Source organism: Oncorhynchus mykiss, chromosome 22 (genome assembly GCF_013265735.2).
Source record: "Oncorhynchus mykiss isolate Arlee chromosome 22, USDA_OmykA_1.1, whole genome shotgun sequence".
NCBI lineage: Eukaryota > Metazoa > Chordata > Actinopteri > Salmoniformes > Salmonidae > Oncorhynchus > Oncorhynchus mykiss.
In genome coordinates, this window is record NC_048586.1 from 24,796,830 (window position 1) to 25,076,642 (window position 279,813).

The 279,813-nt window shown below is 42.5% G+C and overlaps 1 protein-coding gene across 1 annotated transcript; it reads left to right on the plus strand.

Moving 5' to 3' along the window:
* Positions 1–51,684: 51,684 nt before the first annotated feature.
* LOC110501609 (transmembrane protein FAM155A-like) lies at positions 51,685–211,564 on the plus strand. The gene is made up of 3 exons (XM_021579293.2): positions 51,685–52,951; positions 203,983–204,154; positions 208,420–211,564. Exons 1-3 carry the CDS (start codon positions 52,220–52,222, stop codon positions 208,734–208,736), a joined length of 1,221 nt encoding a protein of 406 aa, XP_021434968.1. The 5' UTR covers positions 51,685–52,219; the 3' UTR covers positions 208,737–211,564.
* Positions 211,565–279,813: the final 68,249 nt, after the last annotated feature.

Here is a 279,813-nt window from a genome sequence, read left to right on the forward strand (position 1 = left end):
CCAAAAAAGCAAAATATTGCAGCTTTAAAGGCATACTACATTTTAGAAATTTCATACAACTTTTTATTTTCGGATATCAAAAACGCCTACTATTTAGAACACAATTATGGTTATTCGGACAAAGCAAGTCACTTTGTGAAGGTCACTCAGCCCGATAATAAGTGATGGATGTAGTTGTTTTGTGTTTTTCTCCTCTGATTGACTTGATGTCTGGGGACACACAGACTCTGGTCTCCAGTAGTAACGGACAGGCCTGCAGTCAACACTAAAGGTTACTGAGCTACCCTGTGGAATAAAATGCCATCTCGCATCACTCATCACTATGTATATGTGTGTGCGTTTGCGTGTGTGTGCGCATGTGTGCAAAATGGACGATGCACCACACTCTATGACATGCAAACTGTCTTGTGTCTATGTGTTATATATTGTATGTGTTGCTGTGCATTTGTGTGTTGCTGTACATTCTTATGAGCGTGAGTTTGAGCATTTTCACCTCACATTCTGTGTTTTGTGATATTGGATTTCCCCACTCCTTTCATGTTGATGAGATATAATCCATTTATCTGAATGAAATAATTGACCACAGTATAATTGCTGTTCTGCATGTGTTCTGTGCAGTTCCACTCCAAGGCTTTATACAGAAATTATGGAGGGAAAAAACACAGCTCAGATCATTACTCACACACAAACACACACACATCAGACACATCAGACACATGCACAGGCAGGGACACACTCAGACAGGCAGGGACACACATGCACACGCACGGACGCATACACAAACACACAGACACACACAGACCATGGCATTTTGCTTTAATGGTAGAGGACGATCCAGAGCAGAGCTGCAGTGTGTGTGTGCGTCAGAGCTGTGGTCTGTGGTCTGTGTTCTTTAGCTGATCATAGCCATTAATTCATTTAGACTGGTGCTTCATTTGGTGCCATGGGGGAGGAGAGGAGCATTTTATCACTAAGTGTCACCAGGCCACTCTATAATGCCAGATGGCATTGCCCTGGCTCGGGGTTTTGCCTGAAAACAGATAGAAACACAGCTTGGCAAAATGTCCACCTGAAAGATGGGTTCAACTACAGTTGAAGTATGAAGTTTACATACTTTTTTTCATAAAAACTTGTTTGTTAACAAACTATAGTTTTGCCAAGTCGGTTAGGACATCTACTTTGTGCATGACACAAGTCATTTTTTCAACAAATGTTTACTGACAGATTATTTCACTTATAATTCACTGTATCACATTTCCAGTGGGTCAGAAGTTTACATACACTAAGTTGACTGTGCCTTTAAACAGAAAATTCTGTCATGGCTGTTGAAGCTTCTGATAGGCTAATTGACATCATTTGAGTCAATTGGAGGTGTACCTGTGGATGTATTTCAAGGCCTACCTTAAAACTCAGTGCCTCTCGGCTTAACATCATGGGAAAATCTAAAGAAATCAGCCAAGGCCTCAGAAAAATAATTGTAGACCTCCACACAAGACCTACCATTCTTTGTATTTCTACTTTGCACATTCTTCCATTGCAAATCTACCATTCCAGTGTTTTACTTGCGATATTGTATTTACTTTACCACCATGGCCTTTGTTGCCTTTACCTCCCTTATCTCACCTCATTTGCTCACATCGTATATAGACTTGTTTCTACTGTATTATTGACTGTATATTTGTTTTACTCCGTGTGTAACTCTGTGTTGTTGTATGTGTCGAAATGCTTTGCTTTATCTTGGACAGGTCGCAATTGTAAATGAGAACTTGTTCTCAACTTGCCTATCTGGTTAAATAAAGGATAAATAAAAAAATTATAAATAAAAAAAGTCTGGTTCATCATTGGGAGCAATTTCCAAATGACTGAAGACACCACGTTCATCTGTACAAACAATAGTATACAAGTATAAACACCATGGGACCACGCAGCCGTCATACCGCTCAGGAAGGAGATGCGTTCTGTCTCCTAGAGATGAACGTACTTTGGTGCGAAAAGTGCAAATCAATCCCAGAGCAACAGCAAAGGACATGTGAAGATGCTGGAGGAAACAGGTACAAAAGTATATATATCCACAGTAAAACAAGTCCTTTATCGACATAACCTGAAAGGACGTTCAGCAAGGAGAAGCCACTGCTCCAAAACTGCCCCCAAAAAATCCAGACTACGGTTTGCAACTGCACATGGGGACAAAGATCGTACTTTTTGGAAAAATGTCCTCTGACTCACTGGGAATGTGATGAAAGAAACAAAAGCGGAATTAAATCCTTCTCTCTACTATTACTATGACATTTTACTTTTTTGAAATAAAGTGGTGACCTAACTGACTGAAAAACTGAGTTTAAATGTATTTGGCTAAGGTGTTGGTAAACTTCCGAATTCAACTGTAGGTAATTGCATAGAATTAAGGCAGGCTATAAAGGCATACGATACCATGGTTGTTAAATTTGACTGTAAAGGACTATTCTGTCAAGCACAGATCTATTTGGTTAACCGTTAGCCACGTAACCGGTAAAACAAATCATTAGGGACACTAGATAACCAATTTAAAAGTTCCCAAACCCAACTAGGGAAGCTGATTGATCAGTTAGTCATCTAACCAAATCAATAAGACATTCAATCACCTGCCAAACAGACTAATCAGCTGACCAACTGACCAGCGTTAACAAGTCATAGCAACCATTCAATATGGCCCATTCACTACACAGAGAACGACAGAAAGCCCTTACCAACCAATTGACCAGCCAGTAATCAACCTAGCTAGTCAACCCTGGAACACTACTCATCAGATGGGGAAGAACATGTAGTGAGGGGGTTATTCAAGTAAATATCACCTTTATGTACAAATCCATATAGGCTAATGCAGGCATGATCTCATCAGAAGAGAGGGTAATATGATAAAGTCAAAGAAAGGTGTGTGTGTGTGTGTGCGGGGGGGGGGGGTGGGGTTAAGAATGAGAAAGAGGAAGGCAAACGAGGGAAGGGAGAGGAGAGAAAAATAGAATGAATACACAGAGAGAGAAAGAGAGAGAGTGTGGTAGGTCAAGAAAAAAGAGAGAGAAAAATAGATAGAGAGAGAAAGACAGAGTGGGTGTAGTGCTATGGAGACAGATCAACATGCAGGCTTGGCGTAGCTGTCTGTCTGCCCCTCATATCTCACCACCCCCTGCAGACCCCATGACCTAGCAGTAAGTCAGTGGAATGGCTACTGCCCAGGGAGCCCTGTGATTAAAAGACAAGAATTTAAACCTATACATCAGAGTTGTATATCACTCCCCTCCCTCTGTTGCTCCCTCTCTCCCATATCTCTCCCATCTCTCTCTCTCTCTCTCTCTCCCTCTGTTGCTCCCTCTCTCCCATCTCTCTCTCTCTCTCTCTCTCTCTCTCTCTCTCTCTCTTCTCTCTCTCTCTCTCTCTCTCTCTCTCTCTCTCTCTCTCTCTCTCTCTCTCTCTCTCTCTCTCTCTCTCTCTCTCTCTCTCTCTCTCTCTCTCTCTCTCTCTCTCTCTCTCTCTCTCTCTCTCTCTCTCTCTCTCTCTCTCTCTCTCTCTCTCTCTCTCTCTCTCTCTCTCTCTCTCTCTCTCTCTCTCTCTCTCTCTCTCACGCACGCACGCACGCACACACACACACAGCCCCCTGAGGCCGGCACAGTAAGAGCTTAATGAAAAGCCACTTTACACTAGCCGATGTGAGCCAGGGAGACATCTTTTAATGTCACTGTTAAAAGGGGGGACTCAACACAGAGGACGCAACACAGAGGACGCTGATGATGAACGAATGCTCTATGTGAATAAGTATGTGTGTACAGTGCATTCAGAAAGTATTCAGACCCCTTAACTTTTTCCACATTTTGATACATTACAGCCTTATTCTAAAATTCATTACATTATTTTTTCTCTCATCAATCTACACACAATACGCCATTTTTTACATTTCACATTTACATACGCTTTGGGGAGAGTTTGCGCTGCAAGCCGGCAACACAACAACACAGGGCACAGTGTGTCTTCGTTCCTGCTTGGCGACTAATGCCGAGCACTGTCCTGCAGTAAGACGAGGAATGTAGCTAGATTATGTAGCCAAAATCAGGCCAGGGTTACCTCTACAGCACATTTAATGTAGTGATTTTCACTGAAAATGTACAACTTGGCATTAATGTGTACATTTAAAAAAATATATCAGATAAAAAATGAATCATTCTGGAGACTCTCCCAAGTCCCGACTTCGGCAGACAAGTTTCACATTTTCGTTGAAGTTTCTAGCCACAAGCATAAACTAGCTATTTGGGAAGGGCTCATTAGGACGACAGACTGAACTGGCTGAACCTAATCTGTTCAGCTCCACTGTTATAAACTAGCTAGCTGGGAAGGACTCATTAGGACAACAGACTGAACTGACTGAACCCAATCTGTTCAGCTCCACTGTTATAAACTAGCTAGCTGGGAAGGGCTCATTAGGACGACAGACTGAACTGACTAAACCCAATCTGTTCAGCTCCTCTGTTATAAACTAGCTAGCTGGGAAGGGCTCATTAGGATGACAGACTGAACTGACTGAACCCAATCTGTTCAGCTCCCTTGTTATAAACTAGCTAGCTGGGAAGGACTCATTAGGACAACAGACTGAACTGACTGAACCTAATCTGTTCAGCTCCCCTGTTATAAACTAGCTAGCTGGGAAGGGCTCATTAGGACAACAGACTGAACTGACTGAACTGACTGAACCTAATATGTTCAGCTCCACTGTTATAAACTAGCTAGCTGGGAAGGACTCATTAGGACAACAGACTGAACTGACTGAACCTAATCTGTTCAGCTCCCCTGTTATAAACTAGCTAGCTGGGAAGGACTCATTAGGACAACAGACTGAACTGACTGAACTGACTGAACCTAATATGTTCAGCTCCACTGTTATAAACTAGCTAGCTGGGAAGGACTCATTAGGACAACAGACTGAACTGACTGAACCCAATCTGTTCAGCTCCACTGTTATAAACTAGCTAGCTGGGAAGGGCTCATTAGGACGACAGACTGAACTGACTAAACCCAATCTGTTCAGCTCCTCTGTTATAAACTAGCTAGCTGGGAAGGGCTCATTAGGATGACAGACTGAACTGACTGAACCCAATCTGTTCAGCTCCCTTGTTATAAACTAGCTAGCTGGGAAGGACTCATTAGGACAACAGACTGAACTGACTGAACCTAATCTGTTCAGCTCCCCTGTTATAAACTAGCTAGCTGGGAAGGGCTCATTAGGACAACAGACTGAACTGACTGAACTGACTGAACCTAATATGTTCAGCTCCACTGTTATAAACTAGCTAGCTGGGAAGGACTCATTAGGACAACAGACTGAACTGACTGAACCTAATCTGTTCAGCTCCCCTGTTATAAACTAGCTAGCTGGGAAGGACTCATTAGGACGACAGACTGAACTGACTGAACCCAATCTGTTCAGCTCCCCTGTTATAAACTAGCTAGCTGGGAAGGACTCATTAGGACAACAGACTGAACTGACTGAACCCAATCTGTTTATCCCCACTCAACTCTCTCTACATGACATTCTTCACGTCATCAATTTCGGGCACCAGGCCAGTTCCGTATAGCTTCTCACGTACATGTCACACTTGGGGAAAAGCGCAACTGGGCGTACGAGCTCCGTACAGGGCAGATCAACAGGTGTGACCGGGTGGGGGCTGGCAAATGTTTTTTTGGAAATTATACCCCCACCCAAAAGGGAACTTTGGAGAGGGCAAAGGGGCATGTGTTCTGCACAGGTAGAGCCCTATCTGTGTCTGTCTGTCTGTCTGTCTGTCTGTCTGTCTGTCTGTGCTCACCTATTTGTATCTGTGTGTAGGACTCTCTTACTGTTCAAATCAAATCAAATGTTATTTGTCACATGCACCGAATACAACAAGTGTACTGTAGACCTTGCCGTGAAATACTTACTTAGAAGCCCTTAACCAACAATGCTCTAACAAGTTTTAAGAAAAAATAACCACTGGTTAGTCTAAGTAATATAGGTAAATGTACACGTAGGTAGAGTGTATAAATAGTGTGTATGAGAAAGTACAGTATGTGTGATGGTCACTGTTGTTTAGGTGTCTCCTGAAGGTAAAAGAGATAAGTGTGTATAGGTGTGTGTATAGTATTGTGTGTGTGCCCAAGGGTGCTTTCATGCATGCCTGTGTATGTGTCTGTAAACTATCACATATATTCAGCAGTATATGACTGCAAGTGGTCGATTTACATCCCCCTGCACCCCTCCCTCTGAAGGACCCTGGCTGATTAGAGTCTCTCAGCACACGTAGTCATGATCCCGCCTTGACCCCATCAATCAGCCCAACTGTCTGATGGAAGCTTCTAAAGTCAGATGATGGGCAACCATAGGGACAGAGGTGTGCACGTGACTCCCTCCCTGACTGCAGAGTACTGTGTCTGCCAAGTCATCTGAGGTCACCAACCCAGCTAGTCCTCGACTGATGATGTCACTGATGCAGAGGCCTGCCTGTGGTGCCTAGTACCAATCCCACTGAGGCTCACACCGAGAATACACTCTGCATGTATATATGAGCAAACACACAAATGCACATGCAGCTATACTCACACACGCACGTGTGCACACAAGCACACTCGGTCTGCATATGTGAGTGGCTAGGTATTGAGCCCACACGCTGTCAACACACACAGCACACACACCAAGGAGAAGAATGTTTCTGGATCATCTAAATGCTGATGTAACCTACATGCCTCCAGCCAAGGAGCTAACCGCTCTCTTCAGGTGTCAGGCCAGGGGAATGGGATCATTGAGATGTGGGGGAGAGGAGATTGTGATGTGTGTTGTTGGGGGTAAAGTGCAGCCTTGGGGAAGATGTTTTAATTCATAGCCAGAATCACCATATATTATTTCTACTCTGACCGGATTTGTTGTCAGCTCACGTTCATTCCTGCTCTTTTGTAGTTTAGTTGGCTTTGCGAGCAGGAATAGGAAAATGAAGAAGTCAGCGAGCGAGAGAAAGAGACAGACAGAACAGAGAGCGATGGAGAGGAAATGGTGGTGGAGCTCTGCCAGTACCCCTGCTGGCTGCCTTGCGGGTAAAGGGAGATGCGGGAATAGGGGGCGACGGGGGAGATTGCGGGGGTAAGAGAATCGTCTGTAGTGTTCTGAAGCTCAGCAAGGCACTCCGGCTGGGACAGACATAGCATCGGAGCGGAGCTGAGCTGGCCTCTCTCCAGCCACCACAGCCCCTGGCGAGATCTGGGAATTAGTTGCGTGTTTTTTCCGGTGGCAGTGACTGCCACTCTACCACTGGGACTGGATGAGAGGTGAATCCTGGTGTAGCATCCTAGTGTAGCTCGGTGGCAGTTAGCTAAGCCAGGCTAGCAACATGGGGACTTGACTGAGTTCCCAGTCCTTCAAAGATAGTGCTGTGGGGTTTCCTGTGTTGGTTCCAGGGGCAGGCAAACATCTCCCTTTCATCAGAGCAGGCTTTTCCCTGACAGAGCAGATTAGCAAGGGAGAGGAGAATGCATTTAGAACAGACTGGCCCATCATCTCTACCCACACTAAGCACTCACTCACTATACTCTGTTTAAGTGGCTCATTGAATGTAATGCTATACTGCTGTTGTTGTTTTAACTTTAATTGAATCACGATGATAGAAATCTACCTCTTAATCACTGCATTGGTAGAATCTACTATAACAGTGATAAGGACAAGAATTCAAATTACATTATGCTCATGGAAAAAGTAAAGACTACTGAAAAAGGTTGTGGGAAGTCAAACAAGTCTAAACATGATCAGTTGCCTTCAGCATACATTGACAAAATACTGTATTTTGTAGTTGATTACATGCTAGAAGCTAAAATACTGTTCCCTTTCCTTCCATCTTTTCCTGATTCTTGCCTCACTGGTCATGTATTGTGGATGGACTCTATTTGTATTATCCAGGTGACCTCTCCAGAGAGCCACCAGGCTAGAGGTGGGGGCATAGGAGGGGGGCAGGTTGAGAGCTCTGGGCTGGGCTCCAGCTATCTCTGCTGGGGTATGGAGGCTCAGTCTCAGCCTGGGGCCCCTGGAGCTCCAGCCTTCTGCTGTTTACATTGGGGCTAACACTACCGCTAGCAAGGGCCTGCTCCTTCCATCTGGACCTGGGAGTGGAGGTGGGAGTGGGAAGGGGGATGGGAATCAGACGTCAGACCACCGCCTCAGGAGGGCTGGCGTCCTGGGGAATATTGGCAGAGAAGGACGTGTGTTGAGTGGTATGGTGTGGTATGTGTGGGCGAATGTTGGGTGGTGGGGTGTTTGTGCGTGTGCGTGTGCGTGTGTGTGTGTGTGTGCGCACGCGTGTGTGTGTGTGTGTGTGTGGTTGTTTGGGAGCTAAGGAGAGTGGGAATAGGCAACCTTTATGTTTGTGGTCTTGGTGATGATCAAGAGACCGTTTGAATGTAAGACCTCTTCACACAAACAAAGGAAGCTCTGATCTAACTAATGGGAGATCATTGAGCTGATTAAATAACTTTTTTGATTAAGACCAGCTTTAATAATATGGTCTGAAAGCCAACTCTGACAGGAGTATTCCAACTATCACTGACATCATCTTCCTCATTGTTCTCCTCATCATCATAGCCATCATCATCATCACACGTACGTACACATCTTAGTACACCTTTGTTCTAACCTGTCTACTCTTCTGTGCTGGAGACTAGCTGAGACCGAGGGAGTGAGAGGAGGATGCACAGATTCAAGCAGTCATGATGAAACACTAAAGCAAGACCTTTGCTCGCATATACATTGATAGAGAGAGAGAGAGAGAGAGAGAGCATGGGCACATTTGGCTTTCAGTAGGCATTCAGTGCTGTGTTTCCACATGCTTTGCAAACATTGGTATATTGTGGATGTAGATATGTGAGGGAGTAGGCCTACTTCAAAGCAGAGTGTTTTCCAAGTCTCTCTATGTTCTGTGTAAGACAGTGAGCCAAGAGGCCATGATACTCCCTGACAGAAAAAAACATGAATCAATAAACACAAGGCATATCAGAACCAAACAGTACATACCCCAACACTATTAAAATAATTCAAATTGCTTTCATTCTAACGTTGATAGGACTGAAATCAATATTTCGAAAAACATGACATAGAAGAATTCCCATTTCAGATACAATACTGCATTGTTTGTTGTGGGATATTAGTTGCAGTAACACAAAACAATTTTGGTAAAATACTGGTTGGAAGATTCCTAGAATTTGAAGGGAATAAGCAGGAAATCCAGGAATCCCCCAATCAGGTTACTGGAATGTTGCAAACCTTATGCATGATTGAGTCAGGGTGTAAATTAATTAATTGACCTAAAGAATCCATGTCATACCTATAGGGCAGAGAGATTCCGACATGGATATCTACAAATCCAAATCTTTCCCGGTATTGATATTCCGGATGTTTCCTGGGAAGCAGAGGAGTCTGTTGGGAAGAGCGATGGGCTCATTGTAATGGCTGGTGGAACACATGGAACGGAATCAGACATGTGGTTTCCATATGTTTGATGAGTTTCATCCTGTTCCGTTTAATTACATTCCAGCCATTACAATAACCCCATCCTTCTATAGCTCCTCCCACCAGACTCCTCTGCTGAGAAGCTTCCCCGAAATGGGAACATGCTAATGAGATGGATTCTTGAAATTCTCGGAATGGGAAAGTGGCCAGTATATCTCCTCTGAATGCCTGAATCGGATAAACCATATTACAACATGCAATGAAATACAATACTAGATAGTTAATTTCACTATTATAGGAGACAAAATATTATGCATTAGCTGTCACAGACACAGCCTAGTGGGGGGAAAGGGGGAGGACAGAGGACAGAGCGTTATAGAGAGAGAGAAAGAGAAAGAGAAAGTGAGAGCGAGATTTGCCATCCTCCGTGGGAGCTCAGTTAATGAGGAGTCGGCCAGTAAACCCCACTTCCATGTCGCTGCCTGATGGCAGGAGGCCAGAGGGTGTCGGCTCTCACCGACCAATCCTGAGAGAGACCCTGGCAAGCCTGGCCCCACCCCTCCAGCAATGTCAGTCAGATGAGAGGAACGGAGTGAGAGAGAGAGAGAGAGAGAGAAGGAGAGAGAGAGAGTCGGGTCAGGTGAGTGGGAGACAAGGAGTGAGAGAGAAAGAGAGTGAGCTGGGAGATAATGAGCATGAGAGAGAGGCAGTGAGAGAAATAGAGAGAGGAAAATACAGAGACAATGGGGGTGGCATGGCTGAGAGGGGGGTGATCAGGTGAGAAAAGGAGGAGAAATAGCAGAGAGAGGGAGGGGGAAATGCTGAGATATGGAGGCGAACAGCAGAGAGAGGGAGGGGAACAGCTGGGGGGGGCAGCTGAGAAAGGGAGGGGGAATAGCAGAGAAAGGTATGGGAATAGCTGAGAGAGGGAGGGAGGACACCTGAGAGAGAGAGAGAGAGAGAGAGAGAGAGAGAGAGAGAGAGAGAGAGCGAGAGAGAGAGAGAGACTAACCACTTCTGGGAAAATTGGAAAACACTAAACAAACAACAACACAAAGTATTATCTATCCAAAATGGAGATGTATGAGTTGGCCCTATAACAAAGAACAAACTGCAAAAAAATATATACATGATCAAATACAAATCTTAGAATCAACTATTAAAGACTACCTGAACCCACTGGATTCTCCAATTACAATAAATGAAGTACAGGACAAAATACAAATCCTCCAACCCAAAAAGGCCTGGGGTGTTGATTGTATCCTCAATAAAATTATAAAATATACAGACCACAAATTGGCTATCCTTAAACTCTTTAACATCATCTTTAGCTTTGGCATCTTCCCCAATCCAAGAACTGATTACCCCAATCCACAGAAGTGTAGACAAATTTGACCCCAATCACCACCGTGGGATATGGGTCAACAGCAACCTTGGAAAAACATACAACATTATAAAATCCATGTACACAAACAACAGGTGTGCGGTTAAAATTGGCAAGAAACACACACATTCTTTCCACAGGGCCGTGGGGTGAGACAGGGATGCAGCTTGAGCCCCACCCTCTTCAACATATATATATATATATATATATACAGTATATGTATACATGAATAGGTTAGGGCACATGAACAGTCTGCAGCACCTGGCCTCACCCTACCAGAATCTGAACTCAAATGTCTACTGTTTGCTAAGGAGGGCCTACAGCAGATAGATTTTCTGCACATATTCTGTCAGACCTGGGCAACGACAGTGAATCTCAGTGAGACAAATAAATGGTGTTCAAAAAGGTTCCAGCAGCCAGGACCACAAATACAGACACCACAATCTGTACACAGTTGCCCTAGAGCAGGTGTACACAGGGGTACGCAAATGCCGTAGTAGCCTCATTTCACCGCCAAAAATAAAATGAAACCATCTAGGGTTCAGCGAAATAACAACACAATGTCAAATACAGGTAGCTTAGTCAAATAATTAACATCCAATCACATTAACTGTTGCTCTGTCACGGGAATTCCACTAACGGTCCGTATGTAACCAAACGCAGCTGCTGCTCATTCCGTTTGCTTGAAAATTGATAAATGGTTTAAAAAAGTAAGGCCTGCGTCCATAGAGACACATAACAGCTCTACTGGCAGTGCTGCTACTACCAGCAGTACTACACCTGCACCTGTCAATGACACAAGTATTTCTGCTTCCACAAGCACATCCAATGCTAGCATCAGTAATTCTAAAAATGTTTGTTAGCCCAGCAAGCATGGACACTGACATTTGAGAATCTGATGCAGCCGAAGAGCTACTGCCCCGTTACCCAGGAAAGCTCCGAACAACAGACAGGGAAGTTGAACCATCAAAGAGGTGCAAATATGATGAGAACTACATTGATTTGGGGTTCACTTAAATTGGGAGTAGTGCCTTTCCTCAGCCACAGTGTGTTATATGTGCAAAAGTACTCTCTCACAACTCGATGAAACCTTCACTCTTGCGCAGACATTTATAAACAAAACATTCCAATTTGAAATATAAGCCACGGTAGTTTTTTGAGCAAGAATTAAGATGACTTTCAAGTAGTAAGACATGTATAAAGCAGCAGATACCATTAATAAGAAGGGGCTATAAGCATTTTATATGGTGAGCTATCGAGTGGCTAGCACAAGCAAGCCCCATACTATTGTGGAGGACATTGTCCTAGGGGAAAAGGTAAAAAAAAAAGAATACAAACATGGCATCAGTGACATGGCAGTAGATGGTTTTAAACAATTACTGCTTCGCATACAAGCCTGTGAACCCTATGCATTACAGCTGGATGAGTCAACAGACATGGCGGACCTGGCACAGCTCCTGGTATATGTTGTAACATTTATGGGGGGTCGAATAAGGAAGATATCCACTTCTGCAAACCACTGGAAACCAGGACAACAATTTTTTTGTGTGAATTTGAACTCAAGCTTACAGACAATGTCAAATGTGGTATGGCGAAGCACCTGAGTGAGCTGGGTGCGCAATTACGCTTTCCAAAACGGATGACACAAACAACTGGATTTCTTTTTCCTTTTCATGCCTGCTTCCAGTCCAATTACCGATATCTGAACAAGAGAGCCTCATCAAAATTGCAACAAGCAGTTCTGTAAAAATGTAATTTAATCAGAAGCCATTGCAAGATTTCTGGATTGAGCGGCGCTCAGAGTATCCTGCCTTGGCAAATCGTGCTGTTAAGACACTGATGCCCTTTGCAACCACGTACCTATGTGAGAGTGGATTCTCTGCCCTCACTAACATGAAATAAATACAGGCACAGACTGTGTGTGGAAAATGATTTAAGACTGAGACTCGCCAATACAACCCAACATTGCAGAGTTATGTGCATCCTTTGGCACACCCTTCTCATTAACCTGTGGTGAGTTATTCACAATTTTTGATGAACAAATAAAGTTTTAAATGTAAGATGGCTAAATAAAGAGCAAAATTATTGATTATTATTATATTATTATTTGTGCCCTGGTACAATAAGAGCTCTTTGTCATTTCCCACAAAAACTGACAAAAACTCACACTCATTCCTATGTTTAATAAATGTATCGTATAATGTGTGTTTGGCAAGGTTAAACATTATAGCAACATTAAATATGCACTGACCCTGTTGCTAGAGGGATTACGCAGCTGGAGGTTGAATGTTTGAAGGGGTACGGGACTGTAAAAAGTTTGGGAACCACTGGCCTAGAGCACACAAAAAAATACATACCACGGCCTAAACATCAGTGCCACAGGTAACTTCCACAAAACTGTGAACGATCTGAGAGACAAGGCAAGCAGGGCCTTTTAAGCCATCAAAAAGAACATACAACATTATGGTTGTGAGGTCTGGGGTCTGCTCACCAAGCAAGAATTCACAAAATGGGACAAACACCAATTTGAGACACCTCAAGCAGAAATCTGCAAAAATATCCTCAGTGTACATTGTAAAACACAAAAATAATGCATGCAGAGCAGAATTAGGCTGATACCCGCTAATGATCAAAATCCAGAAATGAGACGTTACATTCCACAACCACCTAAAAGGAAGCGATTCCCAAACCTCTCATAACAAAGCCATCACCTACAGAGAGAAAAACCTGGAGAAGAGTCCCCTACGCAAGCTGGTCCTGGGGATCTATTCACAACCAAAAACAGACCCCACAGAGCCCCAGGACAGCAACACAATTAAACCCAAACAAAAACTAAAATAGAATTACTTGACACATTGGAAAGAACTAACAAAATAACTGAGCAAACTAGAATGCTATCTGGTTCCAAACAGAGAGTACACACTGGCAGAATACCTGACCACTGTGACTGACCCAAAATTAAGGAAAGCTTTGACTATGTACAATGAGCATGACTCAGTGAGCATAGCCTTGCTATTGAGAACTACCAAGACAGGCTATGTGTACACTGCACACAAAATGAAGTGGAAACTGAACTGCACTTTCTAACCTCCTTCCAAATGTATGACCATATTAGAGACACACATTTCCCTCAGATTACACAGACCAACAAAGAATTTGAAAACAACTCCAATTTTGATAAACTCCCATATCTATTGGGTGAAATACCACAGTGTGCCATCACAGCAGCAATATTTGTGACCAAGAAAAGGGCAACCAGTGAAGAACGAACACCATTGTAAATACAACCCATATTTATGTTTATTTATTTTCCCTTTTGTACCTTAACTAAGCCCTTTAAATTGAGAGAGAGCGAGAGAGAGAGAGAGAGAGAGAGAGAGAGAGAGAGAGAGAGATTGCAGCTGGATAGGGAGAGACAGACTGAGAGGATAGGTCTAAGTGTTGGGGCCCTAAGCTAGCCATTTCCATACTGACACACTGTGTCAGAGGTGTGAAGGTTGTGGACGAACACAATTTTGCAAATGGTAATATACGCAGAGGAGTGATGTCATCCCATCCCCTCTCCCCTCCTGCACCTCCTCCCTCAGGTCAGGTGGAGGGTACAGACAGGGACATACAGCTGTGTGGGAGGTAGTCTACAGTAAGTGAGGCTGAGTGGAGTGTAGTGGGTAAGAGGCCATCGCAGATACATGCTGCTCTTGGCCATACCAAATAAGAGCTAAGCACCAGAAAAGCACTCTAGAGAATTTAGCCGGGAATTTAGCTGGTTCTAGCTAATAGGGGCAACAGCATACCTGAGATTGTGACGCAAAGACAGTGTGGCTATGAAAATAGAGAAAGCCGAGGCCACAGAGACTTTCAGTGACTGAGACAGTATTCTTATGCTGTTGCCCTACAAATGTGACCTACAAATGGGAAGCTTTTGTTTGACTCACATTGTGTGGAAACGTGGCTGTTGATATTGCATAATAATGAAGTTGGTTCACTCGCGTCCTGCGTATGGGCAGAGGGCTAATGCCAGAACACGGGAGTGGTATAGAAAGAGAGATATTTCCCTATTATTCAGATGCACATAGACAGTGTGAAAAACCTTTCATTTAACATCTGTCATCTTTTTAGCATCTGTCACTTCAACAGGCTTTGTGGCCTGTTGAAGTGACCGTATTACTGTGACACTGGCAGTCATGACCGCAGTACAATTCCACGTAACTGTTTAGTAATAATCTCCTATTATGCACTCTGGACATGCTTTGGTAGGACCCAACTTGCTAATGATCAACAGGTCACTAATGGCCTGGTGATCAGGACACTATTGTCCCTCTAACCACTCTGACATGAATGCAAAATGAAATAAAAAATCACAACACTTATCAGAATAGCATGATGCTTTTAAATCTCACCTCACTATGATGATCAATTTGAAGAAAGAAGTTCAACAGCAGGTTACAACAGTGGTTGTTGTGGATGTTGTTTCAAAGCCTAACACAACGAAATGGACAGCACTTTCTAAGGGGATGATTCATTCCAAACATCCATACGTATATTAGAGCTTACGCATAAGCTTAGGAGGCCAAACCCCCCCAAACAACCTGAATCGAAATTATGATTGTGCAGTTATACAATACATAGCCTACCGCATATTATGCATGACAGATTTTTTTTTAAAACAAAACAGATTTTAGATTTCTTTGGTAGATCATTTGTATAGCCTATAATGCAAAATTAAACTCATTTTAGTTATCGCCTTTGAGTGTGTACTGTATTATTATGCATAATCGATGGACTGGTTACCTTGTGCGATGTTCCAAAATTTCAATCCATGAGTCTGGGAGAGAATGCATAGCCCTAGGCAATGTAGTTGGTTAATTAATTGTGAAAGGTGATTTTGAATAGTCTAGTAATAGGGAAATGTTATATTTTCATAATTAATTGGGTGACACATTACCTTTAGCTATACAGAATATCTCACCACCATGTGTTTCCATCTCCTCCTCTCTCTCCTTTATTCCTTTCTGGAACACACAGAGGGGCTGTCGACAGTTTAATGAAATACGTTTTGTTGCGAAAGCATATTACTATTGATGTTCCCAAACAGATTTCACTTGGTTTCCCAAATTAAGCACTGGGTAGTTCCAGGAACAGGGCTGGAGAGCCCATGGCATACACAGTTTGGGAGGAATATCACGCATTGAGAGCATGCTCCTAAAACAGGGGTTGATGCGTAGAGTGAAAAGAAGACGGGTTCTATAAAGCTATATGGAATTGTTTAAAGAAGACAATACCAGGGACCATTTATCTATTTAATTTTAAGACCACTTGAAGTATCAAAAAATACAGTGCCTTGCGAAAGTATTCGGCCCCCTTGAACTTTGCGACCTTTTGCCACATTTCAGGCTTCAAACATAAAGATATAAAACTGTATTTTTTTGTGAAGAATCAACAACAAGTGGGACACAATCATGAAGTGGAACGACATTTATTGGATATTTCAAACTTTTTTAACAAATCAAAAACTGAAGAATTGGGCGTGCAAAATTATTCAGCCCCTTTACTTTCAGTGCAGCAAACTCTCTCCAGAAGTTCAGTGAGCATCTCTGAATGATCCAATGTTGACCTAAATGACTAATGATGATAAATACAATCCACCTGTGTGTAATCAAGTCTCCGTATTAATGCACCTGCACTGTGATAGTCTCAGAGGTCCGTTAAAAGCGCAGAGAGCATCATGAAGAACAAGGAACACACCAGGCAGGTCCGAGATACTGTTGTGAAGAAGTTTAAAGCCGGATTTGGATACACAAATATTTCCCAAGCTTTAAACCTCCCAAGGAGCACTGTGCAAGCGATAATATTGAAATGGAAGGAGTATCAGACCACTGCAAATCTATCAAGACCTGGCCGTCCCTCTAAACTTTCAGCTCATACAAGGAGAAGACTGATCAGAGATGCAGCCAAGAGGCCCATGATCACTCTGGATGAACTGCAGAGATCTACAGCTGAGGTGGGAGACTCTGTCCATAGGACAACAATCAGTCGTATATTGCACAAATCTGGCCTTTATGGAAGAGTGGCAAGAAGAAAGCCATTTCTTAAAGATATCCATAAAAAGTGTGGAAGAAGGTGCTCTGGTCAGATGAAACCAAAATTGAACTTTTTGGCAACAATGCAAAACGTTATGTTTGGCGTAAAAGCAACACAGCTGAACACACCATCCCCACTGTCAAACATGGTGGTGGCAGCATCATGGTTTGGGCCTGCTTATCTTCAGCAGGGACAGGGAAGATGGTTAAAATTGATGGGAAGATGGATGGAGCCAAATACAGGACCATTCTGGAAGAAAACCTGATGGAGTCTGCAAAAGACCTGAGACTGGGAAGGAGATTTGTCTTCCAATAAGACAATGATCCAAAACATAAAGCAAAATCTACAATGGAATGGTTCAAAAATAAACATATCCAGGTGTTAGAATGGCCAAGTCAAAGTCCAGACCTGAATCCATCGAGAATCTGTGGAAAGAACTGAAAACTGCTGTTCACAAATGCTCTCCATCCAACCTCACTGAGCTCGAGCTGTTTTGCAAGGAGGAATGGGAAAAAATGTCAGTCTCTCGATGTGCAAAACTGATAGAGACATACCCCAAGCGACTTACAGCTGTAATCACAGCAAAAGGTGGCGCTACAAAGTATTAACTTAAGGGGGCTGAATAATTTTGCACGCCCAATTCTTCAGTTTTTGATTTGTTAAAAAAGTTTGAAATATCCAATAAATGTCGTTCCACTTCATGATTGTGTCCCACTTGTTGTTGATTCTTCACAAAAAAATACAGTTTTATATCTTTATGTTTGAAGCCTGAAATGTGGCAAAAGGTCGCAAAGTTCAAGGGGGCCGAATACTTTCGCAAGGCACTGTAGTGGCAGCAGCTGTGGGGATATTTTTCATCGGCAGGGACTGGGAAACTGGTCAGAATTGAAGGAATCATGAATGGCACTAAGTACAGGGAAATTCTTGAGGGAAACCTGTTTCAGTCTTCCAGAGATTTGAGACTGGGATGGAGGTTCACCTTCCAGCAGGACAATGACCCTAAGCATACTGCTAAAGCAACACTTGAGTGGTTTAATGTGAAACATTTAAATGTCTTGGAGTGGCCTAGTCAAAGCCCAGAACTCAATCAATTGAGAATCCGTGGTATGACTTAAATATTGCTGTACACCAGCAGAACCCATCCAACTTGAAGGAGCTGGAGTAGTTTTGCCTTGAAGAATGCGAAAAAATTCAATTGGCTTGATGTGTCAAGAGACTTGCAGCTGTAATTGCTGCAAAAGGTGGCTCTAAGAAGTATTGACTTGGGGGGGGGGGTAGTTATGCACACTCAAGTTTTCAGTTTTCTTGTCTTATTTCTTGTTTGTTTCACAATAAAAAAATATTTTGCTACTTCAAAGTAGTAGGCATGTTGTGTAAATCAAAAGGTTCAAACCCCCCAAAAATCTATTTCAATTCCAGGTTGTAAGGCAACAAGATAGGAAAAATGCCAAGGGGGGTGAAAACTTTTGCAAGCCACCATATCCTTCCATTCATTTTTTTTAAATGGTACAGGTGGACCTTCATAGGAGTCTTGTGAGGTCTGTCCTACAGCAAAACAACAGACATGTATGTATTCGTGAGTGTCTCATCTTTCCATATAGAGTTATAATAGTTTGTAGGTCAAACAGTTCCGACGCTACAAGCGATTTTGTGAGAAGACCAAGTTTTGGGATATCTCATGGTTTGACAAACACCGCTCTACCTCTGTCACCTTTGACCTTTAAAGAAACAGATATCTCTAGCTTAAACTGACAGAGTTCTATGGGGATTTTTATAATTCAATTTCTACGGGCGAGTGGACATCGACTCTAGGGGGTTAAGCATATGCTCAGCTATAAAACCGAAGTAGCCAGCATGTCATCATTGAAAAATGGAAGAGCAGAAAAGCTCAGCCTCCTTTCGCTATTCAAGTGCATACAGATCAATCAATCAAATGTATTTATAAAGACATTTTTACATCAGCAGATGTCACAAAGTGCTGTACAGAAACCCAGCTTAAAACCCCAAAAAAGCAAGCAATGCAGATGTAGAAGCACCGTGGCTAGGAAAAACTCCCTAGAAAAGCAGGATCCTAGGAAGAAACCTAGGACTTGTAGCCAGTCCTCTTCTGGCTGTGCCGGGTGGAGATTATAAAGCCAGATTGTTCATCAAGTTGTTCAAACACAACCAGGTGGACTAGGGAGTTATCAGGCCAGTTAGTCCTGAGGCATGATCCTAGGGCTCATGTCCTCTGGAAGGGGAGGGGAGGGAGAGAGGGAGAGATAATTAGAGAGAGAATACTTAATCTCACACAGGACACCAAATAGAACAGGAGAATTACACCAGATACAACAGACTGACCCTAGCACCCCGGCACATAGACTATTGCAGCATAGATACTGGAGACAGACAGGGGTGGGTTGGGGGACACTGTGGCCCCGTCCGACGATAATCCCGGACAGGGCCAACCGGGCAGGTTATAACCACACCCACTTTGCCAAAGCACAGCCCCCACACCACTATAGGGATATCAACAGACCACCAACTTACTACCCTGAGACAAGGCTCTGTATAGCCCACAAAGATCTCCTCCACCGCACGAGCCTGAAGGGGCACAAAACTAGACAGGAAGATTACGTCTGTGACTCAACCCACTCAAGTGACACACCCCTCTAGGGACAGCATGGAAGAGCACTAGCAAGCCAGTGACTCAGCCCCCGTAATAGGGTCAGAGGCAGAGAATCCCAGTGGAGAGAGGGGAGCCAGCCAGGCAGAGACAGCAAGGGTGGTTCGTTGCTCCAGTGCCTAGCTGTTCACATTCGCACCCCTGGGCCAGACTATACTCAATCATAGGACCTACTGAAGAGATGAGTCTTCAGTAATAACTTAAAGGTCGAGTCCGAGTCTGAGTATCTCACATGGACAAGCAGACCATTCCATAAAAATGTTGCTTTATAGAAGAAAGCCCAGCTGTTTGCTGAGAAATTCTAGGGACAATAAGGAGGCCTGCATCTTGTGACCATAGCGTACATGTAGGTATGTACAGCAGGACCAAATTGAAGAGATAGGTAGGAGCAAGCCCATGCTCCTAATGCTTTGTAGGTTAGCAGTAGAACCTTTCAATCAGCCCTAGCCTTGACAGGAAGCCAATGTAGAGAGGCTAGCACTGGAATAATATAATCCATTTTTTTGGTTCTAGTCAGGATTCTTGCAGCTGTGTTTAGTATTAAATGAAGTTTATTTAGTGCTTTATCTGGGTAGCCAGAGAGGTGAGCATTGCGGTAGTCTAATCTAAAAGTGGTAAAAGCATTGATTAGCATTTCTGAGTCATTTTTGGACAAAAAGTTTCAGATTTTTTGCAATGTTATGTAGATGGAAAAAAGCTGCTCGTCAAAAGAGAGATCAGGGTCCAGGGTAACGTTGAAGTCCTTCACAGTTTAATTTTAGATCACTGTACAACCATCAAGATTAATTGTCAGATTCAACAGCAGATCTCTTTGTTTCCTGGGACCTAGAACTAGTATCTCTGTTTTGTCCGAGTTTAAAAGTGAAACATGGGCCGCTATCCACTTCCTTAAGTCTGAAACACAGGCTTCCAGGGTAGGAAATTTGGGGCTTCACCATGTTTCATCGAAATGTACAGCTGTGTGTCGTCCATGCAGCAGTGAAAGTTGACATTCTGTTTCCGAATGACATCCCCAAGAGGTAGAACAATAGTGGTCCTAAAATGGAACCTTGAGGAATGCCAAAACGTACAATTGTTTTGTCAGAGGACAAACTATCCACAGAGACGAACGTATATCTTACCGACAGATAAGATCTAAACCAGGTAAGAACTTGTCTGTGTAGACCAATTAGAGTTTTTGATCTCTCCAAAAGAATGTGGTGATCGATGGTGTCAACAGCAGCACTAAGGTCTATGAGCACGAGGACAGATGCAGAGCCTTGGTCTGACACCATTAAAAGGTAATTTATCAGCTTCACAAGTGTTTCCTTAAGTGCAATGATGGGGTCTAAAACAAGACTGAAGCATTTTCTATACATTATTTGTCTTCAGGAAGGCAGTGAATTGTCGCTTTTCTAAAACATTTTTAATGAATGGGAGATTCGATATAGGCTGATAGTTTTTTTTCTTTCCATGGTCAAAGTTTGACTTTTTCAAGAGAGGCTTTATTACTGCCACTTTTACTGAGTTTGGTACACATCCGGTGGATAGGGAGCCATTTTTATGTTCAACATAGGAGGGCCAAGCACATGAAGTAGCTCTTTCAGTAGTTTAGTTGGAATAGGGTCCAGTATGCAGCTTGATGGTTTAGAGGCCACGACTATTTTCATGAATGTGTCAAGAGATACAGGGAAAAAAACTTGAGCGTCTCCATTGATCTTAGGCTCTGGCAGTTCTGTGCAGACTCAGGACAACTGAGCTTTGGAGAAATACGCAGCATCAAAGAGGAGTCAGTAATTTGCTTTCTAATGATCGTGATCTTTTCATCGAAGAAGTTCATGAATTTATCACTGCTGGTGAAAGCTATCATCTCTTGTTGAATATTGCTTTCTAGTTAGCTTTGCAACAGTATCAACATTTTTGGGGGGATTGTTTTTATTCAATTAGGTTGGAAAAATAGGATGATCGAGTAGCAGTGAGGGCTCTTCGATATTACACGGTCTTTCCAAGCTAGTCGGAAGACTTCCAGTCCAGCGTAATTTCCGTTCCAATTTTCTGGAATCTTGCTTCAGGTCTTGGGTATTTTCTGTGTACCAGGGAGCAGATTTCTTGCGACTAATGTTTTTTTAGTTTTTAGGGGTGCGAATGCATCTAGGGTATGACGCAAGGTTACATTTAGATCCTCAGTTAGGTGGTTAACCGATTTTTGTATTTTGAAGTCCTTGGTTAGGATTCTGATAGGGCATCTAGGAATCGTTGTGTTGTCTGAGAATTTATAGCATGGCGTTTGATGATCCTTGGTTGTGGTCTGAGCAGATTATTTGTTGCGATTACAAACATAATAAAATGGTGGTCCGATAGTCTAGGATTATGAGAAAAACACTTAGATCTACAATATTTATTCTACAGGACAAAACCAGTTCCAGTGTATGACTGTGGCAATGAGTAGGTCCGGAGACATGTTGGACAAAACCCACTGAGTCGACGATGGCTCCGAAAGCCTTCTGGAGTGAGTCTGTTCACTCTTCCATGAGAATATTAAAGTCACCAAAAATGTGAATATTATCTGCCATGACTACAAGTTCCGATAGGAATTCAGGGAACTCAGTATGGAACGATGTATACGGCGCAGGAGCCCTGTAAACAGTAGCTATACAAAGTGATTGAGTAGGCTGCATAGATTTCATGACTAGAAGCTCAAAAGACAAAAACACTGTTTTTTCTGTAAATTGAAATTTGCTGTCATAAATGTTAGCAACACCTCCGCCTTTGCGGAATGAGCAGGGGATATGATCACTAGTGTAAGCAGGAGAAGAGGCCTCATTTAACACAGTAAATGCATCAGGCATGAACCATGTTTCAATTAGGCAAATCACATCATGATTATGATCAGTGATTAGTTCATTGACTGTCTTGGAAGTGAGGGATCTATCATTAAGTAAACCTATTTTTAGATGTGAGATACCACTATCTCTTTCAATAATGACAGGAATGGAGGAGGTCTTTATTCCAGTGAAATTGTTAAGGCGAACACTGCCATGTTATGTTTTGCTCAACCAAGATCGAGGCACAGACAAGGAGATAGCTGAGCTGACTACACTGACTGTGCTAGTGGTAGACTCCACTAAGCTGGCAGGCTGGCTAACAGCCTGCTGCCTGGCCCGCACCCTATCTTATTGTGGAGCTAGAGTAGTTGGAGCCCTGTCTATGTTCAGCTTGGATGGAGTCCGTCTCTCCTCAGTAGACCAGGCTTAGTCATGTTTGTGGGTGAGTCCCAGAAAGAGGAACAATTATCTACAAATTATATATTTTGGGAGGGGCAGAATACAGTCTTCAACCAGCAATTGAGTTGTGAGACTACTGTAGAGCTCATCACTCCCCCTAACTGGGATGGGGCCAGAGACAATTACTCAATACTGACACATATTTCCAGCTGATTTACACAGTGAAGCACAGTCAGGTTGGATGGGAAGCGTCACTGCACAGCTATTTTCAGGTCAAGGTCAAAGATGATGGTACAAAAAAATGTTATTTTTTTCTCAGTATTATCGATTATCAGATCTATTGTGTTATATTCTCCTACATTCCTTTCACATTTCCACAAACTAAAAGTGTTTCCTTTCAAATGGTATCAAGAATATGCATATCCTTGCTACAGGTCCTGAGCTACAGGCAATTAGATTTAGGTATGTCATTTTAGGTGAACATTTAAAAAAGGGGTTAATCAACTTTAGAACTAGGTTTTATCACAAAAAAAATTGGAAAAAGTTAAGGGGTCTGCATACTTGTAAGGGATTTCCTCCTCTTCTTCTGAAGAGGAGAGGCGAGAAGGATCGGAGGACCAATATGCAGCGTGGTTAAAGTTCATTGTTCTTTAATCAGAGAAACTATACATGAACAGAATACAAAACAAGATCTGTGAAAATACAAAACAAGATCCGTGAAAACCCGAAAACAGTCCCGTGTGGCACAAACACTGACACAGGAGACAACCACCCACAAAATACCCAAAGAATATGGCTGCCTAAATATGATTCCCAATCAGAGACAACGATAAACACCTGCCTCTGATTGAGAACCACTCTAGGCAACCATGAACTCACCTAGACAACTACACTGAACACAGCCCCATAAATCTAATAAACCCCTAGACAAGACGAAACACAATAAATCACCCATGTCACACCCTGGCCTAACCAAAATAATAAAGAAAACACAGATAACTAAGACCACGGAGACACAATACTTTCCGAAAGCACTGCATGTTTAGATTTTTAAGACATTCTAAGGTTTGTTTCATTCACCATTAATGTTGCCAAATAACTCTAAATCTAGCTTATAGAACCTGTTTCAAATGTTCAGTTTTAAACTGAACATAGCCACTTCATACACAGTTGAAGTCGGAAGTTTACGTACACTTAGGTTGGAGTCATAAAAAACAGTTTTTCAACCACTCCACAAATGTATTGTTAACAAACTATAGTTTGGACATCTACTTTGTGCATGACACAAGTCATTTTTCCAACAATTGTTTATCGACAGATTATTTCACTTATAATTCACTAGATTACAATTCCAGTGGGTCAGAAGTTGACATACACTACGTTGACTGTGCCTTTAAACAGCTTGGAAAATTCTTCACAATGAGGTCATGGTTTAAGAATCTTCTGATAGGCTAATTTACATAATTTGAGTCAATTGGAGGTATAACTGCGGATGTATTTCAAGGCCTACCTTCAAACTCAGTGCCTCTTTGCTCAAGCATCATCATGGGAAAATCTAAAGAAATCAGCCAAGACCTCAGAATAATAATTGTAGACCTCTACAAGTCTGGTTCATCCTTGGGAGCAACTTTCAAACGTTCATCTGTAAAAACAATAGTACGCAAGTATGAACACCACGGGACCACGCAGCCGTCATACCGCTCAGGAAGGATACGCATTCTGTCTCCTAGACATGAAAGTACTTTGGTGCGAAAAGTGTAAATCAATCCCAGAACAACAGCAAAGGACCTTGTGAAGATGCTGGAGGAAACAGGTACAAAAGTATCTATATCCACAGTAAAACGAGTCCTATATTGACATAACCTGAATGGCCGCTCAGCAAGGAAGAAGCCACTGCTCCAAAACCACTATAAAAAAAGCCAGACTACGGTTTGCAACTGCACATGGGGACAAAGATCATCATTTTTGGAGAAATGTTCTCTGGTCTGACGAAACAAAAATTTAACTACTTTGCCATAATTACCATCATTATGTTTGGAGGAAAAAGGGGAGGCACGGAGGTGGCAGCATCATGTTGTGGGGGTGCTTTGCTGCAGGAGGGACTGGTGCACTTCACAAAATAGATGGCATCATGAGGCAGGAAAATTATGTGGATATATTGAAGCAACATCTCAAGACATCCCATGTTAAAGCTTGGTCGCAAATGGGTCTTCCAAATGGACAAAGACACCAAGCATACTTCCAAAGTTGTGGCAAAATGGCTTAAGGACAACAAAGGTATTGGAGAGGCCATCACAAACCCCTGACCTCAATCCTATAGACAATATGTGGGCAGAACTGAAAAATTGTGTGTGAGCAAGGAGGCCTACAAAACTGACTCAGTTACACCAGCTCTGTCAGGAGGATTGGGCCAAAATTCACCCAACTTATTGTGGGAAGCTTGTGGAAGGCTACCTGAAAAGTTACATTCAAGATAAACAATTTGAAGGCAATGCTAACAAATACTAATTGAGTGTATGTTAACTTCTGACCCACTGGGAATGGGATGAAAGAACTATAAGCTTAAATAAATAATTCTCTCTACTATTATTCTGACAGTTCACATTCTTAAAATAAAGTGGTGATCCTAACTGACCTAAGACAGATAATTTTTACTATGATTAAATGTCAGGAATTGTAAAAACTGAGTTTAAATGTATTTGGCTAAGGTGTATGTAAACTTCTGACTTCAACTGTATGCAATATATTATTTTTATTGTAAAATCATTTAATTTTAAATAATGGCATGAGACATCTGGTCAGCTAAACAAACAAGTCTATTTCTGAAATAAATAATTGATTTTGTTATGATTGTGTACAGTACCAGTCAACAGTTTGGACACACCTGCTCATTTAAGGGTTTTTACTTCATTTTTATTATTTTCTACATTATAGACTAATAGTGAAGACATCAAAACGTTGAAATAACACGTATGGAATCATGTAGAATTTTAAAACGTGTTAAATAGATCAAAATCTATTTTAGATTTGATATTCTTCAAAGCAGCCAACCTTTGCCTTGTTGACAGCTTTGCACACTGTTGGCATTCTCTCAACCAGCTTCATGTGGAATGTTTTTACAACAGTCTTGAAGGAGGTCCCACATATGCTGAGCACTTGGCTGCTTTCCTTCACTCTCTGGTCCAACTCATCCCAAACCATCTCAATTGGGTTGAGGGCGGGTGATTGTGGAGGCCAAGTCACCTGATGTGTCACGTTCTGACCTCAGTTCTTTTGTTATGTCTTTGTTTTAGTATGGTCAGGGCGTGAGTTGGGTAAGTTGTCTATCTTAGTTTTTCTATGATTTGCTATTTGTGTGTTTGGCCTGGTATGGTTCTCAATCAGAGGCAGCTGTCAATCGTTGTCCCTGATTGAGAACCATATTTAGGTAGCCTATTTTCTATTGTGTTTCGTGGGTGATTGTTTTCCATGTCAGTGTTTGTGCCACACGGGACTGTTTTGTTTGTTTCGTTCTTTCACTTTGTTATTTTGTAGTTTAGTGTTCTTGCAAATAAAATAACGTTATGGACACTTACCACGCTGCAAATTGGTCCGATCTCTCTTACTCCTCAACAGAAGAAGAGGACGAGCGCTACATGATGCAGCACACCATCACTTTCCTTCTTGGTCAAATAGCCCTTACACAGCCTGAAGGTGTGTTTTGGGTCATTGTCCAGTTGGAAAAAAAATGATAATCCCACTAAGGTCAAACCAGATTGGATGGCGAATCGCTGCAGAATGCTGTGGTAGCCATGCTGGTTTAGTGTGCTTTGAATTCCAAATAAATCACAGACAGTGTCACCAGCAAAGCACCCCCACAACATCACACCTCCTCCTCCATGCTTCATGGTGGGAACCAGACATGCAGAGGTCATCCGTTCACCTACTCTGCGTCTCACAAAGACATAGCGTTTGGAACCAAAAATCTCAAATTTGGACTCATCAGACCAAGGACAGATTTCCACCGGTCTAATGTCCATTGCTCGTGTTTCTTGGTACAAGCAAGTTTCTTATTATTATTGGTGTCCTTTAGTAGTAGTTTCTTTGCAGCAATTCGACCATGAAGGCCTGATTCACGCACTCCTCTAAATAGTTGATGTTGAGGTGTCTGTTATTTGAACTCAATTAAGCTTTCATTTTGGGTTGCATTTTCTGAGGCTGGTAACTCTGGGTTTACCTTTCCCATGGCTGCCTCAGTTTCATCATAGCAGTTGATGGTTTTTGCAACTGCCCTTGAAGAAACTTTCAAAGTTCTTGCCATCTTCCAGATTGACTGACCTTCATGTCTTAAAGTAATGACGGACTGTCATTTCTCTTTGCTTATTTGAGCTGTTCTTGCCATAATATGGACTTGGTCTTTTTCCATATAGGGTTATCTTCTGTATACCACCCATAACTTGTCACAACCCAACTGATTGGCTCAAACACATTAAGACGGAAAGAAATTCCACAAATTAACTTTTAACAAGGCACACCTGTTAATTTATTTTTATTCATTTTTTATTTCACATTTATTTAACCAGGTAGGCTAGTTGAGAACAAGTTCTCATTTGCAACTGCGACCTGGCCAAGATAAAGCATAGCAGTGTGAACAGACAACAATACAGAGTTACACATGGAGTAAACAATAAACAAGTCAATAACACAGTAGAAAAAAAATAATCTATATACTTTGTGCGCAAAAGGCATGAGGAGGTAGGCAATAAATAGGCCATAGGAGTGAATAATTACAATTTTGCAGATTAACACTGGAGTGATAAATGATCAGATGAACATGTGCAGGTGTGCAAAAGAGCAGAAAAGTAAATAAAATAAAAACAGTATGGGGATGAGGTAGGTAAATTGGGTGGGCTATATACCGATGAACTATGTACAGCTGCAGCGATCGGCTCAGATAGCAGATGTTTAAAGTTGGTGAGGGAGATAAAAGTCTCCAACTTCAGAGATTTTTGCGTTCCAGTCGCAGGCAGCAGAGAACTGGAAGGAAATGCGGCCAAATGAGGTTTTGGCTTTAGGGATGATCAGTGAGATACACCTGCTGAAGCGCGTGCTGCGGGTGGGTGTTGCCATCGTGACCAGTGAACTGAGATAAGGCGGAGCTTTATCTAGCATAGACTTGTAGATGACCTGGAGCCAGTGGGTCTGGCGACAAACATGTAACGAGGGCCAGGCGACTAGAGCATACTGGTCGCAGTGGTGGGTGGTATAAGGTGCTTTAGCAACAAAACGGATGGCACTGTGATAAACTGCATCCAGTTTGCTGAGTATACTATTGGAACCTATTTTGTAGATGACATCGCCGAAGTCAAAGATCGGTAGGATAGTCAGATTTAATAGGGTAAGTTTGGCAGCGTGAGTGAAGGAGGCTTTGTTGCGAAATAGAAAGCCGACTCTAGATTTGATTTTGGATTGGAGATGTTTGATATGAGTCTGGAAGGAGAGTTTGCAGTCTAGCCAGACACCTAGGTACTTATAGATGTCCACATATTTTAGGTCGGAACCATCCAGGGTGGTGATGCTAGTCGGGCGTGCGGGTGCAGGCGGCGAACGGTTGAAAAGCATGCATTTGCTTTTACTAGCATTTAAGAGCAGGTGGAGACCACGGAAGGAGTGCTGTATGGCATGGAAGCTCGTTTGGAGGTTAGATAGCACAGTGTCCAAGGAAGGGCCAGAAGTATACAGAATGGTGTCGTCTGCGTAGAGGTGGATCAGGGAATCGCCCGCAGCAAGAGCAACATCATTGATATATATAGAGAAAAGAGTCGGCCCGAGAATTTAACCCTGTGGTACCCCCATAGAGACTGCCAGAGGACCGGACAACATGCCCTCCGATTTGACACGCTGAACTCTGTCTGCAAAGTAGTTGGTAAACCAGGAAAGGCAGTCATTAGAAAAACTGAGGCTACTGAGTCTGCCGATAAGAATATGGTGATTGACAGAGTTGAAAGCCTTGGCCAGGTCGATGAAGACGGCTGCACAGTACCGTCTTTTATCGATGGCGGTTATGATATCGTTTAGTAGGCAGGCATCAGCTATGTAGCCAAGTGATCATAGTGTCCAGGGGGTAGCAGTAGATGGAACAGGGAAGCCGCCACTACACTAGCACGTGGGCGAGACAGCGTTTAAAGTTAGTAGCCCGGGGGTGGTAGAGGGGTCTGCTCAGACGGAGGCCGGTTGAAGGCACAGTGGATTGAGTATTCATCGGCAGACCATTGAAATACTTTTCAGGTGACTACCTTATGAAGCTGGCCGAGAGATTGCCAAGAGTGTGCAAAGCTGTCATCAAGGCAAATGGTGTCTGCTTTGAAGAATCTCAAATGTAAAATATATTTTGATTTGTTTAACACTTTTTTGGTTACTACATGATTCCATATGGGTTATTTCATAGTTTTGATGTCTTCGCTATTATTCTACCATGTAGAAAATAGTAAAAATAAAGAAAAACCCTTTGACTGGTACTGTATATTTAATTTATTATACTTTTTTAAATGTTGCATCGGCTTGTATGCAGCTTGTATGCTCGAGGTCTGGAGATACTAAATGTGTTCATATTAATTAACAGGCAATTACCGTGAGGTCAGCAGTCTTTAGCATGACAATAACTGTCTTTTACAATTTCCTGACCGCCACAGTCCCTGTCAGCTCTAGGCCTGAAATTGATTTTATTTTATTTTATTAGGATATCTTTAAGTCCTCATTAGGACTAATCTTCCAAGAGTCCTTAAATATTAAAATACAATTTATAATAGAATCACATTTTCACATATTACACACTGTTTCAAACAGACAGAATACAATGACATATTGACCAGATAAATACTCTTACAGTCTGAAATTATAGATTGATTTCATCTTCTACTATAGTCCTGCACAACCTTCCAATTTATTATATTTAAATGGTTCTAAAGTTTTGTTTGAATTTATATACTGAAAGGTTTCTGGTTTACTCAGATAAGTTAATCAATTTCTTTATTGTTCTGAACCGAAATGTTATTTTGCCTATTTCTCTTTTCCTAGTATTGACTGAATGTCTGTCTCTTACCAACTGAATACAGTTGTGAATGGAGTTTGGCTGCTTTAAATGGTGTCCATTGTGAAATAAAATAAGCATATTTTTTAAAATGATCTTGTTGATTGATGACCAACCAAGAGCATTGTGCATGACTACAACATAAGAATCATATCTCCACCTTAAAGCAATCCTTGCTGCTTTGTTCTGTGCAATCTGCAGCCTACTAATTTCACTTGCTGATGCATTTCCCCAGATCACAGAACAGTAGTTCAACTGACTCCCAAATAATGCTTGGGTTGTTTGCTTAAGAATATTTCCTGGTACATATTTAGCTATCCTCCTGATTGTGCATGTAGTTGTAATATCTTTTTTACATAAATATTTGAGACAACAATGATAAGCAGCTGCACCCCTGCTAGTTTGGTTTCTGCCACTTCCTCCATTTGTACTCCCCTCATACTTAATTGTATCCCATGCTGTGTTGGCTTTTTCCTGGTGGAACAGACCAACATAACTTTGGTTTTCTTGGTGTTCAAAACAAGTTTGTTCCAGCAAAGCCACACCCATATTTCCCAGATCTACTTGTAAAGCTTGCTGTACCTGTTGAACCGACTGTCTTGCTGTACAAATTGTAGTATCATCTGCAAATATAGTAGCTTGAGTTTCAGATAAGTCATAAGGAAGGTTGTTGGTATATATTAAGTACAGAAGTGGCCCAAGGCAGCTGTCCTGTGGTATTCCACAGTTTAAAGCATGAGGGGAAGAAAACAACCCACTGATATAGATGGACTGTTTCCTGTCAGTTAGATATGACTGTCCCCAATTAAATGCTGCCTCCTTAAACCCAGAATCCAATAATTATGTCAAAATGATTTCATGATCCACTAAATCAAATTCTGTCCTAAAATCATAAAATAGTACACCCACCAACCTGCTATTATCCATAACATTGAGCCACTGGTCAGTCATGTGCTGTGATCAGATCACTCTTTTCCATATACTATTTATGTCTACTCACAATACACTCCAATATCTTACTGAGTGAAGGGAGTAGACTAATTGGTTGACTACTGGCAGGAGTAATGGGTTCTTTGCTGTCTTTCTGGATTGGACACAGTTTAGCATGTTTCCATACATTTCCAATATGTATTTCAATGGATCTGCAATCTTGGGAGCAGCATAGATGATTAAAGAATTTACCATAAGATCATAACCTGTAAATTTACCATCGGGTAATGACTTCAATATGTTTCACACCTCTACTGACACCAATTGTAGACTAAAAGAGCTTTTTTTTACTCATAATATGATCATCACCCCATTGAACAATAGCTTGTTTGAATCATTTTTACAATCAATAAAAAAAAATTCTTACAATTTAATTTAACCGCATAATTACATAGTGTTGAATAGTTCTGTTCATTCTGTTCATTTATAGTTTAGATTTGGCTGCGAAGACTTTTGCCATATTTCTTTGAGAAACTGCCTCACCCAGTTTCTCATCAATCCATGGATATGGATGATCCCCAACTGTACTCCTTACTGAGAGAACAGTAGAGTGATTCAGGTACACACACAATTGCTTGCGCACACACACACACACACACACACACACACACACACACACACACACACACACACACACACACACACACACTATCCTTGTGGGGTCCCAAAAAATTGACTCCCATTCAAAATCCTATTTTCCCTACCCCCTAAACCTAACCCTAACCCTTAAACTAACCTTAACTCTAACCCCAAACTCCTAACCCCTAACCCTAATTCTAACCCTAAACCTCACCCCTAAACCTAAAATAGCCTTTCTCCTTGTGGGGACCAGCGAAATGTCCTCACTTCATTCTCATTGTGAGAACTTCTGGTCCCCACAAGGATGGTAAACACAAAAACACACTCACTATGGCTCCTGCTCATACAAATGACACAGTGTCCCATTGTGTTAGTGGCAGTACAGTGAGTATGTGTCTCAGGGAGAGTGTGAAAGGTGACAGCAGGGAGAGAGAAGTGACAGACTCACACCGTCTTTCTAGAGCTGTCTCTTTACCCTAGCCATAAGAGGTAACATGTAGTTACTGATCTCTCAGGGTTTGAGCTGATAGTGACTGCAGCACCAGGCCTGTCATTGAGTATCACAGCCCACTGAATAGTTTTCACCTAGCAGCACTGGTCTCTCCAATCAATAACACTCTGAGAGAAAGACTTAAACCTTGTGTAGTCTAAAAATTCTTTATACTCATTCCCCTTGCCCTAAGGGTAAAAAATGACCCGCATTTACTAAACTCCTAAAATAAAGCAGCTTAATTGAATTTTAAACCCCAAATCTATTTTGCATGAAGAAACAACCTGTCATTCATCACAAACTTTGTGAATATCTGGGTTTTCCCTCTTCACAATGCAGAAAGACTGCATTTAATCAGTGGACACCACTCCTGCCATAATTGTTTTCTTTACTAAAGGGGAGGTTTATTATTATTATTATTATTGATAAAGGTTCTGCATAGGTGTAAGCATCATTTTTTTAGCAAGAGATAGCACTTGTATAGCCTAAGAAAGTAGCAGAAATTAGCAGAAAATAGTTTTGAATGCATTTTACTGAAGGGAAACAATAACAGTCTAACTTTTTGGCAAAATAGTGATATATTCTTATATACTGTACAATGAGGAATTCAATGACAAAATACTAGTTCTCCCCCATTTTTTAACCATTGCCCCCACCCACAAGCTGTATAAACAACAACAATAAATAAGAACAAAATAAGATAATAGATACAAAACAAAAACGTGAAGAACAAAAATCAATCAACTCTAATTATCACATGTAGGACAGTATGCAAGTGTGTGTGCATGGACTTTGCAGATGTATTTCTCACGTGTGGCACATAGTATTTGTTTTACAGTCCTTCTTTGGGGGGCAGAATTTATATCTCATCCTCTTGCCTGCCCCAGCTGCAGCCTCAGGTGGATCAGAACAAGATTCAGCCCCCTAAACAGCTTTCACAAGCGCTGCAGAGGCTGCTGTGTGGGGGAGGCGCTCCCTTCTTTGAATGTGTGGGGTTACAAGTGTCTTTCCCCCCTGCTGCTCCAGGAATACCCTCCTCTTGTTCCTCTTATCAGGCATCCAGGTAAGGTTAATCTTGTTCCTTATCACGAAGGCATTGTATGAGGACATATCAATGATGTTATGGAAGATGACCAAGGGCCAGCGGGCTGTCATCCTCCTGCAGCTGTAAGTTCCAATCACCTTGTCCAGATTGTCCATGCCTCCTTTGTTGTGGTTGTAATCCAAGATGATGGCTGGCTTCCTGTCTTCACGATCACTGATCTCAGCCATTTTGTGCAGTGTGCTCAGGAGGACCACATTCTTGTTCTTCTTTGGGAGGTAAGAAACTAGAGTGATGTTGGGGCTGAAGGCAAACTTTGATGAGAAGGCCTCTCTCCCCCTTGTTGTGAGGAGTGCAGGGGGAGCTCAGGTATGTTCTTTCTAACTGTGCCAACCATTGTGATCTTCCTCTTCAGGAGCTGCTGACTGAGTTCATAAGAGGTGAAGAAATTGTCACATGTGACATTGTGACCGCTTAGTCCATCTGTCACATCAAACACAACTTGCATCCCCTGGTTCTTCTCCAGGCCTGGTCTACTTCCCTGTGTAGACTTGCATCGTCCAAACATAGCTAGATTGTGCATCACAGGCCACCCATATCTTGATTCCATACCTTGCTGGCTTGCTGGGCATATACTGCTGGAAAGGACAGTGACCTTTTGACAAAAGAGATTACTATCAGTAATTAGTATCAGTGTCACAGAAAACAATCACATAAATCAATTATATTACAGCAATACATAATAAAATGAACAGTGAAAATCACTTACATTACAGATGAAATAGAAATGTAGCTCTGAATGGAACCAGTTGCTCAACCACTGTTACTTCAGGCCCAGGGTTGTGAAGGTATAGCAGACGCTCCACCCACTTTTCCCAGACCTCTCTTATGGCCGCCAGTTTGTCTCACACACATCTTGCAGTTCTTGACTCACGGTTATCAAATTGTACTATTTTTGAGAAAGTGTGAAAGACTTTCACTGGCATCGTGGCACGGAAAATCGCAATTCCACTCTCTGCATCCCAGAAAATACATGTAGCCTCACCTTGGGACCTATACACACAGCTAAGATTAGCAGCTCTATGTAGGCACGCAGGTGAATCTCATCCATCATTTTCCAGCTGTCTCAATATTTACAGAAACCCTGTAATTTCCAGGATGATTTTTTCGATGGCTGGAGTGATGAACATGTAGAATGTTGAGGCAATGTTCTGGGCATGGGCAACTCCATGTCTCGAGGGCCCTGGGGTCATCCTTATGACATTCTGTGCTGCCATCCTGCCCTGGTTGTCATATGGTGACAAGGACCATGTTATTTTGCTGTTCTTGACAAAAATGTCTCTCTTCTTCATCTAAAGATGATGCATCGTGCTCTGGGTTGTATTCTTCCCCATCTTCTTCTTCAGATATGTCCTCCTCTTCTTAATCATTGTTCTCTTGTTCCTCCTGGCCATCTGAAAATAATCTGATAAATGACCTGTTGGGCACTTAAACGTGCGCTCATGGCTTCAGCAAACAGAGAACTGGGGGAACTGTCATCTGCAGCACTTTATAGCCTCTGACTGCATTCCCCATTAGTTAACAATGCTTTCAAGAAATGTTTATTTTGTCAGAAATGTTGTTTATTTTTTCTGAAATGTTGTTTATTTTGTCTGTGAACTTGAGTCACGTCTGGGGTCGTGGATGGGAGATGCTGTACATGCACAAGAAAGTTTTAGTTTTGTCTGAGTTCAATCAGTAGCACACATAACCTCAATTTCTCATTGTGTGTGTGTGTGTGTGTGTCTTTGTGGTTTTTGTTGTGTGCAAACAATTTTATAACTGCTGGGTCAAAAATTACCTTAAGACAATCTTTGTACCCTGGTGGTACAGCTGTCATGGAAATGTGAACAAAGGCGATATTGAACTTTTTCTAATGTTGAAAAATATAATTTAGGGTGTTTTCTCTGCTGTTAAACATAGTGGCGGGTCATTTTTGACCCCTAAGACAACACAAGGGTTAAAATATAGGCTGTGTTTCGTGTAGGCTTACCATGGTGTAACGCTTTGATGAAACGGAGGTTGATCACTTGTCGATAGATAGGGAGATGTCAGCGGAACTGTATTTTGTCGGTAAACATACAACAACGGACTGTATTCAGGAAGCACACAGAAATAGCTATTCGAATTAAAAAAATTAAATACTGGAAAATTAGGAATTGGGTTTACTCTCTGAATTGACTGGAACTTACATGGAATTGACCTCAACATTGGATAGCATACAACCACACCTCGGATTTGAAATGACAACCTCTTAGATGACTGCAACCTAATTTCCTACTTCGCCACCGGGCCATGACAGAGCTTGGCCACAGGTTTATTGGCAAGATTACATTTCAGAACTGTGTTGCCAAATGTTCCCTGGAATCAAGTCAATAATTGTGTGATTATCTGACAACACCAACTTTTTATTTTTTTATTTCACCTTTATTTAACCAGGTAGGCTAGTTGAGAACAAGTTCTCATTTACAACTGCGACCTGGCCAAGATAAAGCAAAGCTGTTCGACACATACAACAACACAGAGTTACACATGGAATAAACATGTGCCATTAGAATACTGGGATGCAAAGGAGCAAGATAAATAAATACAGTATGGGGATGAGGTAGTTGGATGGGCTATTTACAGATGGGCTATGTACAGGTGCAGTGATCTGGAAGCTGCTCTGACAGCTGGTGCTTAAAGTTAGTGAGGGAGATATGAGTTTCCAGCTTCAGTGATTTTTGCAGTTCCGTTCCAGTCATTGGCAGCAGAGAACTGTAAGGAAAGGCAGCCAAAGTAGGAATTGGCTTTAGGGGTGACCAGTGAAATATACCTGCTGGAGCACGTGCTACGGGTGGGTGCTGCTACGGTGACCAGTGAGCTGAGATAAAGCGGGGCTTTACCTAGCAAAGACTAGATGTAGATTACCTGGAGCCAGTGGGTTTGGCTACTAAACACTGAAACGTAACTCAGGGACATTAAGGCTTAGATTCACACAGATCAAGCGTAAACACATGATAAATAACACCGACATAGCTATAAATAACACCCACAGCTATGTGTTTTGGCAACGTCGAAGTTGAATTCCCCCCCCAAAGACACACACTGAAAACAGTACACACTAAAAAAATATAATAACAAATATAAACACACAAGTCCGATAAGCTCTCTCTCTCTCTCTCTCTCAGAGCCCGCATGGGATTCGATGGAACAGTGGCGTTGGCTAGGAGTATGCAGCAACGCAGGCTTTTGGAGGAGCGTGTTATCAGTCCGGTGAAACATGGGCCGGCTACACGCATCTGGCCTCCAGAGCATTTGAATATTACATTTAAATTTGTTAAAAAGTACATGTTGTGGCCTCCCGGGTGGCACAGTGGTTAAGGGCCCTGTACTACAGCGCCAGCTGTGCCATCAGAGACTCTGGGTTCGCGCCCAGGCTTTGTCGTAACTGTAGCGTCGCCCGGGTTTGGCCGGTAGGGAAATCCTTGTCTCATCGCGCACCAGCGACTCCTGTGGCGGGCCAGGCGCAGTGCGCGCTAACCAGTGTTGCCAGGTGCACAGTGTTTCCTCCGACACATTGGTGCAGCTGGCTTCCGGGTTAAAAACGTTAAAAAAACGTGTTAAAAAGTAACTTTGTTTTAAAAGCTGTCTTCTGCCCGTTGTACAGGAACGGGGTGAGTCCTTATCAAGCTCGCCTCCTCCTGCTCTTTCAAATCAATAACAGTCTCCAAAGGAGATCTCCAAAGAAGATCCCTCCCCTAGGTGCATCGCCCTAGGCGCCACAGTGCTGTCAGGCTGTGGCCGCTGGGACCTTGGGTGTTGTGGGGATCCTTCGCCTGGGGTCGAGGCCCCCTTTCTTCTGTACCACCCCAGGGCTTCTAATGGCACACCGGCCAAACCCGGACGACGCTGTGCCAATTGAGTGACGCCCTATGGGACTCCCAATCAAGGCCGGGGCCATAAACAATAAATAGTAGTGCTGCATATTCCAAGAAAGGTTAAAATTTCAAATTTCTGCTAAAAATAGTTATACATTGCTGAGGTGTAGTCACCTTTCACACAAGCTCATGTTCACAGTACAAATATTAAAACATTAAATATTAAATATTAAATTACCTATTTAGAATCAGTACATCAAATCACATTTCAAATCACATTTCTTTATATAGCCCTTCTTACATCAGCTGATATATCAAAGTACTGTACAGAAACCCAGCCTAAAGCCCCAAACAGCAAGCAACACAGGTGTAAAAGCACGGTGGCTAGGAAAAACTCCCTAGAAAGGCCAAAACCTAGGAAGATACCTAGAGAGGAACCAGGCTATAAGGGGTGGCCAGTTTTCTGGCTGTGCCGGGTGGAGATCATAACAGAACATGTTCAAGATGTTCAAATGTTCATTAATGACTAGCATGGTAAAATAATAATAATCACAGTAGTTGTCGAGGGTGCAACAAGTCAGCACCTCAGGAGTAAATTTCAGTTGGCTTTTCATAGCCGATCATTGAGAGTATCTCTACCGCTCCTGCTGTCTCTAGAGAGTTGAAAACAGCAGGTCTGGGACAGGTAGCACGTCCGGTGAACAGGTCAGGGTTCCATAGCCGCAGGCAGAACAGTTGAAACTGGAGCAGCAGCACGGCCAGGTGGATTGGGGACAGCAAGGAGTCAACATGCCAGGTAGTCCTGAGGTCCTGGGGCTCAGGTCCTCCGAAAGAGAGAAAGAAAGAAAGAAAGACAGAGAAAGAGAGAATTAGAGGGAGCATACTTAAATTCACACAAGACACCGGATAAGACAGGAAAAATACTCCAGATATAACAGACTGACCCTAGCCCTCGACACAAACTACTGCAGCATAAATACTGGAGGACGAGACAGGAGGGGTCAGGAGACACTGTGGCCCCATCCAATGATACCCCGGGACAGGGCCAAACAGGCAGGATATAACCCCACTCACTTTGCACAGCCCCCACACCACCAGAGGGATATCTTCAACCACCAACTTACTATCCTGAGACAAGGCCGAGTATAGCCCATAAAGATCTCCGCCACGGCACAACCCAAGGGGGGGCGCCAACCCAGACACGAAGACCACGACCACCCCTCCTAGGGACGGCATGGAAGAGCACCAGTAAGCCATTGACTCAGCCCCTGTAATAGGGTTAGAGGCAGAGAATCCCAGTGGAGAGAGGGGAACCGGCCAGGCAGAGACCGCAAGGGCGGTTCATTGCTCCAGAGCCTTTCCGTTCACCTTCACACTCCTGGGCCAGACTACACTCAATCATAGCACCTACTGAAGAGATGAGTCTTCCGTAAACACTTAAAGGTTGAGACCGAGTCTGCGTCTCTCACATGGGTAGGCAGATCATTCCATAAAAATTAAGCTCTATAGGAGAAAGCCCTGCCTCCAGCTGTTTGCTTAGAAATTCTAGGGACAATTAAGAGGCCTGCGTCTTGTGACCGTAGCGTACATGCAAGAATATAAGGCAGGACCAAATCGGAAAGATAGGAAGGAGCAAGCCCATGTAATGCTTTGTAGGTTAGCAGTAAAACCTTGATATCAGTCCTTGCCTTAACAGGAAGCCAGTGCTAGCACTGGAGTAATATGATCAAATTTTGGGGTTCTAGTCAGGATTCTAGCAGCTGTATTTAGCACTAACTGAAGTTTATTTAGTGCTTTATCTAGGTAGCCGGAAAGTAGAGCATTGCAATAGTCTAACCTAGAAGTAACAAAAGCATGGATTAATTTTTCTGCATCATTATTGGACCGAAAGTTTCTGATTTTTGCAATGTTACGAGGACGGAAAAAAGCTGTCCTTGAAACAGTCTTGATATGTTCCTCAAAAGAGAGATCAGGGTGCAGAGTAACGCCGAGGTCCTTCACAGTTTTATTTGAGACGACTGTACAACCATCAAGATTATTTGTCAGATTCAACAGAAGATCTCTTTGTATCTTGGGACCTAGAACAAGGTCCGAGTTTTGTTATGTCCGAGTTTAAAAGTAGAAAGTTTGCAGCCATCCACTTCCTTATGTCTGAAACACAGGCTTCTAGCGAGGGCAATTTTGGGGCTTCACCATGTTTCATTGAAATGTACAGCTGTGTGTCATCCGCATTGCAGTGAAAGTTAACATTATGTTTTCGAATGACATACCCAAGAGGTAAAATATATAGTGATAACAATAGTGGTCCTAAAATGGAACCTTGAGGACCACCGGAATATACAGTTGATTTGTCAGAGGACAAACCATTCACAGAGACACATTTATATCTTTCTGACAGATAAGATCTAAACCAGGCCAGAACTTGTCCGTGTAGAGCAATTTGGGTTTCCAATCTCTCCAAAGGAATGTGGTGATCGATGGTATCAAAAGCAGCACTAAGGTCTAGGAGTACGAGGACGTATGCAGAGCCTCGGTCTGATGCCATTAACTTCTCATGGTATAGGGGACGCTTGCGTCCCACTTGGCCAAAAGCCAGGGAAAATGCAGCGCGGCAAAAAAATAATAAAATGATATAAAAATCCAACTTATTAAATCACACATGTAAGATACTAAATTAAAGCTACACTCGTTGTGAATCCAGCCAACATGTCAGATTTTAAAAAGGCTTTTCGGCGAAAGCATTATAAGCTATTATCTGATGATAGCACAACAGTAAACAAAGAGAGTAGCATATTTCAACCCTGCAGGCGCTACACAAAACACAGAAATAAAATATAAAACATGCCTTACCTTTGACAAGCTTCTTTTGTTGGCACTCCAATGTGTCCCATAAACATCACAATTGGTCCTTTTGTTTGATTAATTCCGTCCATATATATCCAAAATGTCCATTTATTTGGCACATTTCATCCAGAAAAAAACAGCTTCCAAATTGCACAACGTCACTACAAAATATCTCAAAGTTGCTTGTAAACTTTGCCAAAACATTTCAAACTACTTTTGTAATACAACTTTAGGTATTTTTAAACGTTAATAATCGATCAAATTGAAGACGGGTCTATCTGTTTTCAATAGAGGACGAGAGGAAACTTAAGCTACTTTTCAAGTCTTGCGCACTCTCAACAGCGTTACCTTTATCCAAGAAGGCCGTACTTCTTCATTGCACAAAGGAATAACCTCAACCAAATTCCAAAGACTGGTGACATCCAGTGGAAGCGGTAGGAACTGAAAACAAGGGCCTAAGAAATATTGTTTCCCAATGAGAACTCACTGAACAGACAGAGACCTAAAAAAAAAAGTTCTGAACGGTTAGTCCTCGGGGTTTTGCCTGCTACATAAGTTCTGTTATACTCACAGACATGATTCAAACAGTTTTCGAAACTTCCGAGTGTTTTCTATCCAAATATACCAATAATATGCACATCTTATATCCTTGGCATGAGTAGCAGGAAGTTGAAATTGGGCACGCTATTTATCCAAAAGTGAAAATGCTGCCCCCTATACCTTAAGAAGTTGAAAGGTCATTTAACACCTTCACAATTGCAGCCTCAGTGCTTTGATGGGGTCTAAAACTAGACTGAAGCATTTCTTATACATTGTTTGTCTTCAGGAAGGCAGTGAGTTGCTGCGCAACAGCTTTTTCGAACATTTTAGAGAGGAATGGAAGATTCAATATAGGCCGATAGTTTTTTATATGTTCTTGGTCAAGGTTTGGCTTTTTCAAGAGAGGCTTTATTACTGCCACTTTTAGTGAGTTTGGTACACATCCAGTGGATACAGAGACGTTTATTATGTTCAACATAGGAGGGCCAAGCACAGGAAGTATCTCTTTCAGTAGTTTAGTTGGAATAGGGTCCAGTATGCAGCTTGAAGGTTTAGAGGCCATGATTATTTTCATCATTGTGTCAAGAGATATAGTACTAAAACACTTGAGTGTCTCTCTTGATCCTAGGTCCTGGCAGAGTTGTGCATACTCAGGACAACTGAGCTTTGGAGGAATGCGCAGATTTAAAGAGGAGTCCGTAATTTGCTTTCTAATGATCATGATATTTTACTCAAAGAAGTTAATGAATTTATTACTGCTGAAGTGAAAGCCATCCTCTCTCTTGGGGAATGCTGCTTTTTAGTTAGCTTTGTGACAGTATCAAAAAGACATTTCGGATTGTTCTTATTTTCCTCAATGAATTTGGAAAAATAGGATGATCTAGCAGCAGTAAGGGCTCTTCGAAACTGCACAGTACTATCTTTCCAAGCTAGTCGGAAGACTTCCAGTTTGGTGTGGCTCCATTTCCGTTCCAATTTTCTGGAAGCTTGCTTCAGAGCTCGGGTATTTTCTGTATACCAGGGAGCTAGTTTCGTATGACAAATGTTTTTAGTTTAGGGGTGCAACTGCATCTAGGGTATTGCGCAAGATTAAATTGAGTTCCTCGGGTAGCTGGTTAACTTCTTGACGCACCCATCCCGTTAGTGGGATCATTTTCATCAACACCCGCTGAATTGCAGCGCACAAAATTCAAATTAAATTACTAAACATATTTCATTTTCATGAAATCACAAGTGCAATATAGCAAAACACAGCTTAGCTTTTTGTTAATCCACCTGGTGTGTCAGATTTCAATACAGCTTTTCGGTGAAAGCATAACACGCGTTTATGTAAGAACATCTCTCTCAGTAGACAAAATATTACAAACACCTAGCAGCCAAGTAGATTGGTCACGAAAGTCATAAAAGCAATAGATTAAATCGCTTACCTTTGATGCTCTTCGGATGTTTTTGTTCTTCCTCCTCCTTATACCCCTATTTTTACAGTACTGTACCCTGCATCTCACAAACTTGTCCTTTGTCTCTGTGATACTGTAATTCTTGTTCTTTGTTGATATGAACCTGCAACCAGTCAAAATCTATTGAGCAGTCAGTACTGTTAATAAATGGAAAGCACAATGTTCAGGGTCATACAATTTGTCCATTGTACAGTATACAGCCTACAATGCACTGTACTACAGTATACAATACTAAAAGAGACAAAAATCAAAGGAGTAAAGACAAGAAGAAGCACATGTGATCAATGTGCTTCTTCTTGTCTTTGGGCTGGGTCAGGCCAGAGCACTTTGTCGACATCACAAGCAATATTGTCCCTCCTGAGGAAACGGGGGAAGATGCCTCTTGTGTGCCGTATCCAGCCCTGACATGATTAGTCACCTATATCACCACAGGCTAAATCCATGGCTTGCAAACTCCTCAATCAGATTCAGGAAAGGCGAGTATGGAGGGAGGTACAAGTTCATAAACTGCCCATTGATGTTAAACCATTCCCTTACCTGAGCAGCTCGGTAGAAACTGACATTGTCCCACACTATCACATACTGTAGGTGGGAATGGGATTCTCATTTAGCTCTTGACCCTGCTGCTCTTGAACCTGCTGCTCAAATGAAATATCTCTTAGATTGGCAATACATCTTAGAAGGTGCTTGGTGTTATATGGCCAGAGTGTAACATGGTGATGTAGAACACCATGGTTGCTGATAGCAGCATAGATTGTGACATTGCCACCTCGTTGACCAGCGACTTCAACAATGGCCCGCTGTCCAATCATGTTTCGGCCTCTCCTTCTCCTCTTTGTTAGATTGAAGCCTGCTTCATCGACAAAGATGAACTCATGGGGTCTGTCCAAGGATTCCAAGTCAAATATTGTCTGTGTAGAAATACAATATACTGTATGCAGGATTTTGTAAGTCGTACAGAGACAGTGCTATACTGTAGAGTACAATTAGGCTTCTGATTCACATACATTGTATGTACTGAAGAGTAATGTCATTCACATAGTATGTGTTAGTACTGTAGACAATCTGGATTACAGTAAATATTTCTGAATGTGCACTTACTTGCACATACTGAGCTCGCAGTTCTTTCACCCTTGGCGCTCAAAAGGTACTCTGTATACTTGTTTCATTTGCATCCTGTTACGATGGAGGACACGGTCAATTGTGGAAATGCTCACGCTGTCGATTCCCTGGAAGTGTGTGTGTTGTCTTGTATCACTCGTCCCTGGATTTCTCTGAGTCGTATTGCATTATCATGAAGGACCATGCCAACTATAACGGCCTCTTGCTCCCGAGTGAATATAGCTGTCCTTCCACCTGCATGTGGCAGCCTTGCAATTCTACAAAAAGTAGTTGTGCAGTTACAAAACATATTCATGCAGTACAATACATACAGTGATTCACTTTACAAATGTCTATTGAAACAGCTGCATATAGTGTAGTACAGTACATTTGCAATTACAAAAATGCAGTAGTATACTGTACCTGTTCTCTTCTCTGAATGTCCTTACTATGGTGGACACAGAAAATCGGCTCAAATTGAGTCCTGCTTCCCTCATTGTCAGTCCATGGACAAGAACATGGTCAAAACTGTTGCTCGAATTTCATCAGATATTTCCACTCTTTGTCTTCCTCTTTCTTGCCCTCCTCCTCTTCCTCCTCGTCTCCCACCTCGCATACGCACTCGTCCTCGTCCTCTCACATTCTTTCTTCTATCCATTCTCAGACTTTCTCCTTCCCACCTTCAACAACATGTTTGCTCTCTGAACTGGCTTATATTGGTTGTGTTGCATCATTTGAAACAGGTTAAATCAATTTTGAGTGGTTGTGTTCAATCAATGACATGTGTTCTCTATTTGTATTTGATTGTTGCCACTTGTGTTCACCAGTATGGATGACATGTGCATTAGAGTGCAGAATGTGTTTTGAGAATGAGAATGTGTTTAGAGTTTTGCTGAAAAGTCTAAGTGAGATCTGAAAATTGTGTTTTACCATGTAAAATGGTTTAAGCTATTAACAACAGACTGCATAATTAGCTAAATGAGTCCAGGCAACTGAGAACGTTGTTCAGCCAATGGGTTTTAGTGTTTTAGCAATTGAGAAAAACTGTAACACATTACATTCATCAGGCTTAAGCCATGTTTCAGTCAGGCCAATCACATCAAGATTATGATCAGTGATTTGTTCATTGACTATAACTGCCTTTGAAGTGAGGGATCTAACATTAAGTAGACCTATTTTGAGATGTGAGGTATCATGATATTTTTCAATAATGGCAGGAATGGAGGAGGTCTTTATCCTAGTGAGATTGCTAAGGCGAACACCGCCATGTTTAGTTTTGCCCACCCTAGGTCGAGGCACAGACACAGTCTCAATGGGGAAAGCTGAGCTGACCACACTGACTGTGCTAGTGGCAGCCTGCTGCCTGGCCTGCACCCTATTTCATTGTGGAGCTAGGGGAGTTAGAGCCCTGTCTATGTTCATAGATAAGATGAGAGCACCCCTCCAGCTAGGATGGAGTATGTCAATCCTCAACAGGCCAGGCTTGGTCCTGTTTGTGGGTGAGTCCCAGAAAGAGGGCCAATTATCTACAAATTCTATATTTTGGGAGGGGCAGAAAACAGTTTTCAACCAGCGATTGAGTTGTGAGACTCTGCTGGAGAGCTCATCACTCCCCCTAACTGGGGGAGGCGGAGACAATTACTCGATGCCGACACATCTTTCTAGCTGATTTACACGCTGAAGCTATGTTGCGCTTGGTGACCTCTGACTGTTTCATCCTAACATCGTTCGTGCCGACGTGGATAACAATATCTCTAAACTCTCTACACTCGCCAGTTTTAGCTTTAGCCAGCAACATCTTCAGCTTAGCCTTAATGTCAGTAGCCCTGCCCCCTGGTAAACAGTGTATGATCGCTGGATTATTTGTTTTAAGTCTAATTCTGCGGGTAATGGAGTCGCCAATGACTGGGGTTTTCAATTTGTCAGAGCTAATGGTGGGAGCCTTCGGCATCTCAGACCCCGTAACGGGAGAGAGTAGAGACCAGAGAAGGCTCGGCCTCTGACTCCGACTCGCTGCTTAATGGGGCGAACCAGTTGAAAGTTGTGTGTCTGTTGTGTGTCTGCACCAGCCAGAACTGTTTTCGGTTGTTTCTCTTTGTTATTTTGGTTATTTCCGTGTTCATTTTAATAGATATGGACACATATTACGCTGCACCTTGGTCCTCCTCTTCTCCTTCATACGACGGCCGTTACAGAATCACCCACCACCAAAGGACCAAGCAGCGTGGTAACGGGCAGCAGCAGCAGGAGCAGCGCTATAAGGAGGAGTGGACATGGGAGGACATTCTGGCTGGAAGAGATCGCCTCCCATGGGAACAGGTGGAGGCAGCCAGGAGAGCCTAGGCAGCAGGTAAAGGGAGCCAGCGCTTTGAGGGAACACGGCTGGCAAGGAAGCCCGAGAGGCAGCCCCAAAAATGTCTTGGGGGAGGCACACGGGGAGTGTGGCTAAGTCAGGTAGGAGACCTGAGCCAACTCCCCGTGCTTACCGTGGAGAGACTATTTTAGCATTACAGTAATGTACTGTAAAATACGTATGACTGCATAGTATTGCATAAACATTTGTAACGCTAAGCCATCCATTTACTGCATTGAATGAGGTTGGTTATCATGCTGTACTACATTTTGTTGTACATTGTTTACAGTTCCTATCCTGAACACATACTGTGTTTGAATTCTGTACAGGGTGGAAAGGCAAAGACATCATGGAGGATGAGGACACTTGTTTACAGATGTACAAGAGACTGCAATTACAAATATGGTTTTGGCCAACAATGCAATTAGGAATCAAGAGATAAGAGGGCATATCTTGAATAATGACACCATATTTAACAAAATCAATGCTGTAAGGCCGTCGACCATACAACGCGTCCTCCAACGGTACCGAGTGACGATGTAAAGTTGTTTCAAGGTGCCATTTGAGAGAAACTCTGACAGAGTCAAGAATATGCGACATGACTTTGTAGAGGTATGTATGCGACATGACTTTGTAGAGGTATGTATGCAACACTACTTCCAGTACTTCAGACATACCATATTTACTCATCTGTATATCCTTTTGTCTGTTACAGAGAGTATTGGAGTTGGATGCCCATGTAATTCGCCATGAATTTATTTATGTGGATGAGGTTGGCTTCAACCTCGCCAAAACCAGGCGCTGCGGAAGAAATGTAATAGGACAGAGGGCAATTACCAATGTCCCTGGACAGCGTGGGGGTAATATAACTGTGTGCTGCCTTCACTCAAAATGGGTTCCTCCATCACAATGCCACACTGGGTCTGTACAATATGCTCACTTTTCTGGATGTAATTTACACAATGCTTGTCCCTGATCCAGATCAGGAGCCTGCTAGATTTGTGGTTTTATGGGACAATGTTAGTTTTCACAGGGCTGTTCTGGTCCAAAACTGGTTTGCCACCCATCCACAATTTGTAGTTTTGTACCTACCCCCATATTCACCTTTTCTAAATCCCATAGAGGAATTCTTCTCAGCCTGGTGCTGGAAAGTGTATGATCGCCAACCCTATGCCCGCATGCCGCTTCTCCAGGCAATGGAGGACGCATGTGGGGACATAGAGGTTGCCTCTGTCCAAGGTTGGATACGCCATGCTAGGAGATACTTCCCTCGATGTTTGGCAAGAGAACTTAGCGTAGCTTAAGCGTAGCTTAGCACTGGTGACTGCCCCCCTGGGACCCCACACACACAATTGTGGACTTTACTGTATTCTAAAGAATATACTTTTGGTTTACATATGTTTATGGTTTTGTTGTATGCTACTGTATACAACAGTAATGTTTGGCCTAATAAATATTTTCTGTTTCTACATTGCATTGGTGTTTAGTGTACTTGTTAGCCCTTTCAGCAGATTAATTTCACTGTAGAACATTGTATTGAAATGTAGATATAAGCCTATGAAAGACCAAAGAGCTTTAGATTTAGAACAGTGTTTACATGGTATATCCAAAAATGTACTATTTTGAAAGCAGTGTTTTCCATTTGATGCAAATGCTTCATTCTGACATGTGTTTATGGCATTTTGAATGCAGTGTTACATTTTGAAGGCGATGTGAGGCATTTTGTGTGTGCAGTTTTGGGAATTGTGTCTAGAGTTTTGAAAAAAGGAGACACTTTTGAAAATATGTGTAAGCAGTTGGAAACTGTAAATAAAAAGATTAGCATTCTTTACACTGTTCATTTGTTTCCCTGAAGTAGTTTCTGAATTTGCTCTACCTCTTTTTGTAAATTCAGGACCTCAATCTGCAGTAGATTTCTCTCTCCAGCCTCAAAACATCAATATGAGCTTGGTTCATGTCAGTTCTAGGGCGTTTGCTTGGCCTATCTAGTGTTTTTGCTGAGGTGCGAGATCCAGGCACTGCTGTTTCTCCATGGCACAGGGTGTCAGCTCAACTAAAGGAAAGGAGGTTATTAGTAGGCTATTTACATGCTATTTATTTTGTACAACATTTGAATTGGGGCTTATATGCCCAGCCTTGGTGCAAATGATGTTATGCAACATGCTGTAATGGGCCTGATAACAGTCACCTTGTAGTGAAGTAACATTAATGTTAGTTTTAATGTGCATTATGGTCTGATATTTACCAGTTATTTATTCTTACTAAATATTGGTAGGTCGATTTGTCCGTCATCATAGGGGTTAAGGAGAAGGGCAAACTTCTCCATCGTGCATATCTTCTGGGAGAGAGGATCAATTCCCTTGGACGGCGGCCCACCTCCAGTCAAACAGCCCCTGCCTCTGACGCACCTTTTTTGGATTTTGCTTAAGTTTTTCCAGCACGCCTTCATCCAATGTGGGTCCCTCTTCTCTTTAATCCATGTCGATCCATTCAATCTGTTGCATAAAATGGCAGAGGTGTCTTCCTTCTTTTTGACAGAATATACTGGTGTAACATGTCACTAATCATAGTTTAAAAACGTTAATCATAGATGAACTGATCCAGATTTAAAAATGAGTGGTGCAACACATCTCTGATTAATTATCAACCTAGTTTTACAAAACCTAGATTAGCTCTAATCCTAGATTAATTTAAACCATGTTGGTGCAACCCACCCTTGTTGTTAGAGAAAATGTGCATATTTTCCATCGCTGTGAACATCTCACAGAGCTCTATCTTGGCTTCCTGAACTTGTTGGGAACTCCCCTTTCACCTCATGTGAATATGTTCTATCTATGACAGTGTTTTTTTTTCGTTTTAAAATCTATGAATTATTTTAGATTACTGGCTATGAATCAATCGCTGAATGAGCTACAGCCACAAAGCAACTCTCTCCTGCTGCGGTACAATGTAAGGAGTTGTTTGCGTTGTTAGTGGCTGTGAATTAGGGTTCAGCCAGGAGTTGATGGACAGTCCGAAGAGCGAATTAAATGGTAGGTAGGGACATCCCAGCTTCAAGTTGTGTCCGATTTCACATTCTGCTTCACATATGCAGAAGAGACATACTCCAGTGACCGCTCAATGCAAGCCATTTCGATCTACGTGTCCACAGATTGATATATAAGAAAAAATGACAGTCAGAACCAGAACCACACAGGTCCCCTGAACAGTGTACTTTACACGGAAGAGGGTTTATAATTAAATGAATGTCAATTATGCTTTTCAAAGTAAAATATTTTAAATAACATGTTGACATTTTGCATCCCCATGTCACATTTAATTCATATTCATTTGATGTGCTCACATGTTGCCAAGTGTAGTTTTATGTTATCACATGTTGCTTCACACTTTGTCGTGTATTATCACATTTTCTTCCCATTAAATCACGTTTTCACGAGATGACACGAGATCATGTGTTCACATGTGAAATTCATGTGGTTTCTCCATTAAGGATAGGCTTATTTTATGGTAAAGAGATGTTTCTGAACAATGCAAGATGCTGCACTGTTGACAATATGAGCAACGCAGATTAGCAGCGAAGATTAGAGCAGCGCAGATTAGGTTGCTGTTTGATTTGAGCGGGGCACGTCTCCCTCACAGGTTTTGTCCGGTCATGTGATGTGCCATAACCCGGTGCAACCCGGGGAAGCTTTATCGAATCCCCTCAGTGAGAGCAAGGAGTGGTGACACCTCATTGCAATTTAAATGACATGTTTTCCTCTCACAGTTAGGCAGTGTTCAGGTGAATTATTTAGTCCTCGAAAAACAGTTTTTGAAGGGCCTTTTGATTTAGGCTTAGGCCTATTAGTACTGTGAGTAGTCCTGAAATGATCGAGCAGGTGCACATTGTTTAGTAGTGAGTTTACTAGCGTCATCAAACACATTGCTCAACGCAGGCTCTGTGTGCAGTGTGTGCGTGTGTTTGTGTGTGTGAGTTAACTGCCTTGGTCACTCTAGCAAGCTCATTTCCATCGAATTTGCCTCGTCTAACTGCGTGTGTGTGTGTGTGTGTGTGTGTGTGTGTGTGTGTGTGTGTGTGTGTGTGTGTGTGTGTGTGTGTGTGTGCGTGCTCACGTCTACATGCCTGGGTGCCTGTGTGTGTGAGTGAGTGAGTGTTTCTTTGCAGATGCTGGGTTTAGTTAAATATAAAAATACATTAGGCTACAATGCCTCCAGTCCTAGTGATGGCTCCACCTACAATGCCTCCAGTCCTAGTGATGGCTCCACCTACAATGCCTCCAGTCCTAGTGATGGCTCCACCTACAATGCCTCCAGTCCTAGTGATGGCTCCACCTACAATGCCTCCAGTCCTAGTGATGGCTCCACCTACAATGCCTCCAGTCCTAGTGATGGCTCCACCTACAATGCCTCCAGTCCTAGTGATGGCTCCACCTACAATGCCTCCAGTCCTAGTGATGGCTCCACCTACAATGCCTCCAGTCCTAGTGATGGCTCCACCTACAATGCCTCCAGTCCTAGTGATGGCTCCACCTACAATGCCTCCAGTCCTAGTGATGGCTCCACCTACAATGCCTCCAGTCCTAGTGATGGCTCCACCTACAATGCCTCCAGTCCTAGTGATGGCTCCACCTACAATGCCTCCAGTCCTAGTGATGGCTCCACCTAACATAGAGACAAAATACCACGCTGAAAAATACATTTGTTTTTTCTCTATCTGAGCCAAGGCATATAATTGGTTTAATTTTAGATGCCGTTCACATGTTTTATGTTTTGTTCTTCGCCATTGTTTCACGTGACATCAGAGATGAGCTGAATATGCGCTTTCCACCCCGACTCAGTCCCAAATTGATTCAGATAATCATCTCTTGGCTTCTCCAATATGCGCCCCATTAACATTAAGCAACACTCTCTCGTCTCCTTTGTAGCACTCCAAGCAATTCAAACTGACAATGATTTGGCAGCTTTAAGGATGCGGATAAATACTGTCATCTACATTCAACACGCTAACCAGAAACCTCTCTCTCTCTTTATCTCTATCGCTTTCAGACACACACACACACACACATAGACACACACACACACAAGTGAGTCTGATTATCATAGGAGTTGTGTGTTTGTTTTAAAGCCATTGACCAAACACTGCAATGCTGATAAGACACCATGGACGGTGCAAGGTTACGGGACAAACACACACACACAGTAGCCTATATCACTTGGCAGAATAGTCTATACACAAACCTCATGTTTCCACACCTGCCAATTAAACGTGCAGCCATGCGAATCAGACAGCCGTGGTTTCTTAGCAGTGCCGGTGTTGTCAAAGCCCATCTTCCCCCCTGCATAATACACTCCGGGTTCATACCAAATCCCTGGGGGTGAGGGGCGGGAGAGCGCACTCCAACAACACGGGGCTATGTTGTTCCCACTTGTCCTGCGGCCCTTGGTAAGGTCAACGGCATCATCAACTTTACCATGTACCAGGACATTTTAGCCCAAAACCTGATGCCTTTGCCCGGAGGCTGAAACTTAGCTTTACATTGACCATCCGACAAGACAATAACCCCAAGCACACATCAAATTCCACAAAGAAAATCTAGATTTTGCTATGGCTATCTCGTTAAAAACATGTGGTTTGAATTGAATAGGGCAGTTCATTCCGAAGGATATCAAGGATCTGGAAAGTAGTATTCTGCATGAAGGAATTGTCTAAGATCCCTCCCAATGTGTTCTCCAATCTCATAAAACATTATAGGAAAAGGCTCAGTGACGTTTTCCTCACAAGGGGAGTCGCACAAAGTACTGAAAACAGGGCTGGCAATAACTATGACACCTATCTTTTTGAGAGAAAAAAGTTGTACTTGTTAAACAACATTTATTTCTCTGAGTAATTGTATTAGCATAAAATAATAATATGTTCATATTTTCATATCATTCAATATAGCTCAGTAAGCTATTTGTATTATTACTTTTATACAGTCTTTTTTGCTCATCTTTATCAAGGGTGCCAATCATTTTTGGAGGTGACTGTGCATGTCATTTAGCTCGTTGCATGCCAGGCATAAGGGGGTTTTATGCACATTGTTTGTAAAGGCTGTTATCATACCATAGGACCAGCTGTACATTCCTCATGATCTGTCATTCATGGCATCGAAATAATGTGGCAAATGATTTGTTGATCAACTTGCACCATACATATTTAGCACTGAGACATTTCGTGACATTTACTTTTTTCTGCCATACTTCTCCCCAATGTCTGAACTGCATATATAGTAGCAACTGTGCTGAATATATATATAGCCAATATTTTCCCAACCCAGATTGTAACAGGTATAAGACCTCACATTACATGACTGCGTACTGTAGTCCAGAGTGGTGGAATAGTGCCATTAAATGCCTGCATGTATCTGAGTGTGTAATAGGTAGTAAGCTGCTACGCCACTTCGCAACGATGGAGCTATCGTAACGATGGAGATGACGCAAACGGACCCCGCTCCCCCCAAAAGTGTTCAAGACGAACATGGCGGCAATTTAACCCAGGTCCAAGATGACTGTGGCCATTGGGAGAAAAGATCCAAGGCATTCAACCCAGATACGAACCGGAAAAAATCAACTGGGGCACAATCAAACGGCTTTTGCTTTCTCATAATTGAATCCGGGAAACTGCAGCAGTAACGGCAACAGCACTGATAAACTGGCCACAGCTGGTCTCTCTGCGCGCGAGCACCACCCCGGAGAGCAGAAGAGAGGGAGCGAGGCGCGAGGCATGCGGTTACAGAGAACGTGGTTTCCCCCCGGAGAGCCATGGAGAACGGGGATGCGGCAGCGCGAGGCTTAATCTGTGCGGGCGCGCTAATTGGATCGGAATAACACACCGACGGCGTCTGGCGCGAGAGAGGAGAGCCCAGGACCGGCGGCGGCACGGCAGCCCACCGTTACCGAGGATAAATAACCAGAGTCCATCTCCCAAAGTCAATGAGTATAGTGGCAGAGGAGCCCCCGCGGTGGAGTCGGCCAGAGCTGCGCTTTTCCTAAAATATGACCAGGGGTGCTTGGATGTGTCGGAAGCAAGATGACGGCTTAAAAATCTGGTTTGCACCCCGAGAGAACGAGAAGCCATTTACCGAGTCGGAGCGGGCCCAGAGATGGCGCCTATCGCTGGCCTCTCTTCTCTTCATCACCGTCCTGCTCTCTGATCACTTGTGGTTCTGCGCCGAGGCCAAACTGACGCGGACCCGAGACAAGCGGCAGGACAAGCGGCTCGCCTTTACGGACATGGTCGAGTACCCAAACTCCACTCACCACCACACCCCCTCCTCTGACCCCCATTCCCCCCACGGCCCCCTTGCCAGAAAGCCAGATGTTATTTTTATAGGGAATTCTACCAAACCTCTGTGGCGACTGGACACCTGTCACCCGGACAGCTTGTCCAAAGACTGCTTCACTTTCACGGACGCAGAGCCCGTCTGCCTGGGCCTCTCCCGGGGCGGGGAGAGGACGCAGTCGGCGGACTTGAATCTGAGCGATTTGTATCTTTCTTTTTGTAATTCCTACTCTCTTTTGGATTTGTTTAACGGGTTTACAAGTCCGGACAATATAAACTGCAGCCTGGACGTGGCTGAGGGTGACACGCTGGGATGCAGCGAGTGTGTCCGGGTTTACCAGCGCTTTGACCGGCAAGCTCAGGAGGACTACCGGGAGTTTGAGCTGTTGGTTGAGAAATATGAGACTGATGAATACTCGGTCAGGACATGTATGGAGGAATGCAAGGTAGGATGTGAATGTCTTGCACATATCAAAGCACTATAGGTAGGCTACTGTCTTTTTAGCCTATATAGGGGGCTTGGATTGATTGGGCTTGGATTGATTCCCAGTCGTCATGGTAACCGATATCTATCACGATGTGGGAATGATTTCAAATAGTTTGCGAGGCATCACCCCACTTGTCCTTCCTGCAATGTATGCATGCGTGCGTGTGTATGTTTGTGCGAGAACGAGCGAGCGTGGACGCGCACTTGTAGATTTTTGTGCAGGAGTTAATGTGTGATGATTGTGTCACATAGCCTACAGCAAACAGAAAGAGTGAGAGAGAGTTTGAATCTAATAGGGTATTGAGTATAACTGCCATGTATTGTGATACTTTAAAGGCTGCAGCCAAAGAATCACAAGCCTACACTAAAAAGGAAGCATCTTTAATACAAAAATAGATTGTGCCCCTGATGCATCGCAAACGGTGTCAAAACCCAAGGGATTGGTTCTCCAACTAACCAGAGAGAGAGCGAGAGAGGTGCTCTCTATGGTTCTGAAAGCATCAGACCTAGATCTCGACCCCCCCCCATCTCTCTCTCTCTCTCTCTCTCTCTCTCTCTCTCTTTCTCTCTCTCTCTCTCTCTCTCTCTCTCTCTCTCTCTCTCTCTGTGTGTGTTTGTGTTAGGGGGATGTAGCCTTATAGGTCTGTAGCAAGGCCTCGGCAGTGTGGTGATGTGATCATCTGTTACCGTGTTGGAGGTTATCAGAGGAGAGGGTGTACTAGAGGGGAAGGCCTAGTGCCTAGCTCAGCCAGAGCTCAGAGGTGCTAGCATTTCAATAACATTAATAGCGTACCAGTGATTTCTGTACCTAATCCACCGGAAGGCTTTTTCATTGTACCCGGTTTGTTGTTGTACCGATGACATATCTCTCTGTAACATAGAGCAGTACACCGCTGCCTCAGTTGGTCAACACACGTCAACAAACGGGTCTTTCAGAGGGATGATGCAGATTGTTTCACGTTGTGTTGTGAGCTCAGCATGACTGAAACTAACAGGTTTTGCTAATATTGCACCAACGTGGAATATATGACACTATCGTTCACACACACACACACACACACACACACACACACACACACACACACACACACACACACACACACACACACACACACACACACACACACACATTTAATCGCAGGTGTCACTGGCAATGTATTGTTGCCCCAAATGTTATGTGCAGTCATGGCTGTGCAGTCATGTTGCAGAAAACAGCAATGCTACACAGGTTAGAGACATTGGCTAGATTACACTTGTTATTTTTTCATTTGTTGTGCAGTAGACTGTTACGGGCCGCTCTCTCTCTCTCTTTCTCTCTCTCTCTCTCTGTGGTGGTCTCGGTCTCAGCTGTGTGTCACTGGTCCTCATGAGGTGTGTTCTCTGTCCATGGTGCTGAAGTATATAGACCCACGCGAGGCCTCTGGTTGAAATCCTCCTGAAATAAGCAGCAACCATCAGTTTTCCTCCTTCAGCTGATCATACTGGAATCAGAAACCCCAATCTATAATCATTCAGTCTATGCCTAGCATTACAAGTATGCTTATCTCAGTCGGTCTAATGTCAGGATATGAGGTCTGTGTGTAAAAGCTTCATGGCCAGTGTGATTTTCTGTCAGCAGCAGTAATGGAGTTGACCTTGGCTGGTAGATCTGCTGTCCCAGATGTGCTAGGGATATGGTGGTGGAATGAGTGGGAAGAGAGAGAGAGAGAGAGGGATAGAGAGAGAGAGAGAGAGAGAGAGAGAGAGAGAGAGAGAGAGAGAGAGAGAGAGAGAGAGAGAGAGAGAGTGTGTATGTGTGAGTGAATGAATGTGTTCTGTGGGTATTAGCTAATCCAAGTTTATCATTTTAAAAGGCAAATTGATCATTAGAAATCCCTTTTGCAATTATGTTAGCACAGCTGAAAACGGTTGTTCTGATTAAATAAGCAATACAAATGGCCTTCTTTAGACTAGTTGAGTATCTGGAGCATCAGCATTTGTGGGTTCGGTAACAGGTTCAAAATGGCCAGAAACAAAACCTTTCTTCTGAAACTCGTCAGTCTATTCTTGTTCTAAGAAATGAAGGCTATTCCATGTGAGAAATTGCCAAGAAACTGAAGATCTCTTACAATGCTGTGTACTACTCCCTTCACAGAACAGTGCAAACTGTCTATAACCAGAATAGAAAGAGGAGGGGGAGGCCCCGGTGCACAACTGTGCAAGAGGACAAGAACATTAGAGTGTCTAGTTTGAGAAACAGATGCCTCACAAGTCCTCAACTGGCAGCTTCATTAAATAGTACCCGTAAAACACCAGTCTCAACATCAACAGTGAAGAGGCCTTCTAGGCAGAGTTCCTCTGTCCAGTGTCTGTGTTCTTTTGCCCATCTTAATCTTTCATTTTTTTTGGCAAGTCTGAGATATGGCTTTTTCTTTGCCACTCTGCCTAGAAGGCCAACATCCCGGAGTCGCCTCTTCTCTGATGATGTTGAGACTGGTGTTTTGCGGGTACTATTTAATGAAGCTGCCAGTTGAGGGCTTGTGAGGCGTCTGTTTCTCAAACTAGACACTCTAAGCCAGTTTGCGCGGTTCTGTGAAGGGAGTAGTACACGGCATGTACGAGATCTTCATTTTTTTTTCTCGCAATTTCTCGCATGGAATAGCCTTCATTTCTCAGGACAAAAATAGCCTGACAAGTTTCAGAAGAAAGTTCTTTGCTGATAATGGGCTGCTTTACGCCTCTGTAGATATTCCATAAAAAATCTGCAGTTTCCCGCTACAATAGTCATTTACAACATTAACAATATCTACACTGTATTTCTGATCCATTTGATGTTATTTTAATGGACAAGAAATGTATTTCTCTTTCAAAAACAAGGACATTTCTAAGTGACCCCAAACTTTTGAACGGTAGTGTGTTTCATAACAGATACATAACATCTCCCCTCCCCTTTTTGTCACATAATCAGTGTTGAGCATGCTAGCTGCCGCTATACTCCCTGATAATGCAATAAGGGCCAGGCAGGCAGCAGGGACCAGTGCAGCCTCTTACCCTCTTAGCCACATCTGAATTGCTAATGGGCTCCTGTGTTAGTGTGACCTTTAGACAAGCACAGCACTCTAAGCCTGAATCACATACTGTCACCGCCTAGAGAACCCACTCCACTAAGCTGGACAAACAGCAGAATTAGCAAAACGGATATTATCCTCTCTTTTCTTCTCCGCCCTCCTTTCTCTTTCCGAGGCCCTTTGCCCTGAGCGATATCAGGTATGGGTGAGAATAGAGGGGTTAATAGGGCAGGACAGGGGAGGGAGAGAGCTGAGGTAAAGGGTAGCTAATGTATTGTTCAATGTCCCTCCTGCAGTTGTTGAATGTAGTTTAGAGAGAATGAAAGAGAGGGAGAGAGAGCGAGAGAGAGAAAAAGAGAGAGAGAGACAGAGAGAGAGATGTAATAGGCCTACAGGCCCTGCGTCAGGAGAGCCAATAAGAGGCGATGGTTACTCTGACCACTAATCTTCTCTCTCACACACTGGCAGCTAGTGAGTATCAGGTGTCAAAGGGCTGCTTTTGTGTTCCGCTGGGTGCTCTATGTGGCACAACAAACACACACACAATGTGTTAGTTGCTGTGTGTGTGAGTTTTACCATATTACATTCAGGCATGCTTTTCCCCCCCCTCTCTCTTTCCATCCTGTCCATGTGTGATCTTTACAACCTTTGATCTCTGTGTGAACCTGGCTCATCACATACCAGATAGCATCTCAGTCTGTTTGTCCGTGTCTCTGTGTGTGTGTTTTCATAATGTGCATAACAAATAGCACATACGCACGCACGCATGCATGCACACACGCACACACGCACACACACACACACGCACACACGCACACACGCACACACGCACACACACACACACACACACACACACACACACACACACACACACACATACACATACACACACACACACACACACACACACACACACACACACACACACACACACACACACACACACACACACACACACACACATACACATACACATACACACACACACACACGCACACACGCACACACGCACACACACACACACACACACACACACACACACACACACACACATACACATACACACATACACGCAGAGCCCAGTGTTTCCTGCAGGTCCATGCCTGCCTCTCTCTTCCGGTGTAATTTAATTTGCACTTGCATAATTCTCCTCCTCTCAGATGACCATGTCTCGAGGGTTCTGTCTGTCTCAACATGCTGATCTCCTCTGAGCTCTGTCTGCCTGCCTGCCTGTGTGCGTGTGCGTGTGCGTGTGTGTGTGTGTGTGTGTGTGTGTGTGTGTGTGTGTGTGTGAGGGTAAGTAAGGGCAGTGTCCCCACAGCGGCCAGGTTTTCTCAGAGAAGTAATCTTTGCAATCAGCAGTATCTGTCGCTACATCATCCCCTACCTCTCCCTCTCTCTCTCGCTCCACTCTCTCTCCTCTTCCCTCTGTCCTCATCTGTCGCCCTCTCAGGAAATCTGCGGGTGTTGAGCTCTTTCTTCCTGCCGGAGAGTGATAGATACTGATCTGGGTTAAGGTCTTTTTCCTTCGCTTCAATTACAGTCCTGTCCTCACAGGGCCCACTGCCTCCCTCTCCACCCCTGCTTCTGCTGCCCACCATCTCATTCACTCTTTCTCTCCAATTCTCGACCTATCTCTCTCATAAGCCTTTCCTCTCTCATTCATTTCTCTCATTCCCTCCACGTGTATTGTCTTGAACTTCCATTCTGTGTGTCACTCACTTTCAGTTTCCCATTCCCTCTCTTCCACCTTTCTTTTCTTCTGTCCTTTTCTCTGGGACCGTGTCTCTATCTTTTATTTTGCCTTTGCTGAATTCATGTTATCATGTCTTTTGCCAACTTGATGAAGTTTCATAGTAAAATGAATATATTTGGAAGTAATTTCTCTTCAAATTCAGCTCTTGGAAAGAACAGGCGCGACGGCAAGGCTTATCCAGAAGGAGCGATGTTTATACTGTATGTTATGTCAGTTGTCAAGGTGATTCTGACCGTTTTCAGCTGGTAAACATGTAATTTCCTACAGTTCAGATTATAATGCATTAATGTACATAATATAGAGGGAACCTCTGAATGTCACACAGTTCACTCACTGTATCAGTACACATATACAGCATGCCCCCTGTAATTTGCTCCCTCCCTCCCTCTCTTCCCTCCCTCCCTCTCTCTGATGGTGGCTTTGGGTAAAATTCAATTACAGTTATGTGCGTTTTCTCCCAGCAGCAGCAGCTAGCAACAGGCCTATGGAAACAGGGAAACTCCCCTCCATATGAGCTGACACTGTTTGTTTCTCCCCAGGCACTCAGATAAGGAAATGTGTCTCTTAGACAAGTGCTCTATCTCTGCCTCCACTCCCATGGAAACGCGTCTTTCCACAGACACAATGTTTCTCTCCCTCTCCACCTGTGTTCTCAGACCTAGTCCAGGAGAAACCTGTCAATATCCCGCCTCGCTTCTTGACTTTCTGTCAATATTCCAGTTTATTCCTGTTTTCTTTCCCACAGCTATAATTGACTACTGCTATGTGTGTGTGTGTGTGTTTGTGTACGTATGTACGTGTCGCACCCAGGAAGTAGCTCCATTTACCAGTCCATTCAGTCCAGCACAGAGCACAGCTTTGCAGCTAATGATATAATGGCCTGCTGTGTGAATTCTTTATTGCACCCAATCAGATCTATGACTCCCCGAGTCATTAATTAGCAATACATTATTCACATTGTTTGTGTGTTTACATTATGTGTGTGTGCTTTTTAAAATTATGTTTATGTGTGAGAGGAAGGGGGTGTAAATGGTTTTGTGTGTATGTAACAGCGTCGTCCCTCATCATGGGCTCGAACCAGGGACCCACTGCACACGTCAACAACAGTCACCCACGAAGCATCGTTACCTATCGCTCCACGAAAGCTGCGGCCCTTGCAGAGCATGGGAAACAACTACTTCAAGGTCTCAGAGCGAGTGAAACGCCCTTAGAGTGTGCCGCTAACTATCTAGCCATTTCACACTGGTCACACGTAGCTGTACAGTATGTATGCTTTCTTTTGTTCGGAGAGAGTGAAAGGGAGCGAGAGAAACACATACACTTAGCTTAATGATTCCTAAACTCTCCGTTTATCTCTCTGTTTGTATTTCTGCATGCCTATTGCTCGCAGCATCCCTCTATCCCCTCTCTCTCTCTCTCTCTCTCTCTCTCCTTCTCTCTCTCTCTCTCTCTCTCTCTCTCTCTCTCCTTTCTCTCTCTCTCTCTCTCTCTCTCCCTCAGTGCTTCAGGCTTCTCTGTAGCACAGGGGAGCCCAGTTATCAGATGAGTTCAACAGTAATGCCTGCTAGTAGCTAATTAACGACTCGGGGAGACAAAGCTTGCTGAAGGCTTCTGGAGAAACTGTACAGAGCTACCCCGTGAAATCATGGTGACCCCTGACCTGCCTGGCCATCATGATGGGAAGGAAGGTGAAGTAGCACCATAACACACAGCAGGAGAGCAGAGTTACTGCAAAATAGAGGAATCACACAGTGAATATGGAAGTCGATATCAATTGTGTTCCTGGTTGATTTGCTTTTCTTACTACACAGGAAGCCTTGTTTGTTGTGTTGTTTTCTCTATCATCTAAAAATATCCATACCTCAAAGCGGTGCCTGCAGTTCTACATTCTCCCCTTTATGATTTGTAGCATCACCTTCTCCCCCATGGTCCTACTGTAGTTCTTACCATTATTTTCTTCTTGTGGCTGTCAACCTAGCTTTTGTTGGGTTAATGCAGTGCAGTGTCATATTATAAATGATTTGGTATACAAGTGAAATCTAATCAAATGGAATTGAACTAAGCATACAGTTGAAGTCGGAAGTTTACATACACTTTAGCCAATCACATTTAAACTCAGTTTGTCACAATTCCTGACATTTAATCCTAGTAAAAAATCCAGTTATCACCACTTAATTTTAAGAATGTGAAATGTCAAAATAATAGTAGAGAAAGTGATTTATTTCATCTTTGATTTCTTTCATCACATTCCCAGTGGGTCAGAAGTTTACATACACTGAATTAGTATTTAGTAGCATTGCCTTTAAATTGTTTAACTTGGGTCAAACGTTTCAGGTAGCCTTCCACCAGCTTCCCACAATAAGTTGGGTGAATTTTAGCCCATTCCTCCTGACAGAGCTGGTGTAACTGAGTCAGATTTGTAGGCCTCCTTGCTCGCACACGTTTTTTCAGTTCTGCAGGAATGAGGGCAGGGCTTTGTGATGGCCACTCCAATACCTTGACTTTGTCCTTAAGCTTTGGAAGTATGTTTGGAGTCATTGTCCATTTGGAAGACCCATTTGTGACCAAGCTTTAACTTCCTGACTGATGTCTTGAGATGTTGCTTCAATATATCCACATAATTTTCCTCCCTCATGATGCCATCTATTTTGTGTAGTGCACCAGTCCTTTCTGCGGCAAAGCACCCCCACAACATGATGCTGCCACCCCTGTGCTTCACGGTTGGGATGGTGTTCTTCGGCTTGCAAGCCACCCCCATTTTCCTCCTAACACAACGATGGTCATTATGGCCAAACAGTTCTATTTTTGTTTCATCAGACCAAAGGACATTTCTCCAAAAAGTACAATCGATTTGCACATTTCGCACTGAAGTATGTTTATCTGTAGGAGAAGGAACGTGTCTCCTTCCTGAGCGGTATGATTGCTGCATTGTCCCATGGTGTTTATACTTGCGTACTGGTGTTTGTACAGATGAACGTGGTACCTTCAGGTGTTTGGAAATTGCTCACAAGAATGAACCAGACTTGTGGATGTCTACAATTATTTCTCTGAGGTCTTGGCGGATTTCTTTTGATTTTCCCATGATGTCAAGCAAAGAGGCTCTGAGTTTGAAGGTAGGCCTTGAAATACATCCACAGGTACACCTCCAATTGACTCAAATGATGTCAATCAGATGCTCCTAAAGCCATGACATAATTTTCTGGAATTTTCCAATCTGTTTAAAGGCACAGTTAACTTAGTGTTTGTGAACTTCTGACCCACTGGAATTGTGATACAGTGAATTATAAGTTAAATAATCTGTCTGTAAACAATTGTTGGAAAAGTTACTTGTGTCATGCACAAAGTAGATGTCCTAACCAACCTGCCAAAACTATAGTTTGTTAACAAGACATTTGTGGAGTGGTTGACTCCAACTCCAACCTAAGTGTATGTAAACTTCTGACTTCAACTGTATGTAAAGCTACTCACACTACCTTTGACAGAGTCTAACCAACAGAGATACTCACATTTCTTCACTCCCTTTTTCTCTCTCTCTGTTCCCTTCTCTCTCCCTGTCTCTCTGTCTCTCTCCCTGTGTCTCTCCATCTCACAGCTGTTTGATGAGATTCTTCCATTGTTGAGTCATCTGGTGCTAACACCAGACAGCAGAAACTAGCGCAGCAAATTGACCAGTGTTACCTAGTGTTGATTTTTCAGTGTAACATTCCTAGTGTTGATTCAAGTGCTAAATTAACTCTGGAAGTGTTTCATTACCACTCATCGGTGTAAAATAACCCCAGTGTTTGTGTTATATAACCAGTGTAAAACCACACCCCTCATATTCATATTTCCCAGCATGCTCTTTTGCTGGTATATTTTTAATTTTTATTGTTTGTTTTTCAATATCTTTGTTTTTGCATCTACATTGATTGATTAAGTAGCACTTTCCTTTATTAAAATGACCTAGTGTCCTCATGGGTGGAATGTTATTATTATTTTTCCTAATTTCCTAATTAATAAACATACTTTTATTTAGGCCGAAAATCCAGTGTTTCATTGTCAGTATTGTTATATTTCAGTCTTCTGTGATGAATATAACGTGTTATATTGGGATGTAAACACAAAATTGAATGCATTATATGCATTATATGTTTAGCAAATCAACTTAAATTTTATTTGTCACATGTGCCGTATACAGCAGGTGTAGACCTTACTGTGAAATGCTTACTTATAAGCCTTTAACCAACAATGCAGTTTTAAGAAAATAGAGTTAAGAAAATATTTAGTAAAAAATAACACGAGAAAATAACAATAATGAGGCTATAAAAAGTGGGTACCGAGTCAATGTGCTGGGGTACAGGTTAATCGAGGTAATTTGTACATGTAGGTAGGAATGAAGAGAATAGATAATAAACAGCGAGTAGTGATGTACTGGGCTGTACTCACTACCTTCTGTAGAGCCTTACGGCCAGATGCCGAGCAGTGGCCATACCAGTTGGTGATGTCAGAATGCTGTCAGAATGCTCTCCATGGTGCAGCAGTAGAACTTTGTATGGATCTGGGGACCCATGCCAAATCGTTTCAGTCTCCTGAGGGGGAAAATTAGTTGTTGTGCCCTCTTCACAACTTTGATGTGTTTGGACCATTATAGTTTGTTGGTGATGTGGACACAAAGGAACTTGAAACTATCGACCCGCTCCACTACAGCCCTGTCGATGTGAATGGGGGTGTGTTCGGCCCTCCTTTTCCTGTAGTCCACAAACATCTCCTTTTTCCTGCTGACGGTGAGGGAAAGGTTGTGTCCTGGCACCACACTACCAGGTCTCTGACCTCCTCCCTATAGGCTGTCTCATCATTGTCGGTGATCAGGCCTACTACCGTTGTGTTGTCAGCAAACTTAATGATGGTGTTGGAGTCGTGCTTGGCCACACATTTGTGGGTGAACAGGGAGTACAGGATGGGCCTCTGTTTTGAGGGTCAGTGTGGCAGATGTGTTGTTGCCTACCCTTACCACCTGGGGGTGGCCCGTCAGGAAATTCAGGATCCAGTTGCAGAGGGAGGTGTTTAATCCCATGGTCCTTAGCTTAGTGCTGATCTTTGTGGGTCACTATGGTGTTGAATGCTGAGCTGTTGTCAATGAATAGCTTTCTCACGAAGGTGTTCTTTTTGTCCAGGTGGGAAAGGGCAGTGTGGAGTGAGATTGAGATTGCGTCATCTGTTGATCTGTTGGGGTAGGTATGCAAATTGGAGTGAGTCTAGGGTTTCTGGGATGATGGTGTTTATGTGAGCCATGACCAGTCTTTCAGATCACTTAATGGCTAGCGATGTGAGTGCTACTCGGCGGTCGTAATTTAGGCTGGTTACCTTTGCTTTCTAGGACACAGGGACTATGATGGTCTACTTTAAACATGTTGGTATTACAGACTCGGCCAGGGAGAGGTTGAAAATGTCAGTGAAGACATGGTACAGGTGTCTTCACACTGGACAGATATCTTGTTGTTAGTTATTCTGGTCATATTGCTACAGACGTGACTATTTTTGCATAGTTGCTATGCAAAAGGTCTGGCCGTCTGCTCTAAGCAAAATGGTTGCTATGCAGGCTGAATAACTTTTTTGTCACTTGCTAGTTTGCTACCCAACTTCAGCTAACTCAGTCAGGTCAAACATTGAGCCTGAAAGGACAGTGCACTAGCTGCAATTTCGTTTGTTAGAGTTTTTTTTCTATTTACATTTACATGATAATGACGTTGATGCGTTGTCTCATCTCGTCTGGGCACAGTTCACTCTAATTATGGTACACAGATGGAAATTCTATATTGAAACATTGCTTCCGAGGTCGGACTGGCAAACAGCGAGGCTTATATTAACCTCCTCTGTACCAAACTAAATGCTAGGCTGGAAGCGAGGGTATATCATGTGCTAGTTGAGTACAAGAGATGATTCAACAACATGAACATGATATTGTTATGGAGGCACAGTGATCCCTTTCAGATGGAACCGTTAGCAGGCATAGTGTGTCTGTGACGACCAATACAGCATGGCTGGGAATTCTGCTTGTCCAATCAGCATGGCTTGGAATTCTGCTTGTCCAATCAGCATGCAAGCAACCAGTTGTATTATTAATTTTATGCAGCTCAAATATAAATAAAATATATGTTTCTAAGCTAATCCAATCTGTTACTAGCACCCGTTACTGAAATGATTGTTCCAGTTTAGATGCTTTAGGTAGTCTCATATCTTAGTCTTCCTAACCTGGAAGTCATTCTGAGAACTTGTTCTCAACTAGCCTACCTGGTTAAATAAAGGTGAAATAAATACAATTAGGGTAAAACTAGGCCCTCAAAGGTCTTTATGTAATATGTGTTGTATTGTGTTAAATCATTTTATTTGAATGATGACATATTCAGTTAGGATCTCACTTGGTGAAGGCCACTGCCACGATCGTTATATAAATAAGTGGACCAAGGTGCAGCGTGAGTAGAGTTCCACATATTTATTATAGTGAACTTCCAAACAACAACAAAGATTAACGAACGTGCAAATACGTAGCGCACATAGGCACTAACTCTAAACAATATCCCACATCGCAGGTAGGAAAAGGAACACACTAAGTATGATCCCCAATTAGAGGCAACGATATTCAGCTGCCTCCAATTGGGAACCATACTCACACACCAACATAGAACAAAAATAAGTAGAAAACCCCCCTAGTCACACTCTGACCTCTTACACCATAGAGAACCCTGAGGGCTCTCTATGGTCAGGGCGTGACAGCCACAGGGCTGAACAGTTAAAATTGCAACAGTGATGTCTCTGTCACTAACATATACAGTCATGGGCGGTAACTCTACAATTCACTCGAAAGGCAAGGCAGTCTGGGAAATATGCAGGGTGGTGAAAGTGCAAGGTGACGAGTTGATGCTCCTTTCCAATAATTATCGAGGACCTTTTTCTGTGACATGATGATTGATGCTTTACTGCCGTGTGACCAATAAGAATAATAATAATAATAATCTCGCTCTTTTGTCCATAATAATCTCATCATGCAGACTATACCCACATTGTATCTGCAAGATGTTGGCTAGAGCGCACGTGCCAGTACCAGAGTGGACACACTCCCTATATAACTGAGAAACCCATCCGTACAGGTGAGAATGCGGTGGAAACCCATTGGACTTGTATTTTTATTCGGTACATGGGAATTTAACCGCATAATGTATATTTATGTGCACTACGTCTTCACGCACAGCCTTTTATCCGCAACAAGTACATTTTACCTGCTGGAAAAATGTGTTTTTAAGTTGATTTTAGAATATTCACATGAAAGTCTGTCACCAATTGGATGGAAACCTAACTACTTACACATTTTCTCAGCTTTTAATAACAGATTATTCATTTGAGCACCTGAGCCTAACTAACCCCATCCATTTTAATCAGAGGACCCAGTGGCTGCCATTTAACCATGTTGTGTGTGTGTGGTGTGTGTTTTGTGTGTGTGTATTACAGACCATTACAGCCGTATGATAGAGGAGAAAGAATGGCTTTTGTTTGTTTTTGACCAAGCAAGTTTTCTAACCCTGTATGAACAGAGCGAGCCAGGGTCAAACATGTTGGTCAGGGCACGGTCATTGGACATCTACTATAGCCCATAACAGGGGCAATTAAATTCTTACCCTACAAAGTCCGGAGCCTGCTGGTTTTCTGTTCTACCTGATAATTACACCTGGTGTCCCAGGTCTAAATCCGTCCCTGATTAGAGGGGAACAATGAAGAAATACAGTAGAACTGGCTTCGAGGTCCAGATTTGAGTTTGAAGGGCCCATAGCATGGTTCCAATAGGTGTGTTGTTGCTTGTACAGTCAGACATACAAGTCATAATTTAATGATCAGCCAACAGTAAAAGAGCATTGAAGTCAAAAGTGTGTAAAGGCCTAACCAGCCCCTGTATCTCTTCCCCAATCCTCTGATGTATGGGCTGTAGAACAGAGAGCAGCAAGCAAGCAACAGCCAGTGTGTGTGTATGTGTGTGTGTGTGCTGTGCTGTGCTGTGCTGTGCTAATGAAGTCATGTGTGAGCTGAAGCTAAGCACATCCTTATGCCCATGCCTCCCTCAGTCCCTCAGCCGCAGAGAATAATCTGATTGTTTAGAGGATGAAAACACAGATAATGTTATGTCGGTGTGTGTGTCCGAGAGGGAGAAGGGGAGAGAGAGGGAGAGCGAGAGAGGCTGTGTAGCTCTGATGGAAAGCAATGGAAAGAGATGATATCTAAGCCCCCTCGGTGTGTGTTCCCTAGTGAAATACAGTCTCTCTCTCTCCCATCTCTCTCTCAGTTTTCTCTCAAGCTTCTCTCTTCTCTCTCTCCATCTCTTTATCACTTATTTTTTTCTCTCTTTGCCCCAGGTGCGGTATAGAATATTTTCTGTGTGTGTAGAGAGTTATGCAGAATGTTTCATAGCTTGTTTTGTCTGTTATATATGACTTTATCTGCCTCTGTTGTGTGTTGTGTTGGCGTCTTATGCTATCGTGTTTTTATCTTTAAAGCAAGCTGTTCGTGTGTGTGTGTGTGCTGGCTTGTGTGCGTGCGCATGTGTCGGCCTATATGTGTGTGGAACTCTATGCATCTCTATGGTGTGTTTTTGTAGGTCTCTGTTGTGTGCATTGTAGTGTTTCGTAGCAGTGTATCAGCCTATTATTGTAACGATGTGCACTGAGAGAAGCAAGTTCAAGGAGTGAGTGTTGTAATGAAATAAACAGAACATAGTACAAACCAAGAACCACGAACAACACACAGACATGAAACAGAAACAATGACGCCTGGGGAAGGAACCAAAGGGAGTGACATGTAGGGAAGATAATCAGGGAAGGGATGGAGTCCAGGTGAGTCTGAAGATGCGCATGTGCACATAACGATGGTGACAGGTGTGCGCCATAACGAGCAGCTTGATGACCTAGAGGCCAGTAGAGGGAGCACACGTGACAATTACCGTCAAGTAGGCTTGGGTTTTGCTAGGGTGTTGTGGATGGGGGTGTAATGGGTTTTGCTAGGGCGTTGTGGATGGGGGTGTAATGGGTTTTAATAGGGTGTTGTGGATGGGGGTGTAATGGGTTTTGCTAGGGCGTTGTGGATGGGGGTGTAATGGGTTTTGCTAGGGCGTTGTGGATGGGGGTGTAATGGGTTTTAATAGGGTGTTGTGGATGGGGGTGTAATGGGTTTTGCTAGGGCGTTGTGGATGGGGGTGTAATGGGTTATGCTAGGACGTTGTGGATGGGGGTGTAATGGGTTTTGCTAGGGCGTTGTGGATGGGGGTGTAATGGGTTATGCTAGGGCCTTGTGGATGGGGGTGTAATCGGTTTTGCTAGGGCCTTGTGGATGGGGGTGTAATGGGTTTTAATAGGGTGTTGTGGATGGGGGTGTAATGGGTTTTGCTAGGGCGTTGTGGATGGGGGTGTAATGGGTTATGCTAGGACGTTGTGGATGGGGGTGTAATGGGTTTTGCTAGGGCGTTGTGGATGGGGGTGTAATGGGTTTTAATAGGGTGTTGTGGATGGGGGTGTAATGGGTTTTGCTAGGGCGTTGTGGATGGGGGTGTAATGGGTTATGCTAGGACGTTGTGGATGGGGGTGTAATGGGTTTTGCTAGGGCGTTGTGGATGGGGGTGTAATGGGTTATGCTAGGGCCTTGTGGATGGGGGTGTAATCGGTTTTGCTAGGGCCTTGTGGATGGGGGTGTAATGGGTTTTGCTAGGGCCTTGTGGATGGGGGTGTAATGGGTTTTGCTAGGGCCTTGTGGATGGGGGTGTAATGGGTTATGCTAGGACGTTGTGGATGGGGGTGTAATGGGTTTTGCTAGGGCCTTGTGGATGGGGGTGTAATGGGTTTTGCTAGGGCCTTGTGGATGGGGGTGTAATTGGTTTTGCTAGGGCCTTGTGGATGGGGGTGTAATGGGTTTTGCTAGGGCGTTGTGGATGGGGGTGTAATGGGTTTTGCTAGGGCGTTGTGGATGGGGGTGTAATGGGTTTTGCTAGGGCGTTGTGGATGGGGGTGTAATGGGTTTTGCTAGGGCGTTGTGGATGGGGGTGGTGGATGGACATACAGTAATCTGCAAGGTCCGGCTCAGAGGGTCGGATGTTCAATCCCAGTGATAGGGCTTGTTTTGTTTTACCCTATCCCAAACCTTAGCCCTTCGGAAATAAATTCCTAAACCTATGCATGGAGTTGTTTTTGTTTAACTCTATTAATGCCTAAATTAACCAACAGCGATGCGCCGGCGAAGCAGCGGAGCAAACCAGGGTGCAGCTGCAGTAGGATGAGCAACCCAGGGTGCAGCTGCAGTAGGAGGAGCAACCCAGGGTGCAGCTGCAGTAGGAGGAGCAACCCAGGGTGCAGCTGCAGTAGGAGGAGCAACCCAGGGTGCAGCTGCAGTAGGAGGAGCAACCCAGGGTGCAGCTGCAGTAGGAGGAGCAACCCAGGGTGCAGTTGCAGTAGGTGGAGCAACCCAGGGTGCAGCTGCAGTAGGAGGAGCAACCCAGGGTGCAGCTGCAGTAGGATGAGCAACCCAGGGTGCAGCTGCAGTATGAGGAGCAACCCAGGGTGCAGCTGCAGTAGGAGGAGCAACCCAGTGTGCAGCTGCAGTAGGAGGAGCAACCCAGGGTGCAGCTGGAGTAGGAAGAGCAACCCAGGGTGCAGCTGCAGTATGAGGAGCAACCCAGTGTGCAGCTGGAGTAGGAGGAGCAACCCAGGGTGCAGCTGGAGTAGGAGGAGCAACCCAGGGTGCAGCTGCAGTAGGATGAGCAACCCAGGGTGCAGCTGGAGTAGGAGGAGCAACCCAGGGTGCAGCTGGAGTTGGAGGAGCAACCCAGGGTGACGCTGCAGCAGGAGGAGCAACCCAGGGTGCAGCTGCAGCAGGAGGAGCAACCCAGGGTGCAGCTGCAGTATGAGGAGCAACCCAGGGTGCAGCTGGAGTAGGAGAAGCAACCCAGGGTGCAGCTGGAGTAGGAGGAGCAACCCAGGGTGCAGCTGCAGTAGGAGGAGCAACCCAGGGTGCAGCTGGAGTAGGAGGAGCAACCCAGGGTGCAGCTGGAGTAGGAGGAGCAACCCAGGGTGCAGCTGCAGCAGGAGCAACCCAGGGTGCAGCTGGAGTAGGAGGAGCAACCCAGGGTGACGCTGCAGCAGGAGGAGCAACCCAGGGTGCAGCTGGAGTAGGAGGAGCAACCCAGGGTGCAGCTGGAGTAGGAGGAGCAACCCAGGGTGCAGCTGCAGCAGGAGCAACTCAGGGTGCGGCTGGAGTAGGAGGAGCAACCCAGGGTATTGAAACACCTTGAAGTTTGACGTTTGGAGCGACTTCGAAAGTCGGTATCTGAAGTCAAATTTGTCAATCCGTGAGATCTTGTTTCTCTGCTGCTCTCCCTCTGTCCATTAGAAGCACTGCTCTCTACCTCAGCTGCTCAGCCACAGCCCATCAGCACTACCAGATAGGAGAGGCCTTGGGGATTACAGAGCAACTGAGCTCCATATCTTCAGATCTTAGCAAACAGCCTAAGCACCTGTAGGATGAAGGCGAACATACCTAAGAGAACTACATTCACACTCTCCATTTAACTCTACTTGATCCTTATTCATTTACCTGAAACCAAACATAATACTGTACTTTTGTACATTACCCTTAGCGATCCCAATCCAAATAATGGCTATGGGTTATGTGTGTGTATGTGTGTATTATCTCTGTTTGGCTTTTCCCTGGCCTAGGGGGTGGGGGATTGTGGGGTGTAGATAACGACTCCCAACGTTAATACTACCAGTTTGACCTCAGAAATGACCCCCCTCTCGCAGAATCCACAGTCATCTAACCCCCTCTCCACCCACCTCTCTCTCGCGCCGCACTTTCTCTCTCTCTTTTCTCTCTCTTTTCTTACTCTATATCCCTCTCCTTTCCACCTCTCTCTGTTTCTCATTCACCCTCTTACATCCCATTATCTCTACCCCTCTTTGTCTTTCTGCTCTCTATCTCCCTCTCTCCATCCCTCCTCCCCTCCCCCTCTCTTTCTCCTGTCTTTCTGTAGGGCTAATCCTCCTGTGTGGTCTCTTAGCTGGATAAACTGTTCTCCATCCGTCCTCTTTATTATAGGATTTACACTACCACCCGTTCACATCCCCTCCTCCTCTCCCTTCAGCCCTCTCAGGTTCCAGCTGCTAAAGGACTAAAGGGCCCTTCACTCAGAGGACATCAAATGTGGTCACTCACTTACCGAGTCCTGCTCATTTGGTTGGGGAGAGGGGAGGCGGGGAGTAGATTCTTGTTCTTCAGATGGATTATAGCTAGATGTATTTCAAAAGAATGGAAGCGTTCAACCATTTATTGCACTGAATACTTTGTGTGATGGCTTTTGGGTGTGTGTTTGTGTCTGACCTGCGTCAAGTACGAATTTGCCCACTCTTCATTTTTAGGATGTTTTGTGTGTGTGTGTGTGTGTGTGTGTGTGTGTGTGTGTGTGTGTGTGTGTGTGTGTGTGTGTGCACCTCCGCGAAGAGGGTGGAAACGCCACTATAGATTTACAATTTTGAAAAGAGGGGTGAGGTGTCGGGCAGAGAGGTCAGTAGAGGGGGAGGAAAGGAGAGATGGAGGAGAGCAAGCTAAATATGAGTCAGAGAGGAGGGAGAGATTTGGAGAGAAGGGAGAGATGGATAGCAAAATGATGATGAGTAAGATATGGAGAAGAGAGTGGACAATCAAGAGAAGGTTGAAAGAGGGAGGAGTGAATGGAACCTGGGGGTAGTTGAATTCCACCTGTGATTAATAGAATCCCAAATATATAAGCCTAACCACACACACACACACACACACACATACACACTCCTATTGATGCAGTCAGTTAACAGCACATAGCTACTGATAGCAATGCTCTGGCACAGATGGTGGAGATTGATTGACATAAGTGATTAGGGTCATTTCCTGTACAGAGGACATGAGGGCTGTTACACTGACAAAACCACTTTACCTCCGTCCCTCACCCCTCCTCACCCTGTCCCTGCATCACTCCCCCCCAGTCCACAAGTTACTTATTCCTTCCTTGTACAACCCCACATCACCCTACTCTGTGTGTTTGTGTCTGTCTGTCTCTCTCTCCCTCTCTCACTTTCATTGTTGCACTCTATCTCTCCTTCACTGTCTTTCTCTCTCTGTGTCTCTGTGCATGGATGATTGAACTAAGCAACAGTACAGGTACAGCCAGGAAAGTCTCAAAGGTGGAGTAATGCCTTCACTGGTGTGTGAGTGTGTGTGTGTACTGTGGGCCCATTCTCAGGGTAATCACCATTCTAATCTGTCTGCTCTGAGTCTGTGCCTCGTTGACATTAAAGCTCTCATTAGCACCGGAGCACCTCTCTGTTCGCTTTAGTGTTTGTGTGTGTGCCTTTTTGTTTTGCAGTATTTCTCGTTCTCTGTGTATCTATCACAGAATAATATACATACTTTCATTACAGAGATTTTTTTCCCTAAAACTCTTTGGTTTGATTCCTGGCTAGATACTAGATACTAGATACTAGGAATACTACATGTATTCCACAATATTAAATGATTTAATGAAGAAAATGAATTATATTCTCCCTCTCTTCCTCATTACAGGAGAGTGCTCTTTTCCACTCACTCTAAACTGTGTGAGGCTGGAAGAGAGAATGAGTGAGGGAGAGAGGAGGTAAGGAGAAGAAAAAGAGATGGAGTTATAGCATGTTTGAGAGAGAGCGAGGAGGGTAGGTAAGGAGGGAGGGTGAGTTGGGTTACTATGGTAACAGGAAACAGGCACCAGATTGGAGAGAGAGAAAGAGAGAGGGCGAGAGCGAGAGTGAGGGGTCGGTGAGTCTGCTGTATTGAGTGTAGCCTGGAATGAATGGGAAGTCTCTATCTTGTTATTCCTTACTTAACTTACAAACCATGTTAGCCTTCCTATCCATGCCCAATCCTTTTAGCTTGTTATCCTTACCAATTCTTACCAGCTCATTGTCCTATCCTTACCAAACCACCTTTTGCCCACTGCTTACCCTGTGGTTGCTTTGCTGCTTTCACATTGAGCAGCTAGCATTTACATTTTGAAGTAGAGTTGTTGCTGCTAAAACACTAATCCCAGGTACATGTGGGTAGTGCTAAGTGTTTCTGCTTGCACACTGAGTTACAGTTGGATGTAGAGTGTTTTTGCTAACACAAAAAGCAAAGGTACATTTGGCTGTAGTTTGTTACTAGCACACAAAGCACAGCTACTTTTGGGTAAAGATGTTTGCTGCTAGTACACACAGGTGTGTTATGGCCGTAGAGCGTTTGTGCTGTAAATGAGAGATGAAAAAAAGGAAGAGAGAATGACAGAAGGAAAGAGATATGTGGGGCAGGGGATGATAGGAGTGTCTGTATCCAGGCCTCCAACTGTCCGAATTCACACCTTTCAATCCCAGCACCTCACATTAGCACCTGGGCTACATCCAGCCTAGCATGCTACAGTAACACATAGCCACACTAGTCTACTGTTTAACATGGGACTGGGCTACAGCTAGCCTAGTATGCTAAAACTCAGCAGCACTACTCTACTGTTCAAATCTAATTTTATCAAATTGTATTGGTCACATACACATATTTAGCAGATGGTATTGCGGGTGAAGTGAAATGCTTGTGTCCCTAGCTCCAACAGTGCAGTAGTATCTAACAATTCACAACAATAGACACAAATCTAAAAGTCAAATCATGGAATTAAGAAATATATAACTATTAGGACGAGCAATGTCGGAGTGGTATTGTCTAAAATGCAGTGGAATAGAATACAGTATATACATATGATATGAGTAAAGAAGCATGTAATAATTATTAAAGTGACTAGCGTTTTATTATTAAAGTGACCAGTGATTCCATGTCTATGTATATAGGGCAGCGGGCTAGTAATGGCTATTTAACACTCTGATGGCCTTGAGATAGAACGTGTTTTTCAGTCTCTCGTTCCAGCTTTGATGCACCTATTCTGACCTCGCCTTCTGGATGATAGTGGAGTAAACAGGAAATGGCGTGGGTGGTTGATGTCCTTGATTATCTTTTTAGCCCTCCTGTGACATTGGGTGCTGTAGTTGTCCTGGAGGGCAGGCATTGTGCCCCCGGTGATGCGTTAGGCAGACCGCACCACCCTCTGTAGAGCCCTGTGGTTGCGGACAGTACAGTTGCTGTTCCAGGTCGGTGATACAGCCCGACAGGATGCTCTCAATTGTGCATCTGTAAAAGTTTGTGAGGGTCTTAGGGGCCAAGCCACATTTCCTCAGGCTCCTGAGGTTGAAGAGGCAATGTTTCACCTTCTTCACCACACTGTCTGTGTGGGTGGACCCTTTCAGATCATCAGTGATGTGTACGCCGAGGACCTTGAAGATTTCCACCTTCTCCACTGCTGTCCCGTCAATGTGGATAGGGGCGTGCTCCCTCTGCTTATTCATGAAGTCCACGATCAGCTCCTTTATTTTGTTGACGTTGAGGGAGAGGTTGTTTTCCTAGCACCACTCCACCAGGGCCCTCACCTCCTCCCTGTAGGCTGTCTCGTCATTGTTGGTAATCAGGCCTACTATGGTTGTGTCGTATGCAAACTGGATGATTGGAGGTGTGTGTGGCCACGCAGTCATGGATGAACAGGGAGTACAGGAGGGGGCTGAGCACGCACCCTTGTGTGTCCCCTGTGTTGAGGATCAGTGAAGTGGAGGTGTTGTTTCCTTCCTTCACCACCTGGGGAGGGCCCAACAGGATATCCAGGACCCAGTTGCACAGGGCGGGTTTCAGACCCAGGGCCCTGAGCTTGATGATGAGCTTGGAGGGTACTATGGTTTTGAAGGCTGAGCTATAGTCAATGAACAGCATTATTACTTAGGTATTCTTCTTGTCCAGATGGGATAGGTCAGTGTGCAGTGCAATGGTGAATGCATCGTCTGTGGATCTATTGGGGCGGTAAGCAAATGGAAGTGGGTCATGGTGTGAGGTGATATGATCCTTAACTAGCCTCTCAAATCACGTCATGATTACAGAAGTGAGTGCTACGGGGCGATAGTCATTTAGTTCAGTTACCTTTGCTTTCTTGGGTACAGCAACAATGGTTGACATCCTGAAGCAAGTGGGGACAGCAGACTGGGATAGGGAGAGATTGAATATGTCCGTAAACACTCCAGTCAGCTGGTCTGTGCATGCCCTGAGGACACATGGCTAGGGAGGCCGTCTGGGCCGGCAGACTTTCGAGGGTTAACACGCTTAAATGTCTTACTCACGTCAGCCGAGAGCCCACAGTCCTTGGGAGTGGGCCGCGGCGATGGCACTGGGTTATTCTCAAAGTGGGCAAAGAAGGTGTTTAGCTTGTCCGGGAGTAAGACGTCAGTGTCTGCGACATGGCTGGTTTTCCCTTTGTAATCCGTGATTATCTGTAGACCCTGCCACATACGTCTCGTGTCTGAGCTGTTGAATTGCGACTCCACTTTGTCTTTGTACTGACGTTTTTGCCTGTTTCATTGCCTTACGGAGGGAATAACTACACTGTTTGTATTTAACCATATTCGCGCTTTCAGTTTACCGCGAATGCTGTCATCTATCCATGGTTTCAGATTTGGGTAGGTTTTAATAGTCAAAGTGGGAACAACATCCCCTATACACTTCCTGATGAACTCCGTCAATGTGTCCGTGTATACATCAATGTTATTCTCAGAAACTACCCGAAACATATCCCAGGCCGCCTGATGAAAACAATCTTGAAGCATGGATTCCGATTGGTCAGACCAGCGTTGAATAGACCTTAGCATGGGTACTTCCTGTTTGAGTTTCGGCCTGTTGGAAGGGAGGAGAAAAATGGAGTTGTGATCTGATTTGCCGAAGGGAGGTCGGGGGAAAGCCTTGTAGGCATCCCGGAAGAGAAAATAGCAGTGGTCGAGAGTTTTCCCATCGTGAGTACTACAGTCAATGTGTTGATAGAACTTTTTCCTCAAATTTGCTTTGTTAAAATCTCCAGCTACAATAAATGCAGCCTCAGGATATGTTGTTTTCAGTTTTCATAAAATCCTTTGTTATTCCCAGAGGGACGTCGTGGTATCGGCTTGAGGGGGAAAATACACGGCTGTGACTATCTAACAGAAGATAATTCTCTTGGGAGGTAATACAGTCGGCATTTGATTGTGAGGTATTCTAGGTCCGTTGACCAAAAGGACTTGAGTTTCTGTACGTTATCACAATCACACCATGAGTAGTTAATCATGAAACATGCACCACCGTCCTTCTTCTTCCTGTAATGTTTTTTATTCCTTTCTGTGCAATCCACTGAGAACCCAGCTGGTTGTATGTACGGGGACGGTATATCCGGAGAGAGCCATGATTCTGTGAAACAGAGTATGTTATAGTCCCTGATGTCTCTCTGGAGATCCTTGCCCTGAGCTCGTCTACTTTATTGTCCAGAGACTTAACATTAGGGAGTAATATATTGGGAAGTGGTGGATGATATGCCCGCCTCCTGAGTCGGACTAGAAGTTCATTCCGAATACCTCTTCTCCGCTGACGGTGTCTTGCAGCCTATGGGGTACGTTCAACTGCCCTGGGGGTTGCGAACAACGTATCCAAGTCATATTCCTGGTCGTAATGCTGGGGAGTTACCGCCACTCTGATATCCCAAAGTTATTTCCGGCTGTATGTAGTAACACAAAAAACATTCTTGGCTAATAATGTAAGAAATAACACATAAAAAAACGAAATACTGCAAAGTAACTTAGGAGCTCGAAGTGGAGCTTCCATGTCTGTCAGCGCCATCTTTTAACATGGGACTGGGCTACAGCTAGCCTAACATGCTAACACACATGCTACCACAAAGCCACACTACTATTCTGTTTAACATTGGACTGGGCTACTGCTAATCTAGTGGGCTAACACACAGCCATACTACTCTACTGTTGAACATGGGACTGGGATACATCTAGCTTAGCATGCTAAGACACAGCCACACTACTATTCTGTTTAACATGAGACTGGGTGGCAGGTAACCTAGTGGTTAGAGCGTTGGGCCAGTAACCAAAAGGCAGTTAACCCACTATTCCCCGGGCGACGAAGACGTGGATGTGCATTAAGGCAGCCCCCAGCACCTCTCTGATTCAGAGGGGTTGGGTTAAATGCGGAAGACACATTTCAGTTGAAGGCATTCAGTTGTACAACTGACTAGGTTGTCCTTTCCCTTTCCATTGTTTAACATGGGACTGGGCTACAGTTAGCCTAGCAGGCTAACACACAGCCGCATATTGCTATACTGCACTATAGCTACACTGCTGCACTACTTAGACTTCACTGTTAGTGGTGGTTGGTGTATGTCTATGTTTTTGTGTTTCTCGAAAGAGAAAGAGAGTCAGAAAGGTAGAGCGATTGTAAGAGAGGGAGAACAGCAAGGGAACGTGAGAGAAAAAAGAGGGACTGAGGGTTGAGGGTGTGATGAAAGATAGAGGGAAAGAGAGAACAGAACGGCAGGGAGAGAAACAGAAAGATCGAGAGAGAGAGAGAGTTTGTGAAATACGGAGATGTGGCAAGAGAGTGATGTTACAGAACAGATCCATCAGGCTTGTCTGTAGTGTCCTTGGTGACGCAGATTGGCTGTTTTTCTGCAGCAGGAAAATTGTGAGAAGAGCAGAAAGAGAGAGAGAAGGAGAGTCAGCCATCCTCTCTGTCTAGGGTCAGTGGCTGGGGCTCAGACTGGAATTTAGGGACATTTGGGATTGGGACTTGTGAAAAGTTGTTTCAATTGCTTGGTGATATTGGGTCTCTGATTTGCATATGCTGCATCCTATCTGCAGTGCCTGTTCTGCTGTAAGGTGGCTGACGGCAGGGTTTGATGGCTGGAGCTGGGACTGCTGTTGTGACTGGAGGTTGGGTGTTTGGGATTAAAGCTGGCAACCTGGAATAATGGGTCTCATGGGGAATGTGGGAATGTGGGGCCTGAAGGTTGAGGGTTAGGTGTAGAAGTTTGGGCTGAGGCTGGCACACAGGGATCAGGTGAGAAGAGACCCATGGACCATTAGCTGACATTTTGAGTTCACACTCTCTCCAGGGCTTTGTCTCTTTTTCCTCCCTCTCTCTCCCTCTCTCTCTCTCTATCTCTCTCATACACTCTCTCTCATAAACAGACACAATAGGAGGCCTGTAGCATTCTGGGCTGTTTTCCAACTGGTTGTTTTCTCTCTGGTAGCTGTGTTTTATTAGCCCAGCTCTACTGTAGCTAAAGAAGCAATGCTACTGAAACCCGGCCAGCTTAATGGTAGGGAATAAGTGTATTGTCCTCTTGTAACACAAAATGAGCAAGCTCACTCATAGTCAGATTGATAATCAAATCGCTCCCTCTCTCTTCTAGCGAGAAACTAGGATATACTAGGATATATTCAGTTTTACAGTAATGATGTTTTTTATGTATTTATTGCCTGTTACATGATCATGAATACAGCTATGACCAATGGGGTATCAAACCCAGGTTGTCTGCATGCCTTCTTATCCCACTGATCATCCTAGTTATTAGCTCCCAGTGCAAACGCAAGTCTTCAGGTCTAAGGCAAAGTTGCTCATCATAAAAGCATAGTTTATTGAAACACAACCGCTACACAAACAAATGACCTTGGTGCTTGGGATAAGGAAGCATGAAGTTGCTATCCTATTTGGCGCCAATTCAAACTCAATTGTTGTATTTAATTCATGTCTTTCATACGCAATTCTCAGTATTTGGTATTCAGACGTAACTTTTTCACAACCGCTGAAAACCCTCCCACTTGCTGGTCAACAAATTGTCTCATGGAGTTTTCATTCAACAGGGTTTTCTGTACATTTGTCTTAAGCCGTCCCTTTAAATAAGGTGTTCCTTTTAGTTTGGATTTTGTCGAAAGACTCACAAGAATATATTGAGATAACGGGTTCAGATTATTAGGGATCAATGAAAGAAAGCCATCTAAATACAGTATATGCATATGCATCTCTGTTTCAGCACCAATTGGTAGATTATAAAAATTATCGAGATTATTAGAGAGATTAGATTATTTAGGTTTAGGAAAGTATTTATTAATCATAACTAACAGGTTTGGAGAGCCTTTACGCATGAAAGGAAGAAAACGGTGGTTTGATTCATTCTGAAAATTGCCACAATCAGTTCTTCAACACATGGTAATGTTGAAATATTAGTTTAAATAGAATTATAATAGGGAGAATAGTGTACAATAGTAGGCTATACCCTAGTCTTTTACCTGCACTAACCATGCGTGATGAAATGGCCAAGTATTGCAACATGCTTCGGGTTCAGACTGTTAAGGTTTGGTCTGCGCTCTGCTCCATAACGATTTAATTAGCCGACATGTCTTTTTTTTATATTATCAACTGTTACTAATGATCCTCAGCAACGACCACACAGCCATGAGGAAGCACATGAAGATAAACAAAACAATATAATTCAATGGAATGATAATGTAGGCTACCCAAGCCTAGAAAGCATGTTTATTTTGATATATTAATTTTAATATTCTAAAGTATACTTAAATGTAGTAAAAATGTTAATAATATACTTCAAATACAATATGTATTTTTCTAGTATATCTTAAGTATACTATAAATATAATATCATTACACTTCAACACACTTATTGAAAGTGTGCCTTAAATTAATTGTTTTTCAATCTTTCAGGATACTATAAATATACTATCATAAACCTTCAATACACTTATTAAAAGTATATTTTATATTCATTGTTTTTCAGTCTTTAAGTATAATATATGTTTACTGTAATTAAACTTAAACACACTCATTAAAACTGTACTTCAATTTCAAACGCTTTAATTGTCATTTAGTATATTCTTTCAAAATACACTTGGAGTTGTTTTTAAGTTGAGAACATTATTATTTTTCATGAAACTCTGCTTGTGAGTGATCAAGTACACTATAAGTAATAGTGTGCCTTGCAAAGGTATTCATACTCCTTGTATTTCTTCACATTTTCTTGTATTAAAAAGTGGGATTAAAATGGATTTAATTGTCATTTGTTTTCAACAGTGAGCTCTAAATACTGTGGAATGTCAAAGTAAAAAAAAGAGAGAAGAAGATTAATAAAACATGTGATTACTTAGTTCAGGAGCAACATTTGGTTGAACAAATCACACAATACATTACATGGACTCAGTGTGAAATAATAGGGGTTGACATGATATTTTTTATGACTAACCCTTCCTCTGTCCCCCATACATACAACATATGTAAGGTCCCTCAGTCAAGTATTGCATTTCAAGCATAGATTCAACTACAAGGACCAGGGAGCCTTTGGAAAGCCTCATACAACGGCATTGATTGGTAGATCAGTAACAGTATCAAATCAGACATTGAATATCTCTTTAAGCATGGACAACTTAATAATTATACTGTGGATTATGTTTTAAACCACCCAGACACATCAAGGATACAGTCGTCCTTCCGAACTGAGCTGCAGGACAGGAATGAAACTGCTCAGGGATGTTGCCATGAGGCCATTGGTGATGGTAAAACAGTTACGGAGTTTAATGGCTGTGATGGGAGAAAGCTGAGGATGGATCAACAACATTGTAGTGACTCCACAATAATGATTAAAATTACAGAGTGACAATAATAATACAAATATACAGAATACAAATATTACAAAACATACATCTTGTATGCAACACAACACTAATGTAATACTGCAAAAAAACTTTTGGGCCTAAATGCAAAGCTTTATGTTTGGGACAAATCCAACACAACACATCACTGAGTAACTGCCGCCTTATTTTCAAGCTTGGTGGTGGCTGCATCATGGTATGGGTATGCTTGACATCGGCAAATACTGGGGAGTTTTTCTGGATAAAAATAATTGGGATGGAGCGAAGGACAGGCAAAATCCTAGTGGAAAACCTGCTTCAGTCTGCTTTACAATAAACACTGGTAGAGGAATTCACCTTTCAGCAGGACAATAACCTACAACACAAGGACAAATCTACACTGGAGTTGCTTACCAAGAAGACGGTGTATGTTCCTGAGTGGAGAAGTTACAGTTCTGACTTAAATCTGTGTGAAAATCTACGGCAAGATTCGAAAATTGCTGTGTAGCCATGAGCACCTACAGTGAGGGATAAAAGTATTTGATCCCCTGATGATTTTGTACGTTTTCCCACGGACAAAGAAATTATCCGTCTATAATTTTAATGGTAGGTTTATTTGAACAGTGAGAGACAGAATAACAAAACAAAAATCCAGAAGAAAGCATGTCAAAAATGTTATGAATTGATTTGTATTTTAATGAGGGAAACAAGTATTTTACCCCTCTGCAAAACATGACTTAGTACTTGGTGGCAAAACCCTTGTTGGCAATCACAGAGGTCAGACGTATCTTGTAGTTGGCCACCAGGTTTGCACACATCTCAGGAGGGATTTTGTCCCACTCCTCTTTGCAGATCTTCTCCAAGTCATTAAGGTTTCGAGGCTGATGTTTGGCAACTCAAACCTTCACCTCCCTCCACAGATTTGCTATGGGATTAAGATCTGGAGACTGGCTAGGCCACTCCAGGATCTTAATGTGCTTCTTCTTGAGCCACTCCATTGTTGCCTTGGCCATGTGTTTTGGGTCATTGTCATGCTGGAATACCCATCCACGACCCATTTTCAATGCCCTGGCTGAGGGAAGGAGGTTCTCACCCAAGATTTGATGGTACATGGCCCCGTCCATCGTCCCTATATGCGGTGAAGTTGTCCTGTCCCCTTAGCAGAAAAACACCCCCAAAGCATAATGTTTCCACCTCCATGTTTGACGGTGGGGATGGTGTTCTTGGGGTCGTAGGCAGCATTCCTCCTTCTCCAAACACGGCGAGTTGAGTTGATGCCAAAGAGCTCCATTTTGGTCTCATCTGACCACAACACTTTCACCCAGTTGTCCTCTGATTCATTCAGATCTTCATTGGCGAACTTCAGACGGACATGTATATGTGCTTTCTTGAGCAGGGGGACCTTGCGGGCGCTGCAGGATTTCAGTCCTTCACAGCGTAGTGTGTCACCAATTGTTTTCTTGGTGACTATGGTCCCAGCTGGTACGAGATCATTGACAAGATCCTCCCGTGTTGTTCTAGGCAGATTCCTCACCGTTCTCATGATCATTGCATCTCCACAAGGTGAGATCTTGCATGGAGCCCCAGGCCGAGGGGGATTGACAGTTCCTTTGTGTTTCTTGTCACCTTCTCACCAAGCAGCTTGCCGATGGTCTTTTAGCCCATTCCAGCCTTGTGTAGGTCTACAATCTTGTCCCTGACATCCTTGGAGAACTCTTTGGTCTTGGCCATGGTGGAGAGTTTGGAATCTGTGTCACGCCCTGACCATAGTTTACTTTGTATTTTCCATGTTTTGATTGGTCAGGGTGTGATCTGAGTGGGCATTCTATGTTTCATGTCTTGTTTGTCTATTTCTATGTTCAGCCTGATATGGTTCTCAGTCAGAGGCAGGTGTTCGTCATTGTCTCTGATTGGGAACCATATTTAGGTAGCCTGGGTTTCACTGTGTGTTTGTGGGTGATTGTTCCTGTCTATGTGTTTTTCACCAGATAGGCTGTTTTAGGTTTTCGTTACGTTCATCACGTTCTTTATTTTGTAGTGTTTGCATTGATTCGTGTTTTACGTTTGTTCATTAAAACATGGATCGCAATCTACACGCTGCATTTTGGTCCGACTCTCCTTCGTATGAAGACGAAACTCATTACAGAATCACCCACCACAAAAGGACCAAGCAGCGTGTCAACAGGCAGGAGAAGCGCAATAAGGATTTCTGGACATGGGAGGAAATCCTCGACGGGAGAGGACCCTGGGCTAAACCAGGGGAGTGTAGCCGCACTAAGGTGCAGCGGGAGAAGAAACAACAGGAACAGCCCAAGGAGGAGTACAGTATGGAGTATACTACTTGGGAGGAGATCGACAGGTGGGCGGCCGACCCAGGGAGAGTGCCGGAGCCCGCCTGGGATTCGCTGGAGCAGTGCGAGGAAGGTTACCGTAGAATGGAGGCGGTGAAAGCAGAGAGGCGCTGGTATGAGAAGGCAGAACGGCGACGCGGATGGAAGCCTGAGAGGCAGCCCCAAAAATTTCTTGGGGGGGGGCTAACAGGGAGTATGGCTATGCCAGGTAGGAGACCTGGGCAGACTCCCTGTGCTTACCGGGGGGCTAGAGAGACCGGACAGGCACCGTGTTATGCAGTGGTGCGCACGGTGTCTCCAGTGCGGGTGCATAGCCCGGTGCGGTATATTCCAGCTCCGCGTGTCTGCCGGGCTAGATTGAGCGTCGAGCCTAATGCCATGAAGCCGGCTCTACGCAGCTGGTCCCCAGTGCGTCTCCTTGGGCCGGTTTACATGGCACCAGCCTTGCGCTCGGTGTCTCCGGTTCGCCTGCATAGTCCAGTGCGGGCTATTCCACCTCGCCGCACTGGCAGGGCGACCGTGAGTATTCAACCAGGTAAGGTTGGGCAGGCTCGGTGCTCAAGAGCTCCAGTGCGCCTGCACGGTCCGGTTTTTCCAGTACCACCTCCACACCCCAGCCCTCCAGTAGCAGCTCCCCGCACCAGGCTTCCTGTGCGTGTCCTCGGCCCAGTACCACCAGTGCCAGCACCACGCATCAGGCCTATAGTGCGCCTCGCCTGTCCAGCGCTGTCGGAGCCCTCCTCCTCTCCAGCGCTGTCGGAGTCTCCCGCCTGTTTAGCGCTGTTAGAGTCTTCCTTCTCTACAGCGCTGCCGGAGTCTCCCGCCTGTTCAGAACTGCCAGTTAGCATAGAGCTGCCAGTTAGCATAGAGCTGCCAGTTAGCATAGAGCTGCCAGTTAGCATAGAGCTGCCAGTCTGCAAGGAGCTGCCAGTCTGCAAGGAGCTGCCAGTCTGCATAGAGCTGCCAGTCTGCAAGGAGCTGCCAGTCTGCAAGGAGCCGCTAGAGCTGCCTGTCTGCAGGATGCCGCCAGAGCTGCCAGTCTGCAAGGAGCCGCCAGAGCTGCCAGTTAGCATGGAGCAGCCAGGGCCGCCAGTCAGCATGGAGCAGCCAGGGCCGCCAGTCAGCATGGAGCAGCCAGGGCCGCCAGTCAGCATGGAGCAGCCAGGGCCGCCAGTCAGCATGGAGCAGCCAGGGCCGCCAGTCAGCATGGAGCAGCCAGTCAGCATGGAGCAGCCAGTCAGCATGGAGCAGCCAGAGCAGCCAGTCAGCATGGAGCAGCCAGAGCTGCCAGTCAGCATGGAGCAGCCAGTCAGCATGGAGCAGCCAGAGCTGCCAGTCAGCATGGAGCAGCCAGTCAGCATGGAGCAGCCAGAGCTGCCAGTCATCATGGAGCAGCCAGTCAGCATGGAGCAGCCAGAGCTGCCAGTCGACCAGACGCAGCCAGAGCTGCCAGTCGACCAGACTCTTCCAGAGCTGCCAGTCGACCAGACTCTTCCAGAGCTGCCAGTCGACCAGACTCTTCCAGATCTGCCAGTCGACCAGACTCTTCCAGATCTGCCAGTCGACCAGACTCTTCTAGATCTGCCAGTCGACCAGACTCTTCTAGATCTGCCAGTCGACCAGACTCTTCCAGATCTGCCAGTCGACCAGACTCTTCCAGATCTGCCAGTCGACCAGACTCTTCCAGATCTGCCAGTCGACCAGACTCTTCCAGATCTGCCAGTCGACCAGACTCTTCCAGATCTGCCAGTCGACCAGACTCTTCCAGAGCTGCCAGTCGACCAGACTCTTCCAGAGCTGCCAGTCGACCAGACTCTTCCAGAGCTGCCAGTTGACCAGACTCTTCCAGATCCGCCAGTCGACCAGATTCTTCCAGATCTGCTAGTCGACCAGGATCTGCTGAAACCGCCAGCCAGCCAGGTTCTGGTAGTTTCTACTACCTGCCTGGGCTTCCTCTCAGTGCTGAGCTTCTTCTCAGTGCTGAGCTTCCTCTCAGTGCTGAGCTACCCATCTGTCCCGAGTTACCTCTGTCCCGAGCTGTCCCTCTGTCCCATGTTATCATTGTGGTGGGTAACCTATTTAGGGACGTTTAGGAGGGGGATTAAAACTGTCATGGAGTGGGGTCCACGTCCAGCGCCAGAGCCGCCACCGCGGACAGATGCCCACCCAGACCCTCCCCTATAGGTTCAGGTTTTGCGGCCGGAGTCCGCACCTTGGGGGGGGGGGTACTGTCACGCCCTGACCATAGTTTACTTTGTATTTTCCATGTTTTGATTGGTCAGGGTGTGATCTGAGTGGGCATTCTATGTTTCATGTCTTGTTTGTCTATTTCTATGTTCAGCCTGATATGGTTCTCAGTCAGAGGCAGGTGTTCGTCATTGTCTCTGATTGGGAACCATATTTAGGTAGCCTGGGTTTCACTGTGTGTTTGTGGGTGATTGTTCCTGTCTATGTGTTTTTCACCAGATAGGCTGTTTTAGGTTTTCGTTACGTTCATCACGTTCTTTATTTTGTAGTGTTTGCATTGATTCGTGTTTTACGTTTGTTCATTAAAACATGGATCGCAATCTACACGCTGCATTTTGGTCCGACTCTCCTTCTCACGAAGAAAACCGTTACAATCTGATTGATTGCTTCTGTGGACAGGTGTCTTTTATAAAGGTAACAAACTGAGATTAGGAGCACTCCCTTTAAGAGTGTGCTCCTAATCTCAGCTCGTTACCTGTATAAAAGACACCTGGGAGACAGAAATCTTTCTGATTGAGAGGGGGTCAAATACTTATTTCCCTCATTAAAATGCAAATCAATTTATAAAATTTTTGACATGCGTTTTTCTGGATTTTTTTGTTGTTATTCTGTCTCTCACTGTTCAAATAAACCTACCATTAAAATTATAGACTGATAATTTCTTTTTCAGTGGGCAAACGTACAAAATCAGCAGGGGATCAAATACTTTTTCCCCTCACTGTACATCTTGACCGAGCTTGCGGAATTCTGAAAATAATAAAGGGCTAATATTGCACAATGAAAAGCTGTTAGAGGCTTACCCGAGAAGACTCACCGCTGTAATACATGTTTCTAGGGAGCTGGATACTGACCCAGGGAGCTGAATACTTTTTTTTAAAAATAGAACTCTTCTACTTTGACATTCAAGTATTTTGTGTAGATTATTGACAAAAAAATACAATGATATCAATTTTAATTCCACAAAATGTGAATATATTCAAGGGGTATGAATACTTTTGCAAGGCACCTTAGGTTCAGTGACAACAATTGGTTTTGAAATACTATTCATGTTCAGAAGAGCACAGATAAAGTTGACAATGATAACGATTGTTTATTGCACAGCTGAGGAATATGAGAGTATACTCCTGAGAGTATACTTTCTCATACTGTAACTTAAGAAAATATAAATAACTATACTTTCAAAAAAGTATATTTAACTTAAATGTCCACAAAATAGATTTAAAGTATACTATCAAAAACACGTGTACAAAAATGTGCATATTCCACACCATCCTTTTCTTCAGTTGAAGTTTTGATTCATAATAAGATACTGTTCATCATATTTAGTTCATTCAAATGTTTTGATGTTCATTTTCAAACTGAATAATGGGGTACTTTTAAATGCCAATGGTGCACACTTCTTCAACTGCTTGGTAAATAGCATGTTATCATTGGCTGAGACGATGCCTTGGTTAATAAAGGTAACCTTTACATAGTTAATTACAATAGCTAATGTGGTTAATGAGTTGAAGTTTGTAAACGTATACTTGAAACACATTATTAATAAACTGTTAATGTAAAGAAAAAAACAGAATTCTAATTCAAATACCATTTTAGTATATTTCTAATAAAGACATTAGAGAGTGCCCATCCATATAGCAAGAGCCAATGATCAAAGCTGGGTAAATTAGTAATCCATTTAGATAAGAGAATTGTAAATATAAATTACACTTGTTTAAGCTATATTTGACCTTATAATCGCTGGAGGCAAATGTAAAACCAGTCATATGACAGCCAACACAATCAACATTTCCACAATAAAGTTTATGAAATCTTGTGCCATTAATAGAAATTATAAATCCTAATTAAAACTTCCTAGGGATAGGGATTAGTTTTTTTTTTTTTTTTTGCCTAAAAATACATACCCAAATCTAACTGCCTGTAGATCAGGCCCTGAAGCAAGGATATGCATATTCTTGGTATCATTTGAAAGAAAACACTTTGAGGTTTGCGGAAATGTGAATTGAATATCGGAGAATATAACACAATGGATCTGGTAGAATAAAATACAAAGGAAAAAAATAAAAAGTAAATTCTACCACCATCTTTGAAATGCAACAGAAAGGTCCCAGTTCCAGCCATCACTCTGTTGTAAATATGATGATGTCCACAAGATGGCAGCAGTGTATGTGAAAAGTTTCAGAAGTATGAGCGAACTACATGACATTTAGTGTGAAGTCACCCAGGTACATTTGGGCAAATCGTGAAGGAGACATTTGCGTTCATATGACATTTTTCTGGAAGAATATCGTCAAATCTGTATACTTGGAGTTTCATTAAGCTTTTCCAGTGTTAGTAGCCATATTATAAGTTCAACATTTGCAAAACAACCAGTTTTAATAACTTCATAACTCTGAATATTATTATAATTTTTGCCCAAAAGGAAAAGGCATGCTGTCGTACAAGGTTAGTAGCTACATTTTACGACAGATACAGGGTTTCCAGACACTCCCCTAAAGCCCAGCTCATTGGCTATCTAGCTATCTTTGTTTGACCCCGATTGCTGCTTGTTTGACAAAGTTAGAGTCGTTCAAGTGAAGACCACCCGCGTCATCGGCGTGCCATGAAGGCGTCGCTCTCGAACCAAATATGGTGTCCGAAAGGATATACTACACCCCTAATAATATAGTGCAGTTTGGTTACGTTCTAGGATCTCTGAGGAATACATACAAACATGATTTGACTGGTTGAAACAACGTTCAGGGTTAGATTTTCACAGATTCCTTTCTTTGCAAATTGAATGAGTGGAAATACAAAATCGATCGAGCATGCTATATGGACCATTTTAGGATATGAAACATTTATTTATCTAACAAAACGACACTTCATGTTATATCTGGGATGCTTTTGATGATAAATCAGAGCAAGATTTCAGAATGTAAGTACACATTTCGCCTTCAGAGGTGAATTTATCAAACCTATCGCGGTGAAAGTGTTTTGTTGTTAGGAGCTCTCCTCAAACAATAGCATGGCATGTTTTCACAGTAATAGGTACTGTAAAATGGACAGTGTAGTTATAACAACACTAATTTAACCTTTCAGCCAATATAAGACACTTATATGTACCGACATGTTGTTTCTCTAAAATCTGCGATCGTATCTGTTGACACACCTCCTCCTCACATTCAAACATTAGATCTCCATCCCAAACGAATAGCGGGGGAAAAACATGCTATTCTCATGCTTATGTTCAAGGTCAGAATACGAGTGAAGAGAAACGTGTATAGAAAGGGAATTAGGTTCCATTTATATGCTCTTAACTCGGGTCAGAATTCCCCCCTTTGTGTGCCTGCCCTTCTTTTTCTTTCTTCATTCTCTCAGCGGAGTCCTCTTTGATAACCATAAAGGACTAATGAATTATGCAAACATTATAAAATACTTCAGTTACTATGGCAATAAATGACAGTGTGAGAGTGTTTTCCTGATTGGGTAACTGGGAGTGGTGTGGTGAGGGTGTGTGAGGAAAGAGGTGTCTGTGAAGAAAGGAGGGTGTGTGAGAGAGAGAAAGCGTGTGTGTGTGTGCGGGTGGGTGTGGATGTGCATGTGTACGTGCGAGTGTGTATGTGTATATGTATGTATGTGTGTGTGTGTATGTGTGAGAGGCAATGAGTAAGGACATGACGGAAGGACATTATGGTGCAGCCAAGGGCACTCTGAGAGCTCATTACAATGCAGACTCACTGAGAAGAGAACTCTCTGTCTTCCTCCCTCCCCCTCTTTCTCTCTTGCTCTCCGGAATGTCCTACTTACATATCTGCAGCTCCAGTAATTAGTGCATTCCTCTCAGTGTGCAGTCTACTGCTGGGCAACACTTAGAAGAGCAGGGAGGTCAACTCAGAAATGACCACTAAGATGACGGACAGCTCTCCTGAGCTCTATATGTTTCTCCAGCACATTACTGTGTGAGTGTGCGAGAGAGCGTGTGATAGCGTGTGAGAGAGAGAGAAATGGAGAGAGAGAGAGAGAGAGGCGGGGAGAGAGGGAGGGATACAGTGAGTGTGTGCGTACATACGTGTGTGTGTGGGTGAGTGGGTGGGTGGGTGGGTGGGTGGGTGGGTGGTTGAGTGAGTGAGTGAGTGGGTGGGTGAGAGGTGAGGTGAGGTGAATGCATATATGATGTATGGAAGATATTAAAGCCTGTGATTTAGAGTCCAGTACGAGGCCGGTGACCCTGGCAGTCAGCTCTCTGAGTGTGTGTGTGTGTGTGTGTGTGTGTGTGATAGCTCCAGGATGGCAAGCAGATGGAATATTACTGGCAGATATGTAATATCGCTGTGGAAATAGATGGCCGTATGAATACATGAGAACCTGAACCTCTGAATATCATTTACAATGTTGGGATTTAATATCACACCCTTACTATCAATATTTGGTTTATTTACAGTATTTAAAGTGTTACTTGTTACCATGAGTCCCTTAATGTAAATTAAAGGTAAGGTAGAGGAAAACCACAACATAGAACATTAGCTATTTTTGAATGTTTTGAGCTTGGCACTATATCTGTAATGTCCCTGTAAAAATAACAGTTTAACTTTTACACAGGTGCAAACGCTTCATAAATATGGCCTTGATGTTTCTCACTGACTTGTGATCAGGTGGGATGTGAAGCACAGTGCACAAGGGGTTAGTATATACAGCTAATTTTCCAGTGTTAAATCAACAATGAAAGAGTGGGACCATATACACACTGGAACCAGTGTTAAAATAACACACTGCTTAGTGTAAAACCTTAATCAAATATTTCCCAAAATGCCTTACCTTTCTAGCAAATTGTAGAGTTACCATACATGACTATGTTTGCTAGTGACAGAGACATGGTTGTTGCATTCATACATTTTCGGTCTTATGGGCTTCACCGAGTGAGATCCCAAGCGCATTTGTTATCTTAAAAAAAAAACCTACTATACTCATTTCATAAGGTCAGATTTTTTTTTGTGATGGGAAACAGAGACTTTCTGAAGGCTTCAGCACTTTCACCAAATTGTGCTGAAAAATAGACCACTCTGAGCTTCATTATGTGTTCACAATGCACATTAGTGACATCTGCTGGTCATCAATAAATAGCAAAGTGTGATTATTATACTTAATTATTATCCACTGTTTTCAGTGGCAAGTAGTAGCCTATAATCAGCTGGAATGCCAGGTTTACATCATGCTTCACTATTATTCAAATGAATCCAATGCATTATTTAGGACAGAAGCTTATATTATACTAATAAAACAAATGATTTGAACAACAGTGCAGAAAGTGTGGTTTCACATAAAATCATTTTCAAATAACCTTACGTCCCTGACTGTTCCATAGTTCCACACTCTACCTGTTAAGCTACTGGTCAGGACAAACTTTGAGCGCAAAAATCGAATTATATTTGTAAGTACGATGTGTAGTAGAGGTCGGTGTTTGAAAGCGGCTTGGAATCGAAGAAAGCACCGAAACAACAGCGAAATCAGTGGGATCTCGCATTTTGCAACACACACTTTGAAAATGCACATGATCAAACGAAGCTTCAGATGTCATTAGTGAAGTACTTCTGATAACGTGATACACATATCGGGACACTGTTTTGAAGTTAGCTGCTTCGTGATTTCGTGGCATGCCTCGAGCTTTGGGACTCCAGTATCAAACGAAACAACACTACTTATTTTAAGGGCTTAGTTTTACCCTATACAAGGGCCTGAAACTCACACGCATCACTGTGAACCAAAACCACAACCATTATTATCATATTTCCCATCATGCTCGATTGTGGGTAGATTTTTTTAATTGTTTGTTTCAAGATCTACAGTGGGGCAAAAAAGTATTTAGTCAGCCACCAATTGTGCAAGTTCTCCCACTTAAAAAGACGAGAGAGGCCTGTAATGTTCATCATAGGTACACTTCAACTATGACAAACAAAACGAGAAAAAAAAATCCTGAAAACAACATTGTAGGATTTTTTATGAATTTATTTGCAAATTATGGTGGAAAATAAGTATTTGGTCACCTGCAAACAAGCAAGATTTCTGGCTCTCACAGACCTGTAACTTCTTCTTTAAGAGGCTCCTCTGTCCTCCACTCGTTACCTGTATTAATGGCACCTGTTTGAACTTGTTATCAGTATAAAAGACACCTGTCCACAACCTCAAGCAGTCACACTCCAAACTCCACTATGGCCAAGACCAAAGAGCTGTCAAAGGACACCAGAAACAAAATTGTAGACCTGCACCAGGCTGGGAAGACTGACTCTGCAATAGGTGAGCAGCTTGGTTTGAAGAAATCAACTGTGGGAGCAATTATTAGGAAATGGAAGACATACAAGACCACTGATAATCTCCCTCGATCTGGGGCTCCACGCAAGATCTCACCCCGTGGGGTCAAAATTATCACAAGAACGGTGAGCAAAAATCCCAGCACCACACGGAGGGACCTAGTGAATGACCTGCAGAGAGCTGGGACCAAAGTAACAAAGCCTACCATCAGTAACACACTACGCCGCCAGGGACTCAAATCCTGCAGTGCCAGACGTGTCCCCCTGCTTAAGGCAGTACATGTCCAGGCCCGTCTGAAGTTTGCTAGAGAGCATTTGGATGATCCAGAAGAAGATTGGGAGAATGTCATATGGTCAGATGAAACCAAAATATAACAACTCGTCGTGTTTGGAGGACAAAGAATGCTGAGTTGCATCCAAAGAACACCACACCTACTGTGAAGCATGGGGGTGGAAACATCATGCTTTGGGGCTGTTTTTCTGCAAAGGGACCAGGGCGACTGATCCGTGTAAAGGAAAGAATGAATGGGGCCATGTATTGTGAGATTTTGAGTGAAAACCTCCTTCCATCAGCAAGGGCATTGAAGATGAAACGGAGTGAGGTGTTTAGTCCCAAGGTCCTTAGCTTAGTGATGAGATTTGTGGGCACTATGGTGTCAAATGTTGAGCTGTTGTCAATGAACAACATTATCTCATAGGTTTTCATTTCGTCCAGGTGGGAAAGGGCAGTGTGGAGTGCGATTGGGATTTGGTCATCTGTGGATCTGTTGGGGCGGTGGTGTTGATGTTAGACATGACCAGCCTTTCAAAGCACTTCATGGCTACTGACGAGAATGCTACGGGGCGGTAGTAATTTAGGCAGTTTACCTTCGCTTTCTTGGGCGCAGGGACTATGGTGGTCTGCTTGAAACATGTAGGTATAGCGAGAGGTTGAAAATGTCAGTGAAGACACATGCTAGTTGCTCCACGCATGCTCTGAGTTCACGTCCTGGTAATCTTTCTGGCCCCGCGGCCATTTGAATGTTGACCTGTTTAAAGATCTTTTTCATATCGGCTACGGAGAGCATGATCACAAAGTCGTCCGGAACAGCTGGTGCTATCATGCATGCTTGAGGGTTGCTTTCCTCAAAGCGGGCATAAAAGGCATTTAGCCCGTCTGGTAGGCTCGTGCCACTGGGCCTACGAGCGTCAAAGCTTGTGTAGTAGGATTCAATCTTAGTCCTGTATTGATGCCTTGGCTGATTGATTGTTCATCTGAGGGCATAGCAGTATGCGTCTCTCTGTGTGAAGTAAAGGTGGTCTAGAGTTTTTTTCCTTCTGGTTGCACATGTGACATGCTGGTAGAAATTAGGTAAAAAGTATTTAAGTTTGCCTGCATTAAAGTCCCCGGCCACTAGGAGCGCTACTTCTGGATGAGCATTTTCTTGTTTGCCTTATACTTCTTGTTGAGTGCGGTCTTAGTGCCAGCATTGGTTTGTGGTGGTAAATAGACATCTATGAAAAACATAGATGAAAACTCTCTTGGTATATAGTGTGGTCTACATAAGTATTCAGACCCTTTGCTATGAGACTCGAAATTGAGCTCAGGTGCATCCTTTTTCCATTGATCACCCTTAAGATGTTTCTACAACTGTGGTAAATGAGTCCACCTGTGATAAATTCAATTGAATGCACATAATTTGGAAAGGCACACACCTGTCTATGTAAAGTCCTACAGTTGACAGTGCATGTCAGAACAAAAACCAAGCCATGAGGTCGAAGGAATTGTTCGTAGAGCTCAGAGACAGGAATGTGTCGAGGCACAGATCTGGAGAAGTGTACCAAAACATTTCTAAAGCTTTGGTCCCCAAGAACACATCTTTCTTAAATGGAAGAAATTTGGAACCACCAAGACTCTTCCTAGAGCTGGCCGCCCGGCCATACTGAGCAATCGGGTGAGAAGGGCTTTAGTCAGGGAGGTGACCAAGAACCCGATGGTCACTGTGACAGAGCTCCAGAGTTCCTCTGTGGAGATGGGAGAACCTTTCAGAAGGACAACCATCTCTGCAGCACTCCACCAATTAGGCCTTTATTGTAAAGTGGCCAAACGAAAGCCGTTCCTCAGTAAAAGGCTACCCGCTTGGAGTTTGCCAAAAGGCACCTGAAGACTCTCAGACCATGAGAAACAAGATTCTCGGGTCTGATGAAACCAGGATTGAACTCTTTGGCCTGAATGCCAAACATCACGTCTGGAGGAAACCTGGCACCATCCCTACGGTGAAGTTGGTGGTGGCAGCATCATGCTGTGGGGATGTTTTTCAGTTGCAGGGACTTGGAGACTTGTCAGGATCAAGGGAAAAAATTGAGCAAAGTACAGAGAGATCCTTGATGAAAACCTGCTCCAGAACGCTCAGGACCTCATACTGGGTCAAAGGTTCACCTTCCAACAGGACAACGACCCTAAGCACACAACCAAGACAACACAGGATTGGCATTGGGACAAGTCTCTGAATGTCATTGAGTGGCCCAGCCAGAGCCCAGACTTGAACCCTTGAACCCTTGACTTGAATCAAACATATCTGAAGAGGCTTGAAAATAGACCTGAAAATAGCTGTGCAGCAATGCTCCCCATTCAACCTGACAGAGCTTGAGAGGATCTGCAGAGAAGAATCAGAGAAACTCCCCAAATACAGGTGTGCCAAGTTTGTAGAGTCATACCCAAATAGACTTGAGACTGTGTTCACTGCCAAAGGTGCTTCAACAAAGTACTGAGTAAAAGGTCTGAATACTTATGTAAATGTGATATTTCACTTATACTTCTTTTTACATTTCTAAATGTAAATGTAACCAAAGAATTGTTAAACAAATCTAAATATGTTTTATATTTGAGGTTTTTCAAAGTAGCCACCTTTTTGCCTTGATGACAATATAGTATTTAGATTTGTGGATTGACGATAAACTGTCCTCTAAAACACCCATTGATAAGCTGACTAAAATGTTGCGAGTAAAGACCGGTTTCCTGTATAGAAATACATCTTGTATCACTTGCGAAAATTGGACACATTTTTTTCAATCAACACTCCTCCCAGTAAGTCATTGTGGTGACTCAATCTTTCTGCATGCGGCAGCCTCTGTGTTAAAACATCTAGATTCAGTCTACCACTGGGGATAATTTCCGTATGCATCATTGTCTCTAATATCGTTCAGTTGGATGGGAGTCTCTGACTACCAGAATGGCCTATCATTTGCCTATATTTGTATATAAAGCACTTCTCCAGAAACTCCCATACTACCTCACCTCACTTCTAAATTGGTAATCTAATAACTAGAAGACTCGCTCTCAAGACTGGTTGGTAGAAGAGCTTCCAAGGGTCTCCTCTTACTCAGCCCCTCAGTCCTGGAATGACCTACAGGTCATTCTAAAACTTGATTAATGTGTCCCAAAAGATGCATTTAGGGCTCTGATCATTTACATTTTTTTGATTGCATATAACACCAGTTCTGTGGGTCACATTTAGTTAAAGGTCCCCAAAGCACACACATCCCTGGGTCGCTCCTCTTTTCAGTTCGTTGCAGCTAGCGACTGGAACGAGCTGCAAAAAACACTCAAACTGGACAGTTTTATCTCAATCTCTCCATTCTAAGACTCAATCATGGACATTCTTACTGACAGTTGTGGCTGCTTCGCGTGATGTATCGTTGTCTCTACTGTCTTGCTCTTTGTGTTGTTGTCTGTGCCCAATAATGTTTGTATCATGTTTTGTGCTCCTACCATGTTGTGCTGCTGCCATGTTGTGTTGCTACCATGTTGTTGTCATGTTGTGTTCCTACCATGCTGTGTTTTAATGTGTTGCTGCCATGCTATGTTGTTGTCTTAGGTCTCTCTTCATGTAGTGTTGTGGTGTCTCTCTTGTCGTGATGTGTGTTTTGTCCTATATTTTTTTTAATAAAAATGTACAATCCCAGCCCCCGTCCTCACCGGAGGCCTTTTGTCTTTTGGTAGGCCACCATTGTAAATAAGAATTTGTTCTTAACTGACTTCTCTAGTTAAATAAAGGTTCTTAAATTAAAACAGGGGTGTCAACATTTTGACACCTTTTTAGAAAGAAATGTGACTTGGTAAACAAATCTCTTTCTCTGAGCAATTTCATGAGTATAAAACGCTTTTTTTTGGTTTATAAAATATAGCTCAGTATTTGTGTTATTTATTTTAATGTCATTCTTCTCATTTTATCTAGGGTGCCAATAATTTTGGAGGTAACTGTATGTCTTAGAGTGTGTGTTGTCACATGTCAGGGCAGGCTCTTTGAAGCCCCTCATCACACACAGATGAAAGGCTGGGTCTGCCCTCACCAGGTGGTTCTTTCTTCTTGACGGACACTGAGGTGAGGTGTCAGAGGTTACAGGTGAGTGTGTTGGTGAAGAAGCCATCTGTGCCTCACTGACTCTAGCTCAGGTGTCAGGACAGCTCTCATAAAAGCATTATGTAGTTTTGTGTGTGTCAAATCAAATCAAATTGTATTGACCCCTTGACTTTATCCACATTTTGTTACGTTAAAGCTTTATTATAAAATTCATAAAATTGTTTTTTTCCTCATCAATCTACACACAATAGCCCATTATAACAAAGCACATGTTTTATTTTGCAGAAAAATACATGATAAATAAGTGAAATATCACATTTACATACTGTAAGTATTCAGATCCTTTACTCAGTACTGTGTTGAAGCACCTTTGGCAGTGATAACAGCTTCGAGTCCTCTTGGCACACCTGTATTTGGGGGGTTTCTCCCAATCTTCTCTGCAGATCCTCTCAAGCTCTGTCAGGTTGGATGGGAAGCATTGCCGCACAGATATTTTCAGGTCTCTCCAGAGATGTTTGATCGGGTTCAAGTCCGGGCTCTGGCTGGGCCACTCAAAGACATTCAGAAGCCAATCCTGCTTTGTCTTGGCTGGAAGGTGATCCTCAAATCAAATTAAATGATATTGATCACATACACATATTTAGCAGATGTTATTGCGGGTGTAGCGTAATGCTTGTGTTCCTAGCTCCAACAGTGCAGCGGTATCTAACAGTGCAGTAGTATCTAAAAATGATTCACAACAATACACACAAAACTAAAACTAAAATCATGGAATTAAAAATTAAAGCAGTGTCTAAACATTATTTAAACATTATTAAAATGACTAGTGTTCCATTCTTAAAGTGGCCGGTGATTCCAAGTCTATCTATATAGGGCAGCAACCTCTAAGGTGCAGGGTTGTGTAAACGGGTGGAAGCCGGCTAGTGATGGCTATTTAACAGTCTGAAGGCCATAAGATAGAAGCTGTTTTTCAGTCCCAGCTTTGATGCACCTGTACTGACCTCACCTTCTGGATGATAGTGGTGTAAACGGACCATGGCTCGGAAGGTTGATGTCCTTGGGTGCTGTAGGTGTCCTGGAGGGCAGGTAGTTTACCCCCAGCGATTTGTTGGGCAGACTGTACCACCCTCTGGAGAGCCCTGCGGTTGCGGGTGGTGCAGTTGCCGTACAAGCCAGTGCTACAGCCCGACAGGTTGCTCTCAATTGTGCACCTTTAAAAGTTTGTGATGGTTATAGGGGCTAAGCCACATTTCTGTCTGTGTAGGTGGACCTCCTGAGGTTGAAGTGGCGCTGTTGCGCCTTCTTCACTACACTGTCTGTGTGGGTGGACCATTTCAGATCGCCAGTGAAGTGTACGCTGAGGAACTTGAAGCTTTCCAACTTCTTCACTGCCGTCTCGTCGATATGGATAGAGGCGTGCTCCCTCTGGTGTTTCCTGAAGTCACGATGAGCTCCTTTTTTTTGTTGACGTTGAGTGAGGGGTTAATTTCCTGCTACCACTCTCCCAGGGCCCTCACCTCCTCCCTGAAGACTGTCTCGTCATTGTTGGTAATCAGGCCCGCTACTGTTGTGTTGTCTGCAAACTTGATGATTGACAAAATGATTGAGAAAATGTGCTTTTCTGTCAAAAACAAGAACATTTCTAAGTGACCCCAAACTTTTGAACGGTAGTGTATATACAGTTGAAGTCAGAGGTTTACATACACTTAGGTTGAAGTCATTAATACTTGTTTTTCAACCACCCCACAAATTTATTGTTAACAAGCTATAGTTTTGGCAAGTCAGTTAGGACATCTACTTTGTGCATGACACAAGTCATTTTTCCAACAATTGTTTACAGACAGATTATTTCACATATAATTCTCTGTGTCACAATTCCAGTGGGTCAGAAGTTTACATACACTAAGTTGACTGTGCCTTTAAACAGCTTGGAAAATTCCAGAAAATGATGTCATGGCTTTAGAAGCTTCTGATAGTCTAATTGACATTATTTGAGTCAATTGGAGGTGTACCTGTGGGTGTATTTCAAACTCAGTGCTTCTTTGCTTGACATCATGGGAAAATGTCAAGAAATCAGCCAAGACCTCAGACAAAAATTGTAGACCTCCACAAGTCTGGTTCATCCTTGGGAGCAATTTCCAAACTCCTGAATGTATGTTCATGTTCATCTGTACAAACAATAGTACGCAAGTATAAACACCATGGGACCATGCAGCCATCATACCGCTAAGGAAGGAGACATGTTCTGTCTCCTAGAGATGAATGTAGTTTGGTGTGAAAAATGCAAATCAATCCCAGAACAACAGCAAAGGACCTTGTGAAGATGCTGGAGGAAACAGGTTCAATTGTATCTATATCCACAGTAAAACGAGTCCTATGTCGACATAACCTGAACGGCCGCTAAGCAAGGAAGAAGCCACTGCTCCAAAATACCTGAAATGTTTGACCCAACAATTTAAAGACAATGCTACCAAATACTAATTGAGTGTATGTAAATTTCTGACCCACTGGGAATGTGATGAAAGAAATAAAAGCTGCAATAAATCTCTACTATTATTCTGACATTTCACATTCTTAAAATAAAGTGGTGATCCTAACTGACCTAAGACAGTGAATTTTTACTAGGATTAAATGTCAGAAATTGTGAAAAACCGAGTTTAAATGTATTTGGCTGGTGTAAGGTGTATGTAAACTTCCGACTTCAACTGTATATATAATGGTGTGTATGGACAGTATGGACATAAAAGGTGAATATCTGAATAGAAATGGTGTGTAAAGCAGTAGTTACTTTATATAAAATGAGCCTAGACTAGAATACAGGATATACATATGATGTTTTCAGTATGAAAATATTATTCAGACTATATGACTATATACATAGGTCAGCAGTCTCTAAGGTGCAGGGTGGAGTACCGGGAGATAGCCGGCTAGTAACAGTGACTAAATTACAGGGCAGGGCACTGGCCGGAGGCCGGCTCGTGGTGACTATCTTCTAGTCTGATGGCCTGGAGACAGAAGACGTTTTTCAGGCTCTCTGTCCCAGCTTTGATGCACCTGTACTGTCTCCACCTTCTAGAGGATAGCGGTGTGAACAGGCCATGGCTCGGGGTGTGAGTTCCTTCATGATCTTTTTGACCTTTCTGTGACTCCGGGTGCTGTATGTAGTGTGCCCCTGTTGATGCGTTGGCTGACTGCACCACCCTCTAGACAGCCATGTTGTTGTGTGTGTACGTGTGCGCCGGTGTTTGCGTGCTCGAGTGTGTTACATTATCTGTCCCTGCTCTCCGTGTTCTGTGGTATGGCTCTGTTTTGATCTTATCCCTTATCCTCAACTGCTCTCTCTCTCTCTTTCACTCTTGTCATACTTTTTTTATTCTCTACTCTGTCTGTGTTCATATGCACTTTATCCTCAACTCCCCCCTCTCTGTTTCATACCTTCTCTTTCATTTGATCATCTGACCCTTTTCTCCAATCTCTTTCTCTTTCCATCTGTGTTGATGTGAATTCATAAGGGTATTATCCCTAGCTGCTCTCGGTCTCAGTGTGTATTAGCTATGAGCTGACTGCCTCTAGGTTCAGGCCAGGTGACTCAGGACAATAGGGCCCTGTCCATCTCTGTTTGGTTACCGTGGTGACGAAGCTGTTTTAGGTGATGAAGCTTCTCATGTTGACTTGCCAATGGTCTATAATCTCCATACTTATGTGTGCCAGAGCGCTTGTATCTTTGTGTGTTTTATTGTGTGAATGATGGTGTGGATGGTGACTACTTTTCCCTTAGGCCCAGAAGGCCTTCTATGAGACATGTGAGATATGTGTCACCCCACCCCCCTCCCCACGCCTGAGGTGCCCCCGACTGGCTCAGACAGGGGTTTGACAGACCCAAATATAAATCAGGCACCTGGGTGAACAGCATGGGGGTCCTGGCCCTGTGGCGGAGGCTTTTTGACAGGCTCTGTGCAAGCCTCTCTTTTTCACTCCTTTTCTCCCTTCCCCTCTGTGCAGGGGGAGTGCATATCCGAGGCCTATTGAAACCTCTTCTCCTCTGCCCTCTCTACCAAGGGACTCATGTCACATACACCAGTGTGAAAGAGAGAGACACACACACACACACACACACACATACACACACACACACACACAGAGAGACAGAGAGCGAGACAGAGACAGAGACAGAGACAGAGAGCGAGAGAGAGAGCTAGCTAGTGTCTAATGTATTTCACTGACTCACTAGAATGTAGAGTGTTCTACTGTACTGCCCTATTAAGGTAAAGGTGTAGCTGTTACTGGGCATTCTATAAACCGAAACCAGTCTGTGTGTGGTTCTGGAATCCTGACAACAACTCTAAATGTCAAATAGCAGGTTTTGAGATAGATCCCAGGCCACCACAGAGGCAAGGTTGCACAGGTTTCAAGGGTTTTTAATTTACGATAATCTCGGGTTCACACCACTCACACCATACATTCAGTCCCAGAGACCGTCCACGCTGTTGGAGGGTTGTTACAATGGCTGCTGACACCCGTCAGTTGCTGATCTGTATTTGGTACATTTCTTAGTTTGTTCCTTCGTTGGTAGTCATTCCTCATTGTCCTCCATCATTAATCGCTGCGGCAGCTAGCCCATGGCCCGGTCCAGTGCAGGCGACAGAGGGGGGGGTACGACATGCGTGGAGCCATTCTGAGCAGACGTATTCGACCACACTTACACATGTATGGTCCTCCTCATGTTGCAAGGTTATCGGCGGCGGGGTGCATCGTGGTCCCAGCGATGGTAGCGGCAGTGGCGACAGCAGTTCGACATGGTCTTCCTCCTCCAGCAGCAGCAGCAGCAAAAGACGTGAACTGAAAGCTCTATTTTAAGGAGCTCAAGTAGCTCGTTTGTCAGTGAGGCCTAGGTGTGGCAGACCTGGGCCAATTCTTCTCTCCAAGGAGACCTGCCAAGGGGAAGGAGTCTATAACAAAAATCATGACATTAATCTGTTTATACGCTTGTCCTTCAGAGAAGGTGACAGAACATTTTATTGTGTTGTTTGATGCAAGAAACCACTTTACAAAATACAATGTATTATTATTCCCATACCATTTATACAGAGAATCAGACAAATTATTGTACCCTCTACCAATTGGCTACATAGCTTATTCAAGCTTGTCTCAAAATAAAACACTGCTCCTTTAAAAGATAAAAAAATCTCTTTGACTGACTTGCTTTTCAGAGATGCCTAGAAATGTACACATTTTGTGCTCTTGTAGGAAGCAATCACTCCCACATTGCTGACTATAAATTAGCTATAACTGGGCTAATAACTCTCTAACTAGTAAAGAATATGAACAAATGTGAACACGTGGCTGGCTACATGCAGCTCTCGATTTAATCTCAAAACAAGCCTATAATAATCATGACGCTCATGCTGTAAAACAGTCCAGATCAAAGTGAATAGCACAAATCCATATATGGCAATGGTCTATTTGTATATAGGCCTACAGCAGCTGTGATTGGTTATGGTGCACTGGTCTGTGTAGATTATGGGCCTGAGTCGTGCCTATCAAGGTAATAGAATCCTACTCCGACTCGTTGCTTACAACAACATCTCTTACATAGTTCGCTTTGAATACTAAGTCATAGTTTGTTTTGTTTCGGTATGTTGCATTGAAAGTGGCTAATGCTAATATTGTGTTGATTCAATCACAACCCACGAGCCCTACTGGCTCAGACCGGGCGTGAATGGGCCCAAATATAGATCAGGCACCTGGGTGAACAGCACGGGGTCCTGGCCGTGTGGCCTGCAGCGGAGGCTTTATTGACAGGTACTGTGCCGGCCTGCCAATATCACAGCATCACCCAGGGACCTAGTGGCTGTCATTTAACCACATAGTTTTTGTATATTTGGTGTGTGTATATGTGTGTTTGCGTGTGTGTGAGACAGAGAGAGTGAATTTGTCCTCTCCCACTCACTTCCATTATACACTTCCTGCCCTCCCTTTCTTTTTCAACTACTTTATCGTTTTCACTCCTTCTCTCCTTGTCTCCCTTCCCCTCTGTGCCTGTTAGGAAACCTCTCATGTCGTTCACACACACACACACACATACTGTATCAGTGTGTGTGTGAGAGAGAGAGAGAGAGAGAGCGAGAGAGAGAGAGAGAGAGAGAGAGAGAGAGAGAGAGAGAGGCTCTGTTCATGAACACCAACAGACCCTACAGAGCCCCAGGACAGCAACTCAATTAGACCCAACCAAATCATGAGAAAACAAAAAGATTATTACTTGACACCTTGGAAAGAATTAACAAAAAACCTGAGCAAACTAGAATGCTATTTGGCCCTAAACAGGGAGTACACAGTGGCAGAATACCTGACCACTGTGACTGACCCAAACTTAAAGAAAGCTTTGACTATATATAGACTCAGTGAGCATAGCCTTGCTATTGAGAAATGGGCAGACCTTGCCGTAGGCAGACCTGGCTCTCAAGAGAAGACAGGCTATGTGCACACTTCCCACAAAATTCGGTTGAAACTGAGCTGCACTTCCTAATCTCCTGCCAAATGTATGACAATATTAGAGACACATATTTCCCTCAGATTACACAGACCCACAAATAATTTGAAAACAAAGTCCCATATCTATTGGGTGAAATTCCACAGTGTGCCTTCACAACAGCAAGACGTGACCTGTGTGACCTGTTGCCACAAGAAAAGGGCAAGATTTGAAATGTCTTTATTATTTTGGAACTTTTGTGTAATGTTTACTGTTAGTAAACATTTTAGTTGTTTATTATCTATTTCACTTGCTTTGGAAATGCAAACATATGTTTCCCTTGCCAATAATGCCCTTTGAATTGAACTTGAGAAAGAAAAAAAAGAGAAAGAAAGAGAGAAAGATAGTTCCCTGAAGTGTGTGAGTGGAGTGTTTGCTGGTGTCTAATGGATTTCACTGGTTCACTATAGTGTGGTCTTTTGTGTTTCCTTTCTGTCCCTCAATATGTTTGTGGAAGCACAAGGATTCTATTGCAGAGGCTTCCTTCTGTCAATATATGAATAATTATAGGAATCAGTGCTGTTTTACATCCTGAGACCACAGTGTGTGTGTATGTTTATGTGTGCATCAGTGTGTGCTATAGTTTGCGTGTGTGTGTGTGTGTGTGTGTGTGCTCGTGTTTGTTTGTGTGTCAGGAGGTTTCATCATTCAGATTCCTGTAAAAGTCAAAGATAAATGCCAGGCATTATGGAGCTGTGTGTGTGTCATGACCCAGGACATTGGCATACATTAACGTTCTCTCCCTCTGTGTGTCTGGGAAATAAGAATTGTCATCTCTAAGTGTGGGGTAAATAAGAGCTGTCTGTGTGTCTAAACAAACAATATCATCTCTGTTTACAGCCAGACACCAACAGTGGCAGGCATCACAGGTTCACTGGGTTGCTGTGTGAAAGAACAGATAACACATCTAGAGAGATAAAGAGAGAGAGAGATAGAGGGGAGGGGAGTGGCCACAAACTGGGAAAGATACAGATAAAAGGAGAGGAAAACGCAGAAAGACAGCGACAGAAAGAGAGTGAGACAGACAGAAATACAGTGATAAAAAGAGTTGTTGATGAATGTAAAAGTCCAATTATATGGAATTTGAGTTTGACATCGGAAGACTAAAGAAAGAGAACAGCATAAAGTACAGAAAGGAGAGCAGAGTAATGACAGGATGGCCAGAGAATATAGGGTGCTGATGGACTGTTTAGTGAGCAGAAAAGGACCGAATGTGCAGCGTGTCAGAGGGAAGAGTGGAAGAGGGAAGAGACAAGGAAGAGGAGGGAGGGGGAGGAAAGCTAGTGAAAGGAGCTGGAAAAAAAAGTGGAAGGCAGGGAGGTGGAAAGGGAGACGAAGATGAGTTGGAGGAAGTGAGGAGGGGAAGAAAAGGAGTATGGAGGAGAGGAGATAGGGGAGATGCGTAGGAGTCTTCTACTTTCAGCGTGGGGAGGAAGAGGGAACAGGGAAGAATAAAAAAGTCAGGTATGAATTAGACGAGGAAAGACAAAAAGAAAGGAGAAGGAGGAGTAGGAGGATGTGGAATAAGGATAAAGAAATAGAAGAGGGAAGGGGAGGAGGATTAGAGGATGAGGGGAGAGAAAGGGAAGAGGGAAGGGGAGGAGGATTAGAGGATGAGGGGAGAGAAAGGGAAGAGGGAAGAGGGAAGGGGAGGAGGATTAGAGGATGAGGGGAGAGAAAAGGAAGAGGGAAGGGGAGGAGGATGTGGAAGAAGGATAAAGAAAGAGAAGAGGGAAGGGGAGGAGGATTAGAGGATGAGGGGAGAGAAAGGGAAGAGGGAAGGGGAGGAGGATTAGAGGATGAGGGGAGAGAAAGGGAAGAGGGAAGAGGGAAGGGGAGGAGGATTAGAGGATCAGGGGAGAGAAAAGGAAGAGGGAAGGGGAGGAGGATGTGGAAGAAGGATAAAGAAAGAGAAGAGGGAAGGGGAGGAGGATTAGAGGATGAGGGGAGAGAAAGGGAAGAGGGAAGGGGAGGAGGATTAGAGGATGAGGGGAGAGAAAGGAAAGAGGGAAGTGGAGGAGGATTAGAGGATGAGGGGAGAGAAAGGAAAGAGGGAAGGGGAGGATGATTAGAGGATGAGGGGAGAGAAAGGGAAGAGGGAAGGGGAGGAGGATTAGAGGATGAGGGGAGAGAAAGGAAAGAGGGAAGGGGAGGAGGATTAGAGGATGAGGGGAGAGAAAGGGAAGAGGGAAGGAAGGGAGGATTAAAGGACGAGGGGAGAGAAAGGAAAGAAGGAAGGAGAGGAGGATTAGAGTCTAGCAGTGTTCTGTAGGTGAATGCTGTAGCTCTAGGCTGCCTGACAGCTACTCACACAGCTACACACAGATACACACACACACAGGTACACGCAGACACACACAGCTACACACACAGCTACACACAGAGACACACACAGCCACACACAGATACACACACAGGTACACACACAGCTACACACACAGCTACACACAGAGACACACACAGCTACACACACAGGTACACACAGAGACACACACAGCTACACACATATACACATACAGCTACACACAGCTACACACAGAGACACACACAGCTACACACATACACACACAGCTACACACAGCAACATACACAGATTGAGTAGGCAGAGGGTGAGATGTGGGAAGAAGAGAGGGAGTAATATAGATAGAGAGGGAGAGAGAAATAAAGAAGTAGAGAAAAAGGGAAGGAGAGAGAGAAGGAGAGAAAGGGTAGGAAAGGGAGGAGAGAGAGGGGAGATAGGGGGTAGAGAAACAGGGAAGGAGATAGGGGGTAGAGAAACGGAAGGAGAGAGGGGAGATAAGGGGTAGAGAAACAGGGAAGGAGAGAGGGGAGATAGGGGGTAGAGAAACAGGGAAGGAGAGAGGGGGTAGAGAAACAGGGAAGGAGATAGGGGGTAGAGAAACAGGGAAGGATAGAGGGGAGATAGGGGGTAGAGAAACAGGGAAGGGGAGAGGGGAGATAGGGGTTAGAGAAACAGGGAAGGAGAGAGGGGAGATTGGGGGTAGAGAAACAGGGTAGGAGAGAAAGAAGGAGAGACATGGAAGGGGGGGGGGGGGGAGAGGGCAGGGTCTGTACTAGCAGGCATGTGTATCCCCAGAGAGGGAGAGAAAAATACAAGGGATATCCCTATGGAGCGAGAGACAGGTATTTTTCACATTTAAAAAACACACGATCATTGTAGGTGTCTTTCAGTGATGTGTGTGTTTGCATGTTTGTGTTTGAGTAAGCAAGCAAGATACCATTGATTTGGTGTTGTTGTGTCTGTATGTACTGTACCTGAGTGTGAATCTAGACTGTATCATCTTTGGCGCTGCTTTGGAGGAAGTAAACGTGCTGTGTTTTTTTGTCTGTCTGTCTGTCTGTCTGTCTGTCTGTCTGTCTGTCTGTCTGTCTGTCTGTCTGTCTGTCTGTGTCTGTATTATCTTGCCACAATGTCGTTCTAGATTTAATTTGAATTGTGCCGGTGGTAGACTAAGTCAATTTAGGTGTCGTTATTAAGCATGCAGAGGTGTTAATGTGTGTTAGACTGAGTGAGTTTAGGTGTTAATGATGGTGTGACCTGCTCTCTCTCTACAGGTGTTTTTTTTCAGCGGTAAACACTGGTCATTGGGCACGGACAAACAAACACTCACACGCACACACACACACGCAAGCACACACGCACATGAGCACGCAAACACACACACACACGCAAACACACACGAACACAGCACTTTGCAGTTTTTTGTGCATCACTTGTGTAATATCTCTTGTTATGAGGAATACAGTTTTCACCAGAGGATTGAAAAAAATACTACTCTACAGAGGCAAAGCAAAGCAGCAGAGCGGGGTGGTTTTACTGGGCCAGTGACACCCAGAGGGGAACAGTCGACGGTTCTGTTGCTACAGGGACCTGAGAAAAACACAATGGAAGACCTGGGACCTCTGTGAATGAATTAAAACTCTCAAAGATAAACAGTTCTTTAACTGGTGTATTGTGTGTGTGTGTGTGTGTGTGTGTGTGTGTGTGTGTGTGTGTGTGTGTGTGTGTGTGTGTGTGTGTGTTTGTGATTTCCCTGGTTTTATAATTACCTTTGTGACTGTATCTGTGCCAGTCTTTACTGCTATAAGCAGAGAGGAGACTACAGGAGAGGAGGCTGTGATGCTTCACACAGAATAAGGAGAAACACTACAAGGATATTTCATTCTCTCCTCATTCTGTGGTGATAAACTTACATGGTGAATTTGGAGCTTTCATTGCTCTGCTCAGTATACAGTACATATGTGTTGTTTATGTGTGATGAACAACTTACCTGAGACTTAAAACATCAGCTGGACCGGTAGCTAGCTCTAAGTCTTGTTCTTGTAGGTACAGTTGACTGCTGAGTGCAGATTGCTGTCAATCAGGGTGAGGGATGAGTTGTTGTTGTCCTATTGGAACTCTAGCCTACACTACTGAAGACTTGATCAGTGTTTTCCACTTGCGCCGGCTGTCGGCTATACAGCCGATTACAGACACATTTTCAGTCAAAATACACTTAAGCTATTGTTTTCTGGCACATGTATTAATTTATTTTGCATGCAGGGTCCAACATTAACAGGCCAATGGCTCTCGTCAGTCACTGGCCCGAGAAGGCCAGTATAACTTATCAACACATATTTGCATTACAGTTCAACATTTACCTGCTCTGTCGCGGTCTACAATTGAAAACCATTGAAGACTACACGTGTAAATGGCATGCGATTTATATTTGAGAAATATGATTGGCTGTTCAGTCAAGCACCACCCCCGCTCCCGCAAGTCGCAACTTCTGGAGCACTCGAGCAGTACACGAGTTGATGCCTTCACACAGCACGCAATTATCTGCAGATAAACGAGGGAAATATTATAGGGAGATGGTGTATCCTCCTCACTGCAGGAACAACAGGTAAGATATGATAAAAGAAAAACATGTTGAATTGTTTTAAAAGCTGATGATACTTATATGGTATTCTCAAAGATAGTGATCTAGGTCTAGTGATTTACAACACCTAATGAAACTAAAAAATGTATCAGTGTAATTTCCTGATAGAGGCAACCAAAATAGAGCTTGTACGGCAAACCTTTCTTGCCCTCCTGGATCCCCCCAGCTAAGCTAACTGGCTACTTACTCTATGTGCTTGTGTAAAACACTGCTTGATCAGCAGCTCTTGCAGCAGTGTGAATTGCTAACTGTAACAGTAGCCAAGTCCTGTTAGCTGTCACTCTCACATCAGGGGGTTGTGCTGCTGTGTCCAGTCGTTTTCACTTCCATAGTCTGTTTTAATCTGAGGACTGATTATGTTCAGGGAAAACAGCCTCAGAAGGTGTGTGTGTGTGTGTGTGTGTGTGTGTGTGTGTGTGTGTGTGTGTGTGCGTGCGTGCGTGCGTGCGTGCGTGCGTGCGTGCGTGCGTGTGCATTTTGGGAATGTGTATTGTGCGTGTGTGTGTGTGTGTGCATTTTGGGAATGTGTATTGTGTGTGTGTGTGTACGCTCAGAATAAGGAGCAACCACATACACACAGAGTGGTTGGGGTGTTGACATGGGCTGCTTCTCTGTGGTGTATTACAGTAGTAGTGATGACCTGGCAGTCCTGCTCCTTGGCTGGGTGGTGGTGGAGGAGCATGTCCAGCATATTCTACTGACCTCTGACTCCTGGCACGTGCACTAGAGCCCTCACAGATACACAGGCTACTGTACAGCCCTCTGTAGGCCAGGCCCCTTCCCCGTAAGACACTATTGATAACTGATAATCCACGTTAGAGGAAAAGCATCTTGTCTTTGGCAATACAAGACACCTGGCATGCAACAACAAGATGCATTTGCAGAGGCATTCATTAAAGGTTTGTGTGTGTGTGTGTTTCCTCTCACCGACTGTTGTACAGTGTTGCTGATATCTCCTCCCAGAGAGATAGCCAGCCTGTACAGGTGTCTGACGTGACTCTGTCTGTTCTGGTGTTTGATCAACTGGATCTTAGCCTGGCTCATGCATGCATCATACGTGTGTGTGTGTACATTGTTGCATGTTCACAAACCTAAGCATGTGTAACAAAGTTCAATTACTCAGCTTGAAATGTCACCACCCACGAAATCGAAGTTGCTAGCTTTTCGTTGGCATAACTGGCTAGAGCCTTGTCAAGAGGGCCATCACGTGTGTTTGTGAGACAGGATACTAGATCAAGGACCAGTAAGGAATATATAGTTAAGCAAGCATAGTGATGTCCGTCACACATGCATACAGTATGTGTGTGTTCTGTATGTACAGATGTAGGATCTTAATTTGAGCCAGTTGTTCAAATTAACAGGACATGTGGATTACAAATAATGGAGAGAGAGAGAGAGAGAAAGAGAGAGAGAGAAAGAGAGAGAGAGAGAGAGAGAGAACTGAAATGTTATTTGGCCCTACACAGAGAGTACACAGTAGCAGAATACCTGACCACTGTGACTGACCCAAAATCAAGGAAAGCTTTTACTATGTACAGACGCAGTGAGCATAACCTTGCTATTGAGAGAGGCCGCCTGGCTCTTAAGCTAATGCCAAATGTATGACCATATTAGAGACACATATTTCCTTCAGATATCAAAGACCCAAAAAGAATGAGAAAACAAATCCAATCTTGATAAATTCCCCTATCAGTTAGGTGAAATACCACAGCAGTAAGATGTGTGACCTGTTGCCACAAGATAAGAGAAACCAGTGGAGCACACCCACCATTGTAAATACAACCTATCTGTTTATTTATTTTCCCTTTCATACTACAACTATTTGCACATTTCTACAACACTTTACAAGGCCAATAATATAACATGTATAACATGCAATGTTAACTGTTCATTTCTGATTGTTTACTTCCTTTGTTTATCTCCCTTTGGTTTATTGTCTATTCCACTTGCTTTGTTAATGTAAACACATTTCCCATACCAATAAAGCCCTTTGAATTGAGAGAGAGAGAGAGAGAGAGAGACTAAACAGATTTGTTGGACACCCACGCTCAGTCTACTTTCTCAGCAAACCAAACCCCAACACAACACCGAGTAAGGAAACACCAACACTACAAAGTTGAAACAACGTTATGTAGATCCTGTGGCCTGGGGTGGTGCAGTGGTCTAAGACACTACCTCTGGAGCACATGCACAGTGTACTGCTGCCAGCATGGCTTCAAATAGATTAATCTTTCAACACTCTCTTATCTACCTTTCACCTCTATCTCTCACTATCCAATAAGCAAACAAAATACTTAAAGGCCCAGTGCAGTCAAAAAATAGATTTACCTGTGTTTTATATATTCCACAATATGAGTTTGGAAGAATAGTGTGAAATTGTGAAAATGATGATCATGTCCTTTTAGTGTAAGAGCTGTTTGAAAAGACTGCCTGGAATTTCAGCCTGTTTTGGTGGGATGGAGTTTTGGCCTTCCTGGTGACATCACCCGGCAGTAAATTAGGTAATAGACCAATAATATATAGAGTTCCAAACATCTCTGTCAATAACAGCTAGTTTTCAGTTTTCCCCTCCACACTCAGACCACTCCCAGACTGTCATAGCAAAATTCTTGCTTGACAAATTGCTCTTTGACCATTTGGATTGAAAACAACCACAGTAAGGTTCTTAATTTTAACCCAGAAATGATTGAATTGTGAGATAAAAACAGCTGCATTGGACTGTAAAAAAACTGGAATAAAAAAAACTTGACATAGATCCAGCTCAGGCGTCATTGTTGTTCCGAAGGTAGATGTTGATCGTGCACCTGCCGCTTATTCGAGCCTACTCGTACAAGGCTTGTACAGTACCTGCGCTTTCATGTCGCCCATGGCTAGTCGAACGGCGAACGCTTCGTTGAGACGATGCTGAAACATCAATCCATGGGCGAGTCAGTCCCACATTCAAAGTTTAAAAAATCCAATCAAAATGAAGGAAATCAAATCAAAATTGAGGAAAAGTTACCTGCAAACTGAGCAGATCATGGTGTGAAATGGTCCGTCTTTCTTACGCACATAATTTCTTTGGTATGCTAATCAACATCCCCTTTTCCCCATTCCTATCGATAAAATCATTTTATTAGCAGACTCCACGTCCTTCCCATCTCACAGTGGAGACACGAGGCAGAAATGATAATACATTTTTATTTGCGATGGCAGGTAACATGGGTCTGGATTGGACTGCCTTACAGTAGAGCACTGCAGGGGCCTGACTCCCTCTCTCTCACCTGCAATGCACCAGTCACCTACATCTCTCTTTCTTTCAGTCCTATCTCTAACTCTCTTACTATCACACTGAGTCTCTCACTCTCTCTCTCTCTGTCTCTCTCTCTCACACACACTGAGTCTCTCTCTCTGTCTCTTTCTCTCTCTCCCTCTCTCTTACTATTACACTGTCTCTCTCTCTCTCTCTCCCTCTCTCTTACTATCACACTGTCTCTCTCTCTCTCCTTCTCTCTTAAAATCACACTGAGTCTCTCTCTCTCTGCCTCTCTTGCTATCACACTGTCTCTCTCTCTTTGTCTCTCTCACACTGAGTCTTTCTCTCCCTCTCTCTCTCTCTCTCTCCTTCTTTCTTACTATCACAGTGAGTCTCTCTATCTCTCCTTCTCTCTTACTATCACACTGAGTCTCTCTATCTCTCCTTCTCTCTTACTATCACACTGAGTCTTTATCTCTCCTTCTCTTTTGCTATCACACTGAGTCTCGCTCCTTCTCTCTTACTATCACACTGAGACTCTCTCTCTCTGCCTCTCTCTTACTATCACACTGAGACTCTCTCTCTCTCTCTCTCTCTGCCTCTCTCTTACTATCACACCGAGTCTCTGTCTCTCTCTTGGAATTTTTGGTAATTCATTTTTTTGTTTTTATTCTTTTATTTAACAATTATTTAACCAGGTAAATCATTGAGAACACATTCTCTTTTACAATAACCACGTGACCAATATAGGGAAGTAACTGTGCCGCAAAGCAGTCAAGTGATAACATACAGGCAAAGCAGACATTTCTTAATAGCCTTTTGTGACTAGGGGGCAGTATTTTCATTTTTGGATAAAATACGTTCCCGTTTTAAACGGGATATTTTGTCACGACAAGATGCTCGACTATGCATATAATTGACAGCGAAACCCAGATAAAAATCCAATCAGGAAGTGCCCCATATTTTGAAAGCGCTGCATGCCAATGACTCCTTATATGGCTGTGAATGGGCTGCGAATGAGCTTACGCTTTCTACGTATTCCCCAAGGTGTCTACAGCATTGTGACATCTTTTTACGCATTTATGTTGAAGAATAGCCGTAAGGGACCACATTGAGCAAGTGGTCACATGATGGCTCCCGCAGAAAATCTTGTGTAAAGTACAGAAGTAGCCATTATTCCAATCGCTTCTAATGAGAAACCAATTGTCCCGGTGGATATATTGTCGAACAGATATGTGAAAAACACCTTGAGGATTGATTCTAAACAACGTTTGCCATGTTTCTGTCGATATTATGGAGCTAATTTTGAAAAAAGTTTGGCGTTGTAGTGACCGCATTTTCCGGTCGATTTCTCAGCCAAACGTGAAGAACAAACGGAGCTATTTCGCCTACAAAAATAATATTTTTGGAAAAAAGGAACATTTTCTATCTAACTGGGAGTCTCGTGAGTGAAAACATCCGAAGTTCTTCAAAGGTAAATGATTTAATTTGATAGCTTTTCTTATTTTCGTGAAAATGTTGTCTGCTGCTAGCAGGGCATAATGCTATGATAGGTTATGATAAACTTACACAAATGCTTGTCTAGGGTTGGCTGTAAAGCATATTTTGAAAATCTGAGATGACAGGGTGATTAACAAAAGGCTAATATATTTCATTTGTGATTTTCATGAATAGGAATATTTTCTAGGGATATTTATGTCCGATGCGTTATGCAAATTAGTGTCAGGCGATGATTACGCTCCCGGATGCGTGATGGGGAGTTAGTAGAGGTTAAAGTCCATGCAAAAACATACTGTATTTACAACACATATCATTAAAAGGTAGGGGACACAAATAGCAGCTACTGACTCTAAAAGCAGTCGCAGGACAGAGGTGGATAAAAGGAGTCCCCCTTTTCCCCATTCCTATCGATAAAATCATTTTATTAGCAGACTCCACGTCCTTCCCATCTCACAGTGGAGACACGAGGCAGAAATAATAATACATTTTTATTTGCGATGGCAGGTAACATGGGTCTGGATTGGACTGCCTTACAGTAGAGCACTGCAGGGGCCTGACTCCCTCTCTCTCACCTGCAATGCACCACACACCTCTCACCTCCAACTCTACATCTCTCTTTCTTTCAGTCCTATCTCTAACTCTCTTACTGTCACACTCAGTCTCTCACTCTCTCTATTTCACATTGAATCTCTCTCTCCTTCACTATCATACTGAGTCTCTCTCTAAGTTTCAATGGTCAAGGTGCTTAAAGATAGAGGAATTATTGGTAAGTACTTTTTTTGTTTTTAAAATTTTATTTATTTTAAAATTTATTACTTAACCAGGTAAATCATTGAGAACACATTCTCTTTTACAATAACCGCGTGACCAATATAGGGAAATAACTGTGCCGCAAAGCATACAGACGAAGCAGACATTTCTTAAAAAGTCCATGCAAGTGGTTAAGGGCGCTGTACTACAGGGACAGCTGTGCCACCAGAGATCCTGGGTTCGCGCCCAGGCTCTGTCGTAACCGGCCGCGACCGGAAGGTCCGTGGGGCGATGCACAATTGGCCTAGCGTCGTCTGGGTTAGGCAAGGCTTGGCCGGTAGGGATATTCTTGTCTCATCGCGCACCAGAGCCTCCTGTGGCGGGCTGGGCGCAGTGCACGCTAACCAAGGTTGCCAGGTGCACGGTGTTTCCTCCGACACATTGGTGCGGCTGGCTTCCTGGTTGGATGCGCGCTGTGTTAAGAAGCAGTGCGGCTTGGTTGGTTTGTGTATCGGAGGACGCATGGCTTTCACCCTTCGTCTCTCCCGAGCCCGTGCGGGAGTTGTAGAGATGAGACAAGATAGTAGCTACTAAAAACAATTGGATACCACGAAATTGGGGAGAAAAAGGGGTAAAAAAAACATACTGTATTTATAACACATATCATTAAAAGGCAGGGGACACAAATAGTAGCTACTGATTTTAAAAGCAGTCGCAGGGGTGGATAACCAGGCCATGTAAACTGTTAAAGAAACTAGGGATGGAGATTATTGGTGGAGTTTTAAATCCTGTTTGAGTTTATTCCTGTAAGTAGCAGCAGTGTTAAGGATTTGGAGAGCCAGTTGGAGTGGGATTTGCATGTCCGCAATTGTTTTATTGATGTAACAATGTACACTGCCAAAGCGTACTTTGGAAATGAAGTGATTCAGTAACATTAATAATCAAGGGGATGGGGTTCTATTAGAAGTGGAAATCAGTAAATAAGGAAATCAGTAAACAACTGTGAGAGACGGAGGACAAAGGCTATTTTAAGCTTATGGGTTTGGTTTAAGGGTTACAATTAGGGTTAGGGTCAGAATCAGGGTTAGGGTAAAGGTAAAGGGTTAGTGGTTAGGTTTAGGGTTACAGGTTAAGGTTAGGGTAAGTGTAAGGGTTAAGGTAAATAGGATTTTGAGGAAATTAATTGTAGGTCCCCACAAGGATAGAATAACATAAAACCCCCACACACATGTACAGTAACACATTACAGATGCTTAGCCCCGAAACAGCTGAGTGATCAAACCACAGAGTGAGAGTGGTACAATTGAGGTCAGAGAGTCGTCCTGAGGGACCTCTAAACACACACCAAGGACGCTCTCTGGGCTTGGCTTTTGTGTATGTATGTGTGTGTATGTGTGTGCGTGTGTGCGTGTGTGTGTGTGTGTGCGCGTGTGTGTGTTACTGTAAATTTCACAGGTAGCATGACAGCTTTCTTACCGGATGTTCAACCCTATGTTAACATTGTTATTTATTCTAATACACTGGAGCACACACGCACATGAACACATACACACATGGACACACACATCTCTGTCATCTTCTTGAGTACATCTTCTGTTTAACCTTTAGCCTATTACCTCTGGCCTCCAGCCACACAGATTCCAGTGGTGCTGCTGTAACCATGGCAACATGGCGTTGTCACTAGGTTACTGTCAGTTATAAAAGCGTCCAGCATTGAGGATGAATGCTGGGCTACACATACAGTGGGGAGAACAAGTATTTGATACACTGCCGATTTTGCAGGTTTTCCTACTTCTAAAGCATGTAGGGGTCTATAATTTGTATCATAGGTACACTTCAACTGTGAGAGACGGAATCTAAAACAAAAATCCAGAAAATCACATTGTATGATTTTTAAGTAATTAATTTGCATTTTATTGCATGACATAAGTATTTGATCACCTACCAACCAGTAAGAATTCCGGCTCTCACAGACCTCCTGTTCTCCACTCATTACCTGTATTAACTGCACCTGTTTGAACTCGTTACCTGTATTTTTTTTTACTATTTAAAAAAAAAATATATATATATATATATTTCACCTTTATTTATCCAGGTAGGCTAGTTGAGAACAAGTTCTCATTTGCAACTGCGACCTGGCCAAGATAAAGCATAGTAGTGTGAACAGACAACACAGAGTTACACATGGAGTAAACAATTAACAAGTCAATAACACAGTAGAAAAAAAGAGAGTCTATATACATTGTGTGCAAAAGGCATGAGGAGGTAGGCGAAAAATTACAATTTTGCAGATTAACAGTGGAGTGATAAATTATCAGATGGTCATGTACAGGTAGAGATATTGGTGTGCAAAAGAGCAGAAAAGTAAATAAATAAAAACAGTATGGGGATGAGGTAGGTAACAATGGGTGGGCTATTTACCGATAGACTATGTACAGCTGCAGCGATCGGTTAACTGCTCAGATAGCAGATGTTTGAAGTTGGTGAGGGAGATAAAAGTCTCCAACTTCAGCGATTTTTGCAATTCGTTCCAGTCACAGGCAGCAGAGAACTGGAACGAAAGGCGGCCAAAGGAGGTGTTGGCTTTAGGGATGATCAGTGAGATACACCTGCTGGAGCGCGTGCTACGGGTGGGTGTTGCCATCGTGACCAGTGAACTGAGATAAGGCGGAGCTTTACCTAGCTTGTAGATGACCTGGAGTCAGTGGGTCTGGTGACGAATATGTAGCGAGGGCCAGCCGACTAGAGCATACAGGTCGCAGTGGTGGGTGGTATAAGGTGCTTTAGTGACAAAACGGATGGCACTGTGATAAACTGCATCCAGTTTGCTGAGTAGAGTGTTGGAAGCAATTTTGTAGATGACATCGCCGAACTCGAGGATCGGTAGGATAGTCAGTTTTACTAGGGTAAGTTTGGCGGCGTGAGTGAAGGAGGCTTTGTTGCGGAATAGAAAGCCGACTCTAGATTTGATTTTCGATTGGAGATGTTTGATATGAGTCTGGAAGGAGAGTTTACAGTCTAACCAGACACCTAGGTACTTATAGATGTCCACATATTCAAGGTCGGAACCATCCAGGGTGGTGATGCTAGTCAGGCGTGCGGGTGCAGGCAGCGAACGGTTGAAAAGCATGCATTTGGTTTTACTAGCGTTTAAGAGCAGTTGGAGGCCACGGAAGGAGTGTTGTATGGCATTGAAGCTTGTTTGGAGGTTAGATAGCACAGTGTCCAAGGACGGGCCGGAAGTATATAGAATGGTGTCGTCTGCGTAGAGGTGGATCAGGGAATCGCCCGCAGCAAGAGCAACATCATTGATATATACAGAGAAAAGAGTCGGCCCGAGAATTGAACCCTGTGGCACCCCCATAGAGACTGCCAGAGGCCCGGACAGCATGCCCTCCTATTTGACACACTGAACTCTGTCTGCAAAGTAGTTGGTGAACCAGGCAAGGCAGTCATCAGAAAAACCGAGGCTACCGAGTCTGCCGATAAGAATATGGTGATTGACAGAGTCGAAAGCATGGCAAGGTCGATGAAGACGGCTGCACAGTACTATCTTTTATCGATGGCGGTTATGATATCGTTTAGTACCTTGAGTGTGGCTGATGTGCACCCGTGACCGGCTCGGAAACCAGATTGCACAGCGGAGAAGGTACGGTGGGATTCGAGATGGTCAGTGACCTGTTTGGTGACTTGGCTTTCGAAGACCTTAGATAGGCAGGGCAGGATGGATATAGGTCTGTAACAGCTTGGGTCCAGGGTGTCTCCCCCTTTGAAGAGGGGGATGACTGCGGCAGCCTTCCAATCCTTGGGGATCTCAGACGATATGAAAGAGAGGTTGAACAGGCTGGTAATAGGGGTTGCGACAATGGCGGTGGATAGTTTCAGAAATAGAGGGTCCAGATTGTCAAGCCCAGCTGATTTGTACGGGTCCAGGTTTTGCAGCTCTTTCAGAACATCTGCTATCTGGATTTGTCCACACACTCAATCAAACAGACTCCAACCTCTCCACAATGGCAAAGACCAGAGAGATGTGTAAGGACATCACGGTTGAAATTGTAGACCTGCTGGGATGGGCTACAGGACAATAGGCAAGCAGCTTGGTGAGAAAGCAACATCTGTTGGCGCAATTATTAGAAAATGGAAGAAGTTCAAGATGACAGTCAATCACCCTCGGTCTGGGGCTCCATGCAAGATCCCACACGCACGCAAGGTCCCCCTGCTCAAGCCAGCGCATGTCCAGGCCCATCTGAAGTTTGCCAATGACCATCTGGATGATCCAGAGGAGGAATGGGAGAAGGTCATGTGGTCTGGTGATACAAAAATAGAGCTTTTTGGTCTAAACTCCACTCGCCGTGTTTGGAGGAAGAAGAAGGATGAGTACAACCCCAAGAACACCATCCCAACCGTGAAGCATGGAGGTGGAAACATAATTCTTTGGGGATGCTTTTTTGCAAAGGGGACAGGACGACTGCACCGTATTGAGGGGAGGATGGATGGGGCCATGTATCGCGAGATCTTGGCCAACAACCTCCTTCCCTCAGTAAGAGCATTGAAGATGGGTCGTGGCTGGGTCTTCCAGCACGACAACGACCCGAAACACACAGCCAGGGCAACTAAGGAGTGGCACCGTAAGAAGCATCTCAAGGTCCTGGAGTGGCCTAGGCAGTCTCCAGACTTGAACCCAATAGAAAATCTTTGGAGTGAGCTGAAAGTCCGTATTGCCCAGCAACAGCGCCGAAACGTGAAGGATATGGAGAAGATCTGTATGGAGGAGTGGGCCAAAATCCCTGCTGCAGTGTGTGAAAACCTGGTCAAGAACTACAGGAAACTTTTGATCTCTGTATTTGCAAACAAAGGTTTCTGTACCAAATATTAAGTTATGCTTTTCTGATGTATCAAATACTCATGTCATGCAATAAAATGCAAATGAATTACTTAAAAATCATACAATGTGATTTTCTGGATTTTTGGATCTCTCATAGTTGAAGTGTACCTATGATAAAAATGACAGACCTCTACATGCTTTGTAAGTAGGAAAACCTGCAAAATCGGCAGTGTATCAAATACTTGTTCTCCCCACTGTATATGTACTGTGACCAGGTGGCTGGTCTCAGACGATCCTGCAGATGAAGAAGCCGGATGTGGAGGTCCTGGGCGGGCGTGGTTACACGTGGTCCGCGGTTGAGAGGCTGGTTGGTCGTACTGCCAAATTCTCTAAAATTATGTTGAGCCGGCTTATGGTAGAGAAAATAACATTCCATTTTCTGGCAACAGCTCTTGTGGACATTCCTGCAGTCAGCTTGCCAATTGTACGCTCCTTCAAAACTTGAGACATCTGTGGCATTGTGTTGTGTGACAAAACTGCACATTACATTTTGCGTTTATATATTTTTTCACAATTCAGTAGTAGTCACAGTTAATCCAGACAATTCACCCAGTAATCTACAATGTTTGGTTATGCTAATTTCTGTTCAGGTATTAAATACAGTAAACACAAGGGCAGGCAAACAACAGGCCAAGGCAGGCAGGGATTGATAATCCAGGGCATAGGCCAAGGTACTGGACGGCAAGCATGCTCAGGTCAGGCAGAGGTCGGTAATTCAGAGGTGGAGCAAAGGTACAGGATGGCAGGACAGGTAAAGGTCAAAAACCAGGAAGACGAGAAAAAGAGAGACTGGTGAAAACTTGTAGCTGAGCGAAACCACTGGTAGGCTTGAACAAACAAGACAAACTGGCAACAGACAGACAGAAAACACAGGCATAAATACACAGGGGATAATGGGGAAGATGGGCGACACCTGGAGGAGGGTGGGGAGACTTTCTTCCTGTTATCGGTTTCACAGTGGTCACAAGTTGTCTGTCACAATTTGTCTGTTAACACTCCCTCTTTGCCTATGTAAAACCATTCTTTATCAGACAGCATATAACTTCTGTTAGTTATAATTCTACGCCAAATGTATGCATTATTTAGTAATTATTGATAAAAATCCTTCAACGTATCCTCCCTTTGACTAAATATTATACATCCAATCACACATCTATTTGTATTAGAAATGTTAAAAAGCACATCTATTTTTATTAGAAATATTAAAAAGCACACATATCTATGGTTATCCAAAATCAACTTCACTGACTGTTCTAGGCCTACATCAGAATCATAACTCTTCTTATCAGGATTTTCGTTAAAATCTTCATCAAAGAAACAGTCTAAACATCAAAACAAGAAACAATCTAAAATCCCTAAACATAAAAAATGGTCTCATCCAACTTAGGCTTTTCGTATGTAAAGGAGCCGGATCCATCCGCTAGGTCTGGGGGCATGTATTCAACATTCCACTGGTCAGAGCTTGGAATCGGTCCGTATCTCACCATCTGTTGTGTCATCGATTTCTCCAGAGTCCTAGAAATGAGACCTCTCACGCAAGGAATAAGACAACAGCCGCACAAAACTAACACAGTCACACAGGTGAAGGTTGCCCACAACACAGTTATCATTACATTTTTCCATTTTCCAAACATACTGTCAAACCAATTAGTCAGAGAAGTATCCACCCCAGAGTTTTCTGCCAACTCGTCACTGATCCGTCCGGAGCTGTGTTATTTCTGGGACAAAACCCCACCCTTTTCAGCCAGTAACATATCCAAGGCTATTCTATCCTGACATCCCATCAACCTAGTTGCAGCTGTTATCACCATAAGATGATTGACCACCGGTCCAATTGGTAGGCAGGTTAGGCCACAGTCTTACCCCTCCACAAACCACCAGACATCCACTCTAGGCCTTTTCATCTGCCAGTCAAGTCCATCATTGTCTTGTCGGTTGTAACATTCTCTGTGCTATTGCATGTTCTTACTTACCCTATGTCCCATCCGTGTGTGATGTAGCGAGCCATACAATAGTAATGTCCTCCTGTAACTGTGAAAGGGGGAACTCTGGATGTAATGGGCAAATAACACAGATCAATGCAACTGTCATTGTACGGCTTCCCTGCCCTCATGAACAGCTTTACCATACAGGCCATTCCCCTGGGTATATCAATTCCATCAAATGGAAAGGGAATGGTTGTCAACTGAGGTTTTGCTGTGGCGCAGGCCTAACATTATTTTTTCGCTACTGATCTGGCTGTATACTGAATCCCTTCTAACTATAGGTTAGAATCCCCATAATCAGTTTCCACCTCAATCAATTCCCTAAGATATTTCGTCTGCACTATCCGCACCGGCCCTTGGCTCTGGACGACTCTGCTGTCAGTATCTGTTTTTTTTCTTCCTGGGGCTCTGCTTGTATTTTGGCTGACTATAGAGCTATCATCTGCCCTAAATTCTTCTTCCCGGAATGGCACTAGGGTGTCAACTGAAACCTTTACCTTCACTATACTCCACCTCCTTCCATACTGGGTATGTGGATTCATATAGCCCTCTCTCTCTGTGTGAGCTATGACCTGGGTCCATAAACTACATGGGGACCTGTACAGATAGCTTCCATAATGGCTCATAGTCCTAGACTGCCAAGGAGTCAGAGACCCCATTAGGTCTACATTAAACTCTACCGAGACTTCCTTCCCAATCTCCACTCTCACTTCCTGTTTATCCAGATCAAGTGATCTCTTATGCTTGGTTAATACAAAATCCTCATCGTCTAAACTATGGGTCAAGTTACTTCTTTCTGCATTCTCTGGATGGGTCATGGTGTATTTAGGAATATTGCTCCCACAATAAGACAGCTCAGACCAATCAGCTCTCCTGTAAAAATCAAATCAAATCAAATCAAATCAAATTTTATTTGTCACATACACATGGTTAGCAGATGTTAATGCGAGTGTAGCGAAATGCTTGTGCTTCTAGTTCCGACAATGCAGTAATAACAAGTAATCTAACTAACAATTCCAAAACTACTGTCTTGTACACAGTGTAAGGGGATAAAGAATATGTACATAAGGATATATGAATGAGTGATGGTACAGAGCAGCATAGGCAAGATACAGTAGATGATATCGGGTACAGTATGTACAAATGAGATGAGTATGTAAACAAAGTGGCATAGTATAGTATAAAGTGGCTAGTGATATATGTATTACATAAGGATACCGTCGATGATATAGAGTACAGTATATACGTATGCATATGAGATGAATAATGTAGGGTAAGTAACATTTATATAAGGTAGCATTGTTTAAAGTGGCTAGTGATATATTTACATCATTTCCCATCAATTCCCATTATTAAAGTGGCTGGAGTTGAGTCAGTGTCAGTGTGTTGGCAGCAGCCACTCAGTGTTAGTGGTGGCTGTTTAACAGTCTGATGGCCTTGAGATAGAAGCTGTTTTTCAGTCTCTCGGTCCCAGCTTTGATGCACCTGTACTGACCTCGCCTTCTGGATGATAGCGGGGTGAACAGGCAGTGGCTCGGGTGGTTGATGTCCTTGATGATCTTTATGGCCTTCCTGTGACATCGGGTGGTGTAGGTGTCCTGGAGGGCAGGTAGTTTTCCCCCGGTGATGCGTTGTGCAGACCTCACTACCCTCTGGAGAGCCTTACGGTTGAGGGCGGTGCAGTTGCCATACCAGGCGGTGATACAGCCCGCCAGGATGCTCTCGATTGTGCATCTGTAGAAGTTTGTGAGTGCTTTTGGTGACAAGCCGAATTTCTTCAGCCTCCTGAGGTTGAAGAGGCGCTGCTGCGCCTTCTTCACGATGCTGTCTGTGTGAGTGGACCAATTCAGTTTGTCTGTGATGTGTATGCCGAGGAACTTGAAACTTGCTACCCTCTCCACTACTGTTCCATCGATGTGGATAGGGGGGTGTTCCCTCTGCTGTTTCCTGAAGTCCACCCTTTCCAAAGCCCCACCCTTTCCCGGAGAACATATCCTCAGCTAGAGGCCAGCCCACACTTTCACTTCTATGAACCCACACAGCAGGGAAAGGTCGGGTATAAGGGAATGTTCAGTAGAGAGTTAACCCCCGAACCTTGTTGGTTTCGGATCTGCTCCTACCCCTGTTATTGTTCGACAAAAAAAAAATCCAAATTATGTCCATAATATCGACAGAAACATGGCAAACGTTTTTTATAATCAATCCTCAAGGTGTTTTTCAAATATCTATTCTATAATATATCAACCCGGACAATTGGCTTTTCAGTAGGAGCGAGAGGAAAAATGACTACCCTTGTCTTTTATGCAAGAATCACTTTGAGAGCCCTCAGCTGGCCACTTACGCAATGTAGTCGTTTACGCTCATTCTTCAACATAAAGGCTTGAAACTACGTCAAAATGCTGTAGACACCTTAGGAAATACGTAGAAAAAGGAATCTGGTTGATATCCCTTTCAATGGCCAATAGGGGTGCATAGGAACACAACGGTTTCAAAATAAGAGGCACTTCCTGATTGGATTTTCCTCAGGGTTTCGCCTGCAATATCAGTTCTGTTATAGTCACAGACAATATTTTGACAGTTTTGGAAACTTAGAGTGTTCCCTATCCTAAGCTGTCAATTATAGGCATTTCCTAGCATCCGGTCCTGAGAAATAGGTGGTTTACTTTGGGAACGTTATTTTTCCAAAAATAAAAATAGTGCCCCCTAGTTTCAAGAGGTTATATTGATGACTTCTATCAATTTGAACCAAACAAGCTATTACAACTTTCAGTTTATTTCTTATACAAACACTAGCGACCGTATCTTTCCAGGCAAAACATACAAATAGTTTAATTACAATCAAAACCTCAGATTTTAGTCAGAGCATTTACCAGGAACCAAGCTTGGGTCTCAAGCTTAGAAGGCAGCTATTTAACCACTGAACCATCATCACTATTGGAATGACGGAGCCTTCCCGCGTATAACCCTATTATTAGAATTGTCTGTAGTCGCAAACTCCGGCACCGAGACAATTCCCAGAAAATAGCCCTAATTCAAAGGTCCAAGCCTTTATCCAGCGAGGATTCTCCTTATTCTCTCTCTCTCATTCTCTCTGTATGTCCCCTTACCTTGTAACCATCTTTTCCGTGATTCAGACAGCCCGGTATTTAACCCACGTCCTGCTGTTTCCCTTGACTATCTACACCTTTCTTTTGACTGTCTCTATGCACTTCTCTCGACTTTCTCTACCTCTATTCCCTTTCTCAATAAGTTTGCTAAATCCTGTCCTAGTTCGGTTAAATCTTTCCTGACTTTCCCTAGAGTAGCAATAATTATTTGATTCCTGTCTGTCCGCTCTCTCTCTCTCTCTCTCTCTCTCTCTCTCTCTCTCTTTGCTCTCTATCTACAGCCCACTGTAAAACCACCGCTGCCCCCTGTCCTGGGGTCCCCTTTTCCTTTTACAGCCGCACAATCCTTTTTCTGTCTCATCTTCTTCTATGTGTGTGTTCTTTTCTACCGCTATCCAATTACTATAGTTATGTTCTACAGTATATTTTTACAATCTAGGTGTATGTATTTCTATGATCTATGTATGTGTTGTTTACCGTTACCTAGTTACTATAGTTGCTCTCCTGTCTTGACTATGTCTGTGTCTCTTTAATGTTTACAATCTATGTGTATGGATTTCTAAGATCTAAGTATGTGCTTAATACTCTCTTATGTCACTACTCCCTATGTGTAAGCTCTCCTTTCTAGAAACTGTATCTATAGTGGTGTCGATCGGACACTGTCGATCGTCCGATACCACTGTCGATCGTCCGATACCACTGTCGATCGTCCGATACCACTGTCGATCGTCCGATACCACTGTCGATCGTCCTATACCACTGTCGATCGTCCTATACCACAGTCGATCGTCCGATACCACTGTCGATCGTCCGATACCACTGTCGATCGTCCGATACCACTGTCGATCGTCCGATACCACTGTCGATCGTCCGATACCACTGTCGATCGTCCGATACCACTGTCGATCGTCCGATACCACTGTCGATCGTCCGATACCACTGTCGATCGTCCGATACCACTGTCGATCGTCCTATTTTTTTGGTTGTTGTTGAAGTCAATATCTCGTATCTCACTTCGCTAAATTCGTTTTCCCTCTCCTCCTGTTTGGATATTAATTTCTTTCAGCGTTAAATAGGTTTAAGTTATCCTGTTCGCATAAAATTACCTTACCAGTTTTAAAATTTGGACTATGGCTAATTTACCGCATTAATGCTTAACCATGACTATGGCTAATTTACCACTTTAATGCTTAACCATGACTATGGCTAATTTACCGCTTTAATGCTTAACCATGACTATGGTTAAAAAAAAAAACCCTGAGTGAATCTGTTAGGAGTACTCAAGCTCCTATTATTGATCAATTCTAAGTATTTTTAGAACATCAAAACAAAGATATCTCAATTCATTCCGCCCAAATCGAGATAAAGGCTACTGACCTGGTCTCGCAGACTGGGAAAAGCAATGTCGGTTGGATCTAGTCACCGTTCCTGTCAACTTGGGGTGTATACCGGCCTGATATAGAGCCTCAATGTCAGGGGACAGGACTTTATTTTACGGGCCCACGGCCCGCCCGTGCACGGTTCTCGACTTGTTACCTTCAGATGACAGGAACAGATATTTAGATCCGGCTTCGAAGGACCAAATTGTTAGAGGAATTTAATTCCTAGATGTACGTTAACCAATTCAATTATAACAAAGCAAAACACTTTGTCCGTTTCTAAGAATTTGTAAGGTTCTTATTTGCATAAAATAGACAAAGATCAGTCTCAAAATTAATCAATAGTGTTTATTCCCGAGAGCTCTGAACATAAACACAATGTACATTAGTTTATATTTCACACATAGCGTCATAGCGTCCTAAATGTCCCTCCTCCTCTCAGACAAGGACAAAGCTGCTTCAAAAGTCCATTCCAACACACACATATTGCTTATCATATGTTACTACAAGTTGCTCTTGATACTACCCATCCCGGATCCGGGAGCGTAATCATCGCCTGAAACTAATTAGCATAACGCAGCGGACATAAATATCCCTAGAAAATATTCCTATTCATGAAAATCACAAATGAAATATATTGAGACACAGCTTAGCCTTTTGTTAATCACACTGTCATCTCAGATTTTCAAAATATGCTTTACAGCCAACCCTAGACAAGAATTTGTGTAAGTTTATCATAACCTATCATAGCATTATGCCCTGCTAGCAGCAGACAACATTTTCACGAAAATAAGAAAAGCAATCAAATTAAATAATTTACCTTTGAAGAACTTCGGATGTTTTCACTCACGAGACTCCCAGTTAGATAGAAAATGTTCTGTTTTTCAAAAAATATTATTTTTGTAGGCGAAACAGGTCCGTTTGTTCTTCACGTTTGGCTGAGAAATCGACCGGAAAATGCGGTCACTACAACGCCAAACCTTTTTCCAAATTAGCTTCATAATATCGACAGAAACATGGCAAACATTGTTTAGAATCAATCCTCAAGGTGTTTTTCACATATCTATTTGATAATATATCCACCGGGACAATTGGTTTCTCATTAGAAGCGATTGGAATAATGGCTACCTCTGTACTTTACGCAAGATTTTCTGCGGGAGCCATCATGTGACCACTTGCTCAATGTAGTCCCTTACGGCTATTCTTCAACATAAATGCGTAAAAATACGTCACAATGCTGTAGACACCTTGGGAAATACGTAGAAAGCGTAAGCTCATTCGTAGCCCATTCACAGCCATATAAGGAGTCATTGGCATGCAGCGCTTTCAAAATATGGAGCACTTCCTGATTAAATTTTTATCTGGGTTTCGCCTGTAACATCAGTTCTGTTATACTCACAGACAATATCTTTGCAGTTTTGGAAACGTTAGAGTGTTTTCTATCCAAAGCTGTCAATTATATGCATAGTCGAGCATCTTGTCGTGACAAAATATCCCGTTTAAAACGGGAACGTTTTTTATCCAAAAATGAAATACCGCCCCCAGAGTTTCAAGAGGATAATCTACTGCAAGCCTAACTGTTTTTCTCCTCCTAGGGTGGGGAGACTTTCTTCCTGTTATCGGTTTCACAGTGGTCACAAGTTGTCTGTCACAATTTGTCTGTTAACACTTCCTCTTTGCCTATGTAGAACCATTCTTTATCAGACAGCATATAACTTCTGTTAGTTATAATTCTACGTCAAATGTATGCATTATTTAGTCATTATTGATAAAAATCCTTCAACAGTGATCTAAAGGCAGTGTCCACAATAAGGTAATGCAAGGAGCCACTTGTGGATTTGACAGCTCTAAAGCTTACCGAATGCCTCCCAGTCGAAACAGTTTTGCATATATACTATAATGACATTTGGTGAGGTTTTGGTGTTTGGTAGCGTTCAGCAGGGTTTTTTCAGCTGTTAGAGCGCACAAGCATATGTTCGGTAGACAAAATCTACACCCCTTTGTCGGGGATTGGTCAACAGTAGGGAATCTTCAGTAAAGCCTTTGTTGAGATATGACTATTTTTCATGGAATTTTTTTCAATTTGACAGTCCCCATTGCCTAGATCTTTCCATGTAGTGTAAATGGTATGACACTGATGGGGTGATTTAGAATTGTGTGCAATAGTATGTACTGCTTGCAGGAAACAGTGCACACAATTGCAGACATTTCTCTTCTGATGAAAACAATGTGTGAATATTCTGTGAACAAAATACTTACCCGTTGACACATACAAAACACGGGTGTGATCATTCTACAGCGGTTCCTGCAGCGTACGCTCAAACTGGTGTGATTAGAACACTTATTTAGAACTTCCAGTTAAGATGAACGCAACAGTCAACGTTTGAGCTGGCCACACTGTTTTTTAGCTAACTCTTGGCTGATGGAAACCATAATATGAATTAGCTAATAGCAATTGCTATTTACTATTCATTACATCACGGGTGACCTCACCAGTGATCAAAATAATTGAGGAAAATACTTTCAAAAAATCTATATTAATCCGACGATGGGTAGTTTATGCGCTCCGCCATGGTTGTTTTTTCGCGTCAACTTAAAATAAGAGGGTACAAGATGAATTTGTTCTGCTTGCATTATGCATGTTGAAGGGAGTGTGTTGTATACCATCATTCACTTACATCAGTCACTTCCGGAACCATCCCTTCACCTAATTTTGGTCTGACAGACATTTAATTGACAGCCAGAACACATTGCATGATGGCAACAAACATGGTGCCACACATAGCTGGCAATTAGCTTAGCATTAGCTCATCATATTCAGTACAACCTTCAAAAAAAAGTATTTTATCCTCATCATATGTGTCCATTACAATCTATGGAAGAATCAGTACGCATGACTTGAAAATGTGAATAAAACAGTAAATACATTATGCTCAATACATATATAAATATGGTGTGCTTACAGTAGAAACAACAACAGGATAGGAACGCACACATGTCCAAAGTTACAGTTGAAGTCGGAAGTTTACATGCACCTCAGCCAAATACATTTAAACTCAGTTTTTCACAATTCATGACGTTTAATCCAATTTATTTTAAGAATGTGAAATGTCAGAATACTAGTGGAAATAATTATTTATTTCAGCTTTTATTTCTTTCATCACATTCCAAGTGGGTCAGAAGTTGACATACACTATATTAGTATTTGGTAGCATTGCCTTTAAATTGTTTAACTTGGGTCAAAAGTTTCGGGTAGCCTTCCACAAGCATCCCAAAATAAATTGAGTGAATTTACATTACACCTGACAGAGCTGTTGTAACTGAGTCAGGTTTGTAGGCCTCCTTGCTCGCACATGCTTTTTCAGTTCTGCCCACAAATTTTCTATGGGATTGAGGTCAAGGGTTTGTGATGGCCACTCCAATACCTTGACTTTGCCACAACTTTGGAAGTATGCTTGGGGTCATTGTTCATTTGGAAGACCCATTTGCGACCAAGCTTTATCTTCCTGACTGATGTCTTGAGATGTTGTTTCAATATATCCACATCATTTTCCACCTCATGATGCCATCTATTTTGTGAAGTGCACCAGTCCCTCCTGCAGCAATTCACCCCCACAACATGATGCTATTTTTGTTTCATTAGACTAGAGGACATTTCTCCAAAAAGTACAATATTTGTCCCCATGTGCAGTTGCAAACCATAGTCTGGCTTTTTATGGTGGTTTTGGAGTAGTGGCTTCTTCCTTGCTGAGCGGTCTTTCAGATTATGTCGATATAGGACTCGTTTGAGTGTGGATATAGGTCTATTTCTGTTGTTCTGAGATTTATTTTCACTTTTTGCACCAAAGTACGTTCATCTCTAGGAGACAGAACGCGTCTCCTTCCTGAGCGGTATGCGGCTGCATGGTCCCATGGTGTTTATACTTGCATACTACTGTTTGCACAGATGAACGTGGTACCTTCAGGTGTTTGGAAATTGCTCCAAAGGATGAACCAGAGTTGTGGAGGTCAACAATATTTTTCTGAGGTCTTGGCTGATTTCTTTGGATTTTCCCATGATGTCAAGCAAAGAGGTACAGGTACACCTCCTATTGACTCAAATGATTTCAATTAGCCTATCAGAAGCTTCTAAAGCCATGACATAATTTTCTGGAATTTACCAAGCTGTTTGAAGGCACAGTCAACTTAGTGTATGTAAACTTCTGACCCACTGGAATTGTGATACAGTGAATTATAAGTGAAATAATCTGTCTGTAAACAATTGTTGGAAAAATTACTTGTGTCATGCACAAAGTAGCTATCCTAACCGACTAGCCAAAACTATAGTTTGTTTACAATACATTTGTGGAGTGGTTGAAAAACGAGTTTTAATGACTTCAACCTAAGTGTATGTAAACTTCTGACTTCAACTGTACACAAAGGTAGAGTTAATAAAGTGTCTATGCATATATGATAACAACAGAGAGTACTGGGCCGTTCGCACTACCCTCTGTAGTGCCTTGCGGTGGGAGGCCGAGCAGTTGCCAAACCAGGCAGTGATGCAACCAGTCAGGATGCTCTCGATGGTGCGGCTGTAGAACCTTTTGAGGATCTGAGGACTCATGCCAAATGTTTTCAGTCTCCTGAGGGGAAATGGGTTTTGTCGTGCCCTCTTCACGACTGTCTTGGTGTGCTTGGACCATGTTGGTGATATGGACACCAAGGAAGCTCTGAACCTGCTCCACTGCAGTCGATGAGAATTGGGGCGTCCTCTGTCCTCTTTTTCGTGTAGTCCACAATCATCTCCTTTGTCTTGATCACGTTGAGGGAGAGGTTGTTGTCTTGGCACCACACGGCCAAGTCTCTGACATCCTTCCTATAGGCTGTCTCATCGTTGTCGATGATCAGGCCTACCACTGTTTTGTCATCGGCACACTTAATGATGGTGTTGCAGTCGTGCATGGCCATGCAGCTATGAGTGAACAGGGAGTACAGGAGGGGATTGGGCATGTGCCACTGAGGGGCCCCTGTGTTGAGGATCAGCGTGGAGGATATGTTACCTACCCTTCCCACCTTGGTGTGGCCCGTCAGGAAGTCCAGGATCCAGTTGCAGAGGGAGGTGTTTAGTCCCAGGGTCCTTAGCTTAGGGATGAGCTTTGAGGTTACTATGGTGTTGAACGCTGAGCTGTAGTCCATGAGTAGCATTCTCACATAGGTGTTCCTTTTGTCCAGGTGGGAAAGGGCAGTGTGGAGTGCAATAGAGATTGCATCATCTGTGGATCTGTTGGGGAGGTATGCAAATTGGAGTCGTTCTAGGGTTTCTGGGATAATGGCGTTGATGTGAGCCATGGCCAGCCTTTCAAAGCACTTCATGGATACAGACATGAATGCTACGGGTCGGTAGTAATTTAGGCAGGTTACCTTAGTGTTCTTGGGCACAGGCACTATGGTGGTCTGCTTAGAACATGTTGGTATTAGAGACTCGGACAGGGAGAGGTTGAAAATGTCAGTGACGACACTTGCCAGTTGGTCAGCGCGTTGCTGTTCTACTATAGATACATTTCAACACGGATAAAAAAAAATCTTTCACGCCATTGAGAAAAAACTGTAAGTACCCATTTGGCTATGTTCTCGTCAGTTCACGTTTGCTAACTCAATGGGGAGGCTGCATTTGAGCCTATTATACCCTACCTAGCCTTTATTCTTAGTACAGGTTTTGCCTGATTGGAGGCTTTTTCTGTTTGAATACTGATATTTTAAAGTTAAAAGTTTGTATATACCTGTAAATGTTTCAAAAGTCCTCTTGAAACACCAGCGCTGTGTAGAAAAACAATATCCGCCTATTTCACCTCTACCTGCCGGCCTCCTGCTGAATCTTTGTCCTTACGACTGTTTTAAGGTCCCCATTTTACAGTATGTGTGTGTGTTTATGTGTGGGTGTGTGTGTTTGTACGTGTGTGTTCGTGTATACGTGTTTCCTGTGTGCGTGTGTGTACGTGCATGGGTGTGTTTTTCCTGTGTGCGGATGTGCGTGTGCCTGTGTTACAGAGAGGAAATGTGTTATCTTGTGCTTGATAATCGACTGATAATTTGTTCATGTTTATCTCTGTGTTCATTTGTCAATGAGAGAGAACCAGATCAGCTGGGCTGTGTTTGCCTGTCTGTTGTTCCAATCCAATAGACCTGTCTAAGATACACCCAGTTATTGTCACTCAGCACCCTGACTGTGGAACACTACAATGGTGTTTCCTGTCTTACACTACAGTAGGGGCCAGGGCCCAGTTACAACTGGCCCCTGAGCTGTAGATCCAATTGGCTTTTGCCTATAGAGACTTCACTGACATTCATGTTCTGGGCCTGGGAAATACACTATCTGGAAGATGGCTGGTTAAGTTTGGCTTTGGTTGAGCTATCTACAATTTATTTGAGGAATGGGGAGGTGTTCAGGTATGGCTTACATCCCCTCCTACCTCATAATCTTTAACCATATCTAACTCTGAATGTGTCTGAACGTGTCTTAAAATTACACATACATAGTGCATCATTTCTGTCCAAAAAACCTTGTGTCTTTATGGTTCTGTCCCAAAGTAGCACCTTACATAGAGAGTAGGGATTAATGCGTGCCCTCCATGTGTCACTTTGTCCTCATAACATCACAGATCAATGCTCCTGTCTCCTGTACTTTCCTCTGCATGCATAACTATGTCTGTGGTTTACGTCGGTACGGGTGTATTTATGCTAGTGATGTACGATGTATCCCTCCCTGCTCTCTCAATCTCCCTACGGGCCTGTCGGCCCAATCGCATGGAAAATGGCTGTAAAAACAGAAATAGAGTCAGTGCTTCAGCTAGTGAACAGGTAGACATTCAGATGGCTGTTTGACTGGTTTCTGACTGCTCCTTTATCTGCAGTTGACAGTAGGTAAACATTTTGTAATGTTGTAATATACACAGGGAATTAGTAAATACCGATAGTGTTATTTTACTAATGTGACTGGTACAATTAGCCAAATTATATTGTTGCTTATTACGTCATGGTTATATTGGTTAGTTACAATTATAAGGGTTTGTGCAATCAGTATTTTGTTTGTTTGTAAATTAGCCATTCTCCAAAAGGCTGTTTACATACACACCATTATTCTCCACAACCAACTTTGTAAGTGACAGCTGTCGTGCTTCTGTTGAGTCTGAATGGAGATCATTCTATATATTTCCCATTCCCTCAGGAAACACACTGCTGTATCCTGGTGTATTCATCTAGCCTCCTGAGAGATGCTGTAACTGCTTTACATCTCTCACACTGGGGGATAAAAGGGGTTGTGAACACCGTTGTATTCACTTCAATGCAAATGGAATTACAATCCAAATCAATACCCTTTAACAGTATATTGCATTTTGGTTCTTGTAATCAACTCTATGGATTGTAACCCCTCCATTACTTGGCTTCTCCTAACCTCCAGGACCCCCTATATTGTGGTGTTAACTTGCGGAAGATCTCAAGGAGAGTAGAGAGGACGCAACTGTCCAATGATTAATCACGATCTGTCGCTCCGGGTCATATCCTGGGCCCTGACCCCTGACTCCTCCCTGGGGGCTGTGGTCCAATCACAGAGAAACAGGAAGAACATTGCTTTTGACAGCAGGCTTTATGAGAGGCCTCCTGGGAAATGTAGTGTTGGTGCTCAAAGAGAAGTATAAGTCACCATCTGTCTCCCTCACTCAGCCACTACGCAATGGTGTGTGTGTGCATGCATGCGTGTGTGTACCTACAGTATGCTGTGTGTATATACAGTACACAGGGTCTTGCCCTTGTTGGGTTATGAGACATCTAGCCTCTCTCGCTCTCTGATTTTGTCAGGCTTCTGTGTGTGTGTGAGTGTGTGTAGTTGTGTGTCTCCGTCATGAGTGAGGTATCTAGCTCTTTGGACACCTGTGCAGAGGGAACACAACAGACAGACACACACACACACACACAGCAGCTCAAGGTTGAGCCTGGCCTTCCCTGTCCCGGGCTCTACAGGCTGATTAAGTATTCCTGGCGATGTTCCGAAGCCACATTGACATTCCGGTCTTGCCACACGTTCCATTGTGCATTCAGAGGGAGAGGGAGAGAGAGAGAGGACCCCTCCTCCTCCTTCTCCTCTCCTCCTCTACAAAACGCTGGATTCATTATCCTCAGTCACACTGCTTTGGAGCACAGGTAGACCACGTACACAGACATGCACAACTCACATAAATGTGTGTAACACACAAAAACATGTACACAAGCACAATCATACACATTGCAGAGAGCTAGAGCCCATGTACAAAAGACCTGTGCTGTCTGAAATGCACTTAGACACACTCAAATACTGGGTTATGTAAACCTGCACAGTTCCTGGTCATCCACACATAAAGTGCCTCAGACATGTTGGCACCAGGGGGAAATTAGATTATGGAGGCGGAATCTTGGGTGAAAACGTATTTGGCCAGAGTACAATTGTAGTGCGTAGTGGTTTTCTGTAGTGTGGTTTCTCTCATGCTGTTTATGCTGTGTTGGAGGTGTCAGTCCTCAACACACACAGACTGTCTTGTTTAAGAGCTGGCCAAATGAAACACTATAAGCTGTTTACTGTCATTTAGGCCGAGGGGTTTAACCTACTCTTTCTATGTCAGGGCTTTTTGAGATATAACACCCTGGCAACACACACACACTCACACACGCACAAACACAAACACGCACACGCACGCACACGCACACATACACGTACATGTAAACGTACACACAGTCTATCATTCTGTTTCTTTCAGACGTTACTTTCTGTCAAGCAGCAATGCACACACATTCTGTACAGTCACTCCTGATATGGGGATGCTGTCTGTTTGATGCTACCCTGTGCTGTGTCTGTGTGTTTTGGGAGCGATAACCAGGCTACAGCTCTCCTAGCGTTAGTAAAGATCCACTCTGAGAAGATGAATGGGGGATGGGAGTGGTGGAAAGAGATGGGTGTATCTCACTGCAAGAGGTTTACAGCATGTACATCCCTTATTTTCAACATCAGTGGAGATTGACGCTATCCATGCTGCTGAAAGTATCAAATGTGTGTGTGTGTGTGTGTGAGAGATAGCAGGATTAGTCAGCAACAAGGCCTTTTTTCATCTTTGACCTTTAAACCTTGAAATACATTATAACAGTGATTAAAGGAACAATCTGGGATTGGTACATCCATTTGTTGACTTTTAAATGAATTATATACTACGTAACCATTCTTTCCTTAAGAATATGTCTCATGAGCCCCTTTATGCTTTGGATAATCGATAGCAATGTATTTAAAATATCGGAAACATTATTATTATTTTTAAATGGAGCAACTCCCAAAAAACTAAAAAATACGTTAGAAACAGCTTTTGTTCATGCTTAAGGATTTGAAAGAGCCTGGAAATAGCATAGATGGGAGCCGTTGGCTCGTCCTAGAAAGCAGAGAGAGAGAGAAAGATGAACATGAAAACATAAACTCTACCGCTGTCTCTTGAGGGAAGGATACAGGCCTGTTAAAAGAGGAGGAAAGGATATGGAGAGAGAAAAGAGATGAGATGAAAAAATGAGGTATAGGAAACGGGAAGGCAGAGTGTGGTACTGTAGAGGAAACGGGAAGGCAGAGTGTGGTACTGTAGAGGAAACGGGAAGGCAGAGTGTGGTACTGTAGAGGAAAAGGGAAGGCAGAGTGTGGTACTGTAGAGGAAACGGGAAGGCAGAGTGTGGTACTGTAGAGGAAACGGGAAGGCAGAGTGTGGTACTGTAGAGGAAACGGGAAGGCAGAGTGTGGTACTGTAGAGGAAATGGGAAGGCAGAGTGTGGTACTGTAGAGGAAACGGGAAGGCAGAGTGTGGTACTGTAGAGGAAACGGGAAGGCAGAGTGTGGTACTGTAGAGGAAACGGGAAGGCAGAGTGTGGTACTGTAGAGGAAACGGGAAGGCAGAGTGTGGTACTGTAGAGGAAACGGGAAGGCAGAGTGTGGTACTGTAGATGAAACGGGAAGGCAGAGTGTGGCACTGTAGAGGAAACGGGAAGGCAGAGTGTGGTACTGTAGAGGAAACGGGAAGGCAGAGTGTGGTACTGTAGAGGAAACGGGAAGGCAGAGTGTGGTACTGTAGAGGAAACGGGAAGGCAGAGTGTGGTACTGTAGAGGAAACGGGAAGGCAGAGTGTGGTACTGTAGAGGAAACGGGAAGGCAGAGTGTGGTACTGTAGAGGAAACGGGAAGGCAGAGTGTGGTACTGTAGAGGAAACGGGAAGGCAGAGTGTGGTACTGTAGAGGAAACGGGAAGGCAGAGTGTGGTACTGTAGAGGAAACAGGAAGGCAGAGTGTGGTACTGTAGAGGAAACGGGAAGGCAGAGTGTGGTACTGTAGAGGAAACAGGAAGGCAGAGTGTGGTACTGTAGAGGAAACGGGAAGGCAGAGTGTGGTACTGTAGAGGAAACAGGAAGGCAGAGTGTGGTACTGTAGAGACAACAGGAGGATTAGGACAGGTTACATTGAGAAATACTCTATGACAGGGAGAGGAAATATATTCACAGTAGTAGCAGAATATTACACTGTGTAATGGCAGACCGATCCAGCATCTCATGCCTCTACTGTTAATGAGGATACCTAGTTTACAGTAAATGCATGCACGCACACACAGATACGTACAGTGTACAGCTTGTGTAGGTCTTCGATTCAGACTGTATGAAATAACGACCCCGCTTAAGGTCATGGGCTGGTCTTAACCTTAGACATGAACACACACACACACACACACACACACACACACACACACTTCTTGGGGGTTCAGCATTGATCAGCAGACCGGGCTTCTTAGCTCTCTCATTAATAAGTGATCCTGGGTAAGAGAGCAGTGGGGCGCCCATCCTCACTTAGGATATTAAGACGGGAAGAGAAAAGTTGGATATGAAAAGCTTGGAGGCAGAACCACTTAGTGGGAGGAATGTGGACAGACCTAGGGAGCTCACAGAGCCTTTAGCTCCTGAAGACATCTCTAACAAGACTATACAGTACGTTTAGCTTTCTAGGCCTACAGCCATATCACAGGGATTCAGTTTAATTAAGTTCAATGTTCAACACAGACTATTAAAAAGGTGCACATACATTTCCATAAAAACTTCCAATAAAATCAATGCATGATCAATGTGACTAAGTTGTGTGAGAGTATCTTAATTTGGGCATCAGCACCTAGATTTGATTTCTATTCAAAAAGCACAGCTGGGATCTATTTCAACAGTGTTGCATACAGCATATGTTAGGTATGGTCGATATAAGCTAATGGAATCTTTTAAATTACTTTTTATATGTACTTTCATTGTGTTTAGAGCGGCGGCTGTGTTGTAGTGTCGAAGAGGTGACTTGACTCCCCATTCCACCACCCCCCCATCTCCACACACACAGGCACACACTCCACACTCACCCTAAGGTCAAGGTACATAATTGAGCCAAGGCACACTTTGACAATCAGCAAATCACAGACTGTCAAATGTGTAGTTCTGTCAGAGGACCCTAACTTTTGTCATACATATTGAGCTCTGATATAAAAAATCACCCTTGACCAATGATTGTGTGGCTAGAGAGTGTTGTGTTTCTGACCAAGGACGTTATTCAACACCAGCTTTGGTCAGAGTAGATATTTGTTGACACTCCATAGCGAGGTTTGAACACCAATACAAATAATCTGTATCCTAGATACTTAATGATTATGTACTACTGCCTATTAGTTCATTTTAGGTAGCTGTAAATGAACGGTATCCTTTCAGCGTACTAGCGCTAGTTAGTTATCTCACAAGAAAAAGCACCCGAGTGAGCGAAACAGCGCCCCTCTTTCTCTCTACGTGTAGGCCATCTTAAGTTGAAGTCGGAAGTTTACATACACTTAGGTTGGAATCATTAAAAATCGTTCTTCAACCACTCCACCATTTTGTTTTAAGAAACTATAGTTTTGGCAAGTCGGTTAGGACATCTACTGTGTGCATGACACAAGTAATTTTTCCAACAATTGTTTACAGACAGATTATTTCACTTATAATTCACTGTATCACAATTACAGTGGGTTGGAAGTTTACATACACTAACATGCTGACCAGCCTGGATACGTCACGGGCACAAGTGTCGCAAAATAATTGTAGAAATCCATGTTATTCAATTATTGCACCCACACTGCTCGCACACTCCAACGAGCGTCTGCGTTACCAAGGGCTAAATAGAAGTCATTCCTATTTCTGATGCAGATCGCACTGAAAGTCCAGCCTCTCCCATCTCCTCATTGGTTTATAGAAGTAGGTGCTATCTCCTCATTGGTTATACCCACGTGGGTGATTGAAAGACAAACTGTTTTGCCGATAGTCGTGGTAATACATAGAAAGTTTAGATGCGATCACCATATAAGTTCAAAGATGAAAAAGCCTGGAAGGAGGAGAGATGACTAGAAACGATTCGGTTGTCCGTTTTATGTGTGGATTCATTGAGTAGAGGTCCTTGTGCACTTCAGGTAAAATAACAACTCAATGTTTATATCCCAGGACAAATTAGCTATCAACAGCAAGCTATCTAAATAGCACAAATTAACGTTAGCTAGCCTCTTGAACCTATGGGGGCGCTATTTCATTATTGGATAAAAAACGTGCCCGTTTTAAGCGCAATATTTTGTCACGAAAAGATGCTCGACTATGCATATAAGCTTTGGAAAGAAAACAGTCTGACGTTTCCAAAACTGCAAAGATATTGTCTGTGAGTGCCCCAGAACTCATGCTACAGGCGAAACCAAGATGAAACTTCAAACAGGAAATGAGCAGAATTTTTGAAGCTCTGTTTTCCATTGTCTCCTTATATGGCTGTGAATGCACCAGGAATGAGCCTGCCCTTTCTCTCGTTTCTTCAAGGTGTCTGCAGCATTGTGACGTATTTGTAGGCATATCATTGGAAGATTGGCCATAAGAGACTACATTTTCCAGGGGTCTGCCCGGTGTCCTTTGTCTAAATTGGTGCGTAATCTTCAGCTGCGGGCATTTTCTCCTGGGATTCAGAACAGAAAGCACACTTCCACGAACGATATATCATCGAAGAGATATGTGAAAAACACCTTGAGGATTGGTTCTAAACAACGTTTGCCATGTTTCAGTCGATATTATGGAGTTAATTTGGAAAAAAGTTTGGCGTTTTGATAACTGGATTTTCGTTTTTTTTTGGTAGCCAAACGTGACGCACCAAACGGAGCGATTTCTCCTAAACAAATAATCTTTCAGGAAAAACTGAACATTTGATATCTAACAGAGTCTCCTCATTGAAAACATCTGAAGTTCTTCAAAGGTAAATTATTTTATTTTAATGCTTTAATGTTTTTTGTGAAAATGTTGCCTGCTGAATGCTAACGCTAAATGCTACGCTAGCTATGAATACTGTTACACAAATGATTGTTTTCCTATGGTTGAGAAGCATATTTTGAAAATCTGAGATGACAGTGTTGTTAACAAAAGGCTAAGCTTGAGAGCTAGCATGTTTATTTCATTTCATTTGCGATTTTCATGAATAGTTAACGTTGCGTTATGGTAATGAGCTTGAGGCTGTATTCACGATCCCGGATCCGGGATGGCTAAGTGCAAGAGGCTAGCAAGTGCAAGCTAACTAGCTAAATTGCCATACATGTTTAATGCTTTTCGACCTGTCCTTAAATTAATGTCATTGGTTCAGAGTTTGTTTTGATATTTTAACCTGCGTGTCGTGATCGCGTTTGGTGTGGGGGGGCATAATAAATGTATGCACAATAGCACACGATGGCGCACATGCTCAGCCGGATTGGGTTCCGTGTAAGTTGACTGTGCCTTTAAACAGCTTGGAAAATTCCAGAAAATGTTGTCATGGCTTTTGAAGCTTCTGATAGGCTAATTGAAATCATTAGAGTCAATTGGAGGTGTACCTGTGGATGTATTTCAAGGCCTACCTTCAAACTCTGTGCCTCTTTGCTTGACATGGGAAAATCAAAAGACAACAGCCAAGACTTCAGAAAAATGTTTGTTGACCTCCACAAGTCTGGTTCATCCTTGGGAGCAATTTCCAAATGCCTGAAGGTACCACGTTCATCTGTACAAACAATAGTACGCAAGTATAAACACCATGGGACCACACAGCAGTCATACCGCTCAGGAAGGAGACGTGTTCTATCTCCTAGAGATTAACCTACTTTGGTGTGAAATGTGCAAATCAATCCCAGAACAACAGCAAAGGACCGTGTGAAGATGCTGGAGGAAACATGTACAAAAGTATCTATATCCACAGTCAAATGAGTCCTATATCGACATAACCTGAAAGGCTTCTCAGCAAGGAAGAAGTCACTGTTCCAAAACCACCATAAAAAAAGCCAGACTACGGTTTGCAACTGCACATGGGGACATTGATTGTACTTTTTGGAGAAATGTCCTCAGTTCTATTTTTGTTTCATCAGACCAGTTTTACCATAATAAACATAATTATGTTTGGAGGAAAAAGGGGGACACTTTTTCAAGCTGAAGAACACCATCCCAACCGTGAAGCACGGGGGTGGAAGCATCATGTTGTGGGGGTGCTTTACTGCAGGAGGGTCTGGTGCACTTCACAAAATAGATGGCTCCATGTTGTAGGAAAATTCTGTGGATATATTGAAGCAACATCTCAAGACATCAGTCAGGAAGTTAAAGCTTGGTCGCAAATGGGTCTTGCAAATGGACAATGAACCCCAAATACTAATTGAGTGTATGTAAACTTCTGACCCACTGGGAATGTGATGAAAGAAATAAAAGCAGAAATAAATATTTTATCCAACCTGAATAAACGCTTGGAGGTAAGGATGACAGCAGTGGTGTAGTCCACGGCGATACGGATATCACTTATTATTGATATCTACATTTCACATTGATGTGAATTCCACTGCTACTTTCTCATTTAGCTATTTGCACCTTATGGATGGATAGTGGTTGTTATGGATGGATATTCACAAATCTACATGTGTATTTGAACCTAATAAGGGTTGAATTCAAGAAGTTTAAGCTGCCTATCAATCATTGTTTTTGAAACCAGTGGACAGACAGTGAAAAAACAGAGGTCTCTGTTTTGTTATTGTTTCATCTGTGGATTTGCCCTTTAAACAGATGCATATTATCAAGATATCAAAGTGTCACCAACAAAAAGGTAAGCCATAGGCCTATAGCAAATGCAGCATATGACATTCCTTTTTCACATGTAAGTAGCAGTTTTCACTAGTGCTCAAATCAATGAGCCCAATCAGTCCTTCCTGTCAACAAAATCATAAACAAAAGAGTAGGGCTGGCTAGTAAATTCTTAGTTTTGGGGTTATGCTCAGGTAAAACAATTTGGCTAATCTATACTTCCATATTTCCAAGTCCTATTCTTGAAGATCAAGGGGTATAACATTTATTGGAATGACTGGAATTCTGATAGACTTTGGTTTTTAATGTAAAGATATAATTTAATTGTATTATTATATGTAAAAAGCATTAGGTTAGAAGAAGCCCACATAACCAACCCATAAAGTCAAATGTATCATCCATATATGGCCAGCTATTTAAACTTTAACATTAATTTATCCTGCAATAAATGTAATTCAATTGATAACATATACATGTTTTTCTTCTTCTAAAGGGCCTCTTAAGGGGAAAGTAGTCATCCATTTGCAGTCCTCCATTTGCCCACTAACATGGGGTGAACAGCTGCGGTGATTGCTCGCTATCTAATAGCATAGACAGTGAGACAGATCTGCCCAGCAGCTCCGACTTTGTTTACACAAGACAACACATCACACATTTTTTAACTTGAGAAATACTGCACCAGACACCTTAGTAAGATGTAAAATTGTTCAACTAAAATATCCTCGGCAAAAACGTCTAAATCAATTACAAATTTATTGAGTTATCTTAGATTCATTCTGGGGATTTTGAGGAAGTGAATTAGGATTCCACGTCTACAGTGTCTCATGGGGGACAAACATCATTAACCAAGCTCTGAATCGGTCATGAAATACACCTTCAAGTCTGAAATCTCATTTTACTAATGAGAAACAGAAAAACACACTTGCCAATCAGCATGTTCAAATTATCTTTAAGATAGGGGACCGGCAGCCTATTTAGTTGGTGTGGAGCAGCAACAGTTGAGTCAGAGGTTTCAGGTAAAAAAATAGGTGGAATTTATTTTAACCTTGCTGGTGATTAGATATTTACAAAATATACAAGCATAAACAAATTGTTGTAAAAAATATTAACTTGACAACTATGAACTTACTTGGCCAAAATAGCAATAGCAAAATTACCCAATCAAATCAAATCAAATCAAATGTTATTTGTCACATACACATGGTTAGCAGATGTTAATGCGAGTGTAGCGAAATGCTTGTGCTTCTAGTTCCGACAATGCAGTAATAACCAACAAGTAATCTAGCTAACAATTCCAAAACTACTACCTTATAGACAGACACAAGTGTAAGGGGATAAAGAATATGTACATAAAGATATATGAATGAGTGATGGTACAGAGCGGCATAGGCAAGATACAGTAGATGGCATTGAGTACAGTATATACATATGAGATGAGTATGTAAACAAAGTGGCATAGTTAAAGTGGCTAGTGATACATGTATCATGCAGTAGATGATATAGAGTACAGTATATACGTATACATATGAGATGAATAATGTAGGGTATGTAAACATTATATTAGGTAGCATTGTTTAAAGTGGCTAGTGATATATTTGACATAATTTCCCATCAATTCCCATTATTAAAGTGGCTGGAGTTGAGTCAGTGTGTTGGCAGCAGCCACTCAATGTTAGTGGTGGCTGTTTAACAGTCTGATGGCCTTGAGATAGAAGCTGTTTTTCAGTCTCTCGGCCCCAGCTTTGATGCACCTGTACTAATTATAGCAGGGTGAACAGGCAATGGCTCGGGTGGTTGTTGTCCTTGATGATCTTTATGGCCTTCCTGTGACTTCGGGTGGTGTAGGTGTCCTGGAGGGCAGGTAGTTTGCCCCCGGTGATGCGTTGTGCAGACCTCACTACCCTCTGGAGAGCCTTACGGTTGTGGGCGGAGCAGTTGCCGTACCAGGCGGTGATACAGCCCGACAGGATGCTCTCGATTGTGCATCTGTAGAAGTTTGTGAGTGCTTTTGGTGACAAGCCGAATTTCTTCAGCCTCCTGAGATTGAAGAGGCACTGCTGCGCCTTCTTCACGATGCTGTCTGTGTGGGTGGACCAATTCAGTTTGTCTGTGATGTGTACGCCGAGGAACTTAAAACTTACTACCCTCTCCACTACTGTTCCATCGATGTGGATAGGGGGGTGTTCCCTCTGCTGTTTCCTGAAGTCCACAATCATCTCCTTAGTTTTGTTGACGTTGAGTGTGAGGTTATTTTCCTGACACCACACTCCGAGGGCCCTCACCTCCTCCCTGTAGGCCGTCTCGTCGTTGTTGGTAATCAAGCCTTCCACTGTTGTGTCGTCCGCAAACTTGATGATTGAGTTGGAGGCGTGCGTGGCCACGCAGTCGTGGGTGAACAGGGAGTACAGGAGAGGGCTCAGAACGCACCCTTGTGGGGCCCCAGTGTTGAGGAACAGCGGGGTGGAGATGTTGTTGCCTACCCTCACCACCTGGGGGCAGCCCGTCAGGAAGTCCAGTACCCAGTTGCACAGGGCGGGGTCGAGACCCAGGGTCTCGAGCTTGATGACGAGCTTGGAGGGTACTATGGTGTTGAATGCCGAGCAGTAGTCAATGAACAGCATTCTCACATAGGTATTCCTCTTGTCCAGATGGGTTAGGGCAGTTTGCAGTGTGGTTGAGATTGCATCGTCTGTGGACCTATTTGGGCGGTAAGCAAATTGGAGTGGGTCTAGGGTGTCAGGTAGGGTGGAGGTGATATGGTCCTTGACTAGTCTCTCAAAGCACTTCATGATGACGGAAGTGAGTGCTACGGGGCGGTAGTCGTTTAGCTCAGTTACCTTAGCTTTCTTGGGAACAGGAACAATGGTGGCCCTCTTGAATACAAGGGTTAAGTCAAAATACCTCAAACAAAGGGTAAAACGCCCATAAACTCACATATCTGAGAACAGAGACGGTATAGAAACCGAGACATCTCATTGGCACATTTTTTGGGTTGAGGCAGGGCGGGCGGGGCGAAAGGGGGGACAAAGTAGACCAGATCCAGCTGTTATTGCATTGGTGCCTATGGGATAGCCACAGGATTTGACCGAATATTATCGATTTTCCCCACACACTGTAACTGAGTAAATTGACATTTTACCAGCAGGCTAAGTAGATTAGGAGAAAAACAACCTGTGATAATTTTTGGGAAAATGTGGTCAGTGCGTCATCTTCATTATCTTGGCCCTGAACTTGACCGGCGCGCCCGCTGACCTAGGAAGCCAGTCTGACAGTGGTGGTGAGTAACAACAGGTTGGTGATATAACACAAATACGAAGGCTAAACATTTCTAAATAAATTGTTTCATAACCAGACTCTGGCATTTGTGTTTTACATATTAGAATGCACAATATTAGAATGCACAATTAGCAAATGTGTGTACAAAACAACCAGTTCGTTTTTGTGGGGAGAATTGGAGGGAAATGTCCCAACGTGGCTATGGCTCACAGGCATATTGTCACATAGTGTATGCGATGACTTGAGACTGCTGTGTTGTTTGCACTAACCAAATATATGCTTGTCTGGAGCAAGTACACATATTGAAATTGGGAATTGTTGATTAAAGTTGAAATAGTATTAAAGACTTCAGATCAGATGGTTGTTGAGATGTTGATATGTGATGTTATTTGGTAGGGAATGTAGTGAATGTGAACAGGATGTAGCATGCTGTTAGTCAGCAGGCACTCTGGGCTCAGGCTTTCCATTCAGTGCTGTTGAGGGAAATAAACGCCTACCATGTCACACAGCAGGGGTGCATGGGTAACAGCCAGTGTGTGTCCCCGACAGATATCTGACACACTTCCTCTAACTGTGACGTCATCACATCTCCACTAACACAGACATGATGCCACATAAGCAGTGTTGGAGTGGGAGCTGTCATCCATCCACACAATACAAGCCCACTCAGCCACCCACGCTCATTCAATTGGGACTTCCTGTTTGCTGACCAATCAGTCACAGCATAATAAAGCCCCCCTTCTCTCCAACCAAGGCTGATGGCTTCCCACATAATTTTCTCATTACATGACAAGTGGTGTGCTCAGAGCAGTGCGACGGTCATTGTGCTCCCCGGCCTCACAGGGTTCTCACACCACACGCACTTCCGCTTGCCCAGTGTGGCCACTGTGTGTGTGTGTGCGTGTGCGCGAGAGAGAGAGAGATAGAGACAGTGGGAAGCAGCCACACTGTGACTTCCAGGAAAAGGCTCTCCTCCTCTGCTTGTAGATGTGTGTGGGAGTCAACAGCGGGGAATTGCCATGTGGGATACACAGAGACAGTGGTCCTCAGCAGGGAATAGTCACGTGGGATACACAGAGACAGTGGATACTCACTGGGAATTAAGGAATTAACCAATGGGCACACCACATCATTTCAATGTGAAAATGTGAGTAATTTTCGTTGATCAAGAAGAGAAGTTGATCAATGAGATCTTTATCAACCTTTATTCACATACTCAAAAAGACAATCAGAAGTTTGTTGAATTCTCATTGTGGTATCACTATGCTTTCAACCATCTAAAACCACCACCAAATTCCAATGTCAGATTTTTGGTTTAGTTGTCATTTAAATGGGTTATCACAGCGCTTTCAACCATGTAAAAGTGCAAAGATCAAATGTCAATTTTCTTTTGAACATAGCTTGATTTTTGATGTTTAAAAAGTTCAAATATACAGTACCAGTCAAAAGTCTGGACACACCTACTCATTCAAGAGGTTTTCTTTATTTTTACTATTTTCTACATTGTAGAATAATAGTGAAGACATTAAAACTATTAAATAACACATGTAGTAACCAAAAAAGTGTTAAACAAATCAAAATATATTTTATATTGTTCAAAGTAGCCCCCCTTTGCATTGATGAGAGCTTTTCACACTCTTGGCATTCTCTCAACCAGCTTCACCTGAAATTATTTTTAAGAAGTCTTGAAGGAGTTCCCACATATAATGAGCACTTGTTGGCTGCTTTTCCTTTACTCTGCGGTTCAACTCATCCCAAACTATCTCAATTGGGTTGAGGTCGGGTGATTGTGGAGGCCAGGTCATCAGATGCAGCACTCCATGACGCTCCTTCTTAGTCAAATAGCCCTTACACAGTCTGGAGGTATTTTTTTGATCATTGTCCTGCCTGAAAACAAATGATAGTCCCACAAAGTACAAACCAGATGGGATGGCGTATCACTGCAGAATATTGTGGTAGCCATGCTGGTTAAGTTTGCCTTGAATTCTAAATAAATCACAGACAGTGTCCCCAGCAATGCACCCCGACACCATCACACGTCCTCCTCATCCGTTCACCTACTCCATGCGTCTCACAAAGACATGAAGGGTGGAACCAAAAATCTCAAATTTGGACTCATCAGACCAAAGGACATATTTCCACAAGTCTAATGTCCATTGGTTATGTTTTTGGCCCAAGCAAGTCTCTTCTTATTATTGGTGTCCTTTAGTAGTGGTTTCTTTGCAGCAATTCGACCATGAAGGCCTCGCAGTGTTGTGCCAGGACAACAACCTCTCCCTCAATGTGAGCAAGACAAAAGAGCTGATCGTGGACTACAGGAAAAGGTAGAACAGGCCCCCATTAACATCAACAGGGCTGTAGTGGAGCTGGTCGAGAGTTTAAAGTTCCTTGGTGTCCACAACAACAACAATCTATCATGGTCCAAACCCACTAAGACAGTCGTGAAGAGGGCACAAAAAAAACATTTTCCCCCTCAGGAGACTGAAAAAATTCTGTGCTACTAGAGCACAAAGTTTCAGACCAAAAGGCTCCTTAACAGCTTCTACCCCCAAGCCATAAGACTGCAGAATAATTAATCAAATGGCCACCGGATTATTACATTGACCCCCCCCCCCCCCCCCCCCCCCCCCACCCCCCCCCCCCCTTTGTTTTGTACCCTGCTGCTACTCGCTGTTTGTTATCTATGCACAGTCACTTCACCCCTACCTACATGTACAAATGACCTCTAACCTGTACCCCCACACACTAACTTGGTACTGGTACCCCCTGTATATAGTCTTGTTATTGTTATGTTATTCCGTTACTTCTTATTAGTTTTTACTTTACTTAGTTTATTTGGTCAAATGTTCTTAACTCTTCTTGAACTGCACTGTTGGTTAAGGGCTTGTAAGTAAGCATTTCACGGTAAGGTCTACACTTGTTGTATTCGGCGCATATGACAAAGTTTGACTTGATTTTGATTCACACAGTCTCCTCTGAACAGTTGATGTTGAGATGTGTCCGATACTTATTTATTTGCATTTATTTGGGCTGCAATCTGAGGCTGGTAACTTAAAATGGCGGCGGAAAAATGGCAGCAGTTTTACGGGCAGTTTTACGGGCGCCCAACCAATTGTGCTATGTGTTTTTTTTCACGCCATTTGTAACTTATTTTGTACATAATGTTTCTGCAACCGTATCTTGTGGCAAAAAATAGCTTCTGGATATCAGGACAGCGATCACTCACCTCGGATTAGACAAAGATTCTTTCTACAAAAAGATATTCTCCAAACACCCCGCAGGTACAGAGGACAAAGAGCCGGATGCTTTGTCAGGACCCAGAGAAGGCGAGTGGGTAAGCTGCCCTTACCGTCAATACTACTCGCCAACGTGCAATCATTGGACAATAAATTAGATGAGATACGATCACGAATATCCTACCAACGGGACATCAAAAACTGTAATATCCTATGTTTCACGGAATTGTGGCTGAATGACGACATGGATATTCAGCTAGCGGGATATACGCTCCACCGGCAAGATAGAACAGCACACTCCGGTAAGACGAGGGGGGGGTGGTCTGTGCATATTTGTAAACAACAGCTGGTGCACGAAATCTAAGGAAGTCTCTAGATTTTGCTCTCCTGAAGTAGAGTATATTGTGATAAATTGCAGGCCACACTACTTGCCTAGAGAATTTTCAGCTATACTTTTCGTGGCTGTTTATTTACCTCCACAGACAGATGCTGGCACTAAGACCGCACTCAGTCAGCTGTATAAGGAAATAAGCAAACAGGAAACCACTCACCCAGAGGCAGCGCTCCTAGTGGCCGGAGACTTTAATGCAGGGAAACTGAAATCAGTTCGACCAAATTTATATCAACATGTTAAATGTGCAACCAGAAGAATAAAAAAATCTAGATCACCTGTACTCCAGACACAGAGACGCATACAAAGCTCTCCGTCGCCCTCCATTTGGTAAATCCGACCACAACTCTATCCTCCTGATTCCTGCTTACAAGCTAAAATTAAAGCAGGGAGCACCAGTGACTCGGTCCATAAAAAACTGTTTTGCTATCACAGACTGGAACATGTTCCGGGATTCTTCCGATGGCATTGAGGAGTACACCACATAAGTCACTGGCTTTATCAATAAGTGAATCAATAAGTGCACAATAAGTGAATGTACGTACAGCCACACAGTGACCGTACGTACATACCCCAACCAGAAGCCATGGATTATAGGCAACATTCACACTGAGTTAAAGGATAGAGCTGCCACTTTCAAGGTGCGGGACTTTAACCCGTAACAGGCAAAGCGTCAATACAGGGCTAAGATTGAATCATACTACACCGGCTCCGACACTCGTCTTACGTGGCAGGGCTTACAAACTATTACAGATGACAAAGGGAAGCACAGCCGCAAGCTGCCCAGTGACACGAGCCTACCAGACGAGCTAAATCACTTCTATGCTTGCTTCGAGGTGAGCAATACTGAGGCATACATGAGAGCATTAGCTGTTCCTGACCACTGTGTGATCACGCTCTCCGTAGCCGTCGTGAGTAGGACCTTTAAACAGGTCAACATACACAAGGCTGTGGGGCCAGACAGATTACCAGGATGTGTGCTCCGGGCATGTGCTGACCAACTGGCAGGTGTTTCCACTGACATATTCAACATGTCCCTGATTGAGTCTGTAATACCAGCATTTTTCAAGCAGACCACCATAGTCCCTGTGCCCAAGACCAGAAAGGCAACCTGCCTAAATGACTACAGACCCGTAGCACTCATGTCCGTAGCCATGAAGTGCTTTGAAAGGTTGGTAATGGCTCACATCAACACCATTATCCCAGAAACCCTAGACCCACTCCAATTTGCATTCCGACCAAACAGATCCACAGATGATGCAATCTCTATTGCACTCCACACTGACAAAAAGGAACACTTATTTGAGAATGCTTTTCATTGACGACAGCTCAGCGTTCAACACCATAGTACCCTCAAAGCTCATCACTAAGCTAAGGATCCTGGGACTAAATACCTCCCTCTGCAACTGGATCCTGGACTTCCTGACAGGCCGCCCCCAGGTGGTGAGGGTAGGTAGCAACACATCTGCCACGGTGATCCTCAACACTGGAGCTCCCCAGGGGTGCGTGCTCAGTCCCCTCCTGTACTCCCTGTTCACCCACAACTGCATGGCCAGGCATGACTCCAACACCATCATTTAGTTTGCAGATGACACAACAGTGGTAGGCCTGATCACCGACAACGACGAGACAGCCTATAGGGAGGAGTACAGAGAGCTGGCTGGGTGGTGCCAGAATAACAACCTATCCCTCAACGTAACCAACACTAAGGAGATGATTGTGGATTACAGGAAAAGGAGGACCGAGCACGCCCCCTTTCTCATCGACGGGGCTGTAGTGGAGCAGGTTGAGAGCTTTAAGTTCCTTGGTGTCCACATCAAACACAAACTAGAATGGACCAAACATACCAAGACAGCCGTGAAGAGGGCACGACAAAGCCTATTCCCCCTCAGGAAACTAAAAAGATTTGGCATGGGTCCTGAGATCCTCAAAAGGTTCTACAGCTGCAACATCAATATAATCCTGGCTGGTTGCGTAACTGCCTGGTATGGAAATTGCTCGGCCTCCGACCGCAAGACACTACAGAGGGTAGTGCGTACGACCCAGTACATCACTGGGGCTAAGCTGCCTGCCATCCAGGACCTCTACACCAGGCGGTGTCAGAGGAAGGCCCTAAAAATTGTCAAAGACCCCAGCCACCCCAGTCATAGACTGTTCTCTCTACTACCGCATGGCAAGCGGTACTGGAGTGCCAGGTCTAGGACAAAAAGGCTTCTCAACAGTTTTCACCCCCAAGCCATAAGACTCATGAACAGGTAATCAAATGGCTAACCGGACTATTTGCATTGTGTGTACCCCAACCCCTCTTTTACGCTGCTGCTACTCACTGTTTATCATATATGCATAGTCACTTTAACTATACATTCATGTACATACTACCTAGATTGGGCTGACCAACCAGTGCTCCCACACATTGGCTAACCGATGCATTGTGTCCCACCACCCGCCAACCCCTCTTTTACGCTACTGCTACTCTCTGTTCATCATATATGCATAGTCACTTTAACCATATCTACATGTACAAACTACCTCAATGAGTCTGACTAACCGGTGTCTGTATGTTGCTTCGCTACTTTTATAGCCTCGCTACTGTTTATAGCTCGCTACTGTTGTTTTATTTCTTTACTTACCTATTGTTCACTTAATACATTTTTTGCACTACTGGTTAGAGCCTGTAAGTAAGCATTTTTAAATTTTAAATGTATTTATTTCACCTTTACTTAACCAGGTAGGCTAGTTGAGAACAAGTTCTCATTTGCAACTGCGACCTGGCCAAGATAAAGCATAGCAATTCGACACATGCAACAACACAGAGTTATACATGGTATAAACAAACATACAGTCATTAATACAGTAGAACAAAATAAATCAAGAAGTCTATTTACAGTGAGTGCAAATGAGGTAAGATAAGGGAGTTAAGGCAATAAATAGGCCATGGTGGCGAAGTAATTATAGCAATTAAACACTGGAATGGTAGATGTGCAGAAGATGAATGTGCAAGTAGAGATACTGGGGTGCAAAGGAGCAAGATAAATAAATAAATACAGTATGGGGATGAGGTAGGTAGATAGATGGGCTGTTTACAGATAGGCTATGTACAGGTCCAGTGATCTGTGAGCTGCTCTGACAGCTGGTGCTTAAAGCTTGTGAGGGAGATATGAGACTCCAGCTTCAGAAATCTTTGCAATTCGTTCCAGTCATTGGCAGCAGAGAACTGGAAGGAAAGACGACCAAAGGAGGAATTGGCTTTGGGAGTGACCAGTGAGATATACCTGCTGGAGCACGTGCTACGAGTGGGTGCTGCTATGGTGACCAGTGAGCTGAGATAAGGCAGGGCTTTACCTAGCAGAGACTTGTAGATAACCTGTAGCCAGTGGGTTTGGCGACGAGTATGAAGCGAGGGCCAACCAACGAGAGTGTACAGGTCGCAATGGTGGGTAGCGTATGTGGCTTTGGTGACAAAACGGATGGCACTGTGATAGACTGCATCCCGTTTGTTGAGTAGAATGTTGGAGGCTATTTTACAGATGACATCACCGAAGTCGAGGATCGGTAGGATGGTCAGTTTTACGAGGGTATGTTTGGCAGCATGAGTGAAGTATGCTTTGTTGCGATATAGAAAGCCAATTCTAGATTTATTTTTGGATTGGAGATGCTTAATGTGAGTCTGGAAGGAGAGTACAGTCTAACCAGACACCTAGGTATTTGTAGTTGTCCACGTATTCTAAGTCAGAGCCGTCCAGAGTAGTGATGCTGGACGGGCGAGGAGGTGCGGGCAGTGATCGGTTGAAGAGCATGCATTTAGTTTTATTGCGTTTAAGAGCAGTTGGAGGCCACGGAAGGAGAGTTGTATGGCATTGAAGCTCGTCTGTAGGTTAAATAACACAGTGTCCAAAGAGAGGCCACTATAAGGTCTACACATGACAAGTACAGTGCCTTGCGAAAGTATTCGGCCCCCTTGAACTTTGCGACCTTTTGCCACATTTCAGGCTTCAAACATAAAGATATAAAACTGTATTTTTTTGTGAAGAATCAACAACAAGTGGGACACAATCATGAAGTGGAACGACATTTATTGGATATTTCAAACTTTTTTAACAAATCAAAAACTGAAAAATTGGGCGTGCAAAATTATTCAGCCCCCTTAAGTTAATACTTTGTAGCGCCACCTTTTGCTGCGATTACAGCTGTAAGTCGCTTGGGGTATGTCTCTATCAGTTTTGCACATTGAGAGACTGACATTTTTTCCCATTCCTCCTTGCAAAACAGCTCGAGCTCAGTGAGGTTGGATGGAGAGCATTTGTGAACAGCAGTTTTCAGTTCTTTCCACAGATTCTTGATTGGATTCAGGTCTGGACTTTGACTTGGCCATTCTAACACCTGGATATGTTTATTTTTGAACCATTCCATTGTAGATTTTGCTTTATGTTTTGGATCATTGTCTTGTTGGAAGACAAATCTCCGTCCCAGTCTCAGGTCTTTTGCAGACTCCATCAGGTTTTCTTCCAGAATGGTCCTGTATTTGGCTCCATCCATCTTCCCATCAATTTTAACCATCTTCCCTGTCCCTGCTGAAGAAAAGCAGGCCCAAACCATGATGCTGCCACCACCATGTTTGACAGTGGGGATGGTGTGTTCAGCTGTGTTGCTTTTTCGCCAAACATAACGTTTTGCATTGTTGCCAAAAAGTTCAATTTTGGTTTCATCTGACCAGAGCACCTTCTTCCACATGTTTGGTGTGTCTCCCAGGTGGCTTGTGGTAAACTTTAAACGACACTTTTTATGGATATCTTTAAGAAATGGCTTTCTTCTTGCCACTCTTCCATAAAGGCCAGATTTGTGCAATATACGACTGATTGTTGTCCTATGGACAGAGTCTCCCACCTCAGCTGTAGATCTCTGCAGTTCATCCAGAGTGATCATGGGCCTCTTGGCTGCATCTCTGATCAGTCTTCTCCTTGTATGAGCTGAAAGTTTAGAGGGACGGCCAGGTCTTGGTAGATTTGCAGTGGTCTGATACTCCTTCCATTTCAATATAATCGCTTGCACAGTGCTCCTTGGGATGTTTAAAGCTTGGGAAATCTTTTTGTATCCAAATCCGGCTTTAAACTTCTTCACAACAGTATCTCGGACCTGCCTGGTGTGTTTCTTGTTCTTCATGATGCTCTCTGCGCTTTTAACGGACCTCTGAGACTATCACAGTGCAGGTGCATTTATACGGAGACTTGATTACACACAGGTGGATTGTATTTATCATCATGAAGTCATTTAGGTCAACATTGGATCATTTAGAGATCCTCACTGAACTTCTGGAGAGAGTTCGCTGCACTGAAAGTAAAGGGGCTGAATAATTTTGCACGCCCAATTTTTCAGTTTTTGATTTGTTAAAAAAGTTTGAAATATCCAATAAATGTCGTTCCACTTCATGATTGTGTCCCACTTGTTGTTGATTCTTCACAAAAAAATACAGTTTTATATCTTTATGTTTGAAGCCTGAAATGTGGCAAAAGGTCGCAAAGTTCAAGGGGGCCGAATTCTTTCGCAAGGCACTGCAGCAGAGGAAACTCTGGGTCTTCCTTTCCTGTGGCGGTCCTCATGAGAGCCAGTTTCATCATTGCACTTGATGGTTTTTGCAACTGCACTTGAAGAAACTCAAAGTTGTAGTGATGGACTGTCATTTCCCTTTGCTTATTTGAGCTGTTCTTTCCATAATATGGACTTGGTCTTCTACCAAATAGGGCTATCTTCTGTATACCACCCCTACCTGTATACCACCCCTACCTTGTCACAACACAACAGCTTGGCTCAAATGCATTAAAAAGGAAAGACATTTCACTAACTTTTAACAAGACATACCTGTTAAATGAAATGCATTCCAGCTGACTACCTCATGAAAGTGGTTGAAAGAATGCCAAGAGGGTGCAAAGCTGTCATCAAGGCATAGGGTAGCTACTTTGAAGAATTTCAAATATAAAATGTATTTTGATTTGTTTAATAATTTTACTGTACATGATTCAATATGTGTTATTTCATTGTTTTATGTCTTCACTATTATTATACAATGTATAAAATAGTACAAATAAAGAAAAACCTTGGAATGAGTAGGTGTGTCCCAACTATTGACTGGTATTGTATATATTTCATACATTTTTTAAAATCTTATATCTCCTAGATTTAGGACAGACACTTCAAAACCTTTTTTTTTGACGGTCCATTTTGCCATTTATGAATGTGTTATCCAATGCGCTAAATGATCCATAGTAGGACCATCTTAAGACAATTCCATATGTCAGCTTAGCACCCCCTCCCCCACAACATCTTAGAATCGTAATAATTAAATAAAGTTAGGTTTGATTTAGTTCTATTCTTCAACTTAGATATTTAGTTGACATGGAGACATGAATCCAACAAATTAATGATTAACTTGAAGATTAAATGCTTGAAAGCCTAGGCCAATATGTATTATCTATTTTTTGTTGAACGCTTGGTTGAATGACTTTGCAAACACTACATATGCTTAAAGTATAATAGATTATACAGTGGAGCAAAAAAGTATTTAGTCAGCCACTAATTGTGCAAGTTCTCCCACTTAAAAAGATGAGAGAGGCCTGTAATTTTCATCATAGGTACACTTCAACTATGACAGACAAAATGAGAAAAAAAATCCAGAAAATCACATTGTAGGATTTTTAAAGAATTTATTTGCAAATTATGGTGGAAAATAAGTGGGAGAACTTGCACAATTGGTGGCTGACCAAATACTTTTTTGCCCCACTGTATACTGTACACTTTGTGTACAAAACATTAAGAACAGTAGTGTCAAGTTAGCTGGATGTCCTTTGGGTGGTGGATCGTTCTTGATACGCACGGGAAATTGTTGAGTGTGAAAAACCAAGCAGTGTTGCAGTTCTTGACACAAATCTGTGCACTTGGCACTTACTACCATACCCTGTTCAAATGCACTGTACAGCACTTTAAGATATCAGCTGATGTAAGAAGGGCTTTATAAATACATTTGATTTGATTTGATCATAGCTTCCACCTTGAATCACCTGGTCAGTCTATGTCATGGAAAGAGCAGGTGTTATTAACTTTTACACGCATGAGTTCCAAATATCTCTAACGGTCGCCCCAGAGTGAGTTTTTTTATGCATGTGATGTCAGAATGCAATCACTGTGCCAAAATGTGATTGTTACGCAGCAGGACAGTTAACTGCCCTCAAACTAAGGCACTAAGGGAACTATGCTTCAACTTGTCAATTTCAAATTATTTTCGAACAAGTTTTATTTTCTAACAACAGTTTGATTTGAGTTGTGTTTCACCTCCTCATTATTTGACAGAATTAGCCCATTTCACTGTTGTGGACAGTTTGCCTTTGATGTATTACGGAGCGGGACAAACCTCTCTTCCACAAGGGCCCAAGCATATTGCCTTCGCTACTAATAATAACTTTGGACATGTGTGGGTTCTTTTTGAAGTAAGTGCCTTATTACATTATCATTATAGTTTCTGTATATCGTGTTTTCATTTCTGCTGTAGCACACCAAACGTATGTATGGAGCATAATGTCCTGGTTACAAATCATGCGTTCCCGATTTTTGCATATATTGTAATGGACACATGCTCATCAGAAGAGGAAGGGGAGGACCATCCTCCTTAGTGAATAAAAAAATGTATCATTTTTAGATTAAACTGTACTAAATATTACAGATATTTAGATTAAACATGTCACAAAATAATTTATTAAAACACACTATTTTGTGAAGAAGGTCGACAGTAGCCTCAACAGCACTTTGTAGGGTCAGCTAGCTTCCGTCCTTCTTTGGGTACATTGACTTCAATTCAAAACTTAGGAGGCTCATGGTTCTCATCCCCTTCCATAGAATTATGACATCTTCTGGAGGACGTCCTCCGATCTATCAGAACTCTTGCAGCATGAACTGAGATGTTGTACACCCAATCAAAGGATCAGAGAATGAATCTGGTACTGAAAGCATAAACTACAGCTAGCTAGCACTGCAGTGCATGAATGTGGTGAGTAGTTGACTCAAAGAGAGAAAGAAAGTAGTTGAAAGGTTTTGAGCAAATTAATGCCTTACAAAATTAAGGAGAAGCGAGAAATAGAGAGAGATATTGCCATTTTTTTCAGTTTCACTTTCGTACTTAGCTAGCAAATGCAGCTAGCTAGTTTAGCCTATTGAAACACCCTAGTTAACATAGGGATTATATGTTAGCTAGCTGGCAATGACTTTCCAACACAAAACTGGAACTCTTCCAAGTCAAGGTAAGCTTTTGGTTTTACAAATTTATTGCAACCGGGGCCCGCCGGTGTAACTGCTTACTGACTGTACTGCATGATTGTAGAGGGTTTACTAACATGTTAGTTCTATTAGGTATGCTTGGCTTGGATTATTATTTTTTTGATCACATACAGCTGATGTGTTGTGCATTGAAGTCCAAAAGCGAAGGGAATAGGTGAGAGAATGAGAGCGCATAGATGCGAGAAGGAATACAACATGGCTGCTATGAAAGCAAACGGTGTTTACGTGTGATCAGGGCTGTATTCATTCCGCCGATTCTGTTAAACATTTCTTAAACGGAAGCAACCGGAACAAAATGGGGATAAACATACCTGAATTTGTCCAATAGAAACTCTAATTTGCAACTATTGGACTAATGATTACACCCTACATCAGCAAGATGCAGGCAAGAGAATTTGTCTCTCGACCTCTGTGCACCTAAGTTGTAAACTGTCATTCATAGGCTAGGTTGTAGTAAACTCATGATGGGTAAAGGGACAATTTGAGTATCATGTAGTAGCCTAAACCTATCTCTGTAACATTGAACTGGGAGAATGGAATATGAATGACAGTCATCCAATATGCTGTAATAGAAATAACGCCATGCTCATGAAAAATAAATAATGCTCCCTAATTTTAAATGGGAGCACGAGTGAACCATCCATTCACCTCATTTTGTTATAACAGCTTTGGTCTGACAGACGTTTACATGACAACCAGATTGTATTGCATGATGTCAATAAACATGGTGCCAGATAGCTGGCAATTAGCTTAACATTAGCTCATAAGTGGCGATCGCCACTTGGTTGTACTGATTATGAGCTAATGTTAAGCTAATGAGTGGGGGATGGTCAACAGTATCAAAGGCCTTTGGATAGGTCGATAAATATGTCAGCACAGTGAATTCTATGATCTAAGCAGTTTGACACATAATTTCAGCATAGCTGCTGAAACGATGCTATGTCCAGGTCTAACGTCTCAAAAGTTCTTAGCGGAGAGTTTGCCAGTGATTCTGACGTTTTTGCAAGGCAAGATTATGTAGAAATTGGGCGGTAGTTATCTAGGTCAGAAGGATCCCCAACTTTGTGTAGGTGGAGGACATAAGCCGCCTTCCAGATCTTAGGCAAAGCACCAGAAGCAATTTGTTAAATAAAACATGTAGGTCAAAGGTTCTATGTTGAGAAGGGCAGAAAGCTGCAGTAAAAAGGGATAAAGCAAATCAGCTCCTGTGTATTTTTTTTACTTAGTAAAAAGCACTTAGTACATCATTGACATGGCTCAAATAAGTGCATGACACTTATTTACATCAGTGACATCATTTGGAAGCTTACAGTCATTCTAGATCTGAGTGAACTTGAGGTATTTTCTGAAAATATTATTTCAAATAGGTGGCCAGCTGAGGCAAATGGTTATTAAAAGCACCACACGTTTGATTTTTGTCTGTTATGGGCTATCATAAGGGGCAAGAGGGAGTGGAGTTATGTTTCAAAGATTTGACCACTTTCCAGAATTTATCTGGAATTCCACCATTCTCAGATCCACAATTCAAGAAGTATGTTGAGAAGTATGTTGACTTTACTTTTCTAACCAGAGTAAGACATCTATTTTTTAAATGTCTGAAGGACTGCCAGTCAGAGGTAGAATCCGTCAATTTAGTCTTAGCCCAAGCTAAGTTTCTTTCATTAAATCTTTCAGAGAGTTAATGCGTGAACCATGGGTCTGTCCTTTACCCTTAATATATTATATGGGGCATGCTTATCTGCAGCAGAGTTAAACAGAGTTAAACACATTAAAGGACCCGAATCAGGGACAGAAGGCACTTCCTCCCTATCATACAACCCCAGGTCATACAGGAAATGTTGCTCATTGAAAGTTCTAAAATGTATCATTGTAATAATGAGCAGATGCGATTTAGGTAGCTTAGTATCTCTAATGCAGGCAATGGGACAATGGTTGCTTAGCTCACGAGCAAAGATTCCATTGGCTGTATACTTATGAGGGGCGTTTGTCAGAATGATACCCAAAATAGTAGATTTTTCAGGGTGTTTTAAGTTGGGGTGGTTTAGTTATCAGTTGAGTTAAATTTAGCTCAGTACAAATAATAAGATACATTTTCTAAATCAAACTTCTGACGTACATGAATCAGTCCAAGGCCACAGCTGCGGTATTTCAGATCAGACAGTCTCTAACACAAACATGCTATGGTCAGTAGCATCTTTATATGAAATAGCGATGGGGTTGGCTTGACATCTTATAGATACAAGATTGCTTAGAACTGTGCTTAGAACTGTGCCATTTGGTCTATGCCTCAAATGAGAATGGGAATTAAAACAAGACTCTATGAGTGTTACCTGTTGCGAAGTCTTGTCTCAACTCAGCACATTGCCGCAGCTTGATGTCATTTTTACCAGCATGCACAATCACTGTGTGCAGCGCTGGGTTTTGGTCTAGAAGGACTAGGATCCGCGGTTTTTGTTTAACACTGGTTATTAACACCAACACTGTGGTTCTTTAACACCGCTGAGTGTTAATACTTAATACTTGAATCAACAATATAAATGTTACACTGAAAAATCAACACTAGGTAACACTGGTCAATTCTTTGAAAAACAGTTCTTAGGATGAAAAAGGTTATTGGTAGAACCCTTTTGCCTTATAAAGAATCTGCGTCTTCCATAAAGGGTTCTTTAAATGAAAACAGTTATTGGTAGAACCCTATCCCTCCGCAAATAACCTTTTTGGAACCCTTTTTTCTAATAGTGTAGCAGCCTATAGTCCAGAGTAGAGTAGAGGGCTATAGGAGCAGGCAGCGTATAGTCCAGAGTAGAGTAGAGGGCTATAGGAGCAGGGGGCGGATGTTAGTTATAATGTCTGTGGCATATGGACCTAACAGCGTGTAGAGTAGAGAGGAGTGCAGAGGGCTGAGTAGCAGTACGTTAGTTAAAAATGTCTGCCTCGCAGCTATAAATCCCCAGGACTGACACGTACAGAGAGACAGGCTCATTAGCATAATGGGATAGAACAGACTCATTGGGGATTGTGACTCTGCAGATTTATGCTCCACATTTTCAATTTCATAAAACATATTGTCGTGGCTCAGTGAGGCTGGCCCTCTGTACCTAGAGCACAGACAGTGCCCTGCCACAAAGAATCCATCACACACAAGCCCAAGTTTTTTGTGCGTTTGTATGAGGCGATGGAGGAGAGGGAAGGAGGAAGAGAGGGAGGCAGAGAGAGGGGAGGGAGGATAAAAGGGGAGACTGCAGAGAAAGTGAGAGAGTGGGAGAGAATGAAGAGAGAAATGGAGAGGAAGTGATTAATAAAAGACAGAAAGCAAGAATAGAGTGAGAGAGAGAGAGTTAGAACCTGGAGGCCAAACGGAAGTGGAGAACACACTGCTTGGCTACAGTCTGTCAGCCCATATACAGTAGCTTCAACAGAGATAATAGCCTGCTGTAAAAAAAGATACCATTCTATTATGCAGTTGCATCACTACCCAAAACATGTACTATACACTAAAAGGCAGCTCTAGTGCAGGGGTCTCCAACCATTTCTACCATTAGAGATACTAATGTTTTCTAGTTTTCAAATAGGCGCATTCTCCTCTCTTCCTCATGGCAAATTTAGGAAATAACAAATAGATACAAATGATGTACTTGCTCATGATATGCTTCTGCCAGGTATTTAATTGAGGATGTTTGGGGGAAAATATTTCTGTCAACCCACAAGACGGTTATCGCATCGACTGGCTACATGCACCACACAGACAGACAGGGGCAATATTGCTTTAAAAAAAATGACAGAAATGGTGTTAGGTTTAAACCAATAGTGTTAAGCCAATAGTTGCTAACCAGGGGTGGGATAATGCCAATGTTGTGTTGATTAGAAAGTACAGTGCCTTCGGAAAGTATTTAGACCCCTTTACTTTTTCCACATTTTATTACGTTCCAGCCTTATTCTAAAATATATTAAATAAAAACAAATCCTCATCAATCTACACACAATACCCCATAATGAAAAAGTGAAAACATGTTTTTAGAACTGTTGACAATGTATAAAAAATTAAAAACAGAAATAGCTTATTTACATAAGTATTCAGATCTGCCACACCTGCTCCCGCTCTTCCCCCCTGGCGCTTGAGGGCGCCAGGCTGACCTGCATCACGCACTCCTGCCATCATCAATTACGCACACCTGTCTTCCCTCATCACGCGCATCAGTGATATTGGATTGGATTCACCTGGACTCACTCATCACCTGTATATTACCTCCCATATATTTGTCAGTTCCCCTGCTCTGTTCCCTGCAGATGCATTAATTGTTTTTGTCGTTGTTACCCTTCTGCTGACGCTGTTCCTTTCTCGTTCCATGTCCATTCCTTATTAAATTTTTGACTCCCCGTACCTGCTTCGTCTCTCCAGCATCAATTATTGTACCAGAATGCATCAGCCAACATATGAAGCATCGGGGAGTACTGGCGTTCCGGTTGGTGGTGACATCGGCTCTGGGTCGCCGTCGATGGTCCTGGGGTTGCCTAGCCAGCTCGTCGGGCTTCCACGCCCTAGCTGGCTCGAGAGGTTTCCTTGCCCCGGTTGGCTTGGAAGGCGCCCAAGGCTCGAGAGGTTTCCACGTTGGCTCGAGAGGCTTCCACGCTGGCTCGAGAGGCTTCCACGCTGGCTCGAGAGGCTTCCACGCTGGCTCGAGAGGCTTCCACGCTGGCTCGAGAGGCTTCCACGCTGGCTCGAGAGGTTTCCACGCTGGCTCGAGAGGTTTCCTTGCCTCGGTTGGCTTGGCAGGTTTCCATTCCATGTCAAGCTCCACCGGCTCATTGGGCTCTCTTGATGCAGCGGGATTGACAGGCATCCTTGCCTCAGCCAGCTCGCCAGGCTCCCACTCTCCTGCTGGTTCGTTGGGCTTCCACGCTCCAACCGGCTTGCCCAGCGCCCATGTCTTGGCCGGTTCGCCCGGGTGGCGCCCCTAGAGGGGAGGGGGGAGGGGGGGGGGGGGTACTGTCACGTCTTCCCCTACTCTGTTCCATGCTGATTCATTAAATGTTTTTGTTGTAGTTAGCCTTGTGCTGACGCTGTTCCTGTCTCGTTCAATGTTCGAACCTTATTAAATGTTTGACGCCCCGTACCTGCTTCGTCTCTCCAGTGTCAATTCATGTGACAAGATCCATTGCTTTGAGATTCAAAATTGAGCTCAGGTGCGTGCTGCTCCCATTGGTCATCTTTGAGATGTTTCTACAACTTGAAGTACACCTGTGATAAATTGTATTTATTGGACATGATTTGGAAAGGCACATACCTGTCTATATAAAGGTCCCACAGTTGACAGTGCATGTCAGAGCAAAAACCAAGGCATGAGGTCGAAGGAATTGTCCATAGAGCGCCGAGACAGGATTGTGTCACAGATCTGGGGAAGGGTACCACATTTTATTTTGCAGCATTGAAGGTCCCCAAGAACACAGTGGCCTCTATCATTCTTAAATGGAAGAAGTTTGGAACCACCAAGACTCTTCCTAGAGCTGGCCGCCCAGCCAAACAGAACAATCAGGGGGAGAAGGGCCTTGGTCAAGGAGGTGACCAAGAACCCGATGGTCACTCTGAGAGAGTTCCAGAGTTCCTCTGTGGAGAAGGGAGAACCTTCTAGAAGCACAACTATCTTTAAAAGCAGGCCTTTATGTTAGAGTGGTTAGACTGAAGCCCTCCCTCAGTAAAAGACACATGACAGCCCGCTTGGTGTTTGCCAAAAGGCACCTAAAAACACTCTGACCATGAGAAACAATATTCTCTGTTCTGAGGAAACCAAGATTGAACTCTTTGGCCTGAATGCCAAGTGTCACTTCTGGAGGAAACCTGGCACCATCCCTACAGTGAAGCATGGTGGTGGCAGCATAATGCTGTGGGGATGTTTTTCAGAAGTAGGGACTGGGAGACTAAACAAGATCGAGACTGGGGCGAAGGTTCACCGTCCAACAGAAAAACGTCCCTAAGCCCACAGCCAAGACAACACAGGAGTGGCTTTGGGACAAGTCTATGAATGTTCTTGAGTGGCCCAGCCAGACCCCGGATTTGAACCCGATCGAACATCTCTGGAGAGACCTGAAAATAGCTGTGCAGCAATGCTCCCCACCCAACCTGACAGAACTTGAGAGGATTTGCAGAGAAAACTAGGAAAAACTCCCCAAATACAGGTGTGCCAAGCTCTATTTGCTGCCAATGGTGCTTCAACAAAGTACTGAGTAAATGGACAGAATACTTTTGTGAATGTGATATTTACAAAAACTTATACATTGTTTTTGCTTTGTCATTATGGGGTGTTGGTTGATGAGGGAAAATAAATAGTTAATACATTTCAATCAAGAATAAGGCTGTAAAATGTGGAAAATGTCAAGGGGTCTGAATACTTTCTGAATGGACTGTATATTGGAGCTGGCAGTGTCTGATACTTGTGATATTTGTTTATGACAGATTGCAGTGGAACAGGTGAAAATTGCATGTACTTTGAGAATTGTTTAGTGAGCTACTCGTAGGTGGGCTGCGAGCTACTGGTTGGAGATCCCTGCTCTAGTGAGATAAGAAAAGGAATGAAGGTGTATTGACATAGGTGTATACATTAGAGTTGATGTTAATCACACATATAGGTTTTTCTGATAAGCATCTTCAGGTATAGTCAGAGTTACTGGTATAAAGCTTTAAAATTAGGCCTATGGGAATTACACATATCAAGGTTAAATGGAGTCTGAAAGGTGCCAGTTAGTGACACAAATCTGTCATATTAGACTGAAGTAGCTAGGGTATTAGCGTTATAGTGTTTGATATACAGGGGTTGGGTTGGGAAGTAGAGGAGTGTGAGAGCAGTAGTCTGTTCCTGTCTTTTCTCCTGCTAACAATGGAAGCAGCAGAGTGGAAAATCTCTGGATTATAGAGAGGAGAGGCTGACCTGAGGGAACAACCACACACACACATACATACACGTGCGTGCAGGCACATTCATCTGTACACATGCACGCAGAGACACACACGCACGCATAAGCACACACATATATCAGGGCTAATGCAAGGTGGGCAGAATGGAGGACAGGACTAAGAGCACCTGTTTCAGACCTAAAGCCTTCCCCTAATGTTACCTCTACTAACTCTCCTCTCTATCGCTCCTCTCTTTACCTCTCTCTCTCATCTCAAATCAAATCAAATACAATTGTATTAGTCACATGCGCCGAAAACAATAGGTTTGGACCTTACCGTGAAATGCTTACTTACAAGCTCTTAACCAATAATGCAGTTCAAGAAATAGAGTTGAGAAAATATTTTTTTACTTAAACTAAAGTAATAAAAATAATAAAATAGTAAGACATTAAAATAACAATAATGAGGCTATATACAGGGGGTACCAGTACAGAGTCAATGTGCGGGGATACAGTTTAGTCGAGGTAATTTGTACAGGTAGGTAGGGGTAAAGTGACTATGCGTAGATAATAAACAGCGAGTAGCAGAAGTGTAAAAACAAAGGGGGGGGTCGTCAATGTAAATAGTCCAAGTGGCCATTTGATTAATTGTTAAGCAGTCTTATGGCTGGGGGGTAGAAGCTGTTAAGGAGCCTAGACTTGTCCTGGACTTGGCGCTCTGGTACCGCTTGCTGTCCGGTAGCAGAGAGAATAGTCTATGACTTGTGTGACTTGAGTCTTTTAGGGCCTACCTCTGACACCGCCTAGTAAACTCAGCAAAAATAAAAATTTCCCTTTTTCAGGACCCTGTCTTTCAAAGATAATTCGCAGAAATCCAAATAACTTCACAGATCTTCATTGTAAAGGGTTTAAACACTGTTTCCCGTGCATGTTCAATTAAGCATAAACAAGTAATGAACATGCACCTGTGGAAAGGTCGTGAAGACACTAACAGCTTACAGATGGTAAGCAATTAAGGTCACAGTTATGAAAACTTAGGACACTAAAAGAGGCCTTTTTACTGACTCTGAAAAACACCAAAAAAAGATGCCCAGGGTCCCTGCTCATCTGCATGAATGTGCCTTAGGCATGCTGCAAGGTGGCATGAGGACTGCAGATGTGGCCAGGACAATAAGACAGCATTTCAGGGAGACAGGACAGACAGCTAATCGTCCTCGCAGTGGCAGACCACGTGTAACAAAACTTGCACAGGATCGGTACATCCGAACATCACACCTGTGGGACAGGTACAGGATGGCAACAACTGCCCGAGTTACACCAGGAACGCACAATCCCTCCATCAGTGCTCAGACTGTCTGCAATAGGCTGAGAGAGGCTGGACTGAGAGCTTGTAGGCCTGTCGTAAGGCAGGTCCTCACCAGTCAAACGCAATCACAACAGGCAGACAAAAAATCCAAATTGTATCCATAAAGTTCATAAAAACATGTCAAACGATGTTTATATTCAATCCTCGGGTTGTTTTTAGCCGAAATAATCGATAATATTTCAACCGGACAATAACGTCTTCAATATAAAAGGTAAACAAGAAAGGCACCTTTTCGGTCGTGCGCATGAAAAAGATCTGCGACACGGCAGGGTCCACTCATTCAGACTGGTCTTACTCCCTCATTTTTCAGAATACAAGCCTGAAACAATTTCTAAAGACGGTTGACATTTAGTGGAAGGCAAAGGAACTGCAATTTGAGTCCTAAGTCAATGGATACTGTAATGGCATTGAATAGAAAACTACAACAACAAAAAATCCAACTTCCTGAATAGATTTTTCTCAGGTTTTCACCTGCCAAATTAGTTCTGTTATACTCACAGACATTATTTTAACTGTTTTGGAAACTTTAGAGTGTTTTCTATCCACCTCTACTAATTATATGCATATGCTATCTTCTGGGCCTGAGTAGAAGGCAGTTTAATTTGGGCATGCTTTTCATCCAAAATTCCGAATGCTGCCGCCTTCCCAAGAGAAGTTAAACAACTAACTTCACATTTCATCTTTACAAAAACATTCTCTTTGATCTGGACATTTTCCACACAACGTAAAACATGCAAACAGTAGGCACATATTAGGATAACTCTTAAAATAACAATGTTTTTGTTATAACGTTGTCCTTTAACTTTTAATAACATAACAAAAATAGCATTCATTTTCATATTCCATCTTTTGTCATTACCACCATGGTGGCTGACAAAACCTATTGTCCCAGAGTCCATTTATAGCATGTTAATGTTCTGAGGCCAGTTCTCTATAGTGAGAGGACAAAGGAATTTTATCTGCTGCCTTAAGATTTACAACGGCCATGAGGTGTCATAAACCTCTTCCCCTCTGGTGGGTGTGAGAGATCTCTCTGTAGGATTGTGGTCCACGGTAACCTGACCCGAGCAGGCCAGTCATGACATTCCCCTCCTGTTACGTTCAACTTGGAAGGATTCTGCATGTTGCAACCTACCATAAGAATGACCATTAGATGTCCTGGTTTGTGGATCATCGTAGCAGACCCCCCCCCCCCCCCCTGTGGTTTACCCTGATAGGATTTTTGCAAGCTTCAGATCACCACCAGAATGGACCTGGGAGGTTCGGCAGTGGCTCTGTGTTCCGGCCCCTCGGTCGGTTGTCACGGCTAGTGGATCTAGACAGTAACTTGGGCAGACGTTAATAAGGCACAACACTCAGGCAATACATCATTACATTTCTTCCCCAAAAGAGCGGCGTTGTGGCTCTAACTGGTGGTTGTATGGGGAAATTGTTTATGGCTCTTTCAATGGGAATGAAACAAACATGTTATAAAAACATAAACAAAAGATACACAAAATATATCTACCACAATCTAATTTGGACTATGTTCTATGTATGTCCAAGGTCTTGGCTAAATGGCTCTATCATGGCATTGTCTCTAATGTTATATCTAGGGTGATCCTAGTTAAAGGTGGGTAGTTAAGGCACTTGGAAAAATGGCCCCTGAAGGACAAATCTTACATTGGGGACATTACAGGGCTGACCTAGCGAATTTGGGAGAGGAGGCTGGGGATGCTGTGGATGGACCCTCTGATGGGGTTTCAGGATCTATTGCCAACTTTCCGAAAATTGGAATCGCTTCCGTTCCACGGGTGATCCTAGTATAAGACATCATTAGGTCTTCCATTGCACGTTTGCACCTGTGTACGTAGTAGGTGCACACGCCAAGGGAAATAAGACAAAGGATCATGGTAACAGTCAGGATACTGTCCGGCACCGTCCAGGAGCGGGTGACAGACTAATCTTTTGGTCTGTAGTCAGTCGGGTCAACTAAAAGTGCCCCATCCAGTACGCTAAGAACAGCAGTCATTGATCCCTCGTACTGGATTTGGTTTTGAATGGCTTGTGGTAACTCAAAAGAACGCTTAGCAAAAGCGTCAGACATTTTAATCTCTGTGCCTATCCTGTCGTTGGGAATTTGGTAGAGAGTGATGTTGTCTTTGTGGATAATCGCTTCCTCTGGTACCTTAACAAAAACAATCTGGTTGGGGAGGTTCAATTGGTTGGTTGACCAACCATCGATTCCCCACCACCTCCACTTGTGTGATGGTGGCACCATCCCTTGCTGTTAGTTTGGCTCTACAGTGTTCTTCGCTGGTGATAGGCTTAAGACCACAAATATGCTCAGTGTTATCCCTGACAAACGGTTTGCTAGGACAGAGGTAGTGGACATCTTTGGTCAGAGTACACATTAACAGGTTAGGGGTGCGATAGAAATCTGGGTTGTTTTCCTGATAAGCTATAACTGAAGGTGTGGCAATTTTTATGTGGGTACTGTTGTGTCAAAATCCTACATTTAGACCTGTTTTCAATCTATAGATATTCTCCAGTTCAACAACTGGCAGTTGTACTCCCAATCCCATGTATTGGGATTGGCGATCCCAGACTATAGAGCAAATGTGACTAACGCCTTATCATGGCTGTAGTAGCTGAGGTCAATATGTTGTGCACCATTGAGAGGGGCACTAGAGATGAGGGGATTCTATTCATGGCCAAGTGGTCCATAGAAGAGCTAACTTACCTGAGAAAATAACAAACCAATTGGATATGGGCATAGTCATGGTTCATGACCTCTGCTAGCTTTCCTACAGAGAGGAGGGTTTTGTTCAGGAGAGTAGCATGTGTGTTGACCACCAGAATAGTGTCCTGGAGAGACTTTCCCACATTTTGCAACCTGAGTGCCTGTGCTTTCGTCTGTTGCTGGATAAGTGGCATCTCTTCAGTAATCCCCCTAACATTTCTCTTGACTGTGGCTAGACTGACTGCGTTGACGGCAGTGGTATCTAGGGCAAATTGTGACCCTACGGGTGCTTCTATCGAGAGTAACGCCCCGACGAATCATTTTTCTCGCCTGGGATCGGCTATTTCTGACTGGGTTACTGTGAACCTTTGGAGTTGGGCCAACATATGGGCAGTGTCTAGCTGGGCGTGCTTAACCGCCTGGGTGGTCCAGTCAGTCCCGGCCAAACTCAAATGACCCGCTGGTGAAATGTGTTGGCGGTACACGTTCTCTGCATCTAGGCGGACGTACACCCTCTGCGTGTGTACTCTACAGTTAGTTATAAGGAGTCCTGGATCGTCGCGGAGAACAATTCCCGTAGGGGGTCCGCTCTTGATTACGTCTGCTGGGTTAGTTTTGACCAAGGTGCAGAGTGTCAGGATCAGCCAAAGGAACTCCATCCTACAGAAACGCATAATCAGAGATATTGTTGGATTATTTCATTTATTTGCTAAATGAAAACGTTTTGACACAACAATTTTTCTGGTTTTCTTATTTTGAAAGAGTACAGGACGATATCAATAGTGACAACAGATGTATATCTGGTAGCTGGGAAGAGAATAAAAGATGTTAGGTGCAACGTACTGATCTCCTGGAATGGATCAGCTGAGGATACTTAAGAATTTTCTTAGTACCTCTGACTTTGCTACGTTTCTGTCTTTTCAGTGCTGGCTAGCACCGCTTCTATTCCCATGGGGGGGGGGGGATATTCATTTAATTCCTGTGGACCCACTTTAACGAGGCTTTTTGTCGACCTTTGCTGATTGTGATCTGATAAGCTACAGGTGGCAGCTTCACCACATTCTCGTGTGGCCCCGTCCAGTGGGATAGGAACTTTGCCGCGACATGTGCCGGTTTGGTGTATATGTAGTACCACACCTTATCCACGACCTCGAACACCTGGTGTGAGGCTTTTTTGTCGTAATTGGTCTTGTCACCTTCTGCACTTCTTTCCAACTTTCCTTGAGCGTACTCGAAGGTAGTCTGAAGATGGTTACGCAAGTCCATCACGTACTGATGAGCCGTGTAGGCGGTGGCAACGGCGACATCTCCCGGTTGGTACAGGAGATGCAGTGGAAGTGTCATTTGCCGGCCTGTCATCATCTCGAAGGGTGTTATTCCCGTAGACCTGTGGCGTGTGGCTCTGATCACCATTAGTACCAATGGGAGTTTGAGCTCCCAATCTTTGTGGTTGGCTGCCACATATTTCCTTAGGATTCTGACATTTGTTTGGTTACTCCTTTCTAACCTATTGGAGCTCCTAGGGTGGCACGCGATGTGGAGTTTAGCTTTGACTCCCAGGAGCCTCCACAGATCGGTCACTAAAGCTGCCAAAAAGTGGGTTCCTCTGTCACTGTCCACAGTTTCTCCTGGGATGCCGAACTTATTGAAAACGTGGTTGAGCAAAAGAATGGCCGTGGTTTCCGCTGTGTCATTAGTTGCGGGCAGGCACTCTACACACTTTGTGAATGCGCAAGCCACTGTGAGCCGATACTTGTTGCCTCTGGCCGGCCTGGCAACTGGAGGGTTGAAACTGGCAGCTGGCGGCTTGGAGGGTTGAAACTGGCAGCAAATTAGACACCCCCTCAATTATTGTGCCACGCCTTGTTTCAGGTGAGACCTGTCGCAATGTTTCACATGTAGCATTGACCCCCCCCCCCATGTCATCCGCATGGCTCGTAGTGGGCATGGGCTATCATTATCCCCCTCTGTGTTTGAGGAACCACCCACCTTTGAGCGGTGTCGGTTTCTGAAACATAAACCAGTAGGTCATCTACAAGTGTGAGGTGCTGTTTAGTTGCGTACAGCGAACGCAAGTCGTGTGAACATGCCAAAGCCAGGTCGGACACTGGGTGATTGACAGGATCAGACAGGAAAGCTATCATAGTGGCAAGGGACTCATCTTGGTGTTGCATTGCTACCAGATCGCCAATCAGGAATGAATGAGTTAGCACCACATTATGTTCGTGTGAAGACATTTCCCGAGATGCTACATGGCTACGCATTACCGCTGATACCGGCTTCCTTAGTGTTTTTTTCATCTCGAGCATCGAACACCCAAGGGGTGTAGTGAATTTCACCAGATTTCGCCATGCTGTCGGCATGGTTGTTACCAACTTTGTCACGACCAGGTCATTTGGAGTGTCCCTTGACTTTCTTCCAATCCACCTGTATGTTGTGTTTGGTGATGAGGTCATCACAAGCTAGAATGAGCTCTTTGTTTTTCACTTTTCCACTTGAAGTGGTCAACAGTTTTTAGACTTATAACTAATATAACTCTTATAACTGTAGAGTACACACGCAGAGGTTGTACGTCCGCCTAGATGCAGAGAACGTGTACCGCCAACACATTTCACCTGCGGGTCATTTGAGTTTGGAAGATGTCAACAGTCTTTAGACATTGCTTCAGGCTTGTTTTCTGAAACATAAAGAAGAATGAGACCTTTCTCTCAGTGGACTGTAGAATCATGCAGAGCTGGTTTGCGCGTGTGACCGATTGTGCTCCCTTCGTTGTTTTTTCTTTTTTATTAAATATGTTATTGTCCGGTTGAAATATTATCGATTATTTAGACAATTAACAACCTGAGGATTAATTCTAAACATCGTTTGACATGTTTCGACAAATTTACCGGTACTATTAGGATGTATTTGTCTGCATGTTTTGACCGCCTTGGAGCCAGTGGATTACTGAACAAAACGCGCCAACAAAACTAAGTTTTTGGGATATGAAGAGGGACTTTATCGAACAAAACAAACATTTATTGTGTAGCTGGGACTCTTGTGACTGTAACCATATGAAGATCTTCAAAGGTAAGTGATTCATTTTATCGCTATTTTTGACTTTTGTAATTCCTTTACTTGGTTGTAAAATGTTTGTATGCTTTTTTTAAGTGGGGGGCTGTCCTCAGATAATCGCATGGCATGCTTTCGCTGTAAAGTGTTTTTGAAATCTGACAAAGCGGCTGGATTAACAAGAAGTTCATCTTTAAAACGATGTATAACACTTGTATTTTTTATGAATGTTTATTATAACTATTTCTGTATTTTGAATTTGGTGCTCTGCAATTTCACCTGATGTTGTCGAGGTGGGTCGCTAGCGGAACGCCTGCGCCAGAAAGGTTAACTTGTGCATTTCCACATTCGTATCCAAGTCTGTAGACAAAACCTGCGGGCTTGTGTCTAGAATGAGCGGTCCCTGGACAGGGATTTGAGTGAGGGCAAGGGGTAATGGGAATGTTGACGTCCTCTCGAATTGCATGAGTTGGGGCCAGATCTTCCAATTTATCTTTTCTCACACACAGTTCATCGGCTAGCAGTAGCTTATCTTTTTCGGCTTTCAATGCCAACTCCCCTGTTCTCTCCACCTGTGCCTTGAACTCCCCAGCTTCCTGCTCGTGCCTCTGCTGGGCACTGAGGTATTGGGCCACTGTCCATCTCTGCTGGTGGGCATAGTTCAGGGCTAAACTGGAGAGAACCTTCACAAAGCCTATGCCTGATGCTCTATTTTGGAGAGCGTCTGTCTCAATGTCAGCAATCTTTCCGTGGGTGAAGATCCACTAATTAGAGGGGGAATGGGTGGAAACCCAGCTGATGGCTTGCTCATTGTTATGATTATCATTTATTTAAATTTATGTCAAGTTTGGGTTTTGAGTGTAAAGCTGCAGACACGATTTAAATCAGTTTATAAACATCAATGAATCATCAAGACTGGGCCTGTAATGTGGAAGTTGGTTATTAATGAACTTGCCAAAGCATATTTAATTGATTAATCAATTTGAATGATAAATCAAACCTGTAAAGGATATTTGGGAATTAAAATGTAATTAACCTGAAAGAATTGCTGTATCTAAGTTAATGTGGAAAAGTTTAACAATGTCACATTGGTTGGAATACATCAGTTTGTCTATTATCCCAATAAATGACCTGGAAAGGTAGTATGGAAATGTAATTTATGTATTAAATTGAACGAGACAATGCTATCCAATCATTTGAGACTAGTTAGATACCATCCAGTGCAACCTGAATTATTTAAGAACAATTACTGGTGCTTTTTCACCACCAGTGGTCACTGTTAACACAAGCTAAAATCGACAAGGTACCAGTAAATGTAGAATTTCACAATGGTGTTAATGTCTCCCTAAACACCATCGAGCTGGTAAAAAAGATTTAATTGATTTATCAATTTGAATGATTAGTCAACCCTGTATAGGCTAAAAGGAATTAACTTTAATTCATCTGAAATCGTTGCTTTATATAGGTTAAGAGTGAAAATGTTTAACAATGTCTCATTGGTTGGAACAAATCTGTCTGTGTATTATCCCAATTATTGACCTGAAAAGGTCAATTTAACTTCTGTATTAAAGCTTCTTATGGCTTAGATCCCGCAAACGGGATCGATATGACAACAGCCAGTGAAAGTGCAGGGCGCCAAGTTCAAAACAACAGAAATCTCATAATTAAAATTCCTCAAACATAGAAGTATTTTACACCATTTTAAAGATAAACGTGTTGTTAATCCCACCACAGTGTCCGATTTCAAAAAGGCTTTACGAAGAAAGCACATCAAACGATTATATTTGATCTGCACCTAGTCGCAGAAAAACACAGCCATTTTCCAGCCAAAGAGAGGAGTCACAAAAAGCAGAAATAGAGATAAAATGAATCACTAACCTTTAATGATATTCATCAGATGACACTCATATGACTTCATGTTACACAATACATGTATGTTTTGTTCGATAAAGTTCATATTTATATACAAAAATCTCAGTTTACATTGGCGCGTTACGTTCAGTAATGTTTTGCTTCCAAAACATCCAGTGATTTTGCAGAGAGACACATCAATTTACCGAAATACTCATAATAAACATTATAAAAGATACAACTGTAATGCTTGGAACTTTAGATAAACTTCTCCTTAATGCAACCGCTGTGTCAGATTTCAAAAAAGCTATACCGAAAAAGCACACCATGCCATAATCTGGGTACAGCGCTCAGACAACAAATCAAGCCATACAGATATCCACCATGTTGTGGAGTCAACAAAGTCAGACATAGCATTATAAATATTCACTTACCTTTGATGATATTCATCTGAATTCACTCCTAGGAATCCCAATTCTACACTAGATTTTTGATTTGTTCGATAAAGTCCATCATTTATGCCCAAATACCTCCTTTTTGTTTGCGCGTTTAGTACACAATCCAAACTCACGACGTGCGTGCAAGTCTATGCGAAAGTCCAGAAGAAAAGTAATATTACAGTTCGTAGAAACATGTCAAATGAAGTATAGAATCAATCTTTAGGATGTTTTTATCATAAATCTTCAATAATTTTCCAACCTGAGAATTCCTTTGTCTGTAGAAATGCAATGGAACTCAAGCTAACTCTCACGTGAACACGCGTGGTCAGCTCATGCCACTCTGCCAGACCTCTGACTCAATCCCCTCTCATTCCCCCCTCCTTCACAGTAGAAGCATCAAACACGTTTCTAAAGACTGTTGACATCTAGTGGAAGCCTTAGGAAGTGCAGTTTGACCCCATAGACACTGTATATTCGATAGGCAAAGAGTCGAAAAACTACAAACCTCAGATTTCCCCCTTCCTGGTTGGATTTTTTCTCAGGTTTATGCCTGCCATATGAGTTATGTTATACTCACAGACATCATTCAAACAGTTTTAGAAACTTCAGAGTGTTTTCTATCCAAATCTACTAATAATATACCTGGGCCTGAGTAGCAGGCAGTTTACACGGGGCACCTTATTCATCCAAGCCACTCAATACTGCCCCGAGCCATAAGAAGTTAATTTGAATGAGACAATGATATCCAATCAGTTGAGATTTGGATATCATACAGTGTAATCTGAATTATTTAACAACAATTACTGGCGAGTCTTCACCAGAGGTCACTGATAGCGCACTCCCGCCCGGCGTGGGAATTCACTTTGAACAAAGGGGAAAACAAAAACGGCTGCTCCCCTCTTTGTTATCTTAGCATCCCTTTGTTAGCTTAGCATCTGGCACAATGCTTAGCTTCCCTTATGCGGGATTTCCAGTTCGCCATATGAGGAAAGTTCCCTCCAACAAGGGAACACGCCCCAACCGTTAAACTCTTCACATTACTAAAACGCGAGAGATAGAGACATAATGACTTCGCTTTGGTCAAACTAATATATCTACTCAAATTTCCATAATGGCAGGCTCCTATGTCCTCTGCTCTAGAAATTGCTTATGACCGAGTCTGCTCGCTCCTGAAAGCGATAGACAGATATAACACTATGTTGGGCCAAGCTAGTAGTATTCTCAGAATGCCTGCAGCGGCTGGTACATATTCCCTAGCTCGTAGCTTTCAGTAAACCCCCCCACACACACTGACTTTCATCAGATATACAACACAGGGGTGGTTCACTCTTTACCAGGATCTGGGTGTAAAGGAAAACCACACATGCTATTCTCAACAATAATCCTGCCTATAGCTATTATGTGTACACAATTGGTATGGAATTAACCCAATAGTGTGGCCTAGTTTTAGCTTAGATTCCTCACACGGGGCACCAATATGTTGTGACGTTGTATTGATTAATCTGACAACTGCTGCTCATCGGATGATTAACGGTTTATACTTACTTGATTAAATTAATCAGGCAATTATTAACTCATTAATATTATCCTCTTAGAGATCCCCCCCTACTTTGTGCAATTTCCGCCTGAAGACATACCCAAATCTAACAGCCTGTAGCTCAGGCACAGAACCAAGGATATGCATATTCTTGGTACCATTTGAAAGAAAACACTCTGAAGATTGTGTAAATGTGAATTGAATGTAGGAGAATATAACACAATAGATCCGATTTAGATACAAAAATACAAAACTTATGTTTTTTTTCATTGTTTTATCATCATTTTTAAAATGAACAAGATAAAACAAACATTCAGATAGGATGATGGGGACAATTTCAGTGAAAAATATAAGAGGGCAACAGTACTTGTACAAAGTTTCAGAATGATAACTTCCAAAATGAGTGTGCTACATGACATTTATCATGAAGTCACCTAGGCGTCCCACACAAGTAGCCCAAATGTACCCAAGTGGCCAAATTGGTGAAGGTATACATTTTGAAACAAATGACTATATACAAAATACCAAAATGGTATTCTAACACACACACACCCAAAAATTGAGAAAAATAAATGAAAAAAAAAATAGATTAAAAATATATATATATTGATAAAAAAATATATTTAAAAAAATATATATCTACACATTTACAAAATAGCATGGGTAACTATTTACACACTTTCAATATTTGGAAGACCCTCAGTCCTCTATCAAATCAAATCTATTTATATAGCCCTAGCCTAAATGCCCAAACAGCAAGCAATGCAGGTGTAGAAGCACAGTGGCTAGGAAAAACTCCCTAGAAAGGCAAAAACCTAGGAAGAAACTAGAGAGGAACCAGGCTATGAGGGGTGGCCAGTCCTATTCTGGCTGTGCCGGGTGGAGATCACAGTGGTTGTAGAGGGTGCAACAGGACAGCACCTCAAGAGTAAAAATGAACAGTTTAGGGTTCCATAGCCGCAGGCAGAACAGTTGAAACTGGAACAGCAGCAAGGCCAGGTGGACTGGGGACAGCAAGGAGTCATCATGACAGGTAGTTCTGACGCATGGTCCTAGGGCTCAGGTCTTCCTCCGAGAGAAAGAGAGAATTAGAGAGAGCATACTTAAATTCACACAGGACACCGGATAAGACTCCCATTCGGAGTCAGTGTCACTGTGAAAGAAAATGTTCAGTTAGAATAGTTTCACATATGAACCCTGTATCAACAGGTATAATAAACAGATATATATATATAGAGTACAGGGAAAATAAGGTTGAATATATTATTATGACCTGCTAGATCTACTGTCTCTTTTATATTATGACATTTCAGCTAGATCTACTGTCTCTATTATATTATGACAGACCAGCTAGATCTACTGTCTTTATTATATTAAAACAGACCAGCTGTATCTACTGTCTCCATTTCACTTTGGCCATTGTTGTGGGCCTGCCCTCCCCTCAACAGCCTCAACATAGGCTATTTCATGTGGGTTGGGGTGGGGCGGCAGACACACGCATCTCACATTTCATGACATTACATGTTTATATATTGCTTCTAAAATTAAAAAAAAATCACAAATAATATTTAATATCATTAATTTCAAACAAGGGCATTAGCATGATAAGTACTTACCAGTCCAAAAAACCTATTGTCCCAAAGTCCATTTATTGCATGTTAATGTTCTGAGGCCAGTTCTCCATAGTGAGAGGACAAAGGAATTTTGTCTGCTGCCTTAAGATTTACAGTGGCCTCTCTTATCTCTTTACCTCTCCTCTCATTACCTCTGTTTTTTCTCTTTCCTCTCATTGCTATTCTCTCTCCTCTCTTTACCTACTCTCTCCTCTCTTTACCTCCTATCTCTCATCTCTCCTCTCTTTACTTCTCTATCGCTGCTCTCTTTATAAATAAATAAATAAGACCTTTTTTGGTAATGTTACCTGTTTGGCGGGCCACCCTAGCCATGCATTGTTGTGTGTGCAGGAACTAGGAACTCTTGTCCCTGCTCCAGAGCTGTAGTTGACTGTGACACTGGCAGACAGGAATCAGATGAACAATTAAAGATTCCTGGAATTGGCCTCCTTTAAATATTAAATAACGTGGTTGTTTACTAAAAGCATCCTGAACTCCAAATTGAAGCATCAACCACCCATGATCAATGCCGTTTCATTACTGCAAGATCGACTGTGTGTGTGTTCTGTCTGTTTGTATGATGTAAGTGATATACTTTGCAGTGTGTGTGGGTGTGTGCAGGATTGGGAGTAACTGATTACAGGTAATCAGTTGTTACCAGCAAAGATATTGTAATCAGATTACAAATACTTTTGAAAAACTAATTGATTACTTATTGGATTCATTTTGAATTCAGAAAGGATGTTAGGGAAAAATACATTTTGAAACATTTCTGTTTTCTCTGTGACATTCAGTTCAGCAATGAAAAAAGGTGCAAGATAAAGTTCGTTCCAGCTGAGCAAGTCTGACCAGAAGTCAGAGACTACTATAATGACACACCATATGCATTAGATGGATATTTTTTTGTCTTCTTGTGATGCCTCTTAAGACAAAAGTAATCCAAAAGTAATGGAAAGTAATCAGATTGCGTTACTAAATTTGGGTAATCCAAAAATTACGTTACTGATGAACATTTTTAGACAGAGAAAACAAAAAGATGATTACTTGACACATTGGAAAGAATTAACAAAAAAACAGAGTAAACTAGAATGTAATTTGGCCCTAAACTGAGCGTACACAATGGCATAACACCTGTACAGACTAGCCTTGCTATTGAGAAAGGCCACAGTAGGCAGACCTGGCTCTCAAGAGAAGACAGGCTATGTGCACACTGTCCACAAAATGAGGTGGACACTGAGCTGCACTTCCTAACTTCCTTCCAAATGTATGACCATATTAGAGACACATTTCCCTCAGATTACACAGAACCACAAAGTATTCAAAAACAACCCCAGTTTTAACTCCCAAATATATTGGGTGAAATACCACAGTGTGCCATCATAGCAGCAAGATTTGTGACCTGTTGCCACAAAAAAAGGGCAACCAGTGACGAACAAACACCATTGCAGACATTATTTTAACAGTTTTGGAAACTTCAGAGTGTTTTCTATCCAAATCTACTAGTTATTTGCATATCCTAGCTTCTGGTCCTGAGTAACAGGCAGTTTACTTTGGGCACGCTTTTCATCCGGAGGTGAAAATACTGCCCCCTACCCAGGAGAGGTTAATCCAGGCCCTGCAGTGCCTAGCTCCACTCCCACTCCCCAGGTGCTCTCATTTGTTGACTTCTGTAACCGTAAAATCCTTGGTTTCATGCATGTTAACATTAGAAGCCTCCTCCCTTTGTTTTATTCACTGCTTTATCATGCTCTGCCAACCCGGATGTCCTCGTGCTGTTAGGTGACTTAAACTGGGACATGCTTAACACCCCGTCCATCCTACAATCTAAGCTTGATGCCCTCAGTCTCACACAAATTTTCAATGAACCTACCAGGTACAACCCCAAATAGATATCATCCTAACTAACCTGCCCTCCAAATACACCTCTGCTGTCTTCAACCAAAATCTCAGCGATCACTGCCTCATTGCCTTTGTCCATAATGGGTCTGCGGTCAAACAACCACCCCTCATCACTGTCAAACGTTCCCTAAAACACTTCAGCGAGCAGGCCTTTCTAATCGACCTGGCCCGGGTATCCTGGAAGGATATTGACATCATTCCGACAGTAGAAAATGCATGGTTATTCTTTAGAATTGCTTTCCTCACCAACTTAAATAAGCATACCCCATTCAAATAAAATTGAACCTGGGACAGATATATCCCTTGGTTCACTCCTGACCTTGACCAGCACAAAAACATCCTGTGGCGTACTGCATTAGCATCGAATCGCCCCCGCGATATACAACTTTTCAGTGAAATTAGGAACCAATATACACAGGCAGTTAGGAAATACATTTTCATCCTGTAGCACAAACTCCAAAATGTTCTGGGACACTATAAAGTCCATGGAGAATAATAGCACCTCCTCCCAGCTGCCCAAAACACTGAGGCTAGGAAACACTGTCACCACTGATAAATCCATGATAATTGAGAATTTCAATAAGCATTTTTCTAGGCGGGCCATGCTTTCCACCTGGCTACCCCTACCCCATTCAACAGCCCTGCACCCCCCACACTGCAACTATCCCAAGCCTCCCCGATATCTCTTTCACCCAAATCCAGATAGCTGATGTTCTGAAAGAGCTGCAAAATCTGGATCCCTACATATCAGCCGGGCTAGACAATCTGGACCCTCTCTTTCTATAATTATCGACAACATTTTTTGCAAGCCCTATTACTAGCCTTTCAACCTCTCTTTCGTATCGTCTGAGATCCCCAAAGATCGGAAATCTGCCGCGGTCATCCCCCTCTTCAAAGGGGGAGACACTCTAGACCCAAACTGCTACAGACATATCTATTCTACCCTGTCTTTCTGAGGTCTTCGAAAGCCAAGTTAAAAAACAGATCACCAACCATTTCGAATCCCAACGTACCTTCTCCGCTATGCAATCTGGTTTCCGAGCTGGTCATGGGTGCACCTCAGCCACGCTCAAGGTCCTAAACGATTTCATAACCACCATCGATAAGAGACAATACTGTGCAGCTGTATTCATCGACCTGGCCAAGGCTTTCGACTCTGTCAATCACCACATTCTTATCGGCAGACTCAACAGCCTTGGTTTCTCAAATGACTGCCTCACCTGGTTTACCAACTACTTCTCAGACAGAGTTCAGTGTGTCAAATCGGAGGGCATGTTGTCCAAACCTCTGGAAGTCTCTATGGGGGTGCCACAGGATTAAATTCTCGGCCCGACTCTTTTCTCTGTATACATCAATGATGTCGCTCTTGCTGCTGTTGATTCTCTGATCCACCTCTATGCAGACTTCACCATTTTGTATACTTCTGGCCCTTCATTGGACACTGTGTTAACTAATAATAAAAATGTATTTTATTTATTTTACTCCTTTGCACCCCAGTATCTCTACTTGCACACTCATCTTCTGCACATCAATCACTCCCGTGTTTAATTGCTATAGTGTAATTATTTTGCCACTATGGCCTATTTATTGCCTTACCTCCCTTATCCTACCTCATTTGCACACACTGAATATAGACTTTTTCTATTGTTTTATTGACTGCATGTTTGTTTATTCCATGTGTAACTCTGTGTTGTTGTTTGTGTCGCACTGCTTTGCTTTATCTTGGCCAGGTCGCAGTTGTAAATGAGAACTTGTTCTCAACTGGCCTACCTGGTTAAATAAAGGTGAAATAAATAAAAATAAAAATCCTGACACATGCACACACATGCACGCAAGCACAAACATGCAGCATACTGGCTGGCTCGCCTACTTTGCTTGTTGTGTCCGTGTGCTTAGGTATGGAGAGTAGGAGCAGGCAGGAGGATGAGAATGGAGCAACAGTAGGAAATTACTTGTAGCTAGATGCTTTGAGTTATACAGTGCATTCAGAAAGTATACAGACCCCTTGACTTTTTCCACATTTTGTTACTTTACAGCCTTATTTTAAAATTAAGTCATTTTTCCCCCTCTTCAATCTACACACAATACCCATAATGAAAAACATTTTGCACATTTTCAACAAACTTATTTGTATGAACATAACAAGATTCAACAACTGAGACATAAACTGAACAAGTTCCACAGACATGTGACATGTCCCTGAACAAAGGGGTTGTCAAAATCAAAAGTCATAGTCAGTATCAGGTTTGGCCACCAGCTGCATTAAGTATTGCAGTGCATCTCCTCCTCCTACTGCACCAGATTTGCCAGTTCTTGCTGTGAGATGTTACCCCATTCTTCCACTAAGGCACCTGCAAGTTCCCGGACATTCCTGGGGGGAATGGCCCTGGCCCTCACCTTCCGATCCAACAGGTCCCAGACGTGCTCAATGGGATTGAGATCTGGGCTCTTCGCTGGCCATGGCAGAATACGGACATTCCTGTCTTGTATGAAATCACACACAGAACGAGCAGTATGGCTGGTGGCATTGTCATGCTGGAGGGTCATGTCAGGATGAGCCTGCAGGAAGGGTACCACATGAGGGAGGAGGATGTCTTCCCCGTAACGCACAGCGTTGAGATTGCCTGCAAAGTCAACAAGCTCAGTCTGATGATGCTGTGACACAGGCCTCGTGTAATGCTCATTCCTTCGACGATAAATGTGAATTCAACCATTACCCCTGGTGAGACAAAACCGTGACTCGTCAGAGAGGAGCACTTTTTGCTTGTCCTGTCTGGTCCAGCGACGGTGGCTTTGTGCCAATAGGCGACGTTGTTGCCGGTGATGTCTGGTGAGGACCTGCCTTACAACAGGCCTACAAGCCCTCAGTCCAGCCTCTCTCAGCCTATTGCGGACAGTCTGAGCACTAATGGAGGAATTCTGCATTCCTGGTGTAACTCGGGCAGTTTTTGTTATCATCCTATACCTGTCCCGCAGGTGTGATGTTCGGATGTACTGATCCTGTGCAGGTGTTGTTACACGTGGTCTGCCACTGTGAGGACGATTAGCTGTCCGTCCTGTCTCCCTGTAGCGCTGTCTTATGCGTCTCACAGTACGGACATTGCAATGTATTGCCCTGTTCACATCTGAGGTCCTCATTCCTCCTTGAAGCATGCCTAAGGCACGTTCACACAGATGAGCAGGGATCCTGGGCATCTTTATTTTAGTGTTTTTCAGAGTCAATAGAAAGGCCTCTTTAGTGTCCTACATTTTCATAACTGTTATCTTAATTGCCTACCGTCTGTAAACTGTTAGTGTCTTAACGACCGTTCCACAGGTGCATGTTCATTAATTGTTTATTGTTCATTGAACAAGCATGGGAAACAGTGTTTAAACCTTTTAAATAAAATCAAATCAAAGTGTATTTGTCACGTGCGTCGAATACAACAGGTCCAGCCTCTCTGGAGTGAAATGTTTTCTTACAGGCTCCAACCAATAGTGCAAAAAAAGACATTAGGTGAATAATAGGTAAGTAAAGAAAAAAACAACAGTAAAAGGACTGTGTAACGGGTTTCTTCTGGTGAAAGAGAGACCGACCAAAATGCAGCGTGGTTAGTTTTGTACATCTTTAATAAAGATGAAAGTATAACAATCTACAAAACAAGCAACGTGAAAAAAAAAAAAAACAGTCCTATCTGGTGCCACAAAGACAGGAACAATCACCCACAAGAGACCTAAATAATATGGCTGCCTAAATATGGTTCCCAATCAGAGACAACGATAAACTCCTGCCTCTGATTGAGAACCACTCTAGGCAACCATAGACTTACCTAGAGTACTACTCTAACCACAGTCCCATAACTACAAACAACCCCAGACAAAACAAACCACATAAATCCCCATGTCACACCCTGGCCTCACCAAAATACTAACGAAAACACAGAATACTAAGGCCAGGGCGTGACAGACAGGCTAAATACGGTGGGGCAAAAAAGTATTTAGTCAGCCACCAATTGTGCAAGTTCTCCCACTTAAAAAGATGAGAGGCCTGTAACTATGACAGACAAAATGAGAAAAAAATATCCAGAAAATCACATTGTAGGATTTTTAATGAATTTATTTGCAAATTATGGTGGAAAATAAGTATTTGGTCAATAACAAAAGTTTATCTCAATACTTTGTTATATACCGAGGTCAAACGTTTTCTGTAAGTCTTCCCATGGTTTTCACACACTGTTGCTGGTATTTTGGCCCGTTCCTCCATGCAGATCTCCTCTACAGCAGTGATGTTTTGGGGCTGTTGCTGGGCAACACGGACTTTCAACTCCCTCCAAAGATTTTCTAATGGGTTGAGATCTGGAGACTGGCTAGGCCACTCCAGGACCTTGAAATGCTTATTACGAAGCCACTCCGTCATTGCCCGGGCGGTGTGTTTGGGATCATTGTCATGCTGAAAGACCCAGCCATGTTTCATCTTCAACGCCCTTGCTGGCTTTGCTGGCTTTGTTACAGTGCCTTGCGAAAGTATTCGGCCCCCTTGAACTTTGCGACCTTTTGCCACATTTCAGGCTTCAAACATAAAGATATAAAACTGTATTTTTTTGTGAAGAATCAACAACAAGTGGGACACAATCATGAAGTAGAACGACATTTATTGGATATTTCAAACTTTTTTAACAAATCAAAAACTGAAAAATTGGGCGTGCAAAATTATTCAGCCCCTTTACTTTCAGTGCAGCAAACTCTCTCCAGAAGTTCAGTGAGGATCTCTGAATGATCCAATGTTGACCTAAATGACTAATGATGATAAATACAATCCACCTGTGTGTAATCAAGTCTCCGTATAAATGACCTGCACTGTGATAGTCTCAGAGGTCCGTTAAAAGCGCAGAGAGCATCATGAATAACAAGGAACACACCAGGCAGGTCCGAGATACTGTTGTGAAGAAGTTTAAAGCCGGATTTGGATACAAAAAGATTTCCCAAGCTTTAAACATCCCAAGGAGCACTGTGCAAGCGATAATATTGAAATGGAAGGAGTATCAGACCACTGCAAATCTACCAAGACCTGGCCGTCCCTCTAAAATTTCAGCTCATACAAGGAGAAGACTGATCAGAAATGCAGCCAAGAGGCCCATGATCACTCTGGATGAACTGCAGAGATCTACAGCTGAGGTGGGAGACTCTGTCCATAGGACAACAATCAGTCGTATATTGCACAAATCTGGCCTTTATGGAAGAAGAAAGCCATTTCTTAAAGATATCCATAAAAAGTGTTGTTTAAAGTTTGCCACAAGCCACCTGAGAGACACGCCAAACATGTGGAAGAAGGTGCTTTGGTCAGATGAAACCAAAATTGAACTTTTTGGCAACAATGCAAAACGCCATGTTTGGCGTAAAAGCAACACAGCTGAACACACCATCCCCACTGTCAAACATGGTGGTGGCAGCATCATGGTTTGGGCCTGCTTTTCTTCAGCAGGGACAGGGAAGATGCTTAAAATTGATGGGAAGATGGATGGAGCCAAATACAGGACCATTCTGGAAGAAAACCTGATGGAGTCTGCAAAAGACCTGAGACTGGGACGGAGATTTGTCTTCCAACAAGACAATGATCCAAAACATAAAGCAAAATCTACAATGGAATGGTTCAAAAATAAACATATCCAGGTGTTAGAATGGCCAAGTCAAAGTCCAGACCTGAATCCAATCGAGAATCTGTGGAAAGAACTGAAAACTGCTGTTCACAAATGCTCTCCATCCAACCTCACTGAGCTCGAGCTGTTTTGCAAGGAGGAATGGAAAAAAATGTCAGTCTCTCGATGTGCAAAACTGATAGAGACATACCCCAAGCGACTTACAGCTGTAATCGCAGCAAAAGGTGGCGCTACAAAGTATTAACTTAAGGGGGCTGAATAATTTTGCACGCCCAATTTTTCAGTTTTTGATTTGTTAAAAAAGTTAGAAATATCCAATAAATGTCGTTCCACTTCATGATTGTGTCCCACTTGTTGTTGATTCTTCACAAAAAAATACAGTTTTATATCTTTATGTTTGAAGCCTGAAATGTGGCAAAAGGTCGCAAAGTTCAAGGGGGCCGAATACTTTCGCAAGGCACTGTACTTTGGTCCCAGCTCTCTGCAGGTCATTCACTAGGTCCCCCCGTGTGGTTCTGGGATTTTTGTTCTTGTGATCATTTTGACCCCACGGGGTGAAATCTTGCGTGGAGCCCCAGATCGAGGGAGATTATCAGTGGTCTTGTATGTCTTCCATTTCCTAATAATTGCTCCCACAGTTGATTTCTTCAAACCAAGCTGCTTACCTATTGCAGATTCAGTCTTCCCAGCCTGGTGCAGGTCTACAATTTTGTTTCTGGTGTCCTTTGACAGCTCTTTGGTCTTGGCCATTGTGGAGTTTGGAGTGTGACTATTTGAGGTTGTGGACAGGTGTCTTTTATACTGATAACAAGTTCAAACAGGTGCTATTAATACAGGTAACGAGTGGAGGACAGATGAGCCTCTTAAAGAAGAAGTTACAGGTCTGTGCGAGCCAGAAATCTTGCTTGTTTGTAGGTGACCAAATACTTATTTTCCACCATAATTTGCAAATAAATTAATTAAAAATCCTACAATGTGATTTTCTGGATTTTTTTTCTCATTTTGTCTGTCATAGTTGAAGTGTACCTATGATTAAAATTAAAGGCCTCTCTCATCTTTTTAAGTGGGAGAACTTGCACAATTGGTGGCTGACTAAATACTTTTTTGCCCCACTGTATAGTAGCGAGGCTATAAAAGTATCGAGGCTACATACAGACACCGGTTAGTCATGCTGATTGAGGTAGTATGTACATGTAGATATGGTTAAAGTGACTATGCATATATGATGAACAGAGAGTAGCAGTAGCGTAAAAGAGGGGTTGGTGGGTGTTCAGGAGTCTTGTGGCTTGCGGGTAAAATCTGTTGAGAAGCCTTTTTGTCCTAGACTTGGCACTCCGGTATCGCTTGCCATGCGGTAGTAGAGAGAACAGTCTATGACTGGGGTTGCTGGGGTCTTTACAGTGAAGATCTGTGAATTTATTTGGATTTTTATGAATTTTCTTTGAAAGATCGGGTCCTGAAAAAATGTTGTTTCTTTTTTTGCTGAGTTTATAATCCTTTACCCAGTGCTTTGTTGAAGCACCTTTGGCAGTGAATATAGCCTTGAATCTTCTTGGGTATAACGCTACAAGCTTGGCACACCTGTATATTGGGAGTTTCTCCCATTCCTCTCTGCAGATCCTCTCAAGATCTGTCAGGTTAGACGGGGAGCATCTCCTCACAGCTATTTTCAGGTCTCTCCAAAGATGTTCAATTGGGTTCAAGTCTGGGCTCTGACTGTGTTGTCTTGGCTGTTTGCTTAGAGTCGTTGTCCTGTTGGAAGGTGAACCTTTGCACCAGTCTGAGGTCCTGAGCTCTCTGGAGCAGGTTTTCATAAAGTATCTCGCTGTACTTTGCTCTGTTAAACTTTTCCTTTGATCCTGACTAGTCTCCCAGTCCCTGCCGCTGAAAAACATCCCCACAGCATGATGCTGCCACCACCATGCTTAACCGTAGGGATGGTGCCAGGTTTTCTTTGGCATTCAGAGTTCTGTCTTGGTTTCTTCACTCCAGAGAAACTTGTTTCTCATGGTCTGAGAGTCCTTTATGTGCCTTTGTCATGTGCCTTTTACTGAGAAGTGGCTTCTATCCAGCCACTCTACCATAAAGGCCTGATTGGTGGAGTGCTGCAGAGATGGTCGTCCTTCTGGAAGTTTCTCCCATCTCCACAGAGGAACTGGAGCTCTTTCAGAGTGACCATCGGGTTCTTGGTTACCTCCCCGACCAAGCGGTCAAAATGAGAAGCGATCTGAATACTTTCCAAATGCACTGTATATGCTGTGAGGGAACTGTAACCTGAAATATCCTGGCAGAGACATCAGCACCATGGACAGCTCACACTCAGCACAAAGTGTGTGTGTATGAGTATTATGGTGTGTGTGAGAGACTGTTATGTAGGAGAGAAGGAGGGTTGATATTTCATGTTGAGTAGTCATGTTGGTGCAGCAGCAGCCTGCATGGACCAGAGAACTACAGCAGTACTGTGTTTCCATCCCCAGGGAAAATATATATGGTCCTACAGGGGACAAGGCTTTAAACCCACATGGAATTATGCTGTAATTCTGGAAGGAGGGGAATGGAGGAGAGAGGAGGGTAGGGGAGAGGAGTGGACTCTGTCTGACTCCTTGGAAGACAGCAGGGTCATGACTCAATCTGCACTAACCCCGCTCAGCAGAACATAACTGGGTTAGACAGACAGACAGAGACAGAGAGAGAGAATGAGAGGGGTGAGAGAGAGCAGCTGTAAGGTGCCCCAGATATTGTGTGCCTCATTTCAGGAAGTGTGTGTGTGTGTGTGTGTGTGTGTGTGTGTGTGTGTGTGTGTGTGTGTGTGTGTGTGTGTGTGTGTGTGTGTGTGTTGAGGGGGGTCTAGATACAAGCTGCTAACACACACTTACACAGATGCACACCCTCGCACACACAGATGTGACCGCACGCACGCACACACAGACATCTGCTTCACAAAATATTTAAGGGCCTAAATCCGGTTTAATTTTTAACAAGTTTCATCTGTTCTCAGAGGGAGAGTGGAGAGGCAGAGAGAGACACAACTAGAGAAAGAACGAGAGCGGTATCCTCCGAAGACCAATATCTCATTAAGAACCCTTCTGTAGTCACTGTGCGCTGTGAGAGAGCAGTATTGGGGCGAGAGAGGTAGGAACAGACCTGCCATTATAAATAAAACTAGCTCACCTCACAGCTCTATTAAAGAGATACATTAGTGCAGGGCCTGGGAGCCCGCAGTCTACCCAGCTAACAAAGAACATTCCCAGAATGTTCGGAAATGTTTTCATTTAGATTCTACTGTTTGATAACATTACACTCACAAACCTGTTAGACTATTATATAATCAGCCATTGTGTTCCAGAAATACTGGGATAATATCAAAGGAAAACATTGATATTTAATTCTAATAAGAGTTCAAGGAAAGCTCCCCTGCAGAGCTACACGTTTACACCCTGGAATGTTTTTCGGAGGTAACGTTCAGACAACTCTGTGTTGAACATCTAGGTTAGCTTGTCTAGTCTTCCAGCCTTCTTTAGTCTGGCCTCGTCTGTTTCTAATACACATCCTTCAAACACAAGCTTTCTCTTCAAATGACTACCTAATCCATCAGTAACTCTCTGGGAAATAAAAAGCAGTAGCTGGCATTGAAGAAGATGAAGATTGCTGCAGCACAGTATCCTGCAGAAAACTGGTCTGCAGCCTAAAAGTCCCTTTATGCTGTAGCCTATTATTAATACAAACTCCTCTCCAGCTATACAACACGTTCATCTAGTAATTAAACATAGAGCTGGTATTGATTTTCTCTCTTTCCCTCACTGCAAGGGGCTGTGTGGGTGTAGGAGTGTGTGTGTAGGACATGGGTACACAGACTCTAGCCACGTGCTCCCACAGGGAGAACAACATGTCTCTGAGCTTATAAGCTGCATGGTCTGCTCATGTCTCTGAGATTGTATCTAGCAGTACTCTGCTTCTCTTTGTTTGAGAGGCACCAGGACTTACCTACATGCACACAGACAGACAGACAGACACACACACACACACTACTCGCTTGCCTGTAAGCTCGGCCTTGTGCGACCCACTGCTGTTTGTTATTTTGCTTTTCTGCCCTCTGTACTGTTGTACTGCTGAGTGGTTTCACCTCAGAGCTTAGAGAGCTTAGAGAATGTTGCCGCAGCTTTCAACGTGTCACACAGACCTGTTTGCTTTCAGATTTCCATCTGTGAACTCTCTGCTCTCTGGCTCTCTGTCTTCCTTCTCCCTTCCTTCATCTCCTGCTCTCCATCTCTCTCTTCTTTCCTCTTCATTTATTATCACTCTCTTGGCTCCTTCCTTCCTTCCTTCCCTATCTTCCCTCTCTTTAGCTTTCACCCCATGTTATAGTATCTGTACACACTCTCTCTCTCTCTCTCTCTCTCTCTCTCTCTCTCTTTCTTTCTCATTCTGTCTGTCTCTCTCTGTCTGTCTCTCTCGCTCTCCCTCCCTTTCTCTCTTCCTCCCTCTCTATTTCACTTTGTTAGAGTTCTAGTCTGTAGACCTGTGTGAGTTGTATTCTATTTCCGGCGCTGTTGGCAGCAGGAATATGTGCATATTTAGACTACTGCATGTATTTGTCTGTCTGACCTCCGTCCTGTTCCATATTCATGCTGCCTGTTTCCAACCCTCTGGCATCTCACCGCTGAATAACCGTCTTCCCAACGTAACTCCATTATTGTGTGATCTGTACATATCATTACCACCACAGCTGGCCAATAGAGGATAATAATCATAATGATGTGGCTTGGTAGTTTGGCAGGGAAATGCTTTTTCTCTTCCACTCTTTTAATGTAAGACTGTTTTTTCTGGTATTTTTTACCTGTTACTTTTTCCGCTGGAACCATACATTTTAAATGAATTGTTAAAGAAAGTGGGTTTATCCACACCTCTGTTCCATTAAAGAACAGCTATCTTTGATTTCTCCTCCCATGGAGCCCTCCTTCCTCCCCCCACTCCCTAACACAGCGATAAACTTCTGTGACATCCTCCTTTCTATTAGACTTTATTTGGTGTAACTGTGTCAGTGATCACCATGTCAGATGAACATTGATGCCAATGTGTTCCACATCATGAGTAAACTAAACATGTCAAGGGAAGAGTCTGTCAAGGTGTGTGTGTGTGTGGTGTGGTGTGTGTGTGTGTGGGGGGGGGGGGGGGGGGGGGGGGGGGGGGGGGGCTTCTGTGACAAACAGTCCAGGTTTTGATTATGACCATTATGTGAGTGAAGCAAGCCAACTTACAAGCATTTTCTCTTGTCTCATTACAGCAGAGTGGAGCAGAGTGAAATACAGTCTCTGTTATATCCAAGTATGTAAGTGATATTGTTTTTTGACGAGTGGTACTGCATCGGCGTAGTGCTTGTTGCAGTGTTGAGTGCAGTAGTAATACCACAGAGTAAGTATATGGATTTCTGCTGCTGCTGCTATTGTTTAGTGTGACTTCAGGCCCAGAAATGCAAACAGCATCTCATGGATTAATGTAGGGGAGTATAGGAGTTATTTGAGAGTTAGATAACTAGTCGATTACTGTGTGACTGTGCAATGTGTTTGTGTGTGTGTGTGTGTGTTTCAGTGGTTTAGCGTATGTGTGTGCTTGCATGTAGGGGATGTGTTTGTACGAGACTAATTGTCCTTCAAGTGATGTTGAAAGTTTATACACACACACCCAAACACATCACTCTATTGCCTGTAAGATACACTCAGCCTTGTGCGAACCATTGGCAGAGAAATGCAGTGGAGCATGGAGCTACACCCAGGAGGCCCAATGAGACCAGGGGCTCCATTACTAATCCCACCCTCCAAAAGCCTCCACTGGGGCAGCGGGCTGAAAGGCAGCTGGTTGGCTCAAATGCACCAGTTGCAGGAGAACAATTCTATAAAGCCTGTAATGTAAATAGTCAAATAGTCAAAGATAGAATCTTGAATATATACAGTTGAAGTCAGAGGTTTATATACACTTAGGCTATTTTTCAACCACTCCACAAATTTCTTGTTAACAAACTATAGTTTTGGCAAGTCAGTTAAGGCATCAACTTTGTGCATGACACAAGTAATTTTTCCAGCAATTGTCTACAGACAGATTACTTCACTTATAATTCACTGTATCACAATTCCAGTGTGTTAGACGTTTACATACACTAAGTTGACTGTGCCTTTAAACAGCTTGGAAAATTCCAGAAAATGATGTCATGGCTTTAAAAGCTTCTGATAGGCTAATTGACATAATTTGAGTCAATTGGAGGTGTATCTGTGGATGTATTTCAAGGCCTACCTTCAAATGCAGTGCCTCTTTGCTTGACATCATGGGAAAATCTAAATAAATCAGCTTTTTTTTTTTTTTTTTACCTCCACAAGTCTGGTTCATCCTTGGGAGCAATTTCCAAATGCCTGAAGGTACCATGTTCATGTGTACAAACAATAGTACGCAAGTATAAACACCATGGGACCACGCAGACGTCATACAACTCAGGAAGGAGACGTGTTCTGAACGTACTTTGGTGCGAAAAGTGCAAATCAATCCCAGAACACCAGCAAAGGACCTTGTGAAGATGTTGCAGGAACAGGTACAAAATTATCTATATCCACAGTAAAACGAGTCCTATATCGACATAACCTGAAAGGCGGCTCAGCAAGGAAGAAGCCACTGCTCCAAAACCTCCATAAAAAAGCCTGACTACGGTTTGCAACTGCACATGGGGACAAAGATCGTACTTTTTAGAGAAATGTCCTCTGGTCTGATGAAACAAAAATATAACTGTTTGGCCATAATGACCATCGTTATGTTTGGAGGAAAAAGGTGGATGCTTGCAAGCCAAATAACACCATCCCAACCATGAAGCACAGGGGTGGCAGCATCATGTTGTGGGGGTAATTTGCTGCAGGAGGGATTGGTGCACTTCACAAAATAGATGGCATCATGAGGCGGGAAAATGATGTGGATATTTTGAAGCAACATCTCAAGACATCAGTCAGGAAGTTAAAGCTTGGTCTCAAATGGGTCTTCCAAATGGACAATGTTGTGGCAAAGTGGCTTAAGGACAACAAAGTCAAGGTATTGGAGTGGCCATCACAAAGCCCTGACCTCGAACCTATAAAAAATGTGTGGGCAGAACTGAAAAAGCGTGTGCAAGCAAGGAGGCCTACAAACCTGACTCCGTTACACCAGCTCTGTAAGGAAGAATGGGCCAAAATTCACCCAACTTATTGTGGGAAGTTTGAAAGCCTACCCAAAACTTTTGACCAATGTTAAACAATTTAAAGGCAATGCTACCAAATACTAATTGAGTGTATGTTAATGTCTGACCCACTGGGAATGTGATGAAATAAATCACTCTCTCTACTATTATTCTGACATTTCACATTCTTAAAATAAAGTGGGGATCCTATCTGACCAAGACAGGGAATTGTTACTAGGATGAAATATTAGGAATTGTGAAAAACTGAGTTTAAATGTATTTGGCTAAGGTGTATGTAAACTTCAACTCTATCTGCACTCTGGACTGTGGACTGTGGTGAGACAACATCAAAAGGAGAAAGAGCAGGAGAAGAACAGAGCACTAGAGGAGAGGATCAGACTGCTGGAGGAGAGGGTGAGTGGATGGCGTGTGTCAGAGAACAACCCATTAGAGGGGTGTCCACCCCCGCAGAGAAGCCAGTAGAACAGTCCACCCCAGACCCTGACCATAGTGTCGACATCACAGCAGGACAGACAAATGAAGATCCCAAGCCCAGGGGATCCAACCCCCTCTGAGTACCCCCCCCCCCCCCCCCCCCTACACAAGCCACGTATTGTACTACTTATGGACTGAAACGGGAAATATACTGTTTACAAGATATTAAACTTTTTCCCAAACACAGATTGTCTGAACTCTGGTGTCCTACCCCAGCGCGCCTTCTGTCTGAGGACATACTAGGGTCACCCAGCCACATAATAATACACACAGGCACAAACAACCTGAGAGCACAGCATGAAAGGGTGGCCACAGCACTCGAGGGGTGATTGAAAAAGCTTCTTCTACTTTCCCCAAACGCACAAGTGGTTATCTACACCTTGCTACCACAAAAAGACTTCTCCCTGCTACCATACAACGGGTAAACACAAGTATTTCTCGTGACTGTGACTCAAAACCAAATGTTTTCCTGGCCCACATGGCTCCACCCTAGACTTGAACAGCCTATACAACCAGGTCCACCTATACATGGCAGCAATGCCCACCTTCACCCGTACCCTAAAAGGATATCCCCCTCAAACGCAGTCCAAACACTTCACACAGGAGCAAGAGATCAAAAGACACGCCGCCCAGACAAGCGAGAACCCCCTTCAGACCTACACATAGAGGACCCACGCCTAGAGGACCTACATCCAGACCACAGCAGCACCAGCCAAATCCACCGCCCCCCCAAGTCAACCATGCCCACACACCATTTAGGCTCCCTCAGATCACACCAATGCCCCCCCCCCCCCCCCCAAAGAGGACCTCAACATGGAAGTCACAGTTACGCCCAGGCCGTGAGCAGGCAAACAGGCCCAATCCCCACTCTTACACTAGCCCAAGCCAATGGCATGTACCAGATGCTCTGCTCACACTTACTGGTCTGATGCCAAACCACACGACCAACAACATTGGACACTTTATGGAAAACAAAGCCTTCACTATCTCATCCTGGAATATTCAAGGCCTGAGGTCATCTGCCTTTGGCATAAAGAGCAGGAACCTGGACTTCACCAAAGAAATCGGAAATACAGACATTGTCATACTAAAATAAATATGGCATAGAGGAGACGGACACACTGGTTGCCCTCTAGGTTACAGAGAGCTGGTAGTCCCATCCACCAAACTACTTGGTGTGAAACAGTGAAGGGACTCAGGTGGTATGCTAATTTCGCATGGAGCAGACCTAAAGTGCCGGAGAGAGCATACATGATGGTACCCTTCCCCGGCGCGTTCAGCTCCAGCCGTAGGACGCCAACCCAAGGGACGATCCCCGGGGTCAGGAGAGGACCGGTCACCCCTGCTGATGTGCGGGAACCTGTCGCCAGCTGGGACGCGGTAACCTGACAGACCAGCTGAGGCAGGGGAGCCTGGCGATCCGGCTGAGGCATGAGAGTCTGACGAGCCGGCGGAGGCAGGGAAGCCTGGCATACTGGCTGAGTCATAAAAGCCTGTAGCAGCTCCCAGACCCAATGCCATTCCACCTGACACAAAAAAACACTCCCTGATGCTTCCCTTAGGTGAGGCGTCATTCTGTAATGATGTGCCCTGAGAGTCGGGAAGCAAGTTCAGGGAGTGAATGTTTTCATAAATAAATTAATCATAATACAACAACAAGATACACAAACCACGCACAGACAGGAAAAATGAACAATGATGCCTGGGGAAGGAACCAAAGGGAGTGACATATATAGGGCAGGTAATCAAGGAAGTGATGGAGTCCAGGTGAGTGATGACGCGCAGGTGCGTGTAACGAGCAGCCTGGTGTTACAAACTTCTAACAATGGTGAGTCGAGGAGTCAAGCGCAGAGAGCAGGTAATTCAGTACGTGGATATTTTATTCCATAGACTGTGGAACCACGACATGCAAAACACCAGGGCGCATGAAACAACCCGTCCCAAAATACAACGGACTAAACTGTCCGGAAAAATACTGATAACACTCATACATAGATAACAGGAAACAAGCCCGCACAAATATCCAGCAGGCCTAGTGCCCTTAAATAGCCTACAAACAAACACTAACTCAAAACAGGTGTACCCAATTAAACCCAATAAACAGAATCAAACGAAAAGGGAATCGATGGCAGCTAATAGGCCGGCGACGACGACCGCCGAGCGCCGCCCGAACAGGAAGAGGCACCATCTTCGGCGAGATTCGTGACACCTGGTGACATAGAGGCCGGAGAGGGAGCACACGTGACACTATCCAAAATGGAGATCTATGGGTAAACCAATCTGTTTGGCCCTTTAACCTCTCTGATCTCCCAAACCCGGATCCGGTATCGTGACTACAGCCTCAAGCTCATTACCATAACGCAAATGAAATGAAATAAATATGCCATCTCGCAAGCTTAGCCTTTTGTAAACAACACTGTCATCTCAGATTTTCAAAATATGCTTCTCAACCATAGGAAAACAATAATTTGTGTAAAAGTAGCTAGCTAATGTAGCATTTAGCGTTAGCATTAGCGTTAGCATCCAGCACGCAACATTTCAACAAAAACATAAAAGCCTTCAAATAAAATAATTTCCCTTTGAAGAACTTCTGATGTTTTCAATGAGGATACTCTCAGTTAGATAGCAGATGCTCAGTTTTTCCAAAAAGATTCTTTGTGTATTAGAAATAGCTCCGTTTTATACATCACATTTGGCTACCAAAAAAAAACGAAAATTCAGTCCTCAAAACGCGAACTTTTTTCCAAATGAACTCCATAATATTGACTGAAAACATGGAAAACGTTGTTTAGAATCAATCATCAAGGTGTTTTTCACATATCTCTTCATTGATATATCGTTCTTGGACACATGGTTTCTCCCCTATATCAAATGGAAAAGTACAAGCAGCTGGCAATTGCGCACCGAATTCCACGCAGGACACCAGGCGGAAACTTGGAAAATGTAGTCTCTTATGGTCAATCTTCCAATGATATGCCTACAAATACGTCACAATGCTGCTAAGACCTTGGGCGAACGACAGAAAGTGTAGGCTCATTCCTTGCGCAATCACAGCCATATAAGGAGACAATGGAAAACAGAGCTTCAGAAATTCTGCTAATTTCCTGGTTGATGCATCATCTTGGTTTCGCCTGTAGAATGAGTTCTGGGGCACTTACAGACAAAATCTTTGCAGATTCTGAAACTTCAGAGTGAATATGCATAGTCGAGCATCTTTTCGTGACAAAATATCGCGCTTAAAACGGGAACGTTTTTTATCCAAAAATGAAATAGCGCCCCTAGAGATCTAACAGGTTAATAAACAACGGACATGAAACAGAACAGGAACAGTGTCTGGAAAGGGGAAAAATAAAAACATAAATGCTGATTCATGGAACAAACTTCCATAACAAAGCCATCATCTACAGAGTGATTAACCTGGAGAAGAGCCCTAAGCAAGCTGGTCCTTGGGCTCTGTTCACAAACACAAACAGACCCCACAGAGCCCCAGGACAGCAACATAATTAAACCAAACCAAATTATGAGAAAACAAAAATATAATTACTTGACACATTGGAAAGAATTAACAAAAAAACAGAGCAAACTAGAATGCTATTTGGCCCTGAACAGAGAGTACATAGTGGCAGAATACTTGACCACTGTGACTGACCCAAACTTAAGGAAAGCTTTGACTATGTACAGATTCAGTGAGCATAGCCTTAAGCAGACCTGGCTCTCAGGAGAAAACAGGCTATGTGCACACTGCCCACAAAATGAGGTGGAAACTGAGCTGCACTTCCTTACCTCGTTCCAAATGTATGACCATATTAGAGACACATATTTCCCTCAGATTACACAGATCCACAAAGTATTCATAAACAAACCCAATTTTGATAAAAACTGGGTGAAATACCAGCGTGCCATCACAGCAGCAATATTTGTGGCCTGTTGTGTGTTTGTGAGAGAGAGAGAGAGAGAGAGATCTTTCATTCATTCAGTTTTTTCATCATGATGTTTTGTGTAGTATTTTAGTCTTGTTTGCTTTCAGGCCTAGTAAAACGGAATCAGAAATGTAGGGTGTGTGTTATTAGTCCAATATTCCTCTGCTACTTGCAATGGGGATTTTTGCAGATGAGCACATGAATACAAAACTTGCATTGAACCCTGCTGGGAAAGCAGGGCAAACAAACACCCAAGCACACACCCAGGCACACACACATCACACCCAAGCACACACACATCACACCCAAGCACACACCCATCACACCCAAGCACACACCCATCACACCCAAGCACACACCCATCACACCCATCACACCCAAGCACACACCCATCACACCCAAGCACCTACACATCACACCCAAGCACACACACATCACACCCAAGCACACACCCATCACACCCAAGCACACACCCATCACACCCAAGCACACACACATCACACCCAAGCACACACACATCACACCCAAGCACACACCCCATCCTTGAAGCCATGGGCTCAACCAGTGTTGTTTTGTGAATAAGCTGTTAAATTATATAGACAAGTGATTTACTACCCCCCCAGATGGTAGTACACTTTGGAAAAGTGTGGTTAAGCTAGATGCTGCCTGTACCGCTGAGGTGAATATTGATTCATCACTCTTACTCACAGTAGGTTCTTCCTGATAATTATCTTTGTCAAATTAATTATCTTTGTTAGTGTCAGCATGAAAACACTATATAGGAATAACATCACAAAACCTTGATTAATCAAACAGAATCCATTGTTGTTTGTGCATACGTGTCTGTGTGTGTTTGCGTGTATGTTCAGTTATGTGCAGACTATAGTCTCCATACTGTCGAATTCTCTACCCTCTTTTCTGTTCACTTCCTCTTGGTCTCATCTCTCTCCCTCTCTCTCTCTCTCTCTCTCTCTCTCTCTCTCTCTCTCTCTCTCTCCCTCTGTGTGTGTGTGACTGAATCACAGGGTGGTTTTCTCTTATCTTGTCAGTCTAAAGGCTCATGTCTATTGATCTCTATGGTACAGTGAGCCAGTATAGGCAGAGTGACTGACAGAAACCTGGCTGAGCCTATTGCTAGTGTACCGTATGCTCTGTGTTGGAGTCTACAGTGGGTCTTTGTTGCTTTATCAAGCACACTGACTTGACATGGACGCTGACTGGACTGACCACACTGAAGCATTTAGGGGCACGTCTGATAAAGTCACAGTCACCTGAATGAACTCAAATCTTAACGCAACATGTAAAGTGTTGGTCCAATGTTTCATGAGCAGAAATAAAAGATCCCAGAAAAATGTTGTGCTCAAATTTGTTTACATCCCTGTTAGTGAGCATTTCACCTGGTTAAAAAGCATGATCATTACACAGATGCACAATGTGCTGGGGACAATAAATGGCCACTCTAAAATGTGTCTTACAATTGCAGACTACGTGTAACCACGCCAGCCCAGGACCTCCACATCCGGCTTCTTCACCCGCGGGATGGTCTGAGGACGGGGAGGGGGGTGCTGAGGAGTATTACGTCTGTAATACAGCCCTTTTGTAGCTAAAAATGAATTCTGATTAACTGGGCCTGGCTCCCCAGTGGGTGGACCTGGCTGCCAAGTGGATGGATTTATGCCCTCCCAGTCCCACCAATGGCTGTGTCCCTGCCCAGTCATGAGAAATCCATAGATTAGTGCCTCATTTATTTATTTAAATTGATTTCCTTCTGTGAACTGTAACTCAGTAAAATCTTTGAAATTGTTGTATGTTGCGTTTATATTTTTGTTCAGCATAGTTCAGTAATACATTGGTGATGCAGTTTTGGGCTGAGCTAGTTCTGTCCGCGGTACTGAAAGCATCAGATGTGTGTGTGTGTGTGTATGTTTGTTTGTGTGTGTGTGTTTCTTGTATTTAATAAACCCACTCTGTATAATGTGGCCCTTGCTGTGCGGTAATAACATTAGCATGGTTTACACTGACAAATGAGCTGCTCTTATTAAAAGAGGTGAGGATGTGTGTGCGTGCTTCAGGGTTTTGTGTTCCAATAGAACCAATAGGGGAATCTATTCTCAGTTCAGATTTGAAAAATAGCCCTCCTAGGTTGTCATACCCATTCAAATGTAACATGACTGTAATTGAATATGTCCCAGTCAGGCAGTGTATATTGTAGGGCTCTCTGACTCACTTCCATTCCAATCAATGTTGTTTCCTTCTGTGTTTCAGTCAGCCTGCCTGCATACCTGCCTGCAGCCTAGCTAGCTACCCCCTTTGTTACTCTATTGTGTTCACATTGGCTTTGCTGACCACTTTGACTTAATCTGCCCATTCATTCTCTATACACTGGTCCTTTCCTTGAGATTATTAGTTTTAGTTCTGCTACATTTACTGTACACGTGTCTTGTGTCGACAGGCTATGTGCTAGACTGTTAGCCAGTCTTCTCTGACTAAGCTAGCTAGCTCATCTGGCTAAGCTAGCTCATTGCAGGCTGCTCAATACATACACTGTGTTATTGGTTTGTCTAACCTTGCTTTGTGTATGTGATAGTGTCAGTTGATTTGGTAGAGTCAGGTGATTTTATAATGCCAAAAGAACAATGGGATTGTGGTCAATTTAGCCTCAGCAAACTCAATGCAATGTTTGTTTACTTATAATCTAACGAGCAAAACTATTGGCTATCAGGTTAATGCTTGCAGAGACATGTCGTCAGTCTTTGCTGGTTGTTTACATTCATGCTTGATTACTTTCATTGAGTGTATCCTTGTCCTTGGTTGTCCGTGTGTGTGTGTGTTTGTATGTACACTACCGTTCAAACTATATTTTACCATATCTATTGCTCAGCACAACTGAGCAAGAGGACAAGTACATTAGAGTGTCTAGTTTGAGAAAAAGACTCCTCACAAGTCCTCAACTGGCAGCTTTATTAAATATTACCCGCAAAACACCGGGCTCAACATCAACAGTGAAGAGGCAACTTCGGGATGCTGGCCTTCTAGGCAGAGTTCCTCTGTCTGTGTTCTTTTGCACATCTTAATATTTTATTTTTATTGGCCAGTCTGAGATATGGATTTTTCTTTGCAACTCTGCCTAGAAGGCCAACATCCCGGAGTCACCTCTTCACTGTTGATGTTGAGACTGGTGTTTTGCGGGTACTATTTAATGAAGCTGCCAGTTGAGGACTTGTTTGTTTCTCAAACTAGACACTCTAATGTACTTATCCTCTTGCTCAGTTGAGCACCGGGGCCTCCTACTCCTCTTTCTATTCTGGTTAGGGCCAGTTTGTGCTTTTCTGTGAAGTGAATAGTACACAGCGTGGTACAAGAACTTCAGGTTCTTGGCAATTTCTTGCATGGAATAGCCTTCATTTCTCAGAACAAGACTAGACTGACGAATTTCAGAAGAAAGTTCTTTGTTTCTTGCCATTTTGAGCCTGTAGTCGAACCAAAAAATATACTAAACTAGTCTAAAGAAGGCCAGTTGTATTGCTTCTTTAATCAGAACAACAGTTTTCAGCTGTGCTAACATAGTTTCAAAAGGGTTTTCTAATTATCAATTAGCCTTTTAAAATGATAAACTTGGATTAACTAAGACAATGTGCCATTGGATCACAGGAGTGATGGTTGCTGATAATGGGCCTCTGTGCGCTTATGTAGATATTCCATTTAAAATATCTGCCGTTTCCAGCTAAAATAGTCATTTACAACATTAACAGTGTATTTCTGATCAATTTGATGTTATTATAACGGACAAAAAAATGTGCTATTCTTTCAATAACAAGGACATTTCTAAATGACCCCAAACTTTTGAACAGTAGTGTTTTTATCTTTGAGTGTATTGGAGTGTGCGTGTTGGTGTGTTTAGCCATCCGTGAGGTTGGACATTTCTATGCGACCCCTCACCCATAGCTTGTACTAGAGCTCTGAGGGGGCATTGCTGCTAGGGCTCAGAGAGCTTGTTTCTATGCTTCCTCCTGCAGTAGAGTAACCTCCATCTGACTATTCACCCTTTACATTTCATATTGCCTCGACTGCTAGTCAGCTCAACTCACCTCAGAAATGGTACGCTATAAGAAAGAGTTTTGTTTTCTCTGGTCTAGTATTTCTCAATATGTTCCTCTGGGATCAATAGGGTTGCATATGTTGTTGCAACTCAGCAGTAGCACACCATATTCAACTAGTCAACTTATCATCATGCCCTTCACTACACAGAACATTTGTTTTCAATCGTTTTAAATCAACAATGACAGTGTTAAATGTAACACCGGGCCAGTGTCTATACGGTCCACACATTTGAGTGTTAAATTAACACTATGCCTAGTACTGACACTGTTACACTTTGTCAGTGTTATTCAATAACACCTTATATTGTATTTTTAACACTAGGAAGTGTATATAGTTTGTACCAATGGTGTTATGCAATAAAACCTCATATTATTTTTTTTTATCATCACACCAAGGTCACTCAGTGTTGAGTTAAAGGTCAGTCAAAATCATGTTTTTGGTACCGTTTGAAAGGAAACACATTTAAGTCTGTGGAAATGTGAAAGGAATGTAGGAGAATATAACACAATAGATCTGGTAAAAGATAATACAAAGAAAAAAACAACTGTTCTTTTGTATTTTTTGCAATGTATGGGAAAGGTTTTAGACTGATCCAATGAATCACTGTATTTCTGTTAAAAATGTTGTATCAAGACTTCCCACGTGTCAAATTTGTTTATTAATAACTTTTCATGTTCAAAACTGTTCACTCTCCCCAAACAATATCAGATATGTATATGTCTTGGTAAATGTTCTTGTGCTAATCGCATTAGCCTATGTTAGCTAATGCGATTCCGAAGAAGTTTTAATACACCAATGTTAACATGATATTCTCTTACCTCATTAACATAAGTACTGCCTCGTAACAAACATCGGAGAAGGCGTGTTTTCAGAGGTGCGTGTTTATATACTAGCTACTCTACTGGTGCCACTCAGTGTGAAGACATCTTGAATAAAGAACTGCAACAGTGACATTATTCATATTTTCCCTCTGAATTGCCACACAGCAAATTGGTCAGTGTTACCTAGAGCATGTTGTAATTGACATTTGTTTGATAAAATCAGTAGGAAAAATGTAGGTGGAGTACAATCTCATTTTTTTCAGATTTTCTTTTTAGAGCTTTGTCACAAAGGACCAGTCTGTCAATGCAATTTAAGTATTAGATGCAATTTCAATGTTTGATTTGCTTTATGTATCACCAAATTAGCTTGAGATGATTTTACTTCAACACTGCATCCAAGTTGATTGACATAAGTGTTTCAAAGAGCTGTAGTTAGCCATGAGAGAAACATTACTTTTCTGAATCACTGTTCAGGACATTGCAATAATATTTTCAAGTCTTTATTGCCATGTGCTCTTATGTAAGCATTATAAAAGACCTGATATCTGGCACCAGACATGCTCAAGCTTAACTTAACAGAACAATTGACCACTTAAACTGGTACAACACTTCCACTCACGGGTGGCCAAAAATGTAATGGCAGGTCTTAACTAAGCCACGCCTCCAACACAATTGCCCAGTGTACCTTGCCTTTTCTAGTGAATTGTAGAGTTACCGAACATGACTATATTTGTTAGTCACTAAGTGAGGTCCTACTGTAGGTGAACGTTACTACAATTAAACTGTAGTACATATATAGTACATATATCATAAAGCCTTACTTTGATAGCCATGTCTTACCCCAACCCAGTGGTGCTGGGAACCTACTGGTTTACAGACCACATCAGGCCTGAAAGTTATATTATGCTGGCTTGCAAAGCGATAAGTAATTCCTATTGGAATCCAGCCAGTGTTAGGACATCCGTCAGTTGGAATTTTATTCACCCACAACCTGTTAGGAACATTAAATCTGGAATAAATCTAAGTAACTGATTGGATTCATTTAGAAAAATCTATGCTATTTATCTTTGTGTAGCATAAGATAATCAATCAATCAATGTACATCCAAAAACACAGATATTAAAAACAATCCCCTCCAAAAAAATCTAATTTTGGTAGAGCGTGATTGGAAAAATGTAATAATAGGCGTGGTTTTGATGGGAACAATTTACTCTCCACAGAGTAAAACTGATTCTCTTGCTTCAGCTGCAGAAACCATTCGAAACCACTGAAAAATCAATACTAGGTCATTTGCTGTGCATTTGGCCAATTTACTGTGTAGCTGCATCAGGTGTGCTAGTGCTGGGCTGGACCAAAAATGTGTAAACCTGAGGATTCCTGGGGTACTGCAGACTGAACTGAAGATGCTTGATGGTTTACTCCAAATTACTGTACTGTAGATGATTGAGGGTTTACTCCAAATTACTGTACTGTAGATGATTGAGAGTTTATTACAAATTACTCTCCTGTAGATGATTGAGGGTTTATTCCAACACTACTGTACTGTAGATGCTTAAATTAAAGGGATAGCAGAAAAAGGGGAGGAGATAAATGAAAAGTGAATGTAATGAAGCAGTAAATTACTATGTTTTACAGTAAGCTGTGGTGGTGGGGTGCGTGAGGAGTGTAAGACCTTAGAAATAGAATGAATAGAACAGGCTTGGAACCTCTAACCCTGGCAATTTGACTGGTAAACTCATGGGTACACTCGCAAAGGCTGCCTTGTATTGTGATGCAATAATTTCCATGGTATTTTGGAATGTTCTAGCAAGTGATGATGGATTGCCATGGTAATATATAATGTTCATTCAAATGATGCTAACTGATGTGGCTAATGCAATGCAATTAATTTTTTGTAATGTCAGTTGAGTTGACTCAACAAATCACAGCACAGATTGAAAGATACACTTCCTGCTTTTACTTCCAGGCATGGGTACACGCAAAATGGCTGCAAGTCCACCCATTATGCCGTTATTTACTTGGAGACACCCTTTCTATTCATTTTATTTCTATGTGTAAGGTTGCAGTAATCCGGTGTGTTCCCGTGCACTTCCTCCCTCCCTCTAGCCCTACCTCAGTCAGCAGTTTGCCCTGCGTACAGGGGAGCAGGAGCACAGATAAAACATCAAAGACAAAGCTCTGACAATGCAAGGCCACCCGAGGCCTTGTAAAACCAATACTATAGGGCGCTGAAAGGCCCTCCGACAATTACAACCTTATTAGGCTAATCATAATGGAATAATACAATCCAGGAGGACAGCTTAGCTATAACACTGTAGCTCGCCAAGGAGACGAGACACTAACGCATATGGATGAGACAGGATGAGGGGAAGAGAAGAGAAAAGTAAAATAAAAGTTTGAGAAAGATGAAACGGTGAGTATGACTAAAAATGAGAAGAAAGTGAGGACAGGAAAAAAAATGCTGACCTTGAGCATGCAAGTGGGGTTGATTGAAGTAGAGGCTGTTTATAGTATAGGTACCAGTTTATTTGTTATTGCTCTCTTCTTCTTCCAATGTTTCCAGTGTTCTATACGTATCTCCATTCATCCGACCCCTTTCACCCCATCCCCCCTCCCACAAGGAGCGAAAGAGAGAGAGCGAGGTAGCGAGAGTGAGAAAGAGAGAGAGAGAGAGAAGCAGGCACAAATAGTGGACCCTACATTGCACTGCGGCCCCATGCAAGGCTAGCCCTGCTGCAGCACTACAGTAATCTGCAGTGCTCACAGCAGCAACAACACTGCAAACCTGAACCATGTTGCTAGCTAATAGCTCTAATACTGGCCTTAGGGTATGCTTTAGGTTTCACCCAATCTCTGCCTTTTCTTCTTCACTTTAAAGGATATATTTAGCCTAAATCCTGAGTGTTTAGAGTTTTGGTTGGAGGAGGGTTAAATCTCCACAGAGGCGTGTTGTTGGGTTAATCTCCCTGAGTGTGATGTTATTGATTATCTTGCATGATTCTTTATCCACTAAGCCCTGGGGGTAGGGACATGATCAGATTTGACTTTGGAATATGAGATACTGCTGAGTGAGAGAAATCATAGGCCTTTGTCAAAGTCTTTGTCCCCCTATCGCCACCCTATTTTCAGGCATAGACATTGCAGGGGTCTATGCGTAAGGTCACAGTCACTCACACACAAACACACACACACACAATGCTGTGATAATGTGTGGATGAGAATGTGACATTAACCTAATGACGTGATCGTGTTTACTGCTGTGACATACACACACTGCCCAGCGCAGAGTGAAGGGCAATATGTGTCTTTCTGTTAAATTCACTCTCATTTCACATCCATCTGGAATTCTATTATTATACTGAACAAAAATATAAACACAACATGTAAATTGTTGGTCCCATGTTTCATGAGCTGAAATAAAAGATCCCAGAAATGTTCCCTACACACAAAAAGCTTATTCTCTCAAATGTGTTTACATCCCTGTTAGTTAGCATTGCTCCTTTGCCAAGATAATCCATCCACAGGTGCGGCATATAAAGAAGTTGATTAAACAGCATGATCATTACAAAGGTGCACCTTGTGCTGGAGACAAATAAAACTCCACTCCACATTGTTTTAGAGAATTTGTCAGTACGTCTAACCAGCCTCACAACCGTAGACCACGTGTAACCACGTCAGCCCAGGACCTCCACATCTGGCTTCTTCACCTGCAGGATGATCTGAGACCAGTCACCCAGACAGTTGATGAAACTGTGGGTTTACACAACCAAAAATGGTCTGCACAAACTTGCAGAACCCGTCTCAGGGAAGCTCATCTGCATGCTCATCGTCCTCACCAGGGTCTTGACCTGACTGCACTTTGGCGTCGTAACCGACTTTAATGGGCAAATGCTCACTTTCGATGAGGCAAATGGTGGTCACACCAGATACTGACTGGTTTTCTGATCCACGTCCCTAGCTTGTTGAGGTATCTGTGACCAACACATGCATATCTGTATTCCCAGTCATGTGAAATCTACAGATAAGTGCCTAATGAATTAATTTCAATTGACTGATTTCCTTATACACTGAGTATATACAACATTAAGAACACCTGCTCTTTCCATGACATAGACTGACCAGGTGAATCCAGGTGAAAGCTATGATCCCTTATTGATGTCACTTGTTAAATCCACTTCAATCAGTGTAGCTGAAGGGGAGGAGACAGGTTAAAGAAGGATTTTTAAGCCTTGAACCAACTGAGAAATTAATTGTGTATGTGTGCCATTCGGTGGGTGACAATTGAAGAGCCTTTGAACAGGGTATGGTAGTCGCTGCCAGGCGCACTGGTTTGTGTCAAGAACTGCAACGCTGCTGGGTTTTTCACGCTCAACCATTTCCATGGTGTATCAAGAATTGTCCAGTGTATAAACTGTAACTCAGTAAAATCTTTGAAATTATTACATGTTGCATTTATACAGTATTTATGTTCACTATAGTTATTTACAGAGCTGTCCATGGTGCTGAAAGCATAAGCTTCCTGTGTTTGTGACTGAGGAAATAATAGATTCACCTTTTTTTACGTGCTAATGCCTGGCTTACTGTTCATCATCAAATGCCGCTCAAAGATTTATCTAATGAAGAGCACATTGAGAGTCACATCATTTGAGCAAGAGCCTTATACACACACACGCACATGCATGCACGCACACACACACACACACACACAGCATAACTATCTCATCTGCGGAGGGGATTGACAAGATCTATGATTGGGTGCAGTGTGTTGAGCCGTGACGGTTAGCCCGCGGCGGGCACTAACGTGCCTAGCGCTCCCCACTTCCCCAAACAAGCTTTGAGTGATTCACCGGAACCACCGGCTAATTACCGTAGCCGCATGGGGACCGGGAGCGGCGTGGAGAACTAGGAGACACACTCGCTAACAGGTGTCAGCTCCACAATACACCATATAGCGACAGCGGGCTTATCGTAAATCTGTTGAGACGAGGAGCCCAGGGAATATACCTAGGAAATATGTGTGCGAGAATAGGAAGGCCTCTGGAATATGTCTGAGACAATAGGTCAATGGAATACATTGTGAACTGTATGAAGGGTTGCGTCGGTACAGTAGGTGTACAGTACCATTCAAAGGTTTGGAGACACCTACTCATTCAAGGGTTTTTCTTTATTTTTACTATTTTCTACATTGTAGAATAATAGTGAAGACATCAAAACTATGAAATAACACATTTGGAATCATGTAGTAACCAAAAAAGTGTTAAACAAATCTAAATAGATTTTAGATTTTAGAGTAGCCACCCTTTGCCTTGATGACAGCTTTGCACACTCTTGAAATTCTCTCAACCAGCTTCACAAGTAATTATTTTCCAACAGCCCTTTTGGCTGCTTTTCCTTCAATCTGCAGTTCAACTCATCCCAAACCATCTCAACTGGGTTGAGGTCTAGTGATTGTGGAGGCCAGGACATCTGATGCAGCACTCCATCACTCTCCTTCTTGGTCAAATAGCCCTCACACAGCCTGGAGGTGTGTTGGGTCATTGTCCTGTTGAAAAACAAATCATAGTCCCACTAAGCCCAAACCAGATGGGATGGTGTATCGCTGCAGAATGCTGTGGTAGCCATGATGGTTAGGTGTGCCTTGAATTCTAAATAAATCACGGACAGTGTCACCAGTAAAACACCCCCACACCATAAAACCTTCTCCTCCATGCTTCACGGTGGGAACCACACATGCAGAGATCCTCCGTTCACCTACTCTGAGTCTAACAAAGACACGGCAGTTTGGACCAAAGGACAGATTTCCACCAGTCTAATGTCCATTGCTCGTGTTTCTTGGCCCAAGCAAGTCTCTTCATATTATTGATGTCCTTTAGTAGTGGTTTCTTTGCAGCAATTCAACCATTAAGGCCTGATCCACGTAGTCCTCTGAACAGTTGATGTTGTGATGTGTCTGTTAATTGAACTCTGTAAAGCATTTATTTGTGTAACTTGTGTGCTTGTCTGTGGGTTACGTGTTTCCCATTTCTTGGGTTTTTCTGGACAGTTTAAGTCCCCATGTTCGGGGCATTTGTTTTGTTGTGCGCCCTGTGTTTTCGTGGGGTTGGCTTATGTTCGCCGTTTTGTGCATTTAAATATAGCACTACCCTGAACTCTCTGCTTCCTGCGCCTGACTTCTCAACCACTACACCCAGTACGTTACATCGGTCCTCATGAGAGCCAGTTTCATCATAGAGCTTGATGGTTTTTACGACTGCACTTGAAGAAACTAAGTTCTTGATATTTTCAGAATTGACTGACCTTTATGTCTTAAAGTAATGATGGACTGTCGTTTCTATTTGCTTATTTGAGCTGTTCTTGCCATAATATAGACTTGTTTTTTTTTAATCAAATAGGGCTATCTCTGTATATCACCCCTAGCTTGTCTCAACACAACTGGTTGGCTCAAATGCATTAAGGAAAGAAATTCCACAAATTGACTTTTACCAAGGCACACCTGTTAATTGAAATGCATTACAGGTCATGAAGATGGTTGAGAGAATGCCAAGAGTGTGCGAAGTTGTCGTCAAGGCAACGGGGGGCTACTTATAATATTAAATTATATTTTGATTTGTTTAACATTTGATTTGTTTACTACATGATTCCATATATGTTATTTCATAGTTTTGATGTCTTCACTATTATTCTACAATGTAGAAAATAGTCAAAATAAAGACAAATCCTGGAATGAGCAGGTGTGTCCAAACTTTTGGCTCGTACTGTATGTATGGAATACATTTAAGACAATATGGAATATGTGAGAGACAATATGTACAGTAACACTGAGGAATATGTGAGAGAGAATAGGACGGCTTATAGAATACAAGATAGGCCTGTGGCATACTGTACTGAGAGGACCTCTCCCACCAACACCCTTGTTAATTGGAAGCTGGATACCAGGAAGTCTGATCAATTCAAGTAAATCAATTGCAATAGAGGTCAAGGATGGTGTGTGTGTGTGCGTGAGCGTGCGTTTGTGTGTGTATCCATACATTACTGTGTGTGTGTGTGTGTGTGTGTGTGTGTGTGTGTGTGTGTGCGCCATCAATGGCAACCCAATTTTAACCCATCAATATGCTCTCTCCCTCCACCTTCTCCATCCCATCCCTCTCTGAATCCCTAGATGGTATATAAGCCCTGGCTGTGCTCACAGTACTTCCAGACCACACAGATGCACTGCAGTAAGAGGATCCCGTGTGGCCAGTACTGTCTGGAGGTGCAGCAGAGGTGTCCCTTCATCCTTCCTGACAACGACGATCTCATCCACGGAGGAAGCCCCAGTTTTATATGCACAGGTACAGCCTGTTATACTGTATGATAGACAGGTTATATGCACAGGGAAATAATATGAAGATATTGGAGAATACTCTCAGTTAAAAAGTCTTAAGGCTTGAATCCTGCAAACAGGATCGATATGACAACAACAGCCAGTGAAAGTGCAGGGCACCAAATTCAAAACAACAGAAATCTCATAATTTAAATTCCTCAAACATAGAAGTATTTTACACCATTTTAAAGATAAACTTGTTGTTTATCCCACCACAGTGTCCGATTTCAAAAAAGGCTTTACAACGAAAGCACACCAAACGATTATGTTAGGTCTGCACCTAGTCACAGAAAAACAGCCATTTTTACAGCCAAAGAGAGGAGTCACAAAAAGCAGAAATAGAGATAAAATGAATCACTAACCTTTGATGATCTTCATCATATGACACTCATAGGACTTCATGTTACACAATACGTGTATGTTTTGTTCAATAAAGTTCATATTTACAGTGGGGCAAAAAAGTATTTTGTTAGCCACCAATTGTGCAAGTTCTCCCACTTACAAAGATGAGAGAGGCCTGTAATTTTCATCATAGGTATACTTCAACTATGACAGACAAAATGAGAAAAAAAATCCAGAAAATCACATTGTAGGATTTTTAATTAATTTGTTTGCAAATTATGGTGGAAAATAAGTATTTGGTCACCTACAAACAAGCACGATTTCTGGCTCTCACAGACCTGTAACTTTTTCTTTAAGAGGCTCCTCTGTCCTCCACTCATTACCTGTCTTAATGGCACCTGTTTGAACTTGTTATCAGTATAAAAGACACCTGTCCACAACCTCAAACAGTCACACTCCAAACTCCACTATGGCCAAGACCAAAGAGCTGTCAAAGGACACCAGAAACAAAATTGTAGACCTGCACCAGGCTGGGAAGACTGAATCTGCAATAGGTAAGCAGCTTGGTTTGAAGAAATCAACTGTGGGAGCAATTATTAGGAAATGGAAGACATACAAGACCACTGATAATCTCCCTCGATCTGGGGCTCCACGCAAGATCTCACCCTGTGGGGTCAAAATGATCACAAGAACGGTGAGCAGAAATCCCAGAACCACACGGGGGGACCTAGTGAATGACCTGCAGAGAGCTGGGACCAAAGTAACAAAGCCTACCATCAGTAACACACTACGCCGCCAGGGACTCAAATCCTGCAGTGCCAGACGTGTCCCCCTGCTTAAGCCAGTACATGTCCAGGCCCGTATGAAGTTTGCTAGAGAGCATTTGGATGATCCAGAAGAAGATTGGGAGAATGTCATATGGTCAGATGAAACCAAAATATAACTTTTTGGTAAAAACTCAACTCGTCGTGTTTGGAGGACAAAAAATGCTGAGTTGCATCCAAAGAATACCATACCTACTGTGAAGCATGGAGGTGGAAACATCATGCTTTGGGGCTGTTTTTCTTCAAAGGGACCAGGACGACTGACCCGTGTAAAGGAAAGAATGAATGGGGCCATGTATCGTGAGATTTTGAGTGAAAACCTCCTTCCATCAGAAAGGGCATTGAAGATGAAACGTGGCTGGGTCTTTCAGCATGACAATGATCCCAAACACACCACCCGGGCAACAAAGGAGTGGCTTCGTAAGAAGCATTTCAAGGACCTGGAGTGGCCTAGCCAGTCTCCAGATCTCAACCCCATAGAATATATTTGGAGGGAGTTGAAAGTCCGTGTTGCCCAGCAACAGCCCCAGAACATCACTACTCTAGAGGAGATATGCATGGAGGAATGGGCCAAAATACCAGCAACAGTGTGTGAAAACCTTGTGAAGACTTACAGAAAACATTTGACCTCTGTCATTGCCAACAAGGGTATATAACAAAGTATTGAGATAAACTTTTGTTATTAACCAAATACTTATTTTCCACCATAATTTGCAAATAAATTCATTAAAAAACCTACAATGTGATTTTCTGGATTTTTTTTCTCATTTTGTCTGTCATAGTTGAAGTGTACCTATGATGACAATTACAGGCCTCTCTCATCTTTTTAAGTGGGAGAACATGCACAATTGGTGGCTGACTAAATACTTTTTTTTGCCCCACTGTATATACAAAAATCTGACTTTACATTGGCGCGTTGTTTAGTAGTTCCAAAACATCCGGTGATCCGGTAAACATTGATAAAAGATACAACTATTATGCATGGAATTATATAGACACTTTTCCTTAATGTAACCGCTGTGTCAGATTTGAAAAAAGCTTTACCAAAAAAGCACACCATGCAATAATCTGAGTACAGCGCTCAGACAACAAATCAAGCCATACAGATATCCGCCATGTTGTGGAGTCAAGAGAAGTCAGAAATAACATTATAAATATTCACTTACCTTTGATGATCTTCATCAGAATGCACTCCCAGGAATCCCAGTTCCACAATAAATGTTTGATTTGTTCGATAAAGTCCATCATTTATGTCCAAATACCTCCTTTTTGTTTGCGTGTTTAGCCCAGTAATCCAAATTCATGACGCTCGAGCAGACAAAAAGTCAGAAAGTTCCATTTCAGTCTGTAGAAACATGTCAAACAAAGTATAGAATCAATCTTTAGGATGCTTTTATCATAAATCTTCAATAATGTTCCAACCGGAGAATTCCTTTGTCTTCAGAAATGCAATGGAACTCAAGCTAACTCTCACGTGAACAGCTCATGCCACTCAGCTCATGTCAGCTCATGCCACTCTGCCAGACCTCTGACTCAATCCCCTCTCATTCCCCCCTCTTTCAAAGTAGAAGCATCAAACACGGTTCTAAAGACTGTTGACATCTAGTGGAAGCCTTGGGAAGTGCAGTTTGACCCCATAGACACTGTATATTCGATAGACAAAGAGTTGAAAAACTACAAACCTCAGATTTCCCACTTCGTGGTTGGATTTTGTCTCAGGTTTTTTGCCTGCCACATGAGTTATGTTATACTCACAGACATCATTCAAACAGTTTTAGAAACTTCAGAGTGTTTTCTATCCTAATATACTAATAATATGCATATATTAGCAACTGGGCCTGAGTAGCAGGCAGTTTACTCTGGGAACCTTATTTATCCAAGCTACTCAATACTGCCCACAGCCATAAGAAGTTAAACATGGAGTACAACCACATCACTGATCTGTTACAACTAGCTCATGGAACTAAAATGGCAACATGCGTTTCCTGTGGTGTGAGATATGCCGTATAGCACAAATGATTGTGTCTAGAGGCTACTTCCCCTTTAAGGTCTGCATTAGAATGATGGCTTCCACCTCAAAGCTATTGAATGCATCCCCAGCTGTCCATGAGAAGAGTGACAATGGTGTGAGTTTACTGTATGTCACCACCTGGCGGTCAGCAGCCAGCCAATGTCAACAACACCACCAGACAGGAGTTTACGCATGGCATAGACCACATGGAGAATTTTTTTTTTCTTCCCCTTTTGGGCCAGTTAGAGGTCAGCTCTAGTAATCCATGTTGATTTATGTGTCAAAAAGAGAATAATGTCATGCCCTTTTCCTGCCTTCTGAAGTGTATGCATTTTGTTTTGTGCTGAGTTGGTGCAGTCCTTGATGCTGAATATATCCAATTTGTTTGCGTGTGTGTATGTGTGTGTGTGTGTGTGTTTGTGCGTGCCTGTGTGTGCCCCATGTGTGTGCACCCATGAAAGTGTGGCCTGTCAGATCAGAGCTGCAACCGTTATTAAGTCTTTAATTATGTGGAGCCTCTCATCAGGCTTAAGCTCTTCGATGTCAAACAGTCCAGAGTGGGAGACGACTTAGCCCTCCTCACAAGTTCACCCACTCACATTAGTATGCAGACCGCTCACTGACACACAGAGACACTCACAGCCGGCATGGAGGGAGCAACAGTTGTTGTTGTACAGAAGACAATCCGTTGCTCAATCCAAAAGGAACCTATAGCCTATACCACTAGACCCTTCTTGATTTGAGGTGATCGGATGCTTGTAAGTAATGGTGGAAACAAGATGTTGGAGTGATTAGGATATTTTTTACATCCATGTTATATTTTATATTGAGAAGGAGTGTCAAAATAACAACAACAAAAATATATATTTTTACTGCTTGAATTATGTTGTTAACCAGTTTAAAATAGCAATGGCCAATTTACCACTGCTAAAGGCTATGTCTAGGCACTCCGTGATACGATATGCATAGAAACAGCCCTTAGCCTTGGTATATTGGCCATATACCACACCACCTCGGGCTTTATTGTTCATGTGAATATGTGTCCCTCCTCTGCAGGGCTGTTGGAGGAGTACCATGGGGGCGTGGATGCAGACACGGAGTGCTGTGATGTTCGGTGGGACTTCCAGACAGAAGATGACAACAACCATTCCCGGGGGACCCTCAAAAGAACTCACCCATCCTGTCACCACCGTACCTCTCTCAGTTCCTCGGCCGTGTGCAGAGTGTGCAACAGCCGGCTCAAACTCTGCCTGCTAGTCCTTGTCCTCCTGCACACTGTCGCCTCCTTAACCGCATCCCACAATGCAACAGGGCTGGGCCTCCCTGCCTCACTCGCCCCTCTGGAGGAGAGCTCCCCCGCCAACGAGGAGTGATGGGATGGCCGATGATATAGGTTATCACGACAATATGAAACATCTCCGCCTCGGTCGAGAATGCTATGTGCTGTTGGCTAGACGTCTGCAGCCGCTGTGCTTTCTGGGTAATTGAGTCTTTGCAGAGGTGTTGGACTACTTATAAATGGAAGACATGCAAATCAATCAAAGCAAACAGACTTACAAACAAAGAGACGAAAACATGACAGTGTCGGGAACATGGAACAATGCAGCAGCCTTTGTTGAGTAGGAAGGCCTCCTCACTGCTGAGTTTCTCTCGCTGCGCTTTTTTACACTGTTTCCCTGTTCTGGCTTTCTGTTGCACTGGCTGACTACCGGATAACACTCACTGTCCACTTAGAATGTCTATCCTTTATGTTGTTCCTTTATGGGTCTCTAGTGCAGGAAGGAAATGTCTCATTGATATAGGATAGATAACATCAAAAAGCAAAGTTGTGAGTGTCTGCGTATTTGTGTGTGTGTGATTGTGTGTGGATGTCTACTCTGAAGTCTTCACTCATTTGGGTTCCCATTCCTAAAGCGGCTTTAGATGTAGGAAAGGACACTAAAATGTTAGAGTAGTAGTTTGCTCTCATGGTTCTGTGTGGCTAAATTGGTAGAGAATGGTGTTTACACCGCCATGATTGTGGGTTTGACTCCCACGGGGGACCAGTATGAAAATGTATGCACTTACTACTGTAAATTGCTTTGGATAAGAGCATCTGCTACAATGTAAACAAATTATCCTTGGTAAAAATGAACGTACACCCAGACTACACTACTGGCCAGTGATACAATTGTAATGCTTCTCAATATAGAAGACAACCCCTTGATATAGAAGTATCCTACTAGCCTTTCTCTGTCCCTACCACACACTCTGTCCATGCTCTGTGTCTTCTCAGCCCAGCACTCCACACATAGAAGGTCTATTGTTTGTCTAATCAAAATGTCTTACCTCTATTCTGTACTTGCATGTGGAGGCTCTCTTAATGATGTGAAATTCACAGCCTTGTTGGTTTGCTTTACATAGCCTTAGCCCCCCTCTGTGGTAGAGAACACTACTGCACCCCCAAAACACCACCAGTAAGGTAGCATGTCCTCTGCTTTCTTCAACTAATGTTACTTATCTCACATTGTGTAAAGGGCTTATTTCTATATACAAACACAGACAAAAATGTGCTTGAGGTATGGCTTCAGGTATCTCAGTTCACACTGCATGCTTAGGGGTATACCTTCAAAGGTATGCATTTGCTTAAAAGGTGTTTAATGTGTTGCTATAGAGAGCGGGCAGGTGTAGGACCCAGTATGTAGTATGTTTGAGGAGAAACGTTGGGCGGCACAGTAAGGCTGAGAAGCTCAATGGCATTATGTTAACATTACTGTTAGCATTATGGTTAGTGTGAGCTGGAAGAAAAGGCAATATTTAAGGGCTGTTTTAATCATTTCTTGTCCCTTTGTTTTCTAGCTGATTAACTGAACTGATAGATAGTGGTGCCAGGTATTTTAGGCCTAACAAATGTATGCTGAATGCAGAATTCTCCACTTTCATGTCTGTTGAATATATATGTTAGCCTCCTATTGCTAGGTCCGGCTTGTCAGATTCTACTAGTCAACTACAGGTCCCACAAATTGAGAAACAAATAGAAAACTGGTTCTCTTCTCATTCATTGTTGCATTCTCCATTGTGAGATCTGTCTGTTTACTTGTTGTCTCACTCATAGTCATGCTGCATTCACGACCCTCGGAGTGTTGGGAAATGCAACCTGTAGAGCAATGGAGTTGTGTGCATTCACATGCTTTGAACTCGTTGAGAACACCAACAGGCTAACGTCAAACTAACAATTTCAACCGTAAACATACTTTCATGCTCAAAAACAAATTATAATGTTCAAAAACCATCATATTGATTGTTTTTGATAAATAATGTTTTGTTGTTGCATTTAACTGCCGAAAATGCTGTCATCAAAGTATTTTCCTTAGGTGATGTCAGTTCAGCATGTCAGAGCATTTGGGGTCCAGAGATGATACCTGAGTTGCAAGGTTGTAATTAGGATTTGGAAGTTTAGATTACTCCGATAGGTTGTGAATGCAGGATCTGTTCATTTGAACCCATCATCCCATCATTCCTGTCTCCTCTCTGGTTCCATCATCCCATCATTCCTGTCTCCTCTCTGGTTCCTTCATCCCATCGTTCCTGTCTCCTCTCTGGTTCCTTCATCCCACCATTCCTGTCTCCTCTCTGGTTCCATCATCCCATCATTCCTGTCTCCTCTCTGGTTCCATCATCCCATCATTCCTGTTTCTTCTCTGGTTCCATCATTCCTGTTTCTTCTCTGGTTCCATCATCCCATCATTCCTGTTTCTTCTCTGGTTCCATCATCCCATCATTCTTATTTCCTCTCTGGTTCCATCATCCCATCATTCTTATTTCCTCTCTGGTTCCTTCATCCCATCATTCCTGTTTCTTCTCTGGTTCCATCATCCCATCATTCCTGTCTCCTCTCTGGTTCCTTCATCCCATTACTCTTATTTCCTCTCTGGTTCCATCATCCCATCATTCTTATTTCCTCTCTGGTTCCATCATCCCATCATTCTTATTTCCTCTCTGGTTCCATCATCCTATCATTCTTATTTCCTCTCTGGTTCCATCATCCCATCATTCCTGTTTCTTCTCTGGTTCCATCATCCCATCATTCCTGTATCCTCTCTGGTTCCATCATCCCATCATTCTTATTTCCTCTCTGGTTCCATCATCCCATCATTCTTATTTCCTCTCTGGTTCCATCATCCCATCATTCCTGTCTCCTCTCTGGTTCCATCATCCCATAATTCCTGTCTCCTCTCTGGTTCCATCATCCCATCATTCCTGTCTTCTCTCTGGTTCCATCATCCCATCATTCTTATTTCCTCTCTGGTTCCATCATCCCATCATTCCTGTCTCCTCTCTGGTTACATCATCCCATAATTCCTGTCTCCTCTCTGGTTCCATCATCCCATCATTCCTGTCTCCTCTCTGGTTCCATCATCCCATCATTCTTATTTCCTCTCTGGTTCCATCATCCCATCATTCCTGTTTCCTCTCTGGTTCCATCATCCCATAATTCATGTCTCCTCTCTGGTTCCATCATCCCATCATTCCTGTCTCCTCTCTGGTTCCATCATCCCATCATTCTTATTTCCTCTCTGGTTCCATCATCCCATCATTCCTGTTTCCTCTCTGGTTCCATCATCCCATCATTCTTATTTCCTCTCTGGTTCCATCATCCCATCATTCTTATTTCCTCTCTGGTTCCATCATCCCACCATTCTTATTTCCTCTCTGGTTCCTTTATCCCATCATTCTTATTTCCTTTCTGGTTCCATCATCCCATCATTCTTATTTCCTTTCTGGTTCCATCATCCCATCATTCTTATTTCCTCTCTGGTTCCATCATCCCATCATTCTTATTTCCTCTCTGTTTCCATCATCCCATCATTCTTATTTCCTCTCTGGTTCCACCACCCCATCATTGCCGTTTCCTCTCTGGTTCCACCACCCCGTCATTCTTATTTCCTCTCTGGTTCCATCATCCCATCATTCCTGTCTCCTCTCTGGTTCCATCAACCCATAATTCCTGTCTCCTCTCTGGTTCCATCATCCCATCATTCCTGTCTTCTCTCTGGTTTCATCATCCCATCATTCTTATTTCCTCTCTGGTTCCATCATCCCATCATTCCTGTCTCCTCTCTGGTTACATCATCCCATAATTCTTGTCTCCTCTCTGGTTCCATCATCCCATCATTCCTGTCTCCTCTCTGGTTCCATCATCCCATCATTCTTATTTCCTCTCTGGTTCCATCGTCCCATCATTCCTGTTTCCTCTCTGGTTCCATCATCCCATAATTCCTGTCTCCTCTCTGGTTCCATCAGCCCATCATTCCTGTCTCCTCTCTGGTTCCATCATCCCATCATTCTTATTTCCTCTCTGGTTCCATCATCCCATCATTCCTGTTTCCTCTCTGGTTCCATCATCCCATCATTCTTATTTCCTCTCTGGTTCCATCATCCCATCATTCTTATTTCCTCTCTGGTTCCATCATCCCACCATTCTTATTTCCTCTCTGGTTCCTTTATCCCATCATTCTTATTTCCTTTCTGGTTCCATCATCCCATCATTCTTATTTCCTTCCTGGTTCCATCATCCCATCATTCTTATTTCCTCTCTGGTTCCACCACCCCATCATTGCCGTTTCCTCTCTGGTTCCACCACCCCATCATTGCCGTTTCCTCTCTGGTTCCACCACCCCGTCATTGCCGTTTCCTCTCTGGTTCCATAGCCTGTAATTCCATAGGCCAACAGTAGATTGGGCTCTTGAATAGGTTTATTTCAAGAATGTTTTATAAATTATGAATTAGAGGTAGAATGTCAAATGAAATCCTAGCAAGATTGGACCACTGGAAGATGGGGTCAAAGATAGTCAAAGCAGATGCATTAGGATACAGGAGGCTGAGGTCTTCGGAACCTAGTGATAATGGAGGTGTGTGTGTGTATGTTCGAGGGGCTTCTGGTGGCTCACTAATTAGTCAGGTTCAGCACAGAGCCAGTCTTCTCTGGAGACCTCATTAGCATGGCTGTGCCAAGGGGCCTGCAGGTGTGGCGGAAATGTCTTGTTTTTAGAGCCCTCCGGAGACACAACATTAACTAGCCCCATTAATCACTTCTTCCTCTTCATCAGCACCTAACACCTACTGTAAGTCAGCACACAGCATACATACACCTTCATCAGCATTACACCTCTATCAGCCTCTCATCTAGACCTTCATCAGCATTACACCTACAATAGATCTGAACGTCATCTTCTAGTAAACAGACTCGTTCTGTCCATCTGAGAGATGAGTGAAAAGGAGGTTGACAGAGATTCAGAGGGAAGGTAGAGAAATGGAGAAAAAACATTAACGGAGGATGAAATGAGAAAGAGAGAGGCCAAACCCTAAATCAGCGAGTATGTGATGTTACAGTATGCAAGAGAATCCCACACATGGCCAGATTAAAGCCATTGCCCTTTTGGAGAGCTCTAAATAGTATGTCCTGAGAGAAAATAGATATTATCACCAAATATAAGACTATTCTCAGCAGCTACAATACCATTTAGTAAAAGTGCCCTAAAAAGGCTTATGTTAGCATGTTAGCTTCAGTGCTACCCTACTGCATCAAGACAATCCTTATACTGTATCTCCTGACTCTCACTCTTATGTGTGACCCATACCCTGTAGGAGTCTAATACGTTAGTAGGCTACTCCACCAAAAGGAGGCCCAGGAATATTCTAGGAAAATTGCATCTTGTCTTGCTCTTGATTTTTCCATGTTCCATATCTGATATAAGGTCGAGATCCAATGACCTTACAGACCTTGGTGTGATCTGACCCTGAACCAGTATACATTACTATAGCTTTACATCAACACACTAAGTCATGCACATGTAAAAGTCCCTTTTACATGTAGTAATGCATCATGTACTACCAATGGCTGTCCTGGCTGATGACCACAGTATGTGTTCCCCATGCCATCTTTCACTGACAATACTGTGCCATAGACTCACCATAAACGTTACTGTACACAAGCTTTCTCCAAATAAAGATAGACTTTATGAAATTCCACGAATATACGTTTTTCTAATTTCGATATGGTCAATGCAGGCATGTATGCAACTCTGCTGTGATTTGCTAGGTTTGATTCCCTATTATGCTAATGTGGTTTAAGGCCCTATCAATTCAATCTAGATCACAATGACATTGATGTTGTACTGTATGTACTATAGACCTCCAAATGAGTACCATGACTCAATCTAAAGACATCACATTTATAGTGTTGTGTTCATTGCACATAATTATGTGTTCTTATCCTGACCCACTCTCCCGCTTGTGCAGCTGCCTTCATATACAGTTGAAGTTGGAAGTTTACATACACTTAGGTTGAAGTCATTAAAACTAGTTTTCAACCACTCCACAAATTTCTTGTTAACAAACTATAGTTTTGGCAAGTCGGTTAGGACATCAACTTTTTGCATGACACAAGTAATTTTTCTAACAATTGTTTACAGACAGATTATTTCACTTATAACTCACTGTATCACAATTCCAGTGGGTCCGAAGTTTACATACACTACGTTGACTGTGCCTTTAAACAGCTTGGAAAATTCCAGAAAATGATGTCATGGCTTTAGAAGCTTCTGATAGGCTAATTGACATAATTTGAGTCAATTGGAGGTGTATCTGTGGATGTATTTCAAGGCCTACCTTCAAACGCAGTGCCTCTTTGCTTGAAATCATGGGAAAATCAAAAGAAATCATCCAAGACCTCAGAAAAATAATTGTAGACCTCCACAAGTCTGGTTCATCGTTGGGAGCAATTTCCAAACACCTGAATGTACCACGTTCATCTGTACAAACAATAGTACGCAAGTATAAACACCATGGGACCACGCAGCCGTCATACCGCTCAGGAAGGAGAAGCGTTCTGTCTCCTAGAGATTAATGTACTTTGGTGCAAAAAGTGCAAATCAATCCCAGAACAACAGCAAAGGACCTTGTGAAGATGCTGGAGGAAACAGGTACAGAAGTATCTATATCCACAGTAAAACGAGAAAGGCCGCTCAGCAAGGAAGAAGCCACTACTCCAAAACAGTCATAAAAAAGCCAGACTACGGTTTGCAACTGCACATGGGGACAAAGATCGTACTTTTTGGCGAAATGTCCTCTGGTCTGATGAAACAAAAATAGAACTGTTTGGCCATAATGACCATCGTTATGTTTGGAGGATAAAGGGGGATGCTTGCAAGCCAAATAACACCATCCTAACCATGAAGCACGGGGGTGGCAGCATAATGTTGTGGGGATGCTTTGCTGCAGGAGGGACTGGTGCACTTCACAAAGTAGATGGCATCATGATCCAGGAAAATTATGTGGATATATTGAAGCAACATCTCAAGACATGGGTCTTCCAAATGGACAATGACCCCAAGCATACTTCCAAAGTTGTGGCAAAATGGCTTAAATGACAACAAAATCAAGGTATTGGACTGGCCATCACACAGCCCTGACCTCAATCCTATAGAACATTTCTGGGCAGAATTGAAAAAGTGTGTGCTAGCAAGGAGGCCTACAAACCTGACTCTGTTACACCAGCTCTGTCAGGAGGAATGGGCCAAAATTCATCCAACTTATTGTGGGAAGCTTGTGGAAGGCTACCCAAAACGTTTGACCCAAGTTAAACAATATAAAGGCAATGCTACCAAATACTAATTGAGTGTATGTAAACCTCTGACCCACTGGGAATGGGATGAAAGAAATAAAAGCTGAAATAAAAAATTCTCTACTATTATTCTGACATTTCACATTCTTAAAATAAAGTGGTGATCCTCACTGACCTAAGACGGAATTGTTACTAGGATTAAATATTAGGAATTGTGAAAAACTGAGTTTAAATGTATTTGGCTAAGGTGTATGTAAACTTCCGACTTCAACTGTAAATGTCTCTCTTTCTTTTTATTTATCTCCCTCTCTCTCTCTCTCTCTCTCTTTAGCCATGTTTTTGTTATGTCCTGTAGATCTATGCAGAAGCCCATTCCTTTTTTTGGTTGTAAATATGTTCCGTGGAATATTGAACGATGTATCAGTTATGTCTTTTCTTCCAGGTTATCTTGCCTTTTGAGTTGATGTCATATTTCTTTTACTCTTCTTCTTTTATTTTTTCCCCCTTGAGCGTCTGAAATCATTTGTTGCGTTTTTGTCGAAGTAGGAAGAGAATGCGATGGGGCTTAACCAATAGAATTGTCCTCAGATTCACATCTTTATTGAGAGAGGATATGGGACTGTGTGTGTGTGGGAGAGAGAGAGAGAAAGAAAGCTATATGATTCTAAAAAAAAAAAGGTTCAAAGGCATATAGAAGTATCATTACAGTTATGGTTATTATGATTACTATTATACTACCGGTATATTGTAATATTATAGATGCTTTAGTTCAGTAACTTCTTTAATTTTTTTACAAACGACTTTGATGAAATGATTTATAAAACAATCTCACAAGTCATGATCTTTTGGAAAAGTATCAAAACTACTGCTACAATGATGAAATTGTCTTCTGATTCAAATAAATGCAGACATGTAATATGTTCCTCTGTGGTGGTTTCAGTGTGTTCTAGTACTGTTCTAGAAACACACTACACAGGTAGCGCAATGCACAATGGCGTATTTTGGAACAAGGCAGATGGTACGTCTGTATGAGGTAGCGGAATGGTTTTAGGAAATAACCCCTGTCTTTTTCTTTGATAATGCAGGGCGTTTTCTTACATTTGAGCACATGCAGTGGACTCCTGTATTCACTAGATGGTAGTATAGGCCTAGTAAATGGGGTAGAGAGAGAGTTGATTATTACGCTCACATCCAGGCCTCGACACACAACAGCCAGTGAAAGAGGATGGGGATACCATAACCGCTACAGGAGCACTCAAGAATTTTGCCTTGCCAACTGTACGGTGAGGCAGGCTGGTGACAGAGTTGGCCAGACCTCTGTGATGATGTTTGAGGGTGACAACAGGGTGACAACTGTTGTCCTGTCATGATATAATAACAACACAGACACAAATTATCCCTCTGCCTCTTGCTTCCACTCCCTCCAGCCATTCTTAGTTAAGTCTGACTGGACTCCAGCTCCACCATTACAGAGAGCAGACACATGCTATGGCCTGGCTTGTAGCCTGCTGGGGTTGGACAATAAAAGGGTGTTGGACAATAGTCTTCTACCACCCAGAATACTGATTAACCGGTTTAGCCAAATTCCAAATCCGAGAGCTTTTACTGTAAGACATTCCCTCAAATGCATTCCAGCCATCCTGAAAGTTTATAATGTGGCGTTCTAAGAAATTCTTCAACACTAGTTTTGGGGAGTTTTTTCCCTGATGTGAAATCGGAACACTATGTCGCTTCACGCCTCCTCACCCCTGACTGAAGAAACCGGTGACATTTCCACCTGTTGACTGGCTTCCTTCCGGTATGTAGGCCGCTGGTGTGTAGGCTAACTGTTGGACATTTTTGAGCTCAGGTATTCTATAGTGAGCTGAGATATGCAATAGAAGCCAATCATCCATTCTGAAAATGCTGAGCAGGACCTGGTGGGCCAGATGGGTCAGAGCCCACACACGCTTAGACCATTCATATTTCATGAGTCCAGATGTACTGTACAGTACTGGATATACATTTATTCAGCCGTTTATTAACTAGAATCCTCTGTGTGTATGTGTGTGACATGAACTGAGTCAATAATTGTTACTCATTTGAAACTTTCACAGTTTTGTAACTACACAGCAAATTGCCCAGTGTTACCTAGTGTTGATTTTTAATTGTAACATTTCTAGTGTTGATTCTGGTGTTATATTAACTCTGTAAGTGTTAAATTCATACTAATTTGTGTAAAATAACCCCAGTGTTGGTGTTAATAACAAGTGTTGAGAGTGAGAGTGTGATTGTGTCAGTTTAACTCTGTGGAGAGTAAAACATTCCCATCAAAACCAAAACAATCATTATCATATTTCCCAGCATGCGCTATTGCAGCAAAACATTTTGGGGATTGTTTTTAATATCTATGTGTTTTCATTTACTTTGATTGAATGATTATCTTATGCTACACTAAGATAAATAGCATACGTCTTTCTACACTATTCCAGCCTGTTAGTTAGATTTATTGCACCGTTACTAGAATCGTTGTTCCATTATAAATGGTTGAAGTAGTCGCCTTCATCAGAGATCCTGACGATTATTGTGGATTCAAATAGAACTTACACTTCATTTTGAAAGCCAGCACAATGCGACTTGCTAGTCTGATGTGGCCTGAGAATCAGGTGGTTCCTAACACCACTATGTTGGGGTAGAACATGGCCATCAAAGTAAGGCCTTAAAATACAATGTATTATATAGACATAAACAGTTCAATTTTAATGACCACATTTACCTAGAGTTGGAACTCACTTGAAGTGCACAGGACTGAACATGAGCACATTCAACAACCATGTCTATGTCATTAACAAACATAGTCATGGGTGGTAACTTTACAATTTACTTGAAAAAGCAAGGCAAACTGGGAAATTATATCGGATGCATGGGTTAGTGGGGGTGTGGCTTTAAATTTGTTATCTTTGGCCACCCATGATTGGAAGTTGTACCAGTTGAAGTGGTCTGTGGTTATGTTTATTAAAGCCTGAGCATAACAGTTATGAAGTTGATAAAAATGATTAAATAGAGCATGTAGTAATAACTTTTTTTGAATAGTCTTGTAATATCTAAAACTGAGCAATGAATGACCTTGTAAAGTGACACAGATCTCTTGGTGTAATGGTTAAAACTACTATGTGAGGTGTAGTGATGGGAAACTGAGAATTTACGAAGGCTTTGGCGCTTTAACCAAATTGTGCCAGAAAATGGTTCATTCCTCGAAGCTTCATTATGTGTTCACAATGCACATTAGTGACATCTGCTGGTCAACGTGTGATTATCAGATAGATGGTTTTAATAAAAATCAAAGCTCTGTTATGTAGTGGTAAATGGTTGGCTTTAGTAGCCTATAATCAGTTGGAATATCAACCAGGTTTATATCTTACATCATGCTTCCCTTTATTGCCTTCAAGTTGACTATTTTTCAAAAACTCGAACTATGGCATTATTTAGGATGCTTAAGACAGAAGCTTACACTGTACTAAATAAAACAATGATTTGAACAACAGTGTAGAAAGTGTGGTTTCACATAAAATAATGTTCAAAATAGTGTGCCCTTGACGCTATTCATCCTCAGGTCCCTGAATGTTCCATTGTTCCCTAATCTACCTGCTATGCTACTGGTCGGGTAAAACTATATTTGCAAATACAGTGTCCAGTAGAGGTTGGTGTTTGAAAGCAGCTTGGAATCGAAGAAGGCGCTAGAACCACAGCGAAATCACTGGGATCTCGCATTTTGCAAAACACGGTATGAAAAAGCATGTGATCAAACAAAGCTTCAGACGTCACTGATGACGTACTGTACTTCTGATAAAGTGATACACGCATCGGCACACTGTTTGGAAGTTAGCTGCTTAGCGATTTCAACGCCTGCCTCGGCGTTCCACTATCAAAAGCAACATAACTAATTACGTGTTATTGCATAACGCCATTGGTAAAAACTACATACACTTCCTAATGTTAAAGGTCCTGAACAGTCATTCTGATTCCCATGTAAAATAGCCTTTTGAGTGAATAAATATCAAGAAACTTGGATAAAGTGAACAGTGTTGCAGTAAAATCTCCTCAAGCTAATTTGGTGAGACACAAAGCAATTGGTTTCATCCAAATATCATCCAATTTCATGAAAAACATGATTTTTACTGTTCATGAACTTTAAAAATACTATATGAGGTGTAACAGGGTCAGCACTAAGAACTGTGTTAATTTAACACTCAAAAGTGTGTACCCATATAGACACTGGCTCAGTCCTAAATTTAACACTGTCAGTGTTGATTTAACACGGGAGAATTTGCTGTTTAGGTGAACTACTAGATGTACTGTATGTAATCTGGGTAATCCAAACCACTTGTGTTTCTGGGTGAGCGAACTCTGACTAATATACACATTTGCAAATAGACACATACAAGCAGTTTTTTTTAACAGTAGCTTACCCCAATGATTTACCAACCAACCTACCTACCTACCTGCTCTCCACAGAGTTGAAGATGTAATTTCTATTAGTGTTGTTTTGGAGGAGGGAGGTATCAGTCCTCTAATCCTCTGCCCACCTGCTGATTGTCAGCCCTGAATACTGCACCTGTTATTCAATCCTCACTCTGCCTCTATGACTGTCTGACTGTGTTGAACTGTGTGGGCAGGGATTGAGAAATATGTTGATTGTGAAAGTTTTACAGTATTGCTGACAAGGGTGCATCCATATTGCTGATGTGCACTTAACTATCTATTAACTGTGAATAGTAATGGCATGAGTCCCTATCAGGAGGGAAGTGCTGTTGATGGGCCATTGTGCTCTATTGCTCTCGATCATAAACATACTGATGTATAACTACTGTATGCTTTTTCACTCTCTACATTCTGGGATCTACAGAATGATCATAATGATCATGCTGTTTAGTCAGCTTCTGGATATTCCACACCTGTCAGGTGGATGGATTATCTTGGCAAAGTATAAATGCTCACTAACAGGGATGTAAACAAATTTGTCCACAAAATCTGAGAGAAATAAGCTTTTTTTGTGCGTATGGAAAATGTTGGGGATATTTTTTTTCAGCTTGTAAAACATGGGACCAATACTTTGTATGTTGCATTTCAATTTTAGTTGAATGTATTTATTAACGTGTCTCAAACCTCTAGCACTACCATTTCTCCACCAAGAGGGGGCAGTGCTCTGCTGAGTGTGATAGCAGGCAGGAGGAAGATAAAGAGGACGAGAATAGTTTTTAATCTATTCGTCCTTGTCCCCTCTTTATAGCGGAGTGCAGACACACTAAGCATACAATAGGTCTGTGTTCTTCTATAGCATGGACAGAAATTTCCCTTGAGAAATGGCTTTTCTCATTCATAATAAAGAGTATGAAGGAGTGTGGCTCTCTGTGTTCATATATCAAACACCAACCTGAGGGAGGGGGTCTTAGTGTCATGGCTCTGTGACACACATGCACAGAGGTTGAGCTGAGCTGTGTTGAGATAGGTTTGTTTTCTTCCTCTGCCTGCCCGTTTCAGACAGATGTCCTTTTACCTGAGTGGAGACAGGTTTTTTTGTCTCTCTGGGGTGTCATTGTTCTTCTTCGGAACCTCCAATTTGTTGATCTACGACAGGGTTTCCAAACTCGGTCCTGGCATCCCCCCTGGGTGCACGTTTTGGTTTTTGCTCTAGCACTACATAGCTAGGCACCAGGACTGAGTTTGGGAAACAATGGGCAAGATGAGGGACACAATCGTTTGTGTTTGTGTTGCAATGTTTTTGTTTGGTAAGTGAGTGACTGTTGTATTGTGTTGAATGGAGCTAAAGCTTGTGTACTGTCCACTGGTTTCAACCTTTTTCTCTCTTTGTCTTTCTGTTCCTCTTGTCCTCTCCCACTGGGCATGAACTGGTTGAATCAACGTTGTTTCCACCTCATTTCAACGTCGAATTGACTGTCTGTGCCCAGCGGGCTATTTTCTGTTAGCGTTTCTAATAGTTACTGCATCTGGAGCGAGAGCAGAGAAGATTGAATGTGTTTGCTTTAATGTGAGACAAAATCGGAAATGTGAAGAGAAAGAGAAAGGGAGAATATATATATATATTTTTATAAAGGTCATGCAGACAAAGCCTGTGTGGTATATTGTTGATACCAGCAGTGATAATCGGTAGTCTGCCACAAAGAACTGCAACAGCAGTGACATTATTTTCCCTCTGAATTGTAAATAATGTCAAGATGGTTAGATAATATCTGAGTTTTTGACCTCAAGTAATAAAGAAGGGAGCTGTTAATGAAAAGAGTGTGGCCCTGCAAGGAGAGCTCCTTGTAACAACGGAAAGAGCGTTGAGTTCCCTGTCAGTAACACTGGAGCCATTTACACACTAATTATTTCCTTTCTTCCCTCCATTGCTGATGAGGCACGTCCAATTAGCTCAATTAACAGAGCGGCGCCTACGCACTGGACACTTCTCATTACAGAGAGAGTGAAAAAGGGAGGGAGAGGTGGGAGAGAGAGCGATGGCAGGTAGCGTTGGGCCAGTAACTGAAAGGTTGCTAGATCAAATCCCTGAGCTGACAAGGTAAAAATCTGTTGTTCTGCCCCTGAACAAGGCAGTTAACCCACCGTTCCTAGGCCATCATTGTAAATAAGACTTTGTTCTGAAATGACTTGCCTAGTTAAATAAAAAGAGGGTGAGAATTGAGTAATTAGGGTTACTCATGGCATACAAAGGGTTCAACTGTTTGTTAGGCTGCTGAATAGTGGGAAGGAGGGAAAATGTTATTATAACAACCTTGTTGTGATTGCCTCAAATGAATAACTTCTGCCTATTATATAGAGACACTTAATAGACAGACGAATAGAACTACAGTAGGCAGCCAAGGTAGATAATCAATACAGAATAACTTTGGCTTGACAACCACTGTCACAATACTAAATGTTAAACACATGACACAGGAGTAGATGAACCACGAGAGGTGCTAATGAGAAGAAACAGTTGGTGTTTTTTGGTAATAGGGTTCTCAACTATATGACAAACGAGAGGTGACAATGAGGCAGATCTCACTGAACACAATGTCATTGGTCTGTCCATAGGTTAGCTTTCATTCAAGTATATATGGAGGATGAAGCAATGGGCTGAACTTTCGTTGGAGAGTTGTGGTTTTGGTGCTCTATAAAGCCGGGAGTAGAACGTTGTTGGAAACTGGAACTGGGAAGAATAGAAAGGGGAGAGGGCAGGTATTCTCCCTACGTCTGGGGTAGAGTAATGCAGTAGAAAGCCCACAGCTATTTGAATGTGAGGCAGGCGTTTGCATAGCATGGCTTGCGTATCTCCTGCATTATGCAGCGGTATAACTTCGGTCAATATCCCAGGCGGTGTGCTGAAAACACACTTCCCCCTCTCCTGCTGAAGAGAAGTGTTGCCCTGGGGTAAGCAGCCATATTGAGTCAGGCATCTTGTCAGACAGGTGTCAGGACCCTTCCACTCTCATTATCACAGGAAGTCCTCCTCTGTTTGTGGAGACCAGAAAAGTCTGGTGCCATGGAGACGGAAGGGGAGAGACTATATGTGAGAAGAGTAAACCCTTCTCACATATAGTACATGGTTGGAAAGCCCAGCACACACTGGAGCATGCTCTGTTCAGTCTGCTTGGAATAATTGGGAGGAGAGAGATATGTTCTGTGTGTGTGTGTGTGTGTGTGTGTGTGTGTGTGTGTGTGTGTGTGTGTGTGTGTGTGTGTGTGTGTGTGTGTGTGTGTGTGTGTGTGTGTGTGTGTGTGTGTGTGATTGCTTAGTGATGGACATTGAAAAGCGGCATATCTGACAGCAGACTGGTTAAATCATTTCTGTCATATCATGTTTTCTGTTCTCCATTCTCCATCTATCCCCGTATTCTCTCTCTCAACAGTGGACAGGAATCAGGCTGTGGAATAACAGAGGTTTGAGAGGTTTCAAGGCAGGTGTTCTGTCTGACATGTTTTCTCTCATTTCCCAATAGACCTTAGCTACCCACTCTCAGTCACACATTCACATACTGACCCACTTGCAGTGAAATCCATCCACAACCTACATACATGCCTGGACATGAATGTACTCCTTTCCCTCACCCTTCCCACTCCCTGAGATCCTCCACATACACACACACATACACACACACACACACACACACATACACACACACACACACACACACACACACACACACACACACACACACACACACACACACACACACACACACACACACACACACACACACACACACACACATGCGTGTGCGCACACACACACATTCACACGCAGACATGCACACACATAGACACATACACACACACACTCCTCACTCTACATCTGACCTCATATGTCCATCCCCAGTGGTAGAGAAAGTGTTTCACACCCACACATCAAAGCATCCCAGCCAGAGTACACTCACAGTGGGGATGCCAGATCCAGGACAGACCCTTATCTCCAGGTAATGTACAGCATGAATATCCACTACAGCCACCAAGCGAAGTGCCATTATGCGAGAGAAAGAGAGAAAAAGAAAGAGAGTGAGAGAGGCAGACAGAGAGACAGAGGCAGACAGAGAGAGAGGCAGACAGAGAGAGAGGCAGACAGAGAGAGAGGCAGACAGGGAAACATTGAGACAGAGGCAGACAGAGAGACGGAGCATCAGAGGCATACAGAGAAACAGAGACAGACAGAGAGACAGAGGCAGACGCAGACAGAGTGACAGAGACAGAGCCAGATGCAGACAGAGTGACAGAGAGACAGAGAGACAGAGGCAGACAGAGAGACAAAGATAGATGCAGACAGAGAGACAGAGAGACAGAGGCAGACAGAGAGACAGAGAGACAGAGGCAAACAGAGAGACAGAGAAAATACATGAAAAAGTAGACATGTTCATCCTGACTAATGACCCTCCCCACCACCACAACCATCACCACAACGCACGCACGCAGCACGCACGCAGCACGCACGCAGCACTCACGCAGCACGCACGCAGCACGCACGCAGCACGCACGCAGCACGCACGCAGCACGCACGCAAAGCAGAGAGTCAGACTCTTTTACATTGACACTACTCAGCTGAAAGACGCATATCACTCAAAAAACATCCAATCAACACCAACTGTCTCTCGGAATAAGGTAGCCGTTTAGGGCTGGGCGTTTAAATTGGCTATGGAAACAGGATGATTGGACAAGGCTGAATGTGTCATGGCTGTGTTGACGGGAGATGTCTGAATAACACCAGCCTCATGAATATGCACCGCTAATTAGTCCTATCAACCTTGGTTGAGTAGGCTTCAAAATTCAGCCTCTCACTACTCCTCTGAGGACCATTACTGTTGGCTGGATGTGTATAGACACACACACACAGCAGGTGGTGGTGTGTGCGTGCTTTGTGTGATTGTGTGTGTCTGTGTTGGGTGGGAAATGAAGAAAAGTTACAGATTGAAGTGAGAGGAAAGAAAGTGTGAGAAAGGAAAGCGAGAAAAGAGGAATAAATGACAAGCCCTAGATACTTCAGGGAATGTTCTATTCATCCCTAAGTCTGTCCTTTATGGCTTTCTGCTTGTCTGTCCTGTCTGAAGCCCAAGGGGAAGGGAGAAGCCCAGCTAGAAGCCATGTTTTTTACTTTCTTCTCAGTTTGGAAGAAGCTGCTCTGCTGGATCATTTACATTTTACTTTATGTGTGTGTGTGTATGTGTGTGTGTGTGTGTATGAGAGAGAGAGAGAGAGATAGAGAGAGAGAGAGAGAGAGAGAGAGAGCGAGAGACTGTGATTCTTTCTGGGTAAGTCTCTAAGGGATTTCCACACATGGATTGTGCAACATTTGCCCTTTATTCCAGAAACAATTCTTCAAGCTCTGTCAAAATCATTGTTGATCATTGCTAGACAACCATTTTCAGGTCTTGCCATAGAATTTAAAGCAGATTTAAGTCAAAACTATAACTCGGACACATTCACTGTCTTCTTGTTAAGCAACTCCAGTATATATTTGGCCTTGTGTTTTGGCATATTGTTCTTGTGAAATGGGAATTAATTCCCCAGTGTATTTTTGAAAGCAGACTGGACCAAGTTTTCCTCTAGGATTTTGCCTGTGCTTAGCTCCATTCCCTTTCTTTTTAATTCTGAAGACCTCTGCAGTCCTTAACTATTACATGTATGCCCATAAGATGATGCAGCCACCACTATGCTTGAAAGTATAGAGAGTGGTGTTCAGTAATGTGCTGTAATTTACCCAAACAGAACACTTTGTATTCAGGACAAAAAATTAATTGCTTTGCCACCTTTTTTTGCAGTATTAATTTAGTGCCTTGTTATAAACAGGGTGCATGTTCTGTACAGGTTTCCTTCTTTTAATTCTGTTAATTAGGTTAGTATTGTGGAGTAGCTACAATGTAGTTGATCCATCCTCAGTTTTCTCCTATCACAGCCAATAAAGTCTCTAACCTTTTTAAAGTCACCATTGGCCTCATGGTGAAATCCATGAACGGTTTACTTCCTTTCTGGCAACTGAGTTAGGAAGAACACCTGTATCTTTGTAGTGACTGGGTACACCATCCAAGAGTAATTACTAACTTCACAATTCTCAAAGGAATATTCAGTGTCTGCTTTTTTGTATTTTCCCCCATCTACTAATAGGTCCCCTTCTGTGTTTGAAATTCACTGCTCAACTGAGAGACCTTACAGATAACTAAGGCACTGCATCTCAGTGCTAGAGGCATCACTACAGACCCTGCTTTGATTCCAGCATGTCTCACAACCGGCCGTGATTGGGAATCCCATACGGCGGCACACAATTGGTCCAGCATCGTCCGGGTTAGGGTTTGGCCGGTAAATAAGAATTTGTTCTTAACGCACTTGCCTAGTTAAATAAAGATTAAATAAAACAATTGTATGTGTGGGGTACAGAGATGAGGTGGTCATTCAAAAATCATGTTAAATACTATTATTGCACAAAGAGTGAGTCCATGTAGCTTACAGGGCATTCAGACCCCTTGACTTTGTCCACAGGCTGAGCTATCCTGTTGGAAGGTGAACCTTGAGATCCTAAGCGATCTAGAGCAGGTTTTCATCAAGGGTCTCTCTGTACTTTGCTCCGTTCATCTTTGCCTCGATCCTGACTAGTCTCCCAGTCCCTGCCGCCGAAAAACATCCCCACAGCATGATGCTGCCAACCCCATTCTTCACCGTAGGAATGGGGCCAGGATTCCTCCAGATTTGACACTTGGCATTCAGGCCAAATAGTTACATTTCATTAGACCAGATAATCTTGTTTTTCATTGTCTGAGAGTCTTTTGGTGCCTTTTGGCAAACACCAAATGGGCTGTCATGTGCCTTTTACTGAGGAGTGATTTCTGGCCACTCTACCATAAAGGCCTGATTGGTAGAGTGCTGCAGAGATGGTTGTCCTTCTCGAAGGTTCTCCCATCTCCACATAAGAACTCCAGAGCTCTGTCAGAGTGACCATCGGTGTAACGCCCTGACCTTAGAGAGCCTTTTATTTCTCTGTTTTTGTTTAGGTCAGGGTGTGATTAGGGTGGGCATTCTAGGTTTTCTGTTTCTATGTTTCCTATTTCTTTGTTGTTTTTGCCATGTGTGGTTCCCAAGCAGAGGCTGCTGTCTAGAGTTGTCTCTGATTGGGGATCATATATAAGTTGTGATTTTCCGTTTGGGTTTTGTGGGGAGTTATTTTCTGTTTAGTCTCTGTTACCTGACAGAACTGTTCACTTTCATTTTGTTACTTTGTTCAAGTATTTTTTTGATATTAAAAGTAATCATGAACACTTTTCACGCTGCGCTTTGGTCCACTCCTTCCAACGACAGGCGTTACAATGGGGTTCTTGGTCACCTCTCTGACCAAGGCCCTTCTCCACCGATTGATCAGTTTGGCCGGGCGGACAGCTTTAGGAAGAGTCTTGGTGGTTCCAAACCTATTCTATTTTAAACCTCTTTGGGCTAGGTGGGGCGCTAGTGACCCACCTCGACAACATCTGGTGAAATTTCAGAGCGCGAAATTCAAAATACAAAAATCATATTATTAAACATTCATGAAAAATGAATGTGTCTTACATCGTTTAAATGTGTCTTACATGGTTTAAAACCTTAATGTCTTAATGTCCAACCGCTTCGTCAGATTTCAAAAAGGCTTTACTGCAAAAGCATAAAATGCGATCATCTGAGAACAACGCCCTGCGTACAAAAGCATTTTAAAAAATCCAAACCAGCAGAGGCGTCACAAAAGTCAGCAATAGCGATAAAATAAATCACTTGCCTTTGAAGATTTTCCTCTGTTTGCAATGGACTCCAATCAAGTTGTAGAAACATCTCAAGGATGATCAATGGATACATGATGCACATGAGCTCAATTCCGAGTCTCATAGCAAAGGGTCTGAATACTTTTGTAAAAAAGGTATTTCTGTTTTCTATTTTTAAGAAATTTGCAAACATCTCTAAAAAAAACGTTTTTGCATTGTCATTATGGGGTATCGTGCAAAGATTGATGAGAACATTTAAAACAAAAATACATTTTAGAATAAGGCTGTAATGTATCAAAATGTGGAAAAAGTCAAGGGGGCTGAATACTTTCCGAATGCACCATATACTGTGATCAAATTAACACAAGGAAACGTTGGTTTTCGGAAGTAAGAACGTTTTTTAACCTCCTCATGTTAGTTACTTTGACATTTCTTGGTTGTAGTGATTTTCACCTTTCTAAATCCACTCTGAATCCATCCTTCCAGTGGGATCAAGAAAATTCTGATTTTCAGCATCAAAGCTATCCTTTGTGTTTTCAAAACCACCAAAAGGACATCAAATCCTCATTAAAGTTGAGATTTGATAACCCTATTCGGAAGATCACAATAAATCAAGTTTTGAAAAATCTAATATTAACAAAAATCAGATCAGATAACTTTTTAAAAACTAGGTTCAAAAGATTGTAATTGCTGCACCATAATTACATTACAATGCAGGAATGAAAGCACTGAGGAGCAGGAATATTTTGTATGCGGGCTTCTCATTTCATTATCTCAAACTAATACAAGTAACACAGACTCAACAACTCTCTCCTTATCCTAATGCTGTGTCATGGTTTATAGTTCTTCTAAACGTCAATTACCCAAGAATTTGTAAAAAGTCATAGAGAATAACAATGAAGGGTCATTTTCCTCTACCTTCCTTTCCTCTCCTTCTGTTCACTGAGTGCATCAACATGTTCTGTGAAAATCTGCCTTTTATATTGTTTATGCCCTCGGTGAACAGAAGGAGAGGAAAGGAAGGAAGAGGAAAATGACCCTTTATTGTAGTCAGCATGAGATAAACTTCAGCCGGCTGGCTGTAACTGATCACTCCTATCAAGAGAGTTTATTGCATCTTGGATTGATGGACCCCATTAGGTATCACAAAGATTCCCCTGAGTAGGGTGACTCATAAATGTAGACGTGTTTACTTCTGGCTATGTCTCCTGTAATAAACAAGTGTCAGTGAATAGGTCATCTCTTGGGTGTCATGTTGAGCTTGTTCAGTGACACATACAGTGATTAGACTGTGATCGCACAAGTTTCCTGTTGATAGCATGGTGGTTGGTCTTTGGTGAATGTGGGTCAGGGTTATCTCCCAAGGTCTCTCTCTTCCTTTCCCTATCTTCCCCCCTCTCTCTATCTCTCTCCATCAATCAATCATTCAATTAATCAAATGTATTTATAAAGCCCTTTTTACATCAGAAGATGTCACAAAGTGCTATACAGAAACCCAGCCTAAAACCCCAAGCAGCAAGCATCTCTCTTTCCCCCCACTCTCTCTCCCTCCCTACCCTTCTGTCACATCTGAGTATGTGTGAGTATGTTCATGTGTGTGTCTGTGTGCAGTGTGTGTTCTACTTATCTGTGGCTCCACACTCTTTAAGCCAGCTCTGATGTAAACAGCCAGAGGCTAGTGTGTGCTACTGGACAGGGATTTAAAGCAGGGCTGAGAGGAGAGGACAAATAAAATAATCGATCAAAACAAACAAAAAAGGAAGTCAGGTGAAGAACGGCCAAAGGCTACACCCCCCCCCCCCCCCCCCCCCCCCCCCCCCCCCCACACACACACACACACACACACACACACACACACACACGGATACAGAGACACACAGACTCAAACACACACTTACAAACAATCGAGTGTGCACATGCGCACACACACTTACAAACACACACTGACACACCCTCCACCCCCCCACCAAAAAATGTAATTTTACCCACACTTATGCATTGCACCCAGCCTCTCTCCTCTACAATGCTTTTGAAGAGCTAATGAGCATCTATCTTGTTTCAGTATTCAGGTGGCATGGTCCAGAGGGTGGCAATATAAACACTACAAAGCTATTGAGCAGAAGGAAGAGAAGAGCTCCCTTAGACACATCCTGCTAATTGCTTTCAGAAAGTAGCAAAACACCAAAATCAGAGAGGGAAGGAAGTCAAACATCAATCTCTTCCCCTTGACACCCCCCCCCCCCCCCCACACACACACCAAAGTCAGCTCTGTTTAACCAACCCGCTCTGTCCTGCTATTCCCCCTGCTTTAAAGATAACTCATAGAAGGGATCAGAACACCACGGGTCTGTTCTAACACAGTAACATGGAACAGACCAGAGAATATAATATATGCCAATTAACAGATACTTTTACCCAAAGCAACTTACTGTCATGCATGCATACATTTTTTATATGGGTTGTCCTGGGATTCAAACCTACTACCTTGGCATTACAAGCACCATGCTCTACCAAGTAAGCTACAAAGGACCACAACATTTTTTTATAGGATCTCTATGGGATGGGTCTCAGGGACATCACAGCTTGTGGCTAAGAGTTAAACCACATAGACAGGTTTAGATGTCGATCTGACGCCTTTCCTCAATGTATGATAATTGGTTGTTCTAACTATAGAGAGAACTCAGAACTGTGCCTCCATAGTTGGTGTGAATACTGCATATCCGATGGTGAGATACTAAGGGCTCTATTTTTGGCTGACGTTAAGGCAGCGCTTGTGTCAAACGCACGTTAGTTTGCAATTTCGTCATGTGAAAACTGGTGCTCTGGCATTTTCCAGTCCTAACGCCCAGGTTCGGCAATTTACCTGTCTTATACAGTGCCTTGCGAAAGTATTCGGCCCCCTTGAACTTTGCGACCTTTTGCCACATTTCAGGCTTCAAACATAAAGATATAAAACTGTATTTTTTTGTGAAGAATCAACAACAAGTGGGACACAATCATGAAGTGGAATAACATTTATTGGATATTTCAAACTTTTTTAACAAATCAAAAACTGAAAAATTGGGCGTGCAAAATTATTCAGCCCCCTTAAGTTAGTTAATACTTTGTAGCGCCACCTTTTGCTGCGATTACAGCTGTAAGTCGCTTGGGGTATGTCTCAATCAGTTTTGCACATCGAGAGACTGACATTTTTTCCCATTCCTCCTTGCAAAACAGCTCGAGCTCAGTGAGGTTGGATGGAGAGGATTTGTGAACAGCAGTTTTCAGTTCTTTCCACAGATTCTCGATTGGATTCAGGTCTGGACTTTGACTTGGCCATTCTAACACCTGGATATGTTTATTTTTGAACCATTCCATTGTAGATTTTGCTTTATGTTTTGGATCATTGTCTTGTTGGAAGAGGGTCCCAGTCTCAGGTCTTTTGCAGACTCCATCAGGTTTTCTTCCAGAATGGTCCTGTATTTGGCTATCCATCTTCCCATCAATTTTAACCATCTTCCCTGTCCCTGCTGAAGAAAAGCAGGCCCAAACCATGATGTTGCCACCACCATGTTTGACAGTGGGGATGGTGTGTTGCTTTTACGCCAAACATAACGTTTTGCATTGTTGCCAAAAAGTTCAATTTTGGTTTCATCTGACCAGAGCACCTTCTTCCACGTTTGCTGTGTCTCCCAGGTGGCTTGTGGCAAACTTTAACCGACACTTTTTATGGATATCTTTAAGAAATGGCTTTCTTCTTGCCACTCTTCCATAAAGGCCAGATTTGTGCAATATACGACTGATTGTTGTCATATGGACAGAGTCTCCCACCTCAGCTGTAGATCTCTGCAGTTCATCCAGAGTGATCATGGGCCTCTTGGCTGCATCTCTGATCAGTCTTCTCCTTGTATGAGCTGAAAGTTTAGAGGGACGGCCAGGTCTTGGTAGATTTGCATTGGTCTGATACTCCTTCCATTTCAATATTATCGCTTGCACAGTACTCCTTGGGATGTTTAAAGCTTGGGAAATCTTTTTCAACTTCTTCACAACAGTATCTCGGACCTGCCTGGTGTGTTCCTTGTTCTTCATGATGCTCTCTGCGCTTTTAACGGACTTCTGAGACTATCACAGTGCAGGTGCATTCATACGGAGACTTGATTACACACAGGTGGATTGTATTTATCATCATTAGTCATTTAGGTCAACATTGGATCATTCAGAGATCCTCACTGAACTTCTGGAGAGAGTTTGCTGCACTGAAAGTAAAGGGGCTGAATAATTTTGCACACCCAATTTTTCAGTTTTTGATTTGTTAAAAAAGTTTGAAATATCCAATAAATGTCGTTCCACTTCATGATTGTGTCCCACTTGTTGTTGATTCTTCACAAAAAAATACAGTTTTATATCTTTATGTTTGAAGCCTGAAATGTGGCAAAAGGTCGCAAAGTTCAAGGGGGCCGAATACTTTCGCAAGGCACTGTAAAGTATAAAGTAAAACAGTAAAACAGTGAGCTGACATTCACCTAATAATCTATGCTTGTTGGCAGGCCCACATTATTTTAGCCATGCTGGTCTCATTTTGGATGTGCGTAAAACCCTCCATAGTCTGCATTGTTATAATATTATATGCCCACAGGGAGAAATGATGATGCCTGTAAGTGTGATGAAGCCTAATTAAAAAAGGTTGTTGTTTTGTTTTCTTTAGAATTTGATTAGTATTATTTGTTCTCTTTTTAGGCCTCAACAATAATACATGTAATGTTAATTACTGACAATGTTTGGCATGTAGGCCTAGCCCCTATATCAGTGTGAATGCTATTGAAGCCATGCATTTACATAGAACGATGTGGAATGAAGATGGGTTCAAGTTGACCTATTTAGAAAAGCTGGGATAGGTCTAGATTTTGTTATTTCAGTTCTGTAAGCCATTTAACAAACTATAACGTCTAAAATTGGAATTGGAGTTAATTTGAATGCAATACAAAAAATACCATGAATACAAAACTTGCCATACATTTTGATTGGCCAGTGAGAGGCCAAGCCTCGACACAGCCGCAACTTGTTTTTTCATCAAAACCCAGCCCTTTCATGCGGATGCCAGCATGTGCGCCGATTGTGATAGTGGAAATAGCTACAGTTGAAGTTGGAAGATTACATGCACTTAGGTTGGAGTCATTAAAACTCATTTTTCAACCACTCCACAAATGTCTTGTTAACAAACTATAGTTTTGGCAAGTCGGTAAGGACATCGACTTTGTGCATGACACAAGTAATTTTTCCAACAATTGTTTATAGACAAATTGTTTCACTTATAATTCACTATACCACAATTCCAGTGGGCCAGAAGATTACATACATTAAGTTGACTGTGCCTTTAAACAGCTTGGAAAATCCCAGAAAATTATGCCATGCCTTTAGAAGCTTCTGATAGGCTAATTGACATCATTGTGGATGTATTTCAATGCCTACCTTCAAACTTAGCGCCTCTTTGCTTGACATCATGGGAAAATCAAAGGAATCATCCAAGACCTCCGAAAAATATTGTAGACCTCCACAAGTCTGGTTCATCCTTGGGAGCAATTTCCAAATGCCTGAAGGTACCATGTTTATCTGTGCAAACAATAGTACACAAGTGTAAACACCATGGGACCACTCAGCCGTCATACCGCTCAGGAATGAGACGAGTTCTGTCTCCTAGAGATGAACTTACTTTGGTGCGAAAAGAGCAAAACAATCCCAGAACAACAGCAAAGGACCTTGTGAAGATGCTGGAGCAAACAGGTACAAAAGTATCTATATCCACAGTAAAACGAGTCCTATATCGGCATAACCTGAAAGGCCGCTCAGCAAGGAAGAAGCCACTGCTCCAAAACCGCCATAAAAAAGACAGACTACGGTTTGCAACTGCACATGGGGACAAAAGATTGTACTTTTTGGAGAAATGTCCTCTGGTCCGATGAAACAAAAATAGAACTGTTTGGCCATAATGACCATCTTTATGTTTGGAGGAAAAAGGGGGATGCTTGCAAGCCAAAGAACACATTCCCAAACGTGAAGCACGGGGTGGCAGCATCATGTTGTGGGGGTGCTTTGCTGCAGGAGGGACTGGTGCACTTCACAAAATAGATGGCATCATGAGGTAGGAAAATTATGTGGATATATTGAAGCAACTTCTCAAGACATCAGTCAGGAAGATAAAGCTTGGTCGCAAATGGGTCATTCCAAATGGACAATGACCCCAAGCATACTTCCAAAGTTGTGGCAAAATGTCTTAAGGACAACAAATCCTCAATCCTATAGAACATTTGTGGGCAGAACTGAAAAAGTGTGTGCGAGCAAGTAGGCCTACAAACCTGACTCAGTTACACCAGCTCTGTCATGGAGAAATGTGCCAAAATTCACCCAATTTATTGTGGGAAGCTTGATGAAAGCTACCCAAAATGTTTGACCCAAGTTAAACAATTTAAAGGCAATGCTATCAAATACTAATTGAGTGTATGTAAACTTCTGACCCACTGGGAATGTGATGAAAGAAATAAAAGCTGAAATAAATCATTCTTTCTGCTATTATTCTGACATTTCACATTCTTAAAATAAAGTGGTGATCCTAACTGACATAAAACAGGGAGATTTTTCTAGGATTAAATGTCAGGAGTTGTGAAAAACTGAGTTTAAATGTATTTGGCTAAGGTGTATGTAAACTTCTGACTTCAACTGTAAATTAATTCTGCCACACCCCTGAACCTATAACACTGCTCTTAGATGTATCATTGTGTTTAGGTTTGTTAAAATAGAGCCCTAGATATGTGAGTTTGAGAGAGAGTTGGCAGTTCCACATTGTCAATGTCTGGATTTTGCATAATCTCTTTTCATTAGTCCATATGAGCAACAAATCAAAATAGAATCAACCGCTCATCACTTAAGATGAAGAGGATAAAAGGCTTCAGGAATGGCTGGGTAGTGAAATTCCAAGCTGTCTAAATGGTGGGATACTGGCTTAGGCAGGCTGGAAGTCCAAACACCTCTGCAGGACTCCACTTTGACATTTCAGACTTGATTTTCCCTTACAAAAATGCATCAACCTCTCAACAAATGTCCATTAATATCATGATCCACATGATCCACGTAATAAATTACATTTCCTTTTGTAGCAGAATAATTTTTCTGATGTAGCAAACTGACTCAAATGAAGATGCTACATGTATATGCTCTGAGCAGCTTGGGTGGCAGTGGCACTGGAAACTTTAGGTGACCTTCACTACCCCCAGCTGTTTCACTGTCAGGCGCCCATCCACAAACACACACACACACACACACACACTCGCAGACACACGAACATACACACACCCACTGGCACACACACACACCTACATGCACTACTGCACACATCTACATCTACAGACAGATGTTTAAGTTCATGACTGTGTGATAGAGAGGTGATTCATTTACACCTCCTTTTTTCTATACATCTCCATTTCCACTGTCTGCATATACAGTGGGGAGAACAAGTATTTAATACACTGCTGATTTTGCAGGTTCTCCTACTTATAAAGCATGTAGAGGTCTGTAATGTTTATCATAGGTACACTTCAACTGTGAGAGACGGAATCTAAAACAAAAATCCAGAAAATCACATAGTATGATTTTTAAGTAATTAATTTGCATTATTTTTTTGCATGACATAAGTATTTGATACATCAGAAAAGCATAACTTAATATTTGGTACAAAAACCTTTGTTCGCAATTACAGAGATCATATGTTTCCTGTAGTTCTTGACCAGGTTTGCACACAATGCAGCAGGGATTTTGGCCCACTCCTCCATACAGACCTTCTCCAAATCCTTCACGTTTTGGGGCTGTCGCTGGGCAATGCGGACTTTCAGCTCCCTCCAAAGATTTTCTATTGGGTTCAGGTCTGGAGACTGGCTAGGCCACTCCAGGACCTTGAGATGCTTCTTACGGAGCCACTCCTTAGTTGCCCTGGCTGTGTGTTTCAGGTCGTTGTCATGCTGGAAGACCCAGCACGACCCATCTTCATGCTCTTACTGAGGGAAGGAGGTTGTTGGCCAAGATCTCACGATACATGGCCCCATCCATCCTCCCCTCAATAAGGTGCAGTCGTCCTGTCCCATATGCAGAAAAGTATCCCCAAAGAATGATGTTTCCACCTCCATGCTTCACAGTTGGGATGGTGTTCTTGGGGTTGTACTCATCCTTCTTCTTCCTCCAAACATGGCGAGTGAAGTTTAGACCAAAAAGCTCTATTTTTGTCTCATCAGACCACATTACCTTCTCCCATTCCTCCTCTGGATCATACAGATGGTCATTGGCAAACTTCAGACGGGCCTGGACATGCGCTGGCTTGAGCAGTGGGACCTTGCGTGCGCTGCAGGATTTTAATCCATTCTTGTTCTCCCCACTGTAGGACATTCACTCTCATTCTAGATTTCCATTCAGACGTGTCTACACATGAATGTGATAGATAGGAGTTTAAATGCATGCCTGTCTCGTTCGGTATCTCTATTTCAACTCCATTTAAGCTCTGAAATTGACCCTCTCCGTGTCCGCCGGGCCCACATTGACTGTGACAGGCATTTTGTTTTAACAGGTATAAAACTAAAAGGACACTGAACCTGAGTGAAACCAATGGCTTCCTTCCCCAGTCTGTGTGTTACCAGGGTAAATCCCCAATCCTCACGGATAACCACCTCCCCCCTCTTATCCACTGTGCCTCTTTGGTCCGTTCGATGTCACTGCTTTGTGAAACAAAACATTTAAATTGATGTGGTTTTGAATTCTACGGTCTTCCACTACGAGTGTTGCCACAGGCAGATCTCAGTGCAGTTCTCTCACTCCATTGCTTTTATGTTGTCTGTGGTGTAAAGACGAAGGCTTTTGTTGTCCTCTTCCAGCGACAGGGATTTCAGAGTGCTGTAATTGAGACTGAGAGGCTCATGCTGCAGTCTACATCAGCTTTCCTATTCGGCTTGAAGTTTCAGGAACCTCCAGAGGCATCAAAGGGTTCATCAAAAGGCTCCTTGAAATCAGTCAGACATCTCACTCTTACCGGTTGGAGACACATGCACACACACACATACATTGTGGGGGTTTTTCAGAGTCAAGTCTTTATATTACTGTGGGCTCATGGGACTAAAGCAGTAACTAGTCTTTTGGACTATACTAATTGTTGCACAAGGGTCCTATTCCAGCCACTTTACTTTGATTGAATGTCAATTCTTGAAAGAGAAGTTCACCAAAAAACAACAACAATCATTGACAGGTAAGAAGACTTCTGCAGTGTGGGTTTCCATTGTTGGCAGAGTTAGGACACCGTGTAAAGCTGTGGCAAAGTCACCATTATCCGAGTTTAAATAGTCACTATTATTAAACTAACTTTTAATGAAGTTTTATTGAGAGAACTCTGATTCACTGTCACAGTGAGATAAAACAGAGATGGAGTGGATAGGGATTATTGAGGTCAAAGGTCATAGAGTGAAATATTTTAATAGAACACTAAATTGCAGCTGTTTAATGGGAGGCTTTGGGGCAGTGTCCATTACTAGGGCTGAACTCTGACTCATGCTATCTGTTATGGATGAAATCTGCCACAGACGTGAGACATCCTGGCCTCCACCATTATGCAAAATATATTGGTAATCACCCCAAACACAGTTGTGTAACAAAGATCATTCCAACATTGCAGGATAAATAGTGGTACATTCATTGCTACGTAAGGATACTTTGATAAAAACTGCAAGTCCAGTATTTGTATAGCACACTTGAAGGGTCATTCTCATGGAAGTGTCCAAAAAAAACACAATTTTCCACGAAATGCTCTCTTGAATCACTGAGAATAGGATCTGTACTTATCTATTTCATAATCATAATAACAATGTTTTTAAATCACTTTGGCACTAATTTCAGAACTTTGTGGTAATTTTGCAAAACTCTAGACACAAAACTCAAAACGGTTATCACTTGTAACACAGGCTGTCCAATGTTCAAAACATTGCATTGTGCATTCATATCATTAAAGAAACCTTGCTCTTGCAGAATCATTGGTTCAAATAACTAATTTATCATGAAACACCATATGAACATTCATTTAGATCACCCACACACAAGATACCGATAGTTTCACTGGGAAGTTGTTCGTACCATCATTAAATATTGTAGTACAAAATATGTGATACATGTTTCATTATGCTTCTACACGTAAATACATCACTGTAAAAGGACTAGTAGAGAGAATACTACAGACACAGTGGAATCATTTAACAAAATGTGAAATTTATTGATGAAATACAATAAAATCGCAACATAGGTTTCTTTGAATCAAAGCAAAAATAATTAGCTACAAAAAAAGAAAAAACAGTTAAAGGTCAACTGCAGTGTTCCTCACCTGGCTTACTGTAAAACATCACTGCAGTGTTCCTCACCTGGCTTACTGTAAAACATCACTGCAGTGTTCCTCACCTGGCTTACTGTAAAACATCACTGCAGTGTTCCTCACCTGGCTTACTGTAAAACATCACTGCAGTGTTCCTCACCTGGCTTACTGTAAAACATAACTGCAGTGTTCCTCACCTGGCTTTCTGAAAAACATCACTGCAGTGTTCCTCACCTGGTTTACTGTAAAACATCACTGCAGTGTTCCTCACCTGGCTTACTGTAAAAAGCAAAACAAAAGATTGATTACTGTACTTCTATATTTCCATCAACCCTGTGTTGTGGATTTGGCCACAGGTTCTCATCCACATCACAATGGATTCATTAGCCAAACATCTTGGGAAGAATCTTCGGGCATGGTGAATCCAGGCCTGACACTGGTCTGCCGTGATGTCATTGCATGCGTCATCCATGGCCTGGAGAAGGGTGGCTTGTTCGTGAGGGCGCCTATCATATACCTTCCACTTCCATGTGGAGAAAAACTCCTCAATCGGGTTAAGGAAAGGAGAGTATGGGGGTAAGCACATGGTGGTAAATTGTGGATGAGCCTGAAACCATGCTTGCACCATTTGAGCATGGTGGAACCTGACATTATCCCACACAATGACATAGGTCATGCCATCAGCTCTACAGGCCTGATGGGGCTGCCTGCAACTTACTATATAGAGTATATAGAGTAGAGAGCTTTAGATGTTGTTCGAAAAATTAGAACAGGCAATATGTGTAATCTAAGCAACTTTAACCGTGGTATGATTGTTGATGCCACACATGGTGATTCCAGCATCTCAGAAACAGCTGCCTCTCTGGGGTTTTTACGCACTACAGTCTCTAGAGTTTACAGAGAATGGTGCGACAAAGAAAACACATTCAGTGAGCGGCAGTTCTGTGGGTTAAAACCACCTTGTTAATGAGAGAGGTCAGAAGAGAATGTCCAGACTCATTCAAGCTTACACAAAGGCCACACACGCTCAAATAACAGCTGTTTAAAACAGTTGTATGCAGAAGGGCATCTCTTAACATACAACACAGTGAATAATTCAGGCTGTTGTGGAGGCAAAAGGGGGTCCTACCCAGTACTAGATATGTGTACCTAATAAAGTGGCCGGTGAGTGTACAGTAATATCAAATCTGAAAACATTGTCTGGAAAAGTGGTACATGGGACCATAGAAACAGTGTCTGATAAAGAATGATGATGAAATATTACATCCATAGATAATGTAGTCCAATTGGTTCATGTTCCACGGTAATTGGCGTCAATGGATCTCGTTATCCTGAAACTTTCATGATCTAAACATGGAATATTGTTTGTCAGTTTCTGTAAATCTATGCATTAAGAGTAACGCAGCAGTTACTTATCATTTTGAGCAGTTGTATCAATTGATAGTTAGATCATTGTAATTAAATGAATAGACAGTCATCTCAGATGTAATGTGGGAATTGCATTTTGAAATGGTAATACTTTGATGTTAAGTTGTGTCATTTTGAACAGGTGATTTTAGTTCAATGAACAAATTATCTTAGCTTTATGTGTATTGTATCCAAGCAATTGGAAAAAATGTGCATTTTGATCATTGGTTGTAAGTTTTGTGTCTGGAGTTTTGAAAAATGACATCAAGGTTCCGAAATTAGTGCCAACGTGATTGTAAAAAACGGTATTACGTTTTTTGAGCAGATTACCAACATTTTCACAAAATTATAATTACCGTAACAATTTTAACAGTCCAAAAAAGTTATAAACAAATAAATAAAAAATTAATTGCTCCCGTAATGAAACATAACATAAATGAAATTATACAATTATTAAATTAAATCAGACTTTTTCACACAAATACATTTACGTAAGTATTCACACCCCTGAGTCAATACATATTATAACCACCATTGGCAGAGATTACAGTGGTCATTATTTCTGGGTAAATCTCTATGAGATTTGCACACCTGGATTTTACAATATTTGCACATTATTATTTTTTTAAATGCTTCAAGCTCTGTCAAGTTAGACAGCCATTTTCAAATCTCGCCATAGATTTTAAATTCAATTTAAGTCAAAACTACAATTAGGCCACTAATTATAATTAAGAACATTCAATGTCATCTTGGTAAGCAACTCCAGTGTATATTTGGCCTTGTGTTATAGGTTGTTTTCCTGCTGAAAGGTGAATTTGTCTCCCAGTGTCTGTTGGAAAACATACTGAACCAGGTTTTCCTCTAGGATTTTGCCTGTGCTTAGTTCTATTCTATGTATTTCTATCCTGAAAAACTCCATAGTGCTTGCCGATGACAAGCATACCCATAAGATGATGCAGCCACCACCATGCTATGAAGAGTGGTCCTCAGTGATGTGTTGTGTTGGATTTGCCCCAAACATAACGCTTTTGTATTCAGGACATAAAATGAATTTCTTTGCCACATTTTGCTGTTTTACTTTAGTGCTTTATTGCAAACAGGATGCATGTTCCTTCTTTTCACTCTGTCATTTATTTGAGTATTCGCAAGTAACTACAATGTTGTTGATCCATCCTCAGTTGTTTCATATCACAGTCACCATTGGCCTCATGGCGAAATCCCTGAGCTGTTTCCTTCCTCTCCAGCAACTGAGTTAGTAAGAATGCCTGTATCTTTGTAGTAACTGGGCATATTGATACACAATCCAAAGTGTCATTAATAACTTCAGCATGGTCAAAGGATATTGAATGTCTGCTTTTTTTTTACCCATATAGCAGTAGGTGCCCTTCTATGCGAGGCATTGGAAAACCTCCCTGGTCTGGTTGAATCTGTGTTTGAAATTCACTGCTCGACTGAGGGACCTTACAGATAATATATGTGTGGGGTACAGAGATGAGGTAGTAGTTCAAAAATCATGTTAAACACTATTATTGCGCAAGAAGTGAGTCCATGTGACTTGTTTAAGCAACTTTTTACTCCTGGATTTATTTTAGGCTTATTTATTTAGGCTTGCCTTACTGACACAAGACATTTAAGCTTTTCATTTTTAAATCATTTGTAATAAAAAATGTACTTTGACATTATGGGGTGTTGTGTGTAGGCCAGTGACACAAAATCTAAATTTAATCCATTTAAATTCAGGCTGTAACACAACAAAATGTGGGGAAAAAATCAAGGGCTATGAATACTTTCTGAAGGCACTGTGTAAGTGAATAAATGAACTTGTGGTCATCTAAGGACTACTCCTCTAGATGATGCATCATGGGTGAATACAACTCTATTTTAGAACAGATTGGAGTTTTCACAGGAACTTGATAAAGTGTCCACAGACAGTGTTTGTACGTAATAAATATTATAGTTTAATGTAAACCTCAACTAGTATGCAATTGTTATGATTTATGGATTAACTACAGCAACATATTTTGTCCTTTATTCAAATAAGTTAGTTTAAAAAAAGGTTCTTACAAAAAAATGACCTAATCATTTTATCTGAATGCATTTCAAAAATGAGAATTTGGGTTGAAAATGTACGGAATTCATGCGAAAATTTTACATTCATTTAAAATAAGGCACTTTCCAAAAAAAAAAGAGACATCCTAGTCCTCAGAATGATAGTTGATTTTTGCATATGCATCATGGTTTTGTAACTCAATTTGCTATAGACACTTTAAAACTGGTTTCATGAGAATCACCCAGAAACACACACAGTAGGCCTATTTGTACTCACGTTTGAACTGTTTTGTGGTTGTTTTTATGGTCAATGTTTGTGCTGGCATCTATATGAGCCCTAGAGGGCTTGCCAACATTATAACAGTATATCCTAGGGCAGAGTGGATCTGTGGACATCTGTTCCTAAGCATTACTGGACCCCCAAGTCCCCAGCATCCCTGCTTCAGAAGTAATCAAGTTAAGCCCCGGGCACACTAGTTAAAAAACAAATTATAAAAATAAATGGATGACTTAATTAAGAGGCTCCAAGCCAGTGAACAAACCCAGGAAGTCAGGTGAAGTCTTAACTACTATGCTTTCCAAAATGTTCCGTATTTAATAGTTTTTTTGGCTAACAAATAAAGGAAGAAGATTGAAAAAAAAGTTGCGTTAGGAAAGTTCTCTTCTTACCTGCAGGTGATGCAATCTAATTGTTCAAATGAAGGCCTTGTAAGTGACTGTGACTGAGTGTGCAATGTTATGCCATACCATATCTCTGTTTCCTGGCATTACACTGGAGACTGAATCTCTTAGCCCTGTAGAATTCACCCTAGACTAATAGACATACATACCACATACACATACATACATACCACATACATTTCCATATGGAGACCACCAGGATATCACCGCCATTCCTGCCCAGTCACGGCTCATCCTGATTGGCTTAAACAGGAAGTTTGACATGTAACGCATTAACAGGGTCACATATCACACATTTCCATATAGACAGTATGAATGTTTAGATGCATATTACAGTCTCCAGATGTAGGATCTTAATTTAAGCCAGTTTGCTACAGCAGGAAAATAATCCTTCAGCAACAGGAAATGTGAATTATTATGTGGATTATAATTAATGGACATTAATGGGCATTTTGCAGTAGCGGTGTGTGGGTAAAATCACTGGTGAAGCCAAGCCAGAAAAAAAGGCCATATTACAACCTATATTTTGTGATAATTGCGTTCTTGGCTCTATAACCTGTTCGTTCATATGCCTTGCCACCGTGATATATCAGCCTAAGACCAAGATAATAAGAAGACACAGTGGCAGAGTAAGTTCAACAACACCTTTGTTTCATCACAAAACCAGAGAGCAACCTCTCTCCGGTGAAGTCCACAAAGCATATTGCATGTAACAAACATTGCCTACAACATGGTCAAGCAAGTAAGTGTTTCCGACGTTAAACAACTATTGATTTATAATTACAGAGAGTTAGCATAAGTCGCAAAGAAAACAGGAGCTGCCTCCACTATACCATCACCATTTCAACTTCCACATCACCAAATCACCTCTGCTTAGTCTAATACAGAGACAACTAAAAGATACCAAAAACAATTTAGTCCAATCAACGTAAGCTAAATATGATGTGGCTGTCCATGGTTCTGATTTCACTCTCTCTCTCTCTATATGTGTGTGTGTGTGTGTGTGTGTGTGTGTGTGTGTGTGTGTGTGTGTGTGTGTGTGTGTGTGTGTGTGTGTGTGTGTGTGTGTGTGAGTGCCATCCTCCTCTCTTTCATATTGAAGAAAATGTCTATGACTCGTTCATACAGTTCACACTTTTAGTTTTTGCTGTCCTAGGCTTCCTGGCTAAAATGCTTGCTCACTAGCCTAACTTCCATTCATGTGCACTGATGAACCAGCTAGTTAACATTAGCCTACTACATCTAGCTAGATGTTGGTCTTCCATCCTCTCAGGCCAGGGGCACAATGTATACATTTATGGTTGGATCAGAATCACTGTTATAACAATTGGCCAGTACTGAGAAAAAATGTAACTTTTTGGGCGACCTGACCAAATTAATATCGAAATATGAGTTATAGAGTTATATGAGTTATAGTTATAGATCTATCATTGTCATTTAAAACTATTCTAAGAACTGGAAGATCAGGTCTATGTGCACTATTTCTATGCTACCGTTTCTATGCTAAGTTTTACATCTTTTACTTTCAGTTTTGCACACCAGCTTCAAACAGCTGAAATACAATATTTTTGTCTATGGAAAACATATTTCACAGCAGTTTAGATGGAAAAACGATTCCCTACACTACACTTGCTTATTTTGTCACATAAACTGATATCAAGCAAACAATTCAAATTTTAGCAACCAGGAAATGCCGTAGGTATTTCTGCATAGTGCATCTAAAACCACAAGTCCAAATCTCTATCTGTTACGTCCGTCGTCGGAATGAGACCAAAGTGCAGCGTGGAAAGTGTACATCTTTCTTTATTTTAGATGATCACCAAAAAACAACAAAAGATAAACGAATGGAAAGTTCTGCAGGGCTAGACAGCTACTATGCAAAAACCATATCCAGCAAACTCAGGTGGAAAACAGGCTGCCTAAGTATGATTCCCAATCAGAGACAACGATAGACAGCTAGCTACCTCTGTGTCATGCCCTGACCATAGTAAGCTGTTTTTTTCTGTGTTGGTTGGGGCGTGATAGTGACTTGGGTGGGTCATCGAGGTGTTTTTGTATTTCAATGGTGGCCTGATATGGTTCCCAATCAGAGGCAGCTGTTTATCGTTGTCTCTGATTGGGGATCATATTTAGGTAGCCATTTCCTCATTTGTGTTTGTGGGATCTTGACAATGTGTAGTTGCCTGTCAGCACTATTTTGTATAGCTTCACATTTCGTTTGTTAATTTTGTTAATTTTTTCGGTGTTCATTCATTTAAAGAGAATGTACACATACCATGCTGCACCTTGGTCTACTCCTTTCAATGAACGTGACACTCTGATTGGGAACCATACCCGGCCAACAAAGAAATAGAAAACTACAATGCCCACCCAAATCACACCCTGACCTAACCAAATAGAGAAATAAACAGGCTCTCTAAGGTCAGGACATGACACTATCTCCATCCATGGCTAATTTAGCTAGCTAGCCACTGGAGGACAATGGCACAATCAGATGCAACAATTAAAGTTTTTTCTGTCAATGACATTTTGCTTTTGATGTGATTGGTGTGAAGCCAAATCCAAACTGGCCTCCCTTTACACTTTTTTTGGTGTGCCAGGACCATTCACAGTTGAGCTCAGTCAGTTTAGCTCAACGCTGATTGGCTATTATTTTATACTTTTTTTATCGAGAGAGACCATATGCTCACTGACTTCCCTTGCATTCAATGCTATGGGCGGCAACAATGTCATAATAAATTTGACCAGACAACATCAGATGGATGGGCTACACATACAGAGACTGAGAGGCGCTGTGTCTCTTGCTCGGATGCTTTCTCCGTTGAGATATATTCAGCCTCATGCGATTTGAAGGAAAATTATGAAACACAGAGAAACGAAAGATACCTGTTTTTACATATTTTTACATACAGTGCCTTGCGAAAGTATTCGGCCCCCTTGAACTTTGCGACCTTTTGCCACATTTCAGGCTTCAAACATAAATATATGAAACTGTGAAGAATCAACAACAAGTAGGACACAATCATGAAGTGGAACGACATTTATTGGATATTTCAAACTTTTTTAACAAATCAAAAACTGAAAAATTGGGCGTGCAAAATTATTCAGCCCCTTTACTTTCAGTGCAGCAAACTCGCTCCAGAAGTTCAGTGAGGATCTCTGAATGATCCAATGTTGACCTAAATGACTAATGATGATAAATACAATCCACCTGTGTGTAATCAAGTCTCCGTATAAATGCACCTGCACTGTGATAGTCTCAGAGGTCCGTTAAAAGCGCAGAGAGCATTATGAAGAACAAGGAACACACCAGGCAGCTCCGAGATACTGTTGCGAAGAAGTTTAAAGCCGGATTTGGATACAAAAATATTTCCCAAGCTTTAAACATCCCAAGGAGCACTGTGCAAGCGATAATATTGAAATGGAAGGAGTATCAGACCACTGCAAATCTACCAAGACCTGGCCGTCCCTCTAAACTTTCAAGGAGAAAACTGATCAGAGATGCAGCCAAGAGGCCCATGATCACTCTGGATGAACTGCAGAGATCTACAGCTGAGGTGGGAGACTCTGTCCATAGGACAACAATCAGTCGTATATTGCACAAATCTGGCCTTTATGGAAGAGTGGCAAGAAGAAAGCCATTTCTTAAAGATATCCATAAAAAGTGTCGTTTAAAGTTTGCCACAAGCCACCTGGGAGACACACCAAACATGTGGAAGAAGGTGCTCTGGTCAGATGAAACCAAAATTGAACTTTTTGGCAACAATGCAAAACGTTATGTTTTGCGTAAAAGCAACACAGCTCATTACCCTGAACACACCATCCCCACTGTCAAACATGGTGGTGGCAGCATCATGGTTTGGGCCTGCTTTTCTTCAGCAGGGACAGGGAAGATGGTTAAAATTGATGGGAAGATGGATGGACCCAAATACAGGACCATTCTGGAAGAAAACCTGACGGAGTCTGCAAAAGACCTGAGACTGGGACGGAGATTTGTCTTCCAACAAGACAATGATCCAAAACATAAAGCAAAATCTACAATGGAATGGTTCAAAAATAAACATATCCAGGTGTTAGAATGGCCAAGTCAAAGTCCAGACCTGAATCCAATCGAGAATCTGTGGAAAGAACTGAAAACTGCTGTTCACAAATGCTCTCCATCCAACCTCACTGAGCTCGAGCTGTTTTGCAAGGAGGAATGGGAAAAAATGTCAGTCTCTCGATGTGCAAAACTGATAGAGACATACCCCAAGCGACTTACAGCTGTAATCGCAGCAAAAGGTGGCGCTACAAAGTATTAACTTAAGGGGGCTGAATAATTTTGCACGCCCAATTTTTCAGTTTTTGATTTGTTACAAAAGTTTGAAATATCCAATAAATGTCGTTCCACTTCATGATTGTGTCCCACTTGTTGATTCTTCACAAAATAATACAGTTTTATATCTTTATGTTTGAAGCCTGAAATGTCGCAAAAGGTCGCAAAGTTCAAGGGGGCCGAATACTTTCGCAAGGCACTGTACATATATTTTGTATTTTTTTCTTGGTCAATTTTTGAGATCAGGTTGGCTTCCGTTAGCATCCAAGAATACATGCCACTGCATTTTTGTAGGGTTGATTGTTTCTTTTTTTGGTGCAAGTCAAGAATGACATTTCAATGTTACAAGTTACAAACTTTAGAAGCCTTTTTAAAGCTCAAATACACTACAAGTTTGCATTTCGCATTGTTCAGGAAAATTATATCAACAAAAGAGCAAGCAAATTAAGATCCTTCATTTGTTTATCTATGTATGTACTTATTTTCATTTAGTTGAAGCCATTTAGTCCTTTACCTGGCTTGCCATTTCAGTGATATAGCCATGACAACCTAGACAATTATTTCCTTCCCTGTACCCCAGTTGAAACGGAACAGAGCACAATGCAAACACTGAAATGCTAACTTATCTCTCTCAATTGAATTGCATGACATCACACAGGAAGAGGACCACAAATGCTCCCCTCTTTGTCTCTTTTCTTCTTCTCCCAGTCATCTATTAGAACTGTGTGATGCATCAATGTTCTCTGGCCTGTTCTAGGAAATGGAATGCACAGCAAATCCAATTGAGTAAATTGAGGAACACAGTGGTTTCAGAACAATGTAATGACGTTGAAAGAGTTGGGAGTGTTATCATGATATGCCTTTTGTTTGAATCCCATATATCACCATGCGGGAGCAGATGGAAATGATTTTGTTATCGCTGATGCTATTGTTTTCAGCCATCTTAAAAAATAAATGATACCAGTAGCCAGTTAGGCATGTAAGGAAGAGTTATTGATTTCATTAGTTCTACTGTTCTTGAACAGACTTAATTTGTTAGTGGCTGCTTGTGTTGCAAAGGCAACATATGTCTAAAATGCATTGACTGAACTTAACTAACTCATGACTGATTCGGCGTAACTAGGGCCAGTTTTCTTTTCTGATATGGAAAAAATATGTAATGTATATGGCCTAGAGCCCCAGTTTCTCCTCGTCAGATCACATGGTCTGGAAAAACTCTTGGTCATAGGCATTTTTTAGCCTTGGTGGATTAGGAATCTACAGATGTAGGATTTTAATATGAGCCAGTTTGCTGCAACAGGAAATGTTAATTATTAATGGATATTTTTTTGTAGGGGTAAATAAGTTTTTCGGTAGGGCAAATCAAGCCTGCCATTTTAAAGTGGAAATTACAAACTTTAGAAGCCTTTTTAAACCTTGAATACACTACAAGTTTGCATTTTCTGCAGTGCAGGAAAATTCTCAGCAACAAAAGACTGATCAAATTAAAATCCTACCTCTGTAAGACATTACTGATATGTTAAGCGAATGTCAGAGCGCAGAGATAGTGTGGGTAGCAAGGCTAGCCTCACCCTAGTATCTGGTGTCCTATGGATAAATGGCTAAACTGATGTCCTACAGACCTGACCTTGTATGAGATTTCGAGAGATGGAGATTTAGAGAATCAGAATTACTTTAACAGTAGAGTGGGAGTCTGGTAAAGTCAAACTTCAAAGCAAAGGATAGTCAAGGATGTTTTTCTAAAGAGGGATTTATTCTCAAAACACTGCAGACACACTGTCACACACACAAAAACGCACACACACACACACACACACACACACACACACACACACACACACACACACACAAACATAGGATACACATGCATGCACACGCATGAGTTGAAGAACCCCCCCCCCCCCCCCCCCCAGGTAGAAGAGGTAGAAGAGAACATAGCAGGTTGTTTAGAGGAAAAAAACTGTGAAAATCTCCAATGCATCCATTATGAATGAATCCCACTGAGAGCTGTGTGTGTGTGTGTGCATGCGTGTGTGCATGCGTATACGTCCGCTTGTGTCTAGGGTCCATGCCAGATTGCATATGCACACAAACACTTTTCTGCAATTTCTTCAAGTTGGGCAATTTATTCCCAATCTATGCCTGAGGTTATGCGGTCAGCTCCTTTCAAACGCTGTTTCAGTCTGTGAAAGGCCAGGACTGGCAATCAAAATAATGGCAATCTCCTACAATACTCTATTCAGGAAACTATACAATAGTTGACGTATTATCTGAACAAAATAAAAACATTTTAACAGTTTTATTCTGAAAGGATGCAATTCATGTCAAGACTGTCTGTTGTATTTTCCTGTGATTCTTCAGTCATATCTGAACCTCAGCCTTCTGTTGGCAGAAGACGATGGTGTTTTTCCATTCACCTCCCTGCTACAGGAACTCACTGAGTGAAGTAAACAGTGTGGGATACAGAGGCTCAAATAGGCCCAGGCGTGTCCTTGAGTCAGAGTGGTCTCTCCTTGTTTAAAGACCCATTCTAAACAGTTCTACACATGGAGGGATCAAGACTATAAGAGGCACAGGGAGTTATCCTTTAGAGAAGTGTTGTCTGACAAGATAGATGGAAGATGGGGGGTAGGTTTTGGAATAGCCGGATTTGATCCTACAACATATTAGCATACACAGTGTTAATCATGTTTTTGTCGTATAGGGCCAAATGTTGATGGCAAGCATTTGGTTGGCTTTGGACAGTGTTCACTGTAATCTCTAATTGCTGGCATTTGGACGACCAAAGCTGTCAGCTCTACTGGACATCTCACACTAGGCCAGACTAGACCGTGTGGAACAGCCAGAACACAGCGTGCTCTCTGGCTCTTATGTTAGTCGCACATCTTCTCAACTTTTCTGAGCTGAAGTTTGGCCTGAGTCCAGCCCAGGAGATGGGGAGATTTTGGGAGTGGGGGGGAAGGCAGGGAAGGGACAGTGTTGCATCACAACCCAATCATGTCGCCTACTGTTGGCACAGTAAGATTGGATCCTCCTTGGGTGTGGAATAAAAACAAAGTCTCCCCAAGCACTCAAGTGACATATTTTAACATCACAAGCTGTCTGAAACACAGAAACAGGTTGGCCAAACAGAAAACATGTTTTTTGGTAGATTGAGATGGGACTGAGAACAATAATAACCTTCCTAGAACAAAAGTGCAGATTTCAACCTAATCCTCAAAATCCTGCTGAGTTGGCCCACACAGGAACAAAAGCTCATCAAATATTGACAAACCTAGAAGGATTCAGCTCTCCAACACTGTTAGTTAATGCATGATACAATTATTTATGCACCCTGCATTAGATATTATGTAGGGTATCAGAGGAGGCTGGAGGGATGAGCTATAGGAGCTATAGGAGGACAGGCTCATTGTAATGTCTGGAATGGAATATATCAAACAGTGCCTTGCGGTTGGAGGCCAAGCAGTGCCATACCAGGCAGTCATGCAACTAGTCAGGATGCTCTCGATGGTGCAGCTGCAGAACTTTTTGAAGACCCGAAGACCCATGCCAAATCTTTTCTGTCTCCTTACCTACCATTACCCCATTGGGGTGGCCCGTCAGGAAGTCCAGGATCATGTTGCAAAGGGAGGTGTTTAGTCCCAGGGTCCTTAGCTTAGTGATGAGGGCTTTGAGGGCACTACGGTGTTGAACGCTGAGCTGTAGCCAATGAATAGCATTCGAACATAGGTGTTCCTTTTGTCCAGGTGGGAGAGGGCAGTGTAGAGTGCAATAGAGATTGCAATAGAGATTGCATCATCTGTGGATCTGTTGGGGAGGTATGCAAATTGGAGTGGGTCTAGGGTTTCTGGGAAAATAGTGTTGATATGAGCTATGACCAGCCTTTCAAAGCACTTCATGGCTACAGACGTGAGTGATACGGGTCGGTAGTCATTTAGTCAGGTTACCTTAGTGTTCTTGGGCACAGTGACTATGGTGGTTTGCTTGAAACATGTTGGTATTACAGACTCAGTCAAGGACAGGTTGAAAATGTCAGTGAAAACACTTGCCAGTTGGTCAGCGCATGCTCGGAGTACACGTCCTGGTAATCCATCTGGCCCTGTGGCCTTGTGAATGTTGACCTGTTTAAAGGTCTCACTCACATCGGCTAAGGAGAGCGTGATCACACAGTCATCCGGAACAGCTGATGCTCTCATGCATGTTTCAGTGTTACTTGCCTCGAAGCGAGCATGGAATGGTAAATCATGATCATGATGTATTTTGCATCATGTGATGCTGCGTTTTACAGTATATGGTATCTATGTGTGAGTGACGTTGAACAACAAATATTGGGTTTGTGGCATTTTATTTCCTTCCACAGGCTTGGCCCATAGAGACAACTAAACCAGATGAATCTATTCTCCACTGAAAGGTTTTGAATTGTTTTGATTTTGAATTGCCACTCTGGTGATGATTTCTGTAATTTCAAAATTACATATCTTGAAAACTTGATCACTATGTCAGCAATGGACTAATGAAACAAATGACAAAATATAATTTTTGGATGGAATTTTCCTTTAATTCTACAGCAAAGTCTGTTGTTTTAATGAAGTGAATTTCAGTGAATTGAGAGAAAACCTTGCTGCCTTTGCCCGTCAAACCTACTGTATAATGATGTCAAACAGATATAATTTACGTATATTACTTGATATAAACAGTCAATGACATATTACACTAGGGATGACTAGTGCACATAACCATTAAAGAGGAATCGGATCACTCTTGTTCTCTAATTGTTTATTCACGTTTAAACCTTTTAACAATCTAACCGGATTTTGCTATTATTACCAAAGATCACCTCGAGCGGTCAATTTGACCTTGACATTAAATTGTGTTTTCTTTGAATCACAGAATCTTAGATCATGTTTTCCTTCTCTGCCAGCAATACAATGTGGGACCATTTTCTCTGACACAACCACACACGCATATGCACACTATTGGCCCGATGGTGGTGGGTGTGGGGTCAGACCCACTGGATGAGCCCTGTTCCCGAGGTTTGTGTAGGGGGGATATCAAAGAGATTCTGTAAGCTGCCATGGGTGAACACTGTACACCATCAAGGCCATGTGTGGTTTATACCAAGCACTTACTGATAGGAGAATTAACTGTTGTCAAAACATTATCCTATGTTACATTATCTGGAACATAATGTGTTATCTATACTGTATGTTGTGACAGTGTTATGTGAGTGTTTTCCTCAGTGAGCCTGAGGCCAGAGGGAGGCCCAAGGCCATAATGTTGTGTTCCTGTAGTGGAAGACACAGCAAAGCCCTGTGAGGTGAGACAGTCTGTTCAGTCTCCATGGCAGGTGTGCTGTTCTCACAGACCACCTGCTCCTTTTCACAGACCTCTGAGAGACAATTGTGTGCCTGGACTACATACCCCAGCCAAGTTTTGCTGCAATATTTATAGTTGATCAGTAGCTTCTATTTTGTATTATAATTATTATAGTTGTTTTTTTTGTTTTTGTTTGGCTGCCTTTCTTTTTTTTTATACCATAAATAAAATATCTAGATCAATAGTGAAACTGTGACAGTTTAACATCTGGGAAAAAAACATCGCTGTCATTTGTTTGTTGATGTTTTTCCTCTTTAAAAATGTAATTAGTGTAACCACATTCCTTTTTTGACTTGTTTTTATCTTGTTTCATCTTTTTATTACAAGTAGCTGCCAGTGAATAAACTCTGACGTTCACATACTGGGTGAAGTTCTGATTAAATTATTCCTCTCTGCATTATGCTGGATTGGTTTGCGTGATTGGTTTATGTTGCTCTGTTGAGAGTGGAGGCCTTTCAGATGCCGAGGTTCTGTGAGATGCAGGTTACTCCGCCTACAGTACATGTCTGTCATAAGGATGGCGTTTAACACTCGCTCAGGCAGCCATAACGGACACTGATTAGCAAAGAAGCTCAGCGCATAATCTTTCGATTTCTATTAATATATGTATTCTTCTTTATTTATTAATTGATCATGCTTCTATAGCTAGGTGCCTGGTGTAGTTTCATGGGCCATCCAGGACTACAAAGACCAATATACAGTGCATATGTCATCCCTAGAGCAGAACATTCTCATGGCGTCGCCTTTCTCTTCCAGCCAAGTCTGTCAATGCTTCATACACACCACTCTGTTATGACAGGAAGCACTGCTGCAGGCCACGTCAGTCTGTCCATCTATATATATATATATATATATATATATATATATATATATATATATATATATATATATATATCTACACTGCTCAAAAAAATAAAGGGAACACTTAAACAACACAATGTAACTCCAAGTCAATCACACTTCTGTGAAATCAAACTGTCCACTTAGGAAGCAACACTGATTGACAATAAATTTCACATGCTGTTGTGCAAATGGAATAGAAAACAGGTGGAAATTATAGGCAATCAGTGAGACACCCCCAATAAAAGAGTGGTTCTGCAGGTGATGACCATAGACCCCTTCTCAGTTCCTATGCTTCCTGACTAATGTTTTGGTCACTTTTGAATGGAGGCAGTGCTTTCACTCTAGTGGTAGCATGAGACGGAGTCTACAACCCAGCTCATCCAGGATGGCACATCAATGCGAGCTGTGGCAAGAAGGTTTGCTCTGTCTGTCAGCGTAGTGTCCAGAGCATGGAGGCGCTACCAGGAGCCAGTACATCAGGAGATGTGGAGGAAGCCGTAGGAGTGCAACAACCCAGCAGCAGTACCGCTACCTCCGCCTTTGTGCAAGGAGGAGCAGGAGGAGCACTGTCAGAGCCCTGCAAAATGACCTCCAGCAGGCCACAAATGTGCATGTGTCTGCTCAAACTGTCAGAAACAGAATCCATGAGGGTGGTATGAGGGCCTGACGTCCACAGGTGGGGGTTGTGCTTACAGCCCAACACCGTGCAGGGTGTTTGGCATTTGCCAGAGAACACCAAGATTGGCAAATTCGCCACTGGCGCCCTGTGATCTTCACAGATGAAAGCAGGTTCACACTGAGCACATGTGACAGACGTGACAGAGTCTGGAGACGCCGTGGAGAACGTTCTGCTGCCTGCAACATCCTCCAGCATGACCGGTTTGGCGTTGGGTGGCATGGTGTGGGGTGGCATTTCTTTGGGGGGCCGCATGTGCTCGCCAGAGGTAGCCTGACTGCCATTAGGTACCGAGATGAGATCCTCAGACCCCTTGTGAGACCATATGCTGGTGCGGTTGGCCCTGGGTTCCTCCTAATACAAGACAATGCTGGACCTCATGTGGCTGGAGTGTCAGCAGTTCCTGCAAGAGGAAGGCATTGATGCTATGGACTGTCCCGCCCGTTCCCCAGACCTGAATCCAATTGAGCACATCTGGGACATCATGTCTCGCTTCATCCACCAACGCCACATTGCACCAGACTGTCCAGGAGTTGGCGGATGCTTTAGTCCAGGTCTGGGAGGAGATCCCTCAGGAGACCATCCGCCACCTCATCAGGAGCATGCCCAGGCGTCAACATGTAACGTGTTGGTCCCAAGTTTCATGAGTTAAAATAAAAGATCCCAGAAATGTTCCATATGCACAAAAAGGTTATTTCTCTAAAATTGTGTGCACACATTTGTTGAGATCCCATTTTGTGAGGATTACTCCTTTGCCAAGATAATCCATCTATCTGACAGGTGTGACATATCAAGAAGCTGATTAAACAGCATGATCATACACAGGTGCAACTGATGCTGGGGACAATAAAAGTCCACTCTAAAATAACATGTAGTTTTGTACTACAACATAATGCTGCAGATATCGCAAGTTTTGAGGGAGCGTGCAATTAGCATGCTGGCTGCAGGAATATCCACTAGAGCTGTTTCCAGATAATGTAATATTAATTTCTCTACCATAAGCTACCTCCAACATTGTTTTAGAGAATTTGGCAGAATGTCCAACCGGCCTCACAACCGCAGACCATGTGTATGGTGTTGTGTGGGTGAGCGGTTTGCGTTGTGAACAGAGTGTTCCATGGTTGCGGTGGGGTTATGGTATGGGCAGGCATAAGCTACAGACAAGGAACACAATTGCATTTTATCAATGGCAATTTGAATACACAAAGATGCTGTGATGAGATCCTGAGGCCCACTGTTGTAACATCCATCCACTGCCATCACCTCGCTTCAGTATGATAATGCACAACCCCATGTTTCAAGGATATGTACACCATTCCTGGAAGCTGAAAATGTCCCAGCTCTTCCATGGCCTGCATAACCAGTCACCCATTGAGCATGTTCGGGATGCTCTGGATCGACGTGTATGAAAGCATGTTCCAGTTCCCGCCAACATCCAGAAACTTTGCTCAGCTATTGTGGAGTAGTGGGACATCAGGCCACAATCGACATCCTTATCAGCTCTTTGTTAAGAGATGTGTCGCCCTGCATGAGGCAAATGGTGGTTACACCAGATACAGACCGGTTTTCTGATCCATGCCCCTACCTTTTTTTAAGGTATCTGTGACCAACAGATGCATATCTGTATTCCCAGTCACGTGAAATCCATAGATTGGGCTTAATTTATTTATTTCAATTCACTGATTTTCTGATATGAACTTCTTAATCCTAGGCGTCCCGCTAGCTGGACAACTTCCAGTGAAACTAGAGGGTGCACAATTCAAATATTTAATCAGAACAATTATGAATATTAAACATTTAGGTACAAACAAGTGTCTTATATCGGTTGAAAGCTTAAATTATTGTTAAGCTAACTGCACTGTCTGATTTACAGTAGCTATTACAGCGAAATCATACCTTGCGATTGTTTGAGGACGGCCCCACATCAAAACATTTTTCCACCGGCACAGGTTTAATAAATTCACAAATAGCGATTAAATATTCATTTACTTTTAGAAAATATTCCTCTGATTTGTCATCCAAAGGGTCCCAGCTATAACGTGTAGTCTCATTTTGTTAGATAAAATCCTTCTTTATATCCCAAAAAGTCAGTTTAGTTGGCGCCATCGATTTGAGTAATCCACTCGTTCAACATGCAAAGAAAAGAGTCTGAAAATCTACCCCTAAACTTTGGTTCAACAAGTCAAAATATGTTTCTATTCATTCTTCAGATACTCGAAAATGTAATCAAACTATAATATTTCTTTACTATAATGTTTCTTACGGAAAGAAGCATGTTCAATAGGAAACCGATGGCGCGTAAACACAGATTTCCAAGCCGGTGTCCTTGTACTAAAACTGTTATTTCTTATTCGTTATTCAATTTACAAGCCGGAAACCTTGAACATACACTGCCGACACCGAGTGGAATCCATAGGAATTGCATCCTGGGAGGTAGAATTGAGTATGCCCTTATACTGGCCATTGGAAGAGCAAGGTCTTTAAAAAAAATATTCTGGTTGGTTTTTCTTTGGGTTTTCTCCTACCATATCTATTGTGTTATACTCTCCTACATTATTTTAACTATTTTAATTATTTCTACACACGTTAAAGTGTTTTATTTACAATGGTACCAATTATATGCATATCCAGGCTTCCTGGGCCTGAGTAACAGGCAGTTTACTTTGGGCACGTCATTCAAACAGGAAGTGGAGAAAAAAGAGGCCTTCCATGGGACAGTTGAGCTAACGTAGGCTAATGTGATTAGCATGATTTTGTAAGTAACAAGACAATTTCCCAGGACATAGACATATCTGATATTGGCAGAAAGCTTACATTCTTGTTAATCTAACTGCACTGTCCAATTTACAGTAGCTATTACAGTGAAAGAATACCATGCTATTATTTGAGGAGAGTACACAGTTTTGAACATGAAAAGTTATTAATAAACAAATTAGACACATTTGGGCAGTCTTGGTACAACATTTTGAACAGAAATGCAGCAGTTCATTGGATCAGAGACTTTGCACATACACTTCCTCCATCTAGTGGCCAAAATCTAAATTGCACCTGGGCTGGAATAATACATTATGGCCTTTCTCTTGCATTTCATAGAGGATGGTACATAAAAAGACAAAAAAATGTAGTTTTTTTCTTTGTTTTATCTTTTACCAGATCTAATGTGTTATATTCTCCTACATTCCTTTTACATTTCCACAAACCCCAAAGTGTTTCCTTTCAAATGGTACCAATAATATGCATTTTCTTGCTTCTGGGCCTAAACTACAGGCAGTTAGATTTGGGTATGTCATTTTAGGTGAAAAAAAAAAGTGGGGGCCGATCCTTAATGTGTGTTCGCTTGTTTTGTACTGTTCTGTAGTTTCGACCCAATGATTTGTCTGACAAACTTTGCGTCCTGCAGGCCCAGGCATGGATCAAAGCTGGCGAGACATTCAATAATGTCATCTTCACAGACAAATTAACCGTGGCCCTTGAACAATTTTCTCAAAATTGCTACAGAAAAAAGGAAGAAGATCAAGCAAGGCGAGTCCCAAGCATCCAATCAAACTCCATGTGTGGGGGGCAATTTCTCGCCAGCGACCAGGTCCATGTTTGATTTGTGATGGTAAGTTTGGCTGTTTACAAAGCAAAAGGTACATAAAATATTGTAGCCTACAACTCACGGACTGTTATGTTTTCCACAATAATTCACTCTTGCCTCCTTTTTCAGGTATCATGGCTCGAGATTTATTTGAGGAAGAAATCATCAAGAGATATGCTGGACCCTATGTCAGAGAGGTGTTTCTGGGTACACATCGTTTCTTTCAAGGTAGGATTATAGCAATATTTTGTTACGTTTAGGCCTATTTACATAATTATTTATATTATTGTACCTAATTTTGGCTGTTAGGCTAAATGTCTTTTTCTTCTCCAAATGCAGACAATGAGCCACAACACACTGCCGCCCAGGTTTGCTTTGCAAATGAGGGCATAAATTGGGTCAAGACTCCAGCAGAGTAAGTAGACATTTATGTAGTGAAATAAAGGCTAAATAAAAATAAATAAATAAAAGACCGGCAACACCTTCGGTAGGCCTACATTATATCTAAAGATATTTTTTTCATCCCTGATTTAAACCCGATTAAACTTGGCATCAACTGAAAACATTCATCTGTAACTCTGCCAAGCCGACAGGCAAAGATGAACTGGTCAAGGCCATCAAGAGAAATTGACGATACAACAATGCAACAAATACATTGATCATCTCAGCAAGGTTTTACCTGTGGTCGTGGAGCTGGGTGGAAGTGCAACTAAAATGTAGTTAATATAAACATCCACATTTGAATGTCTTTTTTCTCATTATTTTATTTTATTAACGAAGGCATAAAGACGTTGATAAAGAAATACTGTACTTCTGTTTTGAGTTAGAAATATAACACTTTAGAGTACTTAAGTATCGAATACATTTCAAGTTGAGGGATTTTCACAACAGTAGCCAGGTTATGAAAAGTCTATTGTCCTGCTAATAGGAAACATTTTCATGATGGGCTACACCTGCTACAGTTGTGATGTCTTCACTATTATTATACAATGCAGAAAATAGTACAAATATAGACAAATACTGGAATGAGTAGGTGTGTCCAAACTTTTGACTGGTACTTGCTTAATTCATTTGATTAATATTATGTTGTTTCTGTTCCATTAAAAACAAAAAATCTGCTGGGTTTCTGTTAGGATGGATCGGAAAATATGGCGCAGTACAATGTGACGGATGGCAGTACAATACTGGGCTATTTAGCTAAAGAATCCCTGTGCCATGCGGACGGGAGCCCGGGGTTCAAGTCCTCGACGGGAAGGAATAGGCTTGTCTCAGAGTCCCCATGCTTGTCTCAGAGCAGTGCAAAACAGTGCTAAAATGGTTGTTGGCTTTTGCTTGTAACTTCAATATGCTCTTTAAATAAATAAGACCTACACCATTTTTAACAGTATATCTACAACAACAAAAAATGCTATGATGTGACTCTCCGCCAATAATTACAGTAAGAGGATTGGAGGACTCTATAATAATATCTAAGGGGCATTTTCCATCAGATATTCTCAGATATTCTCACAGATTCTAAGGGGATTTTATATAATTCTAAATCAACTAATAATAATAATAATAATAATAATAATAGCTTATTTTAAAGTAACGATATTTTGGAGATTTAGTTTTCATTTAACCTAGAGTGAGATAACAAGTTATCTATATTTTCAGCACCAGCCAATGTTCCTATTGATTGCGCCAGTTGTTTTTTAAATTGAACATTTATTTAACTAGGCAAGTCAGGTAAGAACAAATTCTTATTTACAATGAAGGTCTACCCCGGCCAAACCCGGATGACGCTGGGACAATTGTGCGCCGCACTATGGCACTCCCAATTTGAACCAGGGACTGTAGTGAAGCCTCTTGCACCGAGATGCAGTGCTTTAGACTGCTGTGCCACTCGGGAGCCATGACTATGTCATGATGTTGGCCTGGGGGCTAGGTTTATGACAGTCATAAATACCTCTTCCCCCCTTTTTCCTCTCTCTACCCTACTGAGGTTACATTTGCAAAACCATTGGTTAACATAGAGATTCGGGGAACATCAGAAGGTGGGGGGAAATGAACTATATTCTGGTAATGCGACCAATTGTACTTAATGAATATGATGTCAGATCAGTTGTCATCTGAGACATTCTCATCAATGATAAGATGGCATAAACTCTACAGTGGAAAGTCTACACATCAGAGTTATCGGACTCACATGGAATTGTTCAATTTAAATGTTTGAATATGAAATTATTTGTGATGGGATGAAATGTGATTTTAGCTTCTAAAATGAGAGATTTGGATTTTCATAAGATAAGGCTGCTCAATCAGTGGCCCGCCTCTGTGAAGGGACATGGGCTATAAAACGTGTATATATGTATATATAAACTCAGCAAAATAAAGAAACGTCCCTTTTTGGGGACCCTGTCTTTCAAAGATAATTCGTAAAAATCCAAATAACTTCACAGATCTTCATTGTAAAGGGTGTAAACACTGTTTCCCATGCTTGCTCAATGAACCATAAACAATTAATGAACATGAACCTGTGGAACGGTCATTAAGACACTAACAGCTTACAGATGGTAGGCAATTAAGGTCACAGATATGAAAACTTAGGACACTAAATAGGCCTTTCTACGGACTCTGAAAAACGCAAAAAAAGATGCCCAGGGTCCTTGCACATCTGTGTGAACGTGCCTTAGGCATGCTGCAAGGAGGCATGAGGACTGCAAATGTGAACAGGGCAATAAATTGCAATGTCTGTACTGTGAGTCGCCTAAGACAGCGCTACAGGGAGACAAGAGGGACAGCTGATCGTCCTCGCAGTGGCAGACCACGTGTAACAACACCTGCACATGATCGGTACATCCGAACATCACACTTGCTGGACAGGTATAGGATGGCAACAACAACTGCCCGAGTTACACCAGGAACACACAATCCCTCCATCAGTGATCAGACTGTCTGCAATAGGCTGATAGAGGCTGGACTGAGGGCTTGTAGGCCTGTTGTAAGGCAGGTTCTCACCTGACAACAACGTCACCTATGGGAACAAACCCACCGTCGCTGGACCAGACAGGACTGGCAAAAAGTGCTCTTAACTGATGATTTGCGGTTTTGTCTCACCGGGGTGATGGTCGGATTTGCGTTTATCATCGAAGGAATGAGTCTTACACTGAGGCCTGTATTCTGGAGTGGGATCGATTTGGAGGTGGAGGGTCCGTCATGGTCTGGGGTGGTGTATCACAGCATCATTGGACTGAGTTTGTTGTCATTGCAGGCAATCTCAATGCTGCGCTCATCCTGACATGACCCTCCAGCATGACAATGCCACCAGCCATACTGCTCATTCTGTGCGTGATTTCCTGCAAGACAGAAATGTCAGTGTTCTGCCATGGCCAGCGAAGAGCCCGGATCTTAATCCCATTGAGCAGGTCTGGGACCTGTTAGATCGGAGGATGAGGGCATGGGCCATTCCCCCCAGAAATGTCCGGGAACTTGCAGGTGCCTTGGTGGAAGATTGGGGTAACATGTCTCTACATTAACTAACATATTACTCTCAATTGTACATTTTTTGCTTGACTCGTTATGAGGTTAGAATTACTTAAATTAGCTTCCACTGTAATGTTTTGTCAGCCATCTTTGCTGAAGAAAGTCAGCAGGGATGGGTGGTTCGCGTCAAATTCGTCATTGGAACCACTCGAAATGATTGGTCATATAAAAACCTTGGGACCCAAATGCATAATGAGTGCTCTAACTCCCCCTTGCGGTGGTCTGGAACAATGAAGCCGTGACGCTGGGTACCTCTAAATCCCACGGTGTAAGCTCAAAACTTTTAAAGGAGGAACTACTGTAGATCAACCTTCTTGCCGTTAAGCCCAAGTTTTGTCTTCAAGACAGAAGGGACAATCGTCTTAAATGTTCACGATGTTGGAAAAAAAAATTGCACTTGTTCCAACATATCAAGCACTTTAGAACAATCTTGCCACCTAAAGCTAAAGACAGGCACAAAGTAGTTGACCTTGAAAATGCATACGAACTAACAGATTTGGGGGCATTTGTGCTATTAGATTCATAACAACCTTCACTTGTCACTTCGCAGTCTGGAATATATGCTACTGAAGAGGTGCTTATGGCTTTCAAATCATCTCGCCCACAGACTTCCTCTTCCAATGCGTAACTAGGGATGCAGGGATGTTCCACTCAGGACCTGTTCGTTCTGACATAGAGTCTTATCTTAAGCCATTCTTTCATGTGAAATGCAGGAGAAAAACTCTCAGTTTTTGGCTGAAAATAGGGTGTTGAGACAGCTGTGTGTGAAAATCTTCACTGTTGAATCGCCGGGTTGGAAAATTTAACCCACATGGCCTTCACTCTTATCAATCACACCAGTAAAACAATCAGGTGCATCACAAAGAATGACATCGACGGTTTTGTCATTGTGGCCCAGACATGAAGGACACAATACACCTAGTGTTTTCTATAGTTTTCTGTAGTTTATCTGTCTTGAGGTTTCTTCTTCCTCCTAGTGTTCACAGGACAAGTCTAACACTTCTTATACTCAGGCAGGCCTACCTGGAAATGACCTTTTCCTGTCCATTCTACAAGGGGTCATAAGCTCAATACACAGCAGCTCCATAAATTCACTACACAAATTCCCAACTGTTTCAAATGTTCCAACAGTTCAAACTCAGGCCTCCCCATTCACTACACAAATTCCCAACTGTCTCAAACGTTCAAAGACATTTTCTTTAAGTTCAACAAGGTCACTCAACGACACATCAATCACCAGCCAGACCATTACTTTTAATTTCAAACATGTGTTTTACTATCAAGTTACATAAGCACACACTAAATATCATGAGAACATCCAGACGGAATGTCATTAACAGGTCACAGGACACAGGAAAAACTCATCAAGCACTTTGACAGTAACTGTCTATAATATTCTCTCTGGTGCTCTCCCAAACCATCACCAGAGATGGATCACACTAACCTATCCAGCATGTAATGCCCTAATCAGAATCGAGCTAGATTATTTAGGATAGTTTATTATATCTGTGTTTTTGCATGTACCTTGATTGATTAATATTTTGCTACACAAAGATAAATAACATACATTTTTCTAAATTAATCCAATCAGATTTGACCCGTTACTGCTATGTTTTTTCCAGTAGAAATGGTTTAGATGGTCACGTTATTAATTTAAGCTTGAGCATGTCTGCTGCCAGATCTGAAGTCTTTATAAAAGATTACATAAGTGAATGTGGCAATAAAGAATAAATATTGTTGTAGGATCCTTAATCCAACACTGAGTGACCTTGTCAAGAGATACAGACCTCTAAGTGTAATGGTTAAAAGAGTATATTGATGCACCATGCATCTATCTAAGTAACATAATAAACAAATGGGCTGCGTCTCAATCTGCCTATGTTGGCCTTCTGCATCTGCGATGGAAGGTGTCCAAGCTACAGTGGTAGTTTGTCAATCCATGAGACATTCCATTAATCAGTCTCCTCACGAAAATGTCCTTTGCACCCGAACGTTTTGGCCTACAAATTATGGAAAGGTGAGATTCTCACAAATACGATGGTGCTCTCCGTTTTTCTCCACGTCTGAAGTTGGTAACGCTGATGTGCCAACTTCTGTCTGTAGCGTCCGAACCGTTTGGGCTACAAACTAATGACCCCACTGTGGGAAGGGGAGACTCTCACACACATGATAGTATTCTCCGTGTCACGGGACTCATATGAAGGTAACCCATACAAATGAATGTAAGTAAGGAAGTAGTTTTGTTTCCGAAAAAATAAGGGGTTATGTGTGTCCATTTATTAATGTGTTATTCAATGAGTGTATACGAAGGATTAAAACTATGTGAGTTCCCTTTCAGTGAGTTTGCATCATAATACAAATATTTTTAAAAGGTTTACCTAAAAGGGTTCTAAAATACTAAATCAAATAACTAAAGGATCCATGGTATGACCATCTAACAATAATCCCATATGTTAGCCTAGTTAGAGGTTAAAAATACTATATGAGTTGCTATTGTATAACACCATTGCTGCAAAGTATATACACTTCCTAGTGTTAAAAATATTATGAGTTGACATTGCATAATACTGAGTGTTAGTTCCCTAACACTGACAAAGCGTAACAGCATCAATACTAAGTACAGTGTTAATTTAAGACTTGAAAGTGTGGACCCATATAGACTGTCAATGTTGATTTAATACTGGAGAATTTGCTGTATACTTGTGTTCAGAAGAGACCTCCCTAGATGGAACCTTTGTTCCATCCCTCATTATTTTAGGCACTCTAACACACCTCTGTTTGGTTCTGTCGCTCCATCCACCTCTTTAGGGGAAGCCTGTTATTAGTGCTGATAAATTTAATTAACAGAGATACCAGTCTGCTCTGTCACTGCAGCAGGAGCCCAGGGCTTTTCATGCCTCTAACAGGAGGAGGAGGAGGAGCGGAGGAGGGGAGGGAAGCCATAACGGATGAAGAGCAGGCTGCTGGGTTAATTGAAGGTTGACGAGGTGCCTCACAACTATTATGCCCCAGGCAGGAAGCACATATTAATATTGAATAACTCCAATCACCTGGGCTTTCGCCCCCTTGCCTGTCAGTAAGTTACAGCTGTTGGACATCGCTGGGGTAACCATGGTGAGAAATAACTTCAGCAAATTAGGAGCATATTTATGTGTGACCCTGAGGTCTCGATGGTCGGGATGATGAACGGTGTAGTCCAACGGGAGCTCTCGTCTCGGTTAGTCAAAGAGCTCTCTTTGGGTTGGTGCCTGCTTTATGGCATGGTACTTGTTTTCCTTGGATTCAGGAGCAGATCAGTCCTCATTAACCTGGTTTTTCTATGTCTATGAATCACTCTATTCTTACTGTATTCGTACACAGAGAGGGGAAGGGCCATGAGATAGGGGAGATGAGTAAAGCTGACAGTAAATCTCCTCTCCATTTCCTGAGTGGAAGTAAATATGTTTCTTTCCCTCAGCATAAATCAGCACTGTGTGTGTGCGTGCTTGTGTGTGTGTATGTGTGTGTGTGTGTGTGTGTCTGATGCAACAACACCCACTGATTTCCCTAAGCATAGCAAGGCACAGTCTCAATGCTTGATTAGCATGTTAACATTCAGACGTCTCTTCACCACTTATCAGCATCCCACAGCAGGCTGTTCAGACAATCAAAATTTATGCAAAACTGCTGCTACAACACCTCTCGCAATCCCTCTCTCTCCCTCCATCCCGCCCTCCCTCTCTCCTTCAGACATCATATGTCCCATGTCATAGAGGGAGGCACAGGTGATCACAGTAATAACCAGGGTCCCTTTGGATGTCTGAGACGCATTCCTTACCCAATGTGTCACACCGATGACTAGTTTGATCCACCACCAAAGGCCTGCCTGACAAACAAAACACTGGGCTAAAAAGGGTTCATATCAGGGGATATCTTTATATGACCATGTTTCTCTATATTCTAGAGAATGCAGACTATTTCCAATGCATATTTGGTGTTTTGTGGGCTGGTTGAAGTTTGAGTCTAGTCCTGGAGGCTGAACTGGGTGATTTCCCCTTAGATAGGCCAGCTGCAAAGTCAAAATTGGCAATATAAAAATGTATCAAAACAAAAATGTGTTAATTTAAAGCCAAGCACCACAGGCTAATAGGGAATATTGTTCCCTTTAAACTCATCAGACTGAAGCTTTACCAGTTGAAAGTATACATTAATGCAAGATATTATTGTATTACAAGTTTTATTAATTTAAAAATGTAAATGTGCAAAAATGTTTTATTGTGATAATGGTCAGACTTTTACAGATCAGCTCATCAAAATATTGTAATTTCATGGAATTAATAAAAAAATACACTATTCACATGTACGACGGATGCATATTTGGATATATTTACAGATAAAATGAGATGTAAAGTCAAAACGACACAAATATTTAAAACATTCTCTGTAAAAGTCTGACTATAAGACCTAAGTGTGTGGAATAATATGAATGTACGTCCTTTGAAGACTGAGAAAAATGAATTGGCGCAAAGGGAACATGTCATTTTGAGAAAATGGCCGATAAAGACAGGCTAATGCAGTTAAAATGGGGCTTCGCGACCATATTACAGAGTTCAGGCATTCATTTGCATTCTAGGTTCCTCCGTGCTGTATTCGTTTGAGGAGGTTATCATGTGACATCCTATGATATACAGGTACATTTTCTGTGCAACCTCTCTATTAAAAAATGTATGGCCTCCATGGTTTTTGTGACTGGGTGGATCTTCACCATTTTCTAGGGCTCGCTGGTACCAGCACCAATTCACACACCTATTCCGTAGATGGAAGTGAATCCTCTCTTGTGCCAAGTACCATCAAAGGAAAGATGAATGTCTATGATGGCATCCTCATCCTCCTTCAGCAACTCTGCTATGTCTGGGTTCTATATCTGTGTATGCTCTTCTAATTATCTTTGCAGCACTCTCCATTGATTGTAGCCCTCTCTAAATCTCTGCAACTAAAGTGGGGGTGAAAGTACTTACTATGTCTCTCTACATTGCAGTCATAACTGCAGGACTAAATATCAGCATCTTACCCTATGTAAATATTACCATAACAGCATGTACAGTGGGGCAAAAAAAGTATTTAGTCAGCCACCAATGGTGCAAGTTCTCCCACTTAAAAAGATGAGAGAGGCCTGTAATTTTCATCATAGGTACACTTCAACCATGACAGACAAAATTAGAAAAAAAAATCCAGAAAATCACATTGCAGGATTTTTTAATGAATTTATTTGCAAATTATGGTGGAAAATAAGTATTTGGTCAATAACAAAAGTTTATCTCAATACTTTGTTATATACCCTTTGTTGGCAATGACAGAGGTCAAACGTTTTCTGTAAGTCTTCCCATGGCTGGGTCTTTCAGCATGACAATGATCCCAAACACACCGCCCGGGCAACGAAGGAGTGGCTACGTAAGAAGCATTTCAAGGACCTGGAGTGGCCTAGCCAGATCTCAACCCCATAGAAAAGTAGAAAAGTCCATGTTGCCCAGCAACAGCCCCAGAACATCACTGCTCTAGAGGAGATCTGCATGGAGGAATGGGCAAAAATACCAGCAACGGTGTGTGAAAACCTTGTGAAGACTTACAGAAAACATTTGACCTCTGTCATTGCCAACAAAGGGTATATAACAAAGTATTGAGATAAACTTTTGTTATTGACCAAATACTTATTTTCCACCATAATTTGCAAATAAATTCATTAAAAATCCTACAATTCGATTTTTTTTCTAATTTTGTCTGTCATAGTTGAAGTGTACCTATGATGAAAATTACAGGCCTCTCTCATCTTTTTAAGTGGGAGAACTTGCACAATTGGTGGCTGATTAAATACTTTTTTGCCCCACTGTATGTCTCAGTTGTTGAATCTTGTTATGTTCATACAAATATTCCCACGTTAAGTTTGCTGAAAATGTACAAAATGTTTTTCATTATGGGTATTGTGTGTAGATTGAAGAGGGGGAAAAATGACTTACATTTTAAAATAAGGCTGTAAAGTAACAACATGTGGAAAAAGTCAAGGGGTCTGTATACTTTCTGAATGCACTGTATAACTCAAAGCATCTAGCTTCAAGTAATTTCCTACTGTTGCTCCATTCTCATCCTCCTGCCTGCTCCTATTCTCCATACCTAAGCACACAGACACAACAAGCAAAGTATGCGAGCCAGCCAGTATGCTGCATGTTTGTGCTTGCGTGCATGTGTGTGCATGTATCAGGATTTTTATTTTTATTTTATTTTATTTTATTTATTTCACCTTTATATAACCAGGTAGACCAGTTGAGAACAAGTTCTCATATACAACTGCGACCTGGCCAAGATAAAGCAAAGCAGTGCGACACAAACAACAACACATGGAATAAACAAACATGCAGTCAATAAAACAATAGAAAAAGTCTATATTCAGTGTGTGCAAATTAGGTAGGATAAGGGAGGTAAGGCAATAAATAGGCCATAGTGGCAAAATAATTACACTATAGCAATTAAACACGGGAGTGATATATGTGCAGAAGATGAGTGTGCAAGTAGAGATACTGGGGTGCAAAGGAGTAAAATAAATAAAATACATTTTTATTATTAGTTAACACAGTGTCCAATGAAGGGCCAGAAGTATACAAAATGGTGAAGTCTGCATAGAGGTGGATCAGAGAATCAACAGCAGCAAGAGCGACATCATTGATGTATACAGAGAAAAGAGTTGGGCCAAGAATTTAATCCTGTGGCACCCCCATAGAGACTTCCAGAGGTTCGGACAACAGGCCCTCCGATTTGACACACTGAACTCTGTCTGAGAAGTAGTTGGTAAACCAGGAGAGGCAGTCATTTATCAGAGGGGACAGTGTTTCCTAGCCTCAGTGTTTTGGGCAGCTGGGAGGAGGTGCTCTTATTCTCCATGGACTTTATAGTGTCCCAGAACATTTTGGAGTTTGTGCTACAGGATGAAAATTTCTTTCCTAACTGCCTGTATATATTGGTTCCTAATTTCACTGAAAAGTTGTATATCGCAGGGGCGATTCGATGCTAATGCAGTAAGCCACAGGATGTTTTTGTGCTGGTCAAGGGCAGTAAGGTCAGGAGTGAACCAAGGGATATATCTGTCCCTGGTTCAATTTTATTTAAATGGGGTATGCTTATTTAAGTTGGTGAGGAAAGCACTTCTAAAGAATAACCATGCATTTTCTACTGTCGGAATGATGTCAATATCCTTCCAGGATACCCGGGCCAGGTCGATTAGAAAGGCCTGCTCACTGAAGTGTTTTAGGGAACGTTTGACAGTGATGAGGGGTGGTCGTTTGACCGCAGACCTATTATGGACAAAGGCAATGAGGCAGTGATCGCTGAGATTTTGGGTGAAGACAGCAGAGGTGTATTTGGAGGGCAGGTTAGTTAGGATGATATCTATTTGGGGTTGTACCTGGTAGGTTCATTGATCATTTGTGTGAGACTGAGGGCATCAAGCTTAGATTGTAGGATGGACGGGGTGTTAAGCATGTCCCAGTTTAAGTCACCTAACAGCACGAGCTCTGAAGATAGATGGGGGGCATTCAATTCACATATGGTGTCCAGAGCACAGCTGGGGGCAGAAGGTGGTCTATAGCAAGCGGCAACGATGAGAGATTTGTTTCTGGAAAGATGGATTTTTAAAAGTAGAAGCTCAAATTGTTTGGGCACAGACATGAATAGTAAGACAGAACTCTGCAGGCTATCTCTGCAGTAGATTGCAACACCGCCACCTTTGGCAGTTCGATCTTTTCGGAAAATGTTATAGTTAGGGATGGATTTTTGGTGGTTTTCCTAAGCCAGGATCCAGACACGGCTAGGATATCCGGGTTGGCAGAGCATGCTAAAGCAGTGAATAAAACAAAGTTAGGGAGGAGGCTTCTAATGTTAACCTTTCTGATCTCCCCATCCCGGATCCGGGTTCGTGAATACAGACTCAAGCTCATTACCATAACGCAACGTTAACTATTCATGAAAATCGCAAATGAAATGAAATAAATATGCTAGCTCTCAAGCTTAGCCTTTTGTTAACAACACTGTCATCTCAGATTTTCAAAATATGCTTCTCAACCATTGCAAAACAAGCATTTGTGTAACAGTATTGATGGCTAACGTAGCATTTAGCATTAGCATTCAGCTGGCAACATTTACACAAAAAAACAGAAAAGCATTCAAAAAAATCATTTACCTTTGAAGAACTTCAGATGTTTTCAATGAGGAGACTCTCAGATAGCAAATGTTCAGTTTTTCCTGAAAGATTATTTGTTTAGGACAAATCGCTCCGTTTTCTGCGTCACGTTTAGCTATGAAAAAACCCCTGTATCCAGGATTGTGTAAATCTATCAGCAAGCTCATTAGCATAACACAACGTTAACTATTTATGAAGATCGCAAATGAAATGAAATAAATATGCCATCTCTCAAGCTTAGCCTTTTGTAAACAACACTGTCATCTCAGATTTTCAAAATATGCTTCTCAACCATAGGAAAACAATCATTTGTGTAAAAGTAGCTAGCTAGAGTTAGCATTTCGCGTTAGCATTTAGCGTTAGCATTAGCGTTAGCATCCAGCACGCAACATTAACAAAAACATAAAAGCCTTCAAATAAAATCATTTACCTTTGAAGAACTTCTGATGTTTTCAATGAGGATACTCTCAGTTAGATAGCAGATGCTCAGTTTTTCCAAAAAGATTCCTTGTGTATTAGAAATAGCTCCGTTTTATACATCACATTTGGCTACCAAAAAAAATCCATAAATTCAGTCCTCAAAACGCAAACTTTTTTCCAAATTAACTCCATAATATCGACTGAAAACATGGCAAACGTTGTTTAGAATCAATCCTCAAGGTGTTTTTCACATATCTCTTCATTGATACATCGTTCTTGGACACATGCTTTCTCTCCTGAATCCCAGGAGAAAATGACCGCACCTGAAGATTACGCACAAATTTAGACAAAGGACACCGGGCGGACCTCTGGAAAATGTAGTCTCTTATGGCCAATCTTCCAATGATATGCCTACAAATACGTCACAATGCTGCTAAGACCTTGGGCGAACGACAGAAAGTGTAGGCTCATTCCTTGCGCAATCACAGCCATATAAGGAGAGAATGGAAAACAGAGCTTCAGAAATTCTGCTAATTCCTGGGTGATGCATCATCTTGGTTTTGCCTGTAGAATGAGTTCTGGGGCACTTACAGACAAAATCTTTGCAGATTCTGAAACTTCAGAGTGTTTTCTTTCCAAAACTGTCAAGAATATGCATAGTCGAGCATCTTTTCGTGACAAAATATCGCGCTTAAAACGGGAACGTTTTTTATCCAAAAATGAAATAGCGCCCCTAGAGCTCTAAGAGGTTATTAACATGCATGAAACCAAGGCTTTTACGGTTACAGAAGTCAACAAATGAGAGCACCTGGGGAGTGGGAGTGGAACTAAGCACTGCAGGGCCTGGATTAACCTCTCTTGGGTAGGGGGCAGTATTTTCACCTCCGTTGCCCTTTTTTTGTGGCAACAGGTCACAAATCTTGCTGCTATGATGGCACACTGGTATTTCACCCAATATATTTGGGAGTTAAAACTGGGGTTGTTTTTGAATAGTTTGTGGTTCTGTGTAATCTGAGGGAAATGTGTCTCTAATATGGTCATACATTTGGAAGGAGGTTAGGAAGTGCAGCTCAGTGTCCACCTCATTTTGTGGACAGTGTGCACATAGCCTGTCTTCTCTTGAGAGCCAGGTCTGCCTACTGTGGCCTTTCTCAATAGCAAGGCTATGCTCACTGAGTCTGTTCAGGTGTTCTGCCATTGTGTACGCTCAGTTTAGGGCCAAATTGCATTCTAGTTTACTCTGTTTTTTTGTTAATTCTTTCCAATGTGTCAAGTAATCATCTTTTTGTTTTCTCTGTCTAAAAATGTTCATCAGTAACGTAATTTTTGGATTACCCAAATTTATTAACGCAATCTGATTACTTTCCATTACTTTTGGATTACTTTTCTCTTAAGAGGCATTACAAGAAGACAAAAAATATCCATCTAATGCATTTGGTGTGTCATTATAGAAGTCTCTGACTTCTGGTCAGACTTGCTCAGCTGGAACGAACTTTATCTTGCACTTTTTTTCATTGCTGAACTGAATGTCACTGAGAAAACAGAAATGTTTCAAAATGTATTTTTCTCTAACATCCTTTCTGAATTTAAAATGAATCCAACAAGTAATCAGCTAGTTTTTCAAAAGTATTTGTAATCTGATTACAATATCTTTGCTAGTAACAACTGATTACTTGTTCAGTTACTCCCCAATCCTGCACACACCCACACACACTGCAAAGTATATCACTTACATCATACAAACAGACAGAACACACACACAGTCGATCTTGCAGTAATGAAACGGCATTGATCATGGGTGGTTGATGCTTCAATTTGGAGTTCAGGATGCTTTTAGAAAACAACCACGTTATTTAATATTTAAAGGAGGCCAATTCCAGGAATCTTTAATTGTTCATCTGATTCCTGTCTGCCAGTGTCACAGTCAACTACGGCTCTGGAGCAGGAACAAGAGTTCCTAGTTCCTGCACACACAACAATGCATGGCTAGGGTGGCCCGTCACACAGGTAACATAACCAAAAAAGGTCTTATTTATTTATTTATAAAGAGAGCAGCGATAGAGAAGTAAAGAGAGGAGAGATGAGAGATAGGAGGTAAAGAGAGGAGAGAGGAGAGATAGGAGATAAAGAGAGGAGAGAGTAGGTAAAGAGAGGAGAGAGAATAGCAATGAGAGGAAAGAGAAAAAACAGAGAGGTAATGAGAGGAGAGGTAAAGAGAGAAGAGCGAGTAACGATAGAGAAGTAAAGAGAGAAGAGAAGAGAGAAGAGAGGCCATTGTAAATCTTAAGGCAGCAGACAAAATTCCTTTGTCCTCTCACTATGGAGAACTGGCCTCAGAACATTAACATGCAATAAATGGACTTTGGGACAATAGTTTTTTTGGACTGGTAAGAACTTATCATGCTAATGCCCTTGTTTGAAATTAATAATATTAAATATTATTTGTGATTTTTTTAAATTTTAGAAGCAATATATAAACATGTAATGTCATGAAATGTGAGATGTGTGTGTCTGCCGCCCCACCCCAACCCACATGAAATAGCCTATTTGAGGCTGTTGAGGGGAGGGCAGGCCCACAACAATGGCCAAAGTGAAATGGAGACAGTAGATACAGCTGGTCTGTTGTAATATAATAAAGACAGTAGATCTAGCTGGTCTGTCATAATATAATAGAGACAGTAGATCTAGCTGAAATGTCATAATATAAAAGAGACAGTAGATCTAGCAGGTCATAATAATACATTCAACCTTATTTTCCCTGTACTCTATATATATATCTGTTTATCATACCTGTTGATACAGGGCTCATATGTGAAACTATTCTAACTGGATTAAACTGTTCATTTTTACTCTTGAGGTGCTGTCCTGTTGCACCCTCTACAACCACTGTGATCTCCACCCGGCACAGCCAGAATAGGACTGGCCACCCCTCATAGCCTGGTTCCTCTCTAGGTTTCTTCCTAGGTTTTTGCCTTTCTAGGGAGTTTTTCCTAGCCACTGTGCTTCTACACCTGCATTGCTTGCTGTTTGGGGTTTTAGGCTAGGGCTATATAAATAGATTTGATTTGATAGAGGACGGAGGGTCTTCCAAATATTGAAAGTGTGTAAATAGTTACCCATGATATTTTGTAAATGTGTATATATATATTTTTTTTTAAATATATATTTTTTTCAATATATATATATTTTTCATCTATTTTTTTATTTTTTTTATTTTTCTCAATTTTTGGGGGTGTGTGTGTTAGAATACCTTTTTGGTATTTTGTATATAGTTATTTGTTTCAAAATGTATACCTACACCAATTTGGCCACTTGGGTACATTTGGGCTACTTGTGTGGGACACCTGGGTGACTTCATGATAAATGGCATGTAGCACACTCATTTTGGAAGTTATCATTCTGAAACTTTGTACAAGTACTGTTGCCCTCTTATATTTTTCACTGAAATTGTCCCCATCATCCTATCTGAATGTTTGTTTTATCTTTTTCATTTTAAAAATGCTGATACAAAAATAAAAAACGTATGTTTTTTTCATTGTTTTATCTCAATCAGATCTATTGCGTTATATTCTCCTACATTCAATTCACAAGAATATGCATATCCTTGGTTCTTTGCCTGAGCTACAGGCTGTTAGATTTGGGTATGTCTTCAGGTGGAAATTGCACAAAGTAGGGGGGGAGCTCTAAGAGGTTATTAATGAGTTAATAATTGCCTGATTCATTTAATCAAGTAATTATTAACCGTTAATCATTCGATGAGCAGCAGTTGTCAGATCAATCAATACAATGTCACAACATATTGGTGCCCCGTGTGAGGAATCTAAGCTCAAACTAGGCCACACTATTGGGTTAATTCCATACCAATTGTGTACACATAATAGCTATAGGCAGGATTATTGTTGAGAATAGCATGTGTGGTTTTCCTTTACACCCAGATCCTGGTAAAGAGTGAACCACCCCTGTGTTGTATATCTGATGAAAGTCAGTGTGTGTGGGGGGGGTTTACTGAATGCTACGAGCTAGGGAATACGTACCAGCCGCTGCAGGCATTCTGAGAATACTACTAGCTTGGCCCAACATAGTGTTATATTTGTCTATCGCTTTCAGGAGCGAGCAGACTCGGTCATAAGCAATTTCTAGAGCAGAGAACGTAGGAGCAGGCCATTATGGAAATTTGAGTAGATACAGTGCCTTGCGAAAGTATTCGGCCCCCTTGAACTTTGCGACCTTATGCCACATTTCAGGTTTCAAACATAAAGATATAAAACTGTATTTTTTTGTGAAGAATCAACAACAAGTGGGACACAATCATGAAGTGGAACGACATTTATTGCATATTTCAAACTTTTTTAACAAATCAAAAACTGAAAAATTGGGCGTGCAAAATTATTCAGCCCCCTTAAGTTAATACTTTGTAGCATCACCTTTTGCTGCGATTACAGCTGTAAGTCGCTTGGGGTATGTCTCTATCAGTTTTGCACATCGAGAGACTGACATTTTTTCCCATTCCTCCTTGCAAAACAGCTCGAGCTCAGTGAGGTTGGATGGAGAGCATTTGTGAACAGCAGTTTTCAGTTCTTTCCACAGATTCTCGATTGGATTCAGGTCTGGACTTTGACTTGGCCATTCTAACACCTGGATATGTTTATTTTTGAACCATTCCATTGTAGATTTTGCTTTATGTTTTGGATCATTGTCTTGTTGGAAGACAAATCTACGTCCCAGTCTTAGGTCTTTTGCAGACTCCAATTTTGGTTTAATCTGACCAGAGCACCTTCTTCCACATGATTGGTGTGTCTCCCAGGTGGCTTGTGGCAAACTTTAAACGACACTTTTTATGGATATCTTTAAGAAATGGCTTTCTTCTTGCCACTCTTCCATAAAGGCCAGATTTGTGCAATATATGACTGATTATTGTCCTATGGACAGAGTCTCCCACCTCAGCTGTAGATCTCTGCAGTTCATCCAGAGTGATCATGGGCCTCTTGGCTGCATCTCTCATCAGTCTTCTCCTTGTATGAGCTGAAAGTTTAGAGGGACGGCCAGGTCTTGGTAGATTTGCAGTGGTCTGATACTCCTTCCATTTCAATATTATCGCTTGCACAGTGCTCCTTGGGATGTTTAAAGCTTGGGAAATCTTTTTGTATCCAAATCCAGCTTTAAACCTCTTCACAACAGTATCTCGGACCTGCGTGGTGTGTTCCTTGTTCTTCATGATGCTCTCTGCGCCTTTATGTATTGAAATTAAAAACAGAAATACCTCTTTTAAATAATAATTCAAACCCTTTCGTATAAGACCAGAATTTTTTTTCAGGTGGATCTTTTCTATTGATGTTTCTATTGATCGTCCTTGAGATGTTTCTACAACTTGATTGTCCAGCTGTGGTAAATTCAATTGTTTAGAGCTTATTTGGAAAGGCACACATCTGTCTATATAAGGTCCCACAGAAGACAGTCTACAGTATGTCAGAGCAAAAACCAAGCCATGAGGTAGAAGGAATTATCCATAGAGCTCAGAGACAGGATTGTGTTTCTGTAGCATTGAAGGTCCCCAAGAACACAGTGGCCTCCATCATTCTTAAATGGAAAAATATTGGAACCACCAAGACTCTTCGTAGACCTGGCCGTCCGGCCAAACTGAGCAATTGGGGGAAAAGGGCCGTTGTCAGGGAAATGACCCAATGGTCACTCTGACAGAGCTCCAGAGTTCCTCTGTGGAGATGGGAGAACCTTCCAGAAGGACAACCTTCTCTGCAGCACTCCACCAATCAGGCCTTTATGGCAGAGGGGCCAGATGGAAGCCACTCCTCAGTAAAAGGCATGATAGCCCGCTTGGAGTTTGCCAAAAGGCACCTAAAGGACTCTCAGACCATGAGAAACAAGATTCTCTGGTCTGATGAAACAAAGATCAAACTCTTTGGCCTGAATGCCATGCGTTACGCCTGGAGGAAACCTGGCACAGTCCCTGCTGTGAAACATAGTGGTGTCAGCATCAAGCTGTAGGGATGTTTTTCAGGGACTGGGAGATTAGTCAGGATCGAGGGAAAAATGTATGAACCGAAGTACAAAGAGATCCTTGATGAAAATCTGCTCCAGAGCGCTCAGGACCTCAGACGGGCGAAGGTTCACATTCCAACAGGAAAACGATGCTGAGCACACAGCCAACTCAATGCAGGAGTGGCTTCGGGACAAGTCTCTAAATGTCCTGGAGTGGCCATACCCGATCGAATATATCTGGGAAGACCTGAAAATAGCTGTGCAGCGAAGCTCCCGATCCAACCTGATGTAGCTTGAGAGGATGTGCAGATAAGAATGGGAAAAACTTAGGTGTGCCAAGCTTGAAGCGTCATACTCAAGAAGACTCGAGGCAGTAATCGCTGCCAAAAGTGCTTCAACAAAGTATTGAGTAAAGGGTCTGAAAACGTATGTGAATGTGATGCTTCATTTTTTAAATTTGAAATGTGCAAAAAAAAATATTAAAACCTTTGCTTGCTTTGTCATTATGGGGTATTGTGTGTAGATTGAATTTAATCAATTTTAGAATAAGGTTGTACATAACAAATGTGGAAAAAGTCAAGGGGTCAGAATACTATTTTCTCTCTTCATTAAGGATCTCTCCGAGTGCACTGTAACTACTTCAACTTCCTCATACTCCTGCACATCGACTTGGTACTGGTACCCGGTGTATATAGTCAAGTTATCTTTTTATTATATTTCAGTTTTTCTCTCCACATCATTGGGAAGGGCCCGTAAGTCTGCTTTTCATTGTTAGTCTACATCTGTTGTTTACGCCGCATGTAACAAATATAATTGTTATTTGATTTTCTCTGATTGAGTAGTGTGCAAATTGTTATTTTTTTTCACAGTCACTGTGCTGGTTGAACAGAAACAGAACCTGTTATGTAATTCGACATTCATCCTGATGGGATTGAAGTCACCTTATGTCTCTCATGACCTTAACCTCAGTGATGTTTTATTATTTTTATGGTGGACATTTACCCTCTTGTACCCAGCCAGGGTTCAAATGTCAAAATTAGACTAAATGCTAAATTGCTGTATTAGAGCGACCATTTTTCAAAATAGCATGGTAATGTGTTCAAAATAATGTTGTTGCCATTTTCTGACTCTCCCAAAGCTTCACTTGACCATAATTGAATTGACACTTTCTGCTATCTGTTTTGGCAAATCACCAGACACACACAAATTAAACCTAATTGGACAGACAGATTGAGAAGTGACCCATAATTGGTTGAAGAGGGAGTACATTGATTTGACTGACTAATCAGCCTCTCCATCACAACATCACTACAGATGACAGCAATGACCCCTGCGTCATCCCCCAGTGTCAGTCACAATAAGTAAGTCACAGAGGTTATCAGAGAGTGATTATGAATTTACATGGAAAAGTAGCAGATAGTCTTCACAGTCACACAGTGGAGTTAGTTAACATAAATCACAAATTTACACAGATGAGAAGAATGAACCTGAGGATTCAATTAGTACTCCTGTTGCTGCTTAGGTTTCCTCTCGGCTATTTCCTCTATACACCATCACTCTCAATTACATTACATAGCGCTATGACAACAAAACATAATCAGAGTGTGGAAAATAACATTTTACCGTCTACACCCAGTTTGTTATTTATATAATAAAAAAATAAAAAAAATACATTTTAATCAGAACTAATGTTTTGTTGCTAAGGATTCCACGATGTGGTTAGCCATTATTGCTGGGACTGCAAGTTTGTGTTCCATTTTTTTGCGTGGATTCCGCGAGTGCTAGCTGGCTGTACTACAGACACCTGTCGTCATCGTGGGAAAGACTCATTGTTATCTTTTCATAAAACAACTGGTTGCAGTAAAGAGCCAACCTGTATACTAAGGGGATCCTGAGGGAAATTGTTGAGTACCAACAGCTTTACGCTATGGAGGAACAACATACTCCATCATGGAAAGATCTGACTACTTCATAAAATAACTTTAACCCCCCCCCCCAAAAAAAAAAAAAAAAACATTCATTTACAGACACGGATGATTTACTTACGGTTGAAGTAGAGACTAGTGCTCTGGCTGGAATCCATGCAACACTGGAAAAGTTGTGTGAGGAGGTAGCAGAGCTGAGGGGTTTGGAGTTTAGCCAGAGTGAAATGCTCACGCTCCAAGGAGAAATTAAGGCACTCAGAGCCAAGGTAAAAATGCACGATTCCAACATGAATTGTTGACTCAGGGAAAACAGGGTGATGAAGAAGTCGCTACTAGACATACAAAGTCATAGCAAGCGTGAAAATCATTTTTTTCTGGGATTCCTGAGGAAGCATCCAATAATCCAGAGAGCGCAATCAGAGAATTCATGCAATCCACCTTAAAACTTCCTATAGAGACTGTAATTTAAAAAAAACACATTTTATTTCACCTTTATTTAACCAGGTAGGCCAGTTGAGCACAAGTTCTCATATACAAATGTGTCCTGGCCAAGATAAAGCAAAGCAGTGCGAAAAAACATCAAAAATAACAACACAGAGTTACACATGGGATAAACAAACGTACAGTCAATAACACAATACAAAAATCTATGTACAGTGTGTGCAAATGTAGTAAGATTAGAGAGGTATGGAAATAAATAGGCCATGGTGGCAAAATAATTTAAATGTAGCATCAACACTTGAGTGATAGATGTGCAGATGATGATGTGCAAGTAGAGATACTGGGGTGCAAAAGAGCAACAAATAACAATAAAACAATATGGGGATGAGGTAGTTGGCTGGGCTATTTACATATGAGCTGTGTATGGGTGCAGTGATCGGTAAGCTGCTCTGACAGCTGATGCTTAAAGTTAGTGAGGGAGATATAAGTATCCAGCTTCAGTGATTTTTGCAATTCATTCCAGTCATTGGCAGCAGAGAACTGGAAAGAAAGGCGGCCAAAGTAGGTGTTGGCTTTGGGGATGACCAGTGAAATACACTGTCCCTGCTGGAGTGAGTGTAAAATAGTAAATAATGGCTGCTTCTCAGAAAGGTTTGAATTGTCAAGAGGACATAAACAAGGGTGTCCGCTGTCACCACATCTGTTCGTTATGGCCATCGAAATGCTAGCTATTAAAAGCAGATCCAATAGCAACATTAGAAGATTAGAGGCTTAAAAACAAAGGTGTCCATGTATGCCGATGACTCAAGTTTTATATTAAGTCCGCAAGCTAGATCCCTGCAATGTCTCATTGGAGATCTAGATAACTTTTCTGTACTCTCTGGACTAAAACCTAGTTATGATAAGGGTACAATATTACGTATTGGATCTTTAAAAAAAATACAACTTTTACATTAGCCTGCAGTTTATCTATAAAATGGGCTGATGGTGAAGTAGACATACTCGGTATTCATATCACAAAAAATATAAATAAGCTCTCCACAATGAATTTCAATTGAAAACTTGTAGAATCCTGCAACCATAGAGAGGTAAATACCTGTCTATTTATGGTAAAATTGCCCTGATTAACTCCTTAGTCATATCTCAGTTTACTCACTTACTTATGGTGTTGTCTACTCCTGATGATTCGTTTTTCAAATCATGTGAGCAAAAAATATTTTGCTTTATCTTGGACTCTAAACCAGACAAAATAAAGCATGCCTATCTATATAATGAATATTCATTGGGTGGGTTGAGATTAATAAATATAAAAGCACTAAACCTCTCTCTAAAAGCTACACATTCAAAAGTTTTACTTGAACCCTAAATGGTTCTCAGAAAAGCTAATCCATTGTTTAAAAATTGCCTTTTTGCCTTTGTGCAGATTGCCATGTCTCATTTTCGATTAGTTGAAAATACTACTTTCTTCAAAGTATCTCTCTTTTTCAAACAAGCATTGCAAAGCTGTCTACAATTTCAATTTCACCCCCCTGAAAAGATAGAACAAATATTACACAAATATTATGGCTGAACTCAAATATGCTGGTTGATCAAATACCTGTATTTTGGGGAAAGATCTTTGAAAAGGGTATTTTGTTATTAAATGATATTGTAAATTGGAATGGTAGAGTTATGTCCTTCGTGGAGTTATCATAATTGTTTGGGAAGGTCTGCTCAATCCAAGAGTACCACCAGTTGATTACAGCATTACCCCAAAAATGGAGGAGGCAGGCAGCAGTGGGAGGAGGTAG

Bases quoted from the DNA above. Each gene is read 5' to 3' on its own strand.
- LOC110501609 (XM_021579293.2), top strand. From the start codon at position 52,220: ATGACCAGGGGTGCTTGGATGTGTCGGAAGCAAGATGACGGCTTAAAA. The intron at 52,952-203,982 runs GTAGGATGTGAA...CTGAATCCCTAG, and splicing joins CATGTATGGAGGAATGCAAG to ATGGTATATAAGCCCTGGCT. The intron at 204,155-208,419 runs GTACAGCCTGTT...CCTCCTCTGCAG, and splicing joins CCCCAGTTTTATATGCACAG to GGCTGTTGGAGGAGTACCAT.